The sequence below is a fragment of the Engystomops pustulosus genome, chromosome 4, assembly GCF_040894005.1.
Source record: "Engystomops pustulosus chromosome 4, aEngPut4.maternal, whole genome shotgun sequence".
NCBI classification, from domain to species: Eukaryota; Metazoa; Chordata; class Amphibia; order Anura; family Leptodactylidae; genus Engystomops; species Engystomops pustulosus.
In genome coordinates, this window is record NC_092414.1 from 204,693,973 (window position 1) to 204,944,223 (window position 250,251).

The window sequence follows — 250,251 nt, forward strand, 5'->3', positions numbered from 1 at the left end:
TGTCCTCACACTGCTGTGCTCTTAGCTCTCTGCACTGAAGTGTTACACTTTCTTTCCTTGTAGTATTGTTCTGCTACAGGTCAGCGGGCTGTAGTGTAACTGCACAGAGCACAGCAGTGTGAGGACACACCTCTAGCACCACAATACTAAATGATAAATCTATCTGCTACTAACATCACATACACAACACACTGTCTGCTGTCGGTCCCCCAAGGTGTCTACATCATATAATCTCCAGAGCTCGTGAACAGGCGCAAGAAAACACTACAGGTTTATTGTAAAAAATATTAAAAACTACAGAGAAATTACAGTACAATATGAAAGCATAAAATGGGGCCGAGGGCCTACAAAAGATAGGGGGCGCTATGTATGGGATGTAACCGTGAGAAGGTCACAGTTGGTATCTAGGAGCATCCAATATGGCCGCCTCACTGTGTGAACCTCTTGAGTTCTGGAGGTCAGTAAGACATTCAGGGTGACCGTCCCTTTAAGAGTCATATTGATCTTTCCTTCTAAAAAGGCCCCATATACATATAGATTTATCCCTCCTGCCCCAGGCATGGCGGCCATCAAGTGACTGCGGCACAGGGCCTGACAAGGGCCACAGGGGGCGCCACTGAAGCTCCATAATGGTGGTCCATGTGTGAGAGGAGGAAGGATCCAGGAGAAGGAGCGTCACCCAGGGGTCACTCAAAGGTGATATTGACAGTCTTCAGGGCGTCCACAGCCCATTGCGGGTACTTGTCCTTGGTGACGTACATGGTTCTCATGAAATCCTGAACAAACTGAGGGAAACGTCCGTTCAGGATGCTGTCCCGCACCGAGCGCATGAGGGTCAGCTGAGGAGAGACAGGACAAACTGGTTATGTCTCATCATAGCTACTCCCACCTGACTGTCACCCTGTGGTGGGAGGAGCAGACTCCATGTCACATAGCTCCTCCCACCTGACTGTCACCCTGTGGTGGGAGGAGCAGACTCCATGTCACATAGCTCCTCCCACCTGACTGTCACCCTGTGGTGGGAGGAGCAGACTCCATGTCACATAGCTCCTCCCACCTGACTGTCACCCTGTGGTGGGAGGAGCAGACTCCATGTCACATAGCTCCTCCCTCCTGACTGTCACCCAGTGGTGGGAGGAGTAGACTCCATGTCACATAGCTCCTCCCTCCTGACTGTCACCCAGTGGTGGGAGGAGCAGACTCCATGTCACATAGCTCCTCCCTCCTGACTGTCACCCTGTGGTGGGAGGAGCAGACTCCATGTCACATAGCTCCTCCCTCCTGACTGTCACCCTGTGGTGGGAGGAGTAGACTCCATGTCACATAGCTCCTCCCTCCTGACTGTCACCCTGTGGTGGGAGGAGCAGACTCCATGTCACATAGCTCCTCCCTCCTGACTATGTTGCCCCGTATTGGGAGGGGTAGCTCCCGTATAGGTGTCAGTTTGCACATACCTGGTAAGCGATGTTATGGATGGTGATGTGATGCATTGCGGACGTGTCGCTCTTGAAGAGGGCGTGGATGTAAGCGCGGGAATATCTACAAGGAAAATCCACACATTAATGACTGGACCGCGGTACAAGTTCTGGTGGTTGTGGATCCGGTTACCTCTGACATGTCGGACATTTGCAGTCCTTGTCTATTGGCTGGAAATCTTTGTCAAACAGTTTGTTCTTTATCTGGAGGGAGCCCCACGGAACCAGCGCCGATCCGAACCTCTGAGATAAAAGTATGTTAATGTATAGTCAATATTTACAGAAAATAAGCGTCGTACTGTAAGCAGCTATAAAGAGGTAGTGCAGCAGCTGAGGCGTGTACAAAGAAGTTCTGCATCAGCTGAGCAAGAAAAACAAATAGGCTACGAAGCTGCTAAAGTCTTGGCAAGTTTTGCAGCAGTTCAGCCGGGTATGAGGCAGGGATGTGGGGTCACTGACAATTTTGTCGTGATAAAACATAAAAAAAATTATAAAAATTTCAAAATATCATTGAAATGTATTTTCTATTCCTGATCTAAGGAGTGAGCAACATATATTGGTCAAAGGGCCGCACCTCCCCCCCCCCCTGCACCGCACGCTGCAGCTTCTCCTCTCCCCCCCCCCTGCACCGCACGCTGCAGCTTCTCCTCTCCCCCCCCCCTGCACCGCACGCTGCAGCTTCTCCTCTCCCCCCCCCCTGCACCGCACGCTGCAGCTTCTCCTCTTCCCCCCCCCCTGCACCGCACGCTGCAGCTTCTCCTCTCCCCCCCCCCTGCACCGCACGCTGCAGCTTCTCCTCTCCCCCCCCCCTGCACCGCACGCTGCAGCTTCTCCTCTCCCCCCCCCCTGCACCGCACGCTGCAGCTTCTCCTCTCCCCCCCCCCTGCACCGCACGCTGCAGCTTCTCCTCTCCTCCCTGCACACTGCAGTGCTGGCAGTGAGAATGTCTCAGCTGCACTCACCACTAGCCGGTCTGCTGCACCAATGAAAGCTTCCATCAGTTATGCTACATCACTGTCAGCAGGGTGCGGACCGCAACTTTCGGCTTGACAGGCTGCATGTGGTCCAATACCCCTGTTAGTTGAGATGACAGTGTACATGCTCTTTATGTACATGCTCAGTAGTGCAGCTCCTTATATCAGAGGAATAAAGCACTGGGAAGCAACAGGACTGTGGAGTTGGACGTTTAACTTACTGACTCCACAGCCCTGGCATAAAGAGCTTCTGCAGCAGCTGAGGTGTGAACAAAGGAGTCATTTAGCAGCTGAGGCAGATACAGATGAGTTTGTGAATCGACTGAGCAAGAATAAAGAGGTTGAGCAGCAGTTGAGGTGGGAAATAAGTCATGCATAAATGTTCGGCAGAAGAAGGTTTTGGAAATAAGTGGAGTAAGAATTGAGATGGGTACAAATAGGTTCTGCAGCAGCTGAGGCTGCAATCCCTTCTGTGAGAGGTTAGCATCTCCTAACGGTATGATCACAGTATTGTGTTTTCTGCATGAATCTTATGTAGTCATATACAGCTTATTATTACACACAACCCCCCTACCTACCCTACAAGGTACTTACAGCTGTCCTCGTGGGGAACACACAGTCAAACATATCACATCCCAGAGCGACACAAACTACCAGATCTGTGGCGTATCTATAGGAGGGACAAGCACGAATCAGGCTCAGGCACAATCCTGCCATATAGCTATTATGTAAAAGAATGTACATATGTGCATCACAATTCCACTGTCCTCCCAGCAGGCAGCAATGCTACATTGATCCCAAGTGGTATGAAAATAATGAAAGATCTTATACTTACCTCCCCTCCAGGCCAGCGAGCGACCGCACACCACAGTCAGCTGCTAGTGCTACAGAGATGACTACACGGCGGAGCTTCTGTATACTAATGCACTGGAACGGAGGGAAGTATAAGATCTTTGGTTTTTGTACAGCTGCCCCGGTCACCATTATATAAAAATCTTTTTCTCCCCTAGACATCCCTTGTGTGTTCAGAAATCAAATAAAGTTCCTGCATCTTCTTAGTGTCTTACCCAACTCCCATCAGATAGCGAGGTTTGTCCTTGGGTAAGTGGTCCGTGCTGAGAGTCACCATTCGCCAAAAGTGGTCTTTCTCCTCACCCCCACTCAGGCCACCGATCGCAAAGCCAGGAACGTCTCGTTTAGTCATCTCTAAAAAGTCATCAGAGGGAGACTTGGTTACAGCTGTGTTATACTCTAGAGCTGCACTCACTATTCTGCTGCTGGTGCAGTCACTGTGTACATACATGACATTACTTATCCTGTACTGATCCTGAGTTACATCCTGTATTATACTCCAGAGCTGCACTCACTATTCTGCTGCTGGTGCAGTCACTGTGTACATACATGACATTACTTATCCTGTACTGATCCTGAGTTACATCCTGTATTATACTCTAGAGCTGCACTCACTATTCTGCTGCTGGTGCAGTCACTGTGTACATACATGACATTACTTATCCTGTACTGATCCTGAGTTACATCCTGTATTATACTCCAGAGCTGCACTCACTATTCTGCTGCTGGTGCAGTCACTGTGTACATACATGACATTACTTATCCTGTACTGATCCTGAGTTACATCCTGCCGTATACTCCATAGCTTCACTCACTATTCTGCTGCTGGTGCAGTCACTGTGTACATACATGACATTACTTATCCTGTACTGATCCTGAGTTACATCCTGTATTATACTCCAGAGCTGCACTCACTATTCTGCTGCTGGTGCAGTCACTGTGTACATACATGACATTACTTATCCTGTACTGATCCTGAGTTACATCCTGTATTATACTCCAGAGCTGCACTCACTATTCTGCTGCTGGTGCAGTCACTGTGTACATACATGACATTACTTATCCTGTACTGATCCTGAGTTACATCCTGTATTATACTCCAGAGCTGCACTCACTATTCTGCTGCTGGTGCAGTCACTGTGTACATACATGACATTACTTATCCTGTACTGATCCTGAGTTACATCCTGTATTATACCCCAGAGCTGCACTCACTATTCTGCTGCTGGTGCAGTCACTGTGTACATACATGACATTACTTATCCTGTACTGATCCTGAGTTACATCCTGTATTATATCCCAGAGCTGCACTCACTATTCTGCTGCTGATGCAGTCACTGTGTACATGCATGACATTACTTATCCTGTACTGATCCTGAGTTACATCCTGTATTATACTGCAGAGCTGCACTCACTATTCTGCTGCTGGTGCAGTCACTGTGTACATACCTGACATTACTTATCCTGAGTTACATCCTGTATTATACTGCAGAGCTGCACTCACTATTCTGCTGCTGGTGCAGTCACTGTGTACATACATGACATTACTTATCCTGTACTGATCCTGAGTTACATCCTGTATTATACCCCAGAGCTGCACTCACTATTCTGCTGCTGGTGCAGTCACTGTGTACACACATGACATTACTTATCCTGTACTGATCCTGAGTTACATCCTGTATTATACCCCAGAGCTGCACTCACTATTCTGCTGCTGGTGCAGTCACTGTGTACATACATGACATTACTTATCCTGTACTGATCCTGAGTTACATCCTGTATTATATCCCAGAGCTGCACTCACTATTCTGCTGCTGATGCAGTCACTGTGTACATGCATGACATTACTTATCCTGTACTGATCCTGAGTTACATCCTGTATTATACTGCAGAGCTGCACTCACTATTCTGCTGCTGGTGCAGTCACTGTGTACATACCTGACATTACTTATCCTGAGTTACATCCTGTATTATACCCCAGAGCTGCACTCACTATTCTGCTGATGTAGTCATATCCTCTCCATCCAGTGACAGAGCACATACCATCTAGACACTTCTTTCGCAGCTCAGCGTTCAGTCCTCCCTGAATGATTGCGAACAGGTTCTGTTTCTCCGGGTTCTGGTTTGCTTTGATGCATCGATCTAACCAGCGGATGGATCTAAAGACATAGAGACGATTACTCACTGCATTATATGATATGAACCAACTCAAACACAAGTGTCTACTTGTCCTCACCTGTACATGGCTTCCTCCACACGGGGACCAGTGATTGTGCTGCTGACTACATCATCCAGCTGCATCATGATGTCAGAGCCTGAGCAAGGAAATGAAGGAGACATTATAGGGACATGTGGGTGTCCGGTGTTTGTGGAGCTGCAGGTTCAGAGCTCAATGGGCATTTCCTGCTTGAGATTGTGACAGGTTTAGAACTCAGTGGTTGTTACTGGTTGTAAATCTGCAGGTTCACAGCTCAATGTATGTTCCTAGCTCGTGGGATGTTTCCATGGGGTGTTCCCTATGAAGCTGCTTTGTCTTCCATCCATTGAAATGCTTTCACTCCTCTGTATGTCTCCCCTCACCTTTTGATACTGCTAGGATTTCTGGACTCTCTCGGAAGACACTGCATGTGAATAGCACTGATACTCCCCTCATCACAGAGGCCTGTGCAGTGCAGGTAACACATAGGTTAACTATAACATTAAACTATACATAACTTCCCATAGGAGCTGTATACACAATACCGTGTACATGTAGCGCATCCACACTCTCATGCCCACGCTCATACTGCACTTAGTATAACAAGTTGTATCAGTATTGCCTGTAGGATCCCTTTGAGGTCTGTGACATCATGGGAGAAGCCACTTACCCAGTGCATTCTGGATTTCAATTGATTTTTCCGGGGTGAGGAGAATCTCTTTCCCATCATAAGGAGACGTAAAGTGCACCCCTTGTTCTGTAACCTTGGACAACTCCACCAGGGAGACCATCTGGAAGCCACCGCTGTCCTGTCCCAGGATAAAAAGTCAAGGATTAGTATACTAAGATGGGGGGCAAATACACCCCCCAGAAGCCATGGCTAGTAAGGCAATTACTGGTGTATCCTAAAGAAGTGCAATAGGTGGCGCTATAGGGCTGCACCATAGATTTACAGTGACATGTACCAAACAGCTGCTCTCCATACAGGTCAATGACCTCCTACCCCAAAAATAGGAGAGGACCAAAGCCTTTTGGGCCAGCAGGGCAGGTGCTACTAACATTAACCTGTAGGTCACTTCCTTAGGGGAAAAATCCTCCAGCTCTGCTACGTACAGATTGTCTGCTTGCTGTCAAGAATGGTTCTATCATGTTCACACCTAAAACCTTTGCAGACCGGTTTCTTCTCACAGAAGAGGATTCGCTACAATTGCATCTGGTCTAGACATTGTATAAAGACTACAGACTAAAATAACCTGTGTGGCTTCTGTGCTACTACATGGAATCTGGGTGCATTTTTATGCCAATTATTTTTCCATAAGGAACAAGGGAATCCAGGCTGTGCACCATAGTATCATAGTATATAAGGCTGGAAAAAGACGCAAGTCCATCAAGTCCAACCTTCAAGAATTAAATAAATGTTTTATCCCCATAACCCGTGATATTTTTTTTCTCTCCAGAAAGGCATCCAGGCCTCTCTTGAACATGTACATAGAGTCGGCCATAACAACCTCCTGCGGCAGAGAGTTCCATAGTCTCACTGCTCTTACAGTAAAGAACCTTTGTCTATGGTGATGGTATAACCTCCTCTCCTCTAGGCGCAGAGGATGCCCCCTGTCTATGGTGATGGTAGCACCTCCTATCCTCTAGGTGTAGAGGATGTCCCCTGTCTATGGTGATGGTAGAACCTCCTATCCTCTAGGTGTAGAGGATGCCCCCTGTCTACGGTGATGGTAGAATCGCCTCTCCTCTAGGCGTAGAGGATGCCCCCTTGTCCTGGTCACAGGCCTAGGTATAAAAAGATCTTTGGAGAGATCATTGTACTGTCCGTTCAGGTATTTGTACATTGTAATGAGGTCTCCCCTCAGTCGTCTTTTTTCTAAACTGAATAATCCCAAATTTTGTAATCTGTCATTGTATTCTAGTCCCCCCATTCCCCTAATAATCCTGGTTGCTCTCCTCTGCACCCGTTCCAGCTCTACTATATCCTTTTTATACACTGCTGCCCAAAACTGTACACAATATTCCATGTGTGGTCTGACCAGGGATTTGTATAAGGACAAAACTGTCTTTATCATGAGAATCTATTCCTCTCTTGATACATCCCATTATTTTATTTGCTTTGGCAGCAGCTGCCTGGCTCTGGTCACTAAAATTAAGTTTACCATCCACCAATACGCCCAAGTCCTTTTCAGCTCCAGTTTTACTAAGTAATTGACCGTTTAGAACATAATTATACTTTTTGTTTCCATGGCCCAAGTGCATAACTTTACATTTATCTACATTAAACCTCATCAAACCATTTCTCTGCCCACTCCTCAAGCTTCCACAAATCCCTCTGTAATGATAAACTATCGACCTCAGTATTTATTACTTTACACAGCTTAGTATCATCTGCAAATATTGAAACTTGACTGTGTAATTGATGATGCTCACTTACAGTCAGTAGGTTCCTGTCCCAGTTCATGAAGCCGTGCAGGCCATTCACCTTCTTCATTACCTCTGGGCCCTGGCACACGTGGACAAGAAATGGTTACATGAAGTCACATACATCGGGTATGTCCCCACATTTCATAGAGGGGCATAGCCTTTCTTTTTTGCTGATGCTGATTTATTCATTGAGAAATCACCACAACAATCAGACTCTCGATGAAATGATGGCAGTTTAGATTATATGTGATATTGTTGAACCACTACTTTAAAGGTAAGGTTAAGATTAGCAAAATAAGTACATGACTTAACAAATAAAAAAATTGCACCACCCCTGTCCACAGGATGTATCTAATATTGCAACTAAACCCTAATCACTTCTACAGAAATGAGCTGTAGTACCAGACACAACCTATGGACAGGGGTGGGGCACTTTCTGGAAGGAAGCAGTAATGACACTCCATACGCCATACTATTTAAGAAGGAATATATTATCTTTTAACACTAATCCCTCTCTCAATTATGAGCCAAGTACACACAATGCGTTTCTTACCGGCCTCATCCCCAAATGATAAGTATTTCCAAGACAGATCTCACAGCCCAGCTCCCGCAGCTGATCGGCGGTGACCCCCTTCATCGTGCCCTGAGTCCCGACCGGCATGAACACCGGGGTCTTCACCGGCCCGTGCGGTAATATCATTTCGCAGGCCCGAGCCTTCGTTACCGGACATTCTGCTAAAACCCGGTGCAGTAACGCGTGTCCTTTGGGCGCCGCCATGCTCCCATTGACAGCCGGAAGTGACGTGTGCGTGTCAGAGTCCTAGCAACTGCCAGCAAAAAGGAAACTTGAATGAAAACAACTTTATTAAAAATCTTACAAAATCGTCTTTAAAATCTTCTTTTATCACTAAAATAGTGATAAATTATGTGGAGTAATTTATGCAGGCATGCTGATACTTGTAGTTCTATGACATATGCACCTTATGGACCTAAATAGTATAGAGCCTATGTATGGCTATGGTGTAATGGCTGCACATCAGAGGCCCCATTATACCACAAAATAACTCACACATAGCCATAGTGCCCATACTGACTGTGCTCCTGTAGCAGTTACCCCCCACTCCAAGAACAATCACCCATAGTGACAGCCATAGTGCCCCCATTACACTCCAATTGTACTGAATGGAGCTACAAGATGCATGCATTGCCTGCCGCTACATGAAGTTAGTCAGAAAGCAGTCATACCCTAATGATCAGATTGTTATCCCCTTCCTGTGGATAGGGGATAACAATAATAGTTGGTACAACCTTTTTTAGACCGCATATCAGTAATATTTGTATAAATGTAGATAGCTCCCACAAGTGGTGGCAACCAGCAGAGATTTATTGAAGATCTGCCTGCTTTACCACTATGAATTCTGATATTACAGATAAGGAAACAATAAGAAAGGATGAGATAAACATCACCAACCAAACTAATAATGAGTATAGTGGAAATGACAGTGACTGATGACTCTGTCATGTCGTGTGAGCTTTGACTCGCACCTCCAACTAACCTCTGCATCTGATGCACCTTATGATATCCCCACAACAAAAAGAAAAACAATAACCAAGATGTAGAAAGCATAAAACAACACTTTATTAGATAAATAAAAAATTTTAAAAAATTAAAAAGACAACATACACAGAAAAAGTCCACCAATGGCCAAATAACTAAATACACATGATAAGTAGATGACAGTAACCTGTATAGAAGGTCTGGTCCTCAGAACCAGTCAAGGTTTTTGCTTACAAACAAGTATTGCACATGACGTGTGGATATGGGATGGACCCCCACTTTATTTTAAAACAGTTTAGACAAGAGAAAAACACGGTGTATGGAAAAAATACACAACCACATAACGTAATGGGTGAAATGGCCACAGCTTTATTTGAATCACAGGAATAAAACAATCAGAGGAGGAGTCAGGTGACATGCTAGGGGTGGGATTCCCCAATACCCCAATCTAAAGCTGCCTGACATACAGCACCCGGCCAGACATCAACAAAGGGGGGCGGCACGCTCTGGCTGCCATTCTAGCAGAGCCAGTACACTTTAAGGGCACCAATGACCCTAGTGAAGATTATCCATTGTGTGCTTCACCACCGTGCCCGCCCCTGGCTGCTTTTACCATTACCAGAGCCTTGAGGCTGGCCACTTCCAAAGCTCAGGCTGTTGACCACCATGAGCTTTTACATCCTCTATAAGTTAAATTAGTCCACCAATAACTTGCCTGCACCTTCCACCTGACTCCTCCACCGCAAAATAAAAGCTGCGACAGATAACAAAATGCCAAACTTTGACTCCCATTCTATTTTTTTTTAAATACATATTCTTTTCTTTGTTTTTAATTTTATATCTACATTTTTATTTAGATATTTCTTTCTTCTTCCATTTTAAAGCCAGGAGCATAACATTGAGAAATTTTAATCTCCAGGCAGAAACTTTAAATATGTGCAACCTCCGACTCACAAAGAGTCATCCCACAGCGCTCAGGAGAGGAAAAACCCCCTGTGGAGGAAACCTCTAGGGAACCATGGCTGAAGGATCGCCCTTCCTCTGGGCTTAGGAGGATATCACCAACTTCATCTCATCAACAGTCAATTAAGAAATTTACATGATACAAGATAAACAGACAATCATTTTCATAGCATTATACATGTAATTGGTAAATAACCAGTTGTAAATTAATGATAGTAAAGGGCGGGTGGGAGGGACATGTTTCTTTCTGTGCTTCTAGAGAGAGAAAGAGAAAGAGAGATACAGGACAGGGAGTGACATCTACTCCTGAGCCCCTCCCCTCTTACATCACTACACTATCCCACCCACTCTGTTCTTTTAACAAGGACCATCATCTTACATCAATACTATCATCTAAATTCAGTCGTTATAGGTCCCCCCTTACCACCGTCATGTTCCTGCTTCGCCTATGGCTCCGCTGTTGTCATTACCCATAGGAATAACAGAGGACAAGGGACACACACACAGATATATACAGACCAAAGGTGGACACCAATGCACCTTATGTTATTTTTGACCATGATGCATATTATTTACCTGTATGACAATCATACATTTAGGCAACCCACAGATAAACATATCAAATTTTGGCTGTAAAAAAAGGAAGTTTACCCACTTTTCTCTCATTTTTCACTACCGATTGCATCAGTTTTGATAAACTAAGGCTGGCGCCACACGTAGCGCGTTGTCTGCGCTTGCAAACGCAGACAAAGTCGCGCCCACCGGGCGTCCATCGGCCCGATCGCATCGGCGTTTCTATGGAAACGTCTGCGATTGGGAACGAGCCGCCGGTGTTTTGCCCCAGTGGGCGCGACTTTGTCTGTGTTTGCAAGCGCAGACAACGCGCTACGTGTGACGCCAGCCTAAGGCCACATTCACACGACCGTATTGGGGGACGTATGAACAACACGAATCAAATCGAAATTCAATTACAGCAATTTCGGTCTAAACACATTTGTGATTAGGAGAAGCTCCTCCTTGCTGAGCGTGAATTGCGTTTCTAAACAAATATTCTAAAATCCGGCACCTCCATGATTCCATCGACACTTGACAATGGGGCTTATTTACTAAGGTCCCGCGGCCGCATTTCTGTCCGGTTGTCAGACGTTTTCGGGGATCGCGCCGGGGGGGGGAATGCGGCCGATGATCCGACGTATTCAGACAACGCACGGGATTTAACATGTCAAATTGTGTCGCAAGACATGCACTCGAATACACCGTAAAGAAGAAGGTGAACTACGGCGGACCTCAGCAGGGAAGTGACACATGCAGGATATCGGGCGCACAATCTTGGTGAATCGCGCCAGACTTCATCCTCGTCAGACAGTCCGGATCGGGGATAGCGACAGGACCGAGTAAGTAAATGTGTCCCTAAGGGTCCGCAGACCGCAATTCTGTCGGGTTTCCCGACTATTTCTGTTCTGCGCTGAATCGCACAGGGGATTGGATTATGGCGCATCGGCTGCCGGCTTGCATGCAACACAAATCGGGGATGTGGCCGTCGGACAACCCGACTGATTTGGACAAACCGCGGAATTTACAATTCAAATTGTGTCGCGAGACTCACATACACCAGGAAGAAGATGGTGAACTCCAGCGGACCTGAGCGGGGAAGCGACACATTCAAGAAATCGGGCGCACGCTGCAAGTGAATTGCGGCAGCTCAGAATCCTCGTCGGACATTCCGGATCGGCGGACGCAAGGGACAGGTAAGTAAATGTGCCCCAATGTGCCAGGAATAACCGCACCGCCCCTTGTTTTCTCTCATGGCTCCATTCATCTTTATGTCCTGGCACTTTCCTACTTAAGTGTCATGGGGTTATGTCATGGGATTATGTGCACAACCAGCACACAATGGAACCACCGGCGGCCGGGATCAATATTTGTGTGGAGAGGAGTGAGGGAAGATTTCACGCCTTCCACTAAAACACAATTCACACACGAGAAGGAAGGAAAAACACAGGTGACGGCTCACACTCCTGCGTGCGGGGAGCGTAGTGCGTCGTTCTGGGTGGATTGGGTTGAGCTGTGGCTAAATATGACTAATGCCAGGGTAAATACCGCAACGTCCGTTTCGATCACTGAAAGCAGCGGCGCTCACATGTACTGATGTCTTACTAGTCATTGTGGAAATTCTGATGATGTGTATTATCCTCTTATTTACACAGTCTGCAAGACAGTTCTATCAAATATAGATCTATGCATCCATCTATACAGGATGTAACAAAAAGGTCGGTGCAGTGGAACATCTAAAGAAATGCCCATGGGATCGAAAAATTTAAAATATAAGTGTCAAATATTTTTCAAAAATCTTTCCGATTATTCCAAAATCAGCCCACTAACCCGATGGCCTCCAAAAACTAAAGTGACCCCATCCTCCTTTCCCAGGGGGTAGGAGGCTGAGTTTGGTATAAAAAAAATTAGTTTTTTGATCTGATGTTTATTTTGCAAGATATTCCACCATTCCAACCTTTTTGTTACAACCTATACACAGGGCTGGCGCCAGCATGGGGTAAGTGCCGGGGCCCAGAGCTGCTGGGGGGCCCGCATAAGACTGTACATAATAAATCCATAGTGGGTTAAAGGGCAGGCGTAACTTGAAGGGGTGCAAAGAATGCGGTCATGCCCGGGCCCAAGACGTTTAGGGGGCCCTTATGGTGTTCCTTTCCCATATGAGAAGACTATTACTTTAAAACATAAGTTATAGTCGGGGGCCTGGCACAGTCTTTGCACAGGGGCCCATCAGTTTCAAGTTACGCCCTGGTGAGGGGGGCTTTATATAAAATAACCATGAATGGGCTGTTTGGGATGATAAACTAGGAAATATTTTAGATTGTTTTAGCTTCTGAATTTTTATTGCCAAGTGATTTCACTGCAAAGGGGCCCACTGAGGCTATGTCACCAATGGGCCTACTGAAACCTGGAGCTGACCCTGCCTACATATATCTAACTCATATCTATCTTCTAACTATTTACCTCTATATACAGTATACTTTATGTGTGTTTGTGTACATACTGATGTCGATGGCAATTGTGCTGGTTTATTGTTACCAGAGAGCAGTGCATTATGGGAGTTTAGATGACACATCTAGAGGTCAGCTGTTCCTGTAGGTCAAATGTCTGACAACGGGTTAGAGGGCAACTGTTGTCTGTTCCTACAGGCAACTAGTGTAATTTTAGAAGTACAGAACTCACCATTAGGCTGGGCCTTGTGACTTAGTTGTCGTTTTGACACTTTACTCTCCACACACCACCTTTGACTCTCACCTAACCTTACCCCTTGTGTCCTCACAACGTATACTACACTTTATAATCAATGGTCCCAGAGCCTAGATCAGACACAATCTTGATTCTCTTTTATTGCCCTGTTCTATCATTCCCATGATTTGCCAGCACAGCATCACATGGGCAGTTACAGATTGTAATGTTTAAGCCTGCTGGGAGGACAGTGTGAATATCCCTCCCTCCTATCCTCCTACAAATCTAAGAGACCAGTCAGAGAGAATATACATTATGACTGTGTGAAAGGAGTAGGGATTTGTGTCTCCATGTGAATAATTATGTGATTTACGGTGGGTACAGAGATATAATGAAAGAATAGGGGGTTTTTAAAGGGCATCGCCTCTTTGGATGATCTCCAAAAAAAGGCCCCAACATTACTTTGATCCAGTGGCGTAACTTGAAGCTGATGGGCCCCAGTGCAAAGTCTGTGCCAGGCTCCCAACTATAATGTATGGTTTATAGTAATAGTCTTCTCATATGGGAAAGTGAGACCTTATAGGCCCCCTAAGCCTCTTGGGCCCGGGTGCGACCGCACCCTCTGCACCCCCTCAATTTACGCCTCTGCTTTGATCTCCAAGTCTTCCCCTGCCATGACCCCCAGCAATCAGATTTCTGTTTAGGTGTTTGTTTGCCTGCAGTGCCCCCACAGGGGAAGTGAAGTATTACACAGTGTCAATTCAGATCAATGTGATGTCTATGTACTGCAAGAAAAGAGGGGTTCTCCAGAGAGAGGCGCACTTTGTTACCCATCTCCTCTAGTGTTTGGGAAAATGGGATTTTCCAAACGGGATAACTCCTGCAAATGTGCCATTAGAGTTGAAAAACAAAATATCCTGTACTAAAAATCTTAATTAAATTTAAGAGTCCCATCTATTGCCCCCAGAAATCCCTATTTTAATATACTGTACAGCTAGAAATACAGCACTATACACAACATCCGGCTCTAAACTGGGTCAGTCCTACCCAACATAGCCCCAGGCGGTGTGTATTGATGGCAGTTCATGGAGAATGTCCTCCCCTCGCTGACTGTCCCTGTGTTATGTAAACTCTGCAGCAGTTTTACCTAAATTCTAGCACTTTAGAAAATAAAAAGACTATAACTACAAAATCTGTGATGTCCTCAGAAACATGGCAGGTTCCCACGATGCGGTAATGGCTGTAGGGACCCCCAGTATTGTGTGGCCTCCCCTTAGTGCCGGTCTGTGGCTGTGTATAGGACACTAGTGCTATGCTGCCACTATGTGGGGGCTGTGTGACCCCGGGAGGAGATACAATGTGAGAAGTGCTGACATCTCCAGTATCACATACAATGACTGAGATCTGATAAGGGAGAAGAAACTGAACACCTGCACTCACTAAATAATGTATACCGTATACTACTGATAGACTGACACCGGCATACCCTCTCCTAACAACCAACCATCAGGCACACAGCACAACAGACTGACCACAGCATAATATTATCTGACCACTATTATATATTGTGCATGAAGTAATAATGTGAAACATAGGGGGCAGTATTATAGTAGTTCTATTCTTGTACATAGGGGCAGTATCATAGTAGTTATATTCTTGTACATAGGGGGCAGTATTATAGTAGTTATATTCCTGTACATAGGGGGCAGTATTATAGTAGTTCTATTCTTGTACATAGGGGCAGTATCATAGTAGTTATATTCTTGTACATAGGGGGTAGTATTATAGTAGTTATATTCCTGTACATAGGGAGCAGTATTATAGTAGTTCTATTCCTGTACATAGGGAGCAGTATTATAGTAGTTATATTCTTGTACATAGGAGGCAGTATTATAGTAGTTATATTCTTGTACATAGGGGGCAGTATTATAGTAGTTATATTCCTGTACATAGGGAGCAGTATTATAGTAGTTCTATTCCTGTACATAGGGGGCAGTATTATAGTAGTTATATTCCTGTACATAGGGGCAGTATTATAGTAGTTCTATTCTTGTACATAGGGGGCAGTATTATAGTAGTTATATTCTTGTACATAGGGGCAGTATTATAGTAGTTCTATTCTTGTACATAGGGGGCAGTATCATAGTAGTTATATTCTTGTACATAGGGGGCAGTATTATAGTAGTTATATTCCTGTACATAGGGAGCAGTATTATAGTAGTTCTATTCCTGTACATAGGGGGCAGTATTATAGTAGTTATATTCCTGTACATAGGGAGCAGTATTATAGTAGTTCTATTCCTGTACATAGGGGGCAGTATTATAGTAGTTATATTCCTGTACATAGGGAGCAGTATTATAGTAGTTCTATTCCTGTACATAGGGGGCAGTATTATAGTAGTTATATTCCTGTACATAGGAGGCAGTATCATAGTAGTTATATTCTTGTACATAGGGGGCAGTATTATAGTAGTTATATTCCTGTACATAGGGAGCAGTATTATAGTAGTTATATTCCTGTACATAGGGAGCAGTATTATAGTAGTTCTATTCCTGTACATAGGGGGCAGTATTATAGTAGTTATATTCCTGTACATAGGGGGCAGTATTATAGTAGTTATATTCCTGTACATAGAGGGCAGTATTATAGTAGTTATATTCTTGTACATAGGGGGCAGTATTATAGTAGTTACATTCTTGTACATAGGGGGCAGTATTATAGTAGTTATATTCTTGTACATAGGGGGCAGTATTATAGTAGTTATATTCTTGTACATAGAGGGCAGTATTATAGTAGATATATTCTTGTACATAGGGGGCAGTATTATAGTAGTTACATTCTTGTACATAGGGGGCAGTATTATAGTAGTTATATTCTTGTACATAGGGGGCAGTATTATAGTAGTTATATTCTTGTACATAGGGGCAGTATTATAGTAGTTATATTCTTGTACATAGGGGGCAGTATTATAGTAGTTATATTCTTGTACATAGAGGGCAGTATTATAGTAGTTATATTCTTGTACATAGGGGGCAGTATTATAGTAGTTATATTCTTGTACATAGGGGGCAGTATTATAGTAGTTATATTCTTGTACATAGGGGCAGTATTATGGTAGTTATATTCTTGTACATAGGGGGCAGTATTATAGTAGTTATATTCTCGTACATAGGGGGCAGTATTATAGCAGTTATATTCTTGTACATAGGGGGCAGTGTTATAGTAGTTATATTCCTGTACATAGGGGGCTGTATTATAGTAGTTATATTCTTGTACATAGGGGGCAGTATTATAGTAGATATATTATTGTACATAGGGGCAGTATTATAGTAGTTATATGCTTGTACATAGGGGGCAGTATTATAGTAGTTATATTCTTGTACATGGGGGGCAGTATTATAGTAGATATATTCTTGTACATAGGGGGCAGTATTATAGTAGATATATTCTTGTACATAGGGGGCAGTATTATAGTAGTTATATTCTTGTACATAGGGGCAGTATTATAGTAGTTATATGCTTGTACATAGGGGGCAGTATTATAGTAGTTATATTCTTGTACATGGGGGGCAGTATTATAGTAATTATATTCCTGTACATAGGGGGCAGTATTATAGTAGATGTATTCCTGTACATAGGGGGCAGTATTATAGTAGTTATATTCTTGTACATAGGGGGCAGTATTATAGTAGTTATATTCTTGTACATAGGGGCAGTATTATAGTAGTTATATTCCTGTACATAGGGGGCAGTATTATAGTAGATATATTCTTGCACATAGGGGGCAGTATTATAGTAGTTATAATCTTGTACATAGGGGGCAGTATTATAGTAGTTATATTCTTGTACATAGGGGGCAGTATTATAGTAGTTATATTCTTGTACATAGGGGGCAGTATTATAGTAGTTATATTCTTGTACATAGGGGGCAGTATTATAGTAGTTATATTCTTGTACATAGGGGGCAGTATTATAGTAGTTATATTCCTGTACATAGGAGGCAGTATTATAGTAGTTATATTCTTGTACATAGGGGGCAGTATTATAGTAGTTATATTCTTGTACATAGGGGGCAGTATTATAGTAGTTATATTCCTGTACATAGGAGGCAGTATTATAGTAGTTATATTCTTGTACATAGGGGGCAGTATTATAGTAGTTATAATCTTGTACATAGGGAGCAGTATTATAGTAGTTCTATTCCTGTACATAGGGGGCAGTATTATAGTAGTTATATTCCTGTACATAGGGGGCAGTATTATAGTAGTTATATTCCTGTACATAGGGGGCAGTATTATAGTAGTTATATTCCTGTACATAGAGGGCAGTATTATAGTAGTTATATTCTTGTACATAGGGGGCAGTATTATAGTAGTTACATTCTTGTACATAGGGGGCAGTATTATAGTAGTTATATTCTTGTACATAGGGGGCAGTATTATAGTAGTTATATTCTTGTACATAGAGGGCAGTATTATAGTAGTTATATTCTTGTACATAGGGGGCAGTATTATAGTAGTTACATTCTTGTACATAGGGGGCAGTATTATAGTAGTTATATTCTTGTACATAGGGGGCAGTATTATAGTAGTTATATTCTTGTACATAGGGGCAGTATTATAGTAGTTATATTCTTGTACATAGGGGGCAGTATTATAGTAGTTATATTCTTGTACATAGAGGGCAGTATTATAGTAGTTATATTCTTGTACATAGGGGGCAGTATTATAGTAGTTATATTCTTGTACATAGGGGGCAGTATTATAGTAGTTATATTCTTGTACATAGGGGCAGTATTATGGTAGTTATATTCTTGTACATGGGGGGCAGTATTATAGTAATTATATTCCTGTACATAGGGGGCAGTATTATAGTAGATGTATTCCTGTACATAGGGGGCAGTATTATAGTAGTTATATTCTTGTACATAGGGGGCAGTATTATAGTAGTTATATTCTTGTACATAGGGGCAGTATTATAGTAGTTATATTCCTGTACATAGGGGGCAGTATTATAGTAGATATATTCTTGCACATAGGGGGCAGTATTATAGTAGTTATAATCTTGTACATAGGGGGCAGTATTATAGTAGTTATATTCTTGTACATAGGGGGCAGTATTATAGTAGTTATATTCTTGTACATAGGGGGCAGTATTATAGTAGTTATATTCTTGTACATAGGGGGCAGTATTATAGTAGTTATATTCTTGTACATAGGGGGCAGTATTATAGTAGTTATATTCCTGTACATAGGAGGCAGTATTATAGTAGTTATATTCTTGTACATAGGGGGCAGTATTATAGTAGTTATATTCTTGTACATAGGGGGCAGTATTATAGTAGTTATATTCCTGTACATAGGAGGCAGTATTATAGTAGTTATATTCTTGTACATAGGGGGCAGTATTATAGTAGTTATAATCTTGTACATAGGGAGCAGTATTATAGTAGTTCTATTCCTGTACATAGGGGGCAGTATTATAGTAGTTATATTCCTGTACATAGGGGGCAGTATTATAGTAGTTATATTCCTGTACATAGGGGGCAGTATTATAGTAGTTACATTCTTGTACATAGGGGGCAGTATTATAGTAGTTATATTCTTGTACATAGGGGGCAGTATTATAGTAGTTATATTCTTGTACATAGAGGGCAGTATTATAGTAGATATATTCTTGTACATAGGGGGCAGTATTATAGTAGTTACATTCTTGTACATAGGGGGCAGTATTATAGTAGTTATATTCTTGTACATAGGGGGCAGTATTATAGTAGTTATATTCTTGTACATAGGGGCAGTATTATAGTAGTTATATTCTTGTACATAGGGGGCAGTATTATAGTAGTTATATTCTTGTACATAGAGGGCAGTATTATAGTAGTTATATTCTTGTACATAGGGGGCAGTATTATAGTAGTTATATTCTTGTACATAGGGGGCAGTATTATAGTAGTTATATTCTTGTACATAGGGGCAGTATTATGGTAGTTATATTCTTGTACATAGGGGGCAGTATTATAGTAGTTATATTCTCGTACATAGGGGGCAGTATTATAGCAGTTATATTCTTGTACATAGGGGGCAGTGTTATAGTAGTTATATTCCTGTACATAGGGGGCTGTATTATAGTAGTTATATTCTTGTACATAGGGGGCAGTATTATAGTAGATATATTATTGTACATAGGGGCAGTATTATAGTAGTTATATGCTTGTACATAGGGGGCAGTATTATAGTAGTTATATTCTTGTACATGGGGGGCAGTATTATAGTAGATATATTCTTGTACATAGGGGGCAGTATTATAGTAGATATATTCTTGTACATAGGGGGCAGTATTATAGTAGTTATATTCTTGTACATAGGGGCAGTATTATAGTAGTTATATGCTTGTACATAGGGGGCAGTATTATAGTAGTTATATTCTTGTACATGGGGGGCAGTATTATAGTAATTATATTCCTGTACATAGGGGGCAGTATTATAGTAGATGTATTCCTGTACATAGGGGGCAGTATTATAGTAGTTATATTCTTGTACATAGGGGGCAGTATTATAGTAGTTATATTCTTGTACATAGGGGCAGTATTATAGTAGTTATATTCCTGTACATAGGGGGCAGTATTATAGTAGATATATTCTTGCACATAGGGGGCAGTATTATAGTAGTTATAATCTTGTACATAGGGGGCAGTATTATAGTAGTTATATTCTTGTACATAGGGGGCAGTATTATAGTAGTTATATTCTTGTACATAGGGGGCAGTATTATAGTAGTTATATTCTTGTACATAGGGGGCAGTATTATAGTAGTTATATTCTTGTACATAGGGGGCAGTATTATAGTAGTTATATTCCTGTACATAGGAGGCAGTATTATAGTAGTTATATTCTTGTACATAGGGGGCAGTATTATAGTAGTTATATTCTTGTACATAGGGGGCAGTATTATAGTAGTTATATTCCTGTACATAGGAGGCAGTATTATAGTAGTTATATTCTTGTACATAGGGGGCAGTATTATAGTAGTTATAATCTTGTACATAGGGAGCAGTATTATAGTAGTTCTATTCCTGTACATAGGGGGCAGTATTATAGTAGTTATATTCCTGTACATAGGGGGCAGTATTATAGTAGTTATATTCCTGTACATAGGGGGCAGTATTATAGTAGTTATATTCCTGTACATAGAGGGCAGTATTATAGTAGTTATATTCTTGTACATAGGGGGCAGTATTATAGTAGTTACATTCTTGTACATAGGGGGCAGTATTATAGTAGTTATATTCTTGTACATAGGGGGCAGTATTATAGTAGTTATATTCTTGTACATAGAGGGCAGTATTATAGTAGTTATATTCTTGTACATAGGGGGCAGTATTATAGTAGTTACATTCTTGTACATAGGGGGCAGTATTATAGTAGTTATATTCTTGTACATAGGGGGCAGTATTATAGTAGTTATATTCTTGTACATAGGGGCAGTATTATAGTAGTTATATTCTTGTACATAGGGGGCAGTATTATAGTAGTTATATTCTTGTACATAGAGGGCAGTATTATAGTAGTTATATTCTTGTACATAGGGGGCAGTATTATAGTAGTTATATTCTTGTACATAGGGGGCAGTATTATAGTAGTTATATTCTTGTACATAGGGGCAGTATTATGGTAGTTATATTCTTGTACATGGGGGGCAGTATTATAGTAATTATATTCCTGTACATAGGGGGCAGTATTATAGTAGATGTATTCCTGTACATAGGGGGCAGTATTATAGTAGTTATATTCTTGTACATAGGGGGCAGTATTATAGTAGTTATATTCTTGTACATAGGGGCAGTATTATAGTAGTTATATTCCTGTACATAGGGGGCAGTATTATAGTAGATATATTCTTGCACATAGGGGGCAGTATTATAGTAGTTATAATCTTGTACATAGGGGGCAGTATTATAGTAGTTATATTCTTGTACATAGGGGGCAGTATTATAGTAGTTATATTCTTGTACATAGGGGGCAGTATTATAGTAGTTATATTCTTGTACATAGGGGGCAGTATTATAGTAGTTATATTCTTGTACATAGGGGGCAGTATTATAGTAGTTATATTCCTGTACATAGGAGGCAGTATTATAGTAGTTATATTCTTGTACATAGGGGGCAGTATTATAGTAGTTATATTCTTGTACATAGGGGGCAGTATTATAGTAGTTATATTCCTGTACATAGGAGGCAGTATTATAGTAGTTATATTCTTGTACATAGGGGGCAGTATTATAGTAGTTATAATCTTGTACATAGGGAGCAGTATTATAGTAGTTCTATTCCTGTACATAGGGGGCAGTATTATAGTAGTTATATTCCTGTACATAGGGGGCAGTATTATAGTAGTTATATTCCTGTACATAGGGGGCAGTATTATAGTAGTTATATTCCTGTACATAGAGGGCAGTATTATAGTAGTTATATTCTTGTACATAGGGGGCAGTATTATAGTAGTTACATTCTTGTACATAGGGGGCAGTATTATAGTAGTTATATTCTTGTACATAGGGGGCAGTATTATAGTAGTTATATTCTTGTACATAGAGGGCAGTATTATAGTAGTTATATTCTTGTACATAGGGGGCAGTATTATAGTAGTTACATTCTTGTACATAGGGGGCAGTATTATAGTAGTTATATTCTTGTACATAGGGGGCAGTATTATAGTAGTTATATTCTTGTACATAGGGGCAGTATTATAGTAGTTATATTCTTGTACATAGGGGGCAGTATTATAGTAGTTATATTCTTGTACATAGAGGGCAGTATTATAGTAGTTATATTCTTGTACATAGGGGGCAGTATTATAGTAGTTATATTCTTGTACATAGGGGGCAGTATTATAGTAGTTATATTCTTGTACATAGGGGCAGTATTATGGTAGTTATATTCTTGTACATAGGGGGCAGTATTATAGTAGTTATATTCTCGTACATAGGGGGCAGTATTATAGTAGTTATATTCTTGTACATAGGGGGCAGTATTATAGTAGATATATTATTGTACATAGGGGCAGTATTATAGTAGTTATATGCTTGTACATAGGGGGCAGTATTATAGTAGTTATATTCTTGTACATGGGGGGCAGTATTATAGTAGATATATTCTTGTACATAGGGGGCAGTATTATAGTAGATATATTCTTGTACATAGGGGGCAGTATTATAGTAGTTATATTCTTGTACATAGGGGCAGTATTATAGTAGTTATATGCTTGTACATAGGGGGCAGTATTATAGTAGTTATATTCTTGTACATGGGGGGCAGTATTATAGTAATTATATTCCTGTACATAGGGGGCAGTATTAAAGTAGATGTATTCCTGTATATAGGGGGCAGTATTATAGTAGTTATATTCTTGTACATAGGGGGCAGTATTATAGTAGTTATATTCTTGTACATAGGGGCAGTATTATAGTAGTTATATTCCTGTACATAGGGGGCAGTATTATAGTAGATATATTCTTGCACATAGGGGGCAGTATTATAGTAGTTATAATCTTGTACATAGGGGGCAGTATTATAGTAGTTATATTCCTGTACATAGGAGGCAGTATTATAGTAGTTATATTCTCGTACATAGGTGGCAGTATTATAGTAGTTATATTCTTGTACATAGGGGGCAGTATTATAGTAGTTATATTCCTGTACATAGGAGGCAGTATTATAGTAGTTATATTCTCGTACATAGGTGGCAGTATTATAGTAGTTATATTCTCGTACATAGGTGGCAGTATTACAGGAGTTAAAGCCTTTTTTTTTAAGAAAAAAAGGAGTGAGAAGCGCTGATAGAGCAAACGACATCTGATAATGGTAAGGTGCAGATGGTATGTGCATAAGAATAGGTGTACTCTCACCTTGTTTAGGTGTGCTATGTGCATAACAACTTGTCAAGCATAGACTCAATGTATATAGTCTAGTACAAAGGAGCAGTATTATAGTACATCTTCCTGCATGTTACTTTTAGGTAGAGGCAGGGCTGCCGTCAGGGGTTAGACTAGAACCCTTTGACACAGACCCGGCTAGAAAATGGGGTTCAGGAGACGGAGTCCCAGTATTCTCCCCTTTATCAATTGAAGCTTGGTTCCGGGGCTGTATAGACATAGAATTTATTACTATAGAAAGCTTTTATTCTAGTGCTGTATTTATGTAGTAATCTTGGTTCTGTTACTGTATCTATATGTTAAAATTGGTTCTGGTTCTGTATCTATACAGTTGGTTCTGGTACCGTTTGTAGACCACAATCTCTTTACTGACCTTCATATAATATAATGTGGGGAAGCTGTGGTGGATGCAGTGACAGTATGACTGGATAATTGTTGTGGACACAATAGTTCCACATCCACCTGTTGAGTTCCGGTAGAACTACAATTCCCAGCATGCCCCTCCTCCAGAGCAGAGGCCATAGTTCTACACCAACTGGAGTAGGAGCCACTTTTAGCTTCCGGGTGTTTGACAAAGAGTTAATTCTGGGCATCACGTGCTGTGAGTGACGTCTGGCGTCACCCAATCAGATCCGGTCCCCTCGTTGACGGCCAAGGCATTGCCAAGTGCTCCCAGCCTGTGAAGCTGCCCTTTCTACACAGCCCCGCCTCCTGGCTTCTCCGCCCTTCCTTGGGGATGACGTTGGAGTTGCGTTACCAATCAGAGGAGGGAAATTCTTGAGCGGCATAAACTTGGACCAATAGGCGATGCCGGGTGGCGGCCGTTGGGCTGAGTGGATGGCAGAGGAAGCCGAGCGGTAACGGAGAGCTGTCCGACACTGTGAGCAGCCATGGGGAACCGGGGGATGGAGGAGCTCATTCCCCTCGTCAACAAGCTCCAGGACGCGTTCAGTTCTATCGGACAGTCCTGTAACCTCGACCTGCCGCAGATCGCAGTGGTGGGAGGTCAGAGCGCCGGCAAGAGCTCCGTGCTGGAGAACTTCGTAGGCCGGTAAGTTGTCCTGACCGGGGCGACTCCTGCGCTGCCCATACAGCGGGGTGTGAGTCACACAGGGACTATTTCTCTCCGGGCTGTTCAATGAGTGACGTCACCGGGTGGCGAACTACATCTCCCAGCATTCCCTGACATACAGGATAGGAGATGCTCCAGGTGCAGAGGGCAGGGCATGCTGGGAGCTGTAGTTCTCAGCTGCTGGTGTGTGTACATCTCTATATATAACACCATATACTGTATATGATAGGTCAGAGAATGCTGGGAGTAGTAGTTCTCAGCTGCTGGTGTGTGTACATCTCTATATACATCATATACTGTATATTCTAGGTCAGAGCATGCTGGGAGTTGTAGTTCTCGACCTCTGTAGCATGAATAGCTCTGAATATACTGTAATATAGTTTATATTCTAGGTAAGAGTTATGATTGGTAGCTCATTACATGCTGGGAGTTGTAGTGCCCAGCGGCAGCAGTGTATTTGACATATACGACATAATGTATAGAACGGCAGTATGTATCCTGTCTTACTGTACGTCATGCTGGGAGTTATAGTTTCCGCAAGGCGGAGGATGAGCAGCTGTGAATATACCATCATACGGTGTATATTATACAACCAGACCCGGATGCAGAGCTCAGGGCATGCTGAGAGTAGTAGTTTTCACCAGATGTAGCATGCATATTATATACATATATGTTCTAGGTAAGGCTTCTTATGTAGCTTGCTGGGGGTTGTAGTTCTCAACACTTAACATGTAATTGGCTGTGTTTTTGCCATGGTGTATAGTATGGCAGTATGTATACTGTCATACAGCCAGGGCATGCTGGGGATTGTAGTTTTTACCTACAAGTCTGTGAATGGTTGATGATTGATGTATATATTGTCATATAGTGTATGTTATAGGTCAGGGCCGTAGTTTCCACAAACATTAGCAACTGCGTATTGTATTTTGTAGGTTTGGGCTCAGATACATATATAGATCTCTCAGTCCTTGCTGGGAGTTGTAGTTTCCAGAAATCGCAGCATGTATACATGATCCTATAGTGTATATTACAGGTCAGGGCATGTTGGGAGTTGTAGTTTCCAGCAGCTGTAGATATACCATCATCATATTAATATCTGAGCCCGGGTATATAATTCTATCCTCCTGCACGCTCTGGTATATGGATCAATCCCACTTCCAGGGCAGAATATGTCGCAGATTACTGGAATAATGTACACAGGTTATTAGATTCTGTATTAGGAATATTTGGGTTGGGTCATGTCGGATCAGCGTCAGACCATTGCCCATTACTTCCACGCCATGTAATGATCTGTACTATGGCGCGTGTCACCTGGTAGTAGAAGGCAGACTCTGCCCCCTCGCTGGGTCGACCCTCCACCTTTGCCAGGGGTCGGGATCCATTCACCATGACGTTCCCGGATGATCCTATAAGAAGTGGCCTTGTTCCCGTGGTGCAGAAGGGGAGTGATTGTTGGGTGCACTTGGTCTGTGTGTTGTCTAGGTAGGTTGTACGTGGCTAATGCCAACACCCTGCCTCCCCCGGCATCATTTTCCCATAATGCATCCCTGTACCAGTTAAAAGGCACACGCTCCCCTAGCCGTCCACATAATGTAAGTCAGGACCCATTAGACTCCATGGTCCAGTTTTGATACTTGCTTGGGTTGGCATGGGTGTTCTGACCGGCCCGTGACTTTGTGGGATCGGACCTGGTACCCATGACCCTCTTGCTGGTTCAATGATTGCACTTATGAGGGTGACAGTGAGCAGACCCCGCTCTGTAGCCGCTCGCCCCCCTTTTCTAGACTCGGGGCAGCGATCCAAGTCCTGACTGTTTACAAGACGGCATACGCTGAGCACCGGGCACCAAGTTATGGGGGGGATCCAGCACCCTAATAGGGTGTATCATAGGGGTGCTTGTCCTGCAGTAACCACACATGGGAGACGCTGGCCTCTTCTTCCATAACTGCTGACCGAGACCAAGACACAGGGAGGTGAATCTTGTGTGCAAAGTGCAGGGACGTCAGGCGATCTCCATCTGTTAATTATTGCATTGGCTCATATGTTCTGTGCAGGTGTCAGTCCTCACTGCTGCTCGGGTTTTATTCATCCTGCAATAGTGTAAACTGTCCCTCTGCATCTGTGTAGCAGGACAGATAACACTAAGCGGTGCGCCATGATGTGTAGTCTACAGGACTGTAGGACCGGAGCGAGGGTATAAGTGGATTATATCCAGAGGTAGCAGTCATGTACTGATAGATGAAGGCGACCGAGGACTGGGACTAATAGTCTGTGTCTGTCCTGGATGACTTCATCAGTGCACTATGTATGTATAGTCATGGAATTACAGGAATCCTAGGACAATTACTTCTGACAGCAAGGAGACCTAGGAGATACCCAGAGGACTTGTCCTGTACTGATCCTGAGTTACATCCTGTATTATACTCTACAGCTGCCCTCACTATTCTGCTGCTGGTGCAGTCACTGTGTACATACATGACATTACTTATCCTATACTGATCCTGAGTTACATCCTGTATTATACCCCAGAGCTGCACTCACTATTCTGCTACTGGTGCAGTCACTGTGTACATACATGACATTACTTATCCTGTACTGATCCTGAGTTACATCCTGTATTATACTCTACAGCTGCCCTCACTATTCTGCTGCTGGTGCAGTCACTGTGTACATACATGACATTACTTATCCTGTACTGATCCTGAGTTACATCCTGTATTATACCCCAGAGCTGCACTCACTATTCTGCTGCTGGTGCAGTCACTGTGTACATACATGACATTACTTATCCTGTACTGATCCTGAGTTACATCCTGTATTATACTCCAGAGCTGCACTCACTATTCTGCTGCTGGTGCAGTCACTGTGTACATACATGACATTACTTATCCTGTACTGATCCTGAGTTACATCCTGTATTATACTCCAGAGCTGCACTCACTATTCTGCTGCTGGTGCAGTCACTGTGTACATACATGACATTACTTATCCTGTACTGATCCTGAGTTACATCCTGTATTATACCCCAGAGCTGCACTCACTATTCTGCTGCTGGTGCAGTCGCTGTGGGTAGACCTCAGTCATCCCTGGAGATAATTTCTCAGTATATAACAGAGCTGGACCATTAGCACTCCCTGTATAGACTTGCTGGCGTTGCCCTCTGTCCTGGCGGGTGCAGTCTGTGTCATGAGGTGCACTTCCCGCTGATATCTCTGGGTTAGGTCAGGAATGTGGCGTACACTCGGCGTGTTTTCATTTCTCAGCCTGATAACGATATCAATGGAGACCATGGGGAGGGAGCAGCGGGACGCCTGGTCACAATATCACATATCACTACCCATAGCCCTGCACTGTGTGTGGTACTGCCTTGGAATTTTGGGTGTTTGCATCCAAACCGTTGCATTACAACGTATTCAAACCCCCCCCCCCCCCCCTCCCAGTGCACTATGAGATGCTGCAATCCAAGAATAAAATTCCCTATTTCATAGTCCTGCTGCTACTAACATACACAACGCTATGATTACTCATCTCAGGAGCAATACCGGACACTGGATGAAGTCTCTGGTCACACCTGCTGACAGGTTCCTTTTACATAACTGATGTCAGACTGTCATGGTGCAGGAGGTAAATGTACATCAGGTGAAGTTACAAGGAAATCCGCTTTAATATAGTACACAACGGCCTCCCCTCCACAGATAACACCACGAATATATACATGTAATAAACTGATGGAGAAGGAGGAGATGGCACCACTATTATTCTACTTGATAACATCCATCTTTTGTACATAGGGGGCAGTATTATAATAGCTATATTCTTGTACATAGGGGGCAGTATTATAATAGTTATATTCCTGTACATAGGGGGCAGTATTATAATAGTTATATTCTTGTACATAGGGGGCAGTATTATAGTAGTTATATTCTTGTACATAGGGGGCAGTATTATAGTAGTTATATTCTTGTACATAGGGGGCAGTATTATAGTAGTTATATTCTTGTACATAGGGGGCAGTATTATAGTAGTTATATTCTTGTACATAGGGGCAGTATTCTAGTAGTTATATTCTTGTACATAGGGGGCAGTATTCTAGTAGTTATATTCTTGTACATAGGGGGCAGTATTATAGTAGTTATATTCCTGTACATAGGGGGCAGATTTATAGTAGTTATATTCCTGTACATAGGGGGCAGTATTATAGTAGTTATATTCTTGTACATAGGGGGCAGTATTATAGTAGTTATATTCCTGTACATAGGGGGCAGTATTATAGTAGTTATATTCTTGTACATAGAGGGCAGTATTATAGTAGTTATATTCTTGTACATAGGGGCAGTATTATAGTAGTTATATTCTTGTACATAGGGGGCAGTATTATAGTAGTTATATTCTTGTACATAGGGGGCAGTATTATAGTAGTTATATTCTTGTACATAGGGGGCAGTATTATAGTAGTTATATTCTTGTACATAGGGGGCAGTATTATAGTAGTTATATTCTTGTACATAGGGGGCAGTATTATAGTAGTTCTATTCTTGTACATAGGGGGCAGTATTATAGTAGTTATATTCTTGTACATAGGGGCAGTATTATAGTAGTTATATTCCTGTACATAGGGGGCAGTATTATAGTAGTTATATTCTTGTACATAGGGGGCAGTATTAGAGTAGTTATATTCTTGTACATAGGAGGCAGTATTATAGTAGTTATATTCTTGCACATGGGGGGCAGTATTATAGTAGTTATATTCTTGCACATGGGGGGCAGTATTATAGTAGTTATATTCTTGCACATGGGGGGCAGTATTATAGCAGTTATATTCTTGGACATAGGGGGCAGTATTATTACTGTTCAGGGTGAGTGGACAGCTGGGTCTTCTCTATTTCCTGGAGTGAGAGCACTGAATGGAGTATTACACACCATGTTGCGGTAGACAATATCCTGGGATGTCTGCAGTGTAAGCATTAGTCATCTTGCGGTAGTATAGTGATCAGTGACCTTGTGTACATTTCCTTGTAATGATACTGGGGAAGTTCTCCTCCTCTGAGGTCACATGCAGGATCCTGGAGAAGTGGTGTGGCATCTCCTGTACCCCACTGCTCTAATATTTGGAGTGATTCAGGGAGTCGTAGTCGCTGATGGGAGTAGTAGTCCATAATTCCTCTATCGGCGTTGTGCATGATCTTTCCGGTCTGCTTGTGCTTCACTGTAATTGTTGTTTGACGATGTTTGCCGAGCGTCTCCTGCAGCGTCCGATAAGGAGAATGTACACGTCACACCCTTCCCAGAATAACCTGCACACACTCCTGGGTGACAGCAGCAGGGGGATAGCCTGGTGTGCACCTCACATCACTACCCTATACACATGCACCCTCAGCCACATCTGGTGTCATGTCCTCCGGCTCTCTAACGCTCTGTCCATCCTGATCTTCCTGGTTCAGTAAACTGGATAAATCTTAATAACCTTACAGTGAATATGAAGACTTTCTTAGAAGTCGGGAGCTTTCCTTAGACTCCTTCTGTAGCCACACACACCCTTTGCCCTTAAAGGGACGGCAGTGATGATCCTGCATCTTCTCCGGATTCCCCGTCTGTAAGGAATCTCCTTATCTGTGAAATCTGTGCTGCCTCCTGTCCTGCGGGGATGGGGACGTGCAGCACAATGCAGCGACATCAGGCGGCCGTCCCCCCGCAGAGCGGCCCTGGATGGTGGCGGCTCCGAGCGCTTCCTTCCTCCCCTATCAATTCTGCTTTGTAGACACATCGGCCGCCGGGTTTTATTTTTTCCTCTTTTTCAGCCTAATTCCTGCGTCATGTGTGATCACGCATAGAAGTCCCGTGACCCGGACTTTCTGGTAATCCAGCGAGACATAATGGATGAATGATCGCTGGGACTGTACCAGGAAACCCCTCAATGGCGCGTGTGAGGTCGGCTTATTATCACGGACAAACCCTGGACACCTAGAGCTCGACATGACACAACATCGCTATCACAACGCTTTTACTATCGTATAAACATGGTGTAGTACTACACTCCGCCTGTGGGGGTGCTCTAGGGAAACGCTTGGTTCTGTAGTTCCACTAGAGATTTGTCATCCCAACAAGTAGGGATTGTCTGAACGGAAGAAAAGCCTCCATTGTTGGCCGTAACCTTCATGCTGTGGAGGAATGGGACGCACCAGATGAGTTTTCATAGTTTTCCTCTTAATAAAGATGAGTAATAAGTGTCTGATTATCGATACCAGTAAGCTGCGTGTAAGCACGTGGGAGGTTATATAAGATGCGTTGCTTTGTCCCCCCGGTGTAAAGTGCTGAGCTGGTGTGCAGCGGGGATGACACAATGCCCGTCCTATGTGTCTGTGTGTTGGCTTCCTGTTGGGCTGAACAATGGCCGCAGCGATTACCAGAGGCTGACGCAGCACATGCCGCCACACCGGCCTCACGGTCACCGACTGTATTAGGAGGCCTGCAAGTGACCACTGCAGTACCGCACACGGCCTGTGCGAAGTGGTGGCGCTGTTACTCTAAGAATGCTGCCTTGTTTTATTAATCCGCTTAGCCCGGACTGTGAAATACACATTTATAATCCAGGATTTTTACATTTGCGGGGGATGTCCTCACACTGCAGTTCCCTCTGCAGCAACTTTTAGGAATTCTCCCTGGAGAGATGTTTATACAGACCTTTGTGTGTGTCGTTAGTAGCAGCAGGACTGTGAAATATGGATTTGTATTGTAGGATTGTACTTTGTAGTGGGGATTCGCAGGTTGCTGTGTTCTGTGCAGGCCGTGTTGGGTATTGTCCCTGAAGAGATGCATAACGTACCTTTGTGTGTGTCGTTAGTAGCAGCAGGACTGTGCAAATGGATTTATAATTTATATTCCGGTATTGTAGCTTCTCCAGTCGCACCACAGGTTTGTCCTCACACTGCTGTGCTCTCTGCATTGAGCCGCTGCACATTTTTCATCTCCTTTTTCTCATTACAGCAAGTTTCTAGATGATATCTATAGTGGTCACAGAGCACAGCAGTGTTAGGAGAGGCCCACAGAGCAATCCTGGAAGATAAATGTATATGTCACAGTCCACAAAGCTGTGATACCACGTCCCACCAGGGACCTTACTCTGCTGAGTGGAGCCTTTGGTCTTGTTGTGACAGCGGGCAGAAGTCTGGGGCGTGTTCACATGATGACATGTGTGCGTAGTGTTTGTAAACCATCAATCTCCCCTATATGTGCTCTGGGATCAGCGGGTGACACGCGGGGTGTGTGTGTCATGTATGGCCGTGGCATGTGAAGAGTCAATACACGGGGCATTAGTCACGTCCCATAGACTGTGGGGCTGTAGTGTGAGGGACGTGTGTGTACACAGACCTAGCCGTAGGGCGAGGGGCCGGATAATGTAACACTGCGTATTCCATAGAAACTACAGCATCTCCTGATCATTCCTTTCTCTTCTTCCTTGCAGAGACTTTCTTCCCAGAGGATCCGGCATCGTCACTCGTCGCCCCCTCATCCTCCAGCTCATATTTTCTAAAACAGGTTTGTCCTCTTCCACCTATACCACACTATTGTATAATCCGGCCTTTTGTGCATGACGTCAGTAGCAGCAGAACTGTGAAGTATGAATTTATATTCCAGGTTGTTTTTCTGGGGCGTGTCCTCACACTGCTGTGCCCTGTGCTCTCTGCAGCGACTGTTGAGTATTGTCCCTGGAGACATGTGTAATCCTACTCTTGTGTATGAAGCTAGTAGCAACAGGACAGTGAAATATGGATTTATGTTGTAGAATTATATGGGGGCTTTCCCTAACACTGCTGTTTTCCTCTCTCTCTGCAGCCAGTGGTATGTATTGTCCTTGGAGAGATGTGTAATCATAGCTTTGTGTGTGTGTGTTATTAGTAGCAGCAGGACTGTGAAATACAGTTTTATTCTTGGATTGTTGCTTTCTGAAGTTTACAGGGAAGAGTGGTCCTCACACTGCTGTGCCCTTAGCTCTGTATTGTGTTGCTATGCAGCACCTCCTTTCTATTTTGAATAAAAGCTGTTGCAAGTTTCTTATTGGATACTATATCATTTGGGGAGGGGCTGTGGAGCAGCTTTTTGTAGAGCGCTCTGAGCACAGCAGTGTGAGGACACAAAATTGATTGATCCTCCGCCTCTACGTTCATCCACTCCACATTTAGGAAAAAAAGATGCAGTACCTTTGCAACCAGAGATTTTTGGTACTCACGGGGACAGTCCTTAGTCCATACCCAATGTCCTCAGCGTTGCATGCCTAGGGCATGAAAAATCCTCATATAGGGTACGGTAGCTCGGCACGGCGTCCCTCCTGGGGATTCTCAAGGTAGCTCGTAGCTTCAGTGCTACTCCTAATTGTTCCCACCCGGGAACTTGTTCCTCCACTACTCGTTCCACTTTCTTCGTTCCTTCTTCTAATTACTATTCGATTTGGGAAGAGAAAGGAAAAAAACCATGGTGCAGTACTTTTTTGATCGTTAAAATTGTTTTAATGGTAAAACTCACAAGAGTAAAGATTAAAAAGGCCTTATGGATAAAAGGCCTTATGGTATACCGAGCGTGTTTGTTTTATCCATAAGGCCTTTTTAACGATCAAAAAAGTACTGCACCATGGTTTTTTTCCTTTCTCTTCCCAAATCGAATAGTAATTAGAAGAAGGAACGAAGAAAGTGGAACGAGTAGTGGAGGAACAAGTTCCCGGGTGGGAACAATTAGGAGTAGCACTGAAGCTACGAGCTACCTTGAGAATCCCCAGGAGGGACGCCGTGCCGAGCTACCGTACCCTATATGAGGATTTTCCATGCCCTAGGCATGCAACGCTGAGGACATTGGGTATGGACTAAGGACTGTCCCCGTGAGTACCAAAAATCTCTGGTTGGAAAGGTACTGCATCTTTTTTTCCTAAATGTGGAGTGGATGAACGTAGAGGCGGAGGATCAATTTTGTACTACCATTTACTGGTTATTTTTTTGGATCTTTTTAACCTGTATCCTCCTTGTGCCGTTTTTTTCCATTCTTTTTTGCGAGTAAGGGTAAACTGAATATCGTTCTTCTAAGTGTGAGGACACGTCCACAGTGCACTTGAGGTAAAATCCTGGACCCTCTAATGTCCCCCTCCAATTAGCCTCATGTAGAGTTGTCTACCACCATCATATTTGGGAAGATTTTTGGCTACTTGGTGAGATATAAAGGGACCTCCCTCTGCCCCCGGAGTTCCCATTTCTGACGAGCCCCCCGCAGGTGTTGGAGGAGTGGCTGCCGGCCAGGATTACCCATCATCCCACAGTCCTGACTATAGCCCCCTCGGGCACCCGCTGAGGCCTGCTGGGACTTGTAGTGGCAGCACCTGTCCCTGAGGATCCTGAACCTTCACCTGTCGCCTCTCCCACAGGGCAATTAAAGGCATTTTCCATCAGGTAGAACCAGTTTGTCGGATAACTTTTTTGTGACTCGCTGATAAATTTAGGTTAGAGGCTGCGTAATAAAAAGTACAATCGGATGTGCCGCTGTTAACCCTCCACATCCCAACCTCAGCAAAGTGACCTACAGTTCCAGGCCCAGAGGGTCCATCAAGCCTCTAAGTGGTTATGTCTGGAGCAATGGCTCGGGGGCTACGAGTACAGTGTGTATATCAGTGCGTCCTCGTGGTGATGTCATTCTCCCTGCGTTACACAATGATGATGTCACAATGACTACGACTCAGAGGAGCTTGTGACTACATGATGTAATAAGGGCACATCCCCTGCCCGGGCTTGTGTACTGTGCTGCTATATGACGCCATGGCAGGTGTGGGCGCTACACGCTATGCAGGGTGATGGGTAAGGATGGCAGTGTTCCCTGTACTGCCCCGCCGCTCGCCTCTGGCTGTGTACACAGCAACACAGTGTGTAAACACCCGGCCGAGGGCATAATCATCAGGAGACCTGGGCTGAGAGTGCCCCCTATATATCGCTCAGGTTATTACACTCTCTGAGGCCGAGCACCACAATGTTTAGTGTTACAGTATTCCCATGTTCTAGTTGCCCATGGAAACCAATCAGAGCTCAGCTTTCATTTAGCAACAGCTGTTTATGAAAGGAAAGCTGAGCTCTGATTGGTAACAGTCTGAGGAATATGGGGGTGACACAAGAGCTTACAGTCTATGAGGAATATGGGGGTGACACAAGAGCTTACAGTCTATGAGGATGAGGGGGTGACACAAGAGCTTACAGTCTATGAGGATGAGGGGGTGACACAAGAGCTTACAGTCTATGAGGAATATGGGGGTGACACAAGAGCTTACAGTCTATGAGGATGAGGGGGTGTCACAAGAGCTTACAGTCTATGAGGATGAGGGGGTGACACAAGAGCTTACAGTCTATGAGGATGAGGGGGTGACACAAGAGCTTACAGTCTATGAGGATGAGGGGGTGACACAAGAGCTTACAGTCTATGAGGATGAGGGGGTGACACAAGAGCTTACAGTCTATGAGGATGAGGGGGTGACACAAGAGCTTACAGTCTGAGGAATATGGGGGTGACACAAGAGCTTACAGTCTATGAGGATGAGGGGGTGACACAAGAGCTTACAGTCTATGAGGAATATGGGGGTGACACAAGAGCTTACAGTCTATGAGGATGAGGGGGTGTCACAAGAGCTTACAGTCTATGAGGATGAGGGGGTGACACAAGAGCTTACAGTCTATGAGGAATATGGGGGTGACACAAGAGCTTACAGTCTATGAGGATGAGGGGGTGTCACAAGAGCTTACAGTCTATGAGGATGAGGGGGTGACACAAGAGCTTACAGTCTGAGGAATATGGGGGTGACACAAGAGCTTACAGTCTATGAGGATGAGGGGGTGACACAAGAGCTTACAGTCTATGAGGAATATGGGGGTGACACAAGAGCTTACAGTCTATGAGGATGAGGGGGTGACACAAGAGCTTACAGTCTATGAGGATGAGGGGGTGACACAAGAGCTTACAGTCTATGAGGAATATGGGGGTGACACAAGAGCTTACAGTCTATGAGGATGAGGGGGTGACACAAGAGCTTACAGTCTATGAGGATGAGGGGGTGACACAAGAGCTTACAGTCTATGAGGATGAGGGGGTGACACAAGAGCTTACAGTCTATGAGGATGAGGGGGTGACACAAGAGCTTACAGTCTATGAGGATGAGGGGGTGACACAAGAGCTTACAGTCTGAGGAATATGGGGGTGACACAAGAGCTTACAGTCTATGAGGATGAGGGGGTGACACAAGAGCTTACAGTCTATGAGGAATATGGGGGTGACACAAGAGCTTACAGTCTATGAGGATGAGGGGGTGTCACAAGAGCTTACAGTCTATGAGGATGAGGGGGTGACACAAGAGCTTACAGTCTATGAGGAATATGGGGGTGACACAAGAGCTTACAGTCTATGAGGATGAGGGGGTGTCACAAGAGCTTACAGTCTATGAGGATGAGGGGGTGACACAAGAGCTTACAGTCTGAGGAATATGGGGGTGACACAAGAGCTTACAGTCTATGAGGATGAGGGGGTGACACAAGAGCTTACAGTCTATGAGGAATATGGGGGTGACACAAGAGCTTACAGTCTATGAGGATGAGGGGGTGACACAAGAGCTTACAGTCTATGAGGATGAGGGGGTGACACAAGAGCTTACAGTCTATGAGGAATATGGGGGTGACACAAGAGCTTACAGTCTATGAGGAATATGGGGGTGACACAAGAGCTTACAGTCTATGAGGATGAGGGGGTGTCACAAGAGCTTACAGTCTATGAGGATGAGGGGGTGACACAAGAGCTTACAGTCTATGAGGATGAGGGGGTGACACAAGAGCTTACAGTCTATGAGGATGAGGGGGTGACACAAGAGCTTACAGTCTATGAGGATGAGGGGGTGACACAAGAGCTTACAGTATATGAGGATGAGGGGGTGACACAAGAGCTTACAGTCTATGAGGATGAGGGGGTGACACAAGAGCTTAAAGTCTATGAGGATGAGGGGTGACACAAGAGCTTACAGTCTATGAGGAATATGGGGGTGACACAAGAGCTTACAGTCTATGAGGAATATGGGGGTGACAGAAGAGCTTACAGTTTATGAGGATGAGGGGGTGACACAAGAGCTTACAGTCTATGAGGATGAGGGGGTGACACAAGAGCTTACAGTCTATGAGGATGAGGGGGGGACTCGAGGTATAAGAGCTGGTATCGTTTCCTGGCCTTTTGGCTAAGATGAAGAGTATCTCCCCAAGATCTCTGCTGACTGTCAGTGACCTGAGAACTATCTTGGTTACATTCCGTGCCTATAAACCTGTACACAGCTAGTCCTGTGGGAGGAGCTATGTTAAATGGACTCTGCTTTTCCCACAGCAGCGTTATTCTGGATGGAGAGACTGTGATATGCTCTGCCTAATGTAGGATGATATAGGGATTTGCTATGTGGGGTCTTCTCTGACAGGAGGGAGGAGCTATGTGGTCTGCACCTCCCACTACAAGGTGACACATACAGGAGGAGCTACGTGGCATGTATTCTGCTCCTCCCGCCAAGGGCTGATACTGACAGGAAGGAGGAGCTATGTGACATGCTGCTCCTGATTCTAAAAAATTCAAATGTGGAGTACAAATTGTGTGCCTTCTTTGGACACCTTCATCAGCAGACCACAGATCAGTGTGTGGGACTCGGACTAGTTGTGATCTCTGGAGTATAACCCTCACTCTCCCCTTCCTACAGAATATGCCGAGTTCCTTCACTGCAAATCCAAGAAGTTCACAGACTTCGATGAGGTCCGGCAGGAGATCGAGGCGGAAACAGAAAGAGTAACTGGAACAAACAAAGGCATCTCACCGGTCCCCATCAACCTGCGCGTGTACTCCCCTCATGGTGAGTGCCCCCAGTATGTCATGTCATAGGGCAGTGTTATAGTAGTGATAGACCTGCACATGGGGGGCGTTATTATCCCCGTCATAGACCTGCACGTGGGGGGGGGGGGGGGCGGTATTATCCCCGTCATAGACCTGCACGCGGTGGGGGGCGGTATTATCCCCGTCATAGACCTGCACAAGGTGGGGGGCGGTATTATCCCCGTCATAGACCTGCACAAGGTGGGGGGCGGTATTATCCCCGTCATAGACCTGCACAAGGTGGGGGGCGGTATTATCCCCGTCATAGACCTGCACAAGGTGGGGGGCGGTATTATCCCCGTCATAGACCTGCACAAGGTGGGGGGCGGTATTATCCCCGTCATAGACCTGCACAAGGTGGGGGGCGGTATTATCCCCGTCATAGACCTGCACAAGGTGGGGGGCGGTATTATCCCCGTCATAGACCTGCACAAGGTGGGGGGCGGTATTATCCCCGTCATAGACCTGCACAAGGTGGGGGGCGGTATTATCCCCGTCATAGACCTGCACAAGGTGGGGGGCGGTATTATCCCCGTCATAGACCTGCACAAGGTGGGGGGCGGTATTATCCCCGTCATAGACCTGCACAAGGTGGGGGGCGGTATTATCCCCGTCATAGACTTGCACAAGGTGGGGGGCGGTATTATCCCCGTCATAGACCTGCACAAGGTGGGGGGCGGTATTATCCCCGTCATAGACCTGCACAAGGTGGGGGGCGGTATTATCCCCGTCATAGACCTGCACAAGGTGGGGGGCGGTATTATCCCCGTCATAGACCTGCACAAGGTGGGGGGCGGTATTATCCCCGTCATAGACCTGCACAAGGTGGGGGGCGGTATTATCCCCGTCATAGACCTGCACAAGGTGGGGGGCGGTATTATCCCCGTCATAGACCTGCACACCGTGGGGGGCGTTATTATCCCCGTCATAGACCTGCACAAGGTGGGGGGCGGTATTATCCCCGTCATAGACCTGCACAAGGTGGGGGGCGGTATTATCCCCGTCGTAAGCTTGTCCCATGCAGCGGTATAATTCCAGAGGATCTCGTTGCCTTTAGTTTCCTTCATGTTGCTCTCGGCCTCCGGACATGTTTTCTTTAGATTCTCTCTATTAATGGACAGCGTGGAGGGAGGGGGGGGGGGTTGGAGTCTTCCTCAGGATATGGATAGATAAGTGCACTTTACTCTAAGCTCGGTGCAGTCTTGTGGATACGCGGGTCTCGGTGGGGTCCACATTGTCTATGCCTGAGATGCAGAATCCTCATGATAGTGTTACATCCAAAGACGTAGAAGAGAAAGCGCCCCCTATGTGTTATGCATTGTAATTTGGTCACTTATGTGTTGACCCCCTATGTGTTAATCTGGGTCATTATACACGATGTCACTTGCTTTCCCTGCGACCGCCTGACACTGGTTGCTAATGTTATCATTACTGTCCATTGACCTTTCCGTAATGTTATTTCATAAATTCATATAACCTCTCCTTCCGCAGTTCTTAACTTGACCTTAATTGACCTTCCGGGTATCACCAAGGTCCCGGTCGGTGACCAACCCCAAGACATAGAATACCAGATCAGGGACATGATCCTGCAGTTCATCTCCCGGGAAAGCTGCCTCATCCTGGCCGTGACCCCCGCCAACACTGACCTGGCCAACTCCGACGCCCTAAAGATGGCCAAGGAGGTGGATCCACAAGGTGAGAGTGCAGAGGTCACAGATAAATAATACCGCAACCAATCTTCCATCTGCTGCTCTTTCTTACTATTGGATGTCGGTCTCTTTCAGGTTTAAGGACAATCGGTGTCATAACCAAACTGGATCTAATGGATGAAGGCACCGACGCCAGAGATATCCTAGAGAACAAATTACTGCCACTAAGAAGAGGTAAGTGCACAGGGGCTGGTAGTTATATCTGATCTTGTAGAGGAAGCCACAGCACTCACAGGGAGGCAAGTGGTCTCCTCTACAAGATTGGTTGACATTAGATTCAGGCGCCAAAATTAAAGTTCTTGGTTCGCTCTTATACCGGAGGATTGCGGTCTACTCTCTAGGTTTGGTAGGTATATTCTTGTACATAGGGGGCAGTATTATAGTAGTTATATTCTTGTACATAGGGGGCAGTATTATAGTAGTTATATTCTTGTACATAGGGGGCAGTATTATAGTAGTTATATTCCTGTACATAGGGGGCAGTATTATAGTAGTTATATTCTTGTACATAGGGGGCAGTATTATAGTAGTTATATTCTTGTACATAGGGGGCAGTATTATAGTAGTTATATTCTTGTACATAGGGGGCAGTATTATAGTAGTTATATTCCTGTACATAGGGGGCAGTATTATTGTAGTTATATTCTTGTACATAGGGAGCAGTATTATTGTAGTTATATTCCTGTACATAGGGGGCAGTATTATAGTAGTTATATTCTTGTACATAGGGGGCAGTATTATAGTAGTTATATTCTTGTACATAGGGGGCGGTATTATAGTAGTTATATTCTTGTACATAGGGGGGCAGTATTATAGTAGTTATATTCTTGTACTTAGGGGGCAGCATTATAGTAGTTATATTCTTGTACATAGGGGGCAGTATTATAGTAGTTATATTCCTGTACATAGGGGGCAGTATTATAGTAGTTATATTCTTGTACATAGGGGGCAGTATTATAGTAGTTATAGTCTTGTACTTAGGGGGCAGTATTATAATAGTTATATTCCTGTACATAGGGGGCAGTATTATAGTAGTTATATTCCTGTACATGGGGGGCAGTATTATAGTAGTTATATTCCTGTACATAGGGGGCAGTATTATAGTAGTTATATTCCTGTACATAGGGGGCAGTATTATAGTAGTTATATTCTTGTACATAGAGGGCAGTATTATAGTAGTTATATTCCTGTACATAGGGGGCAGTATTATAGAAGTTATATTCCTGTACATAGGGGGCAGTATTATAGTAGTTATATTCTTGTACATAGGGGGCAGTATTATAGTAGTTGTATTCTTGTACATAGGGGGCAGTATTATAGTAGTTATATTCTTGTACATAGGGGGCAGTATTATAGTAGTTATATTCTTGTACATAGGGGGCAGTATTATAGTAGTTATATTCTTGTACATAGGCGGCAGTATTATAGTAGTTATATTCCTGTACATAGGGGGGCAGTATTATAGTAGTAATATTCCTGTACATTGGGGGCAGTATTATAGTAGTTATATTCTTGTACATAGGGGGCAGTATTATAGTAGTTATATTCCTGTACATAGCGGGCAGTATTATAGTAGTTATATCCTTGTACATAGGGGGCAGTATTATAGTAGTTATATTCTTGCACATAGGCGGCAGTATTATAGTAGTTATATTCTTGTACATAGGGGACAGTATTATAGTAGTTATATTCTTGTACATAGAGGGCAGTATTATACTAGTTATATTCTTGTACATAGGGGGCAGTATTATAGTAGTTATATTCCTGTACATAGGGGGGCAGTATTATAGTAGTTATATTCCTGTACATTGGGGGCAGTATTATAGTAGTTATATTCTTGTACATAGGGGGCAGTATTATAGTAGTTATATTCCTGTACATAGCGGGCAGTATTATAGTAGTTATATCCTTGTACATAGGGGGCAGTATTATAGTAGTTATAGTCTTGTACATAAGGGGCAGTATTATAGTAGTTATATTCCTGTATATAGGGGGCAGTATTATAGTAGTTATATTCCTGTACATAGGGGGCAGTATTATAGTAGTTATATTCTTGTACATAGGGGGCAGTATTATAGTAGTTATATTCTTGTACATAGGGGGCAGTATTATAGTAGTTATATTCCTGTATATAGGGGGCAGTATTATAGTAGTTATATTCTTGTACATAGGGGGCAGTATTATAGTAGTTATATTCCTGTACATAGGGGGCAGTATTATAGTAGTTATATTCCTGTACATAGGGGGCAGTATTATAGTAGTTATATTCCTGTATATAGGGGGCAGTATTATAGTAGTTATATTCTTGTACATAGGGGGCAGTATTATAGTAGTTATATCCCTGTACATTGGGGGCAGTATTATAGTAGTTATATTCTTGTACATAGGGGGCAGTATTATAGTAGTTATATTCTTGTACATAGGGGCAGTATTATAGTAGTTGTATTCTTGTACATAGGGGGCAGTATTATAGTAGTTATATTCTTGTACATAGGGGGCAGTATTATAGTAGTGTAGTATAGTATAGTATTATAGTAAGTTGTGCTCTCCATGACATGACTTTCTGGTTTCTCCTGTGCAGGTTACATTGGGGTGGTGAACAGAAGTCAGAAGGACATTGATGGTAGGAAGGACATCCGGGCTGCTCTGGCTGCTGAGCGGAAGTTCTTCCTGTCTCATCCCGCGTATCGGCACATGGCTGACAGAATGGGGACTCCACATCTACAGAAAGGCTTAAACCAGGTCTGTTCTAGATGGGGAATCCTCTGTACCACCTCTGATATGTATCATTCTGGGATTTTAATATTATTCCTGACAACCATAAAGGGGTTTTCTGATATTGGTACCCTCACAGGTGAGCTGCAGTTACCTGAGCCGGCCACTACACACAAACTGGCGCTGTTCTAGTGGTTCCATAATGACATTTATGAACTCTGCACGTTAACACTTTTTTATACTGTTTTGTGTATTGTTATCCACTTCTTGTATTCCAGCAACTGACCAATCACATCCGGGAGACTCTCCCTGCCCTGCGAAGTAAACTGCAGAGTCAGATGCTTTCCCTGGAAAAGGAGGTTGAGGAGTATAAAAACTTCCGCCCTGACGATCCCACCCGGAAAACAAAAGCTCTCCTGCAGTAAGTGGCGCCCATCACTAGGTGGCGGTAGCTGATCCCTCTGCAGTCTGTATGAATGCAAATACATAGGAAATCTACGTGCATCAAGCTGCAGTCTGTCTTCTGGTTTACAGCTACATTCATAGTTCTGCCAACTTCAGAGCTGAAATCTCCCGGTGTCCATTGTGTCGTGTACATTGTCGTCTTTGCACAGTTCTCGTGGCTTTTCCATTGATAGTAATATTGGAGCTTCTGTACAGGCAGTGCTCAGGGGTGGACATTCCCTTTTAATCCCCGTTTCCTCTTTCAGGATGGTCCAGCAGCTGGGAGTGGATTTTGAGAAGAGAATCGAAGGTTCTGGTGATCAGGTGGACACCCTGGAGCTCTCCGGAGGTGCCAGGATTAACCGGATCTTCCATGAGCGCTTCCCCTTTGAGCTTGTAAAGGTAATTCTGTTTGGGGGGCTTTTAGATTCTGTCCTGTATTGTCCCTCTCTGTTATTCTTCCTGGAAAGGAATAGATTGACCCTTTGGTTGTCGCCAATATGAGGCGCATCTGAAACTGTCAGATCATATCCGCAGGTGGAAGACAGCGCAGGGACACGTCCGCTTTGAATAAGAGAATAGAAACGCCCAGTTGTCATATCATTTATACATTTCCCGGAGGATTAACAGAGGAACACAGTATAAAGATTAGATGAGCAGCCCCGTAGTTTCAGTTCGGGTTTGGCCATTTATAGCCATGGCTTATAGCAAGGGGCAGCGATTTGCCAGACTGGCTGTTCCACCAGCAATACATCCGGGTCGTGTTTGGAGCCGGAAACGATGCGTCCACCTCTTCACGATGTCTGTATTTAACCCTTTCCATTATTTGTTCTTATTTAAGATGGAGTTTGACGAGAAGGATCTACGGAGGGAAATCAGCTACGCCATAAAGAACATCCATGGTGTGAGGCAAGTCCGGACCACATGTATACATGGTAGCACCTCTATGGGGTGGGTCAGGTTCTGATCGTATCCTTCTCTCTCTCTCTCTCTCTCCCCCGTACAGGACGGGTCTCTTCACCCCTGATTTGGCCTTTGAGGCTATAGTGAAGAAGCAGGTGGTAAAACTGAAGGAGCCGTGTCTGAAGTGCGTGGATCTGGTCATCCAGGAGCTGATCAACACTGTGAGACAATGTACAGTCAAGGTGAGGATGAGGGGAGTAGTCCTGTGCCTTGTATTAGGTGATCACATTGGAGTGTCCTTGTATTCAGTCAGTTACATTCCCCCTGATCTAAGAGTGATGGCTTCTGGGCTCCTCTAATTGGATTGTGGCGCTGGTCCGGTCGGTGCTGTGCGGCCATCCTGTACATAACACTATTAGGACGACAGCTAATACAGAACAGGAGCCCATGAGACGCCACAATCTGTTTATCTGAGGTCTGATACAGAACGTTGCGGCGATTGTGGCTCGTGGAGACGTCACTGAGGCCTTTTTTGCGGGGACTTGTCTCCTCTTATGGTCATGACCTAAGGGTTTTTGTGAAAGGCGGGATGAAAAATTTCCAAACTTCCTGCAGTGTTTCCGAGTATGGGTGGGTTTTACCGTGTTTAATTTGTTCACTGTCCTCCCTTTTATTCGTCTACTAACATTAACCTCTTCTTTACTCCTCCCTGGACTGTGACATCCCGGGGTCAGAGGGCATCGCCTAAGACGGAGGGTAAACGCTCAATAAGTGACGTACAATGTATATGTATCAAGACACAGTATTGGATCCCTCCGTATTTAATCCTGTATTTACTGCCTTGACCTCTAGGTGGCAGTCTCATGAAGCTTCTCTATAGATGCCTTATGGATAGGGGGAGCCATGTTGTCTAGATACATATATTCACTATAAAATAAAAGATCACATGTGTCGATGTGCATCACCGCCTCCTGTCTGACCATGTGACTATTCAGCATCCACTAACCATTCATTGAGGCTTTATTTTTGTTTTGGTTTTTTTTGTTAGTTTTACAGCGCCACTCCTGTTCTGTGGCTGATTCTGGTATTGCAGCTCACACCTTCTTTAAGCAAATACTACTCAACCATGAACAGGAGTGCTTGGTTCGGTGCTTGGCTGACCTCTGGGACCTTCCCACACTCCTCCTGGGGCTTAAGGGGTGGTCAGACATGTCTGCTTTCTTACAAAAACGGCACCTGGTTCATGGTTCATGTCGGTATTGCAACTCAACTCCATTCATCTCTATGCAGCCTACACAATCCACGGTCAGGTGCGGCGCTGTTTTTGGAAGGAAAAAAATCCATGTTTTTCAGCCTCCAGGGTCCTCCAGGATTTGTATCTATGCTGTGTCCAGATAAACACGCCTGGAGCCTGTGGTCTTTACACCATTTGCCAGACACAGCGCCATACATTGCACAGTGGCGGTGGTTGGCATTGCAGTTCAGACTCAATAGATGCAAAGCTAATCGTGGAGGTATTTGAATTATGCCTGAAAATGAAAATGCCTGATGTTCCTGCTGCCATCCATTTATGTCACTCATGCATGAAGTGTTAGCTTCTGAGCCAAGCTCCTCCTTAACTGAAACTATAAGAGTCTATGTGACGTTGACCCTTCTCCTCTTCCGCTTTACCAGCTGGCTTCTTACCCCAGACTTCGAGAAGAGAGCGAGAGGATTGTCACCACCTACGTCCGAGAGAGGGAAGGAAAAACAAAGGAGCAGGTAGGTGGCCACTGCTCAAAATCCCCGGCTTTACATTTCCGCCCTTATGCTGACATTGATGCCCTGTGTCCACAGATTCTGCTCCTGATAGACATTGAGCTGTCCTACATCAACACCAATCATGAGGATTTCATTGGATTTGCCAAGTGAGTGCCCCCTGTTTGTGAGCACAGGCCTTGTTAGTGAGGTGACCACTATGACTTGGGTGCACAGGTTTCCTCTTCTGGTTACTTGATCATTATAGATGTGGTGTAAGTGAGCCTATATATGTATAACCTTCTTCAATTATTTCTGGATAATGGATCTAGTGTTAGCCCACAAGTCTGGACAGATGCAGAGATCCAAAGCTGCTGTGAAAATGTGCTGCCTTCTGTCACCACTAGGGGGAGGTTGCATACCATTATCAGCTCTTCTGGGGTTATTATGGTAATTTCTAGTCATCTCCTATACACAGGTAAGGTGAGGGTCCGATAGCTAGGACCTCCTCCAAGATAGAGGGTCCCTTAAATGATTAGAAATCACTCCATTCCCTTGTTTGGAGCTGACAGACTACTTAGTATGTATTTGACCTGTCATTACATTCCAGACAGGGGGTTTTAGATTCCTATTCTCAGAAAAAAAGTGAGCAGGAGGTGACTTCTAATCCCCCTTTAAGTGCATACTACATATACAGTAATTACCAAGTCCAGCTCACCCTAGTGGTAGCTGCACGTGGCTGCCATGTTTCATGTCTGTGCAGGGGATTTGGAGCTCTGTATCATAAAGCAAAGCTGTTTAGAGCTCAGGTTTTCAATGTATTGGAGTGATCTGACGTCACCTGAGGGTCGGACGTGCCACTAATGTGTGTGTTTTATCTCCTCACTGCACGTTGTGCCCAGATGAAGCCCCTCTGCATGGTAACCCGATGGTGTGTGCCCGGGTGTCATTTATCAGTGTGGTCCTGCTGTCTGCATCTGTTGGCTAACTACAACTCCCAGCATCCGTGTTGTCTCGTTTTAGGCTTAGCTCACGTTGTGCTTCCTCCATGATGTCTGCTGCCTCCTCACGCTTGCCCTGTGGCTAGTCTTGTGTATTTTTTCTTCTCTCGTCTCTTATGACCTGCACCCTCTCTTTCTTTCTTCATCCTCACGGCCATCGCTCACTCGCTCCCCCATTCTGTCACATCCCAGCTGTTATACCGAGCAGCTCGTACAAGGGTGGGTATCTCACCGTGCGTCTGTCCGAGTGCTTGACGTGTGAGTGTGGCTCCTTCCCGAACCCTAGTCTTAATCGAGTTCCCCCCTTTTGAGTCTTGGATTCTAAGAAGGACTTCATTGTATTTCTTTATTACACCGGTGGATTACTTGCTTGCTATAGCAGCATCCTAGGCTTGTATCTAGCAGCCAAAATAAAGAGAAGCTGTGTATAAAGCATGGCGAGGCACAGAGCTGGGTACCATGGGTGCCTAGTAATCCGTGCATCTAAACTGGAGGCACTGACCTCGCATTATTACTTATGCACTAGTCATGATGGTGATGCTTCACTTTGGGATTATTTGGTATATAACATTACTGAATGTGTCTTCCATTTGGTTGGGGCTGTGCTATAAATGGGGGTCACGGCAGTTCTCAGACTGATTCCTTGTTTGCCAGACTTGGCACTGGGTATGTAGTAATGGCTGTGTCTGGTACGGCAGCTTCAAGTGAATCAAACTGGGCACAGCTACTAACAGCAGGCAAAGGGATGGGATGCCTCCATATTAAATCCCTTAAAATTTTATAGCCCGTTTACCTTTAACTTGCTTTTTTCACCTCTAGTGCACAGCAGAGGAGCACGCAGCTGAACAAGAAGAGGGCTGTCCCCAACCAGGTAACCATCGCGTACCCCCTACAATATCCAGATATCCACGCTTGTCAGGACCAGGTCACTACAAACACCCCATGCACCTATTTTATTGACCTCATTCATGTATCTCCTTACGTGTGTACTACATCTCCCAGCCACGATCCACAATTGCAGGTCCCTGCCGGAGCCCACAGCCGCCTGCAGCGCCCCTCACTCTGTCCTGTCTCACACCCCTGTGCTCTCTGCACACCATGCATGTGCGTCTGTAGTGTCACAATTGGCATGTACACTGGTAATTTGGCCACTGACTTGTGTTGTTGTTGTGGGTATGATGGGAGTTATACTATTAACTGTATATTAATTGCATGTAATTTTCTCCCCTCTTCCTCTTTCTCTCGCTGCTCCGTTTCGTGTGTACTCCTCCATTCATATGTTTCACCCACCATTCTCCCTCCATAATTTCTCTCTCTCTCTCTGGTCATAAAATTCATTCTCTCTTCCCGCATCTTCCTTTAATCTTGTGACTCCTCCTGCTATACTTAACTCAGGGAGAGATTCTGGTAAGTACTCGCTAAGTGTGAGTAACCGTGCCTTGGCCAGAAGAAATGGAAACCACTGCATGAATAGTCACTCTAGGCAGGGGGTGGATATTTTTGCAAACTCCTCTGTATGAAGCGGTCATGTTTGCTTTTTTTAGGTTTGGACTACTAAAGGGGTTTTCCCATGAAGCAAGTTAGGCACTATCCTTGCTGATCAGTGTGGGTCTCCGTGATGGGGCCCCAAACATTACTAGAACGGGGTCCAATGTACCACCGTTGCACCCCTTGTAGCACCACTGAGATGACTGGAGCAGCTTGACGCACATCAGGGCTGCCCCGTTCGCCTGAGTGTGGGGGTACATCAGATCCCCATTCTCATGACCCGTGGGGGGGGGGTCCCATCACAGAGCCCCCCACCGATCAGCAAGTCACTTTTTGGGAAAACTCAGTTCAAGGGGATTGTGCCAAGTTTAAAAGTTATGGATAAGGGGTAATGTGCTGACTAGGGGCCCAGTCTGAATGGAGTAGGAGGTCAGACTTGGTCTACCTCTGACCTTCCCACAGAGAATGAATGCAATGCCAACGTGCATATTCAACCTGCTGCTCTTTTCGGGTACAGGACTGATGAGGTCCTAGCAGTCGGACCCTGACTGATCAGATGGGGCAAATTATTGAGATGTACCCGGGTGAGTATTTGGCAGAGAGTGCCAATTTCCCACTCCTGCCCCTATCTGGCTGTTGAGTGCTTTTATGTGCGCAGTTGTTGAGGACCCCAGTATAATAACATTGTTTGGGGTGCGGGTCTGCATGTTTCCCCACCCCAAGTGCTTAATTGCTTTTGCCTACTAATCCCAATCACTCTACAATAAAATCGGCTTGCATGTTAAAATTTGGTTCCCTGCAGCCACCACTAAGGGGCACCACTGAGCGTACTGAAGACAGACGCTAGCCAGTCTACTCTATAGGGGTGTAATAGTAATGCATGGTTTCCTTTCAATGGCTGAGGAACGGTTTGTCGTGTTTCTACATAAAATCAGAACTGCTTTGAATCTGCGGCTTCTTCCGGCTTGTGTTCCCTTCCCCCGTCAAATCCGGTGTAATTTATGCCAACCGCCCGGTTATCACAAAGCCAATCAGAGTGGAAATGGGGTCAGGAGAGTGATTTTTGTGGTAAAGGTATTCGGAAATCGCCATGCGTTCCACATATTATGTTTGTGGAGGGTACGATGTTGGGTGGTAGATTCATCTTCTCCAGTGGCTGACATCTCAGAAATGTTTTCCATGGACCCTGTGCTTGCTCGGGCAGTATGTTCGCTTTACTGTGCCACACTCGGTGGCATTACAGGTACTGCGTAGTGATCCGCTCACCTGCGAACATATGAGGCAGCCATTTTGTATCGGAGTCTTTGCATGATTGGGTCACAAAATGGCTGCCAGGCGACATGAGGTAAGTTGTGTGTGGAAAAACACTGAAATCTCTGTGGAAAGCTGGGTTACGATGAATTAAGTCACCCAACTTTCTCGGACTCCTGAATGGCCGTACAATGACATTATTATCCCTGCCCTGTGTTTGTTCTACTTATTTTTTCAGTGATTGGACAGGTTTGCAATTCGGGGTTCTCGAAAAGTTTGGTGACCACCCCTGTGTGCCTCTTCACTGTAGATAACGGCCATTTTAACATAACAGGGCAGATTTATGAGACGGACTTGTTGTAACCAATCATAGCCCGGCTTTCATTTTTCAAGAGCTTAATGTGAAATGAAAGTTGCATTGTAATTGGTTGTGCTGGCCACATTTTGTGTTGGACAGTTCTGACCTAAAGGGCCGTTGATGGGCCAAGTAGTCGGACAGTCAGATGTTTCCACATCTAGAATTAAAGGGGCGTTCTCTACTTAGAGATGCCTTATAAGACAGTGAGTCTTTTTACCTTTATTAACCAATCCCATCACAGCTTTCATATTTCAAGTGCAGAAAGTGGAATGAAAGCTGCTCTGTGATTGGTCACTTGTCTCTTAGACAGATTTATAAGTTTTAATAGTGGAAATGCCCTTTAATTCTAGCATAGAAATATCTGGTAACTCAGTCGCCAGGATGGGAATATAAAACGTCTACACAAAATGTCTGTCATAGAAACCAACCTGTGATCCCCTCTTCTGAGCCCTGATTGGCTGCTATATACGTCTATGGCTCCTGGAGGCCCCCGATGCTTAGGGCCCACGTTGTCTTACCTGCATTAGATGTCCCTCTAGTCGTAGGGTTTCACATGTAGGACACATGAACTTTCCCTCAGATGCTGGTGGTCCCCCTCCCACAGAGCATCTGTGGGGTGATCTCCCTTATATGATGGCATATATGGGCAGCCTAATAAACATATGCCGCAGACTGGGCAAACTGGCATATGTAAAATATCACCCATCATTAGTATTGGTAGCCGACATAATGGCCGCCTGTGTTGTAGAGGCTTTTGTGTGAGCGACAGCCCCTCAATCGCACAGGGCCCCCCCATATGATGGTTGCCAGTCTTTGTTTCCTTCCTCCCATCCCCCATCTTCTACTTTTGTTTTTTGTTCTTTCTCCCCCCTTTTTCTCATTACAGGTCATCAGGAGAGGCTGGTTAACCATCAATAATATCAGCATCATGAAGGGGGGCTCCAAGGAGTACTGGTTCGTGCTGACTGCCGAGTCCTTGTCCTGGTATAAGGATGACGAGGTAAAGGCAAGGCGGGAAAATGGGAGGGGGGGTAAAAGTTTTTATTACAAATCCATATGGTTTTTATCAAGGACACAATGTGTATTCGTACACGGCACTGAATCCCTGGCGGCAGCGGCGTCCTTGATGCGCGTCCGTCCCAGTTTAACCAGTGTGTAGACTACTGTTCACATTGTGTCCGACGAACACGTAGTCTGAACACTGGGAGAACGGGGCCAGCCGTGGTCCTCACTCCGTAAGGTGCTTCTTCACACACATTCACCAGGTACCCACTGCCCCCCCCCCCTTCATCCTGTACATATTACAATCCCAGTATATCAGTCCATAGACTTATTATCTATACTTAACCCTTGATAACCTATTCCTAGTTTGCTCCCTGTGTATTATCCATCTCTATAATGTACTACATTCCTCTACATTATACCGTACTCTTCTAGTTACCCCGTCATCAGACCTCCCTTAATTTCTACCCACCCAAGAGCAGATCCCGTGCCGCAGATCTTACCAGTCTTCTGAGAGAAGGGAGAGCGGCCGCAGGGTCGTCCAGGCTGCCCATGACGTGGCATTGAAATGCTCCGAGCTTCGGGAACACATTTGTGGCTATGCAGGAAGTGCGGGAGGAGGGGTTAGGAGGCCGTTTGGGGGGGCCCTCAGCCTCCATCACCCTCCACCAGCCAAAAAATCCTCCCAGACACTTAAACTGTTCCAGATGTTTCATCTCCAGCCGAAACACATGCTCCCTTCCTTTAACCCCTCGCACTCCGGTAAAGTGCACTCTTGTGTTGACGAACACCAAGACCCCCATCTAAATAAAGATTTTTTTTTGTTACGGTATCATCGTAGCAAATCCACATAGTACCCCGGCCCCCAATACTAGCCCACCAGTGCTGAGCAGTAATGCTGCAGATTGTTTAACACTGTCATGTCTGGGTGGTCGTATCCTGAATGCCTCATTTTTGTCGCCCCCTGCAGGAGAAAGAGAAAAAGTACATGTTGCCCCTGGACAATCTGAAGATCCGAGACGTAGAGAAGGGCTTCATGTCCAACAAACACATCTTTGCTATTTTTAACACTGAACAGCGGTGAGTGGCCCGTAAGGAGGGGAGGAAACTTATTGGGAGAAGCTGGGGTAAGACACCGGACCCCCATTTGTTTTGGGAAATGAGAAGCATGGCAAAAGGGGAGATGGGTTTGATGTAAATTGTCTCCTGCTACCAGAGCAGTAATATAAAACTACGGGGGGCGCCACCACCAATCTTTGTGGTTTTGTACGGCACTGTATATGGAATATACACAAACAGATAAAGTGTGTCTGTGTGTGTCACATTTAAGATTCTCTAGGCATGTGTTTTCACACTGCTGTACTCTTGGCTCTCTGCACTGACCTGCTCAACAGCACTACCCCTCTCAGCAGTGTGTGGACACACAACCCAGTACAATGCTTGGACACAAATACATATTACACAGTCCTCCTGCTACTAATGCCACACACACACAGGTAGGATTACACCGATCTCCAGGGACAATAAAGAACACAGGCTTCAGTCTTCATGGTCACACGAGGTGACAGATCCCTTTAAATACATTATTTATTTTCCTCCAATCCATCGCAAATTAAAGATTTGGAAAATCGTCTCGATGGAACCTGTTCATGTTGCTATTTTGGTGCGGAGTGCCAGTATTCTGTAATATTAGGGCCTTTTCGGGCTGCATCATTGGAGACTGAACTTTCCCTCTGCTTCCAGGAACGTATACAAGGACCTGCGTCAGATAGAACTGGCCTGCGACTCCCAGGAGGACGTGGACAGCTGGAAGGCCTCTTTCCTCCGAGCTGGAGTCTACCCAGAAAAAGACCAGGTGAGCTGTGGGCAGAGTGCAAGGCCAGAATGAGCACGTGATAGAGCACTGAGGGTAGTGCCACATACTGTGGGTTCATAGTGCTGTTGGCTGGTGGGACAACGACCCATGTAGTCATGTGACTAGAAGTAGTATCAATGCCCCGTGTAGTCATGTGACATATACTGGGTATAGTATGGATGCCCTATGAAGTCATGTGACTTGTACTAGAAGTCTTTTGGATGTCCCAGGTAGGTATATGACGAATTCTGGAAGTAATAGATCTGTAATATTTAATATTACCCTTGAATTGATGTGACATACGGTACTGGACTTGTACTGGGGGTAGTATGGATGCCCTGTGTGGTCATGTGACATCAACTAGCGGTAGTCTTGATGCCCTTTTGGGTCATGTGACATCTACTAGCACTAGTATGGATTCCCTGTTTTTTCTCTAAGTTCTAGTCTTGTGACCCTAGGTAAGATTGGTGAGGAGAGCTTGTGGTACTACATACAGAGTAACCCTTCATAAATTCTTTTTTGACCCTCAGACGGAGAATGATGAGGAGGTCCAGGAAAACACCTTCTCCATGGACCCACAGCTGGAGAGACAGGTGGAGACCATCCGAAACCTTGTGGATTCCTACATGGCTATTATCAACAAGACCATCCGTGACCTCATGCCAAAGACCATAATGCACCTCATGATCAACAACGTGAGTTCTCTATGGTTTGGAGGGTGCCCCCTGTCCTGTCCCTGCGCTCATTACATGCTCCTCTGCTGGCCCAGGCCGCGTCACTGACCCCACATTTAGTCATTTCCCTTTCTGCTGTGTTTTATATCCTTTTTTAGACAAAAGATTTCATTCATTCGGAGCTGCTGGCGTTTCTCTACTCCTCCACTGACCAGAACAGCCTGATGGAGGAGTCAGCGGACCAGGCTCAGCGCCGAGACGAGATGCTCAGGATGTACCATGCCCTGAAGGAGGCGCTGAATATCATCGGTGACATTACCACCAGCACCATCACCACCCCTGTACCTCCACCCGTGGACGACGGCTGGCTGCAGAACTCCACCAGCGGGCACAGGTACCCCAGGACAAGACACACACAGATAAGATCTCTGCTACCTGTCATTGGTTACATCCAGGAAATGTCCTGCTTGTGAGATGAAGGCGCAGGGGTCATGAGACATTGATGACCCTTCAAATTTCTGTTCTCGGGGACTAAAAAACGCAATTTTTTTTCTTTCAGTCCAACTGTACAGAGGAGACCGGCTGCCACCATCATGCCTCCAAGCCGCCCGCCTGCAGTGAGGGGCCCCACTCCAGGACCCCCACTCATCCCTCTACCTGCAGGGGGCTCAGCGTACCCACCCATCCCATCCCGCCCAGGTTCTGCGGCTGCTTTCCCTGCTGCTAACAATGACCCATTCTCTGCACCTCCACAGATCCCATCCCGGCCGGCTCGTATACCCCCAGGTGTACCCCCTGGTGTGCCCAGGTAAGAGACCACCCCCTTCTTGGTGCATGACCTACAGACAATGTGAATCTGGTCCTGAGCTCATCGCGGTGTCGTATCTCTGGAGATGAGTCATCTGCACAAAGCAACCAGAAATCACAAGCCCTTCCACTTCAACCATTCTAAATCTCGGGCTCCAGCAGACCTCCCTCCCACCACAACAGGTAGTGCCATGTGTATTATAATCTGTGGGGATAATATCTGCATCCCCAAACTCTACAGAATAGCATGGAGGGTAACTGGGGGCATTAATTAAGTCATGACAGCCTGCAACTAGGTCCCATAAAAGTAAATGGGGCCGAGCTGCAATACCGAAAACGGCCACTATACTAGTACAGAGCAGCTCTAGTCTTCACTTGCCAGATCCAAGGCATCCCTCTTTAAAGGATATGTCCATAGATTGTATATATAATCTACATATTGTAAGTGGACAGTGTTGTACTCCAGAGCTGCGTTTATAATTCTGCTTGTTGCTGATGGCACAACGTTAACCGAGCTTTTACAATTCAGAAAGCTGGCAGGCATCCTTATGGAAAGGAATACTGCTCTGTTTGCTGTCAGTGAACAAGATCCATATTAGGGCCTCTTAATGGTTGCTCAGACGGTGATGATTCATTTACAGAGACTTGACCCTTGTCCTTCTTTCTTGTTTTCTCTGTCACTTGTCTAAAACCTCACACTTTTTTTTTTTTTGCCCCCTTTTTGCAGCCGGAGACCACCCGCCGCCCCCAGTCGGCCCACCATAATCCGACCTGCAGAGCCCTCCCTACTAGACTAAGCACGGGAGTGGGAGATTAGAGCAAACAGTGTTGTGGCATTGCGATCCGTGTTTGGGAGAGGGGATGTACGTGCAGGGTGTTGGTCTCACAGACACCGCGCCACCCAGTGGGGTCTGATCTGTCCTCTCTCGTCATTACAGATGACCCATCTGCTAGGGCTAGACTACATTACCACCATCATGTACAGAGTGGTGATCCTGTCTGGGAGCGGTTCCCAACTAAAAACAGTGGTTAATATGCTGTAGGAGAAAACTACAACTCCCAGCATGCCCTGACAGCCGCCGGCTGGGAGCTGTAGTTTGCTCAACAGCTAATGGAAGCCCACTGCTTAGAAGGGAGAAGTCGATTTCTATGTCTGGGTTCAATGTCAAGTGGGAATAGCACGAGGTTACTGCTCGGCAAGTAGCGCCACCGCCAGGACGTCCTGGATATAGCACCCTGCCTCCCGGCTCTGCCAATTCCAAGCATGGGATATACTGCCTATGTCCTGATTTTGTACAGTTTTTGGACCTTTAAAAATAAGAAATTTGCATTAATTTTCATATATATTTAACAATCTCTATAAAAACTATATCTTCCGATGATGATTTTTATTTTATTTTTTTCAGTTTTCCTCTTTCCTAAATAATTTAGAGTTGAAATTCTCCATAAATCAGTGCCTTGTATGCTTAGGGGGAGAGGAGCGGGAGACACGGGCATGGTCAGGAATCATCCACTACATGAGGAGGGGGGGGGGGGAAGACTCTACAAACTGCCTGGAACGGGAGCAGGATTATTATAGGATATTATAACTTATATTATAATAGTATAAAATTGTGTGACATCCTGGCACCACGACTTAAAGGAACGATAAAAACTGTGCAAAAAATGTAAAAACTATTCAAAAGTATCCTACTGGTGTTTTCTATCAGTCTTTATTTTGTCTACCCGAAAACTCTAGAAACAGACCTTCTCTATGTCCCACCTTCTTTGTCATATTCTTATATGAGACTGTCAGACAACTGGCTGCAGCAGAAGCCTCCCTCCCTTCTTATCAGCCACTTTTCCCTTATTTTCTACATTATCCGATGTAAGACAACTGGCTGCAGCAGGAGCTCTGACCAGCCGTATTTTCCTCCTCTACTTCCTGTTCTGTTTATGTCTGTAAGACGATTGGCTGCAACAGGAGCCGCTCCCCTTTTGATCAGCCCTGTTTTCTTTCTTTTCAACATTGTCTTGTGTATGTCTGTAAGACAACTGGCGGCAGCATTCTTCAGTAAGAGAACCGGATTCCTTCCTTATTGCTTGGTCTCCAGCCAATAATATTAGGCTTAACCCCCCCACCCCGTCTATTTCTATAAGTACCCACTTACCTGGATCACTAAGTGCCTTTCTGTGACACCTTCCTTCTGATCATCCTAACCAAATCCTTCCCCTCTAAGCACTTAAAAAAGCTGGTGGACTCTCCCATCCCTCCTTGGAGCACCGTAGTTCCCAGAGGTAGTCACGTCTGTCTCTAAGCACTTAAAGGAAATTTATCTGACCATACAAAACCGCAGTGTTAGGTGCTAATCCTAGCTATGTGTATGTTAGTATTTTTGGAGTTCAGTGCACAGAGCACAGCAGTGTGAGGACACGCCCCCGCCAGTAGATATAAATCCATATTCCACAGTCCTATTAGTAAAAACATACACAAAGGTGGGAATATATTGCCCCACCCACAAATAAGCTCCTCCTATGTGAGGCCTACGGGGGACTTGTAACACCACACAAAGACTAGGAAGTGTCTCCGATACTGGGAACGTTCCTGCAGTTTGTACGGTTAAATCCACCCTCCTCCAATGACAGTGGACCCCTGTGCTGAGCACATTGGGGGCAGCGCGAGACGGTGTTTAGAATTATAAATTGGGGTCTAATATGGAGAGAAGAGAGAGAGCTGCCTTCTCTGTTTAGTGATGGATGAGCTGGACGGCAGGGCATGCACCATGTAGTACTGGCATCCTCTGCCGCAGCATCTCCACTTAGTGATAGAGGAAAGAGGACGCATCATAGTCGTACAGGAGCAGCTGGTATGTTACCAACAAGAAACTGTGTACAATTTACCTCCCACAATCTGTACCTTATTAATAAACTAAAATAAAGGGAACTTTATCCTCCTGGTGGTCGGTGAATTCACTTATGGGTGTCTGTCTCTTTACTATGGTGTATGTGACTATTACTATATAGTGTGCCGGGGATTACTGCAACTATTACTCCACATCTCTTCCGATTACTCCACATATCCTCCTATATCTCCTCCTATTACTCCATATATCCTCCCTATATCTCCTCCTATTACTCCATATATCCTCCCTATATCTCCTCCTATTACTCCATATATCCTCTCCTATATCTCCTCCTATTACTCCATATATCCTCCCTATATCTCCTCCTATTACTCCATATATCCTCCCTATACCTCCTCCTATTACTCCATATATCCTCCCTATATCTCCTCCTATTACTCCATATATCCTCCCTATATCTCCTCCTATTACTCCATATATCCTCCCTATATCTCCTCCTATTACTCCATATATCCTCCCTATATCTCCTCCTATTACTCCATATATCCTCCCTATATCTCCTCCTATTACTCCATATATCCTCCCTATATCTCCTCCTGTCACTCCATATATCCTCTCCTATATCTCCTCCTATTACTCTATATCTCCTCCTATTACTCCATATCTCCTCCCTATATCTCCTCTTATTACTCCATATATCCTCTCCTATATCTCCTCCTATTACTCCATATATCCTCCATATATCTCCTCCTATTACTCCATATATCCTCCTATATCTCCTCCTATTACTCCATATATCCTCCTATATCTCCTCCTATTACTCCATATATCCTCCCTATATCTTCTCCTATTACTCCATATATCCTCCCCATATCTTCTCCTATTACTCCATATATCCTCCTCTTAGATCTCCTCCTATTACTCCATATATCCTCCTATATCTCCTCCTATTACTCCATATATCCTCCCTATATCTCCTCCTATTACTCCATATATCCTCCCTATATCTCCTCCTATTACTCCATATATCCTCCCTATATCTTCTCCTATTACTCCATATATCCTCCCTATATCTTCTCCTATTACTCCATATATCCTCCCTATATCTTCTCCTATTACTCCATATATCCTCCCTATATCTTCTCCTATTACTCCATATATCCTCCCCATATCTTCTCCTATTACTCCATATATCCTCCTCTTAGATCTCCTCCTATTACTCCATATATCCTCCTATATCTCCTCCTATTACTCCATATATCCTCCCTATATCTTCTCCTATTACTCCATATATCCTCCCTATATCTTCTCCTATTACTCCATATATCCTCCCTATATCTTCTCCTATTACTCCATATATCCTCCCCATATCCCCTCCTATTACTCCATATATCCTCCCTATATCTCCTCCTATTGCTCCATATATCCTCCCTATATCTCCTCCTATTACTCCATATATCCTCTCCTATATTTCCTCCTATTACTCCATATATCCTCCCTATATCTCCTCCTATTACTCCATATATCCTCTCCTATATCTCCTCCTATTACTCCATATATCCTCTCCTATATCTCCTCCTATTACTCCATATATCCTCTCCTATATCTCCTCCTATTACTCCATATATCCTCTCCTATATCTCCTCCTATTACTCCATATATCCTCTCCTATATCTCCTCCTATTACTCCATATATCCTCTCCTATATCTCCTCCTATTACTCCATATATCCTCCCTATATCTCCTCCTATTACTCCATATATCCTCCCTATATCTCCTCCTATTACTCCATATATCCTCCCCTATATCTCCTCCTATTACTCCATATATCCTCTCCTATATCTCCTCCTATTACTCCATATATCCTCTCCTATATCTCCTCCTATTACTCCATATATCCTCTCCTATATCTCCTCCTATTACTCCATATATCCTCTCCTATATCTCCTCCTATTACTCCATATATCCTCTCCTATATCTCCTCCTATTACTCCATATATCCTCTCCTATATCTCCTCCTATTACTCCATATATCCTCTCCTATATCTCCTCCTATTACTCCATATATCCTCTCCTATATCTCCTCCTATTACTCCATATATCTCCCTATATCTCCTCCTATTACTCCATATATCCTCCCCTATATCTCCTCCTATTACTCCATATATCCTCTCCTATATCTCCTCCTATTACTCCATATATCTCCCTATATCTCCTCCTATTACTCCATATATCCTCCCCTATATCTCCTCCTATTACTCCATATATCCTCTCCTATATCTCCTCCTATTACTCCATATATCCTCCCCTATATCTCCTCCTATTACTCCATATATCCTCTCCTATATCTCCTCCTATTACTCCATATATCCTCTCCTATATCTCCTCCTATTACTCCATATATCAGTGATGGCTAACCTATGGCACTGGTGCCAGAGGTGGCACTCGGAGCCCTTTCTGTGGGCACTCAGGCCATCACCAGAGATGACTCCAGGTATCTTCCTGAAGTCCCAGACGGCCCAGGACTTGCTGTGAACAGAGGTATTTTAAAGTGACAGCTCTACCTGAGACTATTTTCTGCTTTATTGGTGTCCACAGGTGCTGGTATCAATGAAAACTGTGACAGAGAAAGGAGTATATATCACAAATTAAAATTTTGTGTTGGCACTTTGCGATAAATAAGCAGGTCTTTGTTGTTGTTTGGGCACTCGGTCTCTAAAAGGTTTGCCATCACTGCCATATATCCTCTCCTATATCTCCTCCTATTACTCCATATATCCTCCCCTATATCTCCTCCTATTACTCCATATATCCTTCCTATATCTCCACCTATTACTCCATATATCCTCCCTATATCTCCTCCTATTACTCCATATATCCTCCCTATATCTCCTCCTATTACTCCATATATCCTTCCTATATCTCCACCTATTACTCCATATATCCTCCCTATATCTCCTCCTATTACTCCATATATCCTCTCCTATTACTCCATATATCCTCCTGTATCTCCTCCTATTACTCCATATATCCTCCTGTATCTCCTCCTATTACTCCATATATCCTCCTATATCTCCTCCTATTACTCCATATATCCTCCTATATCTCCTCCTATTACTCCATATATCCTCCATATATCTCCTCCTATTACTCCATATATCCTCCTATATCTCCTCCTATTACTCCATATATCCTCCTATATCTCCTCCTATTACTCCATATATCCTCCCTATATCTTCTCCTATTACTCCATATATCCTCCCCATATCTTCTCCTATTACTCCATATATCCTCCTCTTAGATCTCCTCCTATTACTCCATATATCCTCCTATATCTCCTCCTATTACTCCATATATCCTCCCTATATCTCCTCCTATTACTCCATATATCCTCCCTATATCTCCTCCTATTACTCCATATATCCTCCCTATATCTTCTCCTATTACTCCATATATCCTCCCTATATCTTCTCCTATTACTCCATATATCCTCCCTATATCTTCTCCTATTACTCCATATATCCTCCCTATATCTTCTCCTATTACTCCATATATCCTCCCTATATCTTCTCCTATTACTCCATATATCCTCCCCATATCTTCTCCTATTACTCCATATATCCTCCTCTTAGATCTCCTCCTATTACTCCATATATCCTCCTATATCTCCTCCTATTACTCCATATATCCTCCCTATATCTCCTCCTATTACTCCATATATCCTCCCTATATCTCCTCCTATTACTCCATATATCCTCCCTATATCTCCTCCTATTACTCCATATATCCTTCCTATATCTCCACCTATTACTCCATATATCCTCCCTATATCTCCTCCTATTACTCCATATATCCTCTCCTATATCTCCTCCTATTACTCCATATATCCTCCTGTATCTCCTCCTATTACTCCATATATCCTCCTGTATCTCCTCCTATTACTCCATATATCCTCCTGTATCTCCTCCTATTACTCCATATATCCTCCTATATCTCCTCCTATTACTCCATATATCCTCCTATATCTCCTCCTATTACTCCATATATCCTCCTATATCTCCTCCTATTACTCCATATATCCTCCTATATCTCCTCCTATTACTCCATATATCCTCCATATATCTCCTCCTATTACTCCATATATCCTCCATATATCTCCTCCTATTACTCCATATATCCTCCTATATCTCCTCCTATTACTCCATATATCCTCCTATATCTCCTCCTATTACTCCATATATCCTCCTATATCTCCTCCTATTACTCCATATATCCTCCCCATATCTTCTCCTATTACTCCATATATCCTCCTCTTAGATCTCCTCCTATTACTCCATATATCCTCCTATATCTCCTCCTATTACTCCATATATCCTCCCTATATCTCCTCCTATTACTCCATATATCCTCCCTATATCTCCTCCTATTACTCCATATATCCTCCCTATATCTTCTCCTATTACTCCATATATCCTCCCTATATCTTCTCCTATTACTCCATATATCCTCCCTATATCTTCTCCTATTACTCCATATATCCTCCCTATATCTTCTCCTATTACTCCATATATCCTCCCCATATCTTCTCCTATTACTCCATATATCCTCCTCTTAGATCTCCTCCTATTACTCCATATATCCTCCTATATCTCCTCCTATTACTCCATATATCCTCCCTATATCTTCTCCTATTACTCCATATATCCTCCCCATATCCCCTCCTATTACTCCATATATCCTCCCTATATCTCCTCCTATTGCTCCATATATCCTCCCTATATCTCCTCCTATTACTCCATATATCCTCTCCTATATTTCCTCCTATTACTCCATATATCCTCCCTATATCTCCTCCTATTACTCCATATATCCTCTCCTATATCTCCTCCTATTACTCCATATATCCTCTCCTATATCTCCTCCTATTACTCCATATATCCTCTCCTATATCTCCTCCTATTACTCCATATATCCTCTCCTATATCTCCTCCTATTACTCCATATATCCTCTCCTATATCTCCTCCTATTACTCCATATATCCTCTCCTATATCTCCTCCTATTACTCCATATATCCTCTCCTATATCTCCTCCTATTACTCCATATATCCTCTCCTATATCTCCTCCTATTACTCCATATATCCTCCCTATATCTCCTCCTATTACTCCATATATCCTCCCTATATCTCCTCCTATTACTCCATATATCCTCCCCTATATCTCCTCCTATTACTCCATATATCCTCTCCTATATCTCCTCCTATTACTCCATATATCCTCTCCTATATCTCCTCCTATTACTCCATATATCCTCTCCTATATCTCCTCCTATTACTCCATATATCCTCTCCTATATCTCCTCCTATTACTCCATATATCCTCCCTATATCTCCTCCTATTACTCCATATATCCTCTCCTATATCTCCTCCTATTACTCCATATATCCTCTCCTATATCTCCTCCTATTACTCCATATATCTCCCTATATCTCCTCCTATTACTCCATATATCCTCCCCTATATCTCCTCCTATTACTCCATATATCCTCCCCTATATCTCCTCCTATTACTCCATATATCCTCCCCTATATCTCCTCCTATTACTCCATATATCCTCCCTATATCTCCTCCTATTACTCCATATATCCTCCCTATATCTCCTCCTATTACTCCATATATCCTCCCACTGTCATTAGAGGCTCTTTCACCATTTTATAGCTCGTTCTGGGTCAGTACTTTTGGATACTGATAATATGCTCATGTGATGATGAAAGGGCCTTTTTTAAACCTTCAAGACTAAGAACATTGGTGCCTGGATGTCCAGGTCCTATTTTGGACTTCTGCTCTTCTCTAAATGACAATATCGGTCAATATAACATGTTTTAAATTGTGGTGTCCAATCAGAGAGGAGAATCTCCCCTTTAATACTATGTACAGATTGTGTTTCTAGATGAATCAGAACTGGAGATGTTCATTGGGAAAGTTACAACTGGTTATTAAGTTCTGTATTTAAAAATTCTATTTTTTTATTGTAACTTTAAAGGGAACCTGTCATCAGGAATGTAATTTTTAACGGGTGCCAGGTTCCCATAGTTTTAATAATAATAATTCCTTTATTTATATAGCGCACACAGATTACGCAGCGCTGCACAGAACTTGCTAGAACCGTCCCTGTCCCCAATGGGGCTCACAATCTAATCCACCTACCAGTATGCTTTGGAGTGTGAAAGGGAATAGTCTATGCTATTCTGATTTTAAAAATGGCTTTGTCCGCGTTCTGCATAATTTCAGTTGTTTATATATGTTTAATTCACATTACCTGGCTCCCTGCCAGCAGCGTGTGGTGAGTCCTGGGGGAGGGGCAACAGCAGCCGCGTGTCTGTGTCTCGGTCTCCTCATACATCCTCCCTCCCCTGCCTGCTCAATGCACATGACAGGGAGGGGGGTAGACTGATGTAGGCACACACTACCTCCTGATTGCAGTAGTGATATTTCTCCACTGTCCCATAAAATTACTCATCTGCACCAGTTATGGTGCGATACATTTGGTGCCATTGGACTTATCCCTATGACAACACTGCATGGCCTAGTTTCCTTCATCCGAAATTCATATAGCTGGACAAAGCATCAGTCACTTCTCTGTAAATGGACTGATGTTAACCATGAGGAGAAGGGGGGTGATGTATGTATGAGAGGGAGCGCACCCTTCTATCTGGAGAACATACAGCACATTGATTTTTATAAAGGAACTTGCACTGCTTCCTTTAGCCTGCGGAGGTGCTGTAGGTGCTTTCATCTATGATTCTCAATACTGTGGCCAAAATGTAGCACTTAGATTTCGAGTGAAATGTTTCACTGTGGACGTTTTGATGAGATATTTCTACTCTATGGAAGCAGACACCCAAAACTTAAGCCCACATCGTATTGTGGCGAATTACAGTAACATTGACTTTAACCTAATGTAGGATAAGGCAGACACTGTTTAAAGGAAATCATCCATCGTGATCAACCAGGGACCAGGACTTTGGTAATCTTCTCATATTTGTTATCCTTAGCCTCCGTCAACTTTTATAATTATGTTAATGAGTCTTAAGGGCTTCTGGGGTTGTTATCAATGCCCCTTTGTGCTGTAGCTTCGCAGACTGTTACACTGTGTCCCAAAATATCCTCTGCTACTTTCATAATACATCAGGCAGAGGGAAAAGAGAAATCCTAAGGGTGAAACATTATGATAGCTGGTGAAACTAAAGCCTGGAAAGTATGTGGTAACCGCTACCAGAGCTCTTGCGGCTCATTAGCATAATTTTAAAAGTTCATTTTAGAAGAATATTACCATAGTTCCAGTCCTTGGATCTATAAGTAAGTGCCCCTGGTTTATCATGGTGATCACCAGGGGACTATCCAAAGGATGGTGAGTTTGTTAAATTAGTGCATTCATAGCCGAATCCAGAAGTAATTTTATCTAGTCACCATATCTAGAAGATGCTGGGTGGTCCTCCTCTTACATCAATCAAGAGTGATCAGTTGTAACAAGTGTCACAATTTCCTGCAGCGCCCCCACAGGAGATGCAAGATATTGCACAGTTAATAATGGAAGCAATGTGCTATTCATATCATGTGATCAGGTTTGCAAGATTTCACATATTGGTCAATTAATCACTAAAGGGATGGTTACATTTCACAGTGTTGTCAATCTCTTCTCGTCCTCAGCTCTTCTGGCAAGTCAAGCCAACAGGATGTGTAGATAGATTGGAAAATTCCATTAGAAGATACTTTTATTTCCCCCTGAAATTCCAGCTCCGTGAGGGCGGGGTCAATATAGTTTTCATATATAAAGTCACTTGTTACATTCACGTCCTCTTCATAGGTACAATGATCCAGTCTCTATTTTTGTTTCCATGCAGAAGACCACCTCCTACAACCCCTGCCAAGCATCAGTTCTGGTGACAACATCCTCCTTAAATGGGGCCTTATCTTGGGTCTCCTCCATGATGGACTTGACTTGTCTACTTTACTAGCCTTACCGAATATCCAAACTGATTCGCCGGAGACCACCTTGATCTAGGGATTTGGGGTTCTTCAAGACAAAGGGGCAGAACACACATATTTACCACCGTCCGGTTATTACTTGTGTAGACACCCCAGTCTGTAAGAAGTTGTGGTAAGGCATCGTATCCAGGAGTCCCCGGGGCGAGGAGGCATCTGCTCTACCTCTGACTATAGGCCTCACGTTTTCCCACTGTATATTTTGCGAGACTTTACTCATGGCTGCCTTTGTGGTGCAGTCTACATTGGGGTGGGATTTGTAAGATGAATTTGGATATACCATATATATACAGGGAGATTTCTTATAATGCTGTAGCCGGAAGAGATTTTGTCTCGGATCTAAAAACCAGCGTTGGGTCGTTCTAATTTCAGATTAATAATTTGAATGTCAAGAGTCGTCTGAGGATCACACCTCTAGAGAGCCTCCTAAGAAGCCTTTACTAGTGGTCTCCAACCTACAGAGATCCTTAAAGGGGTTGGCCACTTTACCTCTTGCGGTTTGAAAAGTGTGTGTGAGGGGAGGATATTAGATAATTTACCGATATCCATCTATTAATAGTTCTGCTCTACTTTCTTGATATGTAAAGTGAAGCCTCCTGTCTCTCACCTCATGTCTTTTACCTCATCAGCCAGAGACTCCTGTCCATAAAATGGCCGCAGATGGAGGGTCATGTGATCTCTATCTGTCCATGAAATGCCCTGCCAGAACCTTATGATGGTATTCATAAATATAACATTAAAGGGGTTCTCCAGTCATAGCAAGTTAGGCCCTATCCACAGGATGATCAGTAGGTGTTTCAGTGAAAAGACCCCCACAGATGAAGAACGGAGATCTGTTATACCCCTGTTATGCTTGAGATGCTTGCGCCAGCTGCTCTATTCATCTCTATGGCACTGACAAAGATTGCTGAGTACGGCGCCCGGCTATCTCAGTTAGAGCCATAGAGATGAACAGAGCAGCCGACACGTGCGAATGGCTGCTCTGGTCATCTCAAACGCATCTGGTAAAGTGGTCCCATTACTGAGACTACACAAATCAGCAAGTTAGGCCCCATCCTGTGGATCAGGCCTCACTTGCTATGAAAGGAGAACCCTTTTAGGCTGCGGTCACACGTACCACTAAGCGTCTGTTTATAACGTGACGCTAGCGCACAGGGGGAGGTCCTCGTACCGAACGCACATGTGTTTCCAGAGAAACGCATGCAATCGGCTTAACAATCGCATGCATTTCCCTGGAAACGCATGTCCGTTGGGGCCGAGGACCTCCCCCTGTGAGCTAGCGTTGCGTTATAAATAGACGCCTAGTGGTACGTGTGACTGCGGCCTCAATCTTATAACAAGGTCCTGCCAGGGCGATTGATTGTGGACAGATAGAGATCACATGACCCTCCATCTGCCGCCATTTTATGGAGAGGAATCTCTGGCTGATGAGGTAAAAGACATGAGGTAAAATGATGAGGTAAAAGACATGAGGTAAAATGATGAGGTAAAAGACATGAGGCTTCACTTTACATATCAAGAAAGCTCAGCAGAAGTATTACTAGATGTATATTGGTAAATTACATAATATCCTGCCCCCCCCCCCCCCAACTTCACAAAAATCATGAGGTAAAGTGGCCAACCCCTTTAAAAGACCTCCATGGTTGTCTCTTAAGGATCTCCAGTTTTCTGTGATGAGAAGGGATCTTGAGGCCGGAGACCACTGATCTTTATTCTAGTTGGTAAAATAATATATTATGAGAATCACGGGGAGAAGATACTTGTACAAACTAACACAGATTGTGTATGATGTATAGGATGGTTAAATTAGAGGGTCTATTCTTAATAAAATCTTTTAACCATTGATGTATTTTAAGGGTCTTTGTCTCTCAGTTCTCGGTCATCATTTTCTTGTTTATTTGGATATGACACAAGCGTTACGTAGGTGAGGTCCCTGCAGTGTGGTGTATGTCCAATGTCTGGAGTAGGTGTCATGGTGTAATAAGTGACCTCCGTTTACAAGCCATGTGACTTGGGAAGAACTGACGCCCATTGCTGACATCTGAGGCAGGACACCTTCAGGCCTTACTTAATGGGGAATGAGCTCTACTATGGAGGACTGGGGGTGTAACACAAGGATCTCCTTTCTGAGGAGGATTGGCGATGTCTTGCAATTCGAGAGGTAAGTTATCCGGGGGAGATAAGTTTTAGCTAAGATATAGGCTTATTTTGGGGGAAAGACAGTGATGTCATAACTAGGGCTATCTAGGAGTGTATGATGTCACAATACAAAGGCAGGGAATAGGGATGTATCACAACCACAGAGCTGGATTATTTTAGAGCTGATGATGTCACACAGTAGGGAGCAGAAGTAGCTGCGGAGCTGAAGGTGTCACACAGTAGGAAGCAGTAGCTTTGGAGCTATATCACACAGTAGGGACCAGAGGTAACTGGGGAGCTGATGTCATCATACAATAGGGAGCAGAAGTAGCTGGGGAGCTGACTATGTCACACAGTAGGGAGCAGAAGTAGCTGGGGAGCTGACTGTCACACAGTAGGGAGCAGAAGTAGCTGGGGAGCTGACTATGTCACACAGTAGGGAGCAGAAGTAGCTGGGGAGCTGACTATGTCACACAGTAGGGAGCAGAAGTTCCTGGGGAGCTGATGATGTCACAGGGAAGGAAGCGGTAGCTGGGGAGCTATGTAACACAGTAGGGAGCAGAAGTAGCTGGGGAGCTGACTATGTCACACAGTAGGGAGCAGAAGTAGCTGGGGAGCTATGTCGCACAGTAGGGAGCAGAAGTAGCTGGGGAGCTGACTATGTCACACAGTAGGGAGCAGAAGTAGCTGGGGAGCTGACTATGTCACACAGTAGGGAGCAGAAGTAGCTGGGGAGCTGACTATGTCACACAGTAGGGAGCAGAAGTAGCTGGGGAGCTGACTATGTCACACAGTAGGGAGCAGAAGTAGCTGGGGAGCTGATGATGTCACACAGTAGGGAGCAGAAGTAGCTGGGGAGCTGATGATGTCACACAGTAGGGAGCAGAAGTTCCTGGGGAGCTGATGATGTCACACAGTAGGGAGCAGAAGTTCCTGGGGAGCTGATGATGTCACAGGGAAGGAAGCGGTAGCTGGGGAGCTGACTATGTCACACAGTAGGGAGCAGAAGTAGCTGTGGAGCTGACTATGTCACACAGTAGGGAGCAGAAGTAGCTGGGGAGCTGACTATGTCACACAGTAGGGAGCAGAAGTAGCTGGGGAGCTGATGATGTCACAAAGTAGGGAGCAGAAGTTCCTGGGGAGCTGATGATGTCACACAGTAGGGAGCAGAAGTTCCTGGGGAGCTGATGATGTCACAGGGAAGGAAGCGGTAGCTGGGGAGCTGACTATGTCACACAGTAGGGAGCAGAAGTAGCTGGGGAGCTGACTATGTCACACAGTAGGGAGCAGAAGTTCCTGGGGAGCTGATGTCACAGGGAAGGAAGCGGTAGCTGGGGAGCTATGTCACACAGTAGGGAGCAGAAGTAGCTGGGGAGCTGATGTCACACTGTAGGGAGCAGTAGGAGAGCTCATACTTAACTAGAACATTTTCATCCAGACAGGACCACTGACCTCACACGAGAAGCAGCACTATTTGCAGCACTATTTGCGGAGAGCTGGCGAGGACCATGAGCAGAGGGTGGACCTGCTGATGTCACACAATAGAGGAAGTTTATGGGAAGAGCTGGTGATGTCACACATTAAGGAGGGAGGCGCTGATGTCACATGATAAGGAGGTGGGATTCTGGGGGATGGTGGTGGTGATGTCACCTGATAAGGTGGGAAGGATTTGTGGGGAGAGCCGGTAATATAACAATATAGAGATGTCCCCCATGTAAGATTTGTAGAACACCTTATACAATTGTATGTAAACATGAAGAAGACATTTCTGCCACAACCGTTATATCATTTCTTTTAATTCCTGTTTCCCTGATCAGACATCCATAAAATAACTAATATACTGAATAGTAAATAGCGGCTCGTGTCTTCTCTTCATATAACACATCACGTAACGTAATAAAAACGGTAAACATCACAAAGAAAAAAGAAAAAATTCCACTGCTTTCCGAAAAAACCCACATTGAAAAGATCAGGCACTGAGGAGGGTCTATAAAAATACAAAAATCTCTTCATAGCAGCAACGTGATTCAGGATTATATAAAAGGGGGAGCCCCGACAAGCAAACATGTGGCTCCTCCCTTCACCCCTACAAAAAAAAATAATAAAAAAACGGACACCATTAATATAAAACACAGGGAGACATAAAACAAAATGTTATAACAAGGTAACAAGCGGTATATAAAAATCTCAAGTTGGCAGCATCTCTAGTACTCGGAGTGGAGTCTGCAGTACTGCTGGAGTCCAGAGGGGGCGCACAATCAAAGCTGGTAGAGGGATCTGCGGAGATCTGCCATTGCTTTGATACTGCAAACCATTTTTTTTTTTGGGGATAGGTGAAAAAAAAAATTCTGCCCATTATCTACTGAAACCAAAGAATAGCCTCAACTATTAACAAGAGATAGACCTTCAAGGCTGAGATGAAGAACACTAGGATACTATATCAGCATGAAAGATAAGAGAGAAGTGTTTTAGGCAATGTGATTTGAGAAGGTGCTGAGACTTCCTGCTGGGAAAGGGGAAGAAAGAGCTGCACGATTCACAGCTGCTACAGAGACCACATACAGACAAACTGGACAGGATTGTAGGGGTGGAAGAGGATGGATTTCACAATGTTTGGGTCAGAGGCTGCCCTGGCACTACTTTTTGGTTGTGTGGCTCATCTTATAAGGTTGATCTGAAGAATCATTGGAGGATGATGAAATGAGAAGACCTGACTGCACCTCCTCAAGCTCATTACTGCCATCCAGAATGTACCCTGTGCTTCTGAGGTTGTTATTTTGAAGATCTCAAAGTTGTGTAAGCCATGACTGGTTCTTGATATTTGCTGGTTTTTGATCCTTGGCTCTGGTGGAAGACTATCGATCAGAAACCACTGGACTGAAGGTGGATCATCTCCTCGTACTACGTCCGAATCTTGCGCTTGTCGTCAAAGAGGCTCTTTAACATGTAAACCTGGAGGAAGGCCACCACGACCAGCACCCCGAGGTTCACCGCCGACCAGAAGTTCACCCGATCCATGTTGCTTTCTTGTAGGTTGCGGTCTCTCGCCTCGAAGGCTCGGAGGACGGTCTGCATCTGCATACTGCGCTCCAGCCTGGCCTTCATACTCTCTATGGACTCCTAGCAGAAGAAGAAGAGGACATCATGAGCGATGGGGTAGTCTTTATAAACTGCTGAGAAGCCAGGGAGATGTGCCCTTCATAGCACCTCCCCCTTGACAAGATGCCAGACCACTGCAGCCATTACTCAGAGCAGAGGGGAGGGTCTGTGGAGCAAGTGAATGCAGTGACCAGGATATCCCCAGGATGAGAAGGAGGATGGAGAACCTCTCAGGGTTTATCTTTAGCTTTACCTTGATGTCTTCTATCTTGATATCCAGTAGCTCGTCCGGCTCCACGACATCCGCCCAGCTGTCCGGCTCGTCGTCCCCCTGCTGACCGTCAAAGATCAACTCAAAGAACACCAGCTTCTCCGAGATGGTGCTGAACGAGTTATCGAAGCAGATCATATAGTCTCCCGCCTCGGTGGGCTCCACCCTGCGCACAAGAAACATACAGAAACATCCCGAAAATATACAGAAACTGGAATCCCTCCAGAGCTGCGATCAAAAGTGTCCGGAGCTCTCCGCCCAAAGTGATGGCTCTAGTGGACACTACAACTAAGGACAGGAAGGGGTTACAGGAAAGTCTCACCATCCATGGCCGCCCAAATATCCTGTGAACGTGGTGGCATTAGTCTACTTACGTGTGGACCCCGTCAGATCTTCTCCTCTCCATAATCAAAAGGATCCCGGACGGGGTGGTGACCGAGAAATCCACATCTAATCCGGCTCCTCCAATCACCTGCCAGGAAAGTGATAACATCATATTAATAAAGTGTATTACGACAATCCCTAATCAGTGTACGGGGTGAGGAGGCAGAATAATAAAAATAATAATAAGTAATGTCATGTATGTACAGTGACTGCACCAGCAGCAGAATAGTGAGTGCAGCTCTGGAGTATAATACAGGATGTAACTCAGGATCAGTACAGGATAAGTAATGTCATGTATGTACACAGTGACTGCACCAGCAGCAGAATAGTGAGTGCAGCTCTGGGGTATAATACAGGATGTAACTCAGGATCAGTACAGGATAAGTAATGTCATGTATGTACACAGTGACTGCACCAGCAGCAGAATAGTGAGTGCAGCTCTGGGGTATAATACAGGATGTAACTCAGGATCAGTACAGGATAAGTAATGTCATGTATGTACACAGTGACTGCACCAGCAGCAGAATAGTGAGTGCAGCTCTGGAGTATAATACAGGATGTAACTCAGGATCAGTACAGGATAAGTAATGTCATGTATGTACACAGTGACTGCACCAGCAGCAGAATAGTGAGTGCAGCTCTGGAGTATAATACAGGATGTAACTCAGGATCAGTACAGGATAAGTAATGTCATGTATGTACAGTGACTGCACCAGCAGCAGAATAGTGAGTGCAGCTCTGGAGTATAATACAGGATGTAACTCAGGATCAGTACAGGATAAGTAATGTTATGTATGTACACAGTGACTGCACCAGCAGCAGAATAGTGAGTGCAGCTCTGCAGTATAATACAGGATGTAACTCAGGATCAGTACAGGATAAGTAATGTCATGTATGTACACAGTGACTGCACCAGCAGCAGAATAGTGAGTGCAGCTCTGGAGTATAATACAGGATGTAACTCAGGATCAGTACAGGATAAGTAATGTCATGTATGTACACAGTGACTGCACCAGCAGCAGAATAGTGAGTGCAGCTCTGGAGTATAATACAGGATGTAACTCAGGATCAGTACAGGATAAGTAATGTCATGTATGTACACAGTGACTGCACCAGCAGCAGAATAGTGAGTGCAGCTCTGGGGTATAATACAGGATGTAACTCAGGATCAGTACAGGATAAGTAATGTCATGTATGTACACAGTGACTGCACCAGCAGCAGAATAGTGAGTGCAGCTCTGGAGTATAATACAGGATGTAACTCAGGATCAGTACAGGATAAGTAATGTCATGTATGTACACAGTGACTGCACCAGCAGCAGAATAGTGAGTGCAGCTCTGGAGTATAATACAGGATGTAACTCAGGATCAGTACAGGATAAGTAATGTCATGTATGTACAGTGACTGCACCAGCAGCAGAATAGTGAGTGCAGCTCTGGAGTATAATACAGGATGTAACTCAGGATCAGTACAGGATAAGTAATGTTATGTATGTACACAGTGACTGCACCAGCAGCAGAATAGTGAGTGCAGCTCTGCAGTATAATACAGGATGTAACTCAGGATCAGTACAGGATAAGTAATGTCATGTATGTACACAGTGACTGCACCAGCAGCAGAATAGTGAGTGCAGCTCTGGAGTATAATACAGGATGTAACTCAGGATCAGTACAGGATAAGTAATGTCATGTATGTACACAGTGACTGCACCAGCAGCAGAATAGTGAGTGCAGCTCTGGAGTATAATACAGGATGTAACTCAGGATCAGTACAGGATAAGTAATGTCATGTATGTACACAGTGACTGCACCAGCAGCAGAATAGTGAGTGCAGCTCTGGGGTATAATACAGGATGTAACTCAGGATCAGTACAGGATAAGTAATGTCATGTATGTACACAGTGACTGCACCAGCAGCAGAATAGTGAGTGCAGCTCTGGGGTATAATACAGGATGTAACTCAGGATCAGTACAGGATAAGTAATGTCATGTATGTACACAGTGACTGCACCAGCAGCAGAATAGTGAGTGCAGCTCTGGGGTATAATACAGGATGTAACTCAGGATCAGTACAAAATAAGTAATGTCATGTATGTACACAGTGACTGCACCAGCAGCAGAATAGTGAGTGCAGCTCTGGGGTATAATACAGGATGTAACTCAGGATCAGTACAGGATAAGTAATGTCATGTATGTACACAGTGACTGCACCAGCAGCAGAATAGTGAGTGCAGCTCTGGGGTATAATTCAGGATGTAACTCAGGATCAGTACAGGGTAAGTAATGTCATGTATGTACACAGTGACTGCACCAGCAGCAGAATAGTGAGTGCAGCTCTGGGGTATAATACAGGATGTAACTCAGGATCAGTACAGGATAAGTAATGTCATGTATGTACACAGTGACTGCACCAGCAGCAGAATAGTGAGTGCAGCTCTGGGGTATAATACAGGATGTAACTCAGGATCAGTACAAAATAAGTAATGTCATGTATGTACACAGTGACTGCACCAGCAGCAGAATAGTGAGTGCAGCTCTGGGGTATAATACAGGATGTAACTCAGGATCAGTACAGGATAAGTAATGTCATGTATGTACACAGTGACTGCACCAGCAGCAGAATAGTGAGTGCAGCTCTGGGGTATAATACAGGATGTAACTCAGGATCAGTACAAAATAAGTAATGTCATGTATGTACACAGTGACTGCACCAGCAGCAGAATAGTGAGTGCAGCTCTGGGGTATAATACAGGATGTAACTCAGGATCAGTACAGGATAAGTAATGTCATGTATGTACACAGTGACTGCACCAGCAGCAGAATAGTGAGTGCAGCTCTGGGGTATAATTCAGGATGTAACTCAGGATCAGTACAGGGTAAGTAATGTCATGTATGTACACAGTGACTGCACCAGCAGCAGAATAGTGAGTGCAGCTCTGGGGTATAATACAGGATGTAACTCAGGATCAGTACAGGATAAGTAATGTCATGTATGTACACAGTGACTGCACCAGCAGCAGAATAGTGAGTGCAGCTCTGGGGTATAATACAGGATGTAACTCAGGATCAGTACAAAATAAGTAATGTCATGTATGTACACAGTGACTGCACCAGCAGCAGAATAGTGAGTGCAGCTCTGGGGTATAATACAGGATGTAACTCAGGATCAGTACAGGATAAGTAATGTCATGTATGTACACAGTGACTGCACCAGCAGCAGAATAGTGAGTGCAGCTCTGGGGTATAATTCAGGATGTAACTCAGGATCAGTACAGGGTAAGTAATGTCATGTATGTACACAGTGACTGCACCAGCAGCAGAATAGTGAGTGCAGCTCTGGGGTATAATACAGGATGTAACTCAGGATCAGTACAGGATAAGTAATGTCATGTATGTACACAGTGATTGCACCAGCAGCAGAATAGTGAGTGCAGCTCTGGGGTCTAATACAGGATGTAACTCAGGATCAGTACAGGATAAGTAATGTCATGTATGTACACAGTGACTGCACCAGCAGCAGAATAGTGAGTGCAGCTCTGGGGTATAATACAGGATGTAACTCAGGATCAGTACAGGATAAGTAATGTCATGTATGTACACAGTGATTGCACCAGCAGCAGAATAGTGAGTGCAGCTCTGGGGTATAATACAGGATGTAACTCAGGATCAGTACAGGATAAGTAATGTCATGTATGTACACAGTGACTGCACCAGCAGCAGAATAGTGAGTGCAGCTCTGGGGTATAATGCAGGATGTAACTCAGGATCAGTACAGGATAAGTAATGTCATATATGTACACAGTGACTGCACCAGCAGCAGAATAGTGAGTGCAGCTCTGGAGTATAATACAGGATGTAACTCAGGATCAGTACAGGATAAGTAATGTCATATATGTACACAGTGACTGCACCAGCAGCAGAATAGTGAGTGCAGCTCTGGGGTCTAATACAGGATGTAACTCAGGATCAGTACAGGATAAGTAATGTCATGTATGTACACAGTGATTGCACCAGCAGCAGAATAGTGAGTGCAGCTCTGGAGTATAATACAGGATGTAACTCAGGATCAGTACAGGATAAGTAATGTCATGTATGTACACAGTGACTGCACCAGCAGCAGAATAGTGAGTGCAGCTCTGGGGTATAATACAGGATGTAACTCAGGATCAGTACAAAATAAGTAATGTCATGTATGTACACAGTGACTGCACCAGCAGCAGAATAGTGAGTGCAGCTCTGGGGCATAATACAGGATGTAACTCAGGATCAGTACAGGATAAGTAATGTCATGTGTGTACACAGTGACTGCACCAGCAGCAGAATAGTGAGTGCAGCTCTGGGGTATAATACAGGATGTAACTCAGGATCAGGACAGGATAAGTAATGTCATGTATGTACACAGTGGCTGCACCAGCAGCAGAATAGTGAGTGCAGCTCTGGAGTATAATACAGGATGTAACTCAGGATCAGTACAGGATAAGTAATGTCATGTATGTACACAGTGACTGCACCAGCAGCAGAATAGTGAGTGCAGCTCTGGGGTATAATACAGGATGTAACTCAGGATCAGTACAGGATAAGCAATGTCATGTATGTACACAGTGACTGCACCAGCAGCAGAATAGTGAGTGTAGCTCTGGGGTATAATACAGGATGTAACTCAGGATCAGTACAGGATAAGTAATGTCATGTATGTACACAGTGATTGCACCAGCAGCAGAATAGTGAGTGCAGCTCTGGGGTATAATACAGGATGTAACTCAGGATCAGTACAGGATAAGTAATGTCATGTATGTACACAGTGACTGCACCAGCAGCAGAATAGTGAGTGCAGCTCTGGGGTATAATACAGGATGTAACTCAGGATCAGTACAGGATAAGTAATGTCATGTATGTACACAGTGACTGCACCACCAGCAGAATAGTGAGTGCAGCTCTGGGGTATAATACAGGATGTAACTCAGGATCAGTACAGGATAAGTAATGTCATGTATGTACACAGTGACTGCACCAGCAGCAGAACAGTGAGTGCAGCTCCGGGGTATAATACAGGATGTAACTCAGGATCAGTACAGGATAAGTAATGTCATGTATGTACACAGTGACTGCACCAGCAGCAGAATAGTGAGTGCAGCTCTGGAGTATAATACAGGATGTAACTCAGGATCAGTACAGGATAAGTAATGTCATGTATGTACACAGTGACTGCACCAGCAGCAGCAGAATAGTGAGTGCAGCTCTGGAGTATAATACAGGATGTAACTCAGGATCAGTACAGGATAAGTAATGTCATGTATGTACACAGTGACTGCACCAGCAGCAGAATAGTGAGCGCAGCTCTGGGGTATAATACAGGATGTAACTCAGGATCAGTACAGGATAAGTAATGTCATGTATGTACACAGTGACTGCACCAGCAGCAGAATAGTGAGTGCACTCTGGAGTATAATACAGGATGTAACTCAGGATCAGTACAGGATAAGTAATGTCATGTATGTACACAGTGACTGCACCAGCAGCAGCAGAATAGTGAGTGCAGCTCTGGAGTATAATACAGGATGTAACTCAGGATCAGGACAGGATAAGTAATGTCATGTATGTACACAGTGACTGCACCAGCAGCAGAATAGTGAGTGCAGCTCTGGAGTATAATACAGGATGTAACTCAGGATCAGTACAGGATAAGTAATGTCATGCATGTACACAGTGACTGCACCAGCAGCAGCAGAATAGTGAGTGCAGCTCCGGGGTATAATACAGGATGTAACTCAGGATCAGTACAGGATAAGTAATGTCATGTATGTACACAGTGACTGCACCAGCAGCAGCAGAATAGTGAGTGCAGCTCTGGAGTATAATACAGGATGTAACTCAGGATCAGTACAGGATAAGTAATGTCATGTATGTACACAGTGACTGCACCAGCAGCAGAATAGTGAGTGCAGCTCTGGAGTATAATACAGGATGTAACTCAGGATCAGTACAGGATAAGTAATGTCATGCATGTACACAGTGACTGCACCAGCAGCAGCAGAATAGTGAGTGCAGCTCCGGGGTATAATACAGGATGTAACTCAGGATCAGTACAGGATAAGTAATGTCATGTATGTACACAGTGACTGCACCAGCAGCAGCAGAATAGTGAGTGCAGCTCTGGAGTATAATACAGGATGTAACTCAGGATCAGTACAGGATAAGTAATGTCATGTATGTACACAGTGACTGCACCAGCAGCAGAATAGTGAGTGCAGCTCTGGAGTATAATACAGGATGTAACTCAGGATCAGTACAGGATAAGTAATGTCATGCATGTACACAGTGACTGCACCAGCAGCAGCAGAATAGTGAGTGCAGCTCCGGGGTATAATACAGGATGTAACTCAGGATCAGTACAGGATAAGTAATGTCATGTATGTACACAGTGACTGCACCAGCAGCAGAATAGTGAGTGCAGCTCTGGGGTATTATATAGGATGTAACTCAGGATCAGTACAGGATAAGTAATGTCATGTATGTACACAGTGACTGCACCAGCAGCAGCAGAATAGTGAGTGCAGCTCTGGAGTATAATACAGGATGTAACTCAGGATCAGGACAGGATAAGTAATGTCATGTATGTACACAGTGACTGCACCAGCAGCAGAATAGTGAGTGCAGCTCTGGAGTATAATACAGGATGTAACTCAGGATCAGTACAGGATAAGTAATGTCATGCATGTACACAGTGACTGCACCAGCAGCAGCAGAATAGTGAGTGCAGCTCCGGGGTATAATACAGGATGTAACTCAGGATCAGTACAGGATAAGTAATGTCATGTATGTACACAGTGACTGCACCAGCAGCAGCAGAATAGTGAGTGCAGCTCTGGAGTATAATACAGGATGTAACTCAGGATCAGGACAGGATAAGTAATGTCATGTATGTACACAGTGACTGCACCAGCAGCAGAATAGTGAGTGCAGCTCTGGAGTATAATACAGGATGTAACTCAGGATCAGTACAGGATAAGTAATGTCATGCATGTACACAGTGACTGCACCAGCAGTAGAATAGTGAGTGCAGCTCTGAGGTATAATACAGGATGTAACTCGGGATCAGTACAGGATAAGTAATGTCATGTGTGTACACAGTGACTGCACCAGCAGCAGAATAGTGAGTGCAGCTCCGGGGTATAATACAGGATGTAACTCAGGATCAGTACAGGATAAGTAATGTCATGCATGTACACAGTGACTGCACCAGCAGCAGAATAGTGAGTGCAGCTCTGGAGTATAATACAGGATGTAACTCAGGATCAGTACAGGATAAGTAATGTCATGTATGTACACAGTGACTGCACCAGCAGCAGAATAGTGAGTGCAGCTCTGGAGTATAATACAAGATGTAACTCAGGATCAGTACAGGATAAGTAATGTCATGCATGTACACAGTGACTGCACTAGCAGAATAGTGAGTGCAGCTCTGGAGTATAATACAGGATGTAACTCAGGATCAGTACAGGATAAGTAATGTCATGTATGTACACAGTGACTGCACCAGCAGCAGAATAGTGAGTGCAGCTCTGGGGTATAATACAGGATGTAACTCAGGATCAGTACAGGATAAGTAATGTCATGTATGTACACAGTGACTGCACCAGCAGCAGAATAGTGAGTGCAGCTCTGGAGTATAATACAGGATGTAACTCAGGATCAGTACAGGATAAGTAATGTCATGTATGTACACAGTGACTGCACCAGCAGCAGAATAGTGAGTGCAGCTCTGGAGTATAATACAGGATGTAACTCAGGGTCAGTACAGGATAAGTAATGTTATGTATGTACACAGTGACTGCACCAGCAGCAGAATAGTGAGTGCAGCTCTGGGGTATAATACAGGATGTAACTCAGGATCAGTACAGGATAAGTAATGTCATGTATGTACACAGTGACTGCACCAGCAGCAGAATAGTGAGTGCAGCTCCGGGGTATAATACAGGACGGGTGATATAACTGGTCTGTACCTGGTACTCCACCTCCATGCTGCCATTGTACAGCGCCGTCTGGTAGAAGCACTCCTGTCTCCCGGCCGGCAGTAGGAAGGTGAGCTCGGAGTCCTGGGGTTGGTTCAGCCCCGCGGAGATCAGGGGCAGCAGCACGAACACCAGGCCGCGCAGCGAAGCCATAGGACCGGCTGAGACTCGGCTCTGACTGCCTGGCGGCTTCCGCACAGCGGCCCCGCCTCTCATTGGTCCACACATCTTTCAGTAACTTCTCGACGACTTCTCATTCGTCTACACGGCGATCACTCCAGAGATTTTGCGCTGTTATTGGATGTCGCAGGCCAGCACCGCCCCTCGCTTGATCGTCCATGTAAGGGCAAGAAGCTGACCTGTACCAATGAGATGGCGGGGAGGTGACCCCGTGTACCTGAGGGCGCCCGTCACTGTGTGACCTATGGATCCTATAGAGAAGAAGAGACCATCAGCAGTCACTGTACAAATATACCGTATATGAAAGCATACATAAAAAAAAACTATTAAAAAACATTAAAAATATAAATAAAAATCAGGTAAAAATATAATTATCTATAATTAAATAAATTGCCATTTTACAATTACGTTTGCGCTTAAGTTTTTTAACTCCCCACCTTCAAAAATTCATAACTTTTGTATTTTTTCCATTTACAAAGCTCTTTGAGGACTTCTTAAAGGAAATCTACAGACAAAATCCACCATGATAAACCAGGGACATAGATCCGGGCACCGTGACTGTGGTATCTTCTTATATGCGTTATCCATGGCCTCCTGCCTTCTAAAATCAACAATTAAAATTATGTGAATGAGCCTGAAGGCTCTGAGGGATGTTAACAGAGCCCCTCCACACTATGGGGCAGATTTACTTACCGGCCCATTCGCGATCCAGCGGCGCGTTCTCTGCGGTGGATTCGGGTCCAGCCGGGATTTATTAAGGTAGTTCCTCCGCCGTCCACCAGGTGGCGCTGCTGCGCTGAAGAGCATCGGAACGCACTGGAATACACCGAGCCGGGCTGAGTGAAGGTAAGTGCAATTTTCTCGACATATTTTTTTTTAAAAATGCGGTGGTTTTTCCGAATCGGCGAAATCGGCGCAAATCGGAAATATTCGGGTAACACGTCGGGAAAACGCGAATCGGCCCTTAGTAAATGACCCCCTATAGCTTCACAGGCTGTTACACTTCTCCTTCCCCTCTGTTCTCTCCGCATTTCCCCCTCCCTCTGTCTGATGTAATCTCACTGCAGCACAGGATGTTTTCGCACACAGTAGGAGGGGGAAGTGCTTCTGCACAGTGTAACAGCCTGTGAACCTACAGCATGGAGGGGTTATGGTAACACCCTAAGTAGCCCCTCAGACTCCTTAGCATAATTATAAAAGTTGATTTTAGAAGGAAGGAGGCCATGGATAACACATATAAGAAGATACCACAGTCATGGTATCTGGATCTATGGGTTAGATTTCAATAAAACAGTCACGTTCAGTTTTCCAGGACTGCTTGGATTAAACAGAAAAGTGTCTCCGTGATTGGTTGCTATAGACAATAAAGAGAGTTCCCCTAATGGACACTGTCACGGCGCTTCCATTTTTTCTTCGCAACACACTAATTTCTGTGATTTTACAGATTATGCGCTGCCAAAAAATAATGTGACAAAATCTTTAGTGTCACGGGGAGCAGTGATCGATTGCCATGACAGCCTCGGGTCTTCTGAAGACCCGAGGCTGTCTGTATTTAACCCTTTCATTACAATGTGCTAATTGCACATTGTAATGTATGAGGATGAAGATCACCATATACTGCCATACTGTAGTATGGCAGTATATGATAAGATCAATCAGACAACCTAGGGTTAAAGTACCCTAGGGAGTCTGAAAAATAGTAAAAGAAAAATTAAAAAAAGTTTAAAAAAAATTAAAATAAAAAACCCTAAAAATTCAAATCACCCCCCTTTCCCTAGAACTGATATAAATATTAATAAACAGTCAAAATCATAAACACAATAGGTATCGCCACGTCCAAAAATGCCCGATCTAGCAAAATATAATAACGGTTTTTCACTGCATTTAACCCCGTAACGGAAAATAGCACCTGAATTTGAAAATGGCACTTTTTTGCCATTTTTGAAAAATATTAAAAATTGAATAAAAAGTGATCAGAAGGTCATACTGCCATAAAAATAGTAGCATTGAAAACGTCATCAAAAGTCGCAAAATATGACACCACCCACAGCTCCATACACCAAAGTATGAAAAAGTTATTAGTGCCAGAACATGGCAAAATCTGGAAAAAAAAAATTGTACAGGAGGTTTTAATTTTTGTAAATGTATGAAAACATTATAAAACCAATAGAAATTTGGTAGCCTCGTAATCGCAAAGAATAAAGTAGACATGTCATTTGTGGCGCACAGTGAAAGCTGTAAAATCCAAGCCCACAAGAAAACTGTCCAAATGCGTTTATTTACCAATTTCACTGCATTTGGAATTTTTTCCCGCTTCCCAGTACACGGCATGGAACAATAAATACTGTCACTATGAAGTGTATAAGTGTATGTTTATGTGTAAAAATAAAAAAGTTATAGATTTTTGATTGTGGAGAGTGAAAAATAGAAATGAAAAAACAAAAAAGGGCGAGGTCCTTATAGAAATAATAGAAATAAAGAAATCGTTATTTCTCTCACACCACACAGCGCTGTACAGATCATATACACACAAAATAAGACATTACAGAGGAATAATAAAATCTGATGACACACCCGGTTCTGTCGCGATCCAGCGGCGCGTTCTCTGCGGTGGATTCGGGTCTTCCGGCGATTCACTAAGGCAGTTCCTCCGACGCCCATCAGGTGTCGCTGCTGCGCTGAAGTCCGCCGAGGTCCGCCGGAGTTCACGATCCTATTCCTGGTGAAGGTAAGCGCGTGTCCAGTGACACTTTTTTTTAAATGCGGCGGTTTCCCCGAATCCGTCGGGTTTTCGTTCGCCACGCCCCCCCCATTTCCGGCGCGTGCATGCCGGCGCCGATGTGCCACAATCCGATCGCGTGCACCAAAAACCCGGGGCAATTCAGGGAAAATCGGCGCAAATCGGAAATATTCTGGTAACACGTCGGGAAAATGCGAATCGGGCCCTTAGTAAATGACCTCCATTAGGAAGAGATAATGGGGCTCATTTACTAAGGGTCGCGTACTGCACTTTCGTCGGACTTTGCACCTTTTTTTGGGGATTGCACGGCTTGGACAGTTATTTAACAGGTGTCTGGGCTGGGATTGTGTCGCAGCTGCACTGGCTTTCATGCGACACGAATGGGGGGGGGCATGCCATCATTTGGGGGATTTAACTTTCAAATTGTGTCACAAGCCCATACACTTACACGCAGTACTAAAAAGATTGTGAACTCTGTCGGACCTGAGCGGGAAAGCGACAGATGCAGGATATCGGGCGCACGATTGTAGTGAATAGTGCCACAGTGCGTTATCGGTGGATAATGCACTTTCGGTGAATCTCCAGTGGACGAGTAAGTATATGTGCCCCAAATATGTATAAAATTATTAGAAATTTTTGGGAATTCTATCAAGTTGTAAGATCGTATTGTGAGCGTCTTTATATTTCTTAAAATTAAACAATAAAAATAAAAATCAAATACTATACAAAAAATATCAAGATTGTGGTAAAAATAAAAGTACTAACAAAAAAGAAGATATAAAAAAAGGCAAATGAAAATATGAATAGAACATATGACACCACAACAGGTATTGCACAGTGCGGGGTGTGAACAGTGGGCTGTCTGTATGGTGTTATCCACGTGATGCGGCTCGTTGTTTCGTGACATGGTTGTGGTCACCTCCAGTTCCTTATTCCTGGGTGTGGTGACACAAACTACGAGACATCTCAACGAGAGCCGAGCATGGAGCTCCTAACATGTATAGGTGAGGTATCCCATGTATATTCTGTTGTTATGAGAGATATCTGACCTAGGTGTAATAGTAGAAGCCCCTGGGCCACAATCTGTGACAGGACCCCAGTCATTACGCGCCATTATTATACTATGGGCTTCTCACATGTATAGGTGAGGTATCCCGTGTATATTCTGTTGTTATGAGAGATATCTGAGGTGTAATAGTAGAAGCCCCTGGGCCCCCGATCCATAACAGGGCCCCAATCATCACACGCCATATATTATACTATGGGCTCCTCACATGTATAGGTGAGGTATCTAACGTATATATTGTGTTATTATGAGAGATATCTGAGGTGTAATAGTAGAAGCCCCAGGGCCACAATCTGTGACAGGGCCCCAGTCATCACGCCCTGTATATTATACTATGGGCTCCTCACATGTATAGGTGAGGTATCCCGTGTATATTCTCTTGTTATGAGAGACATCTGAGGTTTCATAGTAGAAGCCCCAGGGCCCCAATCTGTAACAGGGCCCCAGTCATCATGCGCCATTATTATACTATGGGCTCCTCAGATGCTTAGGTGAGGTATCCCATGTATATTCTGTTGTTATGAGAGATATCTGACTGAGGTGTAATAGTAGAAGCCCCAGGGCCACAATCTGTGACAGGGCCCCAGTCATCACGTGCCGTATATTATACTATGGGCTCCTCAGATGTATAGGTGAGGTATCCCGTGTATATTCTGTTGTTATGAGAGACATCTGAGGTTTCATAGTAGAAGCCCCAGGGCCCCAATCTGTGACAGGGCCCCAGTCATCACGCGCCTTATATTATACTATGGGCTCCTCAGATGTATAGGTGAGGTATCCCGTGTATATTCTGTTGTTATAGAGGTGTAGTAGAAGCCCCTGGGTTCCAATCTGTAACAGGGCCCCAGTCATCACGCTCCATATATTATACTATGGGCTCCTGAGGTACCAGGGCCCAGGTGTGACCACCTCATCTCATCCTGCATGTACATTATAGAGAGGTCTGTGTGTGTGGCTGGTCTATACAGTATGACCACCTGCCCATGGGTGGGTGGATGACATATTATATGACACAGGTAATGCCCCACGTAGATAAAATCAAGAAAAGTTGAAGGGGCCTATGAGACCCCCAGGCACAGGGCACCAGTAAGAGCTAAAACCACTGCAGCATGGGGCGTCCTAATGATGAGAAATGTCCAGACTTCTGACCGCCTGTATCCCTGACTACTAACCCCATCATATTATTTGTGCTTCCATCTAGGTCTGATTGGAATAAAACTGGTTCTGGTGACCTCAGGTAAGAGCTCTCAGTATAGATGTAGATAGATGATGTAGGGACGTAGACATTGCCGTTATACATAAAATACATAGGGGCAGAACAGGCTCATCACATAAGGGAGAACTAGTGTCTATTTCCTTACTGTGACATCACTGTGTGTATTATCTCTGTACTGTGACATCGCTGTGTGTATTATCCCTGTACTGTGACATCGCTGTGTGTATTATCCCTGTACTGTGACATCACTGTGTGTATTATCTCTGTACTGTGACATCGCTGTGTATATTATCCCTGTACTGTGACATCACTGTGTGTATTATCCTGTGTTGTGACATCACTGTGTGTATTATCTCTGTACTGTGACATCACTGTGTGTATTACCCCTGTACTGTGATATCACTGTGTGTATTATCCCTGTACTGTGACATCACTGTGTGTATTATCTCTGTACTGTGACATCGCTGTGTATATTTTCCCTGTACTATGACATCACTGTGTCTATTATTCCTGTACTGTGACATCACTGTGTGTATTATCCCTGTACTGTGACATCACTGTGTGTATTATCTCTGTACTGTGACATCGCTGTGTATATTTTCCCTGTACTGTGACATCACTGTGTCTATTATTCCTGTACTGTGACATCACTGTGTCTATTATTCCTGTACTGTGACATCACTGTGTGTATTATCCCTGTACTGTGACATCGCTGTGTGTATTATCCCTGTACTGTGACATCGCTTTGTATATTATCCCCATACTGTGACATCACTGTGTGTATTATCCCTGTACTGTGACATCACTGTGTGTATTATCTCTGTGTTGTGACATCACTGTGTGTATTATCCCTGTACTGTGACACCACTGTGTGTATTATCCTGTGTTGTGACGTCACTGTGTGTATTATCCCTCTACTGTGACACCACTGTGTGTATTATCCCTGTACTGTGACCTCACTGTGTGTATTATCCCTGTACTGTGACATCACTGTTTGTATTATCCCTGTACTGTGACATCACTGTGTGTATTATCCCTGTACTGTGACATCGCTTTGTATATTATCCCCATACTGTGACATCACTGTGTGTATTATCTCTGTACTGTGACATCACTGTGTGTATTATCCCTGTACTGTGACATCACTGTGTGTATTATCCCTGTACTGTGACATCGCTGTGTGTATTATCCCTGTACTGTGACATGACTGTGTATTATCTCTGTATTGTGACATCACTGTGTGTATTATCCCTGTACTGTGACACCACTGTGTGTATTATCCTGTGTTGTGACGTCACTGTGTGTATTATCCCTGTACTGTGACATCACTGTGTGTATTATCTCTGTACTGTGACATTACTGTGTGTATTATCTCTGTACTGTGACATCACTGTGTGTATTATTCTGTGTTGTGACGTCACTGTGTGTATTATCCCTATACTGTGACATCACTGTGTGTATTATATCTGTACTGTGACATCACTGTGTGTATTATCCCCTTACTGTGACATCACTGTGTGTATTATCTCTGTACTGTGACATCACTGTGTGTATTATCTCTGTACTGTGATATCACTGTGTGTATTATCCCTGTACTGTGACATCACTGTGTGTATTATCTCTGTACTGTGACATCACTGTGTGTATTATCCCTGTACTGTGACATCACTGTGTGTATTATTCTGTGTTGTGACGTCACTGTGTGTATTATCTCTGTACTGTGACATCACTGTGTGTATTATCTCTGTACTGTGACATTACTGTGTGTATTATCTCTGTACTGTGACATTACTGTGTGTATTATCTCTGTACTGTGACATCACTGTGTGTTTTATATTTATATCACACAGAAGTTTTACCTCCACCACAACTATCTGTGATGACATCAGGAACCCTTTATATGGGTCAGGACATAGAACTACAATGCACAGCACCAGGAGACTATCCTGAAGGCACCTTCTACCTGTACTCACACAGCACGGGGGAGAGGCTCCAGACAGTTCATGCTCCTGAGACAAAACACAGTGTGACCTTCACCATAGAGACTACTTACACCACAAAGTCTATGGAGTATGTCTGTATGTACGAGAGTTATGTAGGAACTGAGCTGCAGGAGTCGGAGGTTAGCAGCGTCCTCTCCCTGACACTTCATGGTGAGTAACGTCTCCTCTATGTACAAGCCCTAATAAGATCAGTAACCTAAGGAAAGTGATTCTTTCTCCTCTTGCTTGGCTCTTATAATCCTCCCTTACTGATAAATGACACTCTGAAATGTGTCTGAATTCTGTTCTGTGCTAGCAGGAGGTGCAAAAGCTTATTCAGATGTCAGATTACATAGAGTCTACTGAGGAGGGAGGTGGAGGAGTGAGTCACAGCAGCTAGATCTACACCCACCAGACACATGTCTACATCACATCATCTCTGTCTTTGGCTCATCAAATTGGTGAATGTTAAACATATTTTGCAGTTCCGGTGTGGGTCTTTGTCGTAGTCGGACTGGCGGGCCTTGTGATCCTTGTGGCTTCGGTATTGGTGACATTATATCTGGTGAGAAGAAGTAAGTATCAGCCTTTGGTATGTAGAGGATGGCTATGACTTCTGTGTAGTAGAAGGGTCTATGCTTAGAAGAGACCAAAACTAATACAGCCAAGTGCTATGTGTGGAGGGAACACTGCACATCCCCCTGACCACACCATTCCCACCGTGACCCCCGGGAGGAGGGTACATGGTGCTAGGGGGAGGCGGGGCTTCGGTAGGGATTGGGAATATGCTTAGAGCATATGGGAAGCTAAATGGAGCTTCTAGGTGTGCAAAGAAGAATGGAGGGAACCTCCAGCCTCTACATGTAGAAAGAAGAATGGAGGAACCTCCAGCCTCTAGATGTACAAAGAAGAACGGGGGAACCTCCAGCCTCTAGATGTACAAAGAAGAATGGGGGAACCTCCAGCCTCTAGATGTACAAAGAAGAATGGAGGAACCTCCAGCCTCTAGATGTACAAAGAAGAATGGAGGAACCTGCAGCCTCTAGATGTACAGAGAAGAATGGAGGAACCTCCAGCCTCTAGATGTACAGAGAGGAATGGGGGAACCTCCAGCCTCTAGATGTACAAAGAAGAAAGGAGGACCTCCAGCCTCTAGATGTACAAAGAAGAATGGGGGAAACTCCAGCCTCTAGATGTACAAAGAAGAATGGGAGGGACCTCCAGCCTCTAGATGTACAAAGAAGAATGGGAGGGACCTCCAGCCTCTAGATGTACAAAGAAGAATGGGAGGGACCTCCAGCCTCTAGATGTACAAAGAAGAATGGAGGAACCTCCAGCCTCTAGATGAACAAAGAAGAATGGGGGAACCTCCAGCCTCTAGATGTACAAAGAAAAATGGGAGGACCTCCAGCCTCTAGATGTACAAAGAAGAATGTAGGAACCTCCAGCCTCCAGATGTACAAAGAGGAATGGAGAAACCTCCAGCCTCTAGATGAACAAAGAAGAATGGATGGAACCTCCAGCCTCTAGATGTACAAAGAAGAATGGGGGAACCTCCAGCCTCTAGATGTACAAAGAAGAATGGGGGAACCTCCAGCCTCTAGATGAACAAAGAAGAATGGGGGAACCTCCAGCCTCTAGATGTACAAAGAAAAATGGGGGAACCTCCAGCCTCTAGATGAACAAAAAAGAATGGAGGAACCTCCAGCCTCTAGATGTACAAAGAAAAATGGGGGAACCTCCAGCCTCTAGATGTACAAAGAATAATGGAAGAACCTCCAGCCTCTAGATGTACAAAGAAGAATGGGGGAACCTCCAGCCTCTAGATGTACAAAGAAGAATGGAGGAACCTGCAGCCTCTAGATGTACAAAGAAGAATGGAGGAACCTCCAGCCTCTAGATGTACAAATAAGAATAGAGGAACCTCCAGCTTCTAGATGTACAAAGAAGAATGGGGGGACCTCCAGCCTCTAGATGTACAAAGAAGAATGGAGGAACCTCCAGCCTCTAGATGTACAAAGAAGAATGGAGGAACCTCCAGCATCTAGATGTACAAAGAAGAATGGAGGGACCTCCAGCCTCTAGATGTACATATAAGAATGGAGGAACCTCCAGCCTCTAGATGTACAAAGAATAATGGGGGTACCTCCAGCCTCTAGATGTACAAAGAAGAATGGGAGGACCTCCAGCCTCTAGATGTACAAAGAAGAATGGAGGGAACCTCCAGCCTCTAGTCTAGATGAACAAAGTAGAATGAAGGAACCTCCAGCCTCTAGATGTACAAAGGAGCATGGAGGAACCTCCAGCCTCAAGATGTACAAAGAAGAATGGAGGAACCTCCAGCCTCTAGATGTACAAAGAATAATGGAGGGAACCTCCAGCCTCTAGATGTACAAAGAAGAAAGGAAGGACCTCCAGCCTCTAGATGAACAAAGAAGAATGGTGGAACCTCCAGCCTCTAGATGTACAAAGAAGAATGGTGGAACCTCCAGCCTCTAGATGTACAAAGAAGAATGGTGGAACCTCCAGCCTCTAGATGTACAGAGAAGAATGGAGGAACCTCCAGTCTCTAGATGTTCAAAGAAGAATGGGGGAACCTCCAGCCTCTAGATGTACAAAGAAGAATAGAGGAACCTCCAGCCTCTAAATGTACAAAGAAGAATGGGGGTACATCCAACCTCTAGATGAACAAAGAATAATGGGGGTACATCTAGCCTCTAGATGTACAAAGAAGAATGGAGGAACCTCCAGCCTCTAGATGTGCAAAGAAGAATGGAGGAACCTCCAGCCTCTAGATGTACAAAGAAGAATGGGGGAACCTCCAGCCTCTAGATGTACAAAGAAGTATGGAAGGACCTCCAGCCTCTAGATGTACAAAGAAGAATGAGGGAACCTCCAGCCTCTAGATCAACAAAGATGAATGGAGGAACCTCCAGCCTTTAGATGTACAAAGAAGAATGGAAGAACCTCCAACCTCTAGATGTACAAAGAAGAATGGAGGAACCTCCAGCCTCTAGATGAACAAAGAAGAATGGAAGAACCTCCAGCCTCTAGATGAACAAAGAAGAATGAAGGAACCTCCAGCCTCTAGATGTATAAAGAAGAATGGAGGAACCTCCAGTCTCTAGATGTTCAAAGAAGAATGGGGTACCTCCAGCCTCTAGATGTACAAAGAATAATGGGGGTACCTCGAGCCTCTAGATGTACAAAGAAGAATGGAGGAACCTCCAGCCTCTAGATGAACAAAGAAGAATGAAGGAACCTCCAGCCTCTAGATGTATAAAGAAGAATGGAGGAACCTCCAGTCTCTAGATGTTCAAAGAAGAATGGGGGTACCTCCAGCCTCTAGATGTACAAAGAATAATGGGGGTACCTCGAGCCTCTAGATGTACAAAGAAGAATGGAGGAACCTCCAGCCTCTAGATGTACAAAGAAGAATGGGGGAACCTCCAGCCTCTAGATGTACAGAGAAGAATGGAGGAACCTCCAGCCTCTAGATGTACAAAGAAGAATGGAGGGAACCTCCAGCCTCTAGATCAACAAAGATGAATGGAAGAACCTCCAGCCTCTAGATGAACAAAGAAGAATGAAGGAACCTCCAGCCTCTAGATGTACAAAGAAGAATGGAGGAACTTCCAGCCTCTAGATAAACAAAGAAGAATGAAGGAACCTCCAGCCTCTAGATGTATAAAGAAGAATGGAGGAACCTCCAGCCTCTAGATGTTCAAAGAAGAATGGGGGAACCTCCAGCCTCTAGATGTACAAAGAAGAATGGGGGAACCTCCAGCCTCTAGATGTGCAAAGAAGAATGGAAGGACCTCCAGCCTCTAGATGTACAAAGAAGAATGGAGGAACCTCCAGCCTCTAGATGTACAAAGAAGAATGGGGGAACCTCCAGCCTCTAGATGTACAAAGAATAATGGAGGAACCTCCAGCCTCTAGATGTACAAAGAAGAATGGGGGGAACCTCCAGCCTCTAGATGTACAAAGAAGAATGGAGGAACCTCCAGCCTCTAGATGTACAAAGAAGAATGGAGGATCCTCCAGCCTCTAGATGTGCAGAGAAGAATGGGGAACCTCCAGCCTCTAGATGTACAAAGAAGAATGGAGGATCCTCCAGCCTCTAGATGTACAAAGAAGAATGGGGGAACCTCCAGCCTCTAGATGTACAAAGAAGAATGGGGGGAACCTCCAGCCTGTAGATGTACAAAGAAGAATGGGGGAACCTCCAGCCTCTAGATGTACAAAGAAGAATGGGAGGAACCTCCAGCCTCTAGATGTACAAAGAAGAATTGGGGAACCTCCAGCCTCTAGATGTACAAAGAAGAATGGAGGAACCTCCAGCCTCTAGATGTACAAAGAAGAATGGAGGAACCTCCAGCCTCTAGATGTACAAAGAAGAATGGAGGATCCTCCAGCCTCTAGATGTACAAAGAAGAATGGGGGGACCTCCAGCCTCTAGATGTACAAAGAAGAATGGAGGAACCTCCAGCCTCTAGATGTACAAAGAAGAATGGAGGAACCTCTATAATTAATAATACATAATACTTATAATATATACCCTAATGGACCAGCTACATCTGGTCCTATCAGTACAGATGGTCCTTCAAGGCATGGGCTTCAATTAAAATAAATGGACAAAAATGTAACATGTTAATCTCCATCAGATTCGTTGCCCATAGGTTTTGATCTTACCCCGGTGGCCGCTCTATTTATTGTCTCTATAATCTGTTTCCTTTCCTATAGATAAAAAGAAGAAACAGGAACAAAGGTAACAATTTTGGTATCTTTATATTCCTTTATGTCCACCCTAAAGGACTGAAATGCAATAAGAATTTCGGAGGTGGTTGGCCTGGACCTAATAGGAACAGGAACCCAGGTGTTCAATGTTCCTGTCATCATTCAGTCCTGTCCATCCTGACTACCTCTCTATTAGTTCCTGCCCCCAACTACTTCTCTATTAGGTCCTGCCCCCAACTACTTCTCTATTAGGTCCTGCCCCCCAACTACTTCACTTTTAGGTCCTGCCCCCCAACTTCTTCTCTATTAGCTCCTGCACCCCAACTACCTCCCTATTAGGTCCTGCACCCCAACTACTTCTCTATTAGGTCCTGCCCCCCAACTACTTCTCTATTAGGTCCTGCCCCCCCCCCCAACTACTTCTCTATTAGGTCCTGCCCCCCCCCCAACTACTTCTCTATTAGGTCCTGCCCCCCCCCCCCAACTACTTCTCTATTAGGTCCTGCCCCCTCAACTACTTCTCTATTAGGTTCTGCCCCCCACCCAACTACTTCTCTATTAGGTCCTGCCCCCAACTACTTCTCTATTAGGTCCTGCCCCCTCAACTACTTCTCTATTAGGTCATGCCCCCATAACTACTTCTCTATTAGGTCCTGCCCCCCCCCCAACTACTTCTCTAGTAGGTCCTGCCCCCCAACTACCTCCCTATTAGGTCCTGCACCCCAACTAATTCTCTATTAGGTCCTGCCCCCAACTACTTCTCTATTAGGTCCTGCCCCCCAACTACTTCTCTATTAGGTCCTGCCCCCCCCCCCCCAACTACTTCTCTATCAGGCCCTGCCCCCAACTACTTCTCTTTTAGGACCTGTCCCCCAACTACTTCTTTATTAGGCCCTGCCCCCCCCCCCCAACTACTTCTCTATTAGGTCCTGCCCCCAACTACTTCTCTATTAGGTCCTGCCCCCCAACTACTTCTCTATTAGGTCCTGCCCCCCAACTACTTCTCTATTAGGTCCTGCCCCCAACTACTTCTCTATTAGGTCCTGCCCCCCAACTACTTCTCTATTAGGTCCTGCCCCCCCCCCCCAACTACTTCTCTATCAGGCCCTGCCCCCAACTACTTTTCTATTAGGTCCTGTCCCCCAACTATTTCTCTATTAGGTTCTGCCCCCCAACTACTTTTCTATTAGGTCCTGCCCCCCAACTATTTCTCTATTAGGTCCTGCCCCCCAAATACTTCTCTATTAGGTCCTGCCCCCCCCCCCCCCCAACTACTTCTCTATTAGGTCCTGCCCCCTAGCTACTTCTCTATTAGGTCCTGGTCCCTCAGCTACCTCACTATTAGGTGTATAAGATGGATCAGTGATGTTTTCCCGATACGTGGCTTGTGTCGTGGTCTGGTTATCTCTTCTCTGCATACGTTTTATGCTATAGGTTTCTATTTTCTGCTATTTTGTGTTATAGATTGATGATCTCTCTTGATGTATCTCATAGTGATGTCTCTTGTATATCCCTGGTTTGTGTGTATTTCTGTGGTTCCCTTCCCTCAGTGATAATGAAGAACAGTCGTGTAATATTGTGTTTTACACTTTTCAGGGATAAAGACTCAATCTGGATTGACCAGAATATCACAGCAGGTGCCCATCATTCCTCTGTGTCTGTCTCTATGCTCTTCCATTGTCTATACCCCCCTCACTGGATCCATCCTAACATCACACACACGGATCCCTCCATCCCTCCTCCCATCCGATCTCCTCTCGTCCTTCTTATCTGTCCTGTCCTTCCCTGTCCTCTCTCCGCTCTCCCTGGTCCTGAATCCTTCATCATGAAGTTTTGTCTCTCCACAGATTGGCCGGTTGGAAACCGAAACATGGTCTTCTCTTCGGTGAGTCACATGGGACTTAGTTTTCTTAATTAAAATAATGTGCCATTGGTTAAAAATATTCACAAACTCTCCCCCTATGGAGGCTCTGTCCCCTGCTCTCATATAGGATGTATAGGTGACCATATAGGATGACACCAGAGAAGTTGGACCTCCTTACTCAGGCTCAGGCTAGACTACCAGGGAACCTAGAATTAACCTTTCACTACACTACACCAACAGGGAACCTAGGATTAACCTTCCACTACCCTAGGCCACCAGGGAACTTAGAGTTAACCTTCCACTACCCTAGGCCACCAGGGAACTTAGAATTAACCTTCCACTACCCTAGGCCCCCAGGGAACTTAGAATTAACCTTCCACTACCCTAGGCCACCAGGGAACTTAGAATTAACCTTCCACTACCCTAGGCCACCAGGGAACCTAGGATTAACCTTCCACTACCCTAGGCCCCCAGGGAACTTAGAATTAATCTTCCACTACCCTAGACCACATGGGATCCTACAATTAACCTTCCACTACCCTAGACCACATGGGATCCTACAATTAACCTTCCACTACCCTAGGCCCCCAGGGAACATAGAATTAATCTTCCACTACCCTAGGGAAGTTGAGACTGCACCTATTATGCGACATTGTCGTATTTTGTGCCATTGATGAACTTGTCCTCCCTTTCTCATCGGGTCAGAATTCCACCTCGAAGACTGACATCTCCAATACTCATCCGAGTAATATGGATTCTCCGTCAGAAAATGGGCTGGCGCTACCTTTCAGCACGTTCAGGACATGAGCACCGAAATTCTGGGTTTTTGTTATAACTGTGACCTCCAAGACTTGGAAACTGGACTTGGCTACTTGATGGTCCATGTAAGGTCCATGAAGGTGCAGTGTCCTTCTATCACACCATCATGACCTGCACCATTAGGACACAAGTCGGTAAGAGGTGTCAATAACCTGTGGATCATCTACTGGCAGGACCAGGTGCAGCTTACAGAACCTCATTCTGGACTTTATTGTATGTGTACGAGTACTGGATCAGTGACCGTCCATCAAAGACAAAATGCGAGGAGAAGAAGTGATGTCACCTCTCACATCCCTCAATATGATCCCACGTTGTGTCCTACAGCAATGACCTCTCCGTGGTCCCCACAAGCCTCTACTGTCCCTAATGTGAACAAAACCTAAATATTTTACATCTCTTTATTGACTTTCTTTCTACAACTTCATCCCAGGACCCCACCCTATTATCAGCCTGGACCCCAATATAGTAAAGCTTCTCTTATTATGTTCACACTTCTCAGGTCTGTATAGAGTGGTCTGACAGTAATCGTGGGTCAAATGGACGACGGTATTACCAGATAGATGAATATGGAGATAGGAGATAGACAGACAGAAATGAGATAGATATGAGATAGATAGATAGTGTAGACATCTCACTGGAGAAGTGCTCGAGGGGGTGTACATCTCACCTAGGTTGCTACGTAGTGTGAGATGGTAAGTCCAGGATTGATCTGTTGCTCAGCAGTATTATGCTGCTGAGTTGTTGTTTAATCTTGCCGGGCCTGGATTTACATGGAGTGGCAGGTAGGTTTGGTAGTGGGACTTGCCACTCCCTCCCCTCGATCCAGTTCGGGTTTTGGATCAGGTGAGCTCTGCTCCTAATCAGCCTGTGAAGGTAAAAGCTTTCCAAAGCTTGCAGGTCTGGGCTCTCAGCCAGGAAACAGCCTATGTGGGTTTGGAGGAGCCCTGCATCTTCCTGTCTATGCGGCCGCTGTGTTTACGAGTGTTAGATAGGTGAGACAACCTGTTAGTAAGCGCCCAGACGGGTAGGTCTTTTGTTTGAACTTTTAAAAGCACGGTGTTGCTGTATTTATGTTTGCTGGACTGTTTATGCTAAAAATAAACGCCAAGTTGATCTTTTATACATCTACGTCTGCTGTGAACTGTGTCCTAACACACCATCCCCCGGGAAGATCCCTACAATTGGTGCTGCGGAGCGGGCAAAAACGGTTGCTAGGGGCAACGGTGTGTATCAACTTGGCTACAGCTGCTTATGTCCTGGGTGAAGACTGCTACTTCACTCCAAAAACAGACAAGCGCCATGGAGGAGATGTGGAAGCAGTTTATGCAAGTGAATTTGCAACAGCAGCAGGCTCAGACAGCGGCTAACCTGCGCCATGAACAAGCAATGGCTCAACAACAAAAACTCATCGAGCTCCTGATAGCTAAGCAAGAGGCGTCTGCAGAGGCTAATCCACAGCCAGCGGTGGCAGCCGCTCCAGAGACTTTTTATGTGAGACGGGCTGTGCAGCGAGCGCTGCAAAAGATGACTGCTGAGGACGATGTTGAGGCCTACCTAACTGTCTTTGAGCGTGTGGCTGAGCGAGAGAAGCTACCAGCTGCTGAGTGGGCAGAGGTCATTGCGCCCTATTTAACAGGTGAACCTCAAAAGGCCTACTATGACCTCAGTGAGCAGGAGGTCAAGGACTATACTCGGCTAAAAGCAGAGATACTTGCCCGACTAGGAGTTACCGCTGCTGTCCGTGCCCGGAGGGTACGCAACTGGAACTACAGTCTGGACAAATCTGCGAGGTCCCAGATGTATGACCTGATCCATTTGGCAAGAAAGTGGTTGGAGCCAGACACCTCTACTCCTGCACAGATCCTAGAGAGGGTCGTGATGGATCGCTACCTCCGAGCACTGCCTGCTGACCTGCAACGCTGGGTGGGACAAGGTGATCCTAAGAATGCAGACGAACTTGTCAACCTTGTGGAGAGGTTCCAAGCGACTGAGGACTACCTCCGTGATGTTCCTGCAGCTTCTTCACCTCCCCGGAGTGCCAGGTCTGTGCCGTCACCTGGTAAGAGACTTCCATCGATTGGGGGAGTGTGGAGGGGTGCTGATCGAGGGAAAAGGGCTCAAGAGGTATCTCAGGGGCAAAAGACTGGCGATGGTCCCGGGTGGCCAAGTGGCCCTAAAAAGGACTCCCTGCCAGGGAGACCAGGCCCTATCAAGTGCTGGAGATGCCATGAGGTGGGACACGTGTCTGCCCATTGCCCCCTTACCTCTGAGCCAATGGAGTGTGACGCTAGCCGGCGTCAGTCGCTATTTGCGGAACCATCTTGTGTTGCAGTTCCTGGACTAGAGACTGAACCGCAAGTCTGCAACATTACCATTAATGACTTCCCTGTTAAGGCGTTGCTGGACTCAGGAAGCCTTGTAACCTTGGTGCATGCCAGCCTGGTGGCTGGGGACTTTGGGTCAAAAAAACACATGAGTGTGGTTTGCATACATGGTGATACAAAAGTTTACCCTATAGTGCTGGCTAAAGTCGGGACTGAACTAGGCTCCGTACAGTATGAAGTGGGTGTGGTTAAAAACCTCATGCATAATGTAATATTGGGACGAGATTTTCCGTTGTTCTGGGCTTTATGGGGAAAAAGAAAAACCCCCGAAAGGAGTGAGAATACCCCTAAGGTTGTTGCATTACCCACTGTAAATGATAAAACTGTGCAGGATGAAAGTGATGCTTTTCCTTTACAGGCCCTGGCTGGAGAGGAGGAGGAAGCTCCTCCCACTGAGCAAAATATACCAGACTTAGAGGTGTCTAGGGTTAATTTTGGGACTGCACAGTTGTTGGACCCCACTCTTAAAAATGCGAGAGAGCAGGTTACTGTTTTGAATGGGGTACCTCAGGAACCAGATGCTGAGAATAAATTTCCACATTTTTCCGTGACTAATGATTTCTTCTATAGAGTCACTAAAATTAATGATGAAATTGTGGAACAGCTTCTGGTCCCTAAGCCGTACCGGCGTCAGGTGCTTGACATGGCACATAACCATGTTCTTGGGGGACACTTGGGGACTGAAAAAACGCGGGAGAGAGTCCTCCAGAGGTTTTATTGGCCTGCAATTTATGATGACATTAAAAAATACTGCGAGTCATGCCCCACATGTCAGCTTAGCGCCCCAGTGTCACATTTTCGTAGTCCTTTGGTGTCGCTCCCCATTATAGAGGTGCCTTTTGAGCGTATTGCCATGGATTTAGTGGGTCCCATTGTAAAATCGGCTAGAGGACACCAGTACATTTTGGTTGTCTTAGACTATGCGACCCGCTATCCTGAGGCTGTGCCCTTAAGAAACACTGCATCTAAAACAATTGCCCGGGAGCTGTTTTATATGTTCTCTAGGACTGGGATCCCCAAAGAAATCCTGACTGACCAAGGTACGCCCTTTATGTCTAAGGTGATGAAGGAGCTATGTAAGCTATTTAAAATCACACCTATACGCACCTCTGTATATCACCCCCAGACAGACGGATTGGTGGAGAGGTTTAATAAAACCCTCAAACATATGTTGAAGAAAGTGGTAGAAAAAGATGGTCGTGATTGGGATCACTTGTTACCTTACCTGATGTTTGCTGTGAGGGAAGTTCCCCAAGCGTCCACAGGGTTCTCTCCCTTTGAGTTGGTCTATGGTCGTCACCCTAGGGGTCTATTAGATATTGCAAAGGAGACATGGGAGAGTGAGTCCACCCCATACAAAAGTGTTATCGAGCATGTAGCACAAATGCAGGACCGTATAGCCACTGTAATGCCCCTAGTAAGGGAACACCTCCAGAGGGCGCAAGAGAGCCAAAGTAGAATTTACAACCGTTCTGCGAGAATCAGGACATTTAACCCAGGTGACAGGGTTCTCATACTAGTTCCCACTATAGAGAGTAAATTCCTAGCGAAGTGGCAAGGTCCCTATGAAATTGTTGAAAAGGTCAGTGAGGTAAACTATAAGGTGCACCAACCAGGTAGAAGGAAGCCTTTCCAAGTTTATCACATAAACTTGATCAAATCCTGGAAAGACAGGGAATCCTTGGTGGCAACAAATCCTGGTAATAATTTGTCACAACCAATCCCTTCGGTCAAGGTTGGTGATACCCTATCAGGGTCACAGAAACAGGAGGCTAAGGAGTTTTTGCAGAAAAACAAAGACAAGTTTTCTGACCTTCCAGGGCGTACACACCTCATCCGTCATCACATTGAAACTGGGCCTAGAAGCAGAGTAAACCTCAAGCCCTATAGGATACCAGAAGCACGCAGAGAGGCAGTGTCTGCTGAGGTGAAACGTATGCTTGACCTAGGAGTGATTGAAGTTTCACAGAGTGAATGGTCCAGTCCGATTGTGCTAATCCCAAAGCCCAATGGAACTTGGAGGTTCTGTAACGATTTCAGAAGGTTGAATGAGATCTCCAAGTTCGATGCTTATCCTATGCCCAGGGTAGATGAGCTGATTGAAAAGATGGGTAATGCCAGGTACATAACCACCCTCGATCTCACAAAGGGCTACTGGCAGATTCCTCTTACTGATGAGGCTAAAGAGAAAACTGCATTCTCCACCCCTGAGGGGTTATTCCAGTATGTAGTGATGCCATTCGGGTTACATGGAGCACCTGCGACTTTTCAGAGGTTGATGGACTTGATTCTGCGACCACATCGTGATTATTCAGCTGCCTACCTCGATGATGTGGTCATTTTTAGTCCCGATTGGGAAAGTCACCTCTGTAAGGTACAGGTTGTGTTGAATGCCATAAGTGATGCAGGGTTGACCATAAATGCCGAGAAATGTGCACTAGCCCTAGAAGAGGCCAAGTACCTGGGTTACATTATTGGGAGGGGTTTGATTAAGCCACAGTTAAATAAAATTGAGGCAATACAGAATTGGCCTAGACCCCTGTCAAAGAAACAGGTCAGAGCTTTCCTGGGTATTACGGGCTATTACCGTAGGTTTGTGCCGAACTTTGCCTCAATTGCAGCCCCGCTAACTGACTTGACAAAGGGCGGAAAGTCAGCAATGGTGACGTGGACTCCAGAGGCCGAGAAGGCTTTCCAAAGCCTTAAGTCTTCTCTGTGCCAACAACCTGTGCTAGTTACCCCCGATTTCAGGCGAGAATTTCTGGTCCAGACAGATGCCTCTAACACAGGGTTAGGTGCAGTTCTCTCACAGGTGGTGAATGGTGAGGAGCATCCGGTGATGTACTTGAGTAGGAAGTTAACCCCGGCCGAGAAGAATTATGCTATTGTGGAGCGTGAATGTCTGGCAGTGAAGTGGGCCCTAGAATCCCTGAAGTATTACTTGCTAGGCAGGAAATTCAAGTTAGTGACAGACCATGCCCCCCTAACATGGATGAAACTAAACAAGGAGAAAAATGCAAGGGTGACTAGATGGTTTCTGTCCCTACAAAATTTCAATTTCACTGTGGAACACAGACCAGGGAAATTACAGGCGAATGCTGATGCACTGTCAAGGGTACATTGTCTGTGGGGACAAAATGCTCAGCCCTCCGGTCTGAAAAAGAGGGGGGGGATATGTAGACATCTCACTGGAGAAGTGCTCGAGGGGGTGTACATCTCACCTAGGTTGCTACGTAGTGTGAGATGGTAAGTCCAGGATTGATCTGTTGCTCAGCAGTATTATGCTGCTGAGTTGTTGTTTAATCTTGCCGGGCCTGGATTTACATGGAGTGGCAGGTAGGTTTGGTAGTGGGACTTGCCACTCCCTCCCCTCGATCCAGTTCGGGTTTTGGATCAGGTGAGCTCTGCTCCTAATCAGCCTGTGAAGGTAAAAGCTTTCCAAAGCTTGCAGGTCTGGGCTCTCAGCCAGGAAACAGCCTATGTGGGTTTGGAGGAGCCCTGCATCTTCCTGTCTATGCGGCCGCTGTGTTTACGAGTGTTAGATAGGTGAGACAACCTGTTAGTAAGCGCCCAGACGGGTAGGTCTTTTGTTTGAACTTTTAAAAGCACGGTGTTGCTGTATTTATGTTTGCTGGACTGTTTATGCTAAAAATAAACGCCAAGTTGATCTTTTATACATCTACGTCTGCTGTGAACTGTGTCCTAACACACCATCCCCCGGGAAGATCCCTACAATAGATAGATAGATAGATAGGAGATAGATAGATAGATAGATAGATAGATAGATAGATAGATAGATAGATATGAGATAGATAGAGATAGATATGAGATAGATAGATAGATATGAGATAGATAGATAGATAGATAGATAGAGATAGATATGAGATAGATAGATAGATATGAGATAGATAGAGAGATAGATAGATAGATAGATAGATAGATAGATATGAGATAGATATGAGATAGATATGAGATAGATATGAGATAGATAGATAGATAGATAGATATGAGATAGATAGATAGATAGATAGATATGAGATAGATAGTTGGATATAACACTGATTTCCCCCCATTGCTTTCTATCTTTGTGTAGATGTAAGTTGTAGTAGTCGGTGTACACTGTGTGTCCTGCTACATATGAGGCTTCTGTGGCTTCCGGTTACACCACTGATTGCAGCATCCAGATGAAGAAATAAGCCTCCCGGGCGATGATATTCTCCTATTATTTTACTTACTGGAATATCCAGTGTCAGGGAGACAGAGAAACTATGCGGCTTTGTAAATAACACTGTAAGTAGGGAAATCTCCGTGGCGCTTTTGTTACGGTTACAAAGCAGCAGCCTGCATGCGCGCACACCCACAGAATAGTCATTTCTATTGATCAGCCAATAATCAAACTCAGCTGTCAGATGGTGAGGTCTCTGGGCTCTGATGCATTGATGTTTGGACCTTACAAACCTCTGAGTGTGATGTCAGACGTGCCGCGGCCTGCAATCGGGAACGAGCTGCCGGTGTTTTGCATTAAATTAACGCAAAACACCGGCGGCTCGTTCCCGATCGCAGGCGTTTCCATAGAAACCGCGATGCGATCGGGCCAAGGCCCGCCCCGGTGGGCACGAATTTGTCTGCGTTTGCAAGCGCAGACAAAGCGCCACGTGTGGCACCGGCCTAAGGGTGAAGGCACACATGGCGTTTTTGGGCCGTTTTTGGGCCGTTTTTACTAAGTGCGTTTTCAGATCGTTAAAAACGCATGCGTAAAAAAAGCATCCGTTTTTTAAAAACGCATGCGTTTTTGTCCGTTTTTCATTGCGCAATTTCGGGAAAACGGACAAAAACGCATGCGTATTCAAAAAACGCACCCGTTTTCAAAAAACGGATGCGTTTTTAATGATCTGAAAACGCGCTTAGTAAAAACGGCCCAAAAACGGCAAAAAACGCCATGTGTGTCTTCACCCTTAGGGCGCGTTCACACGTTGCATTTTGGTCGCGTTTTCATTGCGTTTGAAACGCATATACAACAGCTGAGGAGGGGTGATTTGCCTAATTTCATCACTGTTAACATGTCCGTTTACAAAACGCATCGTAAATGCGATGTTAACGCATGCGTTAACAACGCGTTAACGCATGCGTTTTGTTAACGCATGCATTAACATTGCATTTACAAATGTAAACGGTAATGTAATTAGGCAAATCACCTCTCATCAGCTGTTGTATATGCGTTTCAAACGCAATGAAAACGCGACCAAAACGCAACGTGTGAACGTGCCCTCAGGGTGAAGACACACATGGCGTTTTTGGGCCGTTTTTAGTTAGTGCTTTTTCAGATCGTTAAAACGCATGCGTTTTTGACCAGTTTGAATTAAGATAATTGCTCAAACCTGTCAAAAACGCATGCGTTTTTAACAATCTGAAAACGCACTAACTAAAAACGGCCCAAAAACGGCCTAAAAACGGCATGTGTGTCTTCACCCTTAGGGTGAAGACACACATGGCGTTTTTGGGCCGTTTTTGGGCCGTTTTCACTAAGTGCGTTTTCAGATCGTTAAAAACGCATGCGTTAAAAAACGCATGCGTTTTTGTCCGTTTTTCCGAAATTGCGCAATGAAAAACGGACAAAAACGCATGCGTTTTCAAAAAACGCATGCGTTTTTAAAAAACGGATGCGTTTTTTAACGCATGCGTTTTTAACGATCTGAAAACGCACTTGGTAAAAACGGCCCAAAAACGGCCCAAAAACGCCATGTGTGTCTTCACCCTTAGGCTGCGGTCACACGTGGCTTTTTGAACTCGTTTATGGCCCGTTTTTAAGGGCGCTGTCACACGTTGCGTTTGCAAACGCAGACGCAGACCAAACCGCGCCCACCGGGCGGTCCGCGGTCCAATCGCATCGGCGTTTTCAATAGAAACATAGAGAAACGCCGATGCGATTGGACCGCGGACCGCCCGGTGGGCGCGGTTTGGTCTGCGTCTGCATTTGCAAACGCAACGTGTGACAGCGCCCTTAGCAGTCTGTTTAAAAACCCATGCGTTAAAAAAAAATGCATGCATTTTTGACAGGTTTGACCAATTATCTTAATTAAAACTGGTCAAAAACGGATGCGATTAGGCAGATCACCTCTCCTCCAGCTGAGGAGAGGTGATCTGCCTAATTACATTACAGTTAACATTTGCAACAATGCGTTAACGTATGCATCAACAAACCGCACACATTAACATCACATTTACATTGGGTTTTGTAAACGTAATGTGGGCATGAGTTCATTAACAACTATGAAAACGTATGACAGATGGAATAAAAAAAAGTTTGATATATGTCCTAAAGATAATGGGGCTTATTTACTAAGGGTCCTGCAACCGCATTTCTGTCTGGTTTTCTGACGTTTTTGGGGATCGCGCCACTGGGACAGGCATTCAGAAGGGGACCTGATCGGATTTTGGCGCATCGGCGCCGGCTTCCATGGGACAGAAATCGGGGAATTCGTATTCGGACTGAGCGCAGGATTTAAGATTGAGGGCGCGTTCACACGTTGCGCTTTCGTCGCGTTCATAACGCGACGCTAGCGCACAGGGGGCGGAGTTTGGGGCGATCACATATGCGTTTCCAGAGAAACGCATGCGATCGGGTTATCAATCGCATGCGTTTCCCGGGAAACGCATATGCGATCGGCCCGAGCCCCGCCCACTGTGCGCTAGCGTCGCGTTTTGGTTGCGTTTTCATTGCGTTTGAAACGCATATACAACAGCTGATGTGAGGTAATTTGCCTAATTACATTACCGTTTACGTTTGTAAACGCAATGGTAACGCATGTGTTAACATCGCGTTTAAGATGCGTTTTGTAAACGGAAATGTTTACAGTTATGTAATTAGGCAAATAATCTCTCCTCAGCTGTTGTATATGCGTTTCAAACGCAATGAAAACGCAGGTCAAAACGCAACGTGTGAACGCGCCCTCAAAGGTGAACTCTGTCGGACGTGAGCGGGGAAGCGACACATGCAGGATATCGGGCACATGATCTTCTTGAATTGCTGCAGATGTTCATTCCGGTCGGACAACGCACTTGCGCAGGACGGGTCAGTCAATGTGGCCCAATGTCGTGTGCAGGTAGCCTTGTCCTGGATTCTGTGGGACAGTCCCAGGGGCGGATTAAGGGCGCGGTCCCACGTTGCGTTTGCAAACGCAGACGCAGACCAAACCGCGCCCACCGGGCGGTCCGCGGTCCAATCGCATCGGCGTTTTCAATAGAAACATAGAGAAACGCCGATGCGATTGGACCGCGGACCGCCCGGTGGGCGCGGTTTGGTCTGCGTCTGCGTTTGCAAACGCAACGTGGGACCGCGCCCTAAGGGTGAAGACACATGTGGCGTTTTTGGGCCGTTTTTAGTTAGTGCGTTTTCACATCATTAAAAACGCATGCGTTTTTTGAAAACGCATGCGTTTTTGACCAGTTTGAATTAAGATAATTGGTCAAACCTGCCAAAAACGCATGCGTTTTTAACGATGTGAAAACGCACTAAAAACGGCCCAAAAACGCCACATGTGTCTTCACCCTAAGACTTTCTATATACGGTACTAGAATGAAGCTTCCTGAGGAATGGAGGATGTGTCCCTTCTGCTGCTTTCAAACTGTGGCTTCAGGACCCTTTGAGGGCCTTCAAAGGTCCTGAGTTGCTCCTGTGTACATGTGTATTGAAAGCAGGAACAGATGTATGAGGATTTCATTGGTGAAGGACCTTCTCAGTATAAAATTTAGTGAGTGGTTTGGGTGGCCATGGGGCCCCTAGAAGGTTTAGGCCCCGGGGTACCACCCACATCGCCTATATTATATTCCACTACTAGAGGAGACTGGATATCAGCTGATGTCCTTCATTCCGGGACTGCTGGTGGTCTGCACCCAAGCTGAACTCCCCTACAATGGCGAAGCTGATGGTCCCTCGTGATGTCCAGGCTACAAATTACATTCACAACATGAGAGCTGATTCCATCCCCCCCTGCATTACATTAATATATACTGTAGGATGCAGAATCTGTAGCAGGACTCTCATTCCTATTGTTCCATTTATCTATGTTTTTCCTTTGTAATGTTTTGTTTGATTTGTAAATGTTCCCCATGATCCGTACAGAACATGATGACGTTATATAATTAATGATTTATTGTTATAATTACTATTATTATGTAGGAAAGAGATACTTTACGGATAGTTGCGTTGCAAAGACCTCTACTAGATTGCTGTTGTGAAACGATGATGTAATACCACCTTAACACCTGAAGGTGTCCTCAGCGTACCTCTACTACAGAGCATCAGTTTCCACGAGAAGCGCAGTACCCGTTCTTCGCCACAAGATGTCGCCCGCCCGAGCCCACAGTCGTTCCCCCTCCTGACCGCCGCGTGTCGCTGCTGTGCCGCCCTCTCCCGCTCTCCTCCTCCGTGGCCCATAACTCCCCGCGCCGTCCCCTCAGCCCGCCTCTGTAAAGATGGCGGCGGTGTCGGTGTTTCCCGGCGTGCGGCTCCTCAGTATCGGGGACGCGAACGGGGAGATCCAGAGACACGCGGAGCAGCGGGAGCTGCGGCTGGAGGCGCGGGGAGGGGAGATAGCGCTGTATAACGGTGAGTGGCGCCGGGGGGAGTCTGACTGCAGTGCACACGGTGCGGTATTATGTGCGGTACTGGAGGAGGGAGCCCGGATATGACTATACAGGATGACATATATAGGATGTATCTCTATAATACATTGTAGTAATAGTATATGTGGGACATAATTGTGTTATAACTGGGGGCTCATCTCATCGCTGGACGTAAATGATGGGGGTTATAGCAGCGTCAGGTGCAGTATGGGGTTAATCTGTGTAAGGGGGGCCCTGCCTATATATTAAGCGGGGGGCCAGATATACATAGATCAGTATCTGGGGGGGGGGGGGGGGGGTCTTTTGTGTCATGTGACTTCATTTCGGATTGGGGGACGTATAGTCGGAGCCTGCACCAACTTTATAGTCCCGTCATGTCCCTTCACGCTCCTGTAGTCATGCGATGGGATAGATGGTGGAGGGAGGTTAGAGACTGCAGGACTGAGGAGAAAGGACCATCGTGTCACGAGTGCAGGACCTTCAGAAGGGTCCACCTATTACTCAACAGACCTAGAGGACCCTAAAACTATGACAATCTTCACCTATCAGATTGTTTCCTGCCTGGTCCTCAGGTTTTCTCCCAATGGTATCAGATGACAGAGGCTGCTGCAGCTAGTAGTCAGCTTCTATCTCACCCCAAGTGCTTTACATACAGCAGTTCTTTTCTGTAATGTCCTGTACGCTCCTGCTGATGCTTCTGAGTAAGGGTTATGGAGCCGATCCTCCTCTGCAGTCTGTGTGCGGTGTATGGGAGACGACATGGCAGCCAGTCTCTGTGTCATTGATTTGTAATTTACTTAGTGCATTAGTTAACTTCATTCTCAAGATCTCTGCTTGCTGTCAGTGCATGGAGTTCAGGCTTCTTCATGTAAGCTGCAACCACATAAATCCCACAGCAATGGTCTCCTTCCTAGACTGATCTCCAAACCCATCTTTTCAGCATAGTTTGTTACAGTGTATCAGCCCCACAGGTGGATCATCTTGAAGGTCATGGACATATCGGGCCGGATTATTACAGATTGACACTTTTGGGGAGATTATGACGTGTTTCTATGACGTACAGAAGCAGTGAAATAATTGCAAATTCTTGCTCACTATAGGAATTTGATTAAAATTGCCAATACGCCGCCTCAGAGCCGCGTTCCCAGGTCGAGTCTGCGGTCTTTTCATAAATCGGCGAATGATTTCACGCAGAACTGCGTCAGGTCGGACGTGACATAGTTTAGCCCGGCGGTCACATAAGCCATAAGTTGTCACTTTTTGGGCTGATCCACCTGTATTCAATCTATAACCACCTTGACACAATGTACTATCCACCCGGAGGTTATAGGTCGGATACAGGGGATCGGACCAGGAGGTTGTAGATCGGATACACTGTATCCAATCAGCCCGGTGGTTATAGATTGGATGGTTGTCCAGTGTATCAGGTTTGGATTATACGCAGGTTTGTATGTGGATGATCCTTAGATTGATAATCTCATGCACACACTGCTGGAGCGCGGAGGAGAAATCCCCTGCAAAATGTGGGGCCAGACCGAGGGAGCAAATCCACATGTTAGATTCCTGTACAGACCCCACTGTGTGCAGGAGCCCCTTACATTGTATCCGTTCACTGACAGCAAGCTAGTTACTAAACGCTACTTTTTAAAAGTTTATGCAGTGTTTTAGATTATTGCTACAACTCTGTTCACACCTGCAGCCGTATAGATCCATCAGATTCATCACATGATGGACCGGAGCCACAGACTTGGGGGTTGAGGGTCCATAATATTGGACAGGACCTGCACACCGGGGGGGTCCTATACCTCCTGCTACTGTGTGGGATTCAGCTGCCGCTATTGGGGGGGGGGTCTTATTACTTGCACAAGATTTGGCTTTAGACTTGTTCTGTACTGGTGATTCCTAGAGCGCTGTTCACATCTGCATTGTCACCTGGCGAGGAGAAGGGTTGGATCTTTCTCAGCCCCATGGCTGGATTGTGCTCCCTTCTCCCTGTTTAGTGCGGCCCCATTGTTCCCCCTCTGCAGCCCTGAAATCAAGGGGATTTGTGGTGAGGAGGAGGGGGGAAGCCTCATCCCATTGTCACCAGCCCGGGGATAGAGAGACCCCTCGCTGGGATTTTGTGGTGGTCTCACAAAAGGTTTCCTTAGCCGTGCCCCCTGGAGACTCATGACTCCGGCCGCCCTATAAACCGGCAGCGACTGTCATGGTAATGAGCCGGGTTTTATCTTTGTATGGCACAGATGCGGCTCTGCCCGGGAGGAGGCCGGTACCTGGCACAGATGCCACGCGGGCCGTACAGAAGGGGTTGGATGTTGTGGGGTCTGATGCTTGGGGCCATGACATGTCCAGATGCTGAGCTCTGATGCATCTTGCATATGTCTAGAAGTGCTGTGAGATGGAGGGGGGCCTTACCAAGGAGGATACAGGAAAATACCAGGGGGTGACGATGCCCGGCAGCTTTTATATACCCCACAGACTCATGGTGTGACCCACAGACGCCTCATCTGTCATAAGACACCACCTATACAGAAAAATGAACTGTAACCTTTATAACGTCTTCCTAAACCTCTTCAAGATGGGGAGGTCCTTGTCATGTGACCTGTTGACTATTTTGGATGAGGTACCCCTATCTAAAGAGAAGCTGTTGCCACATTTTCACCTAAAAAGCTACTGAGAGGTTCCTATAGAGCCCTATCAACTAAGTGACCCCCTTTTTTTAGCTAACAATTATTTCCCTTTCATCTGCATAAATCAACTTTGTTATTTCCTGGCACCGGAGGAGGTGTTTACTACTTGGCCGGCCCCTCCCATATCCTGTGCCTCTTTTTATCATGTCATGTGACCTGGTTGACATCACTACAGGTCCTTTAGCCTCCTAACATCGGCAAACTGTACACCATGCATATATCTGATCACATTAAATCACAGAAGCCTCTATGGACTTCTGCTCCTTCTCCATGGAGGCTGCTGTCATTTCATGTGATCAGATAGGTACATTGGTTAGACCTTGCAGATGATGTCCTCCTAGTCACCTGACTTTGTGTCCAAAGATATAACAGAGCTCTCCATACAGCAGAATATTAGTCTGTAAATCAGAACATGAAGGCGCGGTAAAGCAAGTCCATTTTAAATATGCAGGACTCGCGTCAGGTGAGTTGCATATAAGTTTACGAACTGATTTTTATAACATTTCAGCCATGGAAAGGCACCAGTTAGGAATAATGGCAGTGTTTGTTTTTTTTTAATAGTTTTTAATAAATCTTTATTTTGGGTGGGTTAATTTGCACGACAGGTTCTCTTTAAATTAGACTAATACAGATAGCAGGCATTGATGTAGCAGCATCATATTTATGTCCCACGATTGTAATGAAGACTTGTCCTCACACTGCTGTGCTCTGTGCATTGAGATAACCTCTTCCTTCATGAGAGATTACTGTACCTTGATGTACCAGAACAATACCTCGCAAAGCAGCAGTGTGAGACCAGTACAAACTGTGCCATATAAATGCATATTTCCCAGTCCTGCTGCGTGATTACACCTCCAGTGCAATACAGAACTGTGGCTGCACAGAGCACAGCAGTGTGAGGACATGCCCACACTTCAATCCTGGGATGTAAATCCATTTTTCAGTTCTGCTGCTACTGACATACACAGAGCTATGATTACAAAGATCTCCCACTGGCTGCAGTCTGTATGGTCAAACCCGCTGATAGGTTCCCTTGAAATTGATTACATTGTTATTTTTGTACACGTCTCAGCTCACACTGCTCTGTTCTGAGCCTCTGGCATCGTCCTCAACGGGTCTGACTGGAAGAATAGCAGTGTGTATGTGACGGATACTGTGACCGGGCACTCCCCAGGTGTAAGGAGGGTGTGAACATGGCCTCATGTACTTGTCTCATCTGTCATCTATTTGTCTCCTCCAGAAAATGTCTGCGTGTTCAAGTGCACGATCACCGCGGACACGGAGTGCAGCCGCGTGGGGAAGCAATCCTTCATCGTCACCCTGGGGTGTAACAGTGTCCTGGTGCAGTTCGCCACCCCGGCAGGTGCGTCCCAGTGGTCCGCAGGGGGTGTAATCAAGTTTCTCACTTTACCATAAAATGTCCTTAAAGCGCCACCTAGTGGACGAATGACGTAGCGGGATGCAGAATGTATGTAACCACACGTCTCTTCTACTCAGATTTCTGCTCCTTTTACAATATCATCAAGAACTGCCGGAGTTCATCTGGTGACAAAAGTGTCTTCAGCGAGCGTACCGAGGAGTCCTCAGCCGTGCAGTACTTCCAGGTATGTCCACATCCGTGTCTGCGCTGTGCCAGGCTCTCGGGTGCCGCCGCCATTTTTATTAAAGTCTGACTTCTTCCCCTCTGCAGTTCTATGGTTACCTGTCACAGCAGCAGAACATGATGCAGGACTATGTCAGGACCGGCACTTATCAAAGAGCTATCTTACAAAACCACACAGACTTCAAGGACAAGGTGAGAGGCCCTTGTCCTAGGAGCTAGCACTCTGCCCCAAGTCAGGATTTGCTATGACTCTCCACATATTCTCTCTCTCTCAGGTAGTCTTGGATGTTGGCTGTGGTTCAGGGATCTTGTCCTTCTTTGCGGTTCAGGCCGGCGCTCGTAAGGTGTACGCAGTGGAAGCGAGTTCAATGGCGCAGCACGCTGAGGTGAGCCCCACGACCTGTGACCTGTGCTCTAGTGATAGGCCTGGTCCTGGTTATTCACCACCTCCTGTGTCTTGTACAGCTGCTGGTGAAGAGTAACAACCTGACTGATCGGATAATAGTCATCCCAGGGAAGGTGGAGGAAGTGGCTCTCCCCGAGCAGGTGGATATTATTATATCTGAGCCCATGGGATACATGCTCTTCAATGAGCGCATGCTGGAGAGTTACCTACATGCAAAGAAGTTTCTGAAACCTAATGGTAAGAGATGAAAACATGTAAAGATCACAAATGTCAACAGTTACCACCCTATTACTACCCCTATGTAAAAGCGTGAAGAAATCAGGTGATGCTTATCTATCATGTCTTACGAAGAGAACTTGTATTCTCGAAAGCTCACCATAAAACATACTGTTGGCCTCAAAAAGGTATCGCCTCCTCTTCTGTTCTACATGGCTAACATGGTACCAATCTACACATACCCTTATGTGCAAGAATATATCTACTATACTGCCCCACTATGTACAAGAATATAACTAGCAAAATACTGCCCCCTATGTACAAGAATATAACTCCTATAATACTGCCCCCTATGTACAAGAATATAACTACTATAATACTGCCCCCTATGTACAAGAATATAACTACTATAATACTGCCCCCTATGTACAAGAATATAACTACTATAATACTGCCCCCTATGTACAAGAATATAACTACTATAATACTGCCCCCTATGTACAAGAATATAACTACTATAATACTGCCCCCTATGTACAAGAATATAACTACTATAATACTGCCCCCTATGTACAGGAATATAACTACTATAATACTGCCCCCTATGTACAAGAATATAACTACTATAATACTGCCCCCTATGTACAAGAATATAACTACTATAATACTGCCCCCTATGTACAAGAATATAACTACTATAATACTGCCCCCTATGTACAAGAATATAACTGCTATAATACTGCCCCCTATGTACAGGAATATAACTACTATAATACTGCCCCCTATGTACAGGAATATAACTACTATAATACTGCCCCCTATGTACAAGAATATAACTGCTATAATACTGCCCCCTATGTACAGGAATATAACTACTATAATACTGCCCCCTATGTACAAGAATATAACTACTAGAATACTGCCCCCTATGTACAAGAATATAACTACTATAATACTGCCCCCTATGTACAGGAATATAACTACTATAATACTGCCCTCTATGTACAAGAATATAACTACTATAATACTGCCCCCTATGTACAGGAATATAACTACTATAATACTGCCCCCTATGTACAAGAATATAACTACTATAATACTGCCCCTATGTACAGGAATATAACTACTATAATACTGCCCCCTATGTACAGGAATATAACTACTATAATACTGCCCCCTATGTACAAGAATATAACTACTATAATACTGCCCCCTATGTACAGGAATATAACTACTATAATACTGCCCCCTATGTACAGGAATATAACTACTATAATACTGCCCCCTATGTACAGGAATATAACTACTATAATACTGCCCCCTATGTACAAGTATATAACTACTATAATACTGCCCCCTATGTACAAGTATATAACTACTATAATACTGCCCCCTATGTACAGGAATATAACTACTATAATAATGCCCCCTATGTACAAGAATATAACTACTATAATACTGCCCCTATGTACAGGAATATAACTACTATAATACTGCCCCCTATGTACAGGAATATAACTACTATAATACTGCCCCCTATGTACAAGAATATAACTACTATAATACTGCCCCCTATGTACAAGTATATAACTACTATAATACTGCCCCCTATGTACAGGAATATAACTACTATAATAATGCCCCCTATGTACAAGAATATAACTACTATAATACTGCCCCTATGTACAGGAATATAACTACTATAATACTGCCCCCTATGTACAGGAATATAACTACTATAATACTGCCCCCTATGTACAGGAATATAACTACTATAATACTGCCCCCTATGTACAAGAATATAACTACTATAATACTGCCCCCTATGTACAAGAATATAACTACTATAATACTGCCCCCTATGTACAAGAATATAACTACTATAATACTGCCCCCTATGTACAAGAATATAACTACTATAATACTGCCCCCTATGTACAGGAATATAACTACTATAATACTGCCCCCTATGTACAGGAATATAACTACTATAATACTGCCCCCTATGTACAGGAATATAACTACTATAATACTGCCCCCTATGTACAGGAATATAACTACTATAATACTGCTCCTCTGCAGGTAACATGTTCCCCACTATCGGAGACGTTCACCTCGCACCATTTACAGATGAGCAGCTTTACATGGAGCAGTTTACAAAAGCCAATTTCTGGTGAGTGTCCCCCCTCCTCCCTGTCCGTCTGCTTTGGCTCTGTGTCCCCTCCTCACCACCCCTCCTCCGCAGGTATCAGCCATCTTTCCATGGCGTGGACCTTTCGGCTCTGCGTGGAGCTGCTGTGGATGAGTATTTTAAGCAGCCGGTTGTGGTAAGTGGATCGGTGCGGTGCATGGCGTTGCCTGGTTTTCCTTCCATGATCCATTAACCCTTTCTTTCCTCTCTCTGCAGGACACCTTTGATATAAGAATACTGATGGCCAAATCTGTGAAATATACAGTGAATTTCCTGGATGCCAAAGAGACGGATTTGCACAGGTATGTGACTCTTTCCATGGCCTCTGCTCTCTCGCTCTGGATGGTTTTGGTGGTAGTAATGGTCTCCCCCCACAGGATAGAGATCCCCTTCTCCTTCCACATGCTGCACTCTGGCCTGGTACACGGCTTGGCCTTCTGGTTTGACGTGGCTTTCATTGGATCCATGTAAGTAGTGTCTAACATGTATGACCTGTGTCTCCAAAGGAGTATTTTTATTACTCTCATGGCTCATCGATCAGCATGTCACCGAATCCTACTCTAAATCTACCATCCTGGTAACCCAGGGACACTTGGTCATAGATCCAGGCACCGTGCCTGTGGTTATATTTTCTTATTTGTTTTCCATCGCCTATTACCTTCTAAAATCAACTTTTACAATTTATGCTAATGAGCTAGGTGTTACCAGAGTCCCTCCGTGCTGTAGATTGTCATTCATTACCCTTATTTCATTGTGAATCTGCAGAACGGAGGGTCTCTGGGTAATTTTAAGTTGTTTTTAGAAGGTATAAGGCCCTGGATAAGACACATGAGATTATCAGCATCACGGTGGAGTAAGTGTCCCTGGTTTATCATGATGGGTTTTTTTGGTATTTTTAAGGGTATTTACATACTTGAGTGAGACACTGGCCTCACAGGTCATTTTATGACCTTCTTCCCACCTTTTTTATTACTCTACAGAATGACTGTCTGGCTGTCTACATCCCCCACCGAACCCCTCACCCACTGGTACCAAGTCCGCTGCCTTCTGCAGTCCCCGCTTTTTACCAAAGCTGGAGACACGCTGTCTGGAACAGTCCTGCTCATTGCTAATAAGAGGTAGGAGTGTGCGCTGACCTCGCCCCCTGCCTCCCCTCACTCCCCGCTGCTCTTACCCTGCTGACATGACGCCTTCTTGTCCTCTTCTCCCTGCAGGCAGAGTTATGATATCAGTATTGTCGCTCAGGTTGATCAGACTGGATCCAAATCAAGTAATCTGCTGGATCTGAAGAACCCCTTCTTTAGGTGGGTCCCTGTGTCCGCACGTCATAGTATTTGTATCATCAGGGAGGAGTATTTGAGTGTTTGTGTGTGTTACAGGTACACCGGCAGCACGCCGTCCCCACCCCCCGGATCACACTACTCCTCACCTTCCGAGAACATGTGGAATACGTCGGGGGGATACTCCATGAACACAGGAATGGCCATGGGAGGTGAGTGATGTCCATATGTATAAAGGGCTGGGTGTAGCGGTTCTGTTTTTGTGGGAGTGTGAAAGATATAATTGGGTTTCTGTGTGCAATGCCCAGGGTTGACTAATGCCTGTGTGTTTCCTCCCCTGCCAGGCATGCCCACGGCGTACGATCTCAGCAGTGTTATAGCTGGAAGCTCAGGCATCAGTCACAGTAACCTCATCCCTCTAGGTGAGCAGCAGGCGGTCGCGTGTTCTCCTGCATCTCTGCGCCCGGAGCCCCAAGACCTGAGACACGGAACCTCCAGTAATACCACAATCTCCATTCTCTCATAACTTCACCCTCCCCCATCGCAGCAGCTTAAAATCTACGCATTCACTTGTTTCTCAAATGTTGTCCTGCTGCATGTCCGTCATGGGATGAAGTGTAGGCTTAGTCATCAATTAACAATCCCCCAAGTAACTAAACCCTAATCCCCTCCATTAACAGCAACCTCCTAGTCTAAATCGCCACCTCCTGGGAGGACTAACTCGTCACCTTCATTACTTACACCATAGACATGAAGATAGAAAATCATGGTGCATGTCCATGTCTGACCACAGGTATATAAAGTGAGTGCAGCTCTGGAGTATAATGCAGGATGTAACTCAGGATCAGTACAGGATAAGTAATGTCATGTATGTACACAGTGACTGCACCAGCAGAATAGTGAGTGCAGCTCTGGGGTATAATACAGGATGTAACTCAGGATCAGTACAGGATAAGTAATGTCATGTATGTACACAGTGACTGCACCAGCAGAATAGTGAGTGCAGCTCTGGGGTATAATACAGGATGTAACTCAGGATCAGTACAGGATAAGTAATGTCATGTATGTACACAGTGACTGCACCAGCAGCAGAATAGTGAGTGCAGCTCTGGGGTATAATACAGGATGTAACTCAGGATCAGTACAGGATAAGTAATGTCATGTATGTACACAGTGACTGCACCAGTAGCAGAATAGTGAGTGCAGCTCTGGAGTATAATACAGGAGGTAACTCAGGATCAGTACAGGATAAGTAATGTCATATATGTACACAGTGACTGCACCAGCAGAATAGTGAGTGCAGCTCTGAGGTACAATAGATAAGTAATGTCATGTATGTACACAGTGACAGTGCAGCTCTGGAGTATTGTATAGGATTTGTGATGAATCTGTTGATCACTTTTGTGATCTGGTGGTCAGAGGTGAACATCCCCTTGAATATCTGGCAGTGTGGTCTGTGTAGACCTCTAGTATTAGGAAGCATTTCTGTACTTGTAGCCACCAAATGGTAACTTGTATCTCTGTTCCTAATTTAGTTTTGCAACTCTGACATCCGCATGGTCCAAACTGTGACACACACACACACACACCACTACATACCCCCCCATCATAGTGTGGTGGTGACCTCCCCTCTCTAACCCCATCACTAGGGCAGGATCCATAAACACTGACCCCTCCATAGTGACCGGACTAACCATGTAACCCGGTGAATGCGCCTGACATAAGCAGCCACCAGACCCACAAGGCGCAGGTGGCTGCTTATAGCCTGTTGTATGTGTTGTTTATGGCGCTCGTCTGCATCCTGTGGCAGGGCATGCTGGGAGTTGTAGTCTTGCAATAGCTGTGCAGCCACAATTTGCAGACCGCTGCCTTGTAGCAGATGTCTTATATTTTTTTGGAATTGGAGGTTCTCAGGTCTTATTATTTTTTTTGATCCATTTACCACATGGACACGTCCAGCCGGACCTCCGCTCATACACTGAGCCCAGAACCTCTTCATTCCAGAATCGGTCCTGGTCCAATAGTGTAAAAGGAAATATTACAACTTGAGAACCTCATTTGCATCTTGTGGGGTTGTCCCAGATTTTACTAATGTTCAGACAATTGTATATTTTGGGGGTAGGGGGTGATGATGGCCTGACCTTAGGATAGATCAATGCCAGAGATGTGGGGGTCCGAATCTTGTAGTGCCCGTTCAGCATTCTGTAGTTTCTGCATTGCCTGCAGTTGGGCAGGGCTCATTCTAGACTATTTTGTCCCTTTAAATTTATGTTAAAGGGGATGATGGAGAGGACTGGGGCCCCTGGAGACTCTGGGATTAGATGTTGGACCCCTGCTAGTCACTTGCTAATGATCCTGAGGCCAACCCATGTGTATTGTAGGTCTGTAAAACCTGGGGGCGGTTAAAGGCAATGTCACGGGTTAGAAATAAAATAGTCTTTGGTGGCACCAGCCCTGGAGACGAGGTGATTTGTAACCCTGGACATCCCCTTTAAGTGGTAGACTGCATAGTAGTGAGTGGTTGGTGCAGTCTTGTACACTGTGGTCTCGCTGTGGGGAAATGTCTGTCCTATAACCTTCCCGTCTCCATCCCCCACCTCCTCCCCCCCCCCCGTTTCCTTGCAGCTAACACGGGAATCGTAAATCACACCCACTCCAGAATGGGATCTATCATGAGCACAGGGATTGTACAAGGTGAGGCCCTGCCGCTGCGCCATGACTTGTCTCGTCTCTCTGTCTCCAGGGATGTGCAAAAAACTTCTTGTTCTTTTTTTGTTTTTTTCTCTTCCTCTCCCGCAGGATCGGCCACAGGACAAGCTGGTTCTGCCTCCTCCACCCACTACCCAGTCAACAACCAATTCACCATGGGCGGCCCGGCCATCTCTATGGCTTCCCCCATGTCCATCAATACCAACACAATGCATTATGGGAGTTAAGAGTTGCTCATCCTTTCCCCGCACCCTCTACGCCCCCTCCATCCCCCCAAAGCAACAGGAAACCAAATGCCGCAGAGACGTCTCTGCCCTCCCCCCGATATCTCCTCCTCCTTCCTATCTGCCATCTTGGTTTCTAGCTGCCCCTCCCCCTCAGAGCCGGCTGCTTTCTGACAATGGACTTGTACATTTTTTTTTTGTTTTGTTTTTTTTTTTAAACGTACTTTAAAATAAAACAGCTGTCGCGCAGTGTCATAAGAAGAAAGGCGCGTGACGGAGCCGCCTGAGAGGGGCGTCGTGTCTGATACTCCCATTGCTGTGAATTAGGATTGGATCAGTACCGGGGGTCCGCCTCACCAGGATTTCTCTTTCTTGCGGGGGAATATTTCATGTTTACGTTGCAGCCGCTTTCTCGTATTCAAATATTTTTTTCCCCCTCCTGTACACCCCCTATATTTGCAGTAACCTTGTCATTGAGGCGGAGCCTAATCTTGCCCCACCCTAACGCTTCAGCAGCGCAGCCTGTGACACTACATTGTGCATGTCCCGTCGGGAAGAGACAGAAGCTCCTCGCCTCGTTCTCACACAGTCTTACGATTCTGCGCCCTATGGACGGCCTTAAAGGGTGACGCCGCGGAGGCATCAGTCCTGGCTTGTTGATTGGTTAAGAACTAGCGACATCATCGCGGCTGAAGCGCTGTCTCCTCTTATGCTTGATACTTGTGATCTCCCTATTGGCCGGCAGGATGGTGGTCTTCTGCCTTCTATGTCGGTGACCTGGGGGCGACCCCCTTTGATTTGTTCTCCGTTGGTTTTGGGGCTGGATGGACCTTGAGCTGTGTACCGGCATGCGTATATAGTCTGGAGAGTGTACTGTTAATGGTGTAGTCTGTGACAGGTATGGGGTTGACTTTTAAGGGGGCGGGCGGGTGGAGAATGTGTATAATCGCCTTTCTGTTCTCTCTGCGGGGGGCACAATCTGAACTGGCTCTCTAGATAGGAAGACAAATTTGTTTTTTTTTTGTCGCTTGAGCTGCGCGACTACGACTACAACTTCAGTATTCACAATGATCAGGTTCAAGTCATCGTGGTCCATCCTCTCCCGGTGTTTCCTTTTTAGTTTTCGGAGACTGACAGAATTTCGTGTGCTGGAAGCGGCATGGGGTGGGAGGCGGCCATTGTTGCTCGGGGGCGGGGCTGTGGGATGTTTAATGTGAATCTCTTCCGTTACGCTGGACTCTCCTCGGTCTCCCATCCTCTCTCCTACCTCTGTTTTCTCCACTTGTACGGCAGAGTGGATGAATCATGTCCTGAATGCGTCCGTCCCTGCATCATGTGTGTGCTACACCCCCCTCGGGACGTGCTCCGCCTGCCCTGCAATGATTCCTTCTGGTATCGGGCCGGAGCATATCCTTCATGTACTGGTTTGGATCCTCAGGTTTTTTTATTTTTTAGGGTTTCTTTTTGTTGTGCCCACCCCCTTGTCTTCTGTCTCTGTGTCCTCTGTGGGATGGCAGACTGTCGTATTAGGATGGCTTTTCAGAGGTAATGTCTGAAGACACATAGGAAACCATTGCTAACAACAGCTGCTGGTCTTATTTCTGCCTGTAGTGTTCAATAAAGTTGGGAGGGATTTTTTGTTTTGTTTAGGTGTGTATAATTTTATTTTTTTTTTCCCCTCACTTTGTATGGTGACCAGAGAAAAATAATTTGTCTACCAGTCAAACACCCCCCTTCCGGCCTTTGGTTCTGATGTCGCACACCGCCGGCCAGTTAGTGGCTGTATTCGGTATTGCAGCATATTACAGGCCGAGAAAGCGAAAGCAGCGTGATGGGGAGTAATTTTAACACTTGATTGCTGGGGATTTTGGGTGTCAGACGCCCCCCATCTTCTGTAGCTAGAAATGTGATTCTGATGTCACAGAAAAGATTAGAATTTCCTCTTTTGGATCACATCAGGATTGTAGTGCTAGAGATACAGAGCGTTACAGAAATAGTTTGAGACTGGATCTAGATCTGCATCTTTAACTGCCTTTCTCTCTGGTTCTGAAGATCACGGGAACCTGATGTGATCTGAAAGATAAGATTTTGGTCTTTAATATGACACCAGCAGCATGTTTCTAGGTCCTATAGAACTGAAGATGGGAACGTCTGAAGTGACTCTCTCTCTGCAGCCTCTAACCTCATCTCTGGTAAAATGTGACTCTTTTCTACTCCATGTCGAGTGACTTTTGAGAAGTTTTTTTTTCCATATATCAATGAGTTAGATTTTCACACGGGGTAATTCAAGAAAGTACTACATCTCTCAGCATGCGCCCATATCTGTATGCTTGGTGTTGTAGTCTTGCTGCTTTGCCCCAGCTATACTTTAACACTTTTATCCATAGGACTTGTTCACACTGGCATCTGTTTGCTAATAATGTGTAATGGAAGATGTGTCCTGCTCTTTCCTGGTGGTGCCTAGAAGATGATAGTGTGAACAAGCCCTAGGGGATGTGTATGTAAACAATAATTGTAACCAACTGCAAGCACGATGTGGTGAGGATGGGGTTTCTATTCACTGATGGACAGCAGAGATCTTGAATATAACCCTCTTAATGCCTGATCTGACAGAAAACGGGCGAGACAGAAATGTAATAAGGATATAGAGAACCTGTGAATTTCCTGTGTGCGATCCTGCAGTGAAGGTTGTCTGGTTAGGAATGCTTACAGGACTCTTAAAGGGATCTACCAGCAGGATGAAGGACTGAAGGGCTCCAGGTTCCTTGCGTGTTAAGTGTTCCTGGTGCTAGATGCCCTTTAAATATGGATGGAGCAGGGATTTAAATAGGTTCTGATGCAAAGAATGGATCCTAGTGTGAGACTATAGCCGCCCCCCCCCCCCCCCCATACCCATGCTACACTGCCATGGGTACTGGACTCCATGTAAAGTAGAATGATGCTGGGAGTCCCTGCAAGATTAGTGCACCATAGGCAGACTGTTGCAGCACTGGAATCATATAGTGTCCAGTCTGCTGTATAATTTCTATATGGATTGAACGTACCTGTGTGAATGGGGCCTTATACTGAAGATTTATCCACCAGCTCAGGGTCTCATGTAAGTCAGTGTCCACGAGGTGATCATCTAGTGATGGAGCCGCTGAACCAGTAACATTTGGTTTCAAGGGTGGAACTTGGAACAGCTGCTGCAATCTCTACTATTCTGTGATTGTTTTTTTTTTTTTTGTTTTTTTTTTTAAGGGAACCTGTCTCCACATTTTTCCTAAATACAGCTAGCAACAGGTTTCCATAGAGCCCTAGTAATGTCACCCATCTTTTAGCTAAAAAGCTTGTTTCCCCCTCACATCCCCATAAAATCAACTTTGTTATCTTACCTGGCATACAGCCCAGTCCTGCAGGAGTCAGAGGATATGTCCTGCTTGGCAAAGTTCAGCCATTCCTTCCTTCCTTCCTATTCAGCACTGCATGTCATGTGACTAGGGTGATGTCATCTACAGTCCTTCACCCACAAACATTAGCAAAATCTACCTCCTGTATGTATCTGATCTCTCTGATTTCATGTGATCTGATACATACATGGGGTAGATTTTGCAAATGTTTGGGTAAAGGACTAGATGACATCACCCTGGTCACATGACATGCAGCGCTGAATGGTAAGATGACATTGAGAAGAGCTGCTAGTCTGAGCAAGACAAGCCCCCTCCCAAGATAAAACAGTTAATTGTGACCAGATGATCAGGAGATGCTCACCTGGAGACTTCTTTGTTTAATGTGTATCACCATGTAAGGTGGTCTTGATGCCGTGTATAGGTGCTGCTGGGCTCCAAAGTACCATGACACCCGAGCCTGGCCGGTATGCAATAATATAATGGTATGGGAAGGTAGATGTTTTTTGGTGTACTATAGGGGGCGCTAATACCAAATAATAAAGAGTTACAGAAAAGAATCTATATACGATGTATAGTCCTGGAAGAGCCTTTCATTCCTCATCAATTACTCCAGGAATGGTTTTTTTTGTATAGTCAACGACTCTACCCAATAAACTTTTTACTTTATAAAGATAATTTTCCGTAACTCATTTCATTATTTGGTATTTGTGCACCAAAAATTTTTCCCGCCCCATTTTCTGACCTTTTATATTAAAACCCCCTCTTTGCTGGATCTGGCTGTACGCCAGGTAAGATAACAAAGTTAATTTTAGGGGGATGTGCAGGAAACGATTTTTAGCTAAAAGAAGGGGGGGGGGCATCTAGTGAATGGGGCTCTGTCGCTAGCTGTAGGTGAAAAATGTGATGGGTTCTCTTAACTGTAAATTTTTTTTTTTTTGTAATTCAGCCATTTCCTTTAAGGGGGTTATAATAATAATTGCTAGCTCCTCTCCATGGGTAGTGTGTGGTATTGCAGCTAATATCCATTCATCTCACACTACAGCTAGCAGCAGACTTGTCTTCCAACTTCTGGACAATCCCTTTAATATCATCGTAGTAAGAGATGAACTCGTGCTGCATCCAATTCATAAATCATGTAGGTGGGAATTGTAATGTGTGGGGGAGCGTTCCGTGTCTAGTGTAATTTTTTTTCCTATATAAAGTTTACATCGGCCTCCAATAAACTATAGGCTGGGGGGGGGAGTTGTACTTGATCTAAAGCCTGAATGTCACAGGAGTGTTGTGAAGTGTCTTAGCCCCATCACATTCCTAAGGTTCTGCTGTCATGTCTGATTTTGGGTCTGGAGCCTCTATGTATCACTGTGGGCAGAGGAGACCCGGCTCTAATAACACGTAGGTACAAGAGAAAAGAACATTTCTTTATTAAGAGAAGAAATCATCTTATGGCTACAGAGAAGTGATGTCCCCATCACTGTGTGACCTTACAACAGGCCCAGGATCCCTCGCTCCCCTCCGGCCCCTTACATCTTCTGGGTGGTGATGTGTGCCTTGGGGGTTGTAGTGACGGGTGCTGCCGGCTGCTCCTCCACTCTCCAGAAGAAGTATTCCTGCAGCGGAGCACAAGCCGCATGTTATTACATGTCATGTACAACAGGGGGCGCTCCTCCTATACACACACAGCTACAATATTTTGTTGGCTTTAATTTTCAAGAGCACTAATAAGGGATCATTGAGTATCTTACAGTAAGTTAGTAGCACACTTTATCCTATGACCACCAGCCAATCAGATTGGGAAATAAAAAAAGGAAGGACCTAGATTGGGTTTTAACATATAAACTCCCCTGATTATTGCATGGGATGGAGGAGTCCTGCAACTGTCCATCACAGGGAACCTGCCATCAGGACTTCTCAGTTTGACCTTATGGCAGGTTACCATAGGCTAACACTAATTACAAGTCTTTTATAATAGATATTCTTGGTTCCAAGTCCCGGTGTCGTCATCATTATCTCCTCTCTGCTGCCCTGGGTGGGGGCGGAGCCAGGAGCAGTGATGACGACACAAGGACTTGTAGCCATGTAACAGACACCCCCCTTCCACTGGCCCAATTCTCTTTGCTTGCAGGGAGCCAGGTCTACTTTTATAACTGATTGGAGTTCAGAATGTTTATTAGAAAAGACTTGTAATTAGAAGTCGTCTATGACAACCTTTCCTTTGGTCCAAATGTGAAGTCCTGTTGATGGGTTCCCTGTAAGTGACAGTTTTAGCATTGAAGAACTGTAATTAGGTTAAAATGTGAAGTCCCGATGACAAGTTCCCTTTAAAAGGGGTTGTCCAGATTTACTTATGTAAAGGGTAGTGGGCCTGGACCTATAACCACGCTATGGCAGTGATGTCACCACTGTGTATATATATATATATATATATATATATATATATATATATATATATATACACACACACACACACACATATTTGAGGCCCGACCAACCCCTCTCAGTGCTGTGCATTATATATGACCCACCCCCCACCCGTGCTTAGGCTTCATTACTCTATACAGATATGCCATGAGGCCCCTGCCCGCAGCCCCGGTATGACTGTAATATCACAATCTCCGTACCTTGCAGCCCACAGCCAGGAGCACATGTAGCAGCGCTATACTCGCCAGCGTACCAATAGCCACCATTTTATTATCTCGCCGGACGTGCGGCCAGAAGGCAAAGATTAGAACAAAGCCGGAGAGACACATGGCCACCAGGAGGATGATCCAGCGGAATATCTCATAGGGAACCACACACAGGACCTACCAGGAGGAATACAGGGTTAGATAGCATCTTCATGGTAACATCACAGTGTAGTCGCTCCAGCTCCCTCTTCTGGGGGTGAAGGGTTGGGTGTATGTGTAAGTACTCACCGTAGAAGGAATGTAGGCGGATAAGGAGTATCCATAGACACACACGGTCTCCATAAAGCTATAGGTGCTCACCCCAGAGCTCACCCCCTTCCTCCACTGAAGGAATCCCCAGAGGGCGAGCGGCACCAGCCAGGCGTAGCTGTATATGACGATGCCAGCCACTGTGACTGCAGGAGAGAGGGGAGGTCAGTCACAGCACCCTGCGTCCCATGTAACACCCTGCGTCCCATCACCCACCTTTGTGGAACTGGGGGCTGTAGTTGTAGTCCGGCTTGCCGTGCATCTGAATAAACGTCGCCAGGTTCCCCACCACAGTGACCGTGATCACCAAGGTGGCGCAGATCCAGAACGGCCCTGGGGAGAGAAGCAGGCTGCGTGCTTAAAGGGGCGTTCCACCGGATAGAGATGAGAACGCGCTGTCCCTCCTGCGCACTCACCGTACAGATCTGGGTTGTTTCGGAGGTGATATCTCACAAAGTTCCTCCCCGGCATCGGTATGAAGGAGGCTCTGATCCTGTCCAGCACCTGATACAGGACAACACAATGGAGGAAGCAGGAGAAGGATGCCCCCTACTGGACCTTTTATTTGCATTGATCGTGTAATATCAATATAGAATGAAGGTTCCCATGGTGACAACCCCTTCCCATATACCCGATGTGCCATGAACTATACGACCCCCTACCAGCACCATAAAACTCAGTACAGGAATAGTACAGCGCCTCCTATAGGTGGAGAGACCGGACTCACCTGGGAGGTGTCTACATCAAACAGGTCCTGGTAATACTGGAAGGTCCAGAAGCCGGAGGTTTTCTTCTGCGGAGCGAGGAGCTGACGTGTTAAAGGGATATTCCAGTTATGAACTTACAGACCAATGAGGAATCCCCTGTGCCCCAAAATGAATGAAGGACCGGTTCACACATGTGCAGTCACTCCAATCAATCTCTATGGGATCAGCAGAGACACCAGAGTGATGATCGCTGACATAGAAGCCCCCCGCCCCCCATACATGTAATTCAGGGTGGTCTATAGGGGGCGTCATACCTCTGTCTGATCTGTCTCACCCTCCTCGCCATCGCTGTCTCCCCCCATCTGTAGCGTGGCATGCTGGGGTCTCGCCTCCTCGCTCACGCTCTTCGTTGTGGCATTTGGGGTTGTGGCGAGGAGATCCTCCGCTTCATCAAACTCTGCAGGGACAGGAAAAGAAACCTTATATGTATGTGTCGCTCTATTGCTCCCCGTTATCGGCCATTGGTATGCCTCAATGTGACGACTGACCAGATAGCGCTGAGGATTCGGAGCTTTGTATCAGAGAACCAGGACTTGTAAGATACCCCCATAACACACAATACAGGAGAGACGGTGATCAGCGACCAATCACAATCCGAAATACATTGTGAAAGTAAGTAAAGTAACATGAACACTGTGATCTGATTGGTTAATGTCTCTTGCTATAACGCTGTGACTGGGACCGTCTGATACGTGGTTATATACGGGGGGTCACATACTTATGATAAGATTTAGGTACGCAGAGACCCCTTACCAGTTCCCATTACTAATTACACCTGTATATTACACCTCCTACGTCATCACTATGAGAACACGGCAGGTGATAACCAGAACATCGCACCTGGAACTTACCTTGGAATTGGAGTTGGTCGGCAGACGCCATGTCATCGCAGCGACATGCCCCGAATCACGTGATCACCGGAGAAGCGACAACTACCGCATCACCAGCACAGAGCGGCCGCGTCACCACTCACCGGACTGTACCAACTGCTGCCCGGCTACAGGGGGGTTTACTGAACTGTGACTCCTAGCGGTGAAGAGAATCATTACACTGACGTACAAATCACTCACCAGTTAATTTACAAATGTATTATGGGTAGGAGATGGATCAGAACATAAAATACATAAACGCACCTTTCGTGTATTGATCATATGGAACAATCCGAACTCACATACATTTTGTCTAACGGAACCTCTAGAAGGACATGTATGTGCTCGGGGGAGGAATGAGGAGATTGCACCAACTAAGGGCACGGGCACCGGAAGTGGCCTCAGTGCTGGAGGAGAGAAATGGCCGGGAGGTGTATAGGGGTCTTACTGCGGAGGTCGTGCTCCGGGACTGCTGCTTCGGTAACGCCACCGGCCAAGCCAGGGTTCTGGGAGCGAATGAAGGAGAAGAAGATGGGTGAGAGAATGGAGACTGAGGAAATGGGGGACGGGGTATAGAGGAAACACGTGGGGCAATGCTGTATCTCACAGCGTACAACTACTATAATACTGCCCCCTATGTACAAGAATATAACTACTATAATACTGCCCCCTATGTACAAGAATATAACTACTATAATACTGCCCCCTATGTACAAGAATATAACTACTATAATACTGCTCCCTATGTACAGGAATATAACTGCTATAATACTGCCCCCTATGTACAAGAATATAACTACTATAATACTGCCCCCTATGTTCAAGAATAGAACTACTATAATACTGCCCCCTATGTTCAAGAATAGAACTACTATAATACTGCCCCCTATGTACAGGAATAGAACTACTATAATACTGCCCCCTATGTACAGGAATAGAACTACTATAATACTGCCCCCTATGTACAGGAATAGAACTACTATAATACTGCCCCCTATGTACAGGAATAGAACTACTATAATACTGCCCCCTATGTACAAGAATATAACTACTATAATACTGCCCCCTATGTACAGGAATATAACTACTATAATACTGTCCCCTATGTACAAGAATATAACTACCATAATACTGCCCCCTATGTACAAGAATATATCTACTATAATACTGCCCCCTATGTACAGGGATATAACTACTATAATACTGTCCCCTATGTACAAGGATATAACTACTATAATACTGTCCCCTATGTACAAGGATATAACTACTATAATACTGCCCCCTATGTACAAGAATATAACTACTATAATACTGCCCCCTATGTACAGGAATATAACTACTATAATACTGTCCCCTATGTACAAGAATATAACTACCATAATACTGCCCCCTATGTACAAGAATATATCTACTATAATACTGCCCCCTATGTACAGGGATATAACTACTATAATACTGTCCCCTATGTACAAGGATATAACTACTATAATACTGCCCCCTATGTACAAGAATATAACTACTATAATACTGCCCCCTATGTACAAGAATATAACTACTATAATACTGTCCCCTATGTACAAGGATATAACTACTATAATACTGCCCCCTATGTACAGGAATATAACTACTATAATACTGTCCCCTATGTACAAGAATATAACTACCATAATACTGCCCCCTATGTACAAGAATATATCTACTATAATACTGCCCCCTATGTACAGGGATATAACTACTATAATACTGCCCCCTATGTACAAGAATATAACTACCATAATACTGCCCCCTATGTACAAGAATATATCTACTATAATACTGCCCCCTATGTACAGGAATATAACTACTATAATACTGCCCACTATGTACAAGAATATAACTACTATAATACTGCCCCCTATGTACAAGAATATAACTACTATGATACTGCCCCTATGTACAAGAATATAACTACTATAATACTGCCCCCTGTGTACAAGAATATAACTACTATAATACTGCCCCCTATGTACAGGGATATAACTACTATAATACTGCCCCCTATGTACAAGAATATAACTACTATAATACTGCTCCCTATGTACAGGAATATAACTACTATAATACTGCCCCCTATGTACAGGAATATAACTACTATAATACTGTCCCCTATGTACAAGAATATAACTACTATAATACTGCTCCCTATGTACAAGAATATATCTACTATAATACTGCCCCCTATGTACAGGGATATAACTACTATAATACTGTCCCCTATGTACAAGAATATAACTACTATAATACTGTCCCCTATGTACAAGAATATAACTACTATAATACTGCTCCCTATGTACAAGAATATATCTACTATAATACTGCTCCCTATGTACAAGAATATATCTACTATAATACTGCCCCCTATGTACAGGAATATAACTACTATAATACTGTCCCCTATGTACAAGAATATAACTACTATAATACTGTCCCCTATGTACAAGAATATAACTACTATAATACTGCCCCCTATGTACAGGGATATAACTACTATAATACTGCCCCCTATGTACAGGGATATAACTACTATAATACTGTCCCCTATGTACAAGAATATAACTACTATAATACTGCCCCCTATGTACAAGAATATAACTACTATAATACTGCCCCCTATGTACAGGGATATAACTACTATAATACTGTCCCCTATGTACAAGAATATAACTACTATAATACTGCCCCCTATGTACAAGAATATAACTACTATAATACTGCCCCCTATGTACAGGGATATAACTACTATAATACTGCCCCCTATGTACAAGAATATAACTACTATAATACTGCCCCCTATGTACTATAATAGTGTATAACAGATACTTTCTATCTCCTCAGTTGTTTGGACTAAGAGTCTGCTGCGTGATTATAAGGAGGCCTGTAAGGATATAGTAGTAGGAGCTAAGGATCGCCCTGGTAAGGCTGCTCTCTATCTCTCCCTGCTGGCAGGGGTGGGGGTTTGCTCGTCTAGGGCGCCCTCTGAGGACTCCTTCCACTGTTCTCTCCTGGAGGCTTCGGCCTCTCTCCTCCTCCTCTCCCCCTGGACCCGGAGCGGTACATCAGACGGCCACGTGCAGCGGCTCATGGAGCTGAGTAACGAGGGACGTCTGCGGCACCTGGACCTTCTGGTGGTGTCCCTTGTGTATGAGGCACCCTATGACCCGGAGTGTGACCTGTACAACACCCAGTGCCCGCACCTGCAGCCTCGCATGGTGGACTTCCCCCGCCGGGTGCTGGACATCGGCTTCTTAGGGCAGTGGTGGCTCCTGAGGAACAAGATGAAGGACTTTGACATCAATGAAGAGGAGTTCCGCCACCTCCCCCCCGGCATGAGGAGCATAACCCACAACGACCTGCACTCCCAGGAGAACGAGAGACTCTATGAGAGCAAATACAAGCCCATCCTCATGTCTGAAGACCCCCTATGACAGGAGGGACAGGACCACCATGTACAGTACTATTATAGGAATGTAACTCCTCACTGGCAGGGGGTAGTCCGGCTGCAAGGACAGTGGTCAGACTTGTAACGAACATGTGAATAAAACTGCACGTTACCCCAGACTTGTACCTCATCTACAACGAGAAGATAAAATATATATATATCGATTGCTAAATGTGTGGCCTAAGCAGAAGAGTCCACGATCATTCCTGGAGGATAAATGGGCATAGAAAAAGCTGCAACTTTGTGCTACACTGGATTTAAAGGGATTTTATTGACCATCAAGATCCATCCTGATAAACATTACTCATAGATCCAGGCTCCGGGACTGTAGGAACCTTCTTATATTTATCTATGGTCACCTTTATTCTAAAATCAACTTTTAAAATGATGTGAATGAGCCATAGGAGCTCCTGTTACCAGAGCTCCTCCGTGCTGCACCTTCCCCTGCTCCCTCAGCACTTCCCTCTTCCTCTTTCTGATGTAATCTCACACATTGGGAGGGGGAAGTGCTCCTGCACAGTGTAACAACCTGTGAAGCTGCAGCACAAGGGGCTCCGGTAACTTAAAAAAAAAACCCTTAAAAGTTGCTTGAAGAAGGATGGATAAGAAATATAAGAAGATTACCACAATCACAGTGCCTGGATCTATGAGTAAGTGTCCTCGGTTTATCCGGGGATTTTCCCTTTATTTATTGGGAAGTTTTGCGGGCTCTGTTATGTAGTTTAGGGTGTCCCAGACGTTGGGATATACACTTTAACCATCATGCAACTGCAATGAGTGATCATAAAATCTGCTTCATGTTATACCCGCCTTGTGATGTCACGTCCCCAGTGTGTGGATTTATACATTTGTGCCGAAATGTTCTGAGTAATTTGATTTACCGTATATACTCGAGTATAAGCCGACCGAGTATAAGCCGAGACCCCTAATTTTACCACCAAAAACTGGAAAAACATTGACTGGAGTATAAGCCGAGGGTGGGAAATGCATTGGTCACAGACCCCCCAAGTATATAGCCAGCCTGCCCCCAGTAGTATACAGCCACCCCAGCCTGCCCCCAGTAGTATACAGCATGCCCCCAGTAGTATACAGCCTGCCCAGAATTTAAAAAAAAAACAAAAAAAACCTTATATACTCGCCCTCCGGTGGCCCCGATGCGCAGCGCTGCTCCCCCGATGTCCGCGTGGCTCGTCTTCTGGCTTCCCGGCTCCTCTTCTTGCTTAAGCGCCATCTTCTGTAATATCGTGGTGAGTGCGACGTTACAGAAGATGGCGCGGAAGCCAGAAGACGAGCCGCGCGGACATCGGAGGAGCAGCGCTGCGCATCGGGGCCACCGGAGGGTGAGTATATAAGTTTATTATTTTTTAAGTCCAGTATTGACTTGTGTATAAGCCGAGGGGACGTTTTTCAGCACATTTTTTGTGCTGAAAAACTCTGCTTATACACGAGTATATACGGTACTTCCCCTTTATAAAAGCCTGATACCAGTTGTCACCACCAGGGGGCGGCCTGCATCTGTTTCTCATTCTGTGTAGCTTCAGCTCCGGCTACTCCACGCTCCTGTAGCCTCTTAGAGAAATTTACATATTAGGGCAATAAAAGATTTACAAACTTATCGGGCACTGGAGGATTATCCCTGTAAAGGGATCCAATGGCATTTATTAGAGGAACCACCTTTTCTGGTAATATAATTGTTCGGTGCCATGACAGATCGGCTATTAAAGGGGTGCACCTAGGTGCCTGTTCCATTTCCTGCCCCCCTCGGAGGAGAAAGTTTTATCCTTTAATCATCTATGAACAGCGATCTTCCTGCTGACTGATCCTGCACATGTACAATGTATTCCTGAGCAGCTGATACCATAGAACAATAGCATGCGCTGGGTTATACCTAGTGTTACCCATCTGCAATTTACCAAGAAAAGCCTTTAATGAGCTCTACATTGTGGACAAAGGGGGTAACATAGCAACAGATGATGTCATCAGATTAGGGTGGAGGTGTAATTAATTGCTGCAATGTGTGTGTAGTGGTAGGAACCGCGCAGAGACCCGGCTACTGTCCGCCTGGCAGGTGAGTGCACACTGCTGATCTGTATCTACTACAACTCCCAGCATGCCCTATGCAGACAACCTGTGAAACTGCAGCATGGAGGGGCTCTGGAAACACCCCCATCTGTCTCATTAACATAATTATAAAAGTAGATTTTCGAAGGAAGGAGGCCGTGGATAACATAAGATTAGCACAGTCCCAGTGCCTGGATCTATGAGTAATGTCCCTGGTTTATCAGGATGGATCTGACTACCGAGGATTTGTTTGTAGTCTGTTACCATGGAGACAGTTGTGAATATCTGTTTTTGGCACTTTGATGCTTTGAGAGAATATTTAGAAAATGTTTTCAGTTTAGATGCAGATGGTGGGTCCCTAGATATGCACCAGGAGGTGCAGGATGATCATACACACTCTTACTATAGCAGTGTAGATGCGGGGTATGAGTGGGAAGTATTATGTAAGCATGGCGCGGTGCTCGCTCGCACGCCGGCTCCAGGCTGGATTAGCAGTGGGCACAGTAGATCCGGCTATGAATAGCCTGTTGTTGGTCGGCTGGGCCGTATCTCTGGCCTGATCTGCGGCTGATTATCTCGGTCATGTCTGGACAGGACTGTTTGCTCAGGGCAGTTTATCATGTGCTCAGGATTGTTACTTGTAGTCTGTGTCCTGTGTACTATGGGAGGACTGTACACAAGGTGCGGGGTCCCAGGGTCAGCCACAGACACATCACTATCCTGGAGGATCCGCCCTAGGACTCTGCATTGTGCTGTTACTCTGTTATTCCGCCTAGAAATGTATGATTATATTGACAACTGGGTGTCACCCTTTGTGGGTTTGACCAATCAGTGCTGTGTATCATGTTGTGTATGGACACACATATTTGACAAGAGGAATAGTAGAACTTGGTTGTCACATGAATTTTTAGGAGGAATAACAGAGAGATTTGGGATACAAGAGAGCAATGAAAACGTGTAACAGCAGGATGGGTCCATAGCAGCCAATCAGCGCTCTGCTTTCATATCTCAACCTGCTGTGGCAAAATGAAAGCTGCTCTGGGATAGGTTGTTAGGGGCAACGAGGCCTGTGGTATGAGCCTGACTGTGAGGGAATAGATATACAGCGGCCATTACACAAGCATCACAAGCCATCAGACATCTGTATAGATATGAGACATGATATACGAGAGAGCAGGGAGATGGATGCAGACTCGTGTATATATAATAGTACATATATACCATAGATCTAGAAAAACTGATAGATATAGGGATTGTTAAAGGGGTTGGCCCGGTGGCGTAACTAGTGATGAGTGGGCCCTATAGCAAACTTTTGGGTGACCATTTCCCTCCCCCTTCCCCCCCCCCCCCCACATTTATCGTAATTATACTGCTATAACAGTAATTACAAGGTGTTAGGAATGATGCACCAACCACCTAAGAGGACCTACCTTTACAAATAACATGTCCCAGCAACGGCCTCCCCTCACTGCAGACATGCCCCGGGGGCTGCCTCCCCTCACTGCAGACGTGCCCCGGGGGCCGCCTCCCCTCACTGCAGACGTGCCCCGGCGGCCGCCGCCTCCCCTCACTGCAGACGTGCCCCGGCGGCCGCCGCCTCCCCTCACTGCAGACGTGCCCCGGCGGCCGCCGCCTCCCCTCACTGCAGACGTGCCCCGGCGGCCGCCGCCTCCCCTCACTGCAGACGTGCCCCGGCGGCCGCCGCCTCCCCTCACTGCAGACGTGCCCCGGCGGCCGCCGCCTCCCCTCACTGCAGACGTGCCCCGGCGGCCGCCGCCTCCCCTCACTGCAGACGTGCCCCGGCGGCCGCCGCCTCCCCTCACTGCAGACGTGCCCCGGCGGCCGCCGCCTCCCCTCACTGCAGACGTGCCCCGGCGGCCGCCGCCTCCCCTCACTGCAGACGTGCCCCGGCGGCCGCCGCCTCCCCTCACTGCAGACGTGCCCCGGCGGCCGCCGCCTCCCCTCACTGCAGACGTGCCCCGGCGGCCGCCGCCTCCCCTCACTGCAGACGTGCCCCGGCGGCCGCCGCCTCCCCTCACTGCAGACGTGCCCCGGCGGCCGCCGCCTCCCCTCACTGCAGACGTGCCCCGGCGGCCGCCGCCTCCCCTCACTGCAGACGTGCCCCGGCGGCCGCCTCCCCTAAAAATAATAAACGTATATACTTGCCCTCCAGCGCTCCCTACATATACATACACATATATAAGCACATATAAAGATACAGTCATATGAATTATACTCACCTCCAACTGGTTCCAGTGCTAGTCTCCTATAGATAGCAGGCATCAGAGTTTATACAGAATGCCTGCTATCTTTACAGGTAATAAACTTACCTGTATGTATGTAAGTGGAGATCATGTGGCAGATTTACTTACCCGGTCCTGTCGCGATCCAGCGGCGCGTTCTCCGTCGAGGATACGGGTCTTCGGCGATTCAGTAAGGTAGTTCGCCCGATGTCCACCAGGTGTCGCTGCTGCGCTGAATTCTGTCGGAGTGCACTGAAGTTCACAGTCCTGGTTGCAAGCGCATGTCAAGCGGCACTTTTTTTTTTTTTTTTTTTTTTAAATGCGGCGGTTTTTCCGAATCCATCGGGTTTTCTTACGGCCACGCCCCCTGATTTCCGTCGCGTGCATGCCAGCGCCGATGCGCCACAATCCGATCACGTGTGCCAAAATCCCGGGCAATTCAGAGAAAATTGGAAATATTTGGATAACCCGTCGGAAAAAACGTGATTCAGGCCCTTAGTAAATGACCCCCATGTCTCTGCTGACTTTCTTCACAATTGTAGCGACATCGGGAGACCAAGGCTGGCGGATCAGACAGGGGGTGGAAGGCAGAAGGCCTGGTAAGCCCCGGGGGCAAGTACCGAGGCAGAGGAAGGTCCGTCTCCTCTCTACCGCGGGAGTTAGCTGGCCATTTGGGGGGCTTGTGTCATGCAGGTTTGTTTTCGTGCCAAGCACACAGGGGCCCTGTTACACCATAGTTGAGCATTTTGATTCTGCCTCACACCGCGGGCCCCTACTGCTCGCAGGCACCGAGCAGCCGCTACGACTGTAGTTACGCCTCTGGGTGCGCCACTTTACCTCATGTATATTGGTAAATTACACACACATTACAAAATACATCTACTAATAGTTCTGCTCCGCTTTCTTGATATGTAAAGTGAAGCCTCCTGTCTGTTACCTCATCATTTTACCTCATCATTTTACCTCATCAGCCAGAGATTCCTGTCCATAAAATGGCCGCAAAAGACAGGAGCATGTATGAAGAAAGCGGAGTAGATCTTCTAATAGACGTACATGGGTAAAACACATACACACCAAAAAACCTGAACCACCAGCTCCAAGCTGCGAAGGCATCAATGTGGCACGGCCTCTGGCAGGGTCCTTCCTGCCCTGTAACTGCCCACGCGCTGCCAGTTAGGACCTGATAAAGAAGTATAAGATGTGCGTTCGCCCGCCGGATCCATCACACGCCGCCGCACAATAAATCTCCATAGTGTGGGAGTTTTCTGTCTTTAAAACATCTTACAATTGTTGCAACTAGCGATTGTGACTTTGTAGGTGAGTGCGCAGGGCACTTTTCAGTTTGGACAACTTCCTCCATACAAGTTTTCCAAAATGATAAGAATTGAATTACCAAATCATTAGTCTCCCCTCCTGCCATAGGAGAAACATGAGAACTAGTTGCTACAAATTTGCAACTTTTTACGACTTTTTAATAATAATAATTATAATTCCTTTATTTATATAGAGCACACAGAGCTGCACAGAATTTGCCAAATCAGTCCCTGTCCCCATTGGGGCTCACAATCTAATCACCTACTAGTATGTTTTTGGAGTGTGGGAGGAAACCGGAGGACCTGGAGGAAACCTACGCAAACACGGAGAGAACATACAAACTCTTTAATAGCCTCTAGAATAAAGTCATGGCGCCTGAGGCCGTGTCACACAATGTGCTATGGCTGAGTATTGAGGCGCAATCCAGAGGCTTCCCCTGTGATCACACGCAGAGATAACATTACATAACATTGCGTCGCTAAACGTGATGGAAACGCAGTGTTACCTGACAGGGGAAGCCCTTGGATCAATCATGTGAACGCGACTGGAGACACTAAAAAAAAACTAGTCCTGGGTGCGCGTGCTGTGTGGTATCGGGTGGGATCCGGTGTGTGCGCAGCAGCCTAGGTAACCCTTTGTCGGCCTGGGCTTCCCTGCGCGGTCACACCTTCGTGTATTTATTGACACACAGGCTTAGTAGTCACAGTGCAGGTGACACATGACAAGTTCTCCTCGTCCAGGTACACACATCCATCCCCGGAGTATTTACTAGGAGCCCGTGTCTCCAACACAGCATCGCTTCACCGCCGCCATGGCGTCCAAGACCAGTGGGAAGAGAGCGTCTGTGGCCAGTGTCCGGATCAACCTGGACACCGCTGACAAAACCGTCCCCAAAATGGTAAGAGACCTCCCACAGCTGTAATACTGTGTACTGGAGCGTTATAACCGTATTACACGAATAGTCGGGTCACATGACTTGTATCCTCTAGCTATGTTATAACTTATTACAGTACAGTGTAACATTATAACCTTATTACATACACACGATGCAAGTTACCGCAACATAATTATAGCCCCGTACATGGATACTGTGATGAAGAACCATGATATAATACCGTATCAAGAAGGCTATATCATGTGCAGACCCATAGCAGAGAATTTAGAGATTCAGGATGTAATACTGTATCATTATAACCTTATTACATGGAAAAGATGACAGCGGAGACTATATTGTGTAATACGGTGTCATTATAAGGTTACTACATTGTGTTGTGCTGAAGAATCTGGGATGACAAAGGTGAAGTCTAATATACAGTATGTTCCCGGTGATTGTAGCGTTATAGCGGTATTATGTGTGTGTAGCATCATGGTGTGGTTATATTATCCTATTATGTATCCATACACATGATGCTGAGACTGCGGGATGTGGTCATTATTTGTCTGACTTTGCAGCAGGTATATAATATAATAAGTCATGTATAATATATCAGAGGTGTAATATATAATAATGACCCGCGTCTCCCGTATCCAGCCTGTACGCAGTAAGCCGTCTCTGGGTAATGTGTCGATCAGTAACCAAGCCTCCTGGAGTCTGACCGGTCTGCTCGCTGCCCAGAGGATGACCAAGAACCTGAAGGTAAGTCCTAGGTATGTAGTGTAATACAAGGGTTTGCAGGGTATATAATAGAGTGGTCATCCGGTCTCCCGGGTTGCACTGTGCCGTCATTCAGCTGCTCTTTACCTGCACTCAGCTCATTATCTGCACTGCCTGTACCTCTACAGCCCTACCCCTGCTCTGCTGTACAATAACAATTGTTCTGCTTTATTGCTGCACAAGCACAGAAAGGAGTTTGTCTCCATTTTTCAATGATCTCAGCTCTGCTTCATCGCTGCACTGCCACAGCTCCACTCTCATCACTGCAGCCTGGACTCTTCTGCTATTTTCAATTTTGCGACTTTCAGCAACAAAACTAAGTCAGCTCTGCTACATTGAATGTAACCAACACTTGTTTGTCTACTACTACCCCCTGTCCCCCTACTGCATCCCTACAGTTGTTGCACTGTGTGAATGCAATGATGATTTTGAATTTGGGGTAAAAGTTAGGGGATGTTCTTGAGTCAGGCGCACCCAAAAATGTGTGCACAAGTGGGGAAAGGGTGTCTTTCTGAAAGTATTGAGGTGGAGTTGCAGCGTCAGGACCCGGAGCTGGACCGTGGTCCCGATGAGATATGCAGTTTTTAGACCTGATGACGACGCCGTTACGGTGTCGAAACGCGTTGTCACAATACTAATAAAAACCCTTATCACCCTTATTTGGATGTAGCGCGTCTATCCATTTGACCCCGTTTTTTTTCTCTCTCTGATCTCCAATGATGATTTTGTAGTGAGCTGTATTACCACCATTCCAGCAGTAGGGGTCAGCAATTCTTCCAGTTGTCAGTCTATTTCTCCATTATGTAGGAGAGGACACAGCGCCCCCTGCAGGTGACAAGAGAAATAATAGAAAAATGGGAAATACCTGATGTAGGTCTAGTGTATAGAGATCCAGGTGACATCTATGTGATATTATGGCTGGACACTGCGGGTACCATTATTAGGGGGGGGGGCACACTCTCTGCTGTTATTGGGGCCACCCCAGCAATATAAAGGGGGGGGCACTTATGTGTTTCCTGGATGAGATGTAAATTACTTGAATGACTTTTTATCCTTGTGTCTTGTTAGGAGAGACGAGCCCAGAAGGTGGCGCTAGTGAAGAAGATTGAGATTATAGAACCGCAGGTGAGTGGCGGCATTTTTAGCGGGGGCAGGGTGCACAGAAATTTGGAGTTTCTTGCTTTTTGTCACCATGTCCACGTGTGACCTCCCAGGTCAGACACATTGGGTCTCGTACACGCGCGTCTTGCCAACGCTCCGGCGACCGCTGAATACTCTGCACAACTCCCGTGGCCCATGTTGTTGTTGCCATGGTGACCAGATTCTCTGGCGTTCCGAGTACAACATCGAGAAGCAGAAACCATGGCAACAGCAGCTCGTAACGGGGAGGACTTTTTTTTTTTTTTTGTCCTTTTGAGACAAGAGAAAATATTGAAATTTGTTTTAAAGGGCAGATTATTAATTGTAACGAGATCTTGTCAGGAAATAATGAAGGCGCTGGAGCTTGTAGGGTGTAAGCGTCTATGGTACACCAGGAGCCGGGCACCTGCACCTGCATAAAACAATACGGGTTTCCCATTTTTTGATGTTTTGTGGACAATAAAGGGGGAAAAGTGGTTAATTTTTGAGGTAAATCTGTCAAAGGATTATTATTATTGTCCTACCTGAGAGCAGCACCTGATAGCAGGAATGGAGCTCTGTGATATATAGGTTTATAAAATTTGGATATAGATTCTAAAAGGACTTCTAGTGGAGGCAGTGAGAGTCCTGATTACCCCGCCCACACACAGTGATTGGCAGTGAGAGTCCTGATTACCCCGCCCACACACAGTGATTGGCAGTGAGAGTCCTGATTACCCCGCCCACACACAGTGATTGGCAGTGAGAGTCCTGATTACCCCGCCCACACACAGTGATTGGCAGTGAGAGTCCTGATTACACCGCCCACACATAGTGATTGACAGGTTCTTGTTAATAAATCCTGTACTTTACCCTATTTGACCTATTATTTCCTCCTTTAGCCTCCATCCTTTGCCTCCCGCCCCCCTGAGAAGGTCCAGGTCTCCGCCATAAGGCACATCCTGGAAGACTACCTCCCGCTTCGGCTGGGTAAAACGACCTATGACCCCAAGAAGGTTCCATCACTGGTGAAGGAGATCAGCGAGGAGATCAGAAGCCAAGTGAAGAAGGTCCTGCCTGCACGATACAAGATGCTCTGTGTGGTGACCATGGGCGAGAGAGGTCAGGAGGACATCAAGGTGGTCAGCCGCTGCCTCTGGGACCCTCATGCTGATAACTATGCGGCCCACGTGTATCAGAATGAGAGTCTGTTCTGTGTGGTGTCTGTGTACACGGTGTTCTGCGAGTGACTGCACCCAGGACCAGAAATATGACTGTATCACCACATGTCCCAACCACCACCAGTGCCCTCCTGCTGTGCCCTCAGATGGGGCTCCTCTTATACACAGACTATGGGGAAGGGGGGGATATTTTTGGAGGCTGATATAGGGTTCTGAGAGAACTTACTTCAGATGAGATGTATGGGTTAATGTGTGTCCCCTCAAAACCATCATAGGCACCTCCCCCCTCTCGTGGCCATCTCCAGCCAGAAATCTTATTTATGACACATTTCAATAAAAAACATCTAACATATTTTGGTATAAATTGTCCTGTCCCCCAAGTGTCAGCGTGTCCCTGTCCTGTCCCCCCAAGTGTCAGCGTGTCCCTGTCCCCCAAGTGTCAGCGTGTCCCTGTCCTGTCCCCCCAAGTGTCAGCGTGTCCCTGTCCTGTCCCCCAAGTGTCAGCGTGTTCCTGTCCTGTCCCCCAAGTGTCAGCGTGTCCCTGTCCTGTCCCCCCAAGTGTCAGCGTGTCCCTGTCCTGTCCCCCCAAGTGTCAGCGTGTCCCTGTCCTGTCCCCCCAAGTGTCAGCGTGTCCCTGTCCTGTCCCCCCAAGTGTCAGCGTGTCCCTGCCCTGTCCCCCCAAGTGTCAGCGTGTCCCTGTCCTGTCCCCCCAAGTGTCAGCGTGTCCCTGTCCTGTCCCCCCAAGTGTCAGCGTGTCCCTGTCCTGTCCACCCAAGTGTCAGCGTGTCCCTGTCCTGTCCACCCAAGTGTCAGCGTGTCCCCCTCCTGCACCCCCCCCAAGTGTCAGCGTGTCCCTGTCCTGTCCCCCAAGTGTCAGCGTGTCCCGGTCCTGTCCCCCCAAGTGTCAGCATGTCCCTGCCCTGTCCCCCAAGTGTCAGCATGTCCCTGCCCTGTCCCCCAAGTGTCAGCGTGTCCCTGTCCTGTCCCCCAAGTGTCAGGGTGTCCCTGTCCTGTCTCCCCCAAGTGTCAGCGTGTCCCTGCCCTGTCCCCCAAGTGTCAGCGTGTCCCTGCCCTGTCCCCCCCAGTGTCAGCGTGTCCCTGCCCTGTCCCCCCCAGTGTCAGCGTGTCCCTGTCCCCCAAGTGTCAGCGTGTCCCTGTCCTGTCCCCCAGTGTCAACGTGTCCCTGTCCTGTCCCCCAGTGTCAGCGTGTCCCTGTCCTGTCCCCCCCCCAGTGTCAGCGTGTCCCTGTCCTGTCCCCCAAGTGTCAGTGCGTCCCTGTCCTGTCCCCCAAGTGTCAGCGTGTCCCTGTCCCCCAAGTGTCAGCGTGTCCCTGTCCCCCAAGTGTCAGCGTATCCCTGTCCCCCCAAGTGTCAGCGTGTCCCTGCCCTGTCCCCCCAAGTGTCAGCGTGTCCCTGCCCTGTCCCCCCAAGTGTCAGCGTGTCCCTGTCCTGTCCCCCCAAGTGTCAGCGTGTCCCTGTCCTGTCTCCCAAGTGTCAGCGTGTCCCTGTCCTGTCCCCCCAAGTGTCAGCGTGTCCCTGTCCTGTCCCCCAAGTGTCAGCGTGTCCCTGTCCTGTCCCCCAAGTGTCAGCGTGTCCCTGTCCCGTCCCCCAAGTGTCAGCGTGTCCCTGTCCTGTCCCCCAAGTGTCAGCGTGTCCTGTCCTGTCCCCCCAAGTGTCAGCGTGTCCTGTCCTGTCCCCCAAGTGTCAGCGTGTCCTGTCCTGTCCCCCAAGTGTCAGCGTGTCCCTGTCCTGTCCCCCCAGTGTCAGCGTGTCCCTGTCCTGTCCCCCCAAGTGTCAGTGTGTCCCTGTCCTGTCCCCCCAAGTGTCAGCGTGTCCCTGTCCTGTCCCCCAAGTGTCAGCGTGTCCCTGTCCTGTCCCCCCAAGTGTCAGCGTGTCCCTGTCCTGTCCCCCCAAGTGTCAGCGTGTCCCTGCCCTGTCCCCCAAGTGTCAGCGTGTCCCGGTCCTGTCCCCCCAAGTGTCAGCGTGTCCCTGTCCTGTCCCCCAAGTGTCAGCGTGTTCCTGTCCTGTCCCCCAAGTGTCAGCGTGTCCCTGTCCTGTCCCCCAAGTGTCAGCGTGTCCTGTCCTGTCCCCCCAAGTGTCAGCGTGTCCGTGTCCTGTCCCCCAAGTGTCAGCTTGTCCCCCTCCTGCACCCCCCCCAAGTGTCAGCGTGTCCCCCTCCTGCACCCCCCCCAAGTGTCAGCGTGTCCCTGTCCTGTCCCCCAAGTGTCAGCGTGTCCCGGTCCTGTCCCCCCAAGTGTCAGCATGTCCCTGCCCTGTCCCCCAAGTGTCAGCGTGTCCCTGCCCTGTCCCCCAAGTGTCAGGGTGTCCCTGTCCTGTCTCCCCCAAGTGTCAGCGTGTCCCTGCCCTGTCCCCCAAGTGTCAGCGTGTCCCTGCCCTGTCCCCCCCAGTGTCAGCGTGTCCCTGCCCTGTCCCCCCCAGTGTCAGCGTGTCCCTGTCCCCCAAGTGTCAGCGTGTCCCTGTCCTGTCCCCCAGTGTCAACGTGTCCCTGTCCTGTTCCCCAGTGTCAGCGTGTCCCTGTCCTGTCCCCCCCCCAGTGTCAGCGTGTCCCTGTCCTGTCCCCCCCCCAGTGTCAGCGTGTCCCTGTCCTGTCCCCCCCCCAGTGTCAGCGTGTCCCTGTCCTGTCCCCCCCCCAGTGTCAGCGTGTCCCTGTCCTGTCCCCCAAGTGTCAGTGTGTCCCTGTCCTGTCCCCCAAGTGTCAGCGTGTCCCTGTCCCCCAAGTGTCAGCGTATCCCTGTCCCCCCAAGTGTCAGCGTGTCCCTGCCCTGTCCCCCCAAGTGTCAGCGTGTCCCTGCCCTGTCCCCCCAAGTGTCAGCGTGTCCCTGTCCTGTCCCCCCAAGTGTCAGCGTGTCCCTGTCCTGTCCCCCCAAGTGTCAGCGTGTCCCTGTCCTGTCTCCCAAGTGTCAGCGTGTCCCTGTCCTGTCCCCCCAAGTGTCAGCGTGTCCCTGTCCCGTCCCCCAAGTGTCAGCATGTCCCTGTCCCCCAAGTGTCAGCGTGTCCCTGTCCTGTCCCCCCAAGTGTCAGCGTGTCCCTGTCCTGTCCCCCAAGTGTCAGCGTGTCCCTGTCCTGTCCCCCCAAGTGTCAGCGTGTCCCTGTCCTGTCCCCCAAGTGTCAGCATGTCCCTGTCCTGCACCCCAAGTGTCAGTGTGTCCCTGTCCTGTCCCCCCAAGTGTCAGCGTGTCCCTGTCCTGTCCCCCCAAGTGTCAGCGTGTCCCTGTCCTGTCCCCCCAAGGGTCAGCGTGTCCCTGTCCTGTCCCCCAAGTGTCAGCGTGTCCCTGCCCTGTCCCCCCAAGTGTCAGCGTGTCCCTGCCCTGTCCCCCCAAGTGTCAGCGTGTCCCTGCCCTGTCCCTCCAAGGGTCAGCGTGTCCCTGCCCTGTCCCCCAAGTGTCAGCATGTCCCTGCCCTGTCCCCCCAAGTATCAGCGTGTCCCTGTCCCCCAAGTGTCAGCGTGTCCCTGTCCTGTCCCCCAAGTGTCAGCATGTCCCTGCCCTGTCCCCCCAAGTGTCAGCGTGTCCCTGCCCCCCAAGTGTCAGCGTGTCCCTGCCCCCCAAGTGTCAGCGTGTCCCTGCCCTGTCCCCCCCAGTGTCAGCGTGTCCCTGCCCTGTCCCCCCCAGTGTCAGCATGTCCCTGTCCCCCAAGTGTCAGCGTGTCCCTGTCCTGTCCCCCCCCCAGTGTCAGCGTGTCCCTGTCCTGTCCCCCAAGTGTCAGCGTGTCCCTGTCCCCCAAGTGTCAGCGTGTCCCTGTCCTGTCCCCCCCCCCAGTGTCAGCGTGTCCCTGTCCTGTCCCCCAAGTGTCAGCGTGTCCCTGTCCCCCAAGTGTCAGCGTGTCCCTGTCCTGTCCCCCAAGTGTCAGCGTGTCCCTGTCCTGTCCCCCAAGTGTCAGCGTGTCCCTGTCCTGTCCCCCAGTGTCAGCGTGTCCCTGTCCCCCAAATGTCAGCGCGTCCCTGTCCTGTCCCCCAAGTGTCAGCATGTCCCTGTCCTGTCCCCCAAGTGTCAGCGTGTCCCTGTCCTGTCCCCCAAGTGTCAGCGTGTCCCTGTCCTGTCCCCCAAGTGTCAGCGTGTCCCTGTCCTGTCCCCCAAGTGTCAGCGTGTCCCTGTCCTGTCCCCCCAGTGTCAGCGTGTCCCTGTCCTGTCCCCCAAGTGTCAGCGTGTCCCTGTCCTGTCCCACCCAGTGTCAGCGTGTCCCTGTCCTGTCCCCCCCAAGTGTCAGCGTGTCCCTGTCCTGTCCCCCCCAAGTGTCAGCGTGTCCCTGTCCTGTCCCCCCAGTGTCAGCGTGTCCCTGTCCCCCCAATGTCAGCGTGTCCCTGTCCTGTCCCCCCAGTGTCAGCGCGTCCCTGTCCTGTCCCCCAAGTGTCAGCGCGTCCCTGTCCTGTCCCCCAAGTGTCAGCGCGTCCCTGTCCTGTCCCCCAAGTGTCAGCGCGTCCCTGTCCTGTCCCCCAAGTGTCAGCGCGTCCCTGTCCTGTCCCCCAAGTGTCAGCGCGTCCCTGTCCTGTCCCCCAAGTGTCAGCGCGTCCCTGTCCTGTACCCCAAGTGTCAGCGTGTCCCTGCCCTGTCCCCCCCAGTGTCAGCGTGTCCCTGCCCTGTCCCCCCCAGTGTCAGCGTGTCCCTGCCCTGTCCCCCCCAGTGTCAGCGTGTCCCTGTCCTGTCCCCCAAGTGTCAGCGTGTCCCTGTCCTGTCCCCCCAAGTGTCAGCGTGTCCCTGTCCCCCAAGTGTCAGCGTGTCCCTGCCCTGTCCCCCCAAGTGTCAGCGTGTCCCTGCCCTGTCCCCCCAAGTGTCAGCGTTTCCCTGTCCTGTCCCCCAAGTATCAGCGTGTCCCTGTCCTGTCCCCCAAGTGTCAGCGTGTCCCTGTCCTGTCCCCCCAAGTGTCAGCGTGTCCCTGTCCTGCCCCCCAAGTGTCAGCGTGTCCCTGTCCTGTCCCCCAAGTGTCAGCGTGTCCCTGTCCTGTCCCCCAAGTGTCAGCGTGTCCCTGTCCTGTCCCCCCAAGTGTCAGCATGTCCCTGTCCTGTCCCCCAAGTGTCAGCGTGTCCCTGCCCTGTCCCCCCAAGTGTCAGCGTGTCCCTGCCCTGTCCCCCAAGTGTCAGCGTGTCCCTGTCCTGTCCCCCAAGTGTCAGCGTGTCCCTGTCCTGTCCCCCAAGTGTCAGCGTGTCCCTGTCCCCCAAGTGTCAGCGTGTCCCTGTCCCCCAAGTGTCAGCGTGTCCCTGTCCCCCAAGTGTCAGTGTGTCCCTGTCCTGTCCCCCCAAGTGTCAGCGTGTCCCTGTCCCCCAAGTGTCAGCGTGTCCCTGTCCCCCAAGTGTCAGCGTGTCCCTGTCCCCCAAGTGTCAGCGTGTCCCTGTCCCCCAAGTGTCAGCGTGTCCCCGTCCTGTACCCCAAGTGTCAGCGTGTCCCTGTCCTGTCCCCCAAGTGTCAGCGTGTCCCTGTCCCCCAAGTGTCAGCGTGTCCCTGTCCCCCAAGTGTCAGCGTGTCCCTGTCCTGTACCCTAAGTGTCAGCGTGTCGCTGCCCTGTCCCCCCAAGTGTCAGCGTGTCCCTGTCCTGTCCCCCCAAGTATCAGCGTGTCCCTGTCCTGTCCCCCCAAGTATCAGCGTGTCCCTGTCCTGTCCCCCCAGTGTACTGTGAGTGTCCTGGCCTTTGGGGGCAGGACATTCTTTCCTTATTATTATATTTAGTTATGGCTCCTGTCTGAGTCAGGGATGTGGTAAGGATGACAGTAATAAGTCACACCTGCAGCCAGGGGGCGCTCTCACCGCATTCCCCATCATTGTAGATAATACAACTAGCCTCAGGATTTATGTACTCCGTCACGTGGTCTCTATCCGCCGCAGTGAAGCACTTACTGCACATGCGTCATTTTCCCCTTGTGCGGGTCAAGCCTCGCCGAGATTGAGGCGCCGCATCCAGTTGCTGATTGGCAGCCGGCGAATGAATGAGAGACCACGCCCCTTCTCCCCAGGCTGTTCTCCTGCCTTCCCTTCCCGGTCACGTGCTCAGCGTGGTGAGGCCGGAGCCGCCATCTTAGAGAGGCCTGCTGGAGACAAAGGATGTGCTGCAGAGGCAGAGTGCAGGCCCTGCCCCACAGCCCGAGTAATAAAGTGATTCAAATCCATGACTAACTTTATTAAAATGAGCAAATATTGAGAAAAAAACGCGAAAAACTGATATTTTGTCCCAGTGGAACCTGACACTATTGGCAGTATGGTAACCTACAAGGCGCCATATGTGGTCACAACCAGTGATAGCGGGCGAGGCCGGTCCTGTGACAGATGTGACCATATGTTATGTAGGGCAGCACCCTGTGTGTGGGCACTGGGGCTCCCAAAACCTGGAGTTATTCCCAGCCAAAGAGTCAGACACCTCATCCGAGTCCTCCATCATCTGTAGCTGTGCACTTAAAGGAATCTCCCAGCAAAATCCATCCTGATGAACCAGGGACATTACTCCAGGCACCGGGACTGTGTGTTATGCATGGCCTCCTTCCTTCTAAAATCTAAATTAGACTATTGAGGCAGAACGGCTCTAGGGACGCTACCAGAGCCCCTCAATGTTGCAGATTCACAGGCTGTTACACTGCAGGAGCACTTCCCTCCTCACACTTTGTGCTGCAGTGAGATGACCACAGGCAGAGGGGTACATTTCGGGCAGGAGCATGTGTCAAATGATACAATTTTATTCTGAACAATCACCACAAATATTCCCCAATCCAGATAAACCATCCAGGAGTCACATAGAGACAGAATTTGGAATCTGCCCTTTTCAAAGATGGCGGCTCCCCTCCCCTTTTTTCCCAGCCGTCTCCATGGCAATGGTTGAAACCTGAATCCCATTCTTTTTCCATAGGACAAAGAAGGAGCGACGCCGTGACGTCAGGACGTCCATGCTGCCGCTCGGAGTATATAATTTAGAGGGGGAGGGGAGAGGGGTTTAGTTGAGCAGTGTGTGCGGCGGGAAAGGGGCAGCGCTCGGCGGAGTCCCGGTGAGCGGTGGCGGCCGCAGGTGTGCAGAGGTGAGCAGCGCGGGAGCGGAGCCGCCAGGGGGAGCCCGGGCACAGGAGGAGGGGGCGCTCTGGGCAGTCATTGAATGAAAGGGGCGGGAGGTGGGAGGCGCAGCCGGGACAAAGGGGCCTGATAGCAACGAGGATCTCCAGGTAATGGGGTGATGGGGGGTCCCCGGGAGCCGGAGGGCAGGGGGTACAGCATCCTGTGCCACCACCATCACTGGCTCATCTCTTCTGTCACTGTAACCCTCACATTCCCCAGGACTCCTGATGATCAGGACATGTTACCACCCCGGGCATAAGTTTTCCTGGCATGGTCACTTTCAGTGCTGGGGGCACAGGGACCTGGAGGTGGGCACGGCTTGCTGTGTATTGGATGGTATGGTTCCTGGTGGTGCCAGGGCGCCTGTGCTTAATGAATGTGAGCTGTGTGCTGCCCGGGTACAATGATGCCATTCTACAATACACTGCCCGCTCCTGGGGCATGGAGTACGGTGTTGTGGCACCGGTCTGGGTTGACCATCATCATGTATGGTAATAGGATGAGGCTGGCATCTGGGCGCCAGGCAGTAAGGATTGTTGTGATATAAGGATGATCCCGGGCCCGTTTTCTGGTGGGCTACAGACTATCTATCAGTAATTTGGGTGCTGTGGGGCACAGCTGGCATCCAGAGCTTACAGAAGTTTATTGTAGGCTGGTGAATGTTACTGGGCACTGATGAGCTAGGTGCCGCAGAGTGAGCATGGGACGGGCACTTGTGGCACTATCATGTACATGGCTCTCCTCTATACCCTCCACGTTATCACCATGAAACTCTTAGGAGCCCAACTCCTGGTTCCTCCGGACCTTCACAGCAGGTTCTTAGTGGTGGGTCTATGGAGGTTCTCCATCCAGATGGGAGCAGATGTTTAGTCCTCTGTGTACAAGGCTTCTGTCCTGTAGTTGGGGTTGTATTGGTTTTGTTTGAAGCCCGGGATGAAGCTGCCTGATATAGGACAAGACCCCTAATGAAGGTCCCACCAAAATGATCGGAAATGGCTGGTAAACACATGACCTTCTGACCTCCTATGATTGTGACCCCCCCCCCCCCCCCCCATCACAGAGGATCAGGCATTATTACAGTGGGATTGCTAGATCTTAGTTAAAGGGCTGCTACTAACTCCTGGACTGGTGGCTTTATGACTGCTGAGACCCCCACTAACGCTGGTCCTGAGGCTGACCCTATTCTGAATAATTTTGTATAGAGAATTTTGCTGTGCGCTGCGGAGGGTCCCAATCTCTTATTTTCTGTATATAAATTGGATTCCAGTTACTGTATTAGTTCTTAATGATTTATTAATGGAAGTTCTCCAGCAGCGGTTCATAGTGACGTTTCGGTCCGTCACGGACCTTCTTCAGACACAATGTTTTGTAGGCACAATGTTGAAAGGCCTGTATATAGTGTGTGTAGTAAGATGTGCCGCAGCTTCCGCTAGTGTGAGGCTGAATAATGACCTGAGAGGAGGTCACTGAACGTTAAGGTGACCCCAGCACCTGATACATTTTGCATCTTCATACTGTAGGGATCAGTTCAGTCTTGGTTGGTTTTGTAACTGCAGCTGAAGACTTACCCGAGCCATAACCCGTCCGATCGACTTTGTCATTTTGGTTGTAGAAATTTGGCCACGCTTTTTTTTTTTTTTTTTTTAATCCTTTGAATGGGGGTCAGTCCATGAGTATCGGGAGTTTCCGGTGTTGGCCCAGTAGTGTGGAGCTGGGGCATTGCTTGGTATCGGGAGTTTCCGGTGTTGGCCCAGTAGTGTGGAGCTGGGCCATTGCTTGGTATCGGGAGTTTCCAGTCTTGTCCCAGTAGTGTGGAGCTGGGGCATTGCTTGGTATCGGGAGTTTCCAGTCTTGTCCCAGTAGTGTGGAGCTGGGGCATTGCTTGGTATCGGGAGTTTCCAGTCTTGTCCCAGTAGTGTGGAGCTGGGGCATTGCTTGGTATCGGGAGTTTCTGGTGTTGGCCCAGTAGTGTGGAGCTGGGGCATTGCTTGGTATCGGCAGTTTCCGGTCTTGTCTCAGTAGTGTGGTGCTAGGGCATTGCTTGGTATCGGGAGTTTTTTGGTCTTGTCCCAGTAGTGTGGAGCTGGGGCGTTGCTTCGTATCGGGAGTTGCCGGTGTTGGCCCAGTAGTGTGGAGCTGGGGCATTGCTTGGTATCGGGAGTTTCTGGTGTTGGCCCAGTAGTGTGGAGCTGGGGCATTGCTTGGTATCGGGAGTTTCTGGTGTTGGCCCAGTAGTGTGGAGCTGGGGCATTGCTTGGTATCGGGAGTTTCTGGTGTTGGCCCAGTAGTGTGGTGCTGGGGCATTGCTTGGTATCGGGAGTTTTTTGGTCTTGTCCCAGTAGTGTGGAGCTGGGGCGTTGCTTCGTATCGGGAGTTGCCGGTGTTGGCCCAGTAGTGTGGTGCTGGGGCATTGCTTGGTATCGGGAGTTTCCGGTGTTGGCCCAGTAGTGTGGAGCTGGGGCGTTGCTTGGTATCGGGAGTTTCCGGTGGTGGCCCAGTAGTGTGGAGCTTGGGCATTGCTTGGTATCGGGAGTTTACGGTGCTGGGGCATTGCTTGGTATCGGGAGTTTCCGGTGTTGGTTCAGTAGTGTGGAGCTTGGGCATTGCTTGGTATCGGGAGTTTCCGGTGTTGGCCCAGTAGTGTGGAGCTGGGGCATTGCTTGGTATCGGGAGTTTTTTGGTCTTGTCCCAGTAGTGTGGTGCTGGGGCGTTGCTTGGTATCGGGAGTTTCCGGTGGTGGCCCAGTAGTGTGGAGCTTGGGCATTGCTTGGTATCGGGAGTTTACGGTGCTGGGGCATTGCTTGGTATCGGGAGTTTCCGATGTTGGCCCAGTAGTGTGGAGCTGGGGCATTGCTTGGTATCGGGAGTTTGCGGTGCTGGGGCATTGCTTGGTATTGGGAGTTTCCGGTGTTGGCCCAGTAGTGTGGAGCTGGGGCATTGCTTGGTATCGGGAGTTACTGGTCTTGTCTCAGTAGTGTGGAGCTGGGGCACTCTTTCTGCCCCCAACCCCCCTCAAGTACCTATGCCCGATTGTTCTCACCCTACATCCAATTCACGTGAGATGTTTGGACCAGTCCACCACAAAAATTGTTATGGTAACAGTCTAGTTAGTACGGCTGGACATGTCAGCAGGAATAGCCATACAGTGCTATGGACAGTGTTTGGGTACCACCCCTGGAGAGATGTGTAATCCTACCACTGCATGTGTAAAGGGAGCAGTAGGACTGTGAAATATGGATTTATATTCCAGGATTATAATGGGAGTGTGTCCTCACACTGCTGTGCTCTTGGCTCTCTGGATTAAAGGATGTCAGCCATTAGTTTTACCGATAGAGTGGTCCTACTAACCATTTCCTGATGGACTGTTCTCTTAAGAACTTTTTATTATAACTCCATACGTTATATAGAGTTATAGAAATTATGCTAATAATAAGACTGGAGCCTCTTATAATATATTCACCCACCCATTACACCACCAGGCCTGTGCAAAGAGCAGGAGACGTCAGGGACCAGGTGGGACTGGAAGCGTAACGGGGGAGTGAGTAAATGATAACGCAAGACGCTCCGGTGACGTAGCCGGAGAGTCACAGCCTCATTAGCATAATTTTTAACAACTCTATTATAACTCTATATGCAATATATAGTGCTGAGAACAGTGCCTGAGTAACTGGTTAGTGGGACACGTCTGCCATCAGTAAGACTGCAGTAGGGCGATTGTGTTTGTTGCAGGTAACATCAGAGAACACTTCCCAAAAGCTACAATCCTGGAATATAAATCCAAATATCACAGCTCTGCTGCTACTAACATACACAAAGATACGATTACACAAATCTTCAGGGACAACACATAATACTACTGGAAAAACTTTCTTCTGATCCAGATATTCTTAGCGCTCCCTAAGACACATTCTTATACAGGGATTGGTGGTTCTCGGTGTCGGCCGCTGACTGACACCTTTACAGAGCGCTGCTGTGGACCATTGTCCTACAAGTGCAACATAAGGGGGTCCTGTAACAGTACTGGTGTATCCTGTCCGAAATTTAACATAAAAGCCGTCTCAGGCGGGGTCAGAGAGGGCACAGGATGAGTAATGGAGGTGACGGAGCGATGGACAATGGCGCCATTGTTATCCTTGATATCTTCCTGCTTTCTCCTCTTTTTGTCTTCTGTGCCCATAATGGAGGCGTCCATAGCTGTGCTCTAGTGGCTGTCTGTATGGAGCTATATGGGGGGTGCAGTCTGCCTTCTGCTCACAAGGATCATTGGGGGTCAATCCCCTTTCCTAATAATAGCCACAATAATAACTGCGGGCCTGGCGTGTGATTTATATATGGTGGAAAGACGAGAAGTTCAGTGTTGGCAAGATGAAGCCTTAGGTAGAGGACGTGATGTGAGAGACAGTAGAGAGACAGTCGCTGGTGCTCTGCAGTAAGGCAGGGGTGATGTTACGTGCAGAAGTATATAGCTGGGTGTCATTAGTATAGAGATCAGACTGGAAACCAAATCTGCTGATGGTCTGTGCCATGGGGCAGTATAGAGGGAGAAGAGGATGGGTTTGTATAAAATGAGAAATCCTCTGCCAGGCTACTCTACAGTTATCAAATATTCCCAAGAACAAAGCGTGGGCTGGGGAGCCCCTCATTCACATCAGATGGTCCTCCTTGAAATCATTGGGTTTGACTCACAATCCCCTGGTTTGTATTGTCACTGTTATAGTTGGTGATGTTGTAGGAGAGTAAGATTTCACCCTAAGGCTGGGGACACACCCGGGGTAACCGCAGGGGCTGCCCCCAGACCTCAGCAATCAGTATGTCATTGGAGTGGGTCAGACCTCCTGCACCCATGTTGTATGGTGGCCTTGCAGGGTCACTGCAGCTTTGCAGCACTCTGCCTTAGACGCTAGTCTTGGCCTGTCCCCACCCTGTTATGGCTGATAACTGGGACCAGTAGCTTGTATAAGGACTGTGGTCAGGCAGGGGACGCTGTTTAGGTGTCTGGGTCTTGAGGCGGATGTTAAACCTCTCTGTTGTGCGCGGCGCTGTCGTTTTCTGCGTTCTCCGCTGTGCTTCTTCCAGGGCACATATAATAAAACCTTCAATAATTAATGCGTTTTTCTTCTGAAGCCTCTTTTATGTTTTATTTTTTTCCCTTGTGCTCTTCCGCTGGCATCTGGGAGACGAGCGTCTTGTGCTGGAAACGCCTGGTGCCTCTCTCCTTGAGCAGAACAGATTGCGTTTTATCTCTCGCCTCCATCCTAATTTAATTTACTTTGTGTCGTACCTGGACGGAGCCGGCTCGGCCTTGTAATTAACGCAAGCAAGACATCAAAGTGCCAGTAATTTCCCGCTACAACCATAGCGAGGCGTTAATCAGATTCTTGGCTTTAATTAAATCTCCCTGTGCCATTTAGATGGAGCTGCCAGGAAGCGCCAGCGCCCCCCCCCCCCCTCGCTACCCCCCCCGCTCCGTGCCATAAATTCTATCATGACTGTCGGAGAACAGCGAGCACCTATGAAATGTTCTTCTGTATTTAGTCGGTGACGGGCTCTGGCGTGGGCGGCTGCATGTAACCTGACAGCTCCATTTACATGGGATTTTCATTTTCTGCCCCCCCCCCCTACCGGGAGCCGCTCGTTCATTTTCCATTTTTTGGTGTTCTCTATTAATCTGTCGCCTCTGCATTGTGGATGCGGATATTCTGTACATCATACAAAGAGCAACGAAGACACAAGGGCTCCGGGAGCTGTAATGGAAGCATTACCCTGTAGGTTAGGATCGTAGAGCCGTGTTCAGGGGCATTTATAGGGCTCCTCAATTTGAGGGAACCTGCCAGCAGGTCTGATCAGACTACCTGTCGCTGGAGAGATGTGTAATCATACCTTTGTGTATGTTGTTGGTAGCAGCAGGACTGTGAATAAATGGATGATGTTATTGCAGGCTTGTACTGCTTTGTTTTTGGCTCCCGACATGGAGTTGATTAACAGCCCCTCCTCTACTGATACTCAAATGTACAGAGAGAACAGAGCTCAGCAGTGTGAGGACAAACCCACAAACTCCAATCCTGAAATATAAATCCATATTTCACAGTCCTGCTGCTACTAACCACACACAAAAAAAAATGTATGATTCCATATCTCTCCAGGGCTGTAATTCTGCACAAACACTAATTTTGCTTGGTCACAACTAGACTCCCTATTAAAGGGGTTGTCCAGTTACTTGTTTGGGTGGGTTATTGAAGTATTTTCAATAGCCTACCCTGATTCAGCAGATCTCGGAGGTGGTTGATGACCGGGCCGTTGGGTTTTTACTCCCCTGATCCCGCTTTTTTGTGAGAGTTAAATTTGTCTGGTGGTGGGTTATTCTTCAGTGAAGACATATACATGTTGGGCATGCCGAGAGATTGCCAAAAACATGCGTGCTCTCCAGTGTGAGACCTCATTGGTCTTGTGCTTCTTTAAATGTGAGCCCAAAGCTGTATATATTGGCGTTTGACTACACGGGTTGTTGTAGTCTGTTACCACGGTGTCTTGTTTGCTTTGCAGCTGTGGGATTCGGCTTCTTGGTGAAGGAATAAGCAATCTTATGATTTCCATTGATTTTGGGAACATGGTATAGACCCCGGCGGCTCTCGTCTGGCCGGTGTACAGATGTGCTACATGGAGACATCACAGGGAGGATGTCTGTGCCGCTCTTGTGTTTTCTTTCCCTGATTTATATGCGCGCCGTGAGGCTGCCGTCTATGTACTTTGGAATAAGGTCAATTAGATCTGAATTATACCTTGTCTGCTCCTCTAGGAATACTGACGGTGCAGATTTTAAGAGCATCCTGGCTGCTGCGGCTGCAGTCATCTTGTCTGTCATGTCCAATCCTCCTCTCTGGTCTCGGCAGTACATAGTGACGACACCTCTGCAATGAAAAAAGATCATGGGTGGCACATTGGCTGAGTGGGTAGCACTTCTGCCTTGCAGCGCTGGGGTCCTGGGTTCAAATCCCACACAGGTCAACATCTGCAAAGAGTTTGTATGTTCTCTCAGTGCTTGTGTGGGTTTCCTCTGGGTCCTTTGGTTTCCTCTCACACTCCAAAACATACTGGTAGGTTGTTTAGATTGTGAGCCCCATGGGGACAGGGACCAATTTGACATGCTTTGTGCAGCGCTGCGTAATCTGTAGGCGCTATATAAACAAAGAATTATTGCTTTGCTTTGTTTAAATGGTGGTCTACAGTTCCTAGACAGACTTGGGTGTTTCTATGGTAACAGACTACACAACATTTCGTAGTCTGTTCAGTCAGTCTTGCTGTCCAAACCCTAAAATAATGTTTGTTTCCTCTCTCCTAGATAAATATCAAGAGAACCCCTCACCGTAAGCGATGTCCACCCCAGATCCGCCAATGGGCGGCACCCCTAGGCCTGTCCAGTCACCTGGCCCTGGGCCTTCCCCTGGTGCCATGCTAGGACCTAGCCCTGGGCCATCTCCTGGGTCAGCACACAGCATGATGGGACCGAGCCCTGGGCCACAGATTCCCCCTCAAGGACCTAGCGGATATCCTCCTGAAAACATGCATCAGATGCATAAGGTTAGTCTTTTTTCAGGGTAACACTAAGTTCTAGAGTTTGTATCCTGTCTATTGCTTATTTAATGCTCTTGGTTTTCTGTGTTTCAGCCTATGGAGTCCATGCATGAAAAGCCTATGCCGGACGACCCCCGTTATAACCAGATGAAGGGAATGCCTTTGCGGCCTGGTAGCCATGCTGGAATGGGGCCACCACCAAGTCCAATGGACCAGCACTCACAAGGTATACATGTTATTAGGATGAACCTTACTTCGGTATGAGTAGGTACTATATACAAGATGCTGATACCCATCTCTTCCTCTAAGGTTACCCCTCACCCCTGGGCAGCTCTGAACATGTGTCCAGCCCAGTACCCTCTAATGGCCCACCCTCTGGACCTCCAATGCCCTCTGGTTCTGGAGGAGGGAACATGGAGAATGCGGACCCCCAGCAGCAGCAGCCCCAGCAGCAGCAGCAACCCCAGCAGCAGCAACCCCAGCAGACGAGCCGCAGTCCGACTCCTTTCAATCAGAATCAGCTGCATCAGTTACGGGCACAGATCATGGCGTACAAGATGCTGGCCAGAGGGCAACCTATACCTGATCAACTACAGATGGCGGTGCAAGGCAAGAGGCCCATGCCAGGCATGCAGCCACAGATGCCAACACTACCTCCACCTGCAGCTTCCGGGACTGGACCTGTGCCTGCCTCAGGGCCAGCACCACCCAGCTACAACAGACCTCATGGTGAGAAAATAATCCTAGGCATAAGCTGGCATGACTTCAGAGCCAACTCTGGCTAGATTAGGTCAATGTATACACATACTATATGATGTGTTTCCTTCCAAATGTAGGAATGGCAGGACCAGCCATGCCACCTCCAGGACCTTCAGGTGCTCCTCCTGTAATGCCAGGGCATCCTCCAGGGGCTCCCCCTAAACCCTGGCCTGAAGGTAATATTAATATTGTAGACTTAAAATATGATTAGAAATCTGAAAGATGATCCTTGGGCCTAATGTTCATGATTTGGTTAATATCTTCCCTTTCAGGTCCCATGGCCAACGCTGCTGTTCCAGCCACTGCTCCTCAGAAGCTAATTCCTCCACAGCCAACAGGCCGCCCTTCACCTGCACCTCCCGCAGTGCCTCCTGCGGCTTCTCCTGTTATGCCACCCCAGACACCATCACCCGGTCAGCCGGCCCAACCCCCACCCATGGTCCAGTTCCATCCCAAAGCCAACCGTATCACTCCTATCCAAAAACCCAGAGGCTTGGATCCAGTGGAAGTTCTTCAAGAGCGTGAATATCGGTAGGTATTTTCTAGTTATTAGTAGACTTGTGTGAAGTATTTGCATTGTCTGATATAGATAATATATAATATGTTGTTGATATATATTAAATGTTACTCGTCAGACTTCAGGCCCGGATTGCACATAGGATCCAGGAGCTGGAGAACCTCCCAGGGTCTTTAGCTGGTGATCTTAGGACCAAAGCTACCATTGAATTAAAAGCTCTGAGACTCTTGAACTTCCAGAGACAGGTAGGTGCCTCAGCTGAGAACTGTGGTGGTTTGTGTAAGGTCCTGACCAGGGTCATGACCAGGGTGTTGTCGCACCCAACCCAGGACTTTCATGATGGACCTATAAAGTGTCTATCTCACATATTAGGAGACGATACATTATAGTTGTTGTTAATGATTTGCTCTTCTTCACAGCTCCGACAAGAAGTTGTGGTCTGTATGAGGAGGGACACTGCCCTGGAAACGGCTCTAAACGCCAAGGCGTACAAGCGCAGTAAGCGACAGTCTCTGCGTGAGGCCCGAATCACCGAAAAACTGGAGAAACAGCAGAAGATCGAGCAGGAGCGCAAGAGACGACAGAAGCACCAGGTGAGGAAGGGTTTAGCCATATAAAGTGTAAGATGCCTCGTGATGTGACTACATAGGACTGACCATGGTGTGTTGTCTCTCCAGGAATACCTGAATAGTATCCTCCAGCATGCCAAGGACTTCAAGGAGTTCCACCGCTCTGTCACAGGGAAGATCCAAAAACTGACCAAGGCAGTGGCCACGTATCACGCCAACACTGAGCGAGAACAGAAGAAGGAGAACGAGAGGATTGAGAAGGAGAGAATGCGTCGTCTCATGGTAGGTGCTTGACTTGCCCATGCGTTGGATGAGGTTACCCTCATCCTCCAAATTTGGTGTCCCTGCCCTCTGTCAGTACAGATCTGTATATCCATTTCTTATTCATTCTCCTTCCAGGCAGAAGATGAAGAAGGCTACAGGAAGCTGATTGACCAGAAGAAGGACAAGCGCCTGGCCTACCTCCTGCAGCAGACGGACGAGTACGTGGCCAACCTGACAGAGTTGGTCAGGCAACACAAAGCGGCCCAGGTCCTGAAGGAGAAGAAGAGGAGGAAAAAGAAAAAGGTGAGACCATCACACATGTGAGTGAGAAGAGCCGCTCCTGTAAGTGTGTGACAAAACATGTAATACTATGTCGTGTCTGCTTCAGATCCAGGAGAACGCAGAAGGACAGCAGCCCGCACTTGGACCAGATGGAGAGGTAAGGACAGGGTGTCTATAGGTGCACGTGAATGGATGTGGTTATATGGGTGACATGGGATAACCACTGCTTCTCCTACACAGCCTTTGGATGAGACTAGTCAGATGAGTGACCTTCCTGTCAAAGTTATCCATGTGGATAGTGGAAAGATCTTGACTGGTTCCGATGCTCCAAAGGCAGGACAGCTGGATGCATGGCTGGAGATGAATCCTGGGTAAGTATGGAGAAGATGCTCTATACAGAGTAACAGCAAGTATACTCGGTGATCCCTATATGAGTATGAGGACTCGTAAGCACCACTAATGACTTTCTGATCTTCTATATAGATATGAAGTTGCACCACGATCAGACAGCGAGGAGAGTGGATCAGAGGAGGAGGAAGAGGTGAGCGTGAACCTTCTGTATCACCGCAGGATCTTGGGGGTTGTCCATGTTACCCCCTATCCACATGCTGAAGTTCGATCATAGAAGCGGCTCTTGTTTCCCCTGTTCAGGACAAGTTGAGCTTGATCCCTGTTTGCACCATTCCTAGTGTTGTGCTCCACTACTTGCAACGTTCCCATAGTCATTGAATGGTCTAGCGGTTGGCATTGTTCAGCCTTTCACTCCATTTATTGGGGGGGGATGAGAATGACAAATGGTCATAACCCACTGATCACCATTGTAACCCCTATACAGAGAACACAATCTTTATTCTGTACCCAGTGTTTTCATCTTCTGTTGTGTTCCAGGAAGAGGAGGAGCAGACGGCGACTCCGGCCACCAGTTTACCTGCAGTGGATGAGAAGAAGATTCCTGACCCAGATAGCGATGAAGTTTCAGAAATTTATGCTCGAGAGATAATAGAGTAAGTGTTATCCTTGTGTAACCTCAAGCAGGATTTCCATCTTTTCCAGTCCAAAGGATTTCCAGATTATGAACCCAATGTATTTGGTCCTAGGGGTGTGATCCAGTCCTTGTCCATACATTATAGTAAATCGTATGGACATTACTGGCAAGTAATCATAATGGCCACAGAACCCTTATAAGGTGCTGCCACCTGCTGGCTGAATGCGTATGTTCTCTGAGACATAAAGCTGGTCAGAGCTCAGAGCACAGCTGTGTGAGGGCTGTAGTGAGATGTTACCTGTGTGTTGGTCCCCAGGAGCGCCAGGCAGGATGTGGATGACGAGTACAGCATATCCCAGGTTGAGGCCGGCCTCCAGTCTTACTACGCGGTGGCGCACGCTGTGACTGAGAAGGTGGAGAAGCAGTCTACTCTGCTGGTCAATGGCTTCCTCAAACAATACCAGGTAAGTGAGATTGCCCAAAGGATGATTCAGTTTGTTGGCATTGCCCACCTCCTGATCTCCCCACATGTCTTCTCCTTCCTCAGGTCAAAGGTCTGGAGTGGCTCGTGTCTCTGTACAACAATAACCTGAACGGGATCCTTGCTGATGAAATGGGTCTGGGGAAGACGATCCAGACCATCGCTCTGATTACGTACCTCATGGAACACAAGCGCATCAATGGACCCTTCCTCATTATAGTGCCGCTGTCGTGAGTAGCTCCATTCACTTCCATCGCTTTAATATTTAACGGACTTTCCAATAGACGTGAAAATTTGTTTGATTTGAGACAACATGTAATAAATTCCTAAACTCCATTGACTTGGAATCGGCAGCTGGATGTAGCCATCTTGGATAACACTGCTCCGCTCTTAGAGCTGATCTGCTCCCTTGGTCTCCTTTTAGTTGGCGAATAATTACTGGGGGGGTTCTTAATTATTAGACTCAATTGAGTGATGCTTGGAATTCCCTCTTGTATTTTCTTCTCCGTTAAGGACACTGTCTAACTGGGTTTATGAGTTTGACAAGTGGGGTCCATCGGTGGTGAAGGTGTCGTATAAGGTACGTATGGTACATGTTCAGCTTGTCGTCCACCGCTATTCAACACATTATGTGTAACCCAACTCTTGTGCCTTGTAGGGATCTCCTGCTGCTCGTCGTGCTTTTGTTCCTATGCTCCGTAGCGGAAAATTTAATGTTCTTCTCACTACATATGAATACATTATTAAGGACAAGCACATTCTGGCCAAGGTAAGGGCGTTTATGTGGTGCAGAGCCTAAGGCTACATTCACACTAACGTATGGGGGACATATATACGGCCGACGTATATACGGCCGATATACGTCCCCCATACACTTCTATGGGCGCACGGCACCCTACGGGAGCGGTACGGTGCGGCACCGTACCGTTCCGTACCCGGGAAAAGGATAGGACCTGTCCTATCTTTTCCCGTAATACGGCGCCGTGCGCTCACCTCCTCCTCCTCTCCTCGTACACTGCCGTTGCCCGCTACGGTACGGTACGGGCGGGCAACGGCAGTATGAATATAGCCTTAGGGTGATGCCACAAGTGGGGTTTTCAGTCTGTTAAACACACGTGTTTTTAACTCGTCTGTTTTTGACCATTTACTATGCAATTGGCTGCTTAGAATCAGTTTATCTTAATAGATAAACGGGTTCAAAGCAGCCAAACGCATGGTAAACGGACTGAAAACGCATGCTTAAAGGACCAAAAACGCCACGTGTGGCATCACCCTTAGGATCCCAGATGGGAGACTATTAAGTTGCTAACATTTCCATCCGGTATGTAGATCCGTTGGAAGTACATGATTGTGGATGAAGGTCACCGCATGAAGAACCATCATTGTAAGCTGACGCAGGTCCTGAACACCCATTATGTAGCCCCGCGTCGCTTGCTGCTCACCGGGACTCCACTACAGAACAAGCTGCCGGAGTTGTGGGCGCTTCTGAACTTCCTGCTGCCAACCATCTTCAAGAGCTGTAGCACCTTTGAGCAGTGGTTTAACGCTCCCTTTGCCATGACGGGAGAAAAGGTAATGAGGCTGGAGAGCGACATTGGCTCCTTCTAATCATGTGTGTGTATATGTATAGTACATTATTTCTAGGATTCTTACTGAAACCGCCAAAATATGGTTTTCTAGGTCTGAAATATTAGCAAATAGTGACTTCATCATGAAGATGTTATTCTCTGATGATCTTGTTCTATTCTGAGCGCTGTGATGGGGCGGCTGCTCTCCTCGCTCATGTTGTGTATGCTGTAAACATTGCTCTTAGAAGCAGATCTGGCCACGATCCCCTCACTGCTGACCAGAGATCTCGCTTCGTCTTGGCCGCTGAGAGCGCGGCTGTGTAGTATGTGACACCGACATCATCCTGGCAGGTTTCACTACAACCGCTCTGAGAGTTCAGTCAGATGTGACCTGAATTACAGCCGCTTTCAGCCGAGAGCTGCGCTGAGATCTGGACAGTGTCCACCGAGAGGATTGGTCACCAGACTTGTCCTCGCCCTCACTTGAAGAATTGCTGTGATCCTTCGTGCACATTATGAATCTCTGAGCATTTTATTTGCAGCATTGATATAGTTGGCCCTCAAGCATATTTGAGGCACAGGATTTAGGCGGCTGCCTGATCGATGTGCAACCAAATGTCCTGTCCTCTTGCAGACAGCAGTGGAGGACCCTTGACCCTTCTGATTTACTCCTTTTCTCATACATTTCAGTCATTCGAGGTTTGTTACCTCTGAGTCCAGGTGATTGCCCGGATGCTGATGTAAGGAGGTTGCTCTGGGTCTGTCACAGCCCAAATAGTGAGACCTGACAGTTGTAACTGGGGCAGCACAGTAACCCCAATTACAGTAGCAAAATGTAAATAAATGTCCTACTATGAAAGTGGAAATAAGAGTTTCTCCTAAAAAAACATGAATTGTTTTGCTAGCCCGAAAAAAAAGTTGTGTGCACAAAAAATAAACTTGTCTGTTCCTGAACGTGGTAATATAGATGATTGGTGACACCATACTGTCCCTATGTGCGGCGCTCATGAAGCTGCTCCCTAGTTATCTGACCCTGGGTCATGGAGATTTGGTTTTGTCTTCCAGGTGGATTTAAATGAAGAAGAAACCATCCTGATCATCCGACGTCTTCACAAAGTCCTGCGTCCCTTCTTACTGCGGAGACTTAAGAAGGAGGTGGAGGCTCAGCTGCCAGAGAAGGTAAGTACAGTCCTCATGCTGTATAAAGGATGACTATACTGAGCATTACCTGATGCTGTGCACTAGTATCAGTCAGTATCTCGGTCTCTGAGGATGACTCCGGTTTCCTTCTTTTAGGTGGAATATGTTATTAAATGTGACATGTCTGCGTTACAAAGGGTCCTGTACAGACACATGCAGGCCAAGGGCGTTCTCCTCACGGACGGCTCTGAGAAGGATAAGAAGGTAACTGCCCTGCTTCAGTGCGTACATCTATGTACAGAAAGGGGGCGCTATGTGATTAATCATGGGGTGTATCACTCTCTCTCTCACAGGGTAAAGGTGGTACGAAGACCCTCATGAACACCATCATGCAGCTGAGGAAGATCTGCAACCACCCGTACATGTTCCAGCAGATAGAGGTGAGACATATGACCTTGGTTATGCTACGTCTGCTCTTTATTACGTATATGGCATCACTAGTAAAAATGTGCGAAGTAACATTACAGACAATGGTTGGAAATATACGCTCTATGGTCGGCCACTAGGGGACGCTGACGTGTTTTCTTTTCTTCTGCAGGAGTCCTTTTCTGAACACCTGGGTTTCACAGGAGGCATTGTGCAGGGGTGAGCGTCCTCTACCATCTCGATTACACGTAGTTTATGTAAATAAGCCCATGGCGTGTCCTAATACTTCTTCTCCTCGTCTTGCAGGCAGGACCTCTACCGGGCCTCTGGAAAGTTTGAGCTGCTTGACCGCATCCTTCCCAAGCTGCGGGCCACCAACCACAAAGTTCTGCTCTTCTGTCAGATGACCACCCTCATGACTATCATGGAGGACTACTTTGCTTACCGGGGCTTTAAATACCTCAGATTAGATGGTGCGTAAACCAGAGTGGATGTCCCCTGATTACTCAGATGGTTATCCTTAGTGTTCCTCATGTTGGCGTATATAGACCCTCCATTGACTCTTTGGATGATGTATATCTATATCTTCTGTTCTGCAGGAACCACTAAAGCAGAAGACCGTGGCATGTTACTGAAGACATTCAATGAGCCCGGGTCAGAATACTTTGTCTTCCTGCTCAGTACCCGTGCCGGAGGCTTGGGGCTCAATCTGCAGTCTGCTGACACGGTTATCATATTTGATAGCGACTGGAATCCACATCAGGTATGAAGCCATTTTTGTATTCCTACTCCTCATCAGTTGATATCCGATCACTATGGCAGGGGGTCCTATATATGAATTAAAACACGTATATTACACGACCAGCTGCATCCTACTCAATGGGACTGAGTTTCAGTACTAAGAACGGCCAGAGTGTAAAGCAGCGACTTCTCGGAGCCCTGCCATCATGGATATTGTTATATACAGTTCCCCGTAGCGAGCTGGTTTGCCTATTTCCATAGGTGACATTATATTGATTGCTCTCTTGCAGGATTTGCAGGCACAGGATCGCGCTCATCGTATCGGACAGCAGAACGAGGTGCGTGTGCTGCGGTTGTGCACAGTGAACAGCGTGGAGGAGAAAATCCTGGCCGCCGCTAAGTACAAGCTGAATGTGGATCAGAAGGTCATCCAGGCTGGCATGTTTGATCAGAAGTCCTCCAGCCACGAGAGGAAAGCCTTCCTGCAGGCCATCCTGGAGCACGAGGAGCAGGACGAGGTGAGTGAGAAGATACAGAGGGCTTCTCTGAGAACTTCTCTAAAAATGAGAAGGAATATACTCTAACCTATGCTTGGTTTACTTCTATGGGACTTCCTGGACAGGCTTGTTCTGATGTCCCTTGAAAGTGGGTCTTGCACTTCATTCACATGATTATTTGGGAGGGGGGCTTAGTGCTCAGAACCCCAATGATCTTTTGGATAGTTTTGACACAAGTTGATCACTGCCTTTTAGGTTTGAGTAGAAATCCCTATTTAGTCTGACTCCTAATTTTGACTCTCTTTGCTGATAGGAGGAAGACGAGGTCCCAGATGATGAAACTGTCAATCAGATGATCGCAAGACACGAGGAAGAGTTTGATTTGTTTATGGTAAGTGTCTTGGGAAAACCTCATGGGTCATACTCTTTAGTATTCTTTAATTTATGGGGTGTATGTAGAATATTTCCCTGGTTTATGGTCTGTACTTTCCTATCAGAGGATGGATCTGGACAGGCGACGAGAAGAAGCTCGCAATCCCAAACGCAAACCCCGATTAATGGAGGAGGATGAGCTTCCATCCTGGATCATTAAAGACGACGCTGAAGTCGAGCGTCTGACGTGTGAAGAGGAGGAGGAGAAGATGTTTGGACGTGGATCCCGTAACCGAAAGGAAGTGGACTACAGCGATTCCCTCACAGAGAAGCAGTGGCTGAAGGTTTGTGGTGCTGCTTTTTGGATAATTTCTAATGAACATGGGTCGAGCCTCGTACCGGCTATACTAGGTAGAAGTGATAAGTTTATAATGATTGGAGGTCTCGCGGTAGACCTGTGCATGGGCAGTATTTGTTTATCCTCAGAAATCCCACAGAAGGGAATAGCGGTGGTCTGTCTTGTGCTACTGCTCTTTCACATGAGATAAGTGGGAGCCCCAGGCGGCAGCGATCTTACTTATAACCTATCATGGGAATAAGGAAATCTGATGTATGTAGAGAGTACTTGCTGTAGGGACGATACATGGAAGAAGTGGCACATACCTCATGTAGCTAAGCAGTTTATTTCCCGTAGGCCATTGAGGAAGGTACGTTAGAGGAAATTGAGGAAGAGGTTCGTCAAAAGAAGACCACCCGTAAGCGGAAACGAGATGTAGACCCTGGAACCCCAACTACCAGCTCCCGACACAGGGAGAAGGAGGATGATGGCAGGAAGAAAAAAAGAGGGCGACCTCCGGCTGAGAAGCTTTCCCCCAACCCTCCTAACCTCACCAAGAAGATGAAGAAGATTGTAGATGCTGTTATCAAGTATAAGGACAGGTGGGGTCTTCAGCCTCCTCTCCTTTTACATGACACCGTTAGAAATCTCCAGGACTAAGTGACCTCTTCTCTTCTATTAGTGGCAGTGGACGACAGCTGAGCGAAGTCTTCATCCAGCTTCCATCCCGCAAGGAACTCCCAGAGTATTATGAACTTATCCGCAAGCCGGTGGACTTCAGGAAGATCAAGGTTAGTTGAGGAACATGCTGGTGGTCGGGGGATGGGGCTGCTTCTTTTTAGTTCAAGAATCGCTAATCCAGAAGATGATTTGTTGCTCACAGGAGAGGATCAGGAATCACAAGTACCGCAGTCTGAACGACCTGGAGAAGGATGTCATGCTGCTCTGCCAGAACGCACAGACTTTCAACCTGGAAGGATCTCTGGTGAGTCTGCTCCTCGGCCTTGATGTTTTATGAGGCTTTGGATTCATGTCTCCCAGACTTGCTCTTCTGGAATTTGGGTCTTAGTATGCGATACCCTTCCTGCTTTGCAGATTTATGAAGATTCGATCGTGCTGCAGTCTGTCTTCACCAGCGTCAGGCAGAAGATTGAGAAGGAGGAGGAAAGCGAGGGAGACGAGAGTGAAGAAGACGAGGAGTTGGAGGAGGAAGGATCAGAGTCAGAATGTAAGTGCCTCAGCTGGGACTCGCTATAGAGCAGTTGTCACACACGAGGTCTTGTGATTTGTAGCACGTCTTCCTTTCCAGAGCAGATACTCATCCTTCCCACGATAGACGCAATGTGATGACATCATCAGTTCTGAAGTCTTCAGAACCGCATACAGCTGCCACACAGAGAAGACCGCTGCTGCCCCCTTCCCCACTACTTAACCCCTTGACGCTCTGTGCCGTAGCTGTACCGTTCAGGGGGTGTATGAAGAGGGCTCATGGGCTGAGCCCTCTTCATACACAGGTGGGGGTTGTTGCATAATAACCACGGTTGCTGCTTCCACGGATCGTGGCTATTAACTCCTTCGATGATGGCAGCATTTAAAAGACAGTGTTGCGTTGGCGCTGCCATCTTGGATCATGGCAACCCCGAGGCTGTCCGGTTTCTGCAGTTTCGTTACAATGAGCCAGTGGCTCCTGGTAATGTATGTTGTGCAGAAATGCCATATACTGCAATACAGTAGTATTACAGTATGTGGTAGGAACAATCAGACCATCTAGGGTTAATGTACCCTAGAGGGTCTAACAAATAGTAAAAAAAAGTTTTAAAAATAAATAATATAAAAATAACCTAAAAGTTCAAATTGCCCCCTGATAGAACTGACATAAAACGTAATAAGCAGTAAACATCACAGACACATTGGGTAACTCCGCGTCCCAAATGCCCGATCTACTAAAATATAAAAACGGTTATTGCCGGCGGTGACCTCCATAACGGAAAATAGTGTCCAAAATGTAAAATGGTGTCAAAAATGGAATAAAAAGTGACCAAAATGTTGCACAGACCTCAAAATGCTGGAAACGTCGGCTGATTTCGCAAAAAATGAGACCTCACACAGCTCCGTACACCAAAGTATGAAATGGTTATTAACGTTGCTTAACTGTGACGCACAAGGCCTCCGGTGAAAGGGAGTTTGCCACCTGTCATTCAGTATTTGACAGGACAACCTCATGCAGATGATTCTCCATGTGTGAACAGTTTATAGGTGATTTGCTTTAGTACTGCATTTGCCCTTGATGTGTTTCTATTCTAGAGACCCCAAGGTTGAATTCAGGGGGCAGTGTGGTTGTGTTTCTTGGTCAGGAGGGGATTTAGAGTTACTGCAGTTACCGATGTCACCCACCTCCTGTCTTACAGCTCGTTCAGTCAAGGTGAAAATCAAACTAGGACGTAAGGAGAAGATGCAGGAGCGTATGAAGGGGCGCAGGCGCACCAGCCGGGGATGCAGGGCCAAGCCTGTAGTCAGCGATGACGATAGTGAAGAGGACCAAGAAGAGGTGAGTGTCATACAGAAGTGTTATCCTGGATGTGTAATCTCTCCTGATACCCCCTACCATTACTTGTGGTCCTGATGCTAAAGAAGTTTTAGACCACAGCGTTCATTCCGCAGCGTAGTGCCATACATTTTATAGTGGCTGTGTATATTTTATTGTTGTTCAGCGCCATCTGCTGATAAGGGAGGGAGCTGCCAATGGACCATGTGAAGCGGAAGCAGGACTCTCTGAAGTGCCACAGCCCCCTCCTAATAAATGCTATGGTCTCCCTGCAGGCAGCACTAGGTGCCTCAGTTATTAATGGGATTTCATCAAATAGGTGGTGGATGTGGGTCCTACCTCGTGAACCGAGGTCAGCGGACACCTTCCCGCAGACTCTCATGCGCCACCACATGCTGTTTATCTATATGGGAGAACAAAGTGTACGTCATCACTCCCATAGAGTTGTAAGGAGAGCGCCACTTGGGTTCATTTCATAACTCACAAAATCCGATTATTGGGAAAACCCATCTACCTGTCCTAATACTCTAAATTTATGTTTTGATCTGTCTCTTAAACTCTTTCTTTTCCTCCCTGCAGGACCGCTCCGGAAGCGGCACAGAAGAAGACTGATACTTACAGAACATTCCGACTTGTCTGACCATGTGTCATTCCACTGCGTGCCACCACAACCCCCATCCCGCCACCTCCCTCCCTCTCCCCCCGTCTTCTCTTTCCGTAGGACGCTAACGGGTAGCCTGAAATGTAGTGAACTGTACAAAAATAATAAAATTCTTCCATATTTATATAATAACTAAGGAGTTGTAGGGACGTGTACCGCCTGTAGCATTGACTATCTGGCCGCACCATTAGGCCTCTCAGGATAGGTTAAGAGGAATACGACTTTTGATGATATATAAATCTATTTTTTTTTTTATTATGGCAGTACTGTTTGAGTTACAGTATGGGGATCAGTGTAGTGTCAGGCGTGGATGCATGCAGGTAGCAATCCACTCATTAGTACTGTATTTTACAATAAAAGAAACAGGTCAAAATCTAATCCACGGTCGCCCTCCCCCCTTCTCGCACTGCACAGGGAGGGGCGCGGCGGTGGTAGCTGTATGTATGTGTGTCGGTGTCACTGGATTTCAAACAGTTATAAATTAAAACCAGATGAAATACCTCGCCCCCGTTGTATCTTTCTGTAAACATTCCCTTACTTTTTTTTTTAATTATTATTTTTAATGTCGTGGGATAAAAATTTAAATAAAATGATGAAGTCTTCATAAAAAGAGGAGACATGGAGCTGTGTGTCTTCATTCTGGCCACATTGATAAGGGAGAAGCTCCGCTGTATGTAAGCGGGTACTCGAGCCGCCCCCTACAGAATACAACTGGGGGTCAGTGCAGGGTAATTATGGGTTAGGTTCTGGTTTTGCATGACTATGTTGCACCTGAGAAATGCATTAGAGCAGCGTGACGCAGACTCTGTCCTAGTGAGCGCTATGGCATCATAAGTCCCTGTGATACAGAGAATTCACATGGACAATGGTTCTCGGATTAATGTGTGAAATTCCCGGGAGGTTGTTCAGCAGTAGAATTGGGGATGGCTCACCCCCAGCGACATACGGTCGCCGCATAATGGTTGTATACAAACCCCATCCGTGCTCCTCGATCGCCTCTCAAGCTTATATGTATTACACTACATTGCAGGCTGCTGAATGCCGCTTAAAGCCTTTGGTTGGTCTTCAGCCTGTCTGAACAAATCCATGACCAGATCCAAGGTAAATGTTTGAGGAGAGCTGAAGACTGAGATGTCAGATTTGGCTAATGGCGTTCTGCAGCCTGCGATGTCATAGCATACATGGCAGCAGTGGAAATACATGCATTGTGGATAGAATTGTGTATCACTCCATGCCTGATTCTTCTCCATCGATGGAGTGAGTCTAGCAGAGGTGTGCGTGCGCTGACTAGGCCACTTTATACAGGTGACGTAAACGTGATGTTTTCCGGAGCCGGCCTGATATTGTTGAGAGCAGGAAACAATAGATGGCATGTATGTGCACAATAGTCAGATGTTTAGTGTCCCTTTAAAAAGATTGCATTGAAAGTTTTCTACATTTTTACAGTTGCCAGACCAGAAAATCCACTTTGTGCGATGTCTCCTTGGCACATGACACACATTTGTAGTGTAGCTTCTCCCTAACCATGTTGTCCTCAGTGACCACAGGTCACCATATAGACTATGGAAGCTGGTAAAACTTCTCCCATAGGTTACAGCTAGGGGTCATGACCCATAATGACCTTCATGCTGTTGGAGTCTTGGGGTTGCTGCGCACATCGTATATCTGTGCTGTGTGTAAGATATGGGAAGGTATAAATCCACAATGAGGGAGTGTGTGAGCAGAGGTTTTCCATGCCCGGGGGATGACATCTGTTCACAGTCCATCCACTGCTGCCATTAGGTTCTGCTGCGGGTTTCTCACTGACTCCTGACCACAGATCTGTAGCCTTTTATAAGCCTTAGTCTGTCACTTTTAGTTTTTGCTTCCTCATACTCGCACTTGTTTCCCCACACCCTGCAGGGCTCCATGTGTAACACTAGGGGGAGCTGCAGCTTTACTTGTCAGCGCTGAGGATTTCGGCTTCATGTTCCTGATATACTGAGGCCCTTTCCTTAGGATCAGGGGCAGCTTCAGGAGCTATGACTGGTCCCGCAGCACAGACCTTTGTTTTGACCTTTCACACCTTTGTGACACTTGTGCTCTGTTTTGTGGTGTAGAAGATTAACACTGGTGATCCCAGCAGCCACAATCTATCCCCAATGGCAGGAGTAGTTGTGAGAATAAAAGATCAAATCTTCAGGGGCGCCCCTTCCTATAGTAAGGATATTCGGGTTCATTTATCGATAATTATTAAACATCTGATAATTACTTTATTCCCTTCTTCATTCACCAGTAATTTGGTAGCCCAGGACTGGTGCGGTTTTCCCCTGATATCTTGGCTCCAGTCTGTTCTATAACCTAATAGGATCCAGTCCTCCTGATGATAATGTATTGTCTGAGCCAGGAGTCTGCTTCTTATTATATGATGGACAACATTGTCCCAACAGATATTCTGCGGGGACACAATGGCCTCAGCTACACGACTAGCACAATCGCTTGGCTTTCTGGTACAATAACCAGTCTATGGCACCAGAATCTGGACCAGCGCCCCTCTGCCCTAGACACTGATTGCCACCGACTTCTAGTGTCCTGGAGATCTGAACAGAAGTCAATGTTCCCCAACCAATATCAGTGCAAGGGCGAATGTCATCTGTATGTATGAGTGGGACTATTGTTTAGACACCGCCTCATCCCTGACATGGGCTTGTCCTGCACCTAAAGCACAAACTACATTTACTTTTATATGACTATCACAACTTGTTCTTGTGAGTCACTACTACACACTGCAGAAGAGTTGTGCAACTCGGCTCAGTACCAGGCACTGCCGGGCCTCCATCAGCTATCCGCACACCTCATACTCACTACTCTGCACTGCCGGGCCTCCATCAGCTATCCGCACACCTCATACTCACTACTCTGCACTGCCGGGCCTCCATCAGCTATCCGCACACCTCATACTCACTACTCTGCACTGCTAGGCCTCCATCAGCTATCCGCACACCTCATACTCGCTACTCTGCACTGCCGCGCCTCCATCAGCTATCCGCACACCTCATACTCACTACTCTGCACTGCCGCGCCTCCATCAGCTATCCGCACACCTCATACTCACTACTCTGCACTGCCGGGCCTCCATCAGCTATCCGCACACCTCATACTCACTACTCTGCACTGCTAGGCCTCCATCAGCTATCCGCACACCTCATACTCGCTACTCTGCACTGCTAGGCCTCCATCAGCTATCCGCACACCTCATACTCACTACTCTGCACTGCCGCGCCTCCATCAGCTATCCGCACACCTCATACTCACTACTCTGCACTGCCGGGCCTCCATCAGCTATCCGCACACCTCATACTCACTACTCTGCACTGCCGCGCCTCCATCAGCTATCCGCACACCTCATACTCCCTACTCTGCACTGCTAGGCCTCCATCAGCTATCCGCACACCTCATACTCACTACTCTGCACTGCCGGGCCTCCATCAGCTATCCGCACACCTCATACTCACTACTCTGCACTGCTAGGCCTCCATCAGCTATCCGCACACCTCATACTCACTACTCTGCACTGCTAGGCCTCCATCAGCTATCCGCACACCTCATACTCACTACTCTGCACTGCCGGGCCTCCATCAGCTATCCGCACACCTCATACTCACTACTCTGCACTGCTAGGCCTCCATCAGCTATCCGCACACCTCATACTCACTACTCTGCACTGCTAGGCCTCCATCAGCTATCCGCACACCTCATACTCGCTACTCTGCACTGCTAGGCCTCCATCAGCTATCCGCACACCTCATACTCACTACTCTGCACTGCCGGGCCTCCATCAGCTATCCGCACACCTCATACTCACTACTCTGCACTGCTAGGCCTCCATCAGCTATCCGCACACCTCATACTCACTACTCTGCACTGCCGGGCCTCCATCAGCTATCCGCACACCTCATACTCACTACTCTGCACTGCCGGGCCTCCATCAGCTATCCGCACACCTCATACTCACTACTCTGCACTGCTAGGCCTCCATCAGCTATCCGCACACCTCATACTCACTACTCTGCACTGCCGGGCCTCCATCAGCTATCCGCACACCTCATACTCACTACTCTGCACTGCTAGGCCTCCATCAGCTATCCGCACACCTCATACTCACTACTCTGCACTGCCGGGCCTCCATCAGCTATCCGCACACCTCATACTCACTACTCTGCACTGCCGCGCCTCCATCAGCTATCCGCACACCTCATACTCACTACTCTGCACTGCCGCGCCTCCATCAGCTATCCGCACACCTCATACTCACTACTCTGCACTGCTAGGCCTCCATCAGCTATCCGCACACCTCATACTCACTACTCTGCACTGCTGGGCCTCCATCAGCTATCCGCACACCTCATACTCACTACTCTGCCCTGCTGGGCCTCCATCAGCTATCCGCACACCTCATACTCACTACTCTGCACTGCTAGGCCTCCATCAGCTATCCGCACACCTCATACTCACTACTCTGCACTGCTAGGCCTCCATCAGCTATCCGCACACCTCATACTCACTAATCTGCACTGCTGGGCCTCCATCAGCTATCCGCACACCTCATACTCACTACTCTGCACTGCTGGGCCTCCATCAGCTATCCGCACACCTCATACTCACTACTCTGCACTGCTAGGCCTCCATCAGCTATCCGCACACCTCATACTCACTACTCTGCACTGCTAGGCCTCCATCAGCTATCCGCACACCTCATACTCACTACTCTGCACTGCCGGGCCTCCATCAGCTATCCGCACACCTCATACTCACTACTCTGCACTGCTGGGCCTCCATCAGCTATCCGCACACCTCATACTCACTACTCTGCACTGCCGGGCCTCCATCAGCTATCCGCACACCTCATACTCACTACTCTGCACTGCTAGGCCTCCATCAGCTATCCGCACACCTCATACTCACTACTCTGCACTGCTAGGCCTCCATCAGCTATCCGCACACCTCATACTCACTACTCTGCCCTGCCGGGCCTCCATCAGCTATCCGCACACCTCATACTCACTACTCTGCACTACCGGGCCTCCATCAGCTATCCGCACACCTCATACTCACTACTCTGCACTGCCGGCCCTCCATCAGCTATCCGCACACCTCATACTCACTACTCTGCACTGCTAGGCCTCCATCAGCTATCCGCACACTGCTAGGCCTCCATCAGCTATCCGCACACCTCATACTCACTACTCTGCACTGCTAGGCCTCCATCAGCTATCCGCACACCTCATACTCACTACTCTGCACTGCTAGGCCTCCATCAGCTATCCGCACACCTCATACTCACTACTCTGCCCTGCTAGGCCTCCATCAGCTATCCGCACACCTCATACTCACTACTCTGCACTGCTAGGCCTCCATCAGCTATCCGCACACCTCATACTCACTACTCTGCACTGCTGGGCCTCCATCAGCTATCCGCACACCTCATACTCACTACTCTGCACTGCTGGGCCTCCATCAGCTATCCGCACACCTCATACTCACTACTCTGCACTGCTGGGCCTCCATCAGCTATCCGCACACCTCATACTCACTACTCTGCACTGCTGGGCCTCCATCAGCTATCCGCACACCTCATACTCACTACTCTGCACTGCTAGGCCTCCATCAGCTATCCGCACACCTCATACTCACTACTCTGCACTGCTAGGCCTCCATCAGCTATCCGCACACCTCATACTCGCTACTCTGCCCTGCTAGGCCTCCATCAGCTATCCGCACACCTCATACTCACTACTCTGCACTGCCGGGCCTCCATCAGCTATCCGCACACCTCATACTCACTACTCTGCACTGCCGGGCCTCCATCAGCTATCCGCACACCTCATACTCACTACTCTGCACTGCCGGGCCTCCATCAGCTATCCGCACACCTCATACTCACTACTCTGCACTGCTAGGCCTCCATCAGCTATCCGCACACTGCTAGGCCTCCATCAGCTATCCGCACACCTCATACTCACTACTCTGCACTGCTAGGCCTCCATCAGCTATCCGCACACCTCATACTCACTACTCTGCACTGCTAGGCCTCCATCAGCTATCCGCACACCTCATACTCACTACTCTGCCCTGCCGGGCCTCCATCAGCTATCCGCACACCTCATACTCACTACTCTGCACTACCGGGCCTCCATCAGCTATCCGCACACCTCATACTCACTACTCTGCACTGCTAGGCCTCCATCAGCTATCCGCACACTGCTAGGCCTCCATCAGCTATCCGCACACCTCATACTCACTACTCTGCACTGCTAGGCCTCCATCAGCTATCCGCACACCTCATACTCACTACTCTGCACTGCTAGGCCTCCATCAGCTATCCGCACACCTCATACTCACTACTCTGCCCTGCTAGGCCTCCATCAGCTATCCGCACACCTCATACTCACTACTCTGCACTGCTAGGCCTCCATCAGCTATCCGCACACCTCATACTCACTACTCTGCACTGCCGGGCCTCCATCAGCTATCCGCACACCTCATACTCACTACTCTGCACTGCTGGGCCTCCATCAGCTATCCGCACACCTCATACTCACTACTCTGCACTGCTGGGCCTCCATCAGCTATCCGCACACCTCATACTCACTACTCTGCACTGCTGGGCCTCCATCAGCTATCCGCACACCTCATACTCACTACTCTGCACTGCTGGGCCTCCATCAGCTATCCGCACACCTCATACTCACTACTCTGCACTGCTAGGCCTCCATCAGCTATCCGCACACCTCATACTCACTACTCTGCACTGCCGGGCCTCCATCAGCTATCCGCACACCTCATACTCACTACTCTGCACTGCCGCCCCTCCATCAGCTATCCGCACACCTCATACTCACTACTCTGCACTGCCGGGCCTCCATCAGCTATCCGCACACCTCATACTCACTACTCTGCACTGCCGGGCCTCCATCAGCTATCCGCACACTGCTGGGCCTCCATCAGCTATCCGCACACCTCATACTCACTACTCTGCACTGCCGGGCCTCCATCAGCTATCCGCACACCTCATACTCACTACTCTGCACTGCCGGGCCTCCATCAGCTATCCGCACACTGCTAGGCCTCCATCAGCTATCCGCACACCTCATACTCACTACTCTGCACTGCCGGGCCTCCATCAGCTATCCGCACACTGCTAGGCCTCCATCAGCTATCCGCACACCTCATACTCACTACTCTGCACTGCTAGGCCTCCATCAGCTATCCGCACACCTCATACTCACTACTCTGCACTGCTAGGCCTCCATCAGCTATCCGCACACCTCATACTCGCTACTCTGCCCTGCTAGGCCTCCATCAGCTATCCGCACACCTCATACTCACTACTCTGCACTGCTAGGCCTCCATCAGCTATCCGCACACCTCATACTCACTACTCTGCACTGCCGGCCCTCCATCAGCTATCCGCACACCTCATACTCACTACTCTGCACTGCCGGGCCTCCATCAGCTATCCGCACACCTCATCCTCACTACTCTGCACTGCTGGGCCTCCATCAGCTATCCGCACACCTCATACTCACTACTCTGCACTGCCGGGCCTCCATCAGCTATCCGCACACCTCATACTCACTACTCTGCACTGCCGGGCCTCCATCAGCTATCCGCACACCTCATACTCACTACTCTGCACTGCCGGGCCTCCATCAGCTATCCGCACACCTCATACTCACTACTCTGCACTGCTAGGCCTCCATCAGCTATCCGCACACTGCCGGGCCTCCATCAGCTATCCGCACACCTCATACTCACTACTCTGCACTGCTAGGCCTCCATCAGCTATCCGCACACCTCAAACTCACTACTCTGCACTGCCGGGCCTCCATCAGCTATCCGCACACCTCATACTCACTACTCTGCACTGCCGGGCCTCCATCAGCTATCCGCACACCTCATACTCACTACTCTGCACTGCCGGGCCTCCATCAGCTATCCGCACACCTCATACTCACTACTCTGCACTGCTGGGCCTCCATCAGCTATCCGCACACCTCATACTCGCTACTCTGCCCTGCTAGGCCTCCATCAGCTATCCGCACACCTCATACTCACTACTCTGCACTGCTAGGCCTCCATCAGCTATCCGCACACTGCTAGGCCTCCATCAGCTATCCGCACACCTCATACTCACTACTCTGCACTGCTGGGCCTCCATCAGCTATCCGCACACCTCATACTCACTACTCTGCACTGCCGCGCCTCCATCAGCTATCCGCACACCTCATACTCACTACTCTGCACTGCTAGGCCTCCATCAGCTATCCGCACACTGCTAGGCCTCCATCAGCTATCCGCACACCTCATACTCAGTACTCTGCACTGCTAGGCCTCCATCAGCTATCCGCACACCTCATACTCGCTACTCTGCACTGCTAGGCCTCCATCAGCTATCCGCACACCTCATACTCGCTACTCTGCACTGCTAGGCCTCCATCAGCTATCCGCACACCTCATACTCGCTACTCTGCACTGCTAGGCCTCCATCAGCTATCCGCACACTGCTAGGCCTCCATCAGCTATCCGCACACCTCATACTCACTACTCTGCACTGCTGGGCCTCCATCAGCTATCCGCACACCTCATACTCGCTACTCTGCACTGCTAGGCCTCCATCAGCTATCCGCACACCTCATACTCGCTACTCTGCACTGCTAGGCCTCCATCAGCTATCCGCACACTGCTAGGCCTCCATCAGCTATCCGCACACCTCATACTCACTACTCTGCACTACCGGGCCTCCATCAGCTATCCGCACACTGCTAGGCCTCCATCAGCTATCCGCACACTGCTGGGCCTCCATCAGCTATCCGCACACTGCTGGGCCTCCATCAGCTATCCGCACACTGCTAGGCCTCCATCAGCTATCCGCACACTGCTAGGCCTCCATCAGCTATCCGCACACTGCTAGGCCTCCATCAGCTATCCGCACACTGCTAGGCCTCCATCAGCTATCCGCACACTGCTAGGCCTCCATCAGCTATCCGCACACTGCTAGGCCTCCATCAGCTATCCGCACACTGCTGGGCCTCCATCAGCTATCTGCACACTGCTAGGCCTCCATCAGCTATCCGCACACCTCATACTCACTACTCTGCCCTGCTAGGCCTCCATCAGCTATCCGCACACCTCATACTCACTACTCTGCACTGCTAGGCCTCCATCAGCTATCCGCACACTGCTAGGCCTCCATCAGCTATCCGCACACCTCATACTCACTACTCTGCACTACCGGGCCTCCATCAGCTATCCGCACACCTCATACTCACTACTCTGCACTGCCGGGCCTCCATCAGCTATCCGCACACCTCATACTCACTACTCTGCACTGCTGGGCCTCCATCAGCTATCCGCACACTGCTGGGCCTCCATCAGCTATCCGCACACCTCATACTCACTACTCTGCACTGCTAGGCCTCCATCACATGTCCGCACACTACTTGGCCTCCATGAGCTGTCCGCACTACGGCAGCATTGCATGGTCCATATTATGACCCATTATACACTCACTGGCCACTTTATTAGGTACACCTGTCCAACTGCTCGATAACTCTTAATTTCTAATCAGCCAATCACATGGCGGCAACTCAGTGCATTTAGGCATGTAGACATGGTCAAGACAATCTCCTGCAGTTCTCCCGAGCATCAGTATGGGGAAGAAAGGTGATTTGATGCCTTTGAACGTGGCATGGTTGTTGGTGCCAGAAGGGCTGGTCTGAGTATTTCAGAAACTGCTGATCTACTGGGATTTTCACGCACAACCATCTCTAGGGTTTACAGAGAATGGTCCGAAAAAGAAAAAACATCCAGTGAGCGGCAGTTCTGTGGCGGAAATGCCTTGTTGATGCCAGAGGTCAGAGGAGAATGGGCAGACTGGTTCGAGCTGATAGAAAGGCAACAGTGACTCAAATCGCCACCCGTTACAACCAAGGTAGGCAGAAGAGCATCTCTGAACGCACAGTACGTCCAACTTTGAGGCAGATGGGCTACGGCAGCAGAAGACCACACCGGGTGCCACTCCTTTCAGCTAAGAACAGGAAACTGAGGCTACAATTTGCACAAGCTCATCGTAATTGGACTGTAGAAGATTGGAAAAACGTTGCCTGGTCTGATGAGTCTCGATTTCTGCTGCGACATTCGGATGGTAGGGTCAGAATTTGGCGTCAACAACATGAAAGCATGGATCCATCCTGCCTTGTATCAACGGTTCAGGCTGGTGGTGGTGGTGTCATGGTGTGGGGAATATTTTCTTGGCACTCTTTGGGCCCCTTGGTACAACGCCACAGCCTACCTGAGTATTGTTGCTGACCATGTCCATCCCTTTATGACCACAATGTACCCTGTAACATCTGATGGCTACTTTCAGCAGGATAATGCGCCATGTCATAAAGCTGGAATCATCTCAGACTGGTTTCTTGAACATGACAATGAGGTCACTGGACTCAAATGGCCTCCACAGTCACCAGATCTCAATCCAATAGAGCATCTTTGGGATGTGGTGGAACGGGAGATTCGCATCATGGATGTGCAGCCGACAAATCTGCGGCAACTGTGTGATGCCATCATGTCAATATGGACCAAAATCTCTGAGGAGCTTCCAGCACCTTGTTGAATCTATGCCACGAAGAATTGAGGCAGTTCTGAAGGCAAAAGGGGGTCCAACCCGTTACTAGCATGGTGTACCTAATAAAGTGGCCGGTGAGTGTATATCCTTATAATATGATTGGTAACTGGATTGAATTGCCCTTCACTATATCAGGCACCATATTCAGTGGATCAGTGGTCGGTCACATGCTGTATACAGATATCACACGACTTTGTGCAGGACTCGTGTTAGGATCTGTCAGACGGGACGTGAGAGGGACGGAGCAGCTGCAGCTGTTTATATAATGTAAGACGTATTTCTTGTTTGCCTCCAGCCATTGTCTAAATACTATAAATCTTGAGTGACGCTCGTACCGGTACAACACGGCTTCATAGAAAATCCCTCGCACCGGGACGTGATCCTAGTGCAAATGGTTTTCCTTGATAGTGACTTTAATCCTTGGTTAGGTAGTGTGTGAGTCATGAGGAGGTGAATAAATTTGATGTATTATCTGTCAGAAGCTCCTGCAATGTCAGTAATGGAGAGAGGAATCTCCTTCCTGTAAGATTGGTCCTATCTTCACTTCTGCACGGGAAAACTAAATTGTCTCCATTAAAGTCACAGTGATCTGTCCTGGCTTAAGACTTCCATGTCCATGACTTGGTGATCTTCTGTCTGTTTTCTAGCAAGATGGAATTCAGCTTAAATATTAGTAGAGACTTTCCTCAGATACAAAGTTTCTTCTCGTTCCTTTTTAAAGGAAATCTACCATGTGATGTGATGCATTATGAAGCAAACATACCTTGAGAATGCTGTAGCTACACTGATGCAGGATCATATCTTGTTTAATCCCTGAGCTGAGTGGTTTTGGGGGAAAAACTATTTTAAAATTATGATAATGAGGCTCTGTCACTTCGGTGCCTGGGCTCAGTGCTTTTCCTTGTATGTTAGTTATGCACTGCTCCAGAGGATGATGCAATCACTGTTCTCCCTGCCAGGCAGAATAATCAATTGCTGCACCATCCCCCAGCTGCTATGTATGAGTCATCCAGCAAAGAGTGATTAGTCCTGTCTTGGCTGTTCAGAAAGCTTTGTGTGTAATGAGGATCCAGCTTTCCCTCGATCCTGAATTTTATAATTGATTTTTCAGCAAAACCACTCAGCAGAGGGATTAAACAAGATATGTGCCTGCATCAGTATAGCTACAGCATTCGCATTGTATGTTTGGTTCATAATGCATGAAAACAAATAATAATTCCTTTATTTATATAGCGCACACAGATTACATAGCGCTGCACAGATAGGTCCCTGTCCCCATGGAGCTCACAATCTATTCTAATCTACGTGAATCGCGCCGGACTTCATCTTCATCGGACGGTCCGGATCTGGGATCGCGACAGGAACAGGTAAGTAAATTTGCCCCATTGTGGTAGACTTTAAGCCCTTTCTTGTCTGTCGGGATCTCCTCCTTTCATTATAAATGGGAATTAGGCCCACTTCACAATTATCAGGGACTGCAGGGACTATTTTTCTGGAACTATCTGAATGTGTATAACGTCACATTATACAGTAACACAATGACAGGGCTTTATGACGGCCGCTGCAGAATTGATTTGGCAACAGGCCCACATCCTGCTCCAGATATACGGTTTCCGCTTTATACTATAAATTTATTTTTGACCTCTGAACAAGGAGGGATTGCACTTCCTCATGAGAACACTTACTGTATACGAGAAGGGAACGGCTGCGACATCCGTCTATTGACGACACAGAAAAGCAAGGCCGTACACTACATCTACTGTATGATCATATATGATACCTGCTGGGGGTATAGCTTTAGTTTTTGGAAACTATTGGACCCCCCCTTTTTGTTGAAGAGGAGGGGATTCCTGACTTTTGGCATAGGCCCTCTGAATTGTAGACACACCTGTATACTGGTGTCACAGCTGCAATAATAACTGCGACCTGAAGAGGCACCGCACTGAGATTTCATACCCCTATAGGAACACCTACCTGTCCATGCTGCCTACCTAGCTGCAGATATTTTTTCTTCCTGTGGAGGACCTGGCCTGTCCTGCACTATATAGACAACCCATGGATATGAATGCACACTGTGTAATGCTTCATTTCTCCTTTGGGGGCACTGCTGGGAAAATGTACACCTACTGGCTGGCTTCCTTACCGATCACAAATGACACTGTGTGGTCAGTGAATGTAAAGGCCTAAATGTAAAATACTTTTTAAGTATTTTCAAGGGAAATATTTTTTTTTTTTTTAGCGCTATGGACATCTCCTGTGCCCTGGCGATAACCCAGCCCCTTGTTCCGCTCTGCTTGGGGTTGTAGTCATGCCTGTGGTTACAGATTTGCTCTTTTTATACAGAGACTTCCAAAATTCCTGTGAAACTGTAAATATTTCCTTCCTATCTGTTTCTGAGTCAGGAAAGGGGCTGAGCTGCGAGTGGTGTGATCGTTCGGCAGTGTTTCCCTTCACCTCCTGGTAACCGCCTGCGATCACGTCTGTTTGATTACACGGGGAGAGGGAAACGACACAACGTAGGCAACAAAGAACAAAGCAAAGACTCTAAGGATACAATGCTGGTAAATAGTAACACAATGACCGAGGTGTGTAGTTACTATTCTACTGTATATTCATAGACACACCACATACATGGGGGGTATCTACCTGCTCAATGCCTTCTTATGCAGATGTAGTATATTTGGCCAGACCACCATAATGACTGCTCAGTGATCACAAGTGCAGTCACTATAGCCATAGAGACACACGGAGCCTGTAACAACCCTACCTAGTGCCATAATTAAGGACACAGTGCCCCCAAATCAGCCACTTTGCCTCATCATTGCACCCCAGTATAAACACATTGGGCTCCTTAATAATTATGTTGCCCTATAAGAACCAGAATACCTCTAAAACTATGATAATAAAGTCCTCACAGCCAGAGGACCCCGCCTTATTCCCTCTTATAGCCACTGTGCTCCGGTACACCAGGACACCCCCCACCCCAGCATAGACCTTGTGTACACAATCCAACTATAGCCCCACTACAAGCACAGTCCCCACTTTACCCACATCACTATCACAATGTTCCCATCGGTACAAACTGCTTACACAACTATAGGTGGCGCTAGAGAGTCTTTTTCTTCTGTCTCTCATTTGCATATTCTTTTCCCATTTTTTGGATATTCTCAATAAGAACCGATACAATGGAAGCCCTGAACATAAGGGGAGTGGGTATTTTGCAGTTTGTCTCTACATCCACATGCAATAGAGCAGCTATATAGTACATCAGTGCTCAGAATGGTTGTCACCTTGGTTTTCCAGGCAGACATGGCAGACACACCATTATGATTCATTGTAAAAGTATTCCTGCCATTATTCTACCTTTATGTTTCACATCCATAGGCTGAACCATATCTCAAGTCACAGGCCAACACTGATACAAAGACATGGCGGGAGATGTGCCTTTAGCAAACACCTAGGTAAGCAGCCTTATCTCTATCTACATATACCCACTCCTAGAAAGTATATAGGAATTATTCATCCAGCAGAATAGTGAATGCAGCTCTGCAGTATAATACAGGATGTAACTCAGGATCAGTACAGGATAAGTAATGTCATGTATGTACACAGTGACTGCACCAGCAGCAGAATAGTGAGTGCAGCACTGCAGTATAATACAGGATGTAACTCAGGATCAGTACAGGATAAGTAATGTCATGTATGTACACAGTGACTGCACCAGCAGCAGAATAGTGAGTGCAGCTCTGGGGTATAATACAGGATGTAACTCAGGATCAGTACAGGATAAGTAATGTCATGTATGTACACAGTGACTCCTCCAGCAGCAGAGTAGTGAGTGCAGCTGTGGAGTATAATCCAGGATGTAACTCAGGATCAGTACAGGATAAGTAATGTCATGTATGTATACAGTGACTGCATCAGCAGAATAGTGAGTGCAGCTCTGGGGTATAATACAGGATGTAACTCAGGATCAGTACAGGATAAGTAATGTCATGTATGTACACAGTGACTGCACCAGCAGCAGAATAGTGAGTGCAGCTCTGGAGTATAATACAGGATGTAACTCAGGATCAGTACAGGATAAGTAATGTCATGTATGTACACAGTGACTGCACCAGCAGCAGAATAGTGAGTGCAGCTCTGGAGTATAATACAGGATGTAACTCAGGATCAGTACAGGATAAGTAATGTCATGTATGTACACAGTGACTGCACCAGCAGCAGAATAGTGAGTGCAGCTCTGGAGTATAATACAGGATGTAACTCAGGATCAGTACAGGATAAGTAATGTCATGTATGTACACAGTGACTGCACCAGCAGCAGAATAGTGAGTGCAGCTCTGGAGTATAATGTATGATGTAACTCAGGATCAGTACAGGATAAGTAATGTCATGTATGTACACAGTGACTGCACCAGCAGCAGAATAGTGAGTGCAGCTCTGGGGTATAATACAGGAGGTAACTCAGGATCAGTACAGGATAAGTAATGTCATGTATGTACACAGTGACTGCACCACCAGCAGAATAGTGAGTGCATCTGGGGTATAATACAGGATGTAACTCTGTACATACATGACATTACCTGTACTGATCCTGAGTTACATCCTGTATTATACCCCAGAGCTGCACTCACTATTCTGCTGCTGGTGCAGTCACTGTGTACATACATGGTATTACTTATCCTGTACTGATCCTGAGTTACATCCTGTATTATACTCCAGAGCTGCACTCACTATTCTGCTGCTGGTGCAGTCACTGTGTACATACATGACATTACTTATCCTGTACTGATCCTGAGTTACATCCTGTATTATACTCCAGGGCTGCACTCACTATTCTGCTGGTGGTGCAGTCACTGTGTACATACATGACATTACTTATCCTGTACTGATCCTCAGTGACTGCACCAGCAGCAGAATAGTGAGTGCAGCTCTGGAGTATAATACAGGATGTACAAGCGGACATCACTATTTTTAGGGGAGTTACAACCTCTAACTGTAAGCCACTTCTGACACCAGACAATCTAGCTTAGATATAGTTACTTCCCTGGTTAGCTATATTCCCTGCCAGCAGCCAATGAAGACCATTGCAGGTTCTGGATGTATCTGAGAGGCACGGTATACAGCAGCTTTGGCTGTGTAGGCAGAAGTGGCTTCAAGTAAACATTCCCTTTAAATAATAAATGAATACAGCAGTAGGATTTAATGGCCTGAAGATCAGCGTACAGTATTCTTCACCTCTTGAGGATACTGAAGTGATTGGAGTCTGAAGCTTCTGTTCAGTGTACAAGAAGTGGTGGTGAAGGAGATTCTGAAGGAGGGTCAATCGCCTCCTTAACAAGTTTACACAATGGTTTTGCACTGACCTTGTGTATTGGGATTGCAGCCTAAAACTAAATGCGGGTTAATCACTTGTGGAACAGAGTAGTTGAGAGAGACGGTACAATGTATATGGGTTACTATGTCATGCATCCAGGTAGGTGACCTTATAGGACTAGGTGTGGGGTGCGGCACATGCAGGTGTAGATGTTATGTACAGTAGCGCACGGGATTATCCAGTGTCTGACAATAGCTTCATTATGTTGGGGATCAGCGGGAGCGGCTCAGCGCCCTAAACCCATGATCTGGCAGGAAACGGCAACATTAAATTCTACCGATATTTAATAATAAAGAGAGGGATTAATGAATGAAACTGTGAGGGGAATGTAATACTACAATGTCTAAGCCTCCCCTCACACTAACATTGTTTATGTCCATGTGCTACCCATTCATTCAAGGACGGCGAAATCTGTGTGCGCTATATAAATAAAGGAATTATTATTATTATTATTATTATTATTAAGGTATAGGACAAGTTTATGAATTGGGAAATGCTGAAAAAGTACTGATGTGCATTTTCTTTTGTGGGGAAACCCCTTTAACCTATCTTTACCCACACTGCTACACATACCGGAAAGAGAAGAGAGAGCACCGGGGGTACTAGTTTTCTTTTTTTAATATATACTCAAGTATACAAAAATAGTGCTGAAAAATGTACACTCGAGTATATACGGAACTTACAGGAAAATTTGAGTCATTTCTAAAACATTTTGAAAAATCTGATTTTGGTTTCAACCGCGTTTAACACCTGGGAGCCTACAGACACTTCCTGGCTACTCCTGAGCTCCTGCAAACACCAGAGGAAGAGTCGTCCATTACTTTCCATTATGTTACTGAAAGCCACCTATAGGATTCTGTGGTTACAGATCCAGCTGCTGCCAGGTCTCTTCTCTGAGTACAGCAGGCCAAGCAGCTATGGCGTCCGTTCAAGCGCCATATTTAATGCTGGATGTTAATAGGCAGATAATTGATCATCACCGTTGGGCTCTTGCTTATCACAGTACAAAAGGTGACATTGTACGCTGAACCCCTTATCATCCTTTATTACCCTTTCCTTTAATTGCTCTACAAAAACACACACCTGTTCCTTAACCCCCATAAAAAGGAAGCTGTGGCGCTAGCATCCGGCTTGTAAACACTGCGTATCTTATCATTGCTTCTGCATCACAATATTAGTGCTGCAAATTATCCTAATCCCTGAGCATGGCACCGCTGCATGTAACACTTGTATCAATAATAATAGAGTACTATGCAACAACTCAAAAAGTGAGTAAATGTTACCAAATAAAAAAAAACTAAAGAAAACTAATGTCATTCACCAACTAAATCCTAATGCTAATATTGGGTGAATGTTTAGTTACAGAGATGGTCTCTGAGCAGCTGCGGACATGATGCTGACCAGTAGAGAGAGTGACAAGTAACTGGTTGGGGGGCTCAGTAATGGGGGGGAAAAAGTTTTCTCCGTAAATGTATTTTTTAAAGGGAATGTATAAGCAGTGCTGACCATACAGACTGCAGCCTGTGTTATGTATCTTCCCTGGAGAGATGTATAATCATACCTTTGTTTGAGTTGTTAGTAGCAGCAGGGCTGTGGAATATGGATTTATACTCGAGGTTCAGAAATTCTTCACATGCACTGGGAGAGTATTCTCACACTGCTGTGCTCTGTGCTCTATGAAAAGAGCATTACATGTATGCCATAGAAAAGTGTGTAATCATACCTTTAGCAGCATTAGGGCTCTTTCACATTGGCGTTTATGTGCAGTTTCAGTTGTGCATCCGTTGCGATTTGTCTCTGTTATGCATCAGTTTTGTCTCCACGTCCTCAAATAAAAAAAAAAACAAAAGGTGTAACATTGCTTTGAAAACATCACACCTGATTTTTCAGCCTCATCCGTTTTTTTGTGGACCCATTGACTTTTATTGCATTCCGTGATCTGCATCAGTGACAATATTGGGCGTTTCATAATTTTTTCCACAGACAACGGATCAGTGACAATACAAGCCAATGTGAAAACACCCATAGAAATCAATGGCTGTGTGAGGCATCCGTGGAAATAACTGAGCCACGGACGTGAAAAACAGCACCAATGTGAAAGAGCCCTTACTGTGAAATATTGATTTATATTTGAGGATTGTAGTGTGTACTGAGGGAGTGTCCTCACACTGCAGCGCTCTGTGCTCTCTGCAGAAGGTTCTAGAGATGAACCCAGGAGATCTGTGTAAGCATACCTTTGTGTAGGTTGTTAGTAGCAGATTTATATTTGAGGATTGTAGTGTGTACTGAGGGAGTGTCCTCACACTGCAGCGCTCTGTGCTCTCTGCAGAAGGTTCTAGAGATGAACCCAGGAGATCTGTGTAAGCATACCTTTGTGTAGGTTGTTAGTAGCAGATTTATATTTGAGGATTGTAGTGGGGGAGTGTCCTCACACTGCAGCGCTCTGTGCTCTCTGCAGAAGGTTCTAGAGATGAACCCAGGAGATATGTGTGTAAGCATGCCTTTGTGTAGGTTGTTAGTAGCAGATTTATATTTCAGGATTGTAGTGTGTACTGGGGGAGTGTCCTCACACTGCAGCGCTCTGTGCTCTCTGCAGAGGGTTCTAGAGATGAACCCAGGAGAACTGTGTAAGCATACCTTTGTGTAGGTTGTTAGTAGCAGATTTATATTTGAGGATTGTAGTGTGTACTGGGGGAGTGTCCTCACACTGCAGCGCTCTGTGCTCTCTGCAGAAGGTTCTAGAGATGAACCCAGGAGATATGTGTGTAAGCATGCCTTTGTGTAGGTTGTTAGTAGCAGATTTATATTCCAGGATTGTAATGTGTACTGGGGGAGTGTCCTCACACTGCAGCGCTCTGTGCTCTCTGCAGAAGGTTCTAGAGATGAACCCAGGAGACCTGTGTAAGCATGCCTTTGTGTAGGTTGTTAGAAGCAGATTTATATTCCAGGATTGTAATGTGTACTGGGGGAGTGTCCTCACACTGCAGCGCTCTGTGCTCTCTGCAGAGGGTTCTAGAGATGAACCCAGGAGACCTGTGTAAGCATGCCTTTGTGTAGGTTGTTAGAAGCAGATTTATATTCCAGGATTGTAATGTGTACTGGGGGAGTGTCCTCACACTGCAGCGCTCTGTGCTCTCTGCAGAAGGTTCTAGAGATGAACCCAGGAGATCTGTGTGTAAGCATGCCTTTGTGTAGGTTGTTAGTAGCAGATTTATATTCCAGGATTGTATCTTCTTCAAGCAAAGCAAAACAGGGCACTCCTTATGAGGATGCAATAGAAAAAGATTTATTGGTGAAGAAAGCTTATAGCAATCCAAAATATGCGTAACATTTCGGTCTAGAATAAGACCTTCTTCAAACACAGATTGCAAGTTAACACAGACATGAGAAAAACCCATTCTCCATCCTCTATCCTCGTGCAATTTTAGTAGTCAGCTCTGCTTTTCACAGGTCTATATTACCTTTGCAATCCGGGGAAGGCCTCGTTCTAGACCGAAACGTTACACATATTTTGGATTGCTGTAAACTTTGTTCACTAACAAATCTTTTTATACTGCATCATGATAAGGAGTGCCAAGTTTTGCTTTGTTGTTATGTTATAGACCAGTATCCTACTTGAGCACCCTAAAAAGCACTAAGTGGAGTGACGTGCAGTCTCTTACTGTACTGTATCTTCTACAAATGCACTGAGCATGTCCTCACACTGCTGTGCTCTGGCTCTCTGCACTGACCTGCTCCTTAGCTTTAGCGGTTAACATAAAAAACGTGCAATGTATGTATGTTATCCCCTTACTGATTGTACAGAGCCTTAGAATTAATGCTGCCCTATTAATAATTAATAACAATCTCTGACTGTTTTAACGTTACATGATAAGGAAATAAATGACTTCCCTCCGGTAGCCGTCAGGGGTTCGGCCGGCAGAGTGACCGTGTTATCATGGAAATGGTCGCTCTAGGAGTAAAGCATGTGAGGCTTTGTGCTCATGTGTCCAGGCTCGGTCCTGATCATTACTTCTAGTCTATATTTATCCTTATTCGCTAGTCTATTCATAGAAGAGGACAAACCCTGCATAGAGCAGCACTGAAACACACAAAACAATGCGGACACAGATCTATCAGATTAATATACAGGACACCCCTAACCACAGGCCACAGTTCTGCACCCGTCATCATGGTTTTTGCTGTGGCCTACTTAAAGGCTTACATAAGACTAAAGATTTTGACTTTCTTTAAAGGGGTTGTACAGGATTACAAAGGCTATCTCATCTGAAAACGCTCCCACGCCTGGCCATGGGTTGTGACTACTATCACTTCTAATGAAGTGAATGGGGCTGAGTTGAAATTCCAATGCACAACCTGTGAGCAGTCATGTTTTCCTAATGCTGGAAACCACCGTAACAGGGAACGTCTAGATTAGAAACCCCATTTTAAATCTCCATAGAGAACTTTGTTTTCAAAGAAAACAGTGTAATACTTCAATTTATCTCTGGGGGCGCTGCAGGGAATTTAAGCCTCCTCACATCTGATCACTGGAGATCTTGGTTGCAGAATGTCACAGGTGCCCCCGTAACCTATGCCCCTCACCATTCGGATGCCCCCGCAACCCACATTCCGGGCACAACCATGCCTCTCCGCAGTCCCCAGGCTCCCCTCCCTGCCTTACCTGTCCGCGTTTCTTCTCCGGCAGCACGGCAAGCATGTCCCTCAAAGATTAAAAGGGCCAGCGCAATGCTAATTGGTGCTGGCCATTCCCAGGAAATTGCTAAAAGCTGGCCTCTCCCAGCATTCCCTGCAGGATCTTTGTGTCTAGTGCACGGAGAAAGCTATTTCATGTGTATTGCTGTGTTTCCGAATCCCCGTTGTGACCCCGGTTCCGTTAATGACTCTGATCCCGTGCTGCCTCTGTAGGACAGGACTCTGTCTACGTCCCCGACTCCAATCCTGTGCTGCCTGTCTCTATACTACCTGCCTGTCCCCGAGATTGCCTGACGATTCTGTACTTCACCTTGGCCGCCACCGTGGACAAAGTTGACCTGGTGGTACCATGCCGCAGCAAGTCCAACCCGCTTTGCAGCGGGCTCTGTTGAAAAACGGGTGCCACTTAGACTCTGGTCACAGGTGTCGGCTTATGTCACTGTCTGTGGTGGTACAGAGGATCCATTACCACTGATCCTGATACAACTTATAACCAGCTTTATAAAGTCTTCCATTTTCTATTCTTTTGTGATGGTTGACATACACTCACCGGCCACTTTATTAGGTACACCATGCTAGTAAAGGGTTGGACCCCCTTTTGCCTTCAGAACTGCCTCAATTCTTCGTGCCATAGATACAACAAGGTGCTGGAAGCTCCTCAGAGATTTTGGTCCATATTGACATGATGGCATCACACAGTTGCCGCAGATTTGTCGGCTGCACATCCATGATGCGAATCTCCCGTTCCACCACATCCCAAAGATGCTCTATTGGATTGAGATCTGGTGACTGTGGAGGCCATTTGTGTCCAGTGACCTCATTGTCATGTTCAAGAAACCAGTCTTAGATGATTCCAGCTTTATGACATGGCGCATTATCCTGCTGAAAGTAGCCATCAGATGTTACAGGGTACATTGTGCTCATAAAGGGATGGACATGGTCAGCAACAATACTCAGGTAGGCTGTGGCGTTGCAATGATGCTCAATTGGTACCCAGGGGCCCAAAGAGTGCCAAGAAAAGATTCCCCACACCATGACACCACCACCACCAGCCTGACCCGCTGATACAAGGCAGGATGGATCCATGTTTTCATGTTGTTGGCGCCAAATTCTGACCCTACCATCCGAATGTCGCAGCAGAAATCGAGACTCATCAGACCAGGCAACGTTTTTCCAATCTTCTACTGTCCAATTTCGATGAGCTTGTGCAAATTGTAGCCTCAGTTTCCTGTTCTTAGCTGAAAGGAGTGGCACCCGGAGTGGTCTTCTGCTGCTGTAGGCCATCTGCCTCAAAGATCGACGTACTGTGCATTCAGAGATGCTCTTCTGCCTACCTTGGTCGTAACGGGTGGCGATTTGAGTCACTGTTGCCTTTCTATCAGCTCGAACCAGTCTGCCCATTCTCCTCTGACCTCTGGTATCAACAAGGTATTTCCGCCCACAGAACTGCCGCTCACTGGATGTTTTTTCTTTTTCGGACCATTCTCTGTAAACCCTAGAGATGGTTGTGCGTGAAAATCCCAGTAGATCAGCAGTTTCTGAAATACTCAGACCAGCCCTTCTGGCACCAACAACCATGCCACGTTCAAAGGCCTCAAATCACCTTTCTTCCCCATACTGATGCTTGGTTTGAACTGCAGGAGATTGTCTTGACCATGTCTACATGCCTAAATGCACTGAGTTGCCGCCATGTGATTGGCTGATTAGAAATTAAGTGTTAACGAGCAGTTGGACAGGTGTACCTAATAAAGTGGCCGGTGAGTGTATATACCATAAGTACACAGAGGCCAGAGCATAGTCATTGCTCCCTTAATAGGTATGTGGGTACTGGGAACCCTACACAGGGTTACAGTCCTGTAGGCAAGGGGCATATATGTCAGTGATTGGGGGTACAGTAAGGTTGGCAGGTTGTTTTGGGTTTAACATTGGGGGTTTCAGGCTATATCAGAATTGTATCAAAGCTAAACTAATGCAACACTGCTGCGGGCAATCCTCCGGAGCCATACACATCATATACACTGCTGCGGGCAATCCTCCGGAGCCATACACATCATATACACTGCTGGGGGCAATCCTCCAGAGCCATACACATCATATACACTGCTGGGGGCAATCCTCCGGAGCCATACACATCATATACACTGCTGGGGGCAATCCTCCGGAGCCATACACATCATATACACTGCTGCGGGCAATCCTATGGAGCCATACACATCATATACACTGCTGCAGGCAATCCTCCGGAGCCATACACATCATATACACTGCTGCGGGCAATCCTCCGGAGCCATACACATCATATACACTGCTGCGGGCAATCCTCCGGAGCCATACACATCATATACACTGCTGCGGGCAATCCTCCAGAGACATACACATCATATACACTGCTGCGGGCAATCCTCCGGAGCCATACACATCATATACACTGCTGGGGGCAATCCTCCGGAGCCATACACATCATATACACTGCTGGGGGCAATCCTCCGGAGCCATACACATCATATACACTGCTGGGGGCAATCCTCCGGAGCCATACACATCATATACACTGCTGCGGGCAATCCTCCGGAGCCATACACATCATATACACTGCTGCGGGCAATCCTATGGAGCCATACACATCATATACACTGCTGCAGGCAATCCTCCGGAGCCATACACATCATATACACTGCTGCGGGCAATCCTCCGGAGCCATACACATCATATACACTGCTGCGGGCAATCCTCCAGAGACATACACATCATATACACTGCTGCGGGCAATCCTCCAGAGACATACACATCATATACACTGCTGCGGGCAATCCTCCAGAGACATACACATCATATACACTGCTGCGGGCAATCCTCCAGAGACATACACATCAGATACACTGCTGCGGGCAATCCTCCGGAGCCATACACATCAGATACACTGCTGCGGGCAATCCTCCCGAGCCATACACATCATATACACTGCTGCGGGCAATCCTCCAGAGACATACACATCATATACACTGCTGCGGGCAATCCTATGGAGCCATACACATCATATACACTGCTGCAGGCAATCCTCCGGAGCCATACACATCATATACACTGCTGCGGGCAATCCTCCGGAGCCATACACATCATATACACTGCTGCGGGCAATCCTCCAGAGACATACACATCATATACACTGCTGCGGGCAATCCTCCAGAGACATACACATCATATACACTGCTGCGGGCAATCCTCCAGAGACATACACATCATATACACTGCTGCGGGCAATCCTCCAGAGACATACACATCAGATACACTGCTGCGGGCAATCCTCCGGAGCCATACACATCAGATACACTGCTGCGGGCAATCCTCCCGAGCCATACACATCATATACACTGCTGCGGGCAATCCTCCAGAGACATACACATCATATACACTGCTGCGGGCAATCCTCCGGAGCCATACACATCATATACACTGCTGATAAACACGACTTGTTATGTTGGCTCAAGGGTGAAAAGGTGACTGCTCCAGATAAGAGAGAAAAGCTGCTAATATTACTAGTGAAGTAACCGGTGGCCTTGTAGCTGCCATGTAATGACGTTGAACAGGTCACTAAGTCAAGGTCTGGATTGTCTGATCTCTCTCTGTTCGAGTTATTTTCATGCACTCCATCAGTGTGCGATGTCCAGGATCATGGCTGACAGATCTCGAAAAGATGAGAAACTTACATTTCCATTCTTCATCATGGAAAAATCTACCAGCACATGTTTTGCTGCTGAAACTATGATGGACAAAAGGACAAGCAAGTAGATTCTTACTATGATAGGTTGATCCAAGTTGTAATTTTATCCCCTATCAATGTGGGAATCAGACCCCCATTTTTGTGATTGAATGTGATCTGACCACTAGGATGCCCAGCAATCACAAGAATGGGGGTCAAATTAGTCAAAATTATTGCACAGGCTCCAGCTCCCCAACCAGTATTTTGCACTGGCCTAATACAGCATTAAAACTAGATCATATCAAGAAGCAACAAACTTGAAAGTCAAATCAGCCTTCCAAAAGGCAACTGACTTGGCAGTTCCTAGCAGTCTGTAAGTTGTACTAGTTGTACAGTTACATGGTGTACTACAAAAGCTTTGTCAAGTGATTCAGTGTCTACATCCCTCACCTCACCACTATTAGTGGGCACTACAATGATACATGGTATAAAGAATTTTGAGATACACATAGAACACCCTGGACCAGACTTTAGTGTTCCTTTAGCGTCCCCCTGTCCCACAGTCTTGGCCAGTATACAGCATATACGCAGTCGGTTACATCACTCCTGGCTAGACCGGGGTCTGTGTGTCCTTGTGTTTGCCTCAGGGACTCGAGTGATTAAGTAACAGAAAAAGTCAAGGTTTAATTTGATGCAGTTTATGATAATTAACGGCAGAACCGGGGAAATGACTGAACATTGCTGAGTCGCAAGAAGTAAATGCATAACTCCCTCAGTGATTGGTCAAGGTTATTTGATGGGACTCTTCACTTGGTGGGACAAGTAAATTCCTTATTAACTTGCTCTTCAAGGGTCCTTACCGTTCATCATTTTGGCTTTAGCATTGGCATAAGAAAGCCTCAGCAAGTAATAATCAATCATACGTTAAACCAAGTCATCAGGACTGTGGGGTCAGTAAGACAAATTTCCGATTCTAACTCCAGAGTCCTGTTTTCCTGGTCTCCCTAGCAGTGGTGAGATAAATGCGGGAGTTCCTTCCCAGTGCAGTTTTCTTCTGATCTGTAGCAGAGGAGCTTCACAACTGAGCATGTACATAAAGTGCAGCACACATTAATCTCAATTAGAAGCCTATAAGTGGATGCACAACCTGTCATGCCTTAAGCTGCAGCCCGCACCCTACTGGTAGAGTCTAATGAGCGCTTCCACAACTGATGTAACATAACTGATGGAAATGTTCATTAGTGAAGGAAGCCTGGTAGCCTGGAGTACAGGAGAGAAGTTCTCACTGCTCCCAGGTCCTCTCTTGCCCCTCTGTGTCCTGACTCCTGACACTGGTTGCATTGGGGTAACGACACCGAGCAGAGTGGCCCAAGGGAGCAGGAGAGGACCCAGGAGTGGAGCAGTGAGTCTATTGTCCAAACGGAATGCCCTGTGCCGCGATTCACTAAGATTGTGCGCCCGATATCCTGCATGTGTCGCTTCCCCGCTCAGGTCTGACGGAGTTCACCTTCTTCTTCCTGGTGCATATAAGTGCATTGGATGTGACACAAATTGAATCTTAAATACCAAGCTCAGTGCGAATTAGTCGGATCGTCCAACGGCCCACCCCCCCCGATTTCCGTCGCATGAAAGCCGGTGCAGCCGTGCCAAAATCTGAGGGGTCACAGTCAATTATAGCCAGCTCCTCTGGTGTTCTTGAGACTCAAGATTGAAGAACATTGTTATTGAAAGGCTGGAAATACCTTGGATGCAAATTGGGATGAAAGGTGTTGACTTATGTTTTATTGTTCTCCACTATCCACAGGATCGGTGGCTGCTGGGACTCCAATCACAAGAAAAGGGGTTTCCTCTAATTGATGAAGCAGTAGGTCAAGAGTGCAATTTCTCCATTCAATACAGTAATCGGTTTGTTTCCCAAAAAACTCTAGAAGGGTCTAGAGAATTTTTTCAACAACCTCCAAAAATTTGTGTCAGTATTGTAACCATTAAGCGTTGTGACAGATACGCAGTGCCGAAGAAACCAAGAGGAACGAAGTGTGGTGGCAAGGCCACGTAACTGCAGCTCAGTGGTTTGTCATAATATAATGTTACCTGCACAAAGGTTTGCCGTCTGTGTTACATTGGCCATTTACACCATTCCACATGCAATCGCTGTTTTAAGGTTTTTTTTTTTTTTACTTTGCTCTGTCATTTTCAGGCCACAGACAATTTTTGGTTGCGGACAGGACTCTTAGAACTCAAATCAGCTGCCAACTTATCCCATATTGATATATATTACAGAACTAAAATCGGCTTCTCCGGCTTAGAGAACACACCAGGGGATTACCACTAATTACAAAACTGAGCTGAGTGCTTGGCTACGTTCCCCAGTACGGCGGCTTCTAAATAGCAGAGTAAATATGATGTGTGTATGTGCTCCCAACATCGCAGAGTATCCAAAATAACATAATATCAGAGGAGATCTAGTCTCGTAAACACAAAATCACAGGGGGACACTGCTACTTAGGACATAAAAGTAAACCACAGGAATCCTAGTACAATTACAGCGCATTAGAACTAGGCTGAATTGGGGACCCCACAGAGATGTTACAAGACCACCAAGGTGTAATCAAACAATATCTAGGATGGGTTCTGAAGCCTCTAGCATATCTAGCTTCCGGGAAATTATAACCCCCAGCAATTGCATGCTGGGAGTAGTACTACCTAAAAAGCTGACCAGCGTGGAATTGTTGATATCTGATATATACTTATTTATGGATATATTCAATACTTGGGAGATGGTGTTATATAAACTTAAGAAAAGAGAAGCAGCCTGAACAAATAAGACAACGCTGAGGAAGACTGGGCAGTGGATACATCATTAAAAGCTAAAAAGTAGACACTGCCCACTTTATAGGTCACAAGGGATGGCCTGGGGAGGCTGTTATGGGGTTGTACCACAAAACTAACTCATCCTGTGAACAGGGTATAAGATGGAGATGAACTAAAGGTCCGTGTGAATTAGGTGCCAATGTGGATGCATGACCACAATATACACTGGAGCTCCTTTCACAAATGGAAGTTCGGTTGGACCCACATTGATCTGTAACTCAAACCTTATTCTGGGCATACCTTATTGTTTTGCCCCCCCCCCCCCCCAAGGCAAACAACAGGATCCTGTAATAGTAGTAGAAATACAACTTTGCTGACACATTTGTTATTGGTTTGGGAAGCATTTGGATTTCCATCTTATGGGCTCTGTAAGGCTCCTTGGCACAAGTTATGTCCACAAGTCAGTAGAACATGTCAGAACTTATTGTCAAACTTTCCATTTTAAATACATCGGAGCATTAAAGTTGGTTGTGAAGGTGGACAGATCCTCACAAAACTACTACTTTTACATATGGCACCATATTACTAAAAAATCCTGACAGTGATTAGTTAACTTTATCAGCTTATTCCCAATATTGGTCACACCAGTCAGTCAATGACCGTCAGTGCGCGGCAGGAGCATCGTTCCAAAGGTTGCTTTGCGTGTGAATTTTGGCCATGCCCTTGGTAGCACTGTATGGACACAGGAGATTGATCTCTCTGGAAATCACAGGAGAACAAAAATAAATAATGAGGGAGCCGCATATACATTGACTTTGTTATAGGGGGTAGATAGAGATCAATGCACCCGCCAGATCTATGAGGAGGCTTTAGCTCCATATATTTCAGAAAATGCATTAAAACATGTCAAGGCGTATCTCTAATATTCACAACTGCAACAAGAGTGCTCTATAGAGGGAAATATAGAAAGTTTGAAGAAGTTGATATTGATGACTTATGTATGTATGTGAATTGGCCATCAATATCAGATCGGTGGGGGTCCCACACTCCAGCTCCATTCCATGTATGGTGTTTTTACCAGAGTTAGGAACTGCACCTAAGCTTCCATTATCTTATATAAGAAAACAGCTGATCTTTGGAGATGTAGTGTTACCTTGGGGAAGGTAACAGGAACACTACGTAAATCCAACTCAATTTACAACTTCTCCAATGGACAAATCCAAGCTCTGTTATTTCATTCCTTTTGTGGGCAAATATTAGCCTACACAGTTATTCCCATTTATGTCCCATCCAAACGAATTAATAAAGCCCCATTACAAACAGTCCTTGACATCTCCTATTCACTCATAGATGGAACAGGAACCATAGAGCAGATGGGAAGAGTTAGTGATATGGGCCTATAGTGATTTGTACCACAACAAGCCCTGAGCCACATTCCATTTTTCTCTACTTCTTGGGTTCCTATACATTAAAGGGCTTTTCCATCTGAGACCTTTATCCACAGGACAGGACTTGAAGCCGCAATGAATGGTTACACATATGAATTTCCAAGAATAGCTAATTCTCTCTGCTCGGCCATTCTCAGAAGTCCCAAGGAAGTGACTTCACGTTTGATTGCAGTCAGGAAATGGATGTCGGGGAACCCTGTCCTTGACATAGCGGTAGGACTCGCATCTATCAGATAATTCTTTTATGTCCTGAGGGAATACCCCTATAGTAATAGTATCTTAAAATATCAGTTTAGATTAAATTTATCTAGATACATATCTTCCTAAGGATCCGCATATATTTTCTCCACCCTGATTCAAAGACCGTGGAAAGATAACGCTAGGAATGTGGGAAGACACTGCTAGAGGCAAAACAAGACTTGTGAACTTGGCAGAACATTTCACATATTTTCCTAGAAAAAAGCATTGGATAAAATAAGGGAAACCTAGTACTTGACACTGCTGCGCACATGGAGGGGGGGGGGGCTGCATGGCTCTCTTGGCTCAGAGATGAAATTCCTCTATGCACACTCCTTCCTTTGTATTCTCCAATGTGAAGGAGTGTGGAAAATGTGCTGCCATCGCCCAGCAAGTCGTGAAAACATGACCCCGCTATTTGTTTTCAGATTAAATACCCCTCTACCCTTACTGAAACACACCTACAGCCAAACCATGGCACAGATGTAAAAATCAGCCGAATAAGGCTCATGTTTTCACTGCCAGCAGAAAATGTGTCTGAAATGTAAGCTTTGGTAGCTCTTTCATGGGATCAAACCAGACGGGTTTTCCTGCACTTCCCACATGTATCAGTAAACCTTGGGCAACACTGAACTTGTAACTGGTTAACTACTTGCCCTTCCTGACCCATTTTGGTAGATTCTATAGGTATTAATCACTGAATACAAGAACATAAGATTCTCCAGCTTAGTTGCGGTGGTTGTGGTCAAAGTTGCTCTGACCTTTGCCCTTTTTTTTCCACAAAGAAGTAAAATTGTGAATCCTCCAATCATAGACTTGGTTGGAGTCAACCAAAGAAAACCCACAGAAACTGTTCCCACTGAGGTTTACTGCCCTATATTTACGCCCGGCCACTTATCGTATCTCATTATAATAATCCTAAGTGCTGACTAAGCAATATATTGACACTGGTAAAACGTTCATGTGTTGAGCAGGAGATCACAATGTGCCAGGAGACAGCAGTTTCATCTGACATTTTCACCTTTGCAGCTTCGTACAGATCAAAATAACCACCAGGGACATGAGAACAGCCAAAACTATCAAATAAACAAGGTTAATTTTTGACTTTTTGGACAAATTCAGGTGTAGTCAGAGCAGAATGGAGAATGCACAGAAATGGAAGGCCTCCTAGAAATTTGAAACCCACCCTAGAATGAAATGTTGGGCCTACAGCCAGTCTTTTGAATATGTTTTTCACCCCATTTCCTTGTATACTTGGCCAAACATTTTTGGCAGCAAAATGCTACCGCCCCCCACACCAATGGCAGCGGTAAAAAGCTCAGGCAGTCTAAATCCAACCAGCCGATCCCCGACTCTCTTAACATCTGTTGTGGATAGGTATCAGAGGGTCCTCATACATATTAGATGGTTATTTTCTACCTTGAATACCTGAGCAGGCCTCTGTATTGACAACCAGCAATGGGTCACCACGTGTATTTATATGTGTTATAGGTCTGGATGCCAAAGTCCCGCTCTCTGTTTGCAAACAGAACCTCAGAGATAAAGAGTATCAGATATACATTAATACATACAATGTAAAGTTCAGGTTCACTACACAGGCGTTTGTTTTGAAGAGTGTTATTAGTGCTAATGTTTTATCTGCCATCATTTTATGAATTTATAGGCTCCGCTATCTGGTTGGGACCTATAGCAGTGTTTATCCTAATCTTCCTTATTTATGAATAGAATTCCAGAGCTTACACTTACACTACAGTGAGCTCTGGCATAAGGAGCTAGTGTAGAGCTCGTTACTCGAATACGTAAGGCAATGTAATGCCGCAAAGTACATGCATGTTATATCTTGCGCGTTATATCCACTCATTGTTATTGTGACTAGACATAGCACACAGATATAATCACATTATATTCCAGCACATAATAGAAGCATGAAATATATCGCATAACTCAATTTATACAAACCAAAATGTGATCACAGAGATAGGGGTCACTATTATATACAATGGAGATCAAAATTAGAGAACAACACGCAATTCCCTAAATGTCAAAGTCATCATTTAGTCCTATGTGTACACATCCTAACATGAGTAATATATCAGTATTTTCAGCTCATTTCATATTTTACATATATTCTAAAGCACAGAGTAAAAATGTATATGAGATAATTGTAAAAGACACTGATTAAGTTATAAAGTTTTTAGTGTTAATCTGGCACCTAATTTCCTTAATTATCTGACTTTCCAAAAATGTTGTGCCTCTTCAAAGTGACAAACTCTCCGGCAGCAGGTTGTCCAGATGTAGGCCAAAGGGGTGACCCTATCGGTCATAGCAAGAGAAGTTGGTTGTTCCAATTCTGTGATTTCTAGAATATTGGTTCTTTAAAACTTCACAAACTAACACAATCCCCCAGGAAGGCTGGTCGTCCTCAAAAGACAAATGCAAAATGAGAGGACAGGATAATGCAGAGAATCTCCATGGGTAATTGTCTCATCACTGCAGCAGGAACTGCCGCCAGTTTAGCACTGAACAGGGTAAGGATCTGTCATATCATACAGTGTCACGAAGTTTAAAAGGATTTGGGCTGAAAGCTGCAGTCACCAAACTGCTCATTACCAGAAAGAATCAAAAGAGCAGACTAGTCTTTGCAGAGGAGCCAGTTGTGTGGACAGAGGAGAAGTGATCCACAGTACATTTTAGTGATAAAAGCAAGTTTAACCCCTTCATGACTGAGGGTTATTGATGTCTGAATGCCCAGGTCAATTTTTGCAGTTCTGTTATGACGATATCTTTGGAAATGCTTCAGATAGCAAAACAATTTTTACTTTGTTTTTTTTTTGTTTTTTTTTAAACATGGGAGACTTTAACTTGAAAGGATGGTTTTATTAATTATATACTTCTTTCTTTATAAAATGATGCGATAAATGACTACAATGTGAATAAAATACGCTTCTTTTGTATTTTTTCCAAATAATTTTTTTTTTTTCAACTAGTAGAAAAACAGAATAAACTTTTTCCAAAATATGTACAGCCTCATTCCTTCACCCTTCCCCAAGTTCAGCTACAAATGCAGAGGGTGCATGTACAAACTGTAAGCTGATTCTTTCCTGCAGCTTATTCTACATGCTGCCTTCAGCTGTCAGGCTGTAGGGGGGCACCTAGAAACACAATTCTAGTCTCATATTAAACAGGAGAATCTACATGAGAATTTAATGATGAAATCTTATGATATCTGGATTGTGTATGAATGCTTCACAGAACCAGAGATATCCACTCTTAAAGTTAAAATTGGAAGTCTTGTAAAATCAAAAGCTGTATATAAAAATCAAATTTTTTTCACTACAAATCTAAGAGTGGTTCTGTTAAACATCCATACACAACCCAGGTAAGGTATAAAAAGATGTTTAATATGACACCAGAATTGTGTCTCTAGGTACCAGGGTTCCGGAGAAATAGCTGTTTGACTTTGGCCACTGTCATAACTTTTATAAACGTCTTTTCTGCAATGGGGAATGTGCCAATAGGATATATTTATCCGTATGGCAGTCGTGAAAGGGTTAATTTATTTAGATCTGATGGAAAACATTATGTTCATTGACAAACTGGATAAAGAATTAACCCAAAGTGTGTAAAGAAGTTAGTGAAAGGTGGTGGAGGAAGTGTCATGATTTGGGGAAATGTTTTCTGCAACAAGAATTGGACCTCTCATACAACTACAATGCAAGTGTGTATGAGATCCTTCTTCAACAACATGTGGTTCCTTCCTTGTGTTCTTCACTGCAATTTAAATGCAGGATGAAGACCTTTATCACACAGCAAAATGGGTAAAGCAGTTCCTTGAAGCAGAAAACTTTGAAAGATTGAAAAGCGGCCAGCGCCCTGATCTAAACCCAATAAAAAAACCTCTGGAAAATCCTTGGTGACAAAGTTATGGCCAAGAAACCATCAAAGAACTGGAAGAGCCTGGAAGAAGAGTAGAACAGATCCGAGAAGAGCCGTGTGAGAGACTAGTGATGTCCTGTGGCCGGCGTGGAGGTCCTGTGCTCTCCCTACTGATTGGTGACTGGTGTAACTTTTAGAAAATGTAATTATAATCTTTCTTTGTGCTACAGTCATTACCGTTCTGTAATTATCATCATGTTTTTTTACAAAATAAAAGGTTTTGTGTTGATACTTTGGTTATTTTGTAAAACATTGGGGCAGATTTACTTACCCCGTCCATTCACGATCCAGCAGCGCGTTCTCTGCGGTGGATTCGGGTCCGGCTGGGACTCATTAAGGCAGTTCCTCCGACGTCCACCAGGTGGCGCTGCTGCGCTGAAGTTCCCCAGAATGCACTGAAGTACACCGGACTATTCCTAGTGAAGGTAAGCGCGAGCCCTGCGTTACTTTTTTTTTAATGCGGTGGTTTTTCCGAATCCGTCGTGTTTTCGTTCGGCCACGCCCCCCGATTTCCCTCGCGCACAATCCAAACGCGTGCGCCAAAATCCCGGGGCAATTCAGGTAAAATCGGCGCAAATCGAAAATATTCGGGTAACATGGCGGGAAAACACGAATCGGGCCCTTAGTAAATGACCCCCATTGTTTTACAAATGTTGATCAGTAGACATGATTATTTTTGAAAAAATTAAGTGTTCATATATTGTTCACTAATTTTGATCTGGAGTGTAAGTTGTTTGTGTTGATTATGCAGCTACACCAGTTGGTTTCATTGACCTCACCCTATAAATCCAAGCACAGTACAATCCACTATCATCTATAGCCACATGGGATAGTCTTATAGCAGTTATATTTTTGTACATATAAGGGTCAGTATTACAGTAGTTATGCAATTCCATGTAGTTATTACAGTAGTTATATCCTTGTACATAGCAGGAAAAAATAATTTATATTCTTTGTAGCAATATAGTAGTAGTACTGAGAAAAAATCCTGTTACTCAAGCTTAAAGTATAAAATGACATGTGTTACTGTATGCTGGAATGTTTCTGTAATTTCTTCGTCTGTCCAGGAAGTAGATATGCAAAATAGACATTCTAAGCCGCTAGCAATAACATATTATAATTGGCTAAAAGTGAATCAGTATAATATATGATATTATAGCCAATAGGTAGGACTTTTATAATCAAAGCAGAAAGCTCCTTCAAAGAACTAGAATTTCAGAAGACCCAACGTGACCCCTTTTTAATTTTTTTTTTTAGGTGTCACTTAATACGACATTTTGGATGTCACTGTCTCTGGGACAGCTGCATCCTGAAGAGGTTGTCCATTTAGGGAAGCCAATTTAGCTCAAACTTTCCATGTGAGCCAGGCTCCCAATGTAATGAACACAAACCTGGTCCCTGTAGCCACAGTTACACTTGAATACATATGTATTGTATCAGTATTATTGATAGGCACAGATGTGCACATAACTTTAGTCCCAACCTAAGTCCAGGCCTTATCTGTTTGTAAACAATGCAGCACTCACATGAGAAGGGCCATAGTCCGGGTCTTATGAACTTTTATCAATTATTGCCCATACAGGAAAATACGAGTGAAGGTGATCTTAGGCATTACATGATAACTTATTAATCTTCTACGAGAGCTAGATGAGTCAGCTACTAGTGGAAACAAGACTCCATATGATGCTTTTTTAGAAATAATAATAAGTTAAAGGAAACCTACCACTTGAAGTGGCAGGTTTCTGATGGAAATACCGGGCACCAGCTCAGGGTGAGCTGGTGCCGGAGCTTATTTTCGTTAGTGTTTTAAACCGCGGTATCGCGGTTTAAAACACTTTTTAAACTTTATAGCCAGCGCAGGGAGGTACGCGCTCGGCGCTTACCATGCGCGCGGCTCTCCTTCACTTCCTATGTAGCCGCGCGCACGGTAAGCGCCGAGCGCGTACCTGCCTGCGCCGGCTATAATGTTTAAAAAGTGTTTTAAACCGCGATACCGCGGTTTAAAACACTAACGAAAATAAGCTCCGGCACCAGCTCACCCTGAGCTGGTGCCCGGTATTTCCATCATAAACCTGCCACTACAAGGGGTAGGTTTCCTTTAATGATAAAATGATAAAAAAATTGGGTAGTAGCAAGTGCACACAGTCATTGTGATGTCACCCACTGAGCCCGAGGGAGGTGGCGTGCAGGACCAGAGGCAAGAATAAATTCTCTATTATATTTTCCTAATTTGGTAGCAGTGGCCCCTATTATGACATAGAACATATCATGACATCACAGGATATTCCGACATTACAAGGCATTATTACCTCATAGAACATTATGACATAAAATACAAGAGCTGACAGATTTTTCAGGGCTCGTATGTGCACCAAAATAATTGCAATTACTGGCGAGCCACCAGTAATTGTGTTTATTTCCCCCTTTTATACCAGATCCACCAAAAGGAAAAGGAGAGGCGGGAAGGGAGGCGTGGCTGGGAGCAGAGTGGGACGGCACTGGTGCGGAGCCCGGCCCGGCAGAATCATGGAGAGGCAGGACAATACTACCTCATGACTTCACTAGACAATACGATCACCTTCAGTCCTCCGGAAACCACAGGGAACACATGAGATTATAGTGAATTGTGGTTAATAAAAACCGTCTCAGCTATTCCTTACCAAACTCAGCACCGCTGCATCCAATGTGCACACAGCCCCCTGGAAACAAAGAAATAAAACACATGAGGTTACATATATAGAGAGCACGTCCTTACAAACATTTTCAGTCTAGGGGTTTGTGTTGTTTATTATGTCACCCTGTGATAATAAGGCATAAAAATCAAAAAGTGGCATAAATCATCGGATTTCTGACTAAGGCCTCTTTAACAAGAACGTATGATTTCTCCAGCCTTGTATTTCTGTGCCATATAAATCCATATATACGTGATATTTTTCAACTGTATGTGCACGTATGTCACCGTATCCATGTATACGGTGGGTTGGCAAATGATGTTACTAGCTTGATCATGTGATCAAAATCCCTGGATATACTGCAGCATATGGTGCACAGCCGCATGCAGCACGTATGCAACCCTTATTTTATATGTTCCCATAGACTTCAATGGGGTGTATGGAATGTAAATACATGGAAAAATAAGACAGGCTCTATATTTTTTTGCACCCCGATAATGGAGCACCATTGTACAGTGAGAATAACAGCCAATGGATGGTCCTATTGCCCACTGAAACGCATGTGGCTGTATCCTACAGCATAAAAACGCTACATTACTGGTTTCATATGTTTGCGTGAAAGAGATGCAAGGCTAAGTTCACATGTAAATTTTGCTTTCAGTTTAGCAGATTCTGTTATTTTGTTATTTTCTTTAAATATTATTTTGCTGAACAGGCCCAGTATGGAAAACGAACAGAAAAACACAAACTGATACAAAACAAGACCATCGGTCACACGTACCGCTAAGCGTCTGTTCATAACGCGCCGCTAGCGCACAGGGTGCAGTCCTCGGCCAAACGCACATGCGCTTCCTCAGAAACGCATGCGATCGGCTTATCAATCGCATGCGTTTCCCTGGAAACGCATGTGCGTTCAAGCCGAGGACCGCCCCCTGAGCGCTAGCGGCGCATTATAAACGGACGCCTAGTGGTACGTTACATCAAGGGCAGAAAAGAGCCTTGAAATAGTACTGCAGTACACGTGATGATGTAAAACGGATACTAACAGACGCCAATACAGGTGCATGGAGAAAATACTGATCCATTGTTCATCTATTATTGTTACAAAACGGAAACTTCTAAATGGGCAGCAAAACTCAGATGTGAACTAAGCCTAAGAATTCCACAAAAAATGATTATCCTGAAAAATTCTGAAGACACACGATGAAATTGCTGCAGGAAAGCCCCTTTGAATTTGCTGATGGGTGCAGTTCCATGCTGCGGGAGAACGCATTAGTAAACGCTAGAAACGCTAATGAGATCAGTCCAATGCACGGCCCCCATCGCATGGAAACACGGCGCCTGACCAGCACACCCTGCACAAGCCAATCACACATAGGTCACTTTCACAAGTGGTGTTTTGGTTGTGATTTCATTGTGTTTTGAAACGCATTACAACAGCTGAGGAGAGGTGATTTGCCTAATTACATTACTGTTAACATAATGTTAACAAATGTAAACAGTAATGTAATTAGGCAAATCACCTCTATTCAGCTGCAGAAATGTGTTTCAAAACACAATGAAAATGCAACCAAAACGCAATGGGGGTCATTTACTAAGAGCCCGATTTGCGTTTTCCCGACGTGTTACCCGAATATTTCCGATTTGCGCCGATTTTCCTTGAATTCCCCCGGGATTTTGGCGCACGCGATCGGTTTGTGGCGCATCGGCGCTGGCATGCACGCGACGGAAATCGGGGGGCGTGGCCAAACGGTAACCCGAAGGATTCGGAAAAACAGTCGCATTTTTAAAAAAAATTGGTCGCACGGGCCATACTCACATGCACCACGATGAAGACGATGAACTACGGGGCACCTCGGCGGACTTCGGCGCAGCAGCGCAACCTGGTGGACATCGGGCACAGGACCTTCATGAACCGCCGGAAGACCTGAACGCTCGTCAGAGAAGCCGCCGCTGGAACGCGAATGGACCGGGTAAGTAAATGTGCCCCAATGTGTGACCGCGCCCTTTAACCGAGTGCACCAGTTTTTTTTTTTGCCCTCAGTTTAATGGGTGTGCGACACAATTATGTCGGACTTTCTACATAAATGTGGTGCCGGGTGTGAATCCCCACTGGAATGCCCATTTAGGCGCAGAGTTTTGTGTTGCGGCAGACACAGTGGCGACACAAAACTGGCGCAAACATTTCATAAAAACATGTGCAAGCAGTTTACAAATATATTTATATGCAAACTGCACCTGAAAACTTTTTCTTAAAGGGGTTGTCCGAGTTTAAAAAAAAAATAAAATATATGTGGCCGGGAGCAGGCTGCCTAAAATAATAAAGATGTACTTACCTCCGGTGCCCTCCGGTATCCAGCGCTGCTGTCGCTCCGGAGCAGCGCTGGACTCAGCTTCCGGCCGGCCGTGGCCGGGTACGCCTATCTGTCCCTATACACAGCATTGTGTATGGGGGCCGGAAGGTTGTCGGGTCCGGCAGGAACTGAGTCCAGGGCTGCTCCGGCGGCCATGTTTGTTTACATGGCGCCCAGACCGGAGCGACAGCAGCGCTGGATACGGGAGGGCACCGGGAGGTAAGAACAGCTTTATTGTTTTAGTCAGCCCGCTCCCGGCCACATATAGTTTTTTTTTTAAACTCGGACAACCCCTTTAAAACAGTTTTAGAAAGCTGGCCCATTGAGTAAAAAGAAAAAACTTGCAGCACAAAATGATTTGCGCAGGAGCTCCCCTGGAGAAATCTGAATCTGCAGCAATTACTGACATGCTGCATATTCAATCGCAAATTTTTCTGGGGCGGCCACTGACAAATTGCCATTTACTTCCGCAGGAAACCTGCTGCGTGTCACCCAACACGATCTGGATCTGAACTTTTAGTGGGTTAGAAAAAGTGGTGGACTGATTTATGTGATTTTGAGCAGGCATATTTTTTATTATAATAATTTCATTATTTATATAGCGCACACAGATTACGCAGCGCTGCACAGAGCTTGTCACATCAGTCCCTGTCCCCAATGGGGCTCACCATCTAATCAACCTACCAGTATATTTTTGAGTGTGAGAGGAAACCGGAAGAAACCCCTGCAAACACAGAGAGAGCATACAAACTCTTTGCAGATGTTGACACTGGGACTTGAACCCAGGTCCCCAGCGCTGCAAGGCTGTAATGCTGACCACTAAGCCACTCTGCTGCGCACATTTGCTGCATCTCCCATTCACACATGATTGTCTTTTGTAAATCTGCAAAAGACATGTCCATTTTGTGTCATTATTGTATCAGCATCCATATAATTTCACATATGTGTGGCATAATAATACAAAGGGCAGTCCGTTAAAAAACGCATCAGTTTTTTAAAAACGCATGCGGTTTTTGAAAATGCACCCGTTTTTGTCAGTTTTTTATGGCGCAAATTCGGAAATCCTGTCAAAAACAGATGCGTTTTCTAAAAACGCATGCGTTTTTTAATGGACTGCTTCAAAAACAGACCAAAAAGGGTGTCAAAACGCCACGTGTGGCATCACCCTAAAGCGTCATATAGTGGCATCATATTCCACAGCACTGTATAGATACATGGGGGACATTTACATACATAACAAAACATTACAGAGCAATAACATAATCGTATAAAACAATAGGACTATCAGTTTATCCATGTCCATATGGCAAAATAATAATAAATCTATATAGCGCCATAATACTGCACAGCGCTGTACAGATCGCGGGGGGAGAAGATATACAAACATAATACGACAGTACATAATAATAACAATCATATAAAACTATAGAAGTATGGGTTGATATTTTGTCATGTCCGTATGACATAATAATAAAGCTTTTTTTCTACAGCTCCATCATATCGCACAGCGCTGTACAGGTCACGGGGGACGTATACGAACAAAATAAGACAATACAGAGAAATAACATTATAAAACAATTGGCGCGCTGGTTAAGCCGTTGTTTTACGCCTGCAAGAAGTCACAGACAGTATACTGAAGAATAAAACAAACGCGAAAATAGATAAGAATGAAAAAAAAAACATATGGGGGAAAAATCCCCTATTTTCTGGACGCAGTCTGACTAGTTATGGGAATTAGCCCAGAGAATGATCACTATGTTCGCTTTATGAAGAAACACATAGATCATGCAGGTTTCGGCGTACAAGGGCAGGGTCACATCACATGTATATACATTATTTGGGTTCCTTGTGATAAGCTCAATGCGTACGAAGGCATCCGAGGTATGTTAGTGGGAGTGCTCGGGATGCCTATAGGAAATGAGTCAGCCCCCGGGGTGTGCCAGAGCCAGGCATAGGGAAGCGCTTGTCTATGTCACATCATGTGTTGTAAACCCCTCCTCTCGGGGAAGTACTTACCATCTTTTAAAAATCACACCACTCTTAGTCCCTGCCCACTACTAGTGTGTATAGGAGGGCAAAAAAAAAAAAAGCCAATTAATTGAAATTCACCCAGGGTTGTCCTGGACAGTTTGCAATTTGCACTAGAAGTGTGAGCATCCCCCTGGTCCTGAGCACAAGGCGGGGGAGTCCTGGCCACATACAGGTACCTACCAGGAGCACCTTCTAGTTTTACAGGATCTTATTGGCAATACTGATCAATCATGGGACCTTCAAGGATCTCCAAGGTCTCCCTGCTGCTGCTGATGGTCCTGCAGGTGACATCTGCCTTCTCAGGTAAGTGACAATAACATATCTATAGGCTTTTGAGTATTTTGGGTTTTTGGTGATCCTGGAATAGGTTATTACTGGTGTTTTATATGTTCACATTTCCATTTATCTGCAATAACAGATGCTTATGATGTCTTGTATCAGGGATACGACTTACATACCCCATTGTAGGGTACTTTGCGTAATTTCCCTTGTGTCATCTGTAATGCAAACTGCAATGTGTGTGAACATTGCCCGAGCATGACTGGGATATCCTCTATCTATGGGATATTGTGGTGGTACTACAAGTATCAGGAGGACAGGCTTGTAGTCACAGGTTTACCTCACAGGTGCACTGGCATGAGTCCTGTCAGCCATTACTGGGGTATCCTGGTGTGTGGGGGGAGCATCTTTACCTCAGATAACCGCTGTATGATAATTAGGAGGGGCGTCTGAGGTGATGGTTGCTTGTGACACCGCACAGGTAACGACAGGTGCGGTCTCCTGTCTATCACATCGATAATTAGGATAATATCGCGATATGATTAGTCGCTGACTGATTATTAGCAGCGGTGACATTTACAACCGGCTTTTCCTTCACACCACACACGCTACCTGAGACACCGCCTCCAACTGCTAGGCACGCCCACGGGATGAATGGTTCGCCGCTTTTCCCGCATCTGATTGGGAGACGTGAAATCTGCCGATTGCGAGCCCCCGCCCTCGGAACCAATAAGAAAACAAGAGGGCGGGGTTAAAATGGGCGGTTTAATCGCGGGTCTTCTCCTTCTAGGATGATTTTTTCCCGCCCATTTTCTGTGAGGGGAGGATGAGTGCGTCACTAAGCATTGCCTTAGATGTGTGTGTGAGGATGAGGCAAGGGTGTGGTGGCCCCAGCTCTATGCCTGCTGATAAGGGCAGTTACGCACGTACATGGATGCTTTCACAAAGTCATGGCCTCTATGCCATGGTCACATTATGTCTTCTATATTTGCTTCCATAACGTTATTCTTGAGAGCTCTTATTTGCTGAGGCAAGAATGTGAATCTTCCAACTGCATGTACACTAATAAATTATGTCCTAGTCCTGTGGTAGCAAAATGGTGTTCACTTTTAGCAATCCCACCAAGGCTGCGTTCACACAGTGCGTTTTAAGATGCAATGGCTTCCCTCGTGATCTTACGTTGAGGTAAACGTAATGGAAATGCAACGTTACCTCAACATGTGATCATGGGGGAAGCGTTCGGATTGCGTCCTGTGAACCCATCCTCAAGATGTTGACCGATCGCAGTGCGTCACCTGTTCGCAGATAAAAGTGATAAAAGAGTTCACAACACCACTCACAAGTTAATGGTCTCAAGAAATTAATTAGTTACAAGTTTTTTTTTTTAATCTGTCGTGGCAATTTATGAGGTGCAACTTGACTAAATCTACTTTTTACTTCCAAGAGAGACAGAAATGCTCTTTTTAGGCCGTGCCATGACCAAAAGGCCACCATTGCACTAGTTTTCCTGTCAGAAACGCACGTGAATGTATTGCGACTGATAAAACGTATATCTCTTATGTCTTCGATGTTCCTTTTATGATCATTTTCGCTGGGATTCTTATATTATATCAAGCTTCCGTTACCATCAACACTAGTTGCTATATGAAGAGAATATGCGATGGGTGCTTATAACTTCCTAAAAGAATAATTTTATCACACATTTACATCACGTTAGCCTAATATAAAAGACCCTTCACCCATGAAATCCTCGTACATCTGTTCCAGACCTCAATACACACGTACACAAGCCATTTTAGGACCTTTGAAGGTCCTCCAAAGGTCCTGAAATCACAGATTGAAAGCGGACAGAAAGGACACAACCTCCATTTTCCAAAAAGCTTGATTCTAGTCCCATATGTAGGAAGTGATTCCAGACTTGTAGGGGCTATAATATTCATACAGCCCAGGAGCTATGGCCACCGTAATCCTCCCTGCTGAAAACAATTCAGATCAAGTCCATCACTAAGGAAGTGTTATGGCAGGTCTGTTATTAACAACCATTGGAAGGGTAATAATACAGTGAATGGGTAGGTAAGAAAGTGAAAGCGCAAAAAGAAATATCCGCAAATGTTAAAAAATTCCACTGACTCACTATCGGGTCTACAAAATGAGATAATTGGAGAAGATAATTTATATGTAGTCGGGTCTGACCCTTATTATAATCCTTACACTGGCTACTAAGAGAGGCCCTGGAGCAGACTACCCCCTTAGTGGTTGGTGTATTTGCGTCTGTTCAGAAGAGCTGATCCCGATTAGTATCTGATTCTTTTATTCTTTTTTATATTTGGTGTTATTGAAGCGCTCCACGTTGCAGCGACTTTCTTTCCTGTGAGTTGTCAGCTCTGGCGTCTTAAGGAACCACACCCTGCTGTGCCGAAGCTTGAGACATCCTATAAGTTATCTGGCATACAGTGTTTGTATTTAAACCTTCTGAAAGTCGTGTAATACCGCCCTGTTATCTCGCTCATCATCTTTTAACATTTCTGGAAGACTTTTCATACCGTATCAAGGTTCTTGTTACAATAACCCTAGTGATGTACATTTAGGGAGATTTTTAAGGGGTGACAAACTAACTAGTTGCCCTGATGCCTTTATATTCTTGACGGTAACTTTAGCAGCAAGTTGAAGTCACCATTAACTTCTTAATGATATATTGATATATTCAAGGACTAATGCACCATGTATAGGGTGTGGCGGGTCTTGTGGCTGTTCTTTGTGTCAACTTTCTGCTCTCGATAATATAAAGTGGTCCATGTTGGTGACCAATATGGGTGTTAATTTAAAACCCAAGCAGCCATGTTTTCCTAATATCTCATCACCCCTTTAATTCCCTGTACTCTTGTTAGGGCATTTTATAAGATGAATACTGTACATCTTTTCTCTTACATACATGTCACATATTTTAGTTTATAGTATTTTTCATCAGAACCTTTTGATTATTTGCTCCAAGAATGGACATTTTTACTTGTAGATTTATATGTAAACTTTACTTAAAGATATACAATAGATTTTGCTTAGTTTCCTAAAGGTGCGATTCAAGATTTCCTCATGTTATTCAGTAACTTAGAGGCCCCCCACGTGCTGCACCTTACATGATGCCAAGTTTCTATAACAGATAAGGCGGTAAAGGTGAAAGCAATTGTATAGCAATTACACCGCATGTGCCTATGTAATATCCAGCCTTATCATATCTAGAGGTGAAGGGGACATCGTAAGGCGCGCTAGAGCCTCTATCTATTTTCTGACGTCTCAGATTGAAGTTTCGGTATACAGAAGAAAAAGTACCCAGGAATTTACATTTTCTGTCTTACTACATATAGGAAGTATTGTATAATAAATGATGTAATATACAGTATACTATGGACAATGACACAATGTCTATAGTCTATCCTTCACATATTCCAATGACTAGTCATAAGGCAGGAGCCACATCCGCTTTACTCATCGATAATCCACTTCTAACTGTGCACATTTATTATAAATTATTTCCCCGTTTTTTGCTTTCCAATTCTGATTACGGTCCTAGATTAGGGATATAAATGCGGGATAAAGTTCACGTGTGGGGGCGTCTTCGGCGCTCGGTTAATGTTTAAGCCAGATGCTATTTGTGTCGCGCTTGAGTGAAAGTTGTAGGCGGTGAAATATTATACGGTGCCGTCACCTTGTGCTCTTTACTGGAAGGGTCTGGAACAAAGTAACGTACTCGGTCAGAAAAACTTGTTGAAAGTCACTCAGAAGTGTCACGCAGAATGAATCCTGTCTGGTCGAGTCTTTCGTGACGGGTCTTGTGCTTTTTTATTTTTAATGGCCACGCCCTGAACACGAGGCTCCTGCATTTTTTCAGGTTGGAGACATGTGTGTAGATCCCTAATTGTCTCTCTACTTCTGAACCTCCTTGGGGATTTCTATATCCACCATGTGACCCTACCACCGGCTAGTGGTAGGGTGATAAAAAAAAATTGGTGTTTCCATAACTTTTTATCATGTAATATTAGGAGTTTAGACTTGTATGAAATTATGGGGTCGAAGCATGAGGAAAGAAGTCGCTCCCAATGTTGTATCATCTACAATATATACGAGAACGAGGCTGCTCCAGGATGTTCAAACTTGTCGTAGGGTGTAAGGACGAGTTTTGCTTCTAAGTCGAGGAAATCTTGGCTCACATTCAGTTTCTTATATTTCCTCCTCCCGCCCTAAAATGCCTTCGTTCCTCGGAGAGACTGGAATAGACCGGGCTGACTGTATGCTGGTGGTATGCGCAAGCTAGGCCACTCCTATGTGCAATCATCTCCCTGCCTGGAAATCTTCTCCAGATGTATATACAGTAATATATACATGAGCTCCAGGCTTGTGTGATAAGTCTATAGACTTGTAGGGTCATCATATTCACCTCCAGGGAGAGAATGATACATCCATCAATGACGGCTACACCTGTCTCTTCCTAAGAAAGGAAGTCATAACATCTGTCTCCTCGGGGGGTTTCCATGTTCATTACATATTATTATCTCCTTGTATCTGTGTAAGGTGCGTCCCCTTATTTGATACTAACGCACCACGCTGTCAGTAATGGAGTCACCCGCGAGGCACTTGCCTGTCAGATCTGTTTACATTATATATATATATATATATATAGTGTAAAAAGCCTTGTATTGATTCGCTTCAGATGACGTTACACTTCCGGTATATATCTGTGACCTGGAATTTCTTGTATCTGGCATTCAATAGGTCAGAAATTCTTATACTATGGCATACTCTGGACTGGTTTTAGATTGGTTGGTTGTTGAGCTGTAAAATCTGTCCTATAGCTATCAAATATCATCCCAATAGTATGAAAAAGTATAATTTTATTTTAGTTTCATGTCTTTTTTTTTTTTAGATGACAATCTCCTCTGTATTTATATTGAATGCACATGACCGTCAGGGGGACGTATGTACATCCGCAAGCCTCTATACGTCCCCCATAGAGGGCAATGGCACGGAGCAATAGGTTGCCTCCGTACACAGGGAAAAGATAGGACATGTCCTATCTTTCCCCGTGTTACAGCGGCGTGGATCTCTATGGAGAGGGGAGGGGGTCACCCCTTCTCCTCTCCATGGCGCCGGACGTGTGCCCGCTCGGCTGCGGCGGTCACGCATTCGAGTGCATGTAGCTTAATTGATACTTTAGACTCCAAGTTTTAGGAAAAAAAAAATTAGAACTATAAAATTCATGTTTTTCTTCCAGGGATCACCAAATGTGACAGAAATGAGTTCCAGTGTGATGACGGGAAATGTATCCCATACAAGTGGGTCTGTGATGGCAGCGAGGAGTGCAGAGACGGTTCTGACGAGTTCCCAGATACTTGCCGTAAGTATCAGCTTAAGAAAACAACAACGAGAGACAACGAAATAAATAGTTTGTGTAATTCGGTGATTAATGTGTTCACATTATTCCCACCAGAGCATAAAACGTGCAGCCCGGACCAGTTTAGCTGTGGCGGCCGATCAAATCGCTGTATCCCCAAGTCCTGGCAATGTGATGACCAAGAAGACTGTGAAAATGGCTCCGATGAGAAGGACTGTGGTAGGTGTTTATCTTATTCTGTTTGCTCATTCTCTTCAGCTGACGCAACTTTTTTTTTACCATGGAAATCTACTGCGAGTTTCCCAATATCTCTAGTATTTGTCTAATTTGGCCTCCTGATTTATTTCCAGCTCGTAAGCCCTGCGCCTCTGATGACCAGTTCCAGTGCCGCAGCGGGATGTGCATCTCTCTAGCTTATCTATGCGACAATGACCACGACTGTGACGACAGCAGTGATGAAGACTCTTGCCCTCCCCCCACCTGTAGTCCAAACTTTTTCCAATGCAAGAACTCTTCCCTTTGCATCCCCAAACTATGGACATGCGATGGGGATCCCGACTGTGAAGACGGCTCCGACGAGGAGAGCTGTGAAGGGAAGGAGCCGATCAAGACTGACAAACCCTGTTACTCTTTGGAGTTCCACTGTGGTAGTGGGGAGTGTATACACATGAGCTGGAAGTGCGATGGAGGCTTCGACTGCAAGGACAAATCTGACGAAAAGGACTGTGGTACGTAAGATACTGGAACAAGAGTCTTGTAGGCCGTGTCGGACTGGCCCACCAGAGTACCAGAGGATCCTCCGGTGGGCCCCCAGAGGTGCATCAGAAAACAACATAATTTGAAGGCTGCTAGAGTATATTTCCTGGGGGGATAATGAAGAGTGGGCCCCCAGATTGATTTTCTCTGGTGGGCCTAAGGAAATCCAGTCCGACACTGCTTGTAGGCATGGGTGAATCTAAACTTTCTGCAGCCTGAGGTGAGCTATAGATTGGCACCCCCTCTTTCCCATCCATTAGTAATACATCAGGTTATTTATTTATTTTTAGTAAGTGGGTTCGCCATGCAGTTTCTTATGCAAATACTGACATTAGATGAGAAGAGTTAATATTTTAAGTGTCAGGTCCTGCTTTGTAGCAGATGACTGCCAAATCTTGCTGCAGATGGTGCTGCCTGAGACAGGCGGCTCAACTCGCCTCATGACTGGTGCACCCCTGCTTGTACAGAGCATTCACAATAAACTCTGCTAATTTTAATACGTCCTTCGTTTTGCAGAAAAACCAACCTGTAGCCCAGATCAGTTCCAGTGCAACAACGGCAAATGTATTCACGGCAGCCGGCAATGTGACAAAGTATACGACTGCGAAGACCTAAGTGATGAAATGGGCTGCGCAAACGGTGAGCATCCTACCAGACGTTATAGGCTAAGATCTGCTCCCCTCTTTGTCTCAAAATATTCATCAGAAATGTTAAATATCTTTCCTTTTCTCAAACCAGAGACAAAATGTGAAGGTCCCAACAAGTTCAGATGTTCCAGCGGTGAATGTATCCGTATGGACCAAGTGTGTAACCAGGTCATAGACTGCAGAGACTGGTCAGATGAGCCCATTAAGGAATGTGGTGAGTACAACTACCCTCAGGAGTGTCTACCCTCTCATCAGCTGGAAAGTTTTTGCATAGATATATAACGGTCCGATCTTCTATTTACCAGGCGAAAATGAGTGTTTGCGGAGAAACGGAGGCTGCTCTCATATTTGCAATGACCTCAAGATTGGATACGAGTGCTTGTGCCCAGATGGTTATCGCCTGGTTGGTGGAAGGAAATGTGAAGGTAAATACATTTTTAAATTTTGGTTAAAATTGTAGCAAGATGACACCAGTTCCATTATTACTGGGGATGTGTTCTATGAGCTACTCCGAATTAATAAAATTTTTATTCTGATCCTTTCAGATATTAATGAATGTGAGGTACCTGACACCTGCAGCCAAATCTGCACCAACTTGGAAGGAAGCTACAAGTGCGAATGTTATGATGGCTACCAAATAGATCCAGTAACTGGCTCCTGCAAGGGCATTGGTAAGTACAGTAGTGATTTCTTAAAGGGGGTTCTGATAAGCCCTGAAAAATCTATGGCCAAGCTAACTTTTCCCTCTACCATTGTCCAATGAGGTAGGACGTCTACCCCATTGGACAATATGGAAAGGGACATCTCTTGACCGGATATTAAGGGGGTTTCTATTTACGTTACTTAGGAACAGAAGCTTACCTCTTCTTCACCAACCGTCACGAGGTGAGGAAGATGACGCTGGACAGGAGGGAGTACACAAGCTTCATCCCAAGCCTTAAGAACGTCGTGGCATTGGACATGGAAATAGCTAGCAATAAAATCTATTGGTCGGATTTATCCCAGAAGAAAATTTACAGGTAATGAAAGTGATCATGACACGTCTTCTTGTATATTTTATGTATATGTTGGGAATTCTCCTGAAATAATAGACTAATTTTTTCTGTTCTTACCCCTACAGTTCTCTGATGGACAAGGCTCATAACTTTTCCCACCATGAAACTGTAATCGGCGAAGAAATTTTTGCTCCGGACGGTATTGCTGTAGATTGGGTCCATGCCAACCTATACTGGACAGATTCTGCCATTGGCGCCATCTCCGTGGCCAATACTGCGGGGTCCAAACGCAAAACACTCTTCAAGGAAGGCCTCGCTAAGCCAAGGGATATTGTGGTGGATCCCACAAGAGGGTAAAGAAGATTTTTATGCTTCTTTGTTCATTTTTGCATGTAATAAAGTAGTAACCGGAGAGCAATGATCTACAACTCCTGCAACTTTATAATTATATTAAATCCTCTTCTTTTTTACATTTTCAGCTTTATGTACTGGACCGACTGGGGTTCCCCTGCCAAAATTGAGAAGGGTGGTTTGAACGGAGCAGACAGACAGACTCTGGTTAACACCAATATTGAGTGGCCCAATGGCATAACAATGGGTGAGTACTATATAATGTGAATTGGAGAAACATGGTGTAAGACACAACTCAATACTGTTGTGTTGCTGCACCTCTCAGGAAATCTGTACAAGGATTCTCAATCTTAATACATATTGTATAATCACTTTTAGACCTGACCCATCAGAGACTGTACTGGGTGGACTCCAAGTTGCACACTCTGTCCAGCATTGATGTTACCGGAGACAACAGGAAGATGGTCATTGCTGATGAACAAACCTTATCTCATCCATTCGGCCTAACCATCTTTGAGGTAAGTTTTTATATTGCATTTCTCCACGATTTGCTCATGCCAGTTGTAGCCCTGCCAAGTTTTGTACCAAGTGTGCTCAATCCTACTTAACACCACTTAAGCCGGCTTTTAAGATTAATACTTATTGGTACTTTTCCTTCAAAAACATTCTTTAACATTTTGTTTTTCTTTTATAAGGACCTGGTCTTCTGGACTGATATGGACAATGAAGCTATATTCAGCGCTAACAGGCTGACCGGAGAAGAGATCAAGAAAGTGGCTGAGGATCTCTCATCACCGGAGGACATAGTCCTGTATCACAATAGAGGACAGCCTGAAGGTAGGACGCTTGTGGCCTCTACATAGTAAAACATTGAAGGCTTTGGGCATCTTTGAACAGATATTTTTTCGTTATTGCTCCATTTTTTTTGATTCCTAATTGCAAAATGAACTTTCTACATAATCTTCATTAGACACAATGGTCCACATTTATTAATAGCAGGTTTGACTTTGCACTGAAAAGAACGTGCAAATTGCTCGCACATGTATTTATAAAGTGTCTGTGCCAGTTTTGTCCCATAGCTGCACTGTGTCCGACAAGACAGAAAAAATGGTAGTGCTTAGTCGGAAATCGCACCACATCTGTTACTGACAAGTCTGCAGCATGAACACAGTGCACCCAAAAAAAAAAAATGGTGCCCACTTCCCGAGCAGTGGAAGGGGCGCCAGGTTCTGGAAGATCAGTCGCCATTAATCTGGCGCACTCTTCAAACTGCACATAGTACAGAGAGTGTAATAGTTTTGATAAATGTAGGCCAATGTGTTGTGTAGAGTCTGTGTAACTCCTTCTCCTAGCTGGCGTCTCTGCTGAATCTACTTTGGATTGCTCTCTGAGCCGCTCAATTTAGGAGGAGGTTACACTGTAGTCTACAGAGTGTAAATAAAACGCAGAGCTACCAGCTGGTTTATTATTCTTTTAACATCCCTAATTTTTGTTTCTTTCATTCTAGCTGAAAACTGGTGTAACCTATATCTTGAAAATGGAGGATGTGAATACCTGTGTTTGCCAGCCCCACAAGTCAATGCACGATCCGCCAAGTATACTTGTGTATGTCCTGATGGCGAGCACCTGGGTCGCGATGGGAGGAGCTGCTTAAAGGGTATGTGATCTGCTTATAACTACCTACACTCAGTACCAAAATAGTTTTCGGCCTCAGGTGGAGGTTCCTGATGCATGGATCTATTGTCCTGGTTTTCTGCGTCATGTTCCTGCATCTTAGGCCCTCAATGTATCTGATTTTACTTCTTTAAACTAAAGAAACTTCTAAAAAAGCCAAATTTCTAACAAATGTAATTCCTATATCTTTAGAACCAGCACCTTCAGATTCACCTGTTCCATCAACAACAACAACTACCCTCAAGAGTACAACTTTAGCCAAAATTGTCACCAGTCCACCTAGGAGGCCTTCTACTAGCAAACCTGTGCAGCCTACGACTAGGCCATTAACCACTACCACAACAATCACTGGCCGGCCGAGCACGACACAAGCAGCGAGAAGAAACCCTGATCTTACAATGCCAGGTCTAGCGGGTCTCACCACAGATTCACTTGGAGGTACGACTCCCGAGACTAGATACTTCTGAATGCAGAGTACTGAGAAGAGAGTCGTGTAATCGAGGTTAGGAGTTTTTTTACTAACTTTCTCCATGTCTCGTCTACAGACAGGATTAATGGTGACGTAAGGATGGAAACGACTGAATCTCGTTCTAACGCCATCTACGCTGTCATTCCAGTCGGTGAGTTTGATTATGTATTCAATTTAAGAATTATTTGTCAGTCTCCTCATATGTGAACATAAACATTTTAATTTTTGAAGCAATAATCTAAAAGTGTCGCTTTTTTACAAAATGTCCACAGTTATCTTGTGCTTGGTGGCATTTGGTGGCTTCCTCGTGTGGAGAAACTGGAGATTGAAAAACACCAATACTATCCACTTCGACAATCCCGTGTACCAGAAAACAACAGAAGACGATGAGATTCACATATGTCGGAGTCAGGACGGATACTCCTATCCTTCGGTAATTATTTCAGAAATTCACTTTAGATTCTGAGTTATCATAGAAATCAGCTGATCATCGTTGATCAGGTTCGTCTTTCGAGACTGATCCCTGTTTCTCTCCTCGCAGAGGCAGATGGTGAGCCTGGAAGACGACGCCGCTTGAAACCTAAACCAAACGTGCCTATCGCCAAACTCTCTGCTGCTCAACTATATCAGGGGCAATGACTGCTAAACCCAAAAATGTGTCCGTCCGTGCAGCGATACTCTCCAGCTCCGTCTGGGGTTCTCGAGATTATTTTTTTACTTTTTCTTGTTCACTTTTTTTGTTTTTGCCACTTAACCAAACAAACCACTGAGCACAGACCCCAGAGATCGCAGTTACTATATTTTTATGGGAATTATTTATACCTGTGATGTTGAAGTTGTGCCATTTTTCTCCTCCCTCGCACCTCGAATCACAAAAACACACTTGTAAATGAAGGACTACAACGATGAGGTCCGCGAGGGACGGGCAGAGATTGGAGAAGTGAATAGAAACGTACACACTGGGGGGGGAACTATGAAGGAGTGAATGTGACCACCCGGCTGGTCAGAAGCACAAAAACACGTTCTCAAACACTAAAACGATGAGCTGGAGAGAAGTGAGGAGAAGCTTTTAAGGAAATGTGGATGTATCCTCAGGGCGTCAGATGTTTACTGCCTTGAGGTTAACCTTGGGGTCGGGAGTGCCGCCATTGTCGGGTGTGTGCTCCGCCTTCCCGAGCTACGATGTAGCAAGCCATGAGAGGCCACGAATATCACCGACAAGTGCCTAGTCGACCACCGCCAATCGCTATTGATCCTCGAATTCTCCGAGAGCCCATCCTCCTGTTGCACTTTCTTTATCTCAAGTGTTTTGTAAATAGTTTTTTGTTTTTCTTGCTGCTTTGTTTTGTCCGTCATCACTTATTATTCGCACAGCTATGAAAATGATCTATATATATATATATATATATGTATTAGTTTTTTTTTCACCTGCCTGTATCCGACAGGGTATGATGGTAGAGAAAAAGGTTTTGACGTATGTAATCTGGGAAGTTTGGCTGTTTCTTTAAGCTTTAATTTTTCTATCAAGGAAAAGCTAATTTCAGTGGTGCTACCTACAGTGAAAGAAGGCAATGAGTCTGTGTGTTACCGCGCTGCCTTAATTTGCAAATTTTTACTACTTGAAATATCAACTTTGAATGCATTCGGATTAGGCGGGGCGCAGACCTTCAAGTAATGTAGATGAAAATGTGGGAATTAAGACCTTGATTGGGGTGATGATCAGCTGCCGGATACATCTAGCATTAGATAGCAGTCTCCTGACTTCCCCATGCACTTTCTCGCCAAGTGTGTATGTACTGTGACTGGGGAGAGGGAAGAAATTGTTGCAAGCAATTCTGAAATCCAACAGCTGCTCATCATCTCTGTAAGTCTGTAGACGAGATGTGTCGCCAACTAATGCTTAATAGATACTACTGAAAAAGATAACACGTAGGAAGCATCTAGGTCTAGGAGCTTGTCTGGGTGGACAACCCTTGGCGTCTCGGGATCCTGTCTGGGTGGACAACCCTTGGCGTCTCGGGATCCTGTGTGGTTGGACGACCCTCGGCGTCTCTTGAGCTTGTCTGGGTGGACGACGCTCGGCGTCTCGGGAGCTTGTCTGGGTGGAGAACCCTCAGCGTCTCGGGAGCTTGTATGGGTGGACAACCATCAGAGTCTTGGGAGCTTGTCTGGGTGGACGACACTCGGCGTCTCGGGATCCTGTCTGGGTGGACGACACTCGGCGTCTCGGGATCCTGTCTGGGTGGATGACCCTCGGCGTCTCGGGATCCTGTCTGGGTGGATGACCCTCGGCGTCTCGGGAGCTTGTCTGGGTGGACAACCCTTCGGCCTCTCGGGAGCGTGTCTGGGTGGACAACCCTTCGGCCTCTCGGGAGCGTGTCTGGGTGGACAACCCTTCGGCGTCTCGGGGGCTTGTGTGGGTGGGCGACCCTCGGTGTCTCGGGATCCTGTCTGGGTGGACAACCCTCGGCGTCTAGATAACAATGACATCTTTATTGAAAGTCCCCCCTTCCTAGTGACTGTTTGAGGACCGGGTGATTAGCGGCAGAGGCTACACATGACCATCCTTGATGGTTTTTATAGAAAAATACAGGGATGCTGCTTAAGAGACCCCCTCTTACGTTTTATATACTTTACTATAAGTTTAGATGCAGTGTTAATTAGAACAATATTTTTGATGCCACTGAGTTATTGAAGGTCGAGGCCCCGCCTATCCCCCCCCCCCCCACCACCACTATATAAAGGGCCTTATATTAATCCTCTTATATCCAGGTAGAAATTAGCCAATCTTTAATGCAGTATTGAAATCAAAACTCCCCCCTGCCTGATCCTGTGAAGAGATTTATGTTGCTTTTTGGCTTTATTTTTTGTATTCTTTTCTGTGAAGGGTGTAAATATTATTTTCTGTACAGTTATTTTGCACACGTTGTATATACATGTACTTCATACCGGGAAGAAAAAGTTTAATATATAATTTATTTATTTGTAAAAATTGTCTTTGCGTTTCGTGTTTTTATTCTCAAGTTCCGATGTAAGATTGATGCAAATTGTTAGTGGGGCAATCGTAAGGACAACTCCATCCAAAATGTAAAAATAAGTTTATCTGTAGATTTGCTTATAATAAACAAGGAAATTAAATTTTTCTGTGAAAAACTTAAAAAAATTGGAAGGAGTTTTAGTGAAACTTTTGTAGTCCAAAGCAACCAATCAGGAGTTCTATGATGTGATTGGTGGGAAGTTTGTCACATGAGGAGTAAAATTATTCCGTGGTTAGTTTTGGATGGAGTTACTTAAAGGACATCTACCAGCAGGATGAAAGACTGTATGCAAATGAGCCTGAGGGGCTCCATGCTCCATAGGAGCTTGGAGCCCCTCTGGTTAATTTTTATACAGTCCTTCATCCTGGTGGTAGATGCACTTTTAAGCAAACCTATCAGAACTGAGGTCCAAGAGGGCGGGGCATGACGCGTGTCTGTCTCATGCCCCTCCCACCTTGTATATCAGTTTTGCTCAGACTGTGACTCTAAGACTGAACCTGATGTAAATGATGTTATACCTCTTCTCAACACCCAATATATGCAAATCACATGTTAAATAATGGGTTTAATTTCACAACGCATCCAGAAGAAAAGTTATTATTATAAAACATGTTCTAATAAAAATATCTTTATAAATATTCTCTGGTTAGTCTGTTAGTAATGGTCACAATATTTTTGTGGAGACTTTTATGAGACTTAACCAATATCAAGCAAAAACTCAGTTTTCAAATAACAGGCTTGGGGGTGGGGGAAGGATGGGGGGGGGGTGGGGGTGGATGTCACATAATTTTGCAGGTAAATCACAGATTTATCGGTGGAGCCAAGTTTAAATGAAATCTTCCATCAACATCCATCATGATAAACCAGGGACACTTAATCATAGATCAGGCACCGTGACTGTGGTATATTCTTCTATTTGTTATCCATGGCCTCCTTCCTCCTAAAATCAACTTTTAAAATTATGCTAATGAATCTTGGGGGTGTTATCAGAGCTTCTCTGTGCCCCAGCTTCTCAGGCTGTTACACTGTTCCGGAGCACAGTGTAACAGCCTGTGAAGCTCCATCATGGAGGGACTCTGGCAACACAGCAATAGCCCTTCTGGGTCATTACCATAATTTTAAAAGTAGATTTTAGAAGGAAGGAGGTTATGGATAAAAAATATATTTCATCAGACTCTACCCTAATCTATACATGTAACATATCATTAACATGTAACAAATCTGCAGTATAGTAGCAGTGGTGTGTCAGCCATTGCAATGCAAATATTAAGCTCCACCTCCCTGCTGTGGCCATTGCAGATGCTTTTGGGGTAATTGCTGTTGGGGTAAATATCACAGCCATTCTGCTGTGTGTGCAGGTATCCTACCAGCCCCCATCATTATTCTGTCTATGTCCCAGTAGAGGCTGAGGCTGCGTCCTCTGTGCAGTAGCATGCATGTCAGTCTTAATCCGCCCCTGACTAGGAGGGGGGAAGGGTACAATTAATCTGTATAAATAGATTAATGGTCCATACAGAAAAGATATGGTGTAAAGTTGTTCCATGTTAAATCACATCAAAAGACAAGGGGGGCACTGTCTCCGTCAGGAGAAAACAAGGTTTAATCACCAGAGGCGACCGGGCTTCTTTACTGTAAGAAATGTGAACCTGTGGAATAGCTGAGCTGAGGAGCAGAGCACAGCAGGGACAGCAGTGAGCTTCAAGATGGGTCTAGATGCCTTTTTTACATCAAAATCACATTGATGGTTATGTTATAAACTCGAATTATTTCTTATCCCATTCCCATCCCTTCCTTGGTCGAGGTTGATGGGCATGTGTCTTTTTTTCTCAACCGTATTAACTATGAGATTTGGAAAAACTTCAGTCTAGGTTTTGAATAAAAATAAAAACACATACACTTTGGGAGGGCCTGTCATGTCTTCAGCAGGGACTCCCAGTCTCCGGTCCTTGCGGTCCCAATGGGCTAGAAGTGATGCGTAACCTAAATTGTATGAAGTAATGAAGGGGTTAACCTGTTTTCTCCTTGTGATCTGCTGTGTCATGGCAAGTAATGATTGAACCGTCACGCTGCGCTCCCTCCTGACAGCTCCTCACACATCTTAGAGCATCTGCCACATGTGAACAGCGCCCTCATGATCTCGCTTTCATCGTCTTGTGACACACGCGCCATATAACTCCGCCACTTCCTAGGACATCCCCCTCCTCCCAATGGCTATCCCTTTAACGTGTGGCGTTAACAAGCGTTGGAGGAGTATTAAAAAAGGGATTCGGAGCAGAACTGTTATAGTTGCTCGTGTCAACCAATCAGAGCTCAGCTTTCATTTTCCCACAGCTGTTTACAAAATGAAGGCTAAATTCTGATTGGTTGCCATGAGCAACTAGAACGGTTTTACTCTCAGACACTTCTGATAAATCTTCCCCGTTGTGTTGTCCTACAGGGAGTATGGAAGACGTACGGCAAACAAGAGAGAAGCCAAAAAGGATGTAAAATATTTACATAAACTATTACATGATGGAAATCCATCTGTTATACGCACGGCCGCCAGCCTGGGCACTAGGGGGGTTCTGCTCGACAACCATTGGTTATGGCTAGAAGACCGCGTGCGTGTCCGTAGTGAGCAGAGTCAGACATGGCAGTGCTATGCTACACACCGAGCATATAACACTCATCTATCTATATATGTACGCCCTCTATGGGTGCTCGTACGCCCGCAGAGTAATGTCCTTTCTAGGAATTCCCTCATTTATGTGAAATCTCACCCGTTTAGCAATTTAAAAAAATCTCTATTCATGTGACGAGCAGAGAAGAGTCATATTTATCCAAGATGAGTCAAGTTTAGAGGCTGCAGTCAAAATAAAGTTAAAATTTTTATCTTTCGAATCACATCAGGCTTGGGGTTCTGAGAGTTACAGATATACCTGCGGCCAGGTGGGTGCACTCACCAGGCGCATTGTGTGCCCAGCCTGTTGTATAGCCTGCACCTTAACCTTGTGCAGGCTATAGCTAGAACCCAGCACTAGAAGATTATCAGGATTCCTGCCAGTTTTATTTAGGGTGTCCCTGAGGTCACATAGAGAAGGTACAGTGCCATGTGCGGGTGCCAGCTGGCACTGGATCAGATCACCCACGCCTGCCTTATACAGGGAGTCACCCAGGTACAGGGCAGAGGCAAGGCTTCAGATCACACCACTACGGAGAGGAGGAGACGGGCCGCAGCTACTCCTACTTCCCTGTATGTGTACACCTGAGACAGGTGTGACCTGAGCTACGTCACTACTGCATCACCCCAGGAATGCCCCGCTCTGCGTGTGGGGTGAATACCTACCTCGTCACTGAGTATTATATACACCACAGTGTAATCATTATACAGTCTATAGATAAGGACTGTGGATAGATAAAAAGTCATTTATAGGGTGAAAAAAAAAGCAGAAAAGGGACATTTTATTTATTCCGGATGCAAATTTTTGGCCCCTACATCCAGAGACTTTATAAGAGAAAATCTGGAGAAGGGGGCAAAATATAAACCCCTTACCTGACATAGTAATAGGCCGCCACCATGTGGCCATTATATGTTACTACAACAGGCTCAAAAAGTTGTGAACTTTACAAAAATGATAGCATGCCCTTTTTATTTTACCTTTATCACTCAGAGACTGAAGCCGATCTGTGTTGTGTGGTTTTGCATTAAGGAGTCTCCAACCAAGGTCAGAGGCCACATTTATTAAAGCCCCCGCTCCAGTTTTGTGTCTGACGTTGCACGTTCTTTTTAGTGCTTACACAGGTATTTACACAACAGGCAAACTGCACCCGGTGGGCCCGAGGCTGTCGCTTCACACAGAATCTATGCTTATAACACATGGAGGTTGTAGGTTTTCATCCATTCCTCAGCGCTTCCCCGAACAATCAGAGTGTGACCAGGAGTATACACCGTGCTATAGGGCATGGTGGGATAGAGTGTGACCAGGAGTATACACCGTGGTATAGGGCATGGTGGGATAGAGTGTGACCAGGAGTATACACCGTGGTATAGGGCATGGTGGGATAGAGTGTGACCAGGAGTATACACCGTGGTATAGGGCATGGTGGGATAGAGTGTTACCAGGAGTATACACCGTGGTATAGGGCATGGTGGGATAGAGTGTGACCAGGAGTATACACCGTGGTATAGGGCATGGTGGAATAGAGTGTGACCAGGAGTATACACCGTGGTATAGGGCATGGTGGGATAGAGTGTGACCAGGAGTTTACACCGTGGTATAGGGCATGGTGGGATAGAGTGTGACCAGGAGTATACACCGTGCTATAGGGCATGGTGGGATAGAGTGTGACCAGGAGTATACACCGTGGTATAGGGCATGGTGGGATAGAGTGCAACCAGGAGTATACACCGTGGTATAGAGCATGGTGGGATACAGTGTGACGTGGAGTATACAGCGTGGTATAGGGCATGGTGGGATAGAGTGTGACCAGGAGTATACAGCGTGGTATAGGGCATGGTGGGATAGAGTGTGACCAGGAGTATACACCGTGGTATAGGGCATGGTGGGATAGAGTGTGACCAGGAGTATACACCGTGGTATAGGGCATGGTGGGATAGAGTGTGACCAGGAGTATACACCGTGGTATAGGGCATGGTGGGATAGAGTGTGACCAGGAGTATACACCGTGGTATAGGGCATGGTGGGATAGAGTGTGACCAGGAGTATACACCGTGGTATAGGGCATGGTGGGATAGAGTCTGACCAGGAGTATACACCGTGGTATAGGGCATGGTGGGATAGAGTGTGACCAGGAGTATACAGCGTGGTATAGGGCATGGTGGGATAGAGTGTGACCAGGAGTATACAGCGTGGTATAGGGCATGGTGGGATAGAGTGTAACCAGGAGTATACACCGTGCTATAGGGCATGGTGGGATAGAGTGTGACCAGGAGTATACACCGTGGTATAGGGCATGGTGGGATAGAGTGTGACCAGGGGTATATACCGTGCTATAGGGCATGGTGGGATAGAGTGTGACCAGGAGTATACACCGTGGTATAGGGCATGGTGGGATAGAGTGTGACCAGGAGTATACACCGTGGTATAGGGCATGGTGGGATAGAGTGTGACCAGGAGTATACACCGTGGTATAGGGCATGGTGGGATAGAGTGTGACCAGGAGTATACACCGTGGTATAGGGCATGGTGGGATAGAGTGTGACCAGGAGTATACACCGTGGTATAGGGCATGGTGGGGTAGAGTGTGACCGGGAGTATATACCGTGGTATAGGGCATGGTGGGATAGAGTGTGACCAGGAGTATACACCGTGGTATAGGGCATGGTGGGATAGAGTGTGACCAGGAGTATACACCGTGGTATAGGGCATGGTGGGATAAAGTGTGACCAGGAGTATACACCGTGGTATAGGGCATGGTGGGATAGAGTGTGACCAGGAGTATACACTGTGGTATAGGGCATGGTGGGATAGAGTGTGACCAGGGGTATATACCGTGCTATAGGGCATGGTCGGATAGAGTGTGACCAGGAGTATACACCGTGGTATAGGGCATGGTGGGATAGAGTGTGACCAGGAGTATACACCGTGGTATAGGGCATGGTGGGATAGAGTGTGACCAGGAGTATACACCGTGGTATAGGGCATGGTGGGGTAGAGGGTGACCGGGAGTATATACCGTGGTATAGGGCATGGGGGGATAGAGTGTGACCAGGAGTATACACCATGGTATAGGGCATGGTGGGATAGAGTGTGACCAGGAGTATACACCGTGGTATAGGGCATGGTGGGGTAGAGTGTGACCAGGAGTATACACCGTGGTATAGGGCATGGTGGGATAGAGTGTGACCAGGAGTATACACCATGGTATAGGGCAGTGGTGGCGAACCTATGGCACGGGTGCCAGAGGTGGCACTCAGAGCCATTTCTGTGGGCACTCAGGTCATTGCCCCAGGACAGAGTTCACCAAACAGGACCAAATCCACCAAATCTTCCTGCAGACCCAGGCAACTAAAGAGATGCTGCTCTGCACACTATTTTAAAGCAACACTTCATTGGCTGTTTGGAACTGTGGGAAAATTAGGAAGTGTGGACTGAACTGCAATATCTCTGGATGTCATCCTGCTGGTCCCACCATTCTTCCTGTACAGAGACCCTGGAGAGAAGCTACAATGATAGTCTGAATTTGCACTGCTTCTTTCAACTGTATTGGTTGCCTCAGGGGGCCAACACGATTGAAAGATGTGGAATAACAGGTAGCAATAAGTTACTGCTTAAAATGCCATGTTGGCACTTCACAATAAATAAGTGGATTTTGGTTGTATTTTGGGCACTCGATCTCTAAAAGGTTCTCCATCACTGGTATAGGGCATGGTGGGATAGAGTGTGACCAGGAGTATACACCGTTGTATAGGGCATGGTGGGATAGAGTGTGACCAGGAGTATACACCGTGGTATAGGGCATGGTGGGATAGAGTGTGACCAGGAGTATACACCGTGGTATAGGGCATGGTGGGATAGAGTGTGACCAGGAGTATACACCGTGGTATAGGGCATGGTGGGATAGAGTGTGACCAGGGGTATATACCGTGGTATAGGGCATGGTGGGATAGAGTGTGACCAGGAGTATATACGGTGGTATAGGGCATGGTGGGGTAGAGTGTGACCGGGAGTATATACCGTGGTATAGGGCATGGTGGGATAGAGTGTGACCAGGGGTATATACCGTGGTAAAGGGCATGGTGGGATAGAGTGTGACCAGGAGTATATACCGTGGTATAGGGCATGGTGGGGTAGAGTGTGACCGGGAGTATATACCGTGGTATAGGGCATGGTGGGATAGAGTGTGACCAGGGGTATATACCGTGGTATAGGGCATGGTGGGATAGAGTGTGACCGGGAGTATATACCGTGGTATAGGGCATGGTGGGATAGAGTGTGACCAGGAGTATACACCGTGGTATAGGGCATGGTGGGATAGAGTGTGACCAGGAGTATACACCGTGGTATAGGGCATGGTGGGATAGAGTGTGACCAGGAGTATACACCGTGGTATAGGGCATGGTGGGATAGAGTGTGACCAGGAGTATACACCGTGGTATAGGGCATGGTGGGATAGAGTGTGACCAGGAGTATACACCGTGGTATAGGGCATGGTGGGATAGAGTGTGACCAGGAGTATACACCGTGGTATAGGGCATGGTGGGATAGAGTGTGACCAGGAGTATACACCGTGGTATAGGGCATGGTGGGATAGAGTGTGACGTGGAGTATAAACCGCGGTATAGGGCATGGTGGGATAGAGTGTGACGTGGAGTATACACCGTGGTATAAGGCATGGTGGGATAGAGTGTGACCAGGAGTATACAGCGTGGTATAGGGCATGGTGGGATAGAGTGTGACCGGGAGTATATACCGTGGTATAGGGCATGGTGGGATAGAGTGTGACCAGGAGTATATACCGTGGTATAGGGCATGGTGGGATAGAGTGTGACCGGGAGTATACACCGTGGTATAGGGCATGGTGGGATAGAGTGTGACCAGGAGTATACACCGTGGTATAGGGCATGGTGGGATAGAGTGTGACCAGGAGTATACAGCGTGGTATAGGGCATGGTGGGATAGAGTGTTACCAGGAGTATACACCGTGGTATAGGGCATGGTGGGATAGAGTGTGACCAGGAGTATACACCGTGGTATAGGGCATGGTGGGATAGAGTGTGACCAGGAGTATACACCGTGGTATAGGGCATGGTGGGATAGAGTGTGACCAGGAGTATACACCGTGGTATAGGGCATGGTGGGATAGAGTGTGACCAGGGGTATACACCGTGGTATAGGGCATGGTGGGATAGAGTGTGACGTGGAGTATACACCGTGGTATAAGGCATGGTGGGATAGAGTGTTACCAGGAGTATACACCGTGGTATAGGGCATGGTGGGATAGAGTGTGACCAGGAGTATACACCGTGCTATAGGGCATGGTGGGATAGAGTGTGACCAGGAGTATACGCCGTGGTATAGGGCATGGTGGGATAGAGTGTGACCAGGAGTATACACCGTGGTATAGGGCATGGTGGGATAGAGTGTGACCAGGAGTATACACCGTGGTATAGGGCATGGTGGGATAGAGTGTGACCAGGAGTATATACCGTGGTATAGGGCATGGTGGGATAGAGTGTGACCAGGGGTATATACCGTGGTATAGGGCATGGTGGGATAGAGTGTGACCAGGGGTATATACCGTGGTATAGGGCATGGTGGGATAGAGTGTGACCAGGAGTATACAGCGTGGTATAGGGCATGGTGGGATAGAGTGTGACCAGGAGTATACAGCGTGGTATAGGGCATGGTGGTATAGAGTGTGACCAGGAGTATACACCGTGGTATAGGGCATGGTGGGATAGAGTGTGACCAGGAGTATACAGCGTGGTATAGGGCATGGTGGGATAGAGTGTGACCAGGGGTATATACCGTGGTATAGGGCATGGTGGGATAGAGTGTGACCAGGAGTATACACCGTGGTATAGGGCATGGTGGGATAGAGTGTGACCAGGAGTATACAGCGTGGTATAGGGCATGGTGGGATAGAGTGTGACCAGGAGTATACAGCGTGGTATAGGGCATGGTGGGATAGAGTGTGACCAGGGGTATATACCGTGCTATAGGGCATGGTGGGATAGAGTGTGACCGGGAGTATATACCGTGGTATAGGGCATGGTGGGATAGAGTGTGACCAGGAGTATACACCGTGGTATAGGGCATGGTGGGATAGAGTGTGACCAGGAGTATACACCGTGGTATAGGGCATGGTGGGATAGAGTGTGACCAGGAGTATACACCGTGGTATAGGGCATGGTGGGATAGAGTGTGACCAGGAGTATACACCGTGGTATAGGGCATGGTGGGATAGAGTGTGACGTGGAGTATAAACCGCGGTATAGGGCATGGTGGGATAGAGTGTGACGTGGAGTATACACCGTGGTATAAGGCATGGTGGGATAGAGTGTGACCAGGAGTATACAGCGTGGTATAGGGCATGGTGGGATAGAGTGTGACCGGGAGTATATACCGTGGTATAGGGCATGGTGGGATAGAGTGTGACCAGGAGTATATACCGTGGTATAGGGCATGCTGGGATAGAGTGTGACCGGGAGTATATACCGTGGTATAGGGCATGGTGGGATAGAGTGTGACCAGGAGTATACACCGTGGTATAGGGCATGGTGGGATAGAGTGTGACCAGGAGTATACACCGTGGTATAGGGCATGGTGGGATAGAGTGTGACCAGGGGTATACACCGTGGTATAGGGCATGGTGGGATAGAGTGTGACGTGGAGTATACACCGTGGTATAAGGCATGGTGGGATAGAGTGTTACCAGGAGTATACACCGTGGTATAGGGCATGGTGGGATAGAGTGTGACCAGGAGTATACACCGTGCTATAGGGCATGGTGGGATAGAGTGTGACCAGGAGTATACGCCGTGGTATAGGGCATGGTGGGATAGAGTGTGACCAGGAGTATACACCGTGGTATAGGGCATGGTGGGATAGAGTGTGACCAGGGGTATATACCGTGGTATAGGGCATGGTGGGATAGAGTGTGACCAGGGGTATATACCGTGGTATAGGGCATGGTGGGATAGAGTGTGACCAGGAGTATACAGCGTGGTATAGGGCATGGTGGGATAGAGTGTGACCAGGAGTATACAGCGTGGTATAGGGCATGGTGGGATAGAGTGTGACCAGGAGTATACACCGTGGTATAGGGCATGGTGGGATAGAGTGTGACCAGGGGTATATACCGTGCTATAGGGCATGGTGGGATAGAGTGTGACCAGGAGTATACACCGTGGTATAGGGCATGGTGGGATAGAGTGTGACCAGGAGTATACACCGTGGTATAGGGCATGGTGGGATAGAGTGTGACCAGGAGTATACACCGTGGTATAGGGCATGGTGGGGTAGAGTGTGACCGGGAGTATATACCGTGGTATAGGGCATGGTGGGATAGAGTGTGACCAGGAGTATACACCGTGGTATAGGGCATGGTGGGATAGAGTGTGACCAGGAGTATACACCGTGGTATAGGGCATGGTGGGATAGAGTGTGACCAGGAGTATATACCGTGGTATAGGGCATGGTGGGGTAGAGTGTGACCGGGAGTATATACCGTGGTATAGGGCATGGTGGGATAGAGTTTGACCAGGGGTATATACCGTGGTATAGGGCATGGTGGGATAGAGTGTGACCAGGAGTATATACCGTGGTATAGGGCATGGTGGGGTAGAGTGTGACCGGGAGTATATACCGTGGTATAGGGCATGGTGGGATAGAGTGTGACCAGGGGTATATACCGTGGTATAGGGCATGGTGGGATAGAGTGTGACCGGGAGTATATACCGTGGTATAGGGCATGGTGGGATAGAGTGTGACCAGGAGTATACACCGTGGTATAGGGCATGGTGGGATAGAGTGTGACCAGGAGTATACACCGTGGTATAGGGCATGGTGGGATAGAGTGTGACCAGGAGTATACACCGTGGTATAGGGCATGGTGGGATAGAGTGTGACCAGGAGTATACACCGTGGTATAGGGCATGGTGGGATAGAGTGTGACCAGGAGTATACACCGTGGTATAGGGCATGGTGGGATAGAGTGTGACCAGGAGTATACACCGTGGTATAGGGCATGGTGGGATAGAGTGTGACCAGGGGTATATACCGTGCTATAGGGCATGGTGGGATAGAGTGTGACCAGGGGTATATACCGTGCTATAGGGCATGGTGGGATAGAGTGTGACCAGGAGTATACACCGTGGTATAGGGCATGGTGGGATAGAGTGTGACCAGGGGTATATACCGTGCTATAGGGCATGGTGGGATAGAGTGTGACCAGGAGTATACAGCGTGGTATAGGGCATGGTGGGATAGAGTGTGACCAGGGGTATATACCGTGCTATAGGGCATGGTGGGATAGAGTGTGACCAGGGGTATATACCGTGCTATAGGGCATGGTGGGATAGAGTGTGACCAGGAGTATACACCGTGGTATAGGGCATGGTGGGATAGAGTGTGACCAGGGGTATATACCGTGCTATAGGGCATGGTGGGATAGAGTGTGACCAGGAGTATACACCGTGGTATAGGGCATGGTGGGATAGAGTGTGACCAGGAGTATACACCGTGGTATAGGGCATGGTGGGATAGAGTGTGACCAGGAGTATACACCGTGGTATAGGGCATGGTGGGATAGAGTGTGACCAGGAGTATACACCGTGGTATAGGGCATGGTGGGATAGAGTGTGACCAGGGGTATATACCGTGGTATAGGGCATGGTGGGATAGAGTGTGACCAGGAGTATATACCGTGGTATAGGGCATGGTGGGGTAGAGTGTGACCGGGAGTATATACCGTGGTATAGGGCATGGTGGGATAGAGTGTGACCAGGGGTATATACCGTGGTATAGGGCATGGTGGGATAGAGTGTGACCAGGAGTATATACCGTGGTATAGGGCATGGTGGGGTAGAGTGTGACCGGGAGTATATACCGTGGTATAGGGCATGGTGGGATAGAGTGTGACCAGGGGTATATACCGTGCTATAGGGCATGGTGGGATAGAGTGTGACCGGGAGTATATACCGTGGTATAGGGCATGGTGGGATAGAGTGTGACCAGGAGTATACACCGTGGTATAGGGCATGGTGGGATAGAGTGTGACCAGGAGTATACACCGTGGTATAGGGCATGGTGGGATAGAGTGTGACCAGGAGTATACACCGTGGTATAGAGCATGGTGGGATAGAGTGTGACCAGGAGTATACACCGTGGTATAGGGCATGGTGGGATAGAGTGTGACCGGGAGTATATACCGTGGTATAGGGCATGGTGGGATAGAGTGTGACCAGGAGTATATACCGTGGTATAGGGCATGCTGGGATAGAGTGTGACCAGGAGTATACACCGTGGTATAGGGCATGGTGGGATAGAGTGTGACCAGGAGTATACACCGTGATATAGGGCATGGTGGGATAGAGTGTGACCAGGAGTATACACCGTGGTATAGGGCATGGTGGGATAGAGTGTTACCAGGGGTATACACCGTGGTATAGGGCATGGTGGGATAGAGTGTGACCAGGAGTATACACCGTGGTATAGGGCATGGTGGGATAGAGTGTGACCAGGAGTATACACCGTGGTATAGGGCATGGTGGGATAGAGTGTGACCAGGAGTATACACCGTGGTATAGGGCATGGTGGGGTAGAGTGTGACCGGGAGTAAATACCGTGGTATAGGGCATGGTGGGATAGAGTGTGACCAGGAGTATACACCGTGGTATAGGGCATGGTGTTATAGAGTGTGACCAGGAGTATACACCGTGGTATAGGGCATGGTGGGATAGAGTGTGACCAGGAGTATACACCGTGGTATAGGGCATGGTGGGATAGAGTGTGACCGGGAGTATATACCGTGGTATAGGGCATGGTGGGATAGAGTGTGACCAGGAGTATACACCGTGGTATAGGGCATGGTGGGATAGAGTGTGACCAGGAGTATACACCGTGGTATAAGGCATGGTGGGATAGAGTGTGACCAGGAGTATACACCGTGGTATAGGGCATGGTGGGATAGAGTGTGACCAGGAGTATACACCGTGGTATAGGGCATGGTGGGATAGAGTGTGACCAGGGGTATATACCGTGGTATAGGGCATGGTGGGATAGAGTGTGACCAGGAGTATATACCGTGGTATAGGGCATGGTGGGGTAGAGTGTGACCGGGAGTATATACCGTGGTATAGGGCATGGTGGGATAGAGTGTGACCAGGGGTATATACCGTGGTATTGGGCATGGTGGGATAGAGTGTGACCAGGAGTATATACCGTGGTATAGGGCATGGTGGGGTAGAGTGTGACCGGGAGTATATACCGTGGTATAGGGCATGGTGGGATAGAGTGTGACCAGGAGTATACACCGTGGTATAGGGCATGGTGGGATAGAGTGTGACCAGGAGTATACACCGTGGTATAGGGCATGGTGGGATAGAGTGTGACCAGGAGTATACACCGTGGTATAGGGCATGGTGGGATAGAGTGTGACCAGGAGTATACACCGTGGTATAGGGCATGGTGGGATAGAGTGTGACCAGGAGTATACACCGTGGTATAGGGCATGGTGGGATAGAGTGTGACCAGGAGTATACACCGTGGTATAGGGCATGGTGGGATAGAGTGTGACCAGGAGTATACACCGTGGTATAGGGCATGGTGGGATAGAGTGTGACGTGGAGTATAAACCGCGGTATAGGGCATGGTGGGATAGAGTGTGACGTGGAGTATACAGCGTGGTATAGGGCATGGTGGGATAGAGTGTGACCAGGAGTATACACCGTGGTATAAGGCATGGTGGGATAGAGTGTGACCAGGAGTATACAGCATGGTATAGGGCATGGTGGGATAGAGTGTGACCAGGAGTATACAGCGTGGTATAGGGCATGGTGGGATAGAGTGCAACCAGGAGTATACACCGTGGTATAAGGCATGGTGGGATAGAGTGTGACCAGGAGTATACAGCATGGTATAGGGCATGGTGGGATAGAGTGTGACCAGGAGTATACAGCGTGGTATAGGGCATGGTGGGATAGAGTGCAACCAGGAGTATATACCGTGGTATAGGGCATGGTGGGATAGAGTGTGACCGGGAGTATATACCGTGGTATAGGGCATGGTGGGATAGAGTGTGACCAGGAGTATACACCCTGGTATAGGGCATGGTGGGATAGAGTGTGACCAGGAGTATACACCGTGGTATAGGGCATTGTGGGATAGAGTGTGACCAGGGGTATACACCGTGGTATAGGGCATGGTGGGATAGAGTGTGACGTGGAGTATACACCGTGGTATAAGGCATGGTGGGATAGAGTGTTACCAGGAGTATACACCGTGGTATAGGGCATGGTGGGATAGAGTGTGACCAGGAGTATACACCGTGCTATAGGGCATGGTGGGATAGAGTGTGACCAGGAGTATACGCCGTGGTATAGGGCATGGTGGGATAGAGTGTGACCAGGAGTATACACCGTGGTATAGGGCATGGTGGGATAGAGTGTGACCAGGAGTATACACCGTGGTATAGGGCATGGTGGGATAGAGTGTGACCAGGAGTATACACCGTGGTATAGGGCATGGTGGGGTAGAGTGTGACCAGGAGTATACAGCGTGGTATAGGGCATGGTGGGATAGAGTGTGACCAGGAGTATACACCGTGGTATAGGGCATGGTGGGATAGAGTGTGACCAGGAGTATACACCGTGGTATAGGGCATGGTGGGATAGAGTGTGACCAGGAGTATACAGCGTGGTATAGGGCATGGTGGGATAGAGTGTGACCAGGAGTATACACCGTGGTATAGGGCATGGTGGGATAGAGTGTGACCAGGAGTATACACCGTGGTTTAGGGCATGGTGGGATAGAGTGTGACCAGGAGTTTACACCGTGGTATAGGGCATGGTGGGGTAGAGTGTGACCAGGAGTATACACCGTGGTATAGGGCATGGTGGGATAGAGTGTGACCAGGAGTATACACCGTGGTATAGGGCATGGTGGGATAGAGTGTGACCAGGAGTATACACCGTGGTATAGGGCATGGTGGAGTAGAGTGTGACCGGGAGTATATACCGTGGTATAGGGCATGGTTGGATAGAGTGTGACCAGGAGTATACACCGTGGTATAGGGCATGGTGGGATAGAGTGTGACCAGGAGTATACACCGTGGTATAGGGCATGGTGGGATAGAGTGTGACCAGGAGTATATACCGTGGTATAGGGCATGGTGGGGTAGAGTGTGACCGGGAGTATATACCGTGGTATAGGGCATGGTGGGATAGAGTGTGACCAGGGGTATATACCGTGGTATAGGGCATGGTGGGATAGAGTGTGACCAGGAGTATATACCGTGGTATAGGGCATGGTGGGGTAGAGTGTGACCGGGAGTATATACCGTGGTATAGGGCATGGTGGGATAGAGTGTGACCAGGGGTATATACCGTGGTATAGGGCATGGTGGGATAGAGTGTGACCGGGAGTATATACCGTGGTATAGGGCATGGTGGGATAGAGTGTGACCAGGAGTATACACCGTGGTATAGGGCATGGTGGGATAGAGTGTGACCAGGAGTATACACAGTGGTATAGGGCATGGTGGGATAGAGTGTGACCAGGAGTATACACCGTGGTATAGGGCATGGTGGGATAGAGTGTGACCAGGAGTATACACCGTGGTATAGGGCATGGTGGGATAGAGTGTGACCAGGAGTATACACCGTGGTATAGGGCATGGTGGGATAGAGTGTGACCAGGAGTATACACCGTGGTATAGGGCATGGTGGGATAGAGTGTGACCAGGGGTATATACCGTGCTATAGGGCATGGTGGGATAGAGTGTGACCAGGAGTATACACCGTGGTATAGGGCATGGTGGGATAGAGTGTGACCAGGAGTATACACCGTGGTATAGGGCATGGTGGGATAGAGTGTGACCAGGAGTATACACCGTGGTATAGGGCATGGTGGGGTAGAGTGTGACCGGGAGTATATACCGTGGTATAGGGCATGGTGGGATAGAGTGTGACCAGGAGTATACACCGTGGTATAGGGCATGGTGGGATAGAGTGTGACCAGGAGTATACACCGTGGTATAGGGCATGGTGGGATACAGTGTGACCAGGAGTATACACCGTGGTATAGGGCATGGTGGGATAGAGTGTGACCAGGAGTATACACCGTGGTATAGGGCATGGTGGGATAGAGTGTGACCAGGGGTATATACCGTGCTATAGGGCATGGTGGGATAGAGTGTGACCAGGGGTATACACCGTGGTATAGAGCATGGTGGGGTAGAGTGTGACCGGGAGTATATACCGTGGTATAGGGCATGGTGGGATAGAGTGTGACCAGGGGTATATACCGTGGTATAGGGCATGGTGGGGTAGAGTGTGACCGGGAGTATATACCGTGGTATAGGGCATGGTGGGATAGAGTGTGACCAGGGGTATATACCGTGGTATAGGGCATGGTGGGATAGAGTGTGACCAGGAGTATATACCGTGGTATAGGGCATGGTGGGGTAGAGTGTGACCGGGAGTATATACCGTGGTATAGGGCATGGTGGGATAGAGTGTGACCAGGGGTATATACCGTGCTATAGGGCATGGTGGGATAGAGTGTGACCGGGAGTATATACCGTGGTATAGGGCATGGTGGGATAGAGTGTGACCAGGAGTATACACCGTGGTATAGGGCATGGTGGGATAGAGTGTGACCAGGAGTATACACCGTGGTATAGGGCATGGTGGGATAGAGTGTGACCAGGAGTATACACCGTGGTATAGAGCATGGTGGGATAGAGTGTGACCAGGAGTATACACCGTTGTATAGGGCATGGTGGGATAGAGTGTGACCGGGAGTATATACCGTGGTATAGGGCATGGTGGGATAGAGTGTGACCAGGAGTATATACCGTGGTATAGGGCATGGTGGGATAGAGTGTGACCAGGAGTATACACCGTGGTATAGGGCATGGTGGGATAGAGTGTGACCAGGAGTATACACCGTGATATAGGGCATGGTGGGATAGAGTGTGACCAGGAGTATACACCGTTGTATAGGGCATGGTGGGATAGAGTGTGACCAGGGGTATACACCGTGGTATAGGGCATGGTGGGATAGAGTGTGACCAGGAGTATACACCGTGGTATAGGGCATGGTGGGATAGAGTGTGACCAGGAGTATACACCGTGGTATAGGGCATGGTGGGATAGAGTGTGACCAGGAGTATACACCGTGGTATAGGGCATGGTGGGATAGAGTGTGACGTGGAGTATACACCGTGGTATAAGGCATGGTGGGATAGAGTGTTACCAGGAGTATACACCGTGGTATAGGGCATGGTGGGGTAGAGTGTGACCGGGAGTATATACCGTGGTATAGGGCATGGTGGGATAGAGTGTGACCAGGGGTATATACCGTGCTATAGGGCATGGTGGGATAGAGTGTGACCGGGAGTATATACCGTGGTATAGGGCATGGTGGGATAGAGTGTGACCGGGAGTATATACCGTGGTATAGGGCATGGTGGGATAGAGTGTGACCAGGAGTATACACCGTGGTATAGGGCATGGTGGGATAGAGTGTGACCAGGAGTATACACCGTGGTATAGGGCATGGTGGGATAGAGTGTGACCAGGAGTTTACACCGTGGTATAGGGCATGGTGGGGTAGAGTGTGACCAGGAGTATACACCGTGGTATAGGGCATGGTGGGATAGAGTGTGACCAGGAGTATACACCGTGGTATAGGGCATGGTGGGATAGAGTGTGACCAGGAGTATACACCGTGGTATAGGGCATGGTGGGATAGAGTGTGACCAGGAGTATACACCGTGGTATAGGGCATGGTGGGATAGAGTGTGACCAGGAGTATACACCGTGGTATAGGGCATGGTGGGATAGAGTGTGACCAGGGGTATATACCGTGCTATAGGGCATGGTGGGATAGAGTGTGACCAGGAGTATACACCGTGGTATAGGGCATGGTGGGATAGAGTGTGACCAGGAGTATACACCGTGGTATAGGGCATGGTGGGATAGAGTGTGACCAGGAGTATACACCGTGGTATAGGGCATGGTGGGGTAGAGTGTGACCGGGAGTATATACCGTGGTATAGGGCATGGTGGGATAGAGTGTGACCAGGAGTATACACCGTGGTATAGGGCATGGTGGGATAGAGTGTGACCAGGAGTATACACCGTGGTATAGGGCATGGTGGGATAGAGGATAGAGTGTGACCAGGAGTATACACCGTGGTATAGGGCATGGTGGGATAGAGTGTGACCAGGAGTATACACCGTGGTATAGGGCATGGTGGGATAGAGTGTGACCAGGAGTATACACCGTGGTATAGGGCATGGTGGGATAGAGTGTGACCAGGAGTATACACCGTGGTATAGGGCATGGTGGGATAGAGTGTGACCAGGGGTATATACCGTGCTATAGGGCATGGTGGGATAGAGTGTGACCAGGAGTATACACCGTGGTATAGGGCATGGTGGGATAGAGTGTGACCAGGAGTATACACCGTGGTATAGGGCATGGTGGGATAGAGTGTGACCAGGAGTATACACCGTGGTATAGGGCATGGTGGGGTAGAGTGTGACCGGGAGTATATACCGTGGTATAGGGCATGGTGGGATAGAGTGTGACCAGGAGTATACACCGTGGTATAGGGCATGGTGGGATAGAGTGTGACCAGGAGTATACACCGTGGTATAGGGCATGGTGGGATAGAGTGTGACCAGGAGTATACACCGTGGTATAGGGCATGGTGGGATAGAGTGTGACCAGGAGTATACACCGTGGTATAGGGCATGGTGGGATAGAGTGTGACCAGGGGTATATACCGTGCTATAGGGCATGGTGGGATAGAGTGTGACCAGGGGTATATACCGTGCTATAGGGCATGGTGGGATAGAGTGTGACCAGGAGTATACACCGTGGTATAGGGCATGGTGGGATAGAGTGTGACCAGGAGTATACACCGTGGTATAGGGCATGGTGGGATAGAGTGTGACCAGGAGTATACACCGTGGTATAGGGCATGGTGGGATAGAGTGTGACCAGGAGTATACACCGTGGTATAGGGCATGGTGGGATAGAGTGTGACCAGGAGTATACACCGTGGTATAGGGCATGGTGGGATAGAGTGTGACCAGGGGTATATACCGTGGTATAGGGCATGGTGGGATAGAGTGTGACCAGGAGTATATACCGTGGTATAGGGCATGGTGGGGTAGAGTGTGACCGGGAGTATATACCGTGGTATAGGGCATGGTGGGATAGAGTGTGACCAGGGGTATATACCGTGGTATAGGGCATGGTGGGATAGAGTGTGACCAGGAGTATATACCGTGGTATAGGGCATGGTGGGGTAGAGTGTGACCGGGAGTATATACCGTGCTATAGGGCATGGTGGGATAGAGTGTGACCGGGAGTATATACCGTGGTATAGGGCATAATGGGATAGAGTGTGACCAGGAGTATACACCGTGGTATAGGGCATGGTGGGATAGAGTGTGACCAGGAGTATACACCGTGGTATAGGGCATGGTGGGATAGAGTGTGACCAGGAGTATACACCGTGGTATAGAGCATGGTGGGATAGAGTGTGACCAGGAGTATACAGCGTGGTATAGGGCATGGTGGGATAGAGTGTGACCAGGAGTATACACCGTGGTATAGGGCATGGTGGGATAGAGTGTGACCAGGAGTATACACCGTGGTATAGGGCATGGTGGGATAGAGTGTGACCAGGGGTATACACCGTGGTATAGGGCATGGTGGGATAGAGTGTGACCAGGAGTATACACCGTGGTATAGGGCATGGTGGGATAGAGTGTGACCAGGAGTATACACCGTGGTATAGGGCATGGTGGGATAGAGTGTGACCAGGAGTATACACCGTGGTATAGGGCATGGTGGGATAGAGTGTGACGTGGAGTATACACCGTGGTATAAGGCATGGTGGGATAGAGTGTTACCAGGAGTATACACCGTGGTATAGGGCATGGTGGGATAGAGTGTGACCAGGAGTATACACCGTGCTATAGGGCATGGTGGGATAGAGTGTGACCAGGAGTATACGCCGTGGTATAGGGCATGGTGGGATAGAGTGTGACCAGGAGTATACACCGTGGTATAGGGCATGCTGGGATAGAGTGTGACCAGGAGTATATACCGTGGTATAGGGCATGGTGGGATAGAGTGTGACCAGGAGTATACACCGTGGTATAGGGCATGGTGGGATAGAGTGTGACCAGGGGTATATACCGTGGTATAGGGCATGGTGGGATAGAGTGTGACCAGGGGTATATACCGTGGTATAGGGCATGGTGGGATAGAGTGTGACCAGGGGTATATACCGTGGTATAGGGCATGGTGGGATAGAGTGTGACCAGGAGTATACAGCGTGGTATAGGGCATGGTGGGATAGAGTGTGACCAGGAGTATACAGCGTGGTATAGGGCATGGTGGGATAGAGTGTGACCAGGAGTATACACCGTGGTATAGGGCATGGTGGGATAGAGTGTGACCAGGGGTATATACCGTGCTATAGGGCATGGTGGGATAGAGTGTGACCAGGAGTATACACCGTGGTATAGGGCATGGTGGGATAGAGTGTGACCAGGAGTATACACTGTGGTATAGGGCATGGTGGGATAGAGTGTGACCAGGAGTATACACCGTGGTATAGGGCATGGTGGGGTAGAGTGTGACCGGGAGTAAATACCGTGGTATAGGGCATGGTGGGATAGAGTGTGACCAGGAGTATACACCGTGGTATAGGGCATGGTGGTATAGAGTGTGACCAGGAGTATACACCGTGGTATAGGGCATGGTGGGATAGAGTGTGACCAGGAGTATACACCGTGGTATAGGGCATGGTGGGATAGAGTGTGACCAGGGGTATATACCGTGGTATAGGGCATGGTGGGATAGAGTGTGACCAGGAGTATATACCGTGGTATAGGGCATGGTGGGGTAGAGTGTGACCGGGAGTATATACCGTGGTATAGGGCATGGTGGGATAGAGTGTGACCAGGGGTATATACCGTGGTATAGGGCATGGTGGGATAGAGTGTGACCAGGAGTATATACCGTGGTATAGGGCATGGTGGGGTAGAGTGTGACCGGGAGTATATACCGTGGTATAGGGCATGGTGGGATAGAGTGTGACCAGGAGTATACACCGTGGTATAGGGCATGGTGGGATAGAGTGTGACCAGGAGTATACACCGTGGTATAGGGCATGGTGGGATAGAGTGTGACCAGGAGTATACACCGTGGTATAGGGCATGGTGGGATAGAGTGTGACCAGGAGTATACACCGTGGTATAGGGCATGGTGGGATAGAGTGTGACCAGGAGTATACACCGTGGTATAGGGCATGGTGGGATAGAGTGTGACCAGGAGTATACACCGTGGTATAGGGCATGGTGGGATAGAGTGTGACCAGGAGTATACACCGTGGTATAGGGCATGGTGGGATAGAGTGTGACGTGGAGTATAAACCGCGGTATAGGGCATGGTGGGATAGAGTGTGACGTGGAGTATACAGCGTGGTATAGGGCATGGTGGGATAGAGTGTGACCAGGAGTATACACCGTGGTATAAGGCATGGTGGGATAGAGTGTGACCAGGAGTATACAGCATGGTATAGGGCATGGTGGGATAGAGTGTGACCAGGAGTATACAGCGTGGTATAGGGCATGGTGGGATAGAGTGCAACCAGGAGTATACACCGTGGTATAAGGCATGGTGGGATAGAGTGTGACCAGGAGTATACAGCATGGTATAGGGCATGGTGGGATAGAGTGTGACCAGGAGTATACAGCGTGGTATAGGGCATGGTGGGATAGAGTGCAACCAGGAGTATATACCGTGGTATAGGGCATGGTGGGATAGAGTGTGACCGGGAGTATATACCGTGGTATAGGGCATGGTGGGATAGAGTGTGACCAGGAGTATACACCCTGGTATAGGGCATGGTGGGATTGAGTGTGACCAGGAGTATACACCGTGGTATAGGGCATGGTGGGATAGAGTGTGACCAGGGGTATACACCGTGGTATAGGGCATGGTGGGATAGAGTGTGACGTGGAGTATACACCGTGGTATGAGGCATGGTGGGATAGAGTGTTACCAGGAGTATACACCGTGGTATAGGGCATGGTGGGATAGAGTGTGACCAGGAGTATACACCGTGCTATAGGGCATGGTGGGATAGAGTGTGACCAGGAGTATACGCCGTGGTATAGGGCATGGTGGGATAGAGTGTGACCAGGAGTATACACCGTGGTATAGGGCATGTTGGGATAGAGTGTGACCAGGAGTATACACCGTGCTATAGGGCATGGTGGGATAGAGTGTGACCAGGAGTATACACCGTGGTATAGGGCATGGTGGGATAGAGTGTGACCAGGAGTATACAGCGTGGTATAGGGCATGGTGGGATAGAGTGTGACCAGGAGTATACACCGTGGTATAGGGCATGGTGGGGTAGAGTGTGACCAGGAGTATACAGCGTGGTATAGGGCATGGTGGGATAGAGTGTGACCAGGAGTATACACCGTGGTATAGGGCATGGTGGGATAGAGTGTGACCAGGAGTATACACCGTGGTATAGGGCATGGTGGGATAGAGTGTGACCAGGAGTATACAGCGTGGTATAGGGCATGGTGGGATAGAGTGTGACCAGGAGTATACACCGTGGTATAGGGCATGGTGGGATAGAGTGTGACCAGGAGTATACACCGTGGTTTAGGGCATGGTGGGATAGAGTGTGACCAGGAGTATACACCGTGGTATAGGGCATGGTGGGATAGAGTGTGACCAGGAGTATACAGCGTGGTATAAGGCATGGTGGGATAGAGTGTGACCAGGAGTATACACCGTGGTATAGGGCATGGTGGGGTAGAGTGTGACCGGGAGTATATACCGTGGTATAGGGCATGGGGGGATAGAGTGTGACCAGGAGTATACACCATGGTATAGGGCATGGTGGGATAGAGTGTGACCAGGAGTTTACACCGTGGTATAGGGCATGGTGGGGTAGAGTGTGACCAGGAGTATACACCGTGGTATAGGGCATGGTGGGATAGAGTGTGACCAGGAGTATACACCGTGCTATAGGGCATGGTGGGATAGAGTGTGACCAGGAGTATACGCCGTGGTATAGGGCATGGTGGGATAGAGTGTGACCAGGAGTATACACCGTGGTATAGGGCATGGTGGGATAGAGTGTGACCAGGAGTATACACCGTGGTATAGGGCATGGTGGGATAGAGTGTGACCAGGAGTATACACCGTGGTATAGGGCATGGTGGGATAGAGTGTGACCAGGAGTATACAGCGTGGTATAGGGCATGGTGGGATAGAGTGTGACCAGGAGTATATACCGTGGTATAGGGCATGGTGGGATAGAGTGTGACCAGGAGTATATACCGTGGTATAGGGCATGGTGGGATAGAGTGTGACCAGGGGTATATACCGTGGTATAGGGCATGGTGGGATAGAGTGTGACGTGGAGTTTACACCGTGGTATAGGGCATGGTGGGGTAGAGTGTGACCAGGAGTATACACCGTGGTATAGGGCATGGTGGGATAGAGTGTGACCAGGAGTATACACCGTGGTATAGGGCATGGTGGGATAGAGTGTGACCAGGAGTATACAGCGTGGTATAGGGCATGGTGGGATAGAGTGTGACCAGGAGTATACACCGTGGTATAGGGCATGGTGGGATAAGTGTGACCAGGAGTATACACCGTGGTATAGGGCATGGTGGGATAGAGTGTGACCAGGAGTATACAGCGTGGTATAGGGCATGGTGGGATAGAGTGTGACCAGGAGTATACAGCGTGGTATAGGGCATGGTGGGATAGAGTGTGACCGGGAGTATATACCGTGGTATAGGGCATGGTGGGGTAGAGTGTGACCAGGAGTATACACCGTGCTATAGGGCATGGTGGGATAGAGTGTGACCAGGGGTATACACCGTGGTATAGGGCATGGTGGGATAGAGTGTGACCAGGAGAATACACCGTGGTATAGGGCATGGTGGGATAGAGTGTGACCAGGAGTATACACCGTGGTATAGGGCATGGTGGGATAGAGTGTGACCAGGAGTATACACCGTGGTATAGGGCATGGTGGGATAGAGTGTGACCAGGAGTATACACCGTGGTATAGGGCATGGTGGGATAGAGTGTGACTAGGAGTATACACCGTGGTATAGGGCATGGTGGGATAGAGTGTGACCAGGAGTATACAGCGTGGTATAGGGCATGGTGGGATAGAGTGTGACCAGGAGTATACACCGTGGTATAGGGCATGGTGGTATAGAGTGTGACCAGGAGTATACACCGTGGTATAGGGCATGGTGGGATAGAGTGTGACCAGGAGTATACAGAGTGGTATTGGGCATGGTGGGATAGAGTGTGACCAGGAGTATACACTGTGCTATAGGGCATGGTGGGATAGAGTGTGACCAGGAGTATACACTGTGCTATAGGGCATGGTGGGATAGAGTGTGACCAGGAGTATACACCGTGGTATAGGGCATGGTGGGATAGAGTGTGACCAGGAGTATACACCGTGGTATAGGGCATGGTGGGATAGAGTGTGACCAGGAGTATACAGCGTGGTATGGGGCATGGTGGGATAGAGTGTGACCGGGAGTATACAACGTGGTATAGGGCATGGTGGGATAGAGTGTGACCAGGAGTATACAGCGTGGTATAGGGCATGGTGGGATAGAGTGTGACCAGGAGTATACACCGTGGTATAGGGCATGGTGGGATAGAGTGTGACCAGGAGTATACACTGTGGTATAGGGCATGGTGGGATAGAGTGTGACCAGGAGTATACACCGTGGTATAGGGCATGGTGGGATAGAGTGTGACCAGGAGTATATACCGTGGTATAGGGCATGGTGGGATAGAGTGTGACCAGGAGTATACACCGTGGTATAGGGCATGGTGGGATAGAGTGTGACCAGGAGTATACACTGTGGTATAAGGCATGGTGGGATAGAGTGTGACCAGGAGTATACACCGTGGTATAGGGCATGGTGGGATAGAGTGTGACCAGGAGTATACACCGTGGTATAGGGCATGGTGGGATAGAGTGTGACCAGGAGTATACACCGTGGTATAGGGCATGGTGGGATAGAGTGTGACCAGGAGTATACACCGTGGTATAGGGCATGGTGGGGTAGAGTGTGACCAGCAGTATACACCGTGGTATAGGGCATGGTGGTGTAGAGTGTGACCAGGAGTATACACCGTGGTATAGGGCATGGTGGGATAGAGTGTTACCAGGAGTATACACCGTGGTATAGGGCATGGTGGGATAGAGTGTGACCAGGAGTATATACCGTGGTATAGGGCATGGTGGGATAGAGTGTGACCAGGAGTATACAGCGTGGTATAGGGCATGTTGGGATGGAGTGTGACCAGGATTATACACCGTGGTATAGGGCATGTTGGGATAGAGTGTGACCAGGAGTATACACCGTGGTATAGGGCATGGTGGGATAGAGTGTGACCAGGAGTATACACCGTGGTATAGGGCATGGTGGGATAGAGTGTGACCAGGAGTATACACCGTGGTATAGGGCATGGTGGGATAGAGTGTGACCAGGAGTATACACCGTGGTATAGGGCATGGTGGGATAGAGTGTGACCAGGAGTATACAGCGTGGTATGGGGCATGGTGGGATAGAGTGTGACGTGGAGTATACACCGTGGTATAGGGCATGGTGGGATAGAGTGTGACTAGGAGTATACACCGTGGTATAGGGTATGGTGGGATAGAGTGTGACCAGGAGTATACACCGTGGTATAGGGCATGGTGGGATAGAGTGTGACCGGGAGTATACAACGTGGTATAGGGCATGGTGGGATAGAGTGTGACCAGGAGTATACAGCGTGGTATAGGGCATGGTGGGATAGAGTGTGACCAGGAGTATACACCGTGGTATAGGGCATGGTGGGATAGAGTGTGACCAGGAGTATACAGCGTGGTATAGAGCATGGTGGGATAGAGTGTGACCAGGAGTATACACCGTGGTATAGGGCATGGTGGGATAGAGTGTGACCAGGAGTATACACTGTGGTATAAGGCATGGTGGGATAGAGTGTGACCAGGAGTATACACCGTGGTATAGGGCATGGTGGGATAGAGTGTGACCAGGAGTATACACCGTGGTATAGGGCATGGTGGGATAGAGTGTGACCAGGAGTATACACTGTGGTATAAGGCATGGTGGGATAGAGTGTGACCAGGAGTATACACCGTGGTATAGGGCATGGTGGGATAGAGTGTGACCAGGAGTATACACCGTGGTATAGGGCATGGTGGTGTAGAGTGTGACCAGGAGTATACACCGTGGTATAGGGCATGGTGGGGTAGAGTGTGACCAGGAGTATACAGCGTGGTATAGGGCATGGTGGGATAGAGTGACCAGGAGTATACACCGTGGTATAGGGCATGGTGGGGTAGAGTGTGACCGGGAGTATACACCGTGGTATAGGGCATGGTGGGATAGAGTGTGACCGGGAGTATACACCGTGGTATAGGGCATGGTGGGATAGAGTGTGACCAGGAGTATACACCGTGGTATGGGGCATGGTGGGATAGAGTGTTACCAGGAGTATACACCGTGGTATAGGGCATGGTGGGATAGAGTGTGACCAGGAGTATACACCGTGGTATAGGGCATGGTGGGATAGAGTGTGACCAGGAGTATATACCGTGGTATAGGGCATGGTGGGATAGAGTGTGACCAGGAGTATACACCGTGGTATAGGGCATGTTGGGATAGAGTGTGACCAGGATTATACACCGTGGTATAGGGCATGTTGGGATAGAGTGTGACCAGGAGTATACACCGTGGTATAGGGCATGGTGGGATAGAGTGTGACCAGGAGTATACACCGTGGTATAGGGCATGGTGGGATAGAGTGTGACCAGGGGTATACAGCGTGGTATAGGGCATGGTGGGATAGAGTGTGACCAGGAGTATACACCGTGGTATAGGGCATGGTGGGATAGAGTGTGACCAGGAGTATACAGCTTGGTATAGGGCATGGTGGGATAGAGTGTGACCAGGAGTATATACCGTGGTATAGGGCATGGTGGGATAGAGTGTGACCAGGAGTATACAGCGTGGTATAGGGCATGGTGGGATAGAGTGTGACCAGGAGTATACAGCGTGGTATAAGGCATGGTGGGATAGAGTGTGACCAGGAGTATACACCGTGGTATAGGGCATGGTGGGATAGAGTGTGACCAGGAGTATACAGCGTGGTATAGGGCATGGTGGGATAGAGTGTGACCAGGAGTATACATCGTGGTATAGGGCATGGTGGGATAGAGTGTGACCAGGAGTATACACCGTGGTATAGGGCATGGTGGGATAGAGTGTGACCAGGAGTATACACCGTGGTATAGGGCATGGTGGGATAGAGTGTGACCAGGAGTATACACCGTGGTATAGGGCATGGTGGGATAGAGTGTGACCAGGAGTATACACCGTGGTATAGGGCATGGTGGGATAGAGTGTGACCAGGGGTATACAGCGTGGTATAGGGCATGGTGGGATAGAGTGTGACCAGGAGTATACACCGTGGTATAGGGCATGGTGGGATAGAGGGTGACCAGGAGTATACACCGTGGTATAGGGCATGGTGGGATAGAGTGTGACCAGGAGTATACACCGTGGTATAGGGCATGGTGGGATAGAGTGTGACCAGGAGTATACAGCGTGGTATAGGGCATGGTGGGATAGAGTGTGACCAGGAGTATACACCGTGGTATAGGGCATGGTGGGATAGAGTGTGACCAGGAGTATACACCGTGGTATAGGGCATGGTGGGATAGAGTGTGACCAGGAGTATACAGCGTGGTATAGGGCATGGTGGGATAGAGTGTGACCAGGAGTATACATCGTGGTATAGGGCATGGTGGGATAGAGTGTGACCAGGAGTATACATCGTGGTATAGGGCATGGTGGGATAGAGTGTGACCAGGAGTATACACCGTGGTATAGGGCATGGTGGGATAGATTTTGACCAGGAGTATACACCGTGGTATAGGGCATGGTGGGATAGAGTGTGACCAGGAGTATACACCGTGGTATAGGGCATGGTGGGATAGAGTGTGACCAGGAGTATACACCGTGGTATAGGGCATGCTGGGATAGAGTATGACCAGGAGTATACACCGTGGTATAGGGCATGGTGGGATAGAGTGTGACCAGGAGTATACACCGTGGTATAGGGCATGGTGGGATAGAGTGTGACCAGGAGTATACACCGTGGTATAGGGCATGGTGGGATAGAGTGTGACCAGGAGTATACACCGTGGTATAGGGCATGGTGGGATAGAGTGTGACCAGGGGTATACAGCGTGGTATAGGGCATGGTGGTATAGAGTGTGACCAGGAGTATACACCGTGGTATAGGGCATGGTGGGATAGAGTGTGACCAGGGGTATATACCGTGGTATAGGGCATGGTGGGATAGAGTGTGACCAGGAGTATACACCGTGGTATAGGGCATGGTGGGATAGAGTGTGACCAGGAGTATACACCGTGGTATAGGGCATGGTGGGATAGAGTGTGACCAGGAGTATACACCGTGGTATAGGGCATGGTGGGATAGAGTGTGACCAGGAGTATACACCGTGGTATAGGGCATGGTGGGATAGAGTGTGACCAGGAGTATACACCGTGGTATAGGGCATGGTGGGATAGAGTGTGACCAGGAGTATACACCGTGGTATGGGGCATGGTGGGATAGAGTGTGACCAGGAGTATACATCGTGGTATAGGGCATGGTGGGATAGAGTCTGACCAGGAGTATACACCGTGGTATAGAGCATGGTGGGATAGAGTGTGACCAGGAGTATACAGCGTGGTATAGGGCATGGTGGGATAGAGTGTGACCAGGAGTATATACCGTGGTATAGGGCATGGTGGGATAGAGTGTGACCAGGAGTATACACCGTGGTATAGGGCATGGTGGGATAGAGTGTGACCAGGAGTATACACCGTGGTATAGGGCATGGTGGGATAGAGTGTGACCAGGAGTATACACCGTGGTATAGGGCATGGTGGGATAGAGTGTGACCAGGAGTATACACCGTGGTATAGGGCATGGTGGGATAGCGTGTGACCAGGAGTATACAGCGTGGTATAGGGCATGGTGGGATAGAGTCTGACCAGGAGTATACACCGTGGTATAGGGCATGGTGGGATAGAGTGTTACCAGGAGTATACACCGTGGTATAGGGCATGGTGGGATAGAGTGTGACCAGGAGTATACACCGTGGTATAGGGCATGGTGGGATAGAGTGTGACCAGGAGTATACAGCGTGGTATAGGGCATGGTGGGATAGAGTGTGACCAGGAGTATACAGCGTGGTATAGGGCATGGTGGGATAGAGTGTGACCAGGAGTATACACCGTGGTATAGGGCATGGTGGGATAGAGTGTGACCAGGGGTATACACCGTGGTATAGGGCATGGTGGGATAGAGTGTGACCAGGAGTATACACCGTGGTATAGGGCATGGTGGGATAGAGTGTGACCAGGAGTATACACCGTGGTATAGGGCATGGTGAAATAGAGTGTGACCAGGAGTATATACCGTGGTATAGGGCATGGTGGGATAGAGTGTGACCAGGAGTATACACCGTGGTATAGGGCATGGTGGGATAGAGTGTGACCAGGGGTATACACCGTGGTATAGGGCATGGTGGGATAGAGTGTGACCAGGAGTATACACCGTGGTATAGGGCATGGTGGGATAGAGTGTGACCAGGATTATACACCGTGGTATAGGGCATGGTGGGGTAGAGTGTGACCAGGAGTATACACCGTGTTATAGGGCATGGTGGGATAGAGTGTGACGTGGAGTTTACACCGTGGTATAGGGCATGGTGGGATAGAGTGTGACCAGGAGTATACACCGTGGTATAGGGCATGGTGGAATAGAGTGTGACCAGGAGTATATACCGTGGTATAGGGCATGGTGGAATAGAGTGTGACCAGGAGTATACACCGTGGTATAGGGCATGGTGGGATAGAGTGTGACCAGGAGTATACACCGTGGTATAGGGCATGGTGGGATAGAGTGTGACCAGGAGTATACACCGTGGTATAGGGCATGGTGGGATAGAGTGTGACCAGGAGTTTACACCGTGGTATAGGGCATGGTGGGATAGAGTGTGACCAGGAGTATACACCGTGCTATAGGGCATGGTGGGATAGAGTGTGACCAGGAGTATACACCGTGGTATAGGGCATGGTGGGATAGAGTGTGACCAGGAGTATACACCGTGGTATAGGGCATGGTGGGATAGAGTGTGACCAGGAGTATACAGCGTGGTATAGGGCATGGTGGGATAGAGTGTGACTAGGAGTATACACCGTGGTATAGGGCATGGTGGGGTAGAGTGTGACCAGGAGTATACACCGTGGTATAGGGCATGGTGGGATAGAGTGTGACCAGGAGTATACACCGTGGTATAGGGCATGGTGGGATAGAGTGTGACCAGGAGTATACACCGTGGTATAGGGCATGGTGGGGTAGAGTGTGACCAGGAGTATACACCGTGGTATAGGGCATGGTGGGATAGAGTGTGACCAGGAGTATACACCGTGGTATAGGGCATGGTGGGATAGAGTGTGACCAGGAGTATACACCGTGGTATAGGGCATGGTGGGATAGAGTGTGACCAGGAGTATACACCGTGGTATAGGGCATGGTGGGATAGAGTGTGACCAGGAGTATACACCGTGGTATAGGGCATGGTGGGATAGAGTGTGACCAGGAGTATACACCATGGTATAGGGCATGGTGGGATAGAGTGTGACCAGGAGTATACAGCGTGGTATAGGGCATGGTGGGATAGAGTGTGACCAGGAGTATACAGCGTGGTATAGGGCATGGTGGGATAGAGTGTGACCAGGGGTATACACCGTGGTATAGGGCATGGTGGGATAGAGTGTGACCAGGAGTATACACCGTGGTATAGGGCATGGTGGGATAGAGTGTGACCAGGAGTATACACCGTGGTATAGGGCATGGTGGGATAGAGTGTGACCAGGAGTATACAGCGTGGTATAGGGCATGGTGGGATAGAGTGTGACCAGGAGTATACACCGTGGTATAGGGCATGGTGGGGTAGAGTGTGACCGGGAGTATATACCGTGGTATAGGGCATGGTGGGATAGAGTGTGACCAGGAGTATACACCGTGGTATAGGGCATGGTGGGATAGAGTGTGACCAGGGGTATATACCGTGGTATAGGGCATGGTGGGATAGAGTGTGACCAGGAGTATACACCGTGGTATAGGGCATGGTGGGATAGAGTGTGACCAGGAGTATACAGCGTGGTATAGGGCATGGTGGGATAGAGTGTGACCAGGAGTATACACCGTGGTATAGGGCATGGTGGGATAGAGTGTGACCAGGGGTATATACCGTGGTATAGGGCATGGTGGTATAGAGTGTGACCAGGAGTATATACGGTGGTATAGGGCATGGTGGGATAGAGTGTGACCAGGGGTATACACCGTGGTATAGGGCATGGTGGGATAGAGTGTGACCAGGAGTATACACCGTGGTATAGGGCATGGTGGGATAGAGTGTGACCAGGAGTATACACCGTGGTATAGGGCATGGTGGGATAGAGTGTGACCAGGAGTATACACCGTGGTATAGGGCATGGTGGGGTAGAGTGTGACCAGGAGTATACACCGTGTTATAGGGCATGGTGGGATAGAGTGTGACGTGGAGTTTACACCGTGGTATAGGGCATGGTGGGATAGAGTGTGACCAGGAGTATACACCGTGGTATAGGGCATGGTGGGATAGAGTGTGACCAGGAGTATACACCGTGGTATAGGGCATGGTGGGGTAGAGTGTGACCAGGAGTATACACCGTGTTATAGGGCATGGTGGGATAGAGTGTGACGTGGAGTTTACACCGTGGTATAGGGCATGGTGGGATAGAGTGTGACCAGGAGTATACACCGTGGTATAGGGCATGGTGGAATAGAGTGTGACCAGGAGTATACACCGTGGTATAGGGCATGGTGGGATAGAGTGTGACCAGGAGTATATACCGTGGTATAGGGCATGGTGGAATAGAGTGTGACCAGGAGTATACACCGTGGTATAGGGCATGGTGGGATAGAGTGTGACCAGGAGTATACACCGTGGTATAGGGCATGGTGGGATAGAGTGTGACCAGGAGTATACACCGTGGTATAGGGCATGGTGGGATAGAGTGTGACCAGGAGTTTACACCGTGGTATAGGGCATGGTGGGATAGAGTGTGACCAGGAGTATACACCGTGCTATAGGGCATGGTGGGATAGAGTGTGACCAGGAGTATACACCGTGGTATAGGGCATGGTGGGATAGAGTGTGACCAGGAGTATACACCGTGGTATAGGGCATGGTGGGATAGAGTGTGACCAGGAGTATACAGCGTGGTATAGGGCATGGTGGGATAGAGTGTGACCAGGAGTATACACCGTGGTATAGGGCATGGTGGGATAGAGTGTGACCAGGAGTATACACCGTGGTATAGGGCATGGTGGGATAGAGTGTGACCAGGGGTATACAGCGTGGTATAGGGCATGGTGGTATAGAGTGTGACCAGGAGTATACACCGTGGTATAGGGCATGGTGGGATAGAGTGTGACCAGGGGTATATACCGTGGTATAGGGCATGGTGGGATAGAGTGTGACCAGGAGTATACACCGTGGTATAGGGCATGGTGGGATAGAGTGTGACCAGGAGTATACACCGTGGTATAGGGCATGGTGGGATAGAGTGTGACCAGGAGTATACACCGTGGTATAGGGCATGGTGGGATAGAGTGTGACCAGGAGTATACACCGTGGTATAGGGCATGGTGGGATAGAGTGTGACCAGGAGTATACACCGTGGTATAGGGCATGGTGGGATAGAGTGTGACCAGGAGTATACACCGTGGTATGGGGCATGGTGGGATAGAGTGTGACCAGGAGTATACATCGTGGTATAGGGCATGGTGGGATAGAGTCTGACCAGGAGTATACACCGTGGTATAGAGCATGGTGGGATAGAGTGTGACCAGGAGTATACAGCGTGGTATAGGGCATGGTGGGATAGAGTGTGACCAGGAGTATATACCGTGGTATAGGGCATGGTGGGATAGAGTGTGACCAGGAGTATACACCGTGGTATAGGGCATGGTGGGATAGAGTGTGACCAGGAGTATACACCGTGGTATAGGGCATGGTGGGATAGAGTGTGACCAGGAGTATACACCGTGGTATAGGGCATGGTGGGATAGAGTGTGACCAGGAGTATACACCGTGGTATAGGGCATGGTGGGATAGCGTGTGACCAGGAGTATACAGCGTGGTATAGGGCATGGTGGGATAGAGTCTGACCAGGAGTATACACCGTGGTATAGGGCATGGTGGGATAGAGTGTTACCAGGAGTATACACCGTGGTATAGGGCATGGTGGGATAGAGTGTGACCAGGAGTATACACCGTGGTATAGGGCATGGTGGGATAGAGTGTGACCAGGAGTATACAGCGTGGTATAGGGCATGGTGGGATAGAGTGTGACCAGGAGTATACAGCGTGGTATAGGGCATGGTGGGATAGAGTGTGACCAGGAGTATACACCGTGGTATAGGGCATGGTGGGATAGAGTGTGACCAGGGGTATACACCGTGGTATAGGGCATGGTGGGATAGAGTGTGACCAGGAGTATACACCGTGGTATAGGGCATGGTGGGATAGAGTGTGACCAGGAGTATACACCGTGGTATAGGGCATGGTGAAATAGAGTGTGACCAGGAGTATATACCGTGGTATAGGGCATGGTGGGATAGAGTGTGACCAGGAGTATACACCGTGGTATAGGGCATGGTGGGATAGAGTGTGACCAGGGGTATACACCGTGGTATAGGGCATGGTGGGATAGAGTGTGACCAGGAGTATACACCGTGGTATAGGGCATGGTGGGATAGAGTGTGACCAGGATTAT

The 250,251-nt window shown here is 46.7% G+C and overlaps 10 protein-coding genes and 3 long non-coding RNA genes across 22 annotated transcripts; 8 read left to right on the plus strand and 5 right to left on the minus strand.

Moving 5' to 3' along the window:
• Nucleotides 1–241: 241 nt before the first annotated feature.
• QTRT1 (queuine tRNA-ribosyltransferase catalytic subunit 1) lies at nt 242–24,007 on the minus strand. Its single transcript, XM_072149546.1, has 11 exons — nt 23,992–24,007; nt 8,479–8,752; nt 7,936–8,004; nt 6,169–6,307; nt 5,538–5,616; nt 5,345–5,460; nt 3,517–3,655; nt 3,044–3,119; nt 1,609–1,718; nt 1,455–1,539; nt 242–839 (listed from the first exon to the last, which is right to left on the minus strand). The coding sequence occupies exons 2-11, from the start codon at nt 8,701–8,703 to the stop codon at nt 687–689; spliced, it is 1,191 nt and encodes a 396-aa protein (XP_072005647.1). The 5' UTR covers nt 8,704–8,752; nt 23,992–24,007; the 3' UTR covers nt 242–686.
• A 355-nt stretch (nt 24,008–24,362) lies between these two features.
• On the plus strand, nt 24,363–66,284 carry DNM2 (dynamin 2). 5 transcript variants are annotated; one of them, XM_072149541.1, is made up of 22 exons: nt 24,363–24,669; nt 32,153–32,226; nt 37,433–37,582; nt 39,094–39,297; nt 39,387–39,485; nt 41,893–42,053; nt 42,305–42,447; nt 42,737–42,872; nt 43,312–43,379; nt 43,477–43,615; nt 45,048–45,134; nt 45,210–45,280; nt 46,304–46,330; nt 46,931–46,982; nt 47,507–47,518; nt 50,095–50,208; nt 51,181–51,290; nt 51,954–52,065; nt 52,596–52,760; nt 52,898–53,133; nt 53,299–53,547; nt 64,294–66,284. In XM_072149541.1, the coding sequence occupies exons 1-22, from the start codon at nt 24,509–24,511 to the stop codon at nt 64,334–64,336; spliced, it is 2,613 nt and encodes an 870-aa protein (XP_072005642.1). In that variant the 5' UTR covers nt 24,363–24,508; the 3' UTR covers nt 64,337–66,284. The 5 variants fall into 5 exon arrangements, with proteins under 5 accessions (XP_072005642.1, XP_072005639.1, XP_072005640.1 ...); XM_072149538.1 differs by lacking the exon at nt 64,294–66,284 and adding an exon at nt 54,274–56,484 and having other exon boundaries at nt 24,364–24,669; XM_072149539.1 differs by lacking the exons at nt 47,507–47,518; nt 64,294–66,284 and adding an exon at nt 54,274–56,484 and having other exon boundaries at nt 24,365–24,669.
• A 2,065-nt stretch (nt 66,285–68,349) lies between these two features.
• On the minus strand, nt 68,350–78,610 carry TMED1 (transmembrane p24 trafficking protein 1). Its single transcript, XM_072149548.1, has 4 exons — nt 78,332–78,610; nt 70,319–70,416; nt 69,927–70,110; nt 68,350–69,694 (listed from the first exon to the last, which is right to left on the minus strand). Exons 1-4 carry the CDS (start codon nt 78,566–78,568, stop codon nt 69,476–69,478), a joined length of 738 nt encoding a protein of 245 aa, XP_072005649.1. The 5' UTR covers nt 78,569–78,610; the 3' UTR covers nt 68,350–69,475.
• A 3,521-nt stretch (nt 78,611–82,131) lies between these two features.
• On the plus strand, nt 82,132–92,972 carry C4H19orf38 (chromosome 4 C19orf38 homolog). Its single transcript, XM_072149551.1, has 8 exons — nt 82,132–82,264; nt 83,528–83,563; nt 85,393–85,695; nt 86,010–86,099; nt 90,271–90,295; nt 91,861–91,901; nt 92,112–92,149; nt 92,834–92,972. The coding sequence occupies exons 1-8, from the start codon at nt 82,243–82,245 to the stop codon at nt 92,933–92,935; spliced, it is 657 nt and encodes a 218-aa protein (XP_072005652.1). The 5' UTR covers nt 82,132–82,242; the 3' UTR covers nt 92,936–92,972.
• Nucleotides 85,623–103,933, minus strand: LOC140128126 (uncharacterized). The gene is made up of 3 exons (XR_011855110.1): nt 103,618–103,933; nt 90,220–90,264; nt 85,623–86,086 (listed from the first exon to the last, which is right to left on the minus strand). It is a non-coding gene; the product is annotated as an uncharacterized lncRNA (long non-coding RNA).
• On the plus strand, nt 103,686–116,913 carry CARM1 (coactivator associated arginine methyltransferase 1). 3 transcript variants are annotated; one of them, XM_072149543.1, is made up of 16 exons: nt 103,686–103,939; nt 107,887–108,009; nt 108,144–108,250; nt 108,337–108,441; nt 108,525–108,635; nt 108,715–108,892; nt 110,954–111,044; nt 111,117–111,198; nt 111,279–111,364; nt 111,440–111,529; nt 112,043–112,180; nt 112,277–112,366; nt 112,442–112,554; nt 112,687–112,839; nt 114,968–115,036; nt 115,142–116,913. In XM_072149543.1, the coding sequence occupies exons 1-16, from the start codon at nt 103,807–103,809 to the stop codon at nt 115,276–115,278; spliced, it is 1,806 nt and encodes a 601-aa protein (XP_072005644.1). In that variant the 5' UTR covers nt 103,686–103,806; the 3' UTR covers nt 115,279–116,913. The 3 variants fall into 3 exon arrangements, with proteins under 3 accessions (XP_072005644.1, XP_072005645.1, XP_072005646.1); XM_072149544.1 differs by having other exon boundaries at nt 103,687–103,939; nt 112,687–112,764; XM_072149545.1 differs by lacking the exon at nt 114,968–115,036 and having other exon boundaries at nt 103,687–103,939; nt 112,687–112,764.
• Nucleotides 116,914–120,061: 3,148 nt separating this feature from the next.
• Nucleotides 120,062–123,610, minus strand: YIPF2 (Yip1 domain family member 2). Its single transcript, XM_072149547.1, has 9 exons — nt 123,498–123,610; nt 123,216–123,390; nt 122,619–122,761; nt 122,325–122,405; nt 122,014–122,101; nt 121,814–121,930; nt 121,577–121,743; nt 121,283–121,465; nt 120,062–120,271 (listed from the first exon to the last, which is right to left on the minus strand). The coding sequence occupies exons 2-9, from the start codon at nt 123,244–123,246 to the stop codon at nt 120,185–120,187; spliced, it is 897 nt and encodes a 298-aa protein (XP_072005648.1). The 5' UTR covers nt 123,247–123,390; nt 123,498–123,610; the 3' UTR covers nt 120,062–120,184.
• A 24-nt stretch (nt 123,611–123,634) lies between these two features.
• TIMM29 (translocase of inner mitochondrial membrane 29) lies at nt 123,635–127,789 on the plus strand. Its single transcript, XM_072149549.1, has 2 exons — nt 123,635–123,768; nt 126,108–127,789. Exons 1-2 carry the CDS (start codon nt 123,654–123,656, stop codon nt 126,695–126,697), a joined length of 705 nt encoding a protein of 234 aa, XP_072005650.1. The 5' UTR covers nt 123,635–123,653; the 3' UTR covers nt 126,698–127,789.
• Nucleotides 127,790–128,069: 280 nt separating this feature from the next.
• LOC140128114 (dynein light chain Tctex-type protein 2B-like) lies at nt 128,070–136,695 on the plus strand. Of its 4 annotated transcripts, none has more exons than XM_072149532.1 (5): nt 128,070–128,779; nt 133,070–133,227; nt 133,861–133,965; nt 135,052–135,108; nt 136,005–136,695. In XM_072149532.1, the coding sequence occupies exons 2-5, from the start codon at nt 133,141–133,143 to the stop codon at nt 136,350–136,352; spliced, it is 597 nt and encodes a 198-aa protein (XP_072005633.1). In that variant the 5' UTR covers nt 128,070–128,779; nt 133,070–133,140; the 3' UTR covers nt 136,353–136,695. The 4 variants fall into 4 exon arrangements, with proteins under 4 accessions (XP_072005633.1, XP_072005635.1, XP_072005634.1 ...); XM_072149534.1 differs by lacking the exon at nt 128,070–128,779 and adding an exon at nt 128,809–129,981; XM_072149533.1 differs by lacking the exon at nt 128,070–128,779 and adding an exon at nt 128,809–129,969.
• Nucleotides 136,696–143,151: 6,456 nt separating this feature from the next.
• SMARCA4 (SWI/SNF related BAF chromatin remodeling complex subunit ATPase 4) lies at nt 143,152–163,670 on the plus strand. The gene is made up of 34 exons (XM_072149535.1): nt 143,152–143,297; nt 150,671–150,909; nt 150,997–151,129; nt 151,213–151,632; nt 151,740–151,838; nt 151,935–152,193; nt 152,298–152,424; nt 152,599–152,772; nt 152,857–153,030; nt 153,148–153,315; nt 153,401–153,451; nt 153,535–153,665; nt 153,778–153,835; nt 154,183–154,298; nt 154,596–154,743; nt 154,827–154,990; nt 155,274–155,340; nt 155,419–155,529; nt 156,090–156,332; nt 157,394–157,507; nt 157,625–157,732; nt 157,822–157,908; nt 158,067–158,113; nt 158,201–158,367; nt 158,494–158,657; nt 158,926–159,153; nt 159,446–159,523; nt 159,630–159,848; nt 160,199–160,443; nt 160,524–160,632; nt 160,725–160,826; nt 160,937–161,069; nt 162,250–162,389; nt 162,966–163,670. Exons 2-34 carry the CDS (start codon nt 150,703–150,705, stop codon nt 162,996–162,998), a joined length of 4,824 nt encoding a protein of 1,607 aa, XP_072005636.1. The 5' UTR covers nt 143,152–143,297; nt 150,671–150,702; the 3' UTR covers nt 162,999–163,670.
• On the minus strand, nt 148,841–203,858 carry LOC140128125 (uncharacterized). The gene is made up of 4 exons (XR_011855109.1): nt 203,670–203,858; nt 198,581–198,619; nt 180,817–180,919; nt 148,841–150,239 (listed from the first exon to the last, which is right to left on the minus strand). It is a non-coding gene; the product is annotated as an uncharacterized lncRNA (long non-coding RNA).
• Nucleotides 176,045–189,605, plus strand: LOC140128127 (uncharacterized). The gene is made up of 3 exons (XR_011855111.1): nt 176,045–176,298; nt 177,098–177,174; nt 189,293–189,605. It is a non-coding gene; the product is annotated as an uncharacterized lncRNA (long non-coding RNA).
• Nucleotides 203,026–217,210, plus strand: LDLR (low density lipoprotein receptor). The gene is made up of 18 exons (XM_072149536.1): nt 203,026–203,280; nt 208,523–208,645; nt 208,739–208,861; nt 208,993–209,370; nt 209,915–210,037; nt 210,137–210,259; nt 210,351–210,470; nt 210,591–210,716; nt 210,893–211,064; nt 211,166–211,393; nt 211,520–211,638; nt 211,770–211,909; nt 212,087–212,228; nt 212,899–213,048; nt 213,258–213,503; nt 213,611–213,685; nt 213,807–213,967; nt 214,076–217,210. Exons 1-18 carry the CDS (start codon nt 203,208–203,210, stop codon nt 214,109–214,111), a joined length of 2,658 nt encoding a protein of 885 aa, XP_072005637.1. The 5' UTR covers nt 203,026–203,207; the 3' UTR covers nt 214,112–217,210.
• Nucleotides 217,211–250,251: the final 33,041 nt, after the last annotated feature.

What these genes read in the sequence shown, in the direction of transcription:
- TIMM29 (XM_072149549.1), top strand. Translation starts at nt 123,654, where the DNA reads ATGGCCGGGAGGTGTATAGGGGTCTTACTGCGGAGGTCGTGCTCCGGG. An exon ending in AATGAAGGAGAAGAAGATGG is followed by an intron (nt 123,769 to 126,107) that starts GTGAGAGAATGG and finishes CTATCTCCTCAG; the next exon opens with TTGTTTGGACTAAGAGTCTG.
- CARM1 (XM_072149543.1), top strand. Translation starts at nt 103,807, where the DNA reads ATGGCGGCGGTGTCGGTGTTTCCCGGCGTGCGGCTCCTCAGTATCGGG. An exon ending in GAAGTTTCTGAAACCTAATG is followed by an intron (nt 108,893 to 110,953) that starts GTAAGAGATGAA and finishes GCTCCTCTGCAG; the next exon opens with GTAACATGTTCCCCACTATC. An exon ending in CCTGAGACACGGAACCTCCA is followed by an intron (nt 112,840 to 114,967) that starts GTAATACCACAA and finishes GTTTCCTTGCAG; the next exon opens with CTAACACGGGAATCGTAAAT.
- DNM2 (XM_072149538.1), top strand. Translation starts at nt 24,509, where the DNA reads ATGGGGAACCGGGGGATGGAGGAGCTCATTCCCCTCGTCAACAAGCTC. An exon ending in CAAGGAGGTGGATCCACAAG is followed by an intron (nt 39,298 to 39,386) that starts GTGAGAGTGCAG and finishes GGTCTCTTTCAG; the next exon opens with GTTTAAGGACAATCGGTGTC. An exon ending in AAGAACATCCATGGTGTGAG is followed by an intron (nt 43,380 to 43,476) that starts GCAAGTCCGGAC and finishes TCCCCCGTACAG; the next exon opens with GACGGGTCTCTTCACCCCTG.
- LOC140128114 (XM_072149532.1), top strand. Translation starts at nt 133,141, where the DNA reads ATGGCGTCCAAGACCAGTGGGAAGAGAGCGTCTGTGGCCAGTGTCCGG. An exon ending in ACAAAACCGTCCCCAAAATG is followed by an intron (nt 133,228 to 133,860) that starts GTAAGAGACCTC and finishes TCCCGTATCCAG; the next exon opens with CCTGTACGCAGTAAGCCGTC. An exon ending in TTGAGATTATAGAACCGCAG is followed by an intron (nt 135,109 to 136,004) that starts GTGAGTGGCGGC and finishes TTCCTCCTTTAG; the next exon opens with CCTCCATCCTTTGCCTCCCG.
- TMED1 (XM_072149548.1), bottom strand. Translation starts at nt 78,568, where the DNA reads ATGTGTGGACCAATGAGAGGCGGGGCCGCTGTGCGGAAGCCGCCAGGC. An exon ending in GCATGGAGGTGGAGTACCAG is followed by an intron (nt 70,417 to 78,331) that starts GTACAGACCAGT and finishes CTTTCCTGGCAG; the next exon opens with GTGATTGGAGGAGCCGGATT. An exon ending in AGATCTGACGGGGTCCACAC is followed by an intron (nt 70,111 to 70,318) that starts GTAAGTAGACTA and finishes TCTTGTGCGCAG; the next exon opens with GGTGGAGCCCACCGAGGCGG.
- C4H19orf38 (XM_072149551.1), top strand. Translation starts at nt 82,243, where the DNA reads ATGGAGCTCCTAACATGTATAG. An exon ending in CCTCTCCCTGACACTTCATG is followed by an intron (nt 85,696 to 86,009) that starts GTGAGTAACGTC and finishes CATATTTTGCAG; the next exon opens with TTCCGGTGTGGGTCTTTGTC. An exon ending in GAAACATGGTCTTCTCTTCG is followed by an intron (nt 92,150 to 92,833) that starts GTGAGTCACATG and finishes TCATCGGGTCAG; the next exon opens with AATTCCACCTCGAAGACTGA.
- LDLR (XM_072149536.1), top strand. Translation starts at nt 203,208, where the DNA reads ATGGGACCTTCAAGGATCTCCAAGGTCTCCCTGCTGCTGCTGATGGTC. An exon ending in CACCACAGATTCACTTGGAG is followed by an intron (nt 213,504 to 213,610) that starts GTACGACTCCCG and finishes TCTCGTCTACAG; the next exon opens with ACAGGATTAATGGTGACGTA. An exon ending in ACGGATACTCCTATCCTTCG is followed by an intron (nt 213,968 to 214,075) that starts GTAATTATTTCA and finishes CTCTCCTCGCAG; the next exon opens with AGGCAGATGGTGAGCCTGGA.
- QTRT1 (XM_072149546.1), bottom strand. Translation starts at nt 8,703, where the DNA reads ATGGCGGCGCCCAAAGGACACGCGTTACTGCACCGGGTTTTAGCAGAA. An exon ending in TGTTCCCCACGAGGACAGCT is followed by an intron (nt 1,719 to 3,043) that starts GTAAGTACCTTG and finishes CTTTTATCTCAG; the next exon opens with AGGTTCGGATCGGCGCTGGT. An exon ending in AAATGTCCGACATGTCAGAG is followed by an intron (nt 1,540 to 1,608) that starts GTAACCGGATCC and finishes TTTTCCTTGTAG; the next exon opens with ATATTCCCGCGCTTACATCC.
- SMARCA4 (XM_072149535.1), top strand. Translation starts at nt 150,703, where the DNA reads ATGTCCACCCCAGATCCGCCAATGGGCGGCACCCCTAGGCCTGTCCAG. An exon ending in AGAGACGACAGAAGCACCAG is followed by an intron (nt 152,773 to 152,856) that starts GTGAGGAAGGGT and finishes TTGTCTCTCCAG; the next exon opens with GAATACCTGAATAGTATCCT. An exon ending in TATGCTCGAGAGATAATAGA is followed by an intron (nt 154,299 to 154,595) that starts GTAAGTGTTATC and finishes GTTGGTCCCCAG; the next exon opens with GAGCGCCAGGCAGGATGTGG.
- YIPF2 (XM_072149547.1), bottom strand. Translation starts at nt 123,246, where the DNA reads ATGGCGTCTGCCGACCAACTCCAATTCCAAG. An exon ending in GTGAGACAGATCAGACAGAG is followed by an intron (nt 122,406 to 122,618) that starts GTATGACGCCCC and finishes TTAACACGTCAG; the next exon opens with CTCCTCGCTCCGCAGAAGAA. An exon ending in CAGCCCCCAGTTCCACAAAG is followed by an intron (nt 121,744 to 121,813) that starts GTGGGTGATGGG and finishes TCTCTCCTGCAG; the next exon opens with TCACAGTGGCTGGCATCGTC.